Source organism: Hippopotamus amphibius, chromosome 3 (assembly GCF_030028045.1).
Source record: "Hippopotamus amphibius kiboko isolate mHipAmp2 chromosome 3, mHipAmp2.hap2, whole genome shotgun sequence".
Taxonomy (NCBI): Eukaryota; Metazoa; Chordata; class Mammalia; order Artiodactyla; family Hippopotamidae; genus Hippopotamus; species Hippopotamus amphibius.
The window spans coordinates 168,144,787-168,379,470 of NC_080188.1; the positions used below are offsets into that span (position 1 = coordinate 168,144,787).

The 234,684-nt window shown below is 43.0% G+C and overlaps 4 protein-coding genes and 1 pseudogene across 6 annotated transcripts; 2 read left to right on the plus strand and 3 right to left on the minus strand.

The window, feature by feature from the left end:
• The first annotated feature begins 37,650 nt into the window (after positions 1 to 37,650).
• On the plus strand, positions 37,651 to 43,630 carry RGS16 (regulator of G protein signaling 16). Its single transcript, XM_057727788.1, has 5 exons — positions 37,651 to 37,787; positions 38,679 to 38,789; positions 39,556 to 39,620; positions 39,914 to 40,080; positions 41,766 to 43,630. Exons 1-5 carry the CDS (start codon positions 37,744 to 37,746, stop codon positions 41,985 to 41,987), a joined length of 609 nt encoding a protein of 202 aa, XP_057583771.1. The 5' UTR covers positions 37,651 to 37,743; the 3' UTR covers positions 41,988 to 43,630.
• Positions 43,631 to 57,373: 13,743 nt separating this feature from the next.
• Positions 57,374 to 59,302, minus strand: LOC130848841 (heterogeneous nuclear ribonucleoprotein A1-like; annotated as a pseudogene).
• A 362-nt stretch (positions 59,303 to 59,664) lies between these two features.
• On the plus strand, positions 59,665 to 80,124 carry RNASEL (ribonuclease L). 3 transcript variants are annotated; one of them, XM_057728851.1, is made up of 9 exons: positions 59,672 to 59,755; positions 60,140 to 60,261; positions 61,654 to 63,314; positions 67,173 to 67,258; positions 68,492 to 68,697; positions 69,516 to 69,648; positions 73,709 to 73,839; positions 74,493 to 74,555; positions 78,704 to 80,124. In XM_057728851.1, the coding sequence occupies exons 3-9, from the start codon at positions 61,841 to 61,843 to the stop codon at positions 78,750 to 78,752; spliced, it is 2,142 nt and encodes a 713-aa protein (XP_057584834.1). In that variant the 5' UTR covers positions 59,672 to 59,755; positions 60,140 to 60,261; positions 61,654 to 61,840; the 3' UTR covers positions 78,753 to 80,124. The 3 variants fall into 3 exon arrangements, with proteins under 3 accessions (XP_057584833.1, XP_057584834.1, XP_057584831.1); XM_057728848.1 differs by lacking the exon at positions 78,704 to 80,124 and having other exon boundaries at positions 74,493 to 77,152; XM_057728850.1 differs by lacking the exons at positions 60,140 to 60,261; positions 78,704 to 80,124 and having other exon boundaries at positions 59,665 to 59,755; positions 74,493 to 77,152.
• Positions 80,125 to 99,992: 19,868 nt separating this feature from the next.
• On the minus strand, positions 99,993 to 181,104 carry RGSL1 (regulator of G protein signaling like 1). Its single transcript, XM_057728625.1, has 21 exons — positions 181,092 to 181,104; positions 177,944 to 178,026; positions 174,291 to 174,365; positions 172,876 to 173,005; positions 169,734 to 169,895; positions 167,697 to 168,664; positions 158,334 to 158,396; positions 157,665 to 157,887; positions 154,707 to 154,814; positions 137,895 to 138,000; positions 127,128 to 127,321; positions 117,977 to 118,094; positions 117,443 to 117,557; positions 115,118 to 115,247; positions 110,045 to 110,216; positions 106,780 to 106,918; positions 106,414 to 106,538; positions 103,888 to 103,997; positions 102,044 to 102,136; positions 100,926 to 100,992; positions 99,993 to 100,029 (listed from the first exon to the last, which is right to left on the minus strand). Exons 1-21 carry the CDS (start codon positions 181,102 to 181,104, stop codon positions 99,993 to 99,995), a joined length of 3,231 nt encoding a protein of 1,076 aa, XP_057584608.1.
• A 10,324-nt stretch (positions 181,105 to 191,428) lies between these two features.
• LOC130848071 (transmembrane epididymal protein 1-like) lies at positions 191,429 to 192,202 on the minus strand. Its single transcript, XM_057725948.1, has one exon. It carries the CDS (start codon positions 192,200 to 192,202, stop codon positions 191,429 to 191,431), a length of 774 nt encoding a protein of 257 aa, XP_057581931.1.
• Positions 192,203 to 234,684: the final 42,482 nt, after the last annotated feature.

The following is a 234,684-nucleotide window of genomic DNA, read 5'->3' on the forward strand; positions in this document are numbered from 1 at the left end:
GGCAAGTCACGCAGTGGGCCGGGCGGAGCTGTGACTTTTAGGACCGCTCTCCATCCCTGAGTGGCCTTTCGGCCCCACATGAGTATTAACCTGTTTGGGGGCTGGTGTGAGATTTCCTGTTGCCCTCGGCAAACCAAATAGAACACGATCAGTGACAACCCTTCTGAGCACTGAGCACCTCTGGGGTGAGGACGGATCCCTGAGCAGCGTTTATTGTGAAACTTGAGGATGTGCAGGTGTCACCCGGAGAGCCTGTTGCAAGTGCTAATTCCCAGCCTCCACACCCAGAGATGCTGATCTAATAGATCTGGGGTGGGACCCAGAAATCGGAATTTTTAATAAGCTCCCAGGTGTGTCGTAGCCTGTGGACCATACTTTGAAAAAAGATGGTCTAAGACCGTGGTCTAAGAGGCTCGCGTCGTTGGCTGTTCAGTAGAGTCACCTGGGGAGTTTCCACAACCCAAATGTCCGGAGCAGCTTGGGGCTGGAACTCAAGGCAGCCATGGTTTCTACGCTTCCACAGGTGGATCCAATGTGCAGATGAGGTTGGGAAGCTGGGCACGAGGAGGAACACAGCTGAGGGTGAGACACAGCTGTGTGGGCCGAGGGGGCTGGCGCACACCCAGACACAAACAAGCACAATAACCAGGAACCTGCCAGCCCCGACGCTGACTCTAAGGGTGGCTGCCTCTGTGCCCTCTCGGACTTGCTCCTTTGAGATAAAAATGTTTCTGCCCCGGCTGCAGGCATCGTCCGGCAGTGAGTGTGCCAACAGTGAGGGCTGAAGGGGTCCTTGGGGTTTTCTGTGCCTCCCGGGTCTTGTTCACAGGGCTTCCTCCAGTCTCACCTCCCGGGCTGCTTCCCTGTTTGTTTGTTTCCATGCGCTGTTGTACTTGGTCATTTTCGTGTTAGGGTGTACTCAAGGCCACGTGACATGGTAGCTGGACTCAGGTAGTGGGTGAAGAGTGTGTGGTAGCACAACAACTTCAAATTTCTCAGTGAGGGGCGTTTTACCCTCAGAATAGCAATCTCTTGGAGGCTTTCTTTTTCAAGGCCACCGCGGGGTTTTTGGTTGCTGCTCTAAGCCCTCATCATTCCCTTTGGTCTCAGGCCGGATGGGCAGCTAGAAGGTTCCTAGTGGATTTAACTCTCTGGTGCTCTCCCCAGAACTGCTGCTCTGCATTAACCAAAGCTGTGAAACGGCTCTCTGCCCAGGCTGCAGGCCCCACCTCTGGGTGCAGGCCCTGGGCGCCTGTCCTTGGCAGGGCCGGGTGTCCGGGTGCTCCAGGCCCTGGACTGTGAGGGAAAGGTATGAACTCACTGTGCTGAGAGCTGGGGGAGGCTGGGGATGGGAAGACCGAAGAGGAAGGAGCAGGGGGGAAAGACAAGCAGCTCGTGTGGCATCTGCTTCTCCATAAACCAGAAGGGAGAGGTGATGAGTGGTGAGTTCAGAGACAGAATGGTCTCCTATCAACAAGAGCATCCACAACTCTCCTGACCCTGTCTGTGTCCACTTCCAAGCAAGGCAGAGGAATTATGATTTTCTTTCCGAGGCTGTCCTGCAATCTGCCAAGTGTCAGCCCTCTTCAAATCCGCATCCTTTGTTTTAGAAGCAGAAGAGGTGGCAAAGTCACCCCTGGCATGGGGAGCTTGTGCCACTTGGCATGAGATTGTGAAGGGAAAAGCCAAGTGCAGAGATGTCTTCCTGTCCCTGTGACCTCTCGGGATTCGCAACATGCTGTGGACCAAGATAAGAGACGGCAGGATGGGGCCCCTGGCCTTCCCAGGTGTGGGGTCCGGGTCCTCTCAGTACACCGTTCCCTTGTTGATTCCTCTTCCCTTCTGCCCCTCTGCTCCCTTCCCTCTGCCAGGTTCGGAAAAGGTGGCTGGGCTGGCGTGCCCTCCAGGCATGGCAGCACTAGCGAGTCACGCGGCGTGCACAGATCTGTAGCCTCTCCTCTGCCCTATAAACCGCTTGGCTGATGGAGTCCTCGTTGAATTGTTTCATTACCGTGCAAAGTGGAATAATGTCATTCACCTCTACTATAAACAAGGCTGTGAGAACATAATAAACAGACCCTGAACATGCTGCCCTTCGCTCTCTGCCCACATTTCTGGCCGGCTGACTCTTTATGAGGAAACACTTCTCATAACACATGGCCACCCCAGGAGGGGGCACGCAGGCTTGCCCTGGCAGAGGCTGGCACGGGGCTGGCTGTTAGGAAGAGCAGTGGTGTGGGTGGACGTGGGATGGGGAGGACTCGGGGTGAGTGTGGGGGTGGAGAGTGACTCTGGGTTGTGAGAGCGGCTTTGAAACTGCAAAGGGCTACAAAAACACGAGGCCGTATTTTTATTAGTGCCACCTACTGCTTGAACATGCAGGGAGAGAAAAGGCTGAGGGATGGTTTACATATTTGTTCAGCTGGAGCAATCTGAAAACGGAGTGGGTTGATCTTGCTTATGCCTGTACCTCACTCTGTACAATTGCTGTGCCCCTGAAAGGCCTGCATGAGTCATGGAATCTTCCAGAGTCTCTGGTGATGGGTCCCATGGAGGGGAATGCAGGAGACTGAGCTGGAGAACCTGCTCACAAAAGCTCATTTTTCAGGCGTGGTGATGAGACAGAGATATACAAAATATTAATCATCCAACATAATCAAAATGCACCAGAGAAGATTTGTCTTTAAAGGAAAGCTGATGTTTCTTCAAAGGTGAATGCTTTGGGTTAAATGAAGAAATCTTTTGCCATGCAAATGATCTCCCTCAATCCCAGTTTTGTGGATTGGCCAGTGCGAGCAGGCAGCCTGGCTGCTGCAGACAGGAGGCCCACCTCTGGGGGCGGGATGGGATTGGCTCCGCTCTTACCAGCTTCTCTCTTCTACTCCTTCCTACCCCAATTGCCACCTGGGCTTTCTGACTCCACCCCCAGGCCTGAGAAGAGCAGGGTAGGAGGCGAGGTGAAGGAGAAGAGGGCTCATTCCTTGGGCACGTGCCTCCTGGGATAGGCCTCTGGCTCGCTGAACCTGGGAGGACTCCGGTGGGTCGTTCCTGGGCTCGTGGGAGACCCTGTCTCTGGGGATTCCTTCCTCCCTCCAGCTCTCCCAACCAGGATAAAGGCCTTCCTCATCTGGCAGGTGGCTTGCTCTTTCCTGGGAGGTGCCCCAGCGACTCTCTGCTGCAGTCTGTTTGTCCCTCCAGGAGGCCCTCTTGGACAGCTCCTTGGATGACCCCATGACAGCCTCTTTCTCCCAGAGACCCGTGACTGGCCCATTGGAAGCCTTGGGCCTCATTTGGCCCTAGAATTACAAGGCAGCAGCTGCTGTGCCTTTGCCCTGCAGCCAGAGCCTCCAGCCAGCCCACTGCTCCCGTTTTCAGTTTTCCAGGCTGGAGTCAGGTCCCCAAGCATCAGGAGGCACACCTGCTCTCCCTGGGGGCCAGGTGAGAGGCAGGCATTCAGCCCCACAGTACACGGATAGCTCTCTCCAAAATACTTCATGAATCCTCTCTAGCCCTGACCCGTTTCCCTTGGAGACAGGCTTTGAGTGCCCATCACTGGTTTTCCACTCCCTCCCTGCAGTGTTTGCTTGGTCTGGAACCCTTCAGATCTCTGCCCTGTTTCCTAGGCCTTGACGGATGCCTCTTACACATGGAAAACAACGCTATGCGGGCATCTCATTAACACACAGTAAGTGTGGAAAAAAATTTAAAAAGTCCCTTCTGGTCCTATTGTCTACATTAACAAAGTGAGAGCCACGGCCAGAGGGAGACAAGCAGAGGTCATTGAGATACTGCCTTCCCCTGGATACACTTCTTGGTTGGGGTCTGTCCTGGTCCCCTGGCCAGGAGCTGTGGACAAAGGCCTCCTGAAGGCAGGAAGGAAAGTGTGGGGATCCACGATTGGGGTACCGCCTCCCCGTCGATGCCTCACTCTGCAGCATAGAAGGGTGGGGAGTCTGGGCCCCCCACCCTGTGGTACAGAGGCTCACGCCCAGCCGGGGAAACAGAGTCACAAGCCTGGAAGAACTGTCTTTGATCGGGGTTTCACCACACACTGTTCCTCATATTCGGGGCTCTGATGCAGATTCTGAGTTTGAATTCCAGCTTTAACTCTTATAAGCTGTATGATCCTAGGACAGTTATTTCTCTGTGCCTCAGTTTCCTCATCTGCAAAACTAAAATAACAGAGCCAACCGCTTGGGGCTACTGTGAACATTACGAAAGTTAACAGAAGAGCGTTAAGTGTACTTCCCAGCACCTAGTCGGCACACAGTGCGTGCTAACTGGCATCTTCTCTCACACTGGGATCACCAGGGCTCGAGCCAGCAGCCCCTTCTTGATTGAAAAAGGAAACCACTCCAAGCAAATGATATTACAGGTGCAATGTCTCTTCCTTCCCTGCTAAACCATAAACTCCCTGAGGACAGAGACTATGTCTGCCTTGTTGCCTGCTCTAGTTCCTAAATATTTATTGAAAGAATATTGTATCTACAAGTGTTTTTTGAGCACCTCTTATTAGTCAGGCACTGGGATTGTTTGGAGGTGGGGGGCAAGAAATCCACAGCCTGGGCCCTCAAAGAGCTTATTTAACTCTTATAGGAACTTGACCCTTCTCAAGGCCTCGGAGATAGATCTCAGATACCAAAGGACTCAACAAATAGTGGTAAAGGGAGTACATGGCTGCATAGTCACAGTGGCAATACTAGAAAATACCTAGGAGCCCAGAACTTTGCAGAGCAATTTAGATGCATCATCTAGTCGAATCCCCACAGCAGTTCCGCGAGGTAGTGTGTTGGTTTGCTAGGGCCGCCGTAACAAAATACCACAGGCTGTGTGGTTCATAACAACAGAGGTGTATTTCTCATTATTCTGGAGGCTGAAAGTCCAAGATCAAGGTGTAGTCAGGGTTAATGTCTTCCAAGGCTTCTTTCTTTGGCTTATAGGTGGCGCCTTTACATTGTGCCTTCGTGTGGTATTTCCTCTATTCCTATACCCTTGGTGTCCCTCCTTCTTGTTATAAGGGCACCAGTCAGATTGGATTAAGGCCACCCTAACAGCTTCATTTTAATTTAATCACTCCTCTGTCTATCTCAAAATACAGCCACATTCTGAGGTACTAGGGGGGGTAGGGCTTCAAAATATGAATATTTGGGGTGTGGGTATAATTCAACCCATAACAGGTAGATATTGTTATCTGTTATTATCCCATTTACAGATGAGGAAACAGAGAGCTTAAGTAACACACCCAAGGTCACACAACCTGCAGATGGCAAAATGGGGATTTAGAACCCTGTAAATCCAGGACCTCCCTGGTGGTCCAGTGGTAAAGAATCTGCCTTTCAATGCAGGAGACTCAGGTTCAATTCCTGGCCAGGGAACTAAGATTCCCACATGCCTCAGGGCAACTAAGCCCGCATGCCACAACTACTGAGCCTGCATGCCTCGACTAGAGAGCCCACGCACTCTGGAACCTGCGCTCCACGACTAGAGAGAGAAAACCTACACGCCACAGTTAGAGAGAAGCCTGAACGCTGCAGTGAAGAGCCCGGGCACTGCAATTAAGACACGAAGCAGCCAAAAAAACCAAAAAACAAAACCCCACAAAAAACCCCGTAAATCCAGAACCAGTGCTCTTAACCCCGGCTATGCCAGTGGATCAGAAGAGAGTGTGGGGCTGGGGGGTAGGGGCTGGGGGGTGGGGTGGGATTGAGGAGGTACAGGGGAGGGGAGGGTGGGCTGGAGCTAAACGCTCAGGAGACGGAAGGATGCACATGTACACCAATGCAGGCGAGGTGGGGTGAGACTAGGGGTAGAAATCCGGACTCCTGGAGAAGCTGGAGGCCTGGTGGAAAATGATGGTGGCTGAAAGACATACTGCAAAGCCTGATGGAAATTGGATTAGCCAATTATCTGCCTGAGCTGTTCCCTGGCCGTGCGTTCAGGCGCAGTTATGCGGGTTTGTTTGTTTTGTTGCTGCCCTGCCCTTTGTACTCTCTTTCCATTAGTACAAGTCCACTGCTGTCTCACAGCACCGCTCAGCCATCACCCCAGAGCCCACCACTCTTCCGGGGGAGGCTGAGTCACGGCCCCGCCCATAACCTGCGGACACGCTTTGGCTCCATCCCCTGCATCTGCCTAGAGGTGAGCGTATCCTGATGGTGCAGGCACCAGGCATGCCCTTCCCAAGGAAGGAGAAATAGCCCCATCTTCTCGGGCATTGACACTAAACTTGCAGGCACCAAAAGGGACAGAAGGCTCTTCCCCCAGCCACAGGGTAGGAGAAAATAAGGGACTTGGATGTGTTGGTCTGAGACTGAATTCTGACTCTGTCTCTTACTCTGTGTGTGACTCTGGGGAACCTAGCCTCTCCTCGCCTCTGTCTTCTTATCAGCAAAAGGGAGATAATAATACCTACATTTCCAGGCAGGGTGACTGTGAGGAGTAGAGGTGCAAAGCACCTAAGGCAGGAGCTGGAACAGGTAGGGACTCAAAAAATGGCTTCTATAAGTGTTAAAGATCTAGGCCCGAGGTTGCAGACATCCTGGCGTGAGGTCTCCAAACTTTTCTGGGGATCAGAACCTGTCCTGGAGCTGCTGGCAGTGGAAAGTCTATTGGGTTGAATGTAAGTTATACTTGCAGGAAAACAGGACCTCTGTCAGCTAGAAACAAAACAAGGTGCCTCTCGTTCAGGAGGGTGTTCTGGCCTGGCCAAGGTATTAGGACCACTCCACAGGTGCCCTGCGAGCTCAGTGTAAAATAGGCATCACTCTCTTGTCACACAGGCTTTTCAAAGGGCACTCAAGAGGCAGCAAACTAACTGGACTGTGAATTGGCAGAATTAAAGAGAATCCCTGTGTCTTTCAAAACCAATTTAACTGATCAGGCACCTCCAATTCACCCCTTTCTAATATATCCCGGGACCAGAATTATACTTCCGACTTGTAGCCTTTGCAGAAACACAGGAAACATTAACTAATGTAGATATTCTCATTCAAGGTGCGGAGTCTGTAAGTGGCTCTGGAGTAGGTTAAAATGGAACCTGCCTCGACTACAGAATAGCCGTGTGGAGGTTTGCTGGGTTACTAAGGGAAATCATTTCAATCATGTGTTTTAAAAATGAAATCATCAGATTTTCCCGTAAGTGCTTTATCAATTCAGTTGTATCCAATAGCAAGGATGATGTAAATCTACAAGTCCGCGGGGCCTAGATTGGCAGCAACTCCTAGGAAATGGCAAGGAAGGGGTGAGAAGCTGGGAAGGGGGCTTCTAGGACCTAAGGCATCACAATCACATTCAAATCACAGATACCCTGGGACAGTATGGGGAGAATTGGAGTTGACTCCTGGGGAGATGAATAGGGGGCAATTACCCTTAAGTAATATCAGCCCTCACTAGGCCTAGCCTGAGTGAAGGCTGAACCTCAGCCAGAGGGCAAACAGCTTTCCCTTCCTGACTTGGGCGTGGCAGTTGCTAAGATACAGGGACTTTGCAAGAGAAGAGGGAGCTAGCCGTTGTGGGCAGCCAGGGGAGTCGTGAGACCCTTGGCCCTTTCACTGGCAAACGGCCCGTGGCAGGCAGCTCTGCAGAGGACTTGTCCCTGCCAGGAGGAGACATTCCCACGCGGAGGGGCAGCATCTGGGCCCACTCCGCAGCCACAGAGACAGCCTTGCTCTGGTGAGGGAGCAGCTGTCAGCCACCTGCTCGCCAGCCTGGGTTAAGTCCTCTTTTGAGCTGGAGCGAAGGAGGTGGGCTCCTAGAATAAAGGGTGCGTTCAGCGCTGCCTGCCCGGGCCATTAGCTTCGGGAGGTGAGCCATGAGCGGGGTGCAGTGGCCCAGACGCTTGTCACGTGCCCTCATGGCCCCACCTAAGGTCCCACGCAAGGACCCCCTCTGCATGCTGGCAGCTGTCCCATCTGCCAGCCTTTTTGTCTCAGTAGCACCTGCCCCTGCTCCTACATCCCTGTCCCAGAGGAGGTGTCTGTCCCAGAGCCAGACAGGCTGGCAGCTGGCCAGGCAGAGAGCTTCAGGGACGTCAGCCCTTCCACTAGAACACGTGCAGGCCCCAGAGCAGAGCCAACCAACCACGTTCAGTGACTGCGCTTAAGTATGAAGAGGTTGGTGGGGGTAGAGGAGCAGGGACATACTCTCTAGAGCTGTAGAAGGAAATGCCACGTGTACACATTTACCACCAATCAAGGAAGAGAGGAACCAAACAGACCAGAGGTGAGGAAGCAACACATTCTGTAATCTTTGAGTTGTAGCAGAGAACTAGTTGTAGGAACCGCTGCTCTTCACGAAGCACTTACTATGTGCCTTACAGACACGGTTTAATCCTCCTGGCAGCCCTAGCAAGCAGGCATGGTCCTCCTGTTTTATAGAGAGGGACGTGATGCTCTGAAGGGCTGGCAGGACAGGACTGCACACTCTGGTCCCATGCTCTCAGCCTCGGCTTTTCACCACCTCCTGTGTCTGTGCTCTGCCTTCCAAAAGACAAAACCTCTCTAGACACCTCTCCTGGGAGAGAGCTAAGCCATTTATTTGCCTTTTCATCTGTTGTTCTTTTTCTCTCTTTTTATCCAGAATACAAGCTTTCCAAGGGCAAGCGCCAAATCTGATGCTTCTCAGCAGGCAGCTCCTGCTGCCTAGGGCACTTGGGTGACACGCGTTGACCACCCGAATGCTCTGTGATGTTCCAAGGTCACACAGGCTGTCCTTCCCGCGTGAGATGATATCCCTGACCGTCTATCCGAAGGACTTCAGTATGAGATAGTTTTCCCAGGTGGGATCCACACTCTTTCCCCTAATGGCCTTCAGCAAATTCCTTTAGAGGGAGAAGGTCCGAGTGAGGACAGGTCTGTGGTCTTGGGAAAGAATGAGGCCTCCGTCCAGAAGAACAGGATCTGTGCCTGGGGGCCCTCTGAGGAGGGGTTTTATGGGCCCTGCCATTACTTCTTAAACACACACAGATCTGTGACTCCTGTAAGCTTGGGGCCCGTGAACCGCTGGCCGGCCCGGGGCATATTTGCCTGGTAATTCTAATTTTTATTTGAATGCCCATCTGCCCCATTGCTGACATCACAGCGCAGCTGCAGGTCTTGTTTTCCCTTCCTGCTGCCTGGACCTGTGGTGTGGCCTTGCTCTGGGGATGATTAAGTGGCTCTGTGGGTGGCCTCACTCTGCAGTGTGTGAGCATGGGGTGGGGGTGGGGGCAGGCAGGCCAGAAGGGGTGGGGAGGGACGCCTCAGAGCAAGAAGGACGGGGGAGGCTCTGGCGGTGCACCGTGGGGGGAGGTGGGGCTGGGCAGGGGCAGAGTCGGGGAGCCTCTCAGCCACTGGGAGCCGGGGGTTGCCCTGCAAACAGGCCGCTTTGAACGCCCAGCCCAGAAAGGTCTGTAACAAAGGCATCAGCCCTGGGGATAAAGGGCCTAGTGACCCTTCGTCCAGAACCAGAGCTATGGTTTCCCAAGTCAAGCACAAACCAGGGCCCCGAGGACAGGTATATAAAGTGCTGAGCACATTCAGTGAATAGAAGTTCTCATCTCAAGATATAATTGTGAAATGTGAAGTTTCCTCATTTCTCTGAACACTCCTCATTACCCCTTTTCCCAACTTTTCCCTCACCTTCTGCTCTTCATAGCAGTCCTGGATTCAAATTCCGGGTCTGGTTATTTACTAGTTGTGTGATCTTGAATAGTTTCCTTAACCTCGCTAAGCCTCAGTTCTCTTATCTGTATAATGAGCCCAGCATTTCCACCTCTAGGCATGTAAACCTCAGAGACAGTCTTATCCAAGGACACCAGTAGGCATGCCCAAGAGTGTTCTTAGCAGTGCTGTTTGCAATAGTCAAAGTCTGGACATCACACTCCAGGCCTTAGAAAGAAGAATGAATAAGTTGCAGCTTGTTCACAGAGTAGAATACCATCCATCTAGCTGTGAAAATGAATGGGCGGCAGTGATGCTACAGTAACCATGCGGGTGAATCTTAGCAAAACAACATTGAACTAAAAAAGCAAGTCCTTTTATTAAAATTTAAATATAACCAAAATAAACAATGTATTCTGACATGTCCATGTGTATGCAATAAAACTAAAAGCAAGCAAGGGAATGATAGGAGCAGGGGTTGACTTAGGTAAGGGGAGGTCGGGGAGGACAGGGAAGGAGCATATGAGTAGATGTACTTTAGCATCAGTGCCTTAATTCTCAGGTTGGATGCGGGCTCAAGGGTGTTCATCATATCACTAAAGTAAGTGATTGAAAAAATTAGAAAATAAATAAGTAGGGCACAAGCATGGATCAATAAGGATAGTGTGAAATGAATCCAAAAATGGTAAAGATTAATTCAATTTTGCACACTGAAGTCCATTAAAAAATAGGATTGCAGGATTCCACTAAATGAGATAATATCATAACAACCGACTAATGCACTATCTGGCATCCAGTAGGTATTCAAGAAATTAAATTAATCCCTCTATTCTCCCAGACACCCAGGGATCTTATCTTGCTCTCCATAAATAAGGATTCTCAGGGTTTTGATCACTTAGGGCTGAATCCTAAATCACTCACTAATTTTCTTCTACTTCCTTCCTCCCTCCCCCTACTCTCCTCTTCCCCCACCAGAGCAAATAAAGCGTATTTATCCTATGTCACAGAGTTACAGGGCTAGTATGTAAGAGAAGGCTTTGAGACAGTTAAGTGCCCCCAGTAAATTATCGCTTTCCTATGTGCCTTGCATTCTGTCAGTGGATGAAAACAAGACACAACTCCTGAATTGGGCAGCTTCTGTAAGTGAAATGGACCCGTGGCCATGCAGTTGATGTTTGGGGAGGAAAGAAACTGATGTGATCTCTAATATTCTAGGAGCATGCTGGAGGAGGTAGCTGGCATTGCCCCTGGAATGACATCTGTGATTGAATGGAAAGAACCTTGGACTTGAACTTGGAGCTATAAAACCTAGGTTAGAATCCTGACCTTCCCACTCATTGGCTGTAGGTAGACGAGTTACTCCGCATCACTGAGCCCTGCTTCCCTTATCTGTACAGTGCAAGTTGAATGGAAATTAAATCCACGCACACAGAAGCAATACAGTGTGTGCTTGACACATAGCAGACATTTAAAAACTACTTGCTGAATCTAAATCCTATATCCTCTCCAGAGCCTGAGTTTCCTGCTGAGGCACTGGGACACTCACTTCAACTACAGTGAAATGGCTTAATCCAGGTTTGACAAGAAAGCATCATTTTGAGATTCAATGCTGAGGAATTGGTGGGATAGATGGGTGACATTTGTTATGGAGTTGGAAGCGGTTCCTTGATTCCCTTCCTTACTTCCTGAGCCCCATCCATTGGTGCAGGATGCCTGGGAAAAATAACAAATCATACGTACTGGTGGCTCTTTTCTCGATTTTTGTGTCAGATGGAGCCGAGGGAAGGAGACAACCAGAGCAGTCCTGGGAGGGAAAATAAGTTGCTGAATATCAATTCTGGAGAGCCCTAATGGAGGGGGAAGTTGGGAGGAAGGTTTAAGGGTACCAGTAATTGACATCCTGTAGGCCTTTTAAAAATCGTTGGGCTTAGCCTGAGAAAGCTACCTCCTTTTTCCTCAAAAAAAATGACTTGGCCCAGCTCAGCCCATGATTAGTTCTAGGTCTGTGAAACAGACCGGTAGCCTGAGGTGAACTCTGAAACTTACTTTCAAAACAGAGATATAGTGAATACCCATTATGTGCTAACACCTTGCAAAGCTTTATATGTACTGCAAAAAAAATCTTTACGGTATCTAACCAATATGTCTCTAAATCTTCATTTTCTAGACTTGGGATGGTTTCTTAGATTAAATGGGGTTACCCAGAGATAAATAGTGAAAATGTGGGGGCAGAAACCAGGCGTCAGGGCGGAGGTGGCTTCCATAGACAGGAAGTGAGGGCATCCTGTATATTAGGTCACACCTGCCTGTCTACCTCAGAGGCGGGGGTGGTGTCTGCCCATTCTGACCAGAGCAGAGTTGTGAGACTTGGGAGGGAGGCCCTGGGGGCCCTTAGCTTCCCAGCTGGAATTATCTCCTGGAAATACTGACCTTTCCACACAGCCCATCCTGCCACACAAGGTGTAGAAAGGAGATGACTAATGTTGGCCTGTCATCCCAGCAGAATCTGCATTTAACTGGGATAAAAGACTTAGCCCAAAGGGATAGAGCTTGGTGAGATTCTGAGCATCAGTAGGAATTTGAGGGGAGGGAAGGTTTTAAAAGGATCCCTTGGGTACCCTTCTCTTCACTCCAAAGGGCCGAATTTTGTCCTATTTGGAAATGTGGCCAGTGTCCTCACTCCTCCCAGCCTCCCATAGACTTGGAACTCTAGGGTACTGCTCGTCTTTGTGAGTAGGGACAGGTCTTTTTACATTTAGGAACATTATGGAGGGAGATAAGGTATATGAAAGTGTTTTATAAATAGTAGAAGGTTACATAAGTACAAGGTGATGCTTTTCTTACTGCTTCCTATGCAACCTGCTGCAGGCAGAGTCCTCTGATCTCACTCCCACTGGGAGGCTTTCTCCCTTCCTAGGAGCCTGGTCCAGATTTGAAGCCCAGGAATACATCTTATGTAATATTTGGCTAAAGTGATAGAGCCCCTCTTCCCAGTTCAAATTTGGTTAGATTTATATTAAACTTTTTTTTTGTAGAAATACTTTTTTTAAGGACTTTTATTGAGATATAATTGACATACAATAAACTGCATATATTTAATGTGTACAATTTGATATTTTTTTCTTATTAGTAATGTATATATGGCAATCCCAATCTCCCAATTCACCACCCTCCCACCCCCTGCTTTCCCCCTTAGTGTCCATATGTTCGTCCTCTACATCTGTGTCTCTATTTCTGCCTTGCAAACCGGTTTATCTGTACCATTTTTCTAGATTCTGCATTAAACTTTTTAATGAAGTGTTTACAACGTGCCGAGGCACTGTGCATAGCTGAAAACATAAAGAATAATATATACATGATTCCTGTATTCAAGGAACTTAGAGTTCAGGACTGGCTAAAAAATGCAGGGGGGTGGTGGTGTTGTTAAATGAAATTTTAGTTAAAAACCTCAATACATAAAATGAAGAGGGGCTGGCTGCTTTGATTGAGGTGGAAATGGAGGAAGGAAGGGGTGAAAGAGGTAGAAGGTCAGAGGTCATGTTGGCCAGACCGCACCATGTCCCCTTGAGGCCCTTCTAGGGTTTTTCAGAGGCCAGTTCAAAAGGCAATAATTTCCATAAGGCTTCTGGAAGAAAACAGAACACTTTCATGGCTTGGAGATAGGCAAAGATTTCTCAGGACCCCCAGAAGCCCTAGGCATAAACAGAAAAAAAGTGATAAATTAGACTATATCAAAATTTAAAACTTCTACTCTTACTATGGCAATTGCTCAAATAAATAGGGAAACCAGAGTGGGAGACCATATTTGCAATACTTGCATCTGACAGCAAATGGGTATCCAGAAAATGTGAAGTGCTCCCATAACTCGATAAAAAACAAACAAAACACAATGTAAAAAATTGGCCGAAAGACTTACACAGACACTTCACAAATGAATGTACATTAATGGCCGATAAACCAAATCAAAAAACTAAATGCCATCAGTCATTTGGGGTGTGTAGATCAGTAGCTTCCTTTTAAATAGCGGTGCCACCATTGGAAATGGCTTTGGGTGTGTCCTTAAAAGTTCCATGGATTCCCAAGTGCTTTTTCTTCTTTTAGTTATAAAACTTTTTTTCATATCCCTTCTCTGCCTCTAAATTATTTTTATCCACAGCACTAAAGCCATGAAGCTACAGCTAGATGATCCGTATATGTCACTGATTTTGTAATCCTTCATTAATGGCCTCTGAGGCCTCTTTTCTAAGTTCGAAAATGACATACTAATATTTGTGTTTGCCAGAGAGCAATCTTCCAATGGGCTGTGGTTACCATCCTCCGCAGTTACCTATAAACATGCAAACCCACGTTACTACTAGTATAACACCATAGTGGTTTTCTCTTGTCCATAAACAGCTGCACTTGTGAAGTACATGGGACAACCAGAAAGAGTGCTAAGAGACTCCTGTTCAGAGCTCGAAGAGGCTCTTCCAGGGACTAGGGAACACTTGGAAAAAATATGCCAAAACCCACAGTGATGTTCCACTACACTCCCACCAGCTATGTAAAATGAAAACCCTGTTCACACAAGGGTTGGCAAAGGTGTGGAACAACTGGAATTCTTTTTTATATATATATATAAATTTATTTATTTATTTACTTATTTATTTTTGGCTGCGTCGGTCTTCGTTGCTGCACACGGGCTATCTCTAGTTGCAGTGAGTGGGGGCTACTCTTTGTTGCAGTGCACAGGCTCCTCATCGCAGTGGCTTCTCTTGTTGCAGAGCATGTTGCAGAGCATGGGCTCTAGGCACTTGGGCTTCAGTAGTTGCAACACGTGGGCTCAATAGCTGTGGCTCGCGGGCTCTAGAGCGCAATCTCAGTAGTTGGGGTGCATGGGCTAAGTTGCTCCATGGCATGTGGGATCTTCCTGGAGCAGGGATCGAACCTGTGTCCCCTGTATTGGCAGGCAGATTCTTAACCGCTGCGCCACCTAGGAAGTCCTGGGATTTTTATATAGTGCTGGTGTGAATGCAAAATGGTACAAAGCGCTTCAGAAAGCAGTTTGACAGTTTCTTTTAAAACTAACATATATATGTGTTTTATATATATATAACTTATATGTAACTTACAACTTTCTTATAAAGCTAACCCTATGGCTCAGCTACTCCACTCATGGAATTTTCATACCTGAAAACATATGTGCACAAAAAGACATGCACACAAATGTTCAGCAGAGCTGTATTCACAATAGGCAAAAACTCGAAACAACCCAAAAAAGCAGGATAGTGCAGGATAAACAGATCATTGTGTTATCATACATGGAAAATACTACTTAGCGGTTAAAAGGAATGCACTATTGATACATGTAACAACATGGATGAATCTCAAAAACTTACTGAGCTAAAGAAGGCAGACACACTATACTACATCCTGTGTGATTCCACTTATGTGAGATTGTACAACAGGCAAACTAATCTATGGTTTAAAAAAAATAAAAAAAAATAAGAGCCTGAATGGGGATGGTTGGAGTGGGATGGTAGCAGGAAACTGGGAAGAGCCACGAGGGAACTATCAGGGTGATGGGAATGTTCTAGATCTCAGTAGTGATGTGGGTAACATGGGTGAGTGCATTTGTCAATAAATACTCCCTGAACTAAAACAGTTAAGATCTGTGTATTTTGCTGTATGTAAATTATATCTCAATAAAAATGTGAGGCAAAGAAGTCACTGGTTTCCGATTTCAATAAGGCAGAGCAGAGACCTTTCGGTACCCCTCCTCTCTCAAACACAACTCACAACTAGGAGAACAGCAAATAGCAAAATAAACTGTAGCTCAATGAAACTAGGTGACATCTGTGACCCACAATAATACCCGGAGACAGAGAGCAGAGGGCGGAATGACAAGTGACTTACTGGGGAGGATAGAAGCCAGATCTGAGCCCTGAGGGGTAGGGGTGAAGAGCGGGGTGTTGGTTGATTGACAAGGGGCAAGTTCAATTGCCTGCAGAATTCCAGAAAGCCGCTGGTGCTAGAGGAATCAGCAGGGGGGCGGGGGATGGGGATGCTGGAGCACAAGGACTGTTTGAGAGCCTGGTGAGATGTGTTTGCTACATGCTCCCCAATACTTCCCTAGGACAGCATCATTATAACCCACAAACTCCTCCTTCTACTCTTCTGCAATCCTGAACCCTTCTCAAGGCTTAGGGTCTGGGAAATCCAAAGCTGGGAGGACCTGCAGTCTGCTTCTGTTTTCTTGGTCTTTACAGCACTCCTCTGGCAAAAGAAGGTACAAAGTAGGTTATTTGCTTGAAGAGAAGAAGTGAAAGAGGAAATTTTAGGTAGAGGAAGAATACCCCAGATTAATATTGCCAAATATCCTTTAGCTACTTACACGTGCTCATGCACTCTCTGTTTTCTAGTATTACACCTTACGTTGTATTTCCTCTATAAATGAATCTGTGAGGTAGTAGACACTATTATCCTCCATCTAACTGATAAGGGAAACTGAGGCACAGAAGGGTTACATGACCTGCCCAAGGTCACATGACATGTTACTGACTACTCAGAACAAGGGCCCTGGTCCCTTGGCTCCAAGATGAGTATTTTCCCACTATTCAGTGATAACTGTGTACTGCTCTTCAAAAGTATGGGCAGACAGGCAAAAGAAGAGAATATACTCCGATTCCCTTTATATACAATTCTGGAAAATGTAAACTAATCCATAGAGACAGAGAGCAGATTGGTGGTTGCCTGGGGGTGAGAGGGCAGAGCAAAGTGAGTAGCAGATGTTACAAAGAGACAGAGAGACTTTGGGGGGTACTGGATGTGCTCACTGTTTGACTGTGATGATTACACTGTGTTTACAAATGTCAAAACATCAGACTTCACACTTTAAATATATACGCTTTATTGTGTGTTGATTACTTCTTAATAAAGCTGTTTACAAAAATAATGGGTAGAAATGAATCAGTTGCTGGGAGGCTCTAAAATTATCATTTCCACTTTTTAAACCTCTATAGAACATCCACAAATAGGCTAGACATAGGGAATAATATACACCCTGCCTTCGTGGGGATAATGTTTGAAGAGCATTCCAAAAGAGGAGTCAATTTACTGAGTATCTGTTATGAACTGCGTGTTCAAGTCTCCCCCAAATTCATATGTTGAAGCTCTAACCCTCAACAGGATGGGAGGTGATTAGGTAAAGATGAGGTCGTGAGGGTGGAGTCCCCACAATGGGATTAGTTACCTTACGAGAAGGGAAAGAGACATGAGATGGCTCACTCTCTGGGCCATGTGGGGACACAGTGAGAAGGCGGCTGTACACTGGGTCTGCCAGTGCCTTGAACTTGGACTACCCGAGTCTGTTGTTTAAACCACCTAGTCTATGATATCTTTGTTATAGCAGCCCAAACTAAGACAGTATCTAACATATTATCTTTTAAAATTTTCACTAAACCCTGTGTGATGGCTACCAGCATCCTATCCATCTTACTGGTAAGAAATTCTCAACACAGCAACAGTTGGGGTTTGGGGGAGCCAATAACTAACACCCCCTTTTCCCACTCACTTCCTGAATTCTGAACCCTTTGTCTGAATCAGGAGTGAGACACACAATGACAAAAACATCAACTTCATTACTGATAAAAGCTGGTTTGGAAGGCTCACTGAGAAGTGCTGCTAAATGGTTCTACTAATAGACCCTTCTGACCTGACCTGAACTCTCAAATTTCAGGCTTTCCCTCAGGCCCCAATAAACTTAGCAAAGAGTAGGGATTTCAGGGTTCCTGGGGACAGGCCACTTCAGAAGCTGCTGTTTCCATGGGTAGGACTGAGTCAAGTTGGGGAGAGAGTTCACAAGCATAACTCTGAGGGTGTCCCTTCACTTGAAATCACAAGGAATCAGAAATAAGTATTCCCCCAACAGTCAGCATTTACTACATTGGTGGGCTTCTTTCTAAGAGTTGTGTGTAAAAATCATTTCTGTGCACTGAGTCCTATGTGAAATGAACTAAGGGACATTTGATTTAAAGAAACCCAGGGGTAAACTTTTCATTAATGGGATAACTTTCTATATTCTTTCATTCCTTTAAATACTTTCTGTGCATCTACTCTCTAGGCCTTTAAGCCCATGACTAGGCAGGCTAGGATAAATGTCATGGTCCCTGTTTTCAGGGAGCTCAAAGATTGACCCGCCACTACTAAGTTATAGATCCTGCCTCAACTTTCCTTTTCAGTATGTCTTCCATTAATCAATTTTGTGCCTCCTGTTAAAAACAAATAAGATTAGGGACTTCCCTGGTGGTGCAGTGGTTACGAATCCACCTGCCAATGCAGGGGACACGGGTTCGATCCCTGGTCCCAGAAGATCCCACATGCCATGGAGCAACTAAGCCCATGCACCACAACTACTGAGCCTGTGTTCTAGAGCCCACAAACCACTACTACTGAGCCCACGTGCCACAACTATTAAAGCCTACGTGCCTAGAGCCCGTGCTCTGCAACAAGAGAAGCCACTGCACTGAGAAGCCCACGCACCACAACAAAGAGTAGCCCCAAGTGCTGCAACTAGAGAAAGACCAGCGGGCAGCAATGAAGACCCAATGCAGCCATATAAATATTAAAAAACAAAAACAAAAACAAATAGGATTACTACTTGGGGCTCCTATAGATGCACCACACGCCCTTCCCCATCCCTTGCCTTTACTTATGCTATTCCTTTTGCCTGGAATCCAATTCAATTAAGCATAGAATTTTGAGCATCTGCCATGTTAACACTGTGGGAGCTGGAGCTACAAAGGGGAGCACTCTCTGGCCACTGGCTATTGTAAAGCTTGGCCTTTAAATGCCTAAATCCTATCCACCCTTTAAGGTTCACTTCCTCCATGAAGCCTTCCCAGGTTTCCCAAGCAGCCATGCTCTCTGATCTTTGCCTCTTCGGAGTATTTGAATTGTAGCTTTGAATGGTGCGTCTAACCTGCTGGTTGGTGAACCTTCAGCCACACCTACCTAGGGGAACACAACTAAAATACCACACTATTCCATGACTCATCTCCATAGCAGAGTCCCCGAAAAGCTGGTCTTCCATTCTCTTGTCCCCAAACTTTGCTGCCTAGCATACAAGGGGCGGGGAAGGGCATAGTCAATGATGGCAAAGGCTACTGCTGATTGGCCTGCCCCTGCATCTCGCATGGCCCACCTTTGCTTTGTGGCTACTGCCCCGCCTTCTTTACCTGGCTGTTGCCACGGCGATCAGGTCTCTCTGCCTTCCCCTCACATCCTTCCACTGAAACCTCTGCCCTTCAGCTTGAATGAACCCAGCCACAGATGCCCTTGCCTTCCCCCAGAGCCCAGGACCTCAGCCTTTTCCGTCCAGCCTCTCATCCCATCCCACGGTCCAAGTCCTTCCCAGGAAGCAGAGCTGCTATGTCCTGGGCCCAGAGCCAATTACATCTCAGTGCAACCCTAGGGACTCCTTTGGGTTTTTCCAGGTTTAAACTTATCCAGTGTCTCACCAGGTCAGGGAATATGATCAAATCTTCCTTTTTTTTTTTTTCCCAGCTGCCTATACAGGAGCAAGGAGCAGGGGAGGCCCCCCTGTATTACAAAAGAAATTTTAGGTGGCAACATAAATTCAACTCAAACCAGCATAAATGAAAGGGGGACTTGGCCAGAGTATGGGGCGTCCCATGGGATCTAGGCAGGGATGCAGTCCAGCTGGCATCATAGAGTGAGCAGAGCTGTAAGGAACCTGGAAGCCCAGTCTCTCCTCCCCTCTGTTTCTCTCTGTGCAACTGTCGCATACTTTTCTCTTCTTGCAGACTGTTTTCCTCTGTTTCCCAATTCACACGGTAAAAAAAAAAAAAAAAAAAGGCTGGTAGCTCCCATGTTTACATATCAGTCTTATCACAAAGACACCGAGAGACCATTCTGTCTCTCAGTCTCAGGTCAAACATCTCCCAGACTGACCGGCCCAACTTGATTTAGATATGCTTCCTTGGGTCAAGGAGGCAAGGTTGCTTTATCAGAACACAGCAGCTTCTGCTGGGAGTGTGTGGAGGCAGGAGGGGAAGGGGAAATTCCTAGAGAAAGGGGTACTGGAACCACAATCCAAAAGGTGTCCCCCAGACCCTCCATGGGAGGTTGACAAGTTCTCCGTCTAGGAAACTTGTTCCTCCCAATTCTGCATCCAACCACCTGGACCCTGGTGCTGGTAATATGCTTATTTATGGGTGCATCTCCTGCCCACTCTCTACCCCTTCCTTAAGCTCCTGGAGGGCAGGGGCAGGCTTAGAGTTCTTTGTCAACCCCTTTCCCACGGCTCAGCCAGTGCCTGCACTTGGCAGACGTGCCCAGTGGTCACTGAGAGAATGTGATACTTACACGTACCCAGAATTGTTCTGAGCCCTTTACACATAACTCACTTAATCCTTGAAATAACCCTACCAGGTAGCAACATTTGAGGAGACCAAGGGGGTAAGTTGCACGTCCAAAATGACATAGTTAATCGGTGGCTGAGCCAGGATTCAAACTCAGAGTGATGCTCAGGTTTGGGGACCTAACTGGCAGATCCTAGCAACCTCTCCACGAGTGTTTGGTGAGTTTCCGCCTTGCTCCTCAGATTTTTCAAGTGAGCCACATCTGTATACACACACTGGCAGCAGTGACCCTGAATAAGGGGGGGTGGGGGGAGTAGAAGTCAGGAGTTTCTCGGCCCTCCCTTTTTAGGTAGAATTGGCTACTCTCTTTTATGCCCACGCCGTACCTCTACACAGGTAGCGCCTGTAACTCTTTCCTGTATTGATCTGTTTATGTATCTGTTTCACATATGTGACCAGTGGGGCCCATTTTTAATAGTCCTTTAATATACTTTTATTTTAAATAAAAATATTGCTGGGAAATGAGTTGTAAGTTATAGATGTAGAAAAAACACAATAGGGAATTCCCTGGTGGTCCAGCGGTTAGGACTCTGTGCTCTCACTGTCGAAGACCTGGGTTCAATCCCTGATCAGGAAACTAGGATCCCACAAGCTGTGCAATGTGGCCAGAAACAAACAAACAAGCAAACAAACAAACAATCATTATTTAAAAAAAAAGAAAGAAACAATAAAAACTGTCTTATTCCCCTCCCCTCTGTCCCAGCTCCCTTTCCACAGAGAAAACCACTCGTCAGTGCAATGTTATTTATCTGGTGATTTTCCCTCTGTTCTAACCCACGCCACTCACTCTTGATTTATCAATTTTGGACGTTAGTTCTAGACGTCTCATGATGGCAATGAGTATTCTAAACTCGGGTACCTTCCCCTCTTCTCTTCTGCGAGGCCTCCCGGATTTCTGGTTAACACTGCTTTTGTCATCATGATGGTATAAACATTGTTTACTGTTAAGCCAATTAGTACATTTTAATTACACATCCATTATTGCACAATTTTTTCCCCTGGGATTAATAATTGCCTCTAATTTTCATCTGTTTAGTGTTCTGTCAACACCTGGTTATATCTTCCCACATGCTTCCACAGCTGTAAAATACTGCCCAGTGACACCTCCACATTGCCGAGCTTGTCAGATAATCCCCACACCTCACTCCACCACCCCAGACATCTCTCCTGGAGTCCTCTGACCTCCTTATTAGAGATCGGTTGCTGTCCCAGTCTGCTGTTCAGATGTTACAGCCCTTTCCTTTGATGACTTCCTGACAAGTCCTTTCACCTCTCTCTTGTCTCCTAATTCCTGTCTCTCACCCCATCCTCTTTCTCATTCCTACTTTTTTGTTTTTATTTCAACGGGACACGCGTTCCAGTAGTAGCTTTCTAAGAAACGGTGCATGGGAGATAATTTTTTTGGAAACTTTTTTGACTAAAAATATCTCTGCTTACCTTTGATTTGAGCAGTATAGAATTCCAGGTTGAAAACAGTTTTCACTTAGACCTGTGGAGGCACTGCCCTTGTCTTCTGTTTTCAGTGCTGCTGTTGAGAAGACAGACTGTGATTCCCGTGTATCGTTGGGGGTCTGTTCCTCACGCTCCCTCACCCTGGTTTCTCAACTTACAGGATCTGTGTTGCTTGTTTCAGGGTTCTGAATTGACAATGATGTGGGGCTTGATGTGGGGCTTTTTCCATTCATGTGAGCACTTGGTCAACCCTGTCAATTTGGAGAAGATTCAGGCTTCACTCTGGGGATGGTTTGCTTACATTATTTCTTTGATACTTTCTTCCTTGTTGTTTCTGTTTTTTTTCTGGCCCTCCAATTAATTAGAAATGAGACTTCTTGCCTTTATCCTCTAACGGTTTTATTTATGTATTTTTTTGGATTGTCCTTTTCTGTATCTTTTTTTGCTACTTTCTGGGAGATTTCCTCAACATTGTCTTTGGACACTTCTGTTGGTTGTTTTTTGTTTGTTTTGCTATCGTAGTTTTAACTGTCAAGAGCTTGTACTTTTTCCTCTGATTAGTCCTTAAAAAGCAGAATTCTGTTCTTATTTCATGATGCAGTGCTTTCTCCTACTTCTCTGAGGATGTAAATGATGGGTTTTGTTTTGTTTTGTTTTGTTTTGTTTGCTCTTTCTTTCATTCCCTACATTGCTTCTCTTTCTCCCAGATTCCATTCTGTTTTCGTATCTTTCTTTTGTGTTTGAGACTTTGTTCTAAGGTCCGGTGATCCTTGGTTGTTCCCTCACACTTAAGAGCAAAGCACTAAGATTGTGACTAAAAGCTCTGTGTGCATGAGTGGGGCTTTTTCTGTGGGAAACCCCAAATGTCAGCATCTGTAAGTCTCTTCTCTGGAGGGATCTGACCTCTCCACTGGAAAGAGATTCCCTTGGGGCTGGGCCGGGGAGGAATAAACAGCTGCTGGGTCATCAAAGCAGAGGAGGCCAGGGACCTGTTCTCCAGGAGTGTCCCCTGGGAGGCAGCAAGACCCTGAGGGTCCTGGCTGGGAGGGCAAGGGGTCCATAGATAGTACTTCCAAGGGTTGCTGTTCAGCAAGAGAAGTTACGAAGCAGCAACTGCTGCTGGACCTGACTGTGGATGGGGATTGTGGCTGTCTGAGCAACAACCTGAGTGCACAGAGGACCAAGGAGCAAAGAGGGTCACTCAACTCCCGGTACCTGATGCCTCTGTATTGTATAAAGCTTCATTACCCTGGTACTCTTTCATAGAGATTTACCTCAGGCAGGTTTGAATTCTTGTTTTGTTTTTGCCTCTCTAGCAGTCTACAGAATGGGTGCTCAAAATGAGAAATTAGGTTAATCGCAGGAAATAAAGAAAATAGTAAAAAAAAAAAAAAAAAGAAGAAAATAGCAGTTTGAGGACTGGGATTCACAGCTTGTGTGCATACATTTGCAGATAAATCAATGCCAAGTGTACCACAAAACGATGACATAAAATAAATTCCTAGACTCCAAATGCAGGAGTTCTGGATAGGCTTCTGTTGGCTCCCCGGCATCCCTCAGCCTCTACATTGTAAGTCTCACCTGAATCCATCATCAGAGGAGCCTAAGGAATGATTCTACCCTGTACCATCCCACTCATATATCACCAGGGGATCACCAGCCCTCCAACGGAAAACTCAGATCAGCGCAGCTGAAGCTACGGACATATTTGGAGAGAATTTCAGTCCTTTTAGCTTAGGAATCACACGCGTGTGCACATGTACGCATGCATGCACATACGACTCGGTTCCTAACTCGAGTGATCAGGGGAGAGATGAGAGAACCATTGGGCTCATTTTCAGCCTGATTCCTGCCCAGAGCTCTCCAGGCAGAGCCCAGTGCCTCTGGAGATGTAACCACAGTCCCAGACAGGTGTCAGGGGCAGCTGGGGACCAGCCCAACTGCTTAGAGTCTGATAGTTCCTGAAAGGCAGGGTGGAGAAGGGAGACGGTGGCAGGGCATGGAGGCACACAGGAGGGCAGTGATGGGGACTGGACTCCCTCCTGAGCCCTGGTCAGAAGCAACCCTCCCTCCTTCCCCTCCCCCATCTCCCTGAGAGCCCCAGTGCTGAGGCAACGTGTCACCATATTTTCAGTAATTCTGCTAAGTTGTGTCTCGGGGAAGTGAAAGACAAATCTCCAGAGGTTTGCGTGTTTGATTCACACCTAACACGGCAGCTGTCTGCTGCCAGGGGAAATACTGCTGTGCAGATTTCCAGCAGTGCCTGAGACTGAGTTTTCAACTTTATAGCCATTTTGCCTGTCTTGTTGTTGGGCCTTGGGGAAGAGTGTCATTGATGCAATGCCAATTCTCCTTGTGAGGGATGACTCAGGTGCCAGCACCTTGGGAAAATAGAAACCTGACCCAGGGGAAAGCACTTAGCAGTAACCTCTTCATCATACCCATAGGTGAGATGCTGCTCTCTTAATAGATGCAAGCAGTTGCATTCTAATAATATTTTGTGCTCATCTCAAAGGGCCTTAAACAGAGAGCTTCATTAAAATCTCATGAGAGCCTCACAAAATATATAAAAGACTCCATGCTCTGTATTTCAAAGAGAGAAACTGAGTCCTGAATGGCCAGCTGGGTGGCCCATAAGTAAACAGTAACAAAAGGGGCCAGAAATTCATTTCACTTTCATCGCCTCTCTTTTTCTCTCTCCATTCTCTTTGACCAAATCACCCATTTTAGAACTACTGATTTAGTACTAGACCTCTAAGTATATACACGCCACCTGATGAATAAAAACCAAGAAGAAAAATCCAGTTCACAATACGAATGTCCTCAGGGATGATCTTACTCATCAAAAAGCATTCTTTTTCCACTTTATAAGATGATTTCCCTTGGAAGTCCATTAATGGTGAGCTTCCCTGGTACATTAAATATTGGTCTATAGATCTTTGCTTGCCAAGAAAAGTGTGATGTCAGGGGACAATGAAACCTTAAGCTGAAATACTCAGTTGTCAGTGTACGCTGAAAAGCGGTTGGAAATTAACAATAATTTCTGAAATGGTGTAAGCCAATGAGTATATAGAATCAAGTCACAAAAATGTAACTCACATGCAGATTTTGGGGCCATACGTGTTTTATGAAAGTAAGCCCTGCCCGTAGCAGTGTAAACCCAAAGGTATAGAGAAGCTTTACGGATGCCTGGTGGGCTAAGGCTCAGTGGGGTGGAGAGGTCTGCCTTGACAAAGAAGAAACCAGAGATCACTGTTAAATGGCCTCACAGAGTTAGGCTACCTGGGAGGCTGGGACAGCTGCAGTCCTGGGGTATCAAGAAGGGATATAGGTGATTAGCAGGTAAAGCGCTGGAGAGCCTCTGGTCCTAAATCCAGATGGAGTTTACTGTCCCCTCCCCCCATGGATCACAGCTGAGATTTGGCAGCATGGATTTCTTCTGTGCCAAAAATTTGCCTGAATTTCAATCCCCTTGGGAGACAGTATGTGCTCCTGAGAGCATAACAGATCTCTGCTCAAATTTGGGCTCAGCCATGTCCTGGACAAGATTCCTAATCTCTCTAAGCCTTAGGTTCTGCATCCAAAAATGGAGAGAGTAAGTAGCTACCTTACAAAGAGGTAGTAAGCCTGAGAGATGATGTCTGTAAAGGATTTGCATATAAAAGGCCCTCCAAATTAGTAGCTATTATTTTTATTGGAAGAGAGGCTGAAATCTCCTCAAGGAGAAAGAGAAGGGCTGCCATCAGCCAAAATGGGTTTGGAGGGGGACAGACTTCAATAAAGAGTGGATGGATAGTCAGCCCTAAGCTCAAGTCTGCATACTCAGCAGCAACTGGACCGGTGCCAGAAGCTTCCCGTATCTGCCTAGCACAGCTTGGAACTTTGCATGAGAAGCAGCAGGGTGCCAATTAGGTACCCTCATCTGGGACTCTGAGTCAGGAGCTGGTGATGCAAAGAAACGGGGTGGTGGAGACTCCACTTTGAGGTTAGTGGTGGCTGCGGCAACCGGTTTCCAGGGGCAGCAGAGCCAGCAGGGGCGTCTGGGGAGTTCCTGCTCCTGTGGAGCAGGTCGAGATGCCTAGCCTTCAGCCCTGGCACCTGATGGGTCCTCCTCAGGGTGGTTTTGTGGAGGGATTTTTGACCGCCGATCTTCCCTTTGTTTTTGTCTGTGTTCTGAGACTTCTGAAAATTCTGTAGGCTACCCCAAACTACTTTCAATCGTTTTACTCTCTAAGTCAGAGACAGTCCATGTTCGTCCTTAGCAACAGAAACTTGACCAGGACATCTTTCCAACCACCTTACTCAAAGCAGTTCCCCCTTTGCTCTCTATTTCCTTTATTGCATTCATCACTGCTCGCCAGTATTTGACCAACATGATGCTCGTTCATTATTGCTCTTTCCCCTCCGGATGTAAGCTGCCTGAGGGCTTCATCTGCCGTCCCCTGGGGCCCATCCACGGCTGGGCTCCTGGAAGCTGCTTGGCATGACGTCCCGGTTATGCCCACAGACGCCAGGGCCAGCCTGCCTGGGTTTGAACCATGGCACTGCCACTGTGAGATTTCAGACCTCCATGTGTCTTGGCTTCCCTAAGAGTAAAGCAGGGATAATAACAGTTCCTGGGTACAGTTGTTGTGAGGATCAAATGAAGACACATATGAGAAGAGTGCCTGGCACTCAGGGTTCGTGGATGAACTTAGGAGAAATCCAAATAAGGACAGGGCTGCTTTTCAGGATTTGGTGATCTTTGTTCCATCACTTTAACCTTCACTCTCAGGGGAAGACACCTTTCCCAAGGTGAGGCTGAAAGTTTACCAGATTGAGATTTGGGGTCTGCTGGGTCACAGAACCGAGGACTCAGTTTTCAATGTGCTCTCCTCTTTTGAGCATATCATGCAGCCCCTGTTTGGTCACATAAGCATCGCAAACCTGGGTGCTCAGAGCCTGGGAAGCCAGGCTTCTCTAAACCACTGAGTCATGGACCCCCATCTCCTTCCTCAGAGGCCTCTCACTGACTTTCCACAGCCCGCTGGGGCCCGTGGGGTGGCCACTGCTTCCAGGAAGAGCGGCTCCTTTCGGGATCCCCAGGCCTTGGATGATAGAGGAGTATCGGGGCAGAGCACTCCACCCGGAAGGGACGGGGCAGGGCAGCCAACTGAAACAGCGCATTCCCGGGTGGCTGCTTTTCCCTAAAACCAGTGTGTTACTTTTTTTTTTTTCCAGTGTGTGACTTTTTCCGTGGTCTCGGCTCTTCCGGCACAGAGGGCTGGATGCCACGTGAGCACCTCTTGGTGTCTGCTACCGAAGCGCACGGATGGTTCAACCGAGCCTGGGGCTGTGAGCCCAGACGTTTGCTGTTCTATTTTAAGATTCCTAGTTCTGTCTGTTTCCCAGAAGTTGTCAGTCGGTCAGAGGAAAGGGAAAGCGGGGGTGGGAGAAAATGAGGCCCAAGCCACAGGGGCTCATTCCTTCCAGCTGGGTGGAAATTCCCATCCTTCCACGAAGCGAAGCACTCCCCTGCCCCCCCGCCCCAAACAGAGTGACTCAGACTTCTTCACTTGTCCTGGTCATGACAAAAAAGGCTTGCTCATTTTAATGACAGAAATGAGGAGAGTACCGCATTATTTGTGTAAACCTTAGACTTCTCAGAGCACAGTCACACACTTTTCCCCTATTTGTTGGGTGAGACAGACTGTAACTCCCTGTTTGCAAGTGAGAAAACAGAGGCACAGAGAGGTTGGTAATTGCCAGGGTCACACAGCTGGTTAGTTACAGAACCTGTCACAGATCTCCTGAGTGTTAAGCTAAGTTCTGCCATTCAGTAACCAGCCATTTATTACCTTTCCCCGTACCACGAGGCTTCCTGTGCTGGCCAGCATCCTTGTGATGGAGAAGGAAGCCCGGGGGCTGGTCTCTGGTAATCCCCCGGACTTCCTGTTCCTATGGCTTATTGGTTCTTAACCTCAGCCTCACAGGAGAGGACATTTATGCAAATGAACAGCTATTGAGTGCCTACCGTGTGCAGCTACTGTGCTTTTGCAGGTTCACAATATGTGGAAGAGAAAGTTGCTAAATGCAAAGTCACAATAAAATGTAGTCAAGTGCTGTGCTGTTGGCAAACACAGAATGTTATGGGAACACAATGAAAGAGGTAATTAGCTTTGTTGGGGGAGACTTCCCTGGCAGTCCAGTGGTTAGGACTCAGTGCTTTCATTGCCAAGGGCCTGGGTTCAACCCCTGTTTGGGGAACGAAGATCCCATAAGCCACACAGCTAATACACAAACGAACAAAAACCACTTTGTTGGGGGCAATGAGGAAAAATCACAGATGAGATGATTTTTCCCCCAACTTCAAAAAATTTTTTATTGACGTATACTTGACTTACAATGTTGTGCTAGTTTCAGGTGTACAGCAAAGGGATTCAGTTATATATTCTCTATGTGTGTATATATATGTACACATAAAGAATATATACCCATTCTTTTTCAGGTGTTTTTCCATGATAGGTTATTACAAGATACTGACGATAGTTTTCTCTGCTATACAGTAGGCCCTTGTCCCCCAACTTTTTAATTGTGAAAATTTTCAAGCCTATAGAAAAGCAGAAAGATGATGATAACCGCCACCCAGGTTCAACCATGGCTAGCATTTGCCGTAGTATCTTTCTCTCTCGATCTATAGACAGGTGGATACAGACACAGAGATATATATACATGTATGTAGGTATACAGCTGAGTCATCTCGACGTCAGTGAGCGTGTCATGACACTCACTCCCAAACATCTCAGCATGCTTCTTTGAAGAATGAGGACATTGGGAGAGGTGAATTTTGAGTTGGGTCTCGTCAGATGAATAGGAGGCTATCCGACAAAAGCGGAAGGTCATTCCGGGTAACCGCAGGGACAATGCACGTGAAAGCAAATGGGCGAACAGCACGGAGCATCTGGGGGAAAGGTCATGGAGTGTGACCAGAGCTGAAGGGGTTGGGGAGCAAGTAGAAGAGGAGGCCGGAGCAACTGACTGGAACCAGACTGTGAAGGAATGGGAACGTCCTCCTCGGACAGAGGGCAGCGTGCGGATCAGATGAGATGAGAGCAACCCTAACGGTGGAGCGCAGAGAACACGCGCTTCAGGGCGCGATTGTCATCAGGATTGCTGTCACGATTGCTGCAGCCCCAGGGGTTGGGGAAGCCTGGGGCTTTGGATCCAGCAGTTTCTCCCGCGGCCCACACGGGAGCAGGACAGCCAGATGGATGGTGGAGAGGGAGCGGCTCGCCGGGGCTCAGTCACACAGCTCGGCGCGTGCGTCCTTGCTCAGATGTGGGGGGCCCATTAGGCAGAGCTCATTTCTTTCTCTGCCAAACAGTACGCAGCCCCCCTCTGCGCGCTTCCCTCCGTCCCCCTGGGCCTGTTTCTAGGACATCTGCTATGTCGGGGGCTGATGGCCGGGGAGCTTGTGAAAGGGCCACCTGTCCCCATGGCTCCCCCTGCCCCCCTCCCTCCCGCCCCACCTCTGCTGGCTCCAGCCTCCAGCGGCTCACGCCGTCGGCCACGTTCCTCCCTCCGCGCGGGGGCTGCAGGCACAGTGTAAGAGACACGTTTCCTGCCGACTTGTTACGGTGCTCACAGCTAGGCTTGAAGCTTTGTCAAGCCTCACGCGTCCCTACAAGATTGCTTTTCCTCTGTGCCCCGGCATCAGCCCTCCCCTCCCACCCCCGCTCTCCCTATTGAAATGGTGGTTTGTGGACAGTGACTCAAAGGAGGGCAGGTCCCTAACGTCCAGGAGATGGCAAACCCCTCCTGGAGCTCCTACCTGACATCTCTGCACGTGTGTGAGACGTTCACATGCCCGGGCTTGCTGTGTGAGCAGTCCCCGTGTATCATGTGTGGCCTCTGGAAGCACCTAGACATCCCTAACTAGGACAGCGTGGAGAAATGGCCTGGAGCAGCAGCCAGGGCCCAGAGGGAGTGCTGCTCAGAGGCGAGAGGACGGGACGCCCAGCAGCCCTGCATTTGGACCTGCTGGACAGAACTGGGTTCCAGTCCCGGCACCTCTTATTACGGGCTGTGTCACAGCGGGTGCACTACTTTCCCATGCTGTCGGGTTCCCCATCTGGAAGGCACTGAGCTCAGTGTTGGGCCGTGGAGGGCCCTGCAAATGGCATGTCCCTTCCTCCAAGATGAGGTCTAGGGCAGGGCCAGGTGTTGGCCGGCTGCAAGCAGCGGAAATCTGTTATTACTACCAAACACAGCACCTCCCTAGCCCCTGCCTCTCTGGAATACCTAGGAGAGGGGGAAAGGAGGTGAGGTGGGCCAGGGGCTCTCCTTACTGAAGACATTCAGAGAGATGGGACGAGGTGACAGATCCGTGTGTGTTTGGTGCCCTGTTTCCAGCTCGAGCTGGGCCCTGGAACCCCTGATGTGTGTCAGACTTTCCCTGACCTCATGCCAGTTTGCCTGCACGGGGGGGACTCCACAAGCCCAGTGGGGGCCACGTTCGGGAGGTGCATAACGATACATTTTGTTGGGTAAGCCAGCCTGCCTGTGACCCATTTCCAGAAAGTCATCTGTTGAAGTTCAGCCAAGAATGTCTGCGATCCCAAGGAGCCGGGGAGTCTGGGTTGACCATGACTGTCCAGAGACATCCACCGTGTCCAGTGGGACCCATCCGTTCCTTCCTCATCCAGCACTTCATGACCAGCTATATTATGCCGGACACTGCGCTAGGCTCAAATTCCAGATTCCAGGCCACCTCCGGGCCATTTCAGCCCTTCCCAGGTGAGCACCCACATCTCAAAGGCAGCTTTCCAGCCCAGGAGAGCACACGACGTGTCTCTAGAACCAGGGATGGAATGGTGTGCTGAGCTTTCCTAAGAAATGAGGGTAGGTGGGCTGAGACCTAAACAGCTACTTACAGAGATTTCCATCTGTGAGGGTCTTTCAGTCCCCCGTCCCTACACACACACACACACACACACACACACACATGGTTTGAGAGTAAAACGATGTTTCAGTTAGGCTGTTTGCAGAGTCTCCCCAGCACTGGTGGCTGCCCTGCCCAGGGAATATGACAGAGGGAGCGAGTGAGTCAGAACCGCGCTCTCCTCCCTGTTGCGGGGCAGGGGGGCGCATCTGTTAGATCCAGCGCCGTGCTTGTTTCCTGCCTGGAATGAGGCCCAAACGGCGGGCAGTACCTGTCTCACGTCCCAGGTGTGGAATCCAAAAGTCTACACTCCTCAGTCCAGGAAAGAATGGGAAATTAGAAATCTAAACTTCACCTTTTAGTCATTTGCAAATCCCAGGCCCCATGTTTTCCACCCCCTCTAATCTTTCATTCTAAGTGGCTTCTCAGGGCCTTGGAAAATTATTAAATAAGAACAATCCAGATTCTGATAAACTTTGTTTCTAAGACTCAGTGAGTAGACGTGAGATGCTCTCAGAAAAATGGCATTCCTGACAAAAGTGAAAAAGGGATGGGGAGGGAGGGTGAGAAAGAGGAAGACAGAAGCCCAGGGTGCTTAGGTAACCCTGCTGTTTTGGAATTGGCAGTATTAGGGTGAGGTGGGGCTCCTCTATTGCCATTGAGTTCACTGACACTTTAAGGAACGAATCAATACGCAAGCATGTGCAGGGGAAAGCTGAGGCAGCATGGGTACCACGGGGAGGGGCCCAGGACAGCACGTGGCAGGGGGACCCCAGGCACTGGGAGAATTCAGGATTCTGAGGCAGGCGGACAGTCTGGCTGGGGTGTGGGGTAAAGCAGACCATCACAGCCAGGCAGACCAGCCCGCCTGCGGGCAGCAGACCACAAAACACCAAGCACAGGGCCTGTGAAGGGCCACAGCCAGCATGTGACAACCAAGACAGAATGAACCCCAGAGGCTCCATCAGCAGGAGGATGAAGAGGGACAAAGGTCTCCAGAGCCCCACACATCCCAAAGGCTTTGGGGACTGGAGGTCTACCTCCCTTGAAGGCTGCCCCTGGGTTCTTTCCAAGGTGGGAAACAGGGTCCTCTATGAGCAAAGAGGGCTGGGGAGGCACAGCTGGGAAGGGAGGTGGGGCAAAGCAGCTGAATCGAGTTTTCCTGACAAGATAATAAAAGCCCACATGTTAACCGAGGGACTTTAGCAGCGAAAGGGGCTCCTGGCAGCCACATGTGAGAATTGCATACACAAGAGACAGAAGAAGCAGACAAGTCAGAGCCAGTGGTGACACACAGCTGAGGGCAAAGACAGAAAGTGGGAAATGTGAACAGCCGGAGAGGGATGGAGTGAGCAAGGAAGAGGCGCCGGTGGGGATACAGGAAAGAAAACTACAGAAGACAGAGGATGAGGTGTGATGTCCTTCCCAAGCTTATGCTTCGTTCTTCTCATGGTGAGCAAACTCTGAGCTCTAGAAAAGACCACACAGCAAGCTGGCATGCTGTATGTTAGGAACACAGGCTCTGGATTTGGACTGAGATCAAAACCCAGCTTGAGCAGTCACTAGCTGTGTGATTGCAAGCAAGTTACTTAACCAATCTCTGCCAGAGTTTACTCAAATGTAAAACGTGGACAAGACAGTACCCGCCTTATGGGGTAATTGTGAGAACTGAAAGATAATTCCGGGGAAAGGAAGCATACAGATTCTTGCATTGGGTTAGTGTTCAATAAACGTCAGCTATTATGATTCCTGTTGAAGCAGAAGCCAGCCAGCCAGCCAACATTTATAGAATACACACCAAACTAGGCATGGTGCTAGGGGCTGAGGATAAAAAGAGGACCAAGGCAATGGTCTCTGCCCTCCAGGAGCACACAGAGCAAATGGATTGGGAATCAATTCTGAGTTCAGGGCAACACAGGGAGGAACAAGTTCCAGGGACGAGAGAGCACGTGAGCCAGGCCTCAAAAATAAGTAGGAAAGCAAACTCAAGAGTCAACACGAGGGACTTCCCTGGTGGCACAGTGGTTAAGAATCCTCCTGGCAAGGCAGGGGACATGGGTTTGAGCCCTGGTCTGGGAAGATCCCACATGCCACGGAGCAACTAAGCCCTCGAGCCACAAGTAATGAGCCTGTGTGCCGCAACTACTGAAGCCCGTGTGCCTAGAGCCCACGCTCCGCAACAAGAGAAGCCACTGCAATGAGAAGCCTGCACACTGCAGCGAAGAGTAGCCCCTGCTCTCCATAACTACAGAAAGCTCTCATGCAACAATGAAGACCCAACACAGCCAATAAATAAAAATAAATAAATTTATTTAAAAAAAAGTCAACATGAGTCCTATGGTTCTAGGACTCACACTAGTGGTTGCCTCTGAAGGAGGGTGGGGTGGGCGGTTGGCTGGAAGGAGCATGAGGGTTTCTAGGATGATGGAAGTACTCTGTAGCCTGACTGGCTCTTGGGTAAAGTGCCACCCAGCAATCTGGCATGATACAGCCATGGTTACATGGATGTTAACATTTGTCAAAACTCATTCAAGCTGTACACTTAAGATCTGTGCATTTATTATATGCAAACTATATATCAATATATATAAATTAGTTTATTGAAAATATCTTTTAAAATGGGTAGAACTGGAATTGGAGGGTCTTTCAGGCCTAGAGAGCCTCACGCTCAGGGCTTGGAGGTGCAGCAGCATGGCGCCTGCGGTAACCTGCAGCTGCTGAGGTTGGCTGGGTGTTGGGGTGTGAGGTGAAGGATGTGAGATCAGGTGGTTAGAGCCGTATGTGCCATGTAGAGGAGACTAGACCTGATCCTACTAACCACGGGTACCACTGGAGAGTTTCAGCCTCCGCCCAGTGGATGAGACTGCCCTCCTTCAAGGCTAGGGGTCCATTGGCCCAGCTGGGTAGAGAGAAGCAGGCCTCCCATCCCCTCAAAACTCTGCTCAGAGGGAAGGAAGGGGAGAAGAGGAAAAATCAGAGATGAATAGTACAGCCATCAAAGTGAGCTGCACCCAGTGCCCTAAATGATAATTAGGGGAAAACAGTTGTTTCTTGCACCCAGGCTGAACTCTGTCAACTTCCCCTGCCCAGGTAGGGAGGGTACCCACTGTTCTCGTCATGACCCAGCAGGGAACTGGCCCCCAGAGACGATTTCACATCTGCTGGAGGTGATCTCTTCCTTCTCATGCAGCCACCTTGTATATGTGCTGCCCTTGCTGTTTTTGTGCTTCTAAACCTAAAAGTGGCATCCAAGTGTGCACGCCACCAGCCCAAGCGCCTCTGCCTGTATGGAAGGAATTTCTAAATCTTTGTGCACCTTTGCTGTACCCCAAAACGACCACAGACTTTTCCTAGCTGTTTGTCCCACTTGAAGCACGCTTCCTCCTGCATGCCCTGCATGTTCTAACCTTCCTCCATGGTGCTTAAATCCCTCTTGCTCCTTTTTTTTCCTTTTTTTAAACACTGCCAGCCCTCTCTGATCTCTCCCTTTCCTGGACACTAGTTACAACACCAGGCAATAATTTCCTATCACCTCTCCCTCTCCCCTCTGGTAGTTCTGTTTCCTCAGCTAGGAGGAAATATAAGGTCATCACCGTCAGGGATATAAGGTCATTAAAAGCTGTTGTTTCCCCCATCAACTTAGGAACATAGTAAATTCTTTTTTTGTTTTTCTGGGAGCATCGTGTGGCATTTGGGATCTTAGTTCCCTGACCAGGGATCAAACCTGTGCCCCCTCCTGTGGAAGTGCGGAGTTCTAACTACTGGACAGCCAGGGAATTCCCTGGGAACACAGTAAATTCTTAATAAACATTTATTAGTAGATTGATGACTGATTTTGGAAGGTCCAGACCACTGTGGGTATCGTCTGCACCAAAGTTGACAAAGTGCTTTCATTTCCTCTGTTTTCAGCAGACAAAGGTCCTGTCTAGACCTCAGCCCCCATGCAAAGAGTGGTGCTGGGTAGGTCAGAGGGGCTGAAGGAGATGGAAGGCAATGTGGCTCGGTTGTTGTGGGATGTTGAAGCCTGACCCCAGATGACCCAGGCTGCAGAGCTGTGTCCCCATACTCTCCATTAAAGAGAGCACAGCTGCGCTGGGACCACTGGGCAAAAATGAGGTCAGGTTCTATCAAAGCCAGTGCGATTCACAGGCAAGCTCAACTTGCTGGACTGACAGCAACTGTTGAGTCATTACTGAAATTGCAGACATGAACCGACCTACCTGCTGGGAAGAGAATTTGGGATAAACCGTGAACTTCAAAAAGTTTCTGCCTGGAAACTGAAAAGGTAACCATGGCAACTGGGAGGCAGGTTGAACTCAGAGAGGGCTCTTCATCTTGAGCCGGGAGCTTTGTGCTCTCGGATTTGCCCATCTGCGCACCGTGCATCAATCCCTTTGTCTCTTTTGCTTTCTTTGTCAAATGAAAAAGTACTAGCTCAGGAATCTGGAGGTTGGGCCCAGGGTTCAGCTGTTTTCAGCTCCAGTGCACTTAACTAAGTGCCTTCAGCACTGCTGTTTTGTAGTCTGCAGAATGGAAATTTAAAAGCTCCTCTGGTCTATTCACAGGGATGCAGAAAAGGCAGGAAGGTTTGAGGAGGTTTTCTACCTAATCACTATTATTGTTGTCATGTGGCCACATCCAGGCTGATTCCAATGTGGTACTACTGAGGGTAAGACTGGGGGTTCAATCCATCCATAAACTCACTTTTATCGCTTGGGGAAAAGCTGTCCCAGACACCACCCATGTCCCCATTCGACAGCTGCGTAATAGAAGCGTGCCCTGGGGCAGGAGCAGCACCAGGTGAAAACAAAACCCTCATCCCAGCTGACAAATCTTCCGGCAGAACAGCCTGCTGATGGAGCCGGGTGGGCTGCGTCATCGTGTGGACCGAGGACTGTGCTGAGAAGCAAACATTCAAAAAGGCATCCTTCCATTGCGCCCCCCGCCCCCCGCCAACCCTTGTTCCTCGCCCTGCCCCACACCCATCCAGCCCTGGACCTCTGAGAAAAGCAGAACAAGAGCTAAGGTGGGTGCGATGAGGGGCAGGTGGGCTGTGGTGTCTGAGATGGAGCCAGCCGTGCGTGAGCTGCTGCCTCGCCTGTCCCTGTGCTCCGCTAGGCCACCCAGGAACCACCTGGGAGGCTGGGGGGGGGGTTCAGCTCTGGCTTCAGCGGGCATCAGGTTTTGAGTAACTGGCTCATCTTCTGCAGGCCCTGGCTTAGCAAGGGAATCTGCTCTCACAAAAGACCCCCCCCCCACCCCACATTGTTCTCATTTGGGCCTCTTTTGCTCCAGCAATACCTCAAAGACTGTCTCACAGGCCTTCCTCCCCTCTTCCTCTCTGTGGTTTTCCCCTTTCCTTCCCTGACCAGCTTTTCTGGGCCTTCTCACTGGGCTCTGTCAGGTGGGACCCCTTCTCTGTTTGTTTCCTCTCTTTTCTGACCCTTTACTTCCAGGCTTCGCGGAGGAATAGCTGTTAAATGCCCCTTGTGAAATAAACACCTAAATTCCAAGTCACAAAAAACTTGCTACTTTTCCTTATCGTCCAGCAACCCCAGTATTCCTACTAAGTAAACCTGAGTGCGAAGATGACTGAGTGCTAACTACGAGCTGAGCACGGTCCCCAGTACCTTCCAGGTGTAGTTGTCGGTGCTGTGGTGCATCTCCCAGAGTTCCGTTTGGGACCAGGCCTTCATCCCCCAAGGTGCTGGCTGCTGCAGGTTCACAGCAGTCTCTCTCTGGGAGTTGCCTTGACAAGAGGGAATTGCCCCGTTTAAAATTAGGCTGTTCAATAATCGTAGATGTGGGATACAAAGGCCCGCCCCCTTGTTTCCCTGCGGGACTGCTGAGAAGGGTCATTCCACTCCAGAGCATCCTCTGGGACCAGCTTTGGAATTTCCTCCCTCTGCCCAACCCTGCTTCCCTCACACCCTCTTAGTTCCCAGAACTCTCCCCAGCAAGTCTCTGCCTCAGAGGAACTGGAGTTTCCTGTTTCCTGGGGAATTCAAACTAAGAATTAAATTTATTTAGTCCTCACAACAACTTTATGACATAAGTGCATCATGTTTTCATCTCAGAGACAAGGAAACGGAGGCATGGAGAGGTTGAGAAGCTCACCTAAGTTCTCGCAACCTTAAACGGTGGAGCCCAGATTTAGAACTGAGAAATTTAGATCGCACACTCTTAACCTCACGTGCAGCTTCTTAACAGCAGTGCCAAAGGGAAGTGAGAGGCAATGGGGAGGCTGTGATGCCTTCATAGGAAAGTGAGGAGAGAGGCAGGGCATTTATTACCTTTATCTCAGAGATGAGGATGCTGAACTAGGTAGCAACTGCTTAAAGGCAGGATCATTCGCTAGCTACGGAGGTGTTGGGATTCTAATCTGGGGAGGAGCAGTGGAAAAAAGCATGGTAAATTCATATTTGAGTTCTGGCAAAACACTAACTGTGTGACTTTGAGCAAATTACTTAACCCGAGTCTTAGTAAAAAGTACACAGTAGATGCTTAATAAAGCCAGTGCCCACCCCTCCACCCCCCACTTTGCGATTTTTAACTTTGATCTCGGGCAAGTATCTTTACCGTTCTGACTCAGTTTCTTCATCTATAAAATGGAGCTGATGATGACAAAGGGCTTACTTAGCTGACCCCTGGCCATCTGTTTAGGAGCACAGTAAATGGAAGTTATCAGTGTAACCATGACGCCGTCTTGCCTAGCTTGCGCCCTGTGCTCCAGTCCTTCAGGACTGAACAGGCTCAAGCTCAGGCTGTGCTCAACACCGTGTGTACCTCCCCGACCCCCCCCTCCAACCCCCCCCCCCCCCCGCCCCGCCAATCCTCCTGGCACTGCTGAGTTGGTTTCCTGCTTTTACTAGCAGCCGACGGCTTTTTGTTTTGTTTTTTTTTCCTACTAAACTGGGTGTGCGCCTCTCATCTCCATGTGACTTCTCAGCCGCTTCTCCCTCCCCATGCCGGTGTCCGCCCGGAGGAGGGGGCAGCCCCGTGAGCGCCCCCGCGGTGTGAAGGTTGCACACGGGTAAGGGCGCATCCTGGGCCGGCGCCCCGCCCCGTCGAGCTCCAGGCCCCTCCTCCGCATTCGCCCGCGCTCAGCACCTCTTTCTGATTGGGCGGCGGCCCGCAGCCCGGCTCCGCCCCTCCAAGGGAATAAAAGCCGCTGGCTCCCAGCAAGCAGATGAGTAAACCCAATCCGCGCAGACGGGTGCTGGCTGCCGCTGTTCTGCCTCCTCGCGCTCTGCTGTGCCCGCTGAAGCCAGCCACCATCCTCCCCACGACGTGCTGCCCTGCACCCGCAGCCATGTGCCGGACCCTGGCCGCCTTCCCCACCACCTGCCTGGAGAGGTAAGAGCAGCTTGTCCAGCTACCTGGAGGAAGAAGCCCCATCAACGTTAGGGAGTGGAGCGGCAGGCTTGCAGACTTGGGTGGGCTGGAGAATGGGACGCAAGTGACTTGAGAGGCAGAGGTCAACTTGGTTCCACGTCCTGAGATGCCTCCCTTAGCATCTTAGAGGAGGGGTGACAAGAATGGAAAAGGCAAAGCAAAGGGAAGCAGAGGGACCACTGCTGAGTGCCATTTCCCATCCTCTGACAAGTGGCGGTTCTACTCAGGGGACCTGCTGAAGACCCAGCTGTAGGAAGACCATGGTGGCATCACCAGGCAGAACTGAGTCTTCCCTGGTTTCTTAAGCACTTCGTTTCCATTCTAAGTCATAGATCTAGGGGCATGACCTCCTCTGTCCCTGGAAAGGCAGGGAAGTATTTTTCAGGCCCCCCAGTGAGGGATGTACCCACTTTCCAGGGAGCTACTCACCCACTCCAGTCCTTGCTGGAGCCGGGAAGGAAAAAGTAAAGATGAAGGCAGAAATCAGCGTCCACACAGCTCCAGAAATATATGTGACAAGCCTAGCGAGTGCTGAGCTGCCTTCTGCTAATCAGCAGGCACCAAGATAGATCAGTGTGACTTAAGTGGGAAAAAGCCCATGTGTGCTGTACTGTAGACCCAGAAAGTGTAAGATCTACCGAGGCACAGCTCAAATACTGCTTTCATTGTTTCTGGGTTCATGATACTGATGGGAGAGGCAACATTTAGGCCCTGGGATGGCCTACAGGTTCCCAGGAATGCCCAGGCTGGAATTTGGGTGGCGCTAGCCTGAGTTCTTCTGGGACCTCATAAATCTCTCTGCCCTGGCTGAGCGAATGGAGAATCCTCACAAGCTCATGCTTTGTCTTCCAGAGCCAAAGAGTTCAAGACGCGGCTGGGGATCTTTCTTCACAAGTCAGAGCTGGGCTCCGAGACCGGGAGTGTTGGCAAGTCCGAGTGGGGCAGTAAACACAGCAAAGAAGGGTAAGTCCTGCTGACCAGCCTAAGGCCCCTAGAGGGAGGGAGCCAGATTTAGGAACGGAGTCCTGAGAAGAGAAACACCAGGAGAAATTAGGACGGGCCAGGGTGGACCTTGGTGACCTCTTCCAAGAGATTGTAATGGAGCTGCTTGCTGGTCTGCCACGGCTTCCTTGCTCATGGGTGAATGGGTGGGTGGCTCCAGGCTTCTAAGTCCGCCAACAAGCGAGGGTACCCAGGGCCGGAATGTCTAGTTACCAGACTCTCCCACCTGGAGATGTCGTTGTACATGCAACCAGGGCAAGGGCAGGGTCCAAGGCCACTGGAGGGTTTTAAATCAGTGACTCTACTTCCACTGGCAGGCACTTTACCTGGAAGAACTGAGCCAGGTGCTCCATTAGGCTCTGGGGTTATGGGTAGACATAATTTCTATTTATAAGACCCTTATTTCGTAGAGAAAGTATACAAAACAAGCTCTGAGAGTCAGGGGAATAGAGAGAATTTTGGACAGCAAAGACACAGTCTTAAATTTTACTGAGGGCCAAAAGGTCCCTGCTCTGGTTTCTGGTTACTGAATTGTCCTCTAGAAAACACAACTATTTCCCTGAACCCCAATCAAGAGTTTGAGGAGCCAGCTCCAATAATTATACAATTATACAGTTGTGGGAATTATACAACTTCCATCAGAGTTCTGGCTAGGATTTGTGCTGTGCATTATTTTTTTGATTTTTTTTTTTAAATTAAAATCTTGCTTTTTTTCCCCCTTTTTTAGCAGAAACTTCTCAGAAGACGTGCTGGGGTGGAGAGAGTCATTTGACTTGCTGCTGAGCAGTAAAAGTGAGTGGGACCCTGTTGTGTCTGTCTGTGGATAGCACGTGCGTACTCATGTGCCGCGGAGCCAGCCTGAGGTTGCTGAAAGCGTGGGCAAAATAATAGTAGTAGTAATAATAATAAAGATCCCCTAGTGTGCCAGCCTCTGTTCAGAATACAAAGGCAGGTCCTTGTCTGAGAAAATTACATCCTAAAAATAGAGCCATTAACTACAATTGCTTGCTGTCTTTTCTTCTTCTACTCCCGGCTGGCTGTCCCCGCTGTCTGACCTGTCTCTTCCTCTCTCTCTGCAACCCCAGATGGAGTGGCTGCCTTCCACGCCTTCCTGAAGACAGAGTTCAGCGAGGAGAACCTGGAGTTCTGGCTGGCCTGTGAGGAGTTCAAGAAGCTCCGGTCAGCTACCAAGCTGGCCTCCCGGGCTCATAGGATCTTTGAGGAATTCATCCGCAGTGAAGCCCCCAAAGAGGTCAGAGTTGTGATGTATTCCAGGGATCCTGTAGACCCTGCCTGCTCCTTCCCCACTGAGAATCAGAGGTGGCTGGGGGGCCAGCAAGGAAAGGGCTGAGTTTAGAAATGGAGTGGCCTCATTTGGCACAGGAGGCTGGAGACTGAAAAAGCCAGGCTCCGGGCTGCTCCTGGTTGCTGTTACCTTCATACTCACCAGTGGGACTGCAGGGGTTGGCAGGGGGTTTTTGGCTCCTGTCCACATGCATTTTTGTAAACTGAGCTCTTTTTTAGAGCTCAAGACAATTACATAGCTGGGGAGACAGGCCATCATAGGACAACCTGGCTCTGTCCCCTGGTTGACCTGCCTCAGGTCTGTGGTGGGTGAGCCTTTCAACCTTCTCCCAGGCCTCCACTGTGTTTGATTGGGGAATATGGCGCCCCCTTGTGGAGAGAGAGTAGTAATGCCTTGCTTTTGTATCTTTGTATAGTATTATATTGTCTGAGCACTTTTATTTATTTCATATAGATTTGTTGAGCATCAATTACATGCAAGGCACTATTGTAGTCATTGAAGATATGGCAGTGAACAAAAAGTCTCTACCCCAGTGGGAGAAGGTGGCAATAACCAATTAAATAAATATTGCCAGGGAACGATCTGTGCTCTGATTAAAAACAAAGCAGGATATGGGAGGGAATACCGGAGCACGGGGTGGGAGGATGTGAGGTCTTTCCGATCTATAAAGGGAAGTGAGGGGTGGGCTGTCCAATATGGTGACATGTGAACAGAGACATGAAAAGGAGGAAAGAACATTCTAACACAGGAAACAGAAAGTGCAAAGACAAGACAGTGCCTGTTGTGATCACAAGGCAGCAAATGGGCTCATGTGCAGTGGGGAGTGAAGGGGAGCGAGTGAGAGATGACGTCACACAGGTGGCTGGTGGTCAGGTGCCGGCCCAGGTAGCCATTTGGGCTCAGTGCACACTTTGACTTTTCCTCTGAGTGACGGGAAACAACAGAGCAGCTAGCAAACTGACTTGGGTTGTAAAAGGCTCACTCTGCAGCTGGGTGGAGAATAGACCCCCGGGGTTCAATGGGAGAAGAGAAAGACCAGTTAGCAGGCGCTGGCACTAGTCTAGAGGAGAGGTGATGGGGACTTGAACCCGGGTTGTTATAGTGGACCGGGTGGAAGGAGGTTGGATGTGTACCCATTCTCAACATATCCTGGGTCATTCTGAGACACTGGAGGACAGATACGGGATCAGAGGTGGGGACAGGCCCGGAGCTGAAAAGCCTGTTGATGCAGATTTATTTACGAGGATGTTTATTGCATTGTTGTTCATAATAGTAAAAAATTGGAAACAACCTAAAAGTTCAAAAATAGGAAACTGGTTAAATAAACTATGGCATATTCAGCCACACGTAGAATAGCATACATCCACCAAAAATCATGTTATAGAACCATATTTTATTATATGAAAAATTAGTCGAGGTATGCTAAGGCTATTAAATGTGTATGGATAATGGGGGGAAAAAAAAGAAAAGCCCATTGGCGGTCAACTCAGGAGACCTCCGGTTCCTGGCTGGGAATCCAGTGCTCCTCCCACCGCCCCACCTGCCAGTCCTCTGGCGCCTGCTGACCCCCTCGCCCTGCCACCCCCTGCCCTGACGCCCCCTCACCCGTGCCCTTGCCCTCCTTCCCACAGGTGAACATAGACCACGAGACCAGGGAGCTGACCAGGACGAACCTGCGGGCTGCCACGCCCTCGTGCTTCGACGTGGCCCAGGGGAAGACGCGCACCCTGATGGAGAAGGACTCGTACCCGCGCTTCCTGAAGTCCCCCGCTTACCGGGACCTGGCTGCCCAAGCCTCGGCCGCCTCCGCCTCCCAGTCCAGCAGCAGCCCGGCTGAGCCCTCGTGCACCTGAGCCTCAGGGCCGGGAGGGAGCCAGCTGGGCAGAGAGATTGAGTCACCCATCCCCGAGGCGCCGCCCCGCTGTGGGAGGCAGATTCTGCAACGCAAGAGAGGACAGCGAAGGAAAAAGCCCACCCGGTGACACCCTCTCCTCCAGATACTGTGGGGCTGAATACCATGCATGAGAGGGTCCCCCCACTTCTAGGACCCGTGGACAAGGGCTGGAGATGAGGCTCGCGTGGGGCTGTTGGGGAAAGGGATGGGGGTGCAGGAGTCAGCATGTCTCTGGCCGTTCTCAGCGGGCGAGAGATATTCTAGGGTGCTTTGGGAAACTTGTGGATAAAAGGAAGCTTGCAAATGAGTGAGGAACAGACAAGCAGGTTAGCTGTTCCACCTGTCGAATGGTTGACACATCCTGTTTTCCTGGTTCCCAGGCTGTCCTGGGCACGGAGGGCGCCGTGGACCTGGAGCCTTCCCTTCCCGTCCTGCTCACCTGCCCCTGGGCTGCCCGGGGCTTCCCTCGCTTGCACTTCTCACCACTCCTGTGTCCAGCCTGGCGGTCTGGTCAAGGCCAGAAAACCAAAGGAATGCTTGCCCCAGATGAGATTCTTACCTCAAATACTGGCCTGGGAGCCCCTTTCCGAATCAGTAGAGAGCCCTGAAAAGAGGCCATCGTGCTCATGTGAAATGAACCTTGGTGCTCTTGGTGGCCTCTTGCAGGTGCCCCTGACCCCGTGTGTGCAGCAGGGGCCACCTGTGAGCAGGGCCCACTGAGGCCCTCTTGCTGGGATATGCCCTCTCTTAGCTCCGTGCTGCCCTTGAACTTGGGGCCCATCGGGAAAAGGCGTGGGGCCTCTTGGTGAGCGGCTCGTCCAGCTCTTATGCCGGGCAGGGTGGAACGAGGCGGAAGAGGATCCCGAGAAATCTCTTGGCCGTTCCAGAAAGTCCTGTTTAAATCAAGCTAATATTTTATTTTTGTGGGTACTAGAACAGGGAAAAAGAGCTTCCCCAGGATGGAAGGGGAGCCTTGTGTTTCTTTCCTGTGGATGTGAGGTGCTCTCACTGGGGTGTTGGGAGAAATGAGCTCAGTGAGCTTGGACAGGCCTTAGAAGCTGAGAGTGAAGCTGGGGGGAGAGGCTGCTGGGAAGAGCAGGACCGGGGGAAATCAGAACCTGCTTGTCATCTCAGGGCATCACCGAACACACACTCCATGGTGGGACTTCTGCCCGGGCCCAGGCTGGGGAGGTGAATTAACCAGGCAACCCCCTTTTGCCCCTAGGAAAATCCACGCTGTTCTCTCTGCACTAGGAGCTTCTCCAGGAGAAAATTATTTAAATCTAACATATTGTTGGTTTTGTGACAATGGTCTCGGCACATGATTTTTATTGCTGTTGTCATGTTGTTGCTATTGTTATTTATTGCCACTTGAGTTTGCCTCCACTGGAGAATCTCGACAGGAGCTGGTGGCCTGACTGTCTCCCTCTCCACTGGACTCTACCTCTTGGACGTGCTGGGAACCTCTTAGCACCTGTCAGGAACTCCTCACTGTTTAAATATTTATTTATTGTTGACAACTGGAGCTGGTTTCCTAGATGTGAACGATGTACTCAATCCCCATTTTCCTGTTTCAGCGTGTTATTTTATTGTGAATTAAAATAAAACCCAAATATGAGATCCAGTCTCCAAGGGCTGTGTGGTCAAGGGAAGAGGGAAAGGGAAGTGCTTGGGTGGGGGGGTGGGGTGGTGTCTTGTGGAAGAGCTGGCCCCTGGAGATGCCACAGGATATGTGGGGGAGCTTTCGAATTACAGACAGAGGCACAACTCAAAGGGCCAAGTTTGCCTGGTGACTGGTTCTAACGGTGGCCACCAGGATGGATAGCTTCCTTTAGCTGGTGACAGCCCAACTTGTGTCAAGCCGTTGTGTCATGTTGATGTGACCTGGCTCCACTGTCATTTCAGAGTCCGTCTCCTGTTCACCAGAGCCAGCACGAGCCATTCCCAGTTCTCCTTGGTGCAGTACAAGGGGCAGATCCCCCCGGCCACACGCTATCAGTTGGGGGGCGGGGCGATTTCTGTGCCATTTTCACCTTTGCCCATTTCCAATTTGCATTAATATGATGTCATATAAATTCAAGGAATTAGTACTCCTTATAATTTCGTAGATGTCTCTGAGATGAGCTTCTGGAAGCCACTTGATACATGGGACTGCTCCATTCCTGGGGCGGAGGGAATGAGAGGTTTGCACTGGGCTGGAAAGGACCTGCGGGGTAGGCTTACAAGGATCCAGTCTGCTCTCCCTCTGCCGATCACCTACTTCTTCTCCCTAAATTCTTCTCCATGTTGAATTATCTGTTTATATACAGATCTGGACATTATATTGACTTTTATTTTTCCACGACTGTTAGTCTGAGTAAAGGGACCAGACTTCAGGTGCATGGCGTACAAAACCCCATGGAATCACATTCTAAGCCCAGATCTAAGGGGTGATTCTGTGTGTGATGTCAGGAGGGATTCTGAGGTTCAGGACCTGGGAAGAAAGATGGGAACAAACACCGCGGCAGGCCCCGGTCTCGTTTAGTCCTTACGATAGCTCTGTGAGGTAGGTATGATAATCCTACGATACACATGAGGAAACTGAAGCTCCCAGCGGTGGGGTGAGGGGGAACGTACCAGGGCCGCTGGCTTGAGAGAGTGCCAGAGACGAGATCTGAATCCAGTTACAGCGTGGCAGGGTGGGGTGGGAGGGGCCAATCTGCAAGGGATGGTCTAGGGATACGATGGATGAAGGAAGAAGAATGATGGTACTTAGAGAGGCAGGGAGGGAGGAACCTGGTGTTCCTTTCATTACTTTCCTTCCATCTTTTGGCCTTTTTTACATGCATTTATTGCATCTAATGCATCCTATGTGCCTGGCAGAAAACCAAACATAGTAGCCGGACCATCAACTGCACGTAGCCTCATTTAATGGTGCGTGGGGATTCTGGATAAGCTTATACAAGGGCACAAATGTGTATTTTCTGAAGCAGTATGAATGCCAGTAGGAAAAGGTGGGTGTCATCGGCGAGCGATGGAGAAAGGTACGGGGGTGATGGACCCCCAGCGGCTGGGGTCGGTGCCTGCAGGCTCCTCAGTCCAGCAAGACCACCCTCAAGGCTTGTTCCCCTCCCCTAGGCCTTCCTCTCACGTACAGGGTGGTCTTGGAGCCCGTGGTGTGGCCTGAAGGTGGTCTCCAGTATCTTTAAACTCACCGGCTCTGGTCCTCCACCCAGAGCACTCAGGCTTTGGTTTAGCAGGCAAAGCGCTTCCTGAGTGGGCTGCTTATATCTCTCCCGTCTCTGCTCCCTCACCTGCCCCTTGAAAGCAAATCTTTCATGCTTCCGGTTCCCAGAGTCACCCTACTGTTCAAGCCTCCTTGCTTTTGCCTCCTGGACCAGCTCCCTGCTGTTCCCCTACTATCATCTCTGCTACCCACGACCTCCGTCATTAGCCTGGGGAGGCATCTTTCAAAGGGCGGCTCAAGGGTCCTTCTGGGGCACCTTCCCTGAGCCTTTGGGTCCGATCACAGAAGCCTGTGCTTCACGTGCCCCCGCGGCTGCTCACCCTCATCAGAGCACTTACATCCCTCCTTTCTGCCTCCCTTTACCAGACGGCAGACCCCTGGGGTTTAGGAATGTCCCCTTCTCCAATTTTCTACACCCAGGGCCTAGCATATACATGTTTAGCACATGGCTCTTACAATAATGATTAATTTTAAATCCGGCAGGAGAAACGTTCAGATTACCATTCCCAACTTCCTCTCAGACTCCTCTCCCTGGACGTCCCACAGGCTCACCGTATGGAGCGCATTTAAAGCCAAGGTCATCAGCGTCCCCCTCAGATATCCACTGCCTTCTGTTCCCCTAACCCTGATACGCAGAGATGCTGCTTCTCCTCCAGGCTCACCAAGATTCCCGGAGGAAGCTTTCATCGTCTTCAATCTAGATTGTAAAAATGGCTTCCCACCTGGCCCCCCTCCCCAGTCCTCTCCCCCCTCCAGCTCATTTTCCACGCTGTTCCAGTCTTATCCGTAAAGCAGAGATCTGAGCCCGCCGTGGCTGCTTTCAAACCCTTCAGTGGCTCCCCTTTGACTACAAAAGTCCAGCTCTTACGATAACGTAGGAGGTTCACTCTGATAACGTGCGAGGTTCACTCTGATCCGACCCAAGTCCCTCTCCTGACTTTGGTCCTGCCCAGATGGCCCTTACATGCTATTCTCTCTGCTTGGAAAGCCCTCTTCCTTTTTTCCCTTTTTCTTTTTTCTTAAATTAGGGGTTGGGGGCTGAGGAAGAGGATGCCCTCCTCAAAAGGCCTCCTGAAAATCTAGTAAAAATAACACCGCCTCAAGTGAAGCCTTCCCAGACGTCCACTGCCCGGAAGTCATCTCTGCTCACTTCCATGATTCTAGGACAACCTGTCCTTACCTTGACTGCCTCATGTATGACATGGCACTGTCACTGCTTCACAGCTCTTTTTCTTTTACTGAACGACTCTCTTCAAGATCAAGAGCCATATTATTTGATAAGATGGGACAGAACAGACCACGACAGAGCGACACACAGCCCAGCTTGTGGTGTTGCAATGTTGGGATTGGGTCCTGCTCATTCGCTGTATGACCTTGGGAAGTTATTAAGCCTGTCCAAGGCTTAGTTCCCTCACCTGTAAATGAGCACAGTAAGATTGCATCCCTCATAGGGAATATGGAATGAAATAAAAGTATCATGTTAGTATCCCATGAATATTAGCTATTATTATTATCTGACTCCAGGTACTCAGCACAGTACCTTGTACACAGTCAATAACTATTTACTGACTTTTTGAAAAGAATGGAAGAGTCATGATTCAAAGCCAGGATTCCAAGTCTACTTTTCCAAGGATAGTACAGCTGTTTCCATACTGTATTTCATCTGATATGAAGAGCATTCCAGAATTCCAGATGAGGAAATCAAGGATTGAGCCATTATTCCAGACAGCACTCACTCAAACCCAGGCTAGCTGATGCTATTTCCAAATCAGTGCTGTTGCTTCCTTGTGACCCTGGCCCATCCCGCACTCTCTGCTGCCTCCCTGTGGCTATGTCAGGTCAGGCTACACAAACTTCCTGGGCATTGCCTAATTTTGCTCTTAAGTTTGGCTCCTTCCTTTGGAATTATATCCAAGAGATATAACTTTCAGTTTCATTTATTAATACAGTTTAATAAAGATGTGAAATTTTAATAGGACTGAAAATTATTGGCATAATTGCTAAGATAGCCCAGTAGGTACAGGGGTTAAAATATGATTTCTTTAGCCAACAGGACTGAAATTAACTTCAAAAATTGAAGTTCTTGGCGTGGATGTGGAGAAAAGGGAATCCTTGTGCACAGTTGATGGGATTGCAAATTGGTGCAGCCAAGATGGAAAACAGTATGGAGCTTCCTCAAAAAATTAAAAATAGAACTGCCATATGATCCAGCAATTTTACTTCTTTTCTCTTCAGTGTAGCCATCTGAGATGTAGAATATTAACTAAACCTACTGTGATAACCGTTTCACAGTATATGTGAATCAAGCCAGCATGCTGTATAACTTAAACTTCTAGAGTGATGTATGTCAATTACTTCTCAATAAAACTAGAGAGAATTCCCTAGTGATCCAGTGGTTAGGACTCCACACTTGCACTGCGTGGGGCCTGGGTTTGATTCCTGGTAGGGGAACTAAGATCCTGCAAGCCGCGTGGCATGGCCAAAAAAATAAAAAATAAAATAAAATAAAATAAAATAAAATAAGATAAAACTAAGAAAAAATTTTAATTTAAGTTCTTAGGTAACAAGAAAAATGTGTTCAAGGTATATTAAGTGCTGATCACAAGGTAATTCACTATTACTGCATCTTTTAAATTGGCCCAGCTATTCAAATTACTTTATGAGGAGAAGAAAGATTTACAATTTAAATAATTGAGGAATGAGCCTAAGGGTGAGGGATGTAATGTAGTTAGGTGCTAGATATGGAGTTCGAGTCTTCATTGCTTGGAAAATCTATCTCTTGACTCATAAGCCCCATTCTGGTATTTTCTTTTTTTTCTTTTTTTTTATTGGAATATAATTGTTTTACACTCTTGTATCAGTTTTTGAGGTACACCAAGGTCAATCATCTGTATTTATACACATATCCCCGTATTCCCTCCCTCCCTCGACTCCCCCCCACCCTCCTTGTCCCAGTCCTCTAAGGCATCATCCATCATCGAGTTGAACTCCCTCTGTTATACAGCAACTTCCCACTGGCTATCTATTTTACAGTTGGTAGTATATATACGTCTATGCTACTCTCTCGCTTCGTCTCAACTTCCCCTTCACCCCCCGCCCCCCCAAACCTCGAGTTCTCCAGTCCCTTCTCTGCATCTGTGTCCTTATTCTTGTCTTGTCACTGAGTTCATCAGTACCATTTTTAGATTCCGTATATATGAGTTAGCATACAATATTTTTCTTTCTCTTTCTGACTTACTTCACTCTGTATGACAGACTCTAGGTCTATCCACCTCATTACATATAGCTCCATCTCATCCCTTTTTATAGCTGAGTAATATTCCATTGTATGTATATGCCATATCTTCTGTATCCATTCATTTGTTGATGGGCATTTAGGTTGCTTCCATGTCCTGGCTATTGTAAATAGTGCTGCAATAAATATTATGGTACATGTTTCTTTTGGGATTATAGTTTTCTCTGGGTATATGCCCAGTAGGGGGATTACTGGATCATATGGTAGTTCTATTTGTAGTTTTTTAAGGAACCTCCAAACTGTTTTCCATAGTGGCTGTATCAACTTACATTCCCACCAAGAGTGCAGGAGAGTTCCCTCTTCTCCATACCCTCTCCAACATTTGCTGTTCCTAGATTTTGTGATGATGGCCATTCTGATTGGTGTGAGGTGATACCTCATTGTGGCTTTGACTTGCATTTCTCTGATAATTAGTGATGTTGAACATCTTTTCATATGTTTGTTGGCCATCTGTATGTCTTCTTTGGAGAAATGTCTATTTAGGTCTTCTGCCCATTTGTGGATTGGGTTATTTGCTTTTTTGGTATTAAGCTGCATGAGTTACTTGTATATTTTGGAGGTCAATCCTTTGTCCATTGTTTCATTGGCAACTATTTTTCCCCATTCTGAGGGCTGCCTTATTGTCTTGTTTATGGTACTTTCACTGTGCAAAAGCTTTTAAGTTTCATGAGGTCCCATTTGTTTATTCTTGATTTTATTTCCCTGATTCTAGGAGGTGGGTCAAAAAGGATCTTGCTTTGATGGATGTCATAGAGTGTTCTGCCTATGTTTTCCTCTAGGACTTTTATAGTGTCTGGCCTTACATGTAGGTCTTTAATCCATTTGGAGTTTATTTTTGTGTATGGTGTTAGGAAGTGTTCTAATTTCATTCTTTTACATGTAGCTGTCCAATTTTCCCAGCACCTCTTATTGAAGAGGCTGTCTTTTTTCCATTGTATATTCTTGCCTCCTTTGTCAAAGATAAGGTGCCCATATGTGTTTGGGCTTACCTCTGAGTTCTCTATTCTATTCCATTGATCTTCCTTTCTATTTTTGTGCCAGTACCATGCTGTCTTGATCACTGTGGCCTTGTAGTATAGTTTGAAGTCAGGAAGCCTGATTCCACCAACTCCATTTTTCCTTCTCAAGATGGCTTTGGCTATTCGGGGTCTTTTGCGTTTCCATACAAATCGTAAGATTTCTTGCTCTAGTTCTGTGAAAAATGCCATTGGTAATTTGATCGGGATTGCATTGAATCTGTAAATTGCTTTGGGTAGTACAGTCATTTTCATTATGTTGATTCTTCCAGTCCAGGAACATGGTCTGTCCCTCCATCTGTTTGTATCATCTTTGATTTCTTTCATCAATGTCTTAAAGTTTTCTGCATACAGATCTTTTGCCTCCTTAGGCAGGTTTATTCCTAGGTATTTGATTCTTTTGGTTGCAATGGTGAATGGGAGAGTTTCCTTAATTTCTCTTTCTGCTCTTCCGTTGTTAGTGTATAGGAATGCAAGAGATTTCTGTGCATTAATTTTGTATCCTGTTACTTTACTAAATTCATTGATTAGTGCTAGCAGTTTTCTGGTAGAGTCTTTAGGGTTTTCTATGTATAATATCATGTCATCTGCAAAGAGTGACAATTTTACTTCTTCTTTTCCAATTTGGATTCCTTTTATTTCTTTTTCTTCTCTGATTGCTGTGGCTAAAACTTCCAAAACTGTGTTGAATAATAATGGTGAGAGTGGACACCCTTGTCTTGCTCCTGTTCTAGGAGGGAATTCTTTCAGTTTTTCCCCATTTAGAAAGATGTTGGCTTTTGGTTTCTCATATATGGCTTTTATTATGTTGATGTAATTTCCTTCTTTGTGCATTTTCTGGAGAGCTTTTATCATAAATGGATGTTGAATTTTGTCAAAAGCTTTTTCTGCATCTATTGAGATGATCATATGGTTTTTATCCTTCAATTTGTTGATATGATATATCACATTGATTGATTTGCGTATATTGAAGAATCCTTGCATCCCAGGGATAAACCCCACTTGATCATGGTGTATGATTTTTTTTAATGTGCTGTTGGATTCTGTTAGCTAGTATTTTGTTGAGGATTTTTGCATCTATATTCATCAGTGATATTGGTCTATAATTTTCTTTTTTGTGTGACATCTTTGCCTGGTTTTGGTATCTGGGTGATGGAGGCCTCGTAGAATGAGTTTGGGAGTCTTCCTCCTTCTGCTATATTTTGGAAGAGTTTGAGAAGGACGGGTGTTAGCTCTTCGCTAAATGTTTAATAGAATTCGCCTGTGAATCCATCTGGCCCTGGGCTTTTGTTTCTTGGGAGATTTTTAATCACTGCCTCAATTTCCGTACTTGTGATTGATCTGTTCATAGTTTCTATTTCTCCCTGGTTCAGTCTTGGAAGATTGTACTTTTCTAAGAATGTATCCATTTCTTCCAGGTTATCCAATTTATTGGCATATAGTTGCTTGTAGTAGTCTCTCATGATGTTTTGTATTTCTGAGGTGTCCGTTGTTACTTCTCCTTTTTCATTTCTAATTCTGTTGATTTACATCTTCTCCCTTTTTTTCTTGATGAGTCTGGCTAATGGTTTATCAATTTTGTTAATCTTCTCCAAGAACCAGCTTTTAGTTTTATTAATTTTTGCTATTGCTTTCTTCCTTTCTTTTTCATTTATTTCTGATCTGATCTTTATGATTTCTTTCCTTCTGCTCACTTTGGGGTTTCTTTGTTCTTTGTCTAATTGTTTTAGGTGTAAGGTTAGGTTGTTTATTTGATACTTTTCTTGTTTCTTAAGGTAGGACTGTATTGCTATCAACTTCCCTCTTAGAACTTCTTTTGCTGCATCCCATAGGTTTTGGGTTGTTGTGTTTTCATTGTCATTTGTTTCTAGATATCTTTTGATTTCCTCTTTGATTTCTGTAGTGATTCCTTGGTTGTTTAATAGTGAATTGTTTAGCCTCCATGTGTTTGTATTTTTTGCAGTTTTTTTCCTGTAATTGATTTCTAGTCTCATGGCATTGTGGTCTGAGAAGATGCTTGATATGATTTCAATTTTCTTGAATTTACCAAGGTTTGATTTGTGACCCAAGATGTGATCTATCCTGGAAAATGTTCCATGTGCACTTGAGAAGAAAGTGTAGTCTGTCATTTTTGGATGGAATGTACTATAAATATCAATTAAGTCGAGATGGTCTAATGTGTCATTTAAAGCTTGTGTGTCTTTATTTTCTGTTTGGATGATCTGTCCATTGATGTAAGTGGGGTGTTCAAGTCTCCCATATTATTGTGTTACTGTCGATGTCCCCTTTTATAGCTGTTAGCATTTGCCTTATGTATTGAGGTGCTCTTATGTTGGGGGCATAGATGTTTACCATTGTGATATGTTCTTCTTGGATGGATCCCTTCATCATTATGTAGTGTCCTTCCTGTTTCTTGTAATAGTCTTTACTTTAAAGTCTAATTTGTCTGATATGAGTATTGCCACTTCAGCTTTCTTTTGACTTCCATTTGCATGGCATATCTTTTTCCATCCCTTTACTTTCAGTCTATATGTATCCCTTGGTCTGAAGTGGGTTTCTTGTAGGCAGCATATAGAAGGGTCTTGTTTTTGGATCCATTCAGCCAGTCTGTGTCTTGTGGTTGGAGCATTTAATCCATTTACCTTTAAGGTGATTATTGACATGTGTGTTTCTATTACCATTTTCTGAATTGTTTTGGGTTTGTATTTGTAGGTGTTTTCCTTTTCTTGTGTTTCCTACTTAGAGAAGTTCCTTTAGCACTTGTTGTAAGGCTGGTTTGGTGGTGCCGAATTCTCTTAACTTTTGCTTGTCTGGAAAGCTTTTGATTTCTCCATTGAATCTGAATGAGATTCTTGCTGGGTAGAGTACTCTTGGCTGTAGGTTTTTCTCTTTCAGGACTTTCAGTATATCCTGCCATTCCCTTCTGGCCTGCAGAGTTTCTATAGAAAGATCAGCTGTTATCCTTATGGGTTTTCCCTTATATGTTATTTGTTGCTTTTCTCTTGCTGCTTTTAATATTTTTTCTTTGTATTTAATTGTCATTAGTTTGATTAATATGTGCCTTGGTGTATTTCTCCTTGGGTTTATTCTGTATGGGACTCTCTGCACTTCTTGGACTTGGTTAATTATTTCCTTTCCCATGTTGGGAAAGTTTTACACTATAACCTCTTCAAATATTTTCTCCGACCCTTTCTTTTTTTCTTCTTCTTCTGGGATGCCTATGATTCGAATGTTGGTATGCTTAATGTTGTCACTGAGGTCTCTGAGACTGTCTTCTATTCTTTTTATTCTTTTTTCTTTTTCCTGCTCTGTGGCAGTTATTTCCCCCATTCTATCTTCCAACTCACTTATTCATTCTTCTGCCTCAGTTATTCTGTTTATACCATCTAGAGTATTTTTAATTTCAGTTATTTTGTTATCCATTGCTGTTTGTTTGTTCTTTAGTTTTCGTGAGTTCTTATGAACTGTTTCCTGTACTTTCTGTATTTTATTATCAAGATTTTGTATCATTTTTACTATCATTACTCTGAATTCTTTTTCAGGTATTTTTCCTATTTCCTCTTCATTTATTTGGTCTTGTGGGTTTTTTTCCTGCTCCTTTGCCTGCATGATGTTTCTTTGTTTCCTCATGGTAGTCCAAACTTCTGGTGTTGCTTGTCCCAGTGATAGAGGGGTTTATAGGAGACTGTCCAAGCCCCAGACTAATAGCCGAGTGTTGGTTCAAATAAATACTAAGTCTAGGAAACACATACATGTATGACACACAGTTACTGAATCCAATAGGACATTAGGCACTAGAAAGAGCTGACAGAAGAACCCCAGTATGCTATCAGATATTCAAAGAGAAACCCAACAGAAATTGAAAACCAAAATAGAACAAAACAGAAACAAAAGCAAAAACAAACAAACAAATAACACCTTACACATACAAACACAAATCCAGGGAGATATTGAAAGCTAGGATCAAATATAAAAAAAAGCTAGAGTATCATCAGACAGAATGGAGATTCTCAGAATAAAATTAGACAATTGTACTAAGAACTAAGATAGAGACAAAAACCTAATATTAAATACCTAGGTGGAGTGTCATCTGAAGAATAGAGCAAGGAGTCTGAGCAGATTGACAGTGTTGCTTATAAGTATGTTAAGATAAACTAAACTAAAAATGGATGGAAGAGAGGGCAACAGAAGAGCATAGTGTGGCTGGAAATATGCAAATAAAAAGAAAGGAATAGAAATGTATAAAACATAGAGATGAAAAGAAGGTAGGAGAAATATATAGTCCGTACTACAAAAAACTTAGCTAGAAATAGAAGTATATAAAAAGGCTAAAAATGAAAATAGAATAAAAAATAGATTAAAAATATGTTATAAAACTTGTAGATCCCTTAGAACTAAGATCGTAATTAATAAAGAAAAAAAAAAAACTAGAACTGATCCCAGAATGGACCAGTTGAGCGCTTCCTTTACTGTTCGTCTGTAAGCATTGGTGTGTGGGGAGGGAGAGGGTACAATAGTGGCTCCTTTCCCTGGGAGTGAGTGAGCAGTGGCACACTGTCGTTTCAGTAGGGCTTGGAGGTGCCTGTTGCAGAGGGACGCTGGTGGCTCAGGTATAAACAGAATGTCTCAGAGTTGGGCCTCTCTCTGGGTTTTTTTGTTCTCAGCAGCCTCCCTGCTGCTGGTTCTCCATGCCTGTTCTCGGCTGCCGGCCAGGGCTTTAAGCTAGCCCCGCCTGAGGGCCTGAGGGTCCTTGTTATTCCTGAGTGCCTTAGGTGGCCCACAGGGGTCCCTCCCCTGCCCGTGGCAGGGGCCTAAAGAGAGAGAGGCTATGCCCATGGCTCCTCCCCCTCTCCCGTGAGCCAGCAGCATCCAGCTGCCAGCATGGCCAGGCAGCTCTCAGGGGCAGGCACTCCTCGCTGCAGACCTCCTCCCTCCTGTCCTCTCAGCCCATCTCTTTACTGGCAACAATTTTTCTCACCCTGAACCAGCTCTCCGGTTCCCACGCTCCCGCTCCCGGACCCTCTGTTCAGCTGTGAATCGACGTCTCGGTCCGGGAACACTGAGCTGTGGTGTGGACCCTCGTATGTTTCTCACTCCCTCCTGTCTGCCGCAGCTCCGCCGCTTCACCCTCTTTGAGCTGTCGTAGATGCCTCCCTATCAGTTATGTCGGGATGCCTGTGGTCCTTTCTGGTGTCTGAGGTCATCTGCTGGTGTTCAGTTGGTTCTCTGTGGGAATTATTGTGTCTTTTGGTGCATTCCCAATGTATCTGTGGAGAGGGATGCATTCCACTTCCCTCTACTTCGCCGCCATCTTTTCTCCCCATTCTGGTATTTTCAACCCTCCTTATTCTACTTATTATTCTCTGTAGGATTTTCCCCATAAAGCATACTATATATAATTTGCTTATTTTGTTCATTGTCTGGCTTCTGCAACAAGAATGAGGGCAGGCATCTTTCTTTGTGTTGTTCAATGATGTAGCCCAAATCTCTAGAACAAGGGAAGTTCCTTGATCACTTTGTGCCTCAGTTTCCTCATTTGGACCTCATGGGGCCCAAAATAGTGCCTATCTCATAAAGATTAGATTACATGACTTTATATATATGGCTCAGAACAGTTCCTAGAGCATACTAAAGAGCAACATAAATGCCTGCTACCACCATCATCATCACCATCACTCTTCTTCTTCTTCTTCTCCTTTTTCTCCTTTCAGGTAGCAAAAACAGCATGTGCGGAGACATGGAGGTGGGAAGCAGTGTGATGTGTTGGGAAACTGGATGGTAGTAGCGATGGTGCCCATGAGGAATCGGGATTGTCAGGGACCATATCATGACCTGAAATCATGTTACATATTGCATTTCTCAATTATTTATTTTGTTAAGGTTTATTTTATTATTTATTTATTTATATACATATTTTATTTTTGGCTGCACTGGGTCTTCATTGCTCCTCGTGGGCTTTCTCTAGTTATGGCAAGTGGGGGCTACTCTTTGTTGCAGTGTGCAGGCTCCTCATTGCAGTGACTTCTCTTGTTGCAGAGCACAGACTCCAGGCATATGGGCGTCAGTAGTTGTGGCACGTGGGCTCAGTACCTGTGGCTCGAGGGCTATAGAGCACAGGCTCAGTAGTTGTGGTGCACGGGCTTTGTTGCTCCGAGCCATGTGGCATCTTCTCAGCCCAGGGATCGAACCTGTGTCCCTGAATTGGCAGGCAGATTCTTAACCACTGCACTACCAGGGAAGCCCTCAATCATCTATGATCTATTTCTTTTTTTTTTCAAGAGATTATTAAATCATTTATTGATTACACATGATAATGGATGATACAGAAGCTTCATTCCCATCTGTACCTTTATCTGGTACCATAATTCAATTTAGATATATTGCATAGGCTGTGCCAACAATCATATTAATAACCAAAAGAACTCCATGACTTTGCTTGGGTGACCCTTTTAAAGGTGAACTCTAGCAGAGAAAAGGGAACTCTCCTGCACTGTTGGTGGGAATGTAAGTTGGTACAGCCACTATGGAAAACAGTTTGGAGGTTCCTTAAAAAACTACAAATAGAACTACCATATGATCCAGTAATCCCCCTACTGGGTATATACCCAGAGAAAACCATAATCCAAAAAAACATGTACTGTAATGTTTTCTGCAGCACTATTTACAATAGCCAGGACATGGAAGCAACATAAATGCCCATCAGCAGATGAATGGATAAAGAAATGTGGCATATATATACAATGGAATATTACTCAGCCATAAAAAGGAATGAAATGGAGCTATATGTAATGAGGTGGATAGACCTAGAGTCTGTCATACAGAGTGAAGTAAGCCAGAAAGAGAAAAACAAATATTGTATGCTAACTCATATATATGGAATCTAAAAAAAAAAAATGGTACTGATGAACCCAGTGACAAGACAAGAATAAGGAGGCAGATGCAGAGAATGGACAGGAGGACATGGGGTTGGGGGGTGGGGGGCGAAGGGGAAGCTGGGACGAAGTGAGAGAGTAGCATAGACACATATACACTACCAACTGTAAAATAGATAGCTAGTGGGAAGTTGCTGTATAACAATGGGAGATCAACTCGATGATGGGTGACGCCTTGGAAGGCTGGGACGGGGAGGGTGGGGGGGCTTTGTGGGATGGGGGGGATATGGGGATATGTGTATAAATACAGCTGATTCACTTTGGTGTACCTCATAAACTGGTACAAGAGTGTAAAGCAATTATATTCCAATAAAGAGCTTAAAAAGAAAAAATAAAGGTGAACTCCAGGTCACAACACAGTAACTATCAGTTCAACTACACCATGGTTTCTGAAGACAATAGCTTCTCCACAAAAGCAGGTTGTAAATAAATTTCAAATGGAACCTGGCATCACCCTAAAGAAATTCTAACTTCACCCTGTTGGGGTAATTTACCAAAATGGCTTCAGAGTAGACTAACTTTACACAGCACATTTAAAAAAAGACACATTTATTCAGCGTCGTGATCAGACTATCACATTTAGCAATCAACAGCATGGGTGCAAAAAAAAAAATCTACATTAAAACCCTTTGTTGGAATGCTTTACACTTTCCACAGGACTAAAATAACCTGTTATACAATTAGTCACAAATACAGTCCTCGAGTGTTTTTTGCCCATACACATGAGTACTGCCTAAAACACGTCTTCTTTGTAGCAGCTAGGCCCTGCCCTGCCACCACTCTGCTTGGCTGAGTTCACAAATCTGTTATAACCTGTAGCTTCGCTGTCACTTCTCTGGCTCTCCTCTCCTGCTAAGCTTTGTTTCCTGGCAGTAATTAAAACCTTCTGCTACTGCCATAGCTACTGCTGCTGCTGGAACCACCACAGCCACCTTGGTTTCGTGGTTTGGCAAAGTATTGGCCTCCACTGCCACAGGGGCCAGAACTTCTGCCTCCTTTCATGGGTCCAAAATTTGAAGATTGTTGTAATTTCCAAAATCACTGTAGCTTTCACCACCTCCAAAATTGCTTGCATCATTACCAAATCCATATAGCCAACCCCACGGCCACCATAGCCACCACCACCGCGGCTGCCACCAAAGCCACCTCGACCACTGATGTTCCCTCCATGACTGAAGTTGTCATTCCCACCAAAACTACCTCCACGACCACCACCAAAGTTCCAGAACCACTTCGACCTCTTTGACTGGACGAAGCACTAGTCAGCTCTTGCTTACATGGGGCTTTCCTTCCTTCACAGTTGTGGCCAGTCACACTGTGGTGTTTCTGAATGACAGGCTTGTCTACGGAGCCCTGGTCATCAAAGGTTACGAAAGCAAAGCCTCTCTTTTTGCCACTGCCTCAATCAGTCATGATTTCAATCACTTCAATTTTCCCACGCTATTCAAAATAATCTCTTAGGTGGTGTTCTTCTGTGTCTTCTTTAATGCCACCAACAAAAATCTCTTTCACGGTTAAGTGGACACCAGGTCTTTGAGAATTGTCTCTTGAGACGGCCCTCGTGGGTTCCACGACTCTTCCACCACCTTGTGTGGCCTTGCATTCACGGCCGCATCCGCCTCCTCCACAGTGGCATAGGTGACAAACCCGAAGCCTCTGGAGCACTTGGCATTTGCATCCCTCATTAGCACATGGTCTGTGAGTGTTCCCCACTGCTCAGAATGGCTCTTCAGACTCTCATCAGTTGTTTCAAAGCTCAAACCTCCGATGGAGAGCTTCCGCCGCTCTTCAGGCTCTTTGGGAGACTGACTTAGACATGACGGCAGTGGAGTGGGGAGACGGCATCCACAGGCAGCAAGGAGTAACCTAACGAACGTATCTCTATGATCTATTTCTGCCTACTAAGATGCAAGCTCCAGCAAGACCCCCCATGAGGTATCTGTGTGACAAATCACTGTATCCAAGCATTTAGAATAGTCACTGGCAACAACGTCAGTGCTCAATAAATATTAATTGAGTGAATGATGGGTTAAGGATTTTGAACTTTGTCCTGAACACTATGGTGAGTCAGTGAATCGGATGATACTAGATTAGAGGCTGGGAAGCAAGTTATCAGTTTCTTCCAATAAGTGATGGTAAGGGGTGAGGTTAGCCATCACCTTGCAGATGAAAGTAGGAGACTTGCTATTAGGATGAGAATGGGGAGTGGCATTCAGGAGCTGGTGCCATTCATGGAGAAAAAGGAAAGGAGCAGATATAGGGAGAGATGAGGGTCTCTGTTGTAGATTTGTGGGTCTGAAGTTCAGCAGAGAGGCTGGGGCTAGAGACAGAGGCTTGGGAGTCACTGGGATGTAAGGGGCAAAGGAGGTCCAGAGTCTGGACGGTATGATGCTGGTGACCATCATGTGACCACGTTTTGCTGGCTGTTCATGACCCTCTAGCAAATTTATCTCTCTAGCAAGACTGGATATTCTTTGAGGACAGGAATACTTCCCACTGTAGCCTTCGGTATACAGCATGCATCTCAGTGCTAGGAAAATGGTCAAGAAGGGAACGTCTAGAGCCTAAGGGAATCTTAAAAATCATATCACATGACAGAACGAGGCCCAGCATCTTTCAACCACCTGCCTGAGGTCACTCAGCAAAATGGCCACAGCTCTGGCTTCAGGACCAGGCCTCAAGACTGCCAGCCTGCTGCCCTTTCCAGGAGGCCACACTGCCTCAGGGTGGTGAGTGGAGGGCGCCCAGGTGAGCGAGGGAGCTTGGGCTTTGGGCTCACCTGGCTTCCCAGAGCCTCAGCTTCATCATCAGCAGGATTGTTAGGGTTGACTGGGCCCGTGTCTCTCGTGAAGCAGTGAACGTAGTGCCGTGTGCACCCAGTTGGTGCTCGATAAATGTTTATTTACCATTCATTTCCCTTAAGAAGATAGGGGATTGGGGACAACGTGGTCAGGAAGGAGCTGGATGCTGAAACCTGAAAGGCTGCAGGCTGAGCGGCGGGGTCTTGGACATCAAACCAGCGCTCAGCAACCAGTTCAGAGACGCTGCTCTCCTCTACAGGGTTTAAAGGAAACTGCTAGCTCAGGCTACCTCTGCCGAGTGTGGGTGTGGTCAGTGTCCCCTCCTTCCTCCTGTCACTCTCCTCTCCAGGCTCCGCCCCGCTGGCTCGGAGACGCCCTGTCCCCAGCAGGAACTGTGTCGGTATTTGACGTTAGGTGCTGCCAGAGGAATAACTGAGGAGGGGGCATCTGCGTTAAGGTAAGATGGGCGGAAGGAGGAGAGCTGGGAAAGCCTGAAAGGTTGTTTTCTTTGAAGGATTTGGGGACTGGAGGCGACCGTGGTTGTGGAACGGGGGGAGAGGAGGGAGCACGCAGGGCCAGCTGGCCGGCCCCAGCGCTCCCTTTGGGACTGAGCCCGCCTGAGATTCCCAGGGTTCTGTCACAATCCACACGTTATTTATTCAAGCCATCTGGCTGTATTGGGCACCTCTGATCACGTGGAGAAAATGAAACTGAAAGCAAGACTCTTCCTTCGCAGTGCTTTTGCCGGGTGGTGGTTATTTTCTGCTCTATTTTCTGCTCGTGGTTTCTTTTATTCTTATTATTCTCACTATCGTTATTTTTATTTGCATTTCCTCAAAAGGAGTCCAAGATGTGGTATCCTTAAGTGATTGTATTGCAGTGAAGTTAGCAGTTGGAGGAGGGCTGGAATAAACAAAGGAGCAGAGAAGGAAAAAAAGCTCGAAGAAACCTTGAGTCCTCCAGGTACCTTTGAGCTTCTCGCTTTCCCTGCTCCTTTCTTTATTCCAGCCCTCCTCACACCCACTGTCACCGGAACTGTTTACACAAACATTTGGTCCAAAAATTTCACTACCAGGTGGCTGTGCTTCCGCTGCACATTTGATTAGACCACTGAGGTGGGGACATTGAGCCTGTCGGAAGGGTGACATTGCAGAAAAATGGTTGTTTTGTGAACGGCAGACGCAGTTATCTAAATATTCAGGTAACAGTTTGCTGCTGTCTGCTGTTTGAATTGGATCTAAATCGCTCAGATCTGATGGACGCAGTTGGATTAAATTGACACCCCAGGCTCCCTGTTTGTGTAATATGTATATGCACATGGGTGGGGAGACTGGGATTTGTTAAATTTTGTTTTCATGAAGGGACATACTTCACTGTACCATTTATTGAAGGCCCAGTATTTCCCCCCCTCCCTACTTCACTTTATATGGGATACTGTATTTATTGTCGCCCTCACTTGAGGGAACAGAAAATTGAGACAATAATCTAAGGTTACACAGTTAGGAAGTCAGAGGCTAGAGTTACACAACCAGGGGCTCAAGCTTAGATCTTGCGGAACTGGGAGTCCGAGTTCTTTCCTGTGCGCTACACTACTTTGAACACGAGTGCACATGCGCAAAGAGCCAGGAACATACTGAGCGTGCTCAACCAGAAACGCAAATTGACGAAAAACACGCATTTTCTTATTAAATGAGGGTTCTGGTTTTTTAGAGGCCATCTATTTCTAGTAAGGGTATGTTTACATGGCATCGGAAAAAATGTATTAATGTAGGTTGAGAATCGTCAAGACAATCATAGCCTTTGGCTCGTCATGGAGTTCTTTGAAATCTATCATGAGAAATCTATTAAAAGATATACCATAAGAAAACAAGCTCAAATAAGCTAAGTTTGCTCCAACATCATTTAGAATTGTGAAAAAAGATTCTAATTTTGAAACTCTGGTTTAAAAGTAATTTTAAAAATCTGCTCCATAGTAGGGAACTGAAAAATCTTTCTGATGGCATATTGCACAGCCATTAAAATGTTTTAAAACACTTTGTAATAACATAGGACATTATTTATAGTAAGGCTTTAAAGGAAAGGAAGCAGGATGCAAAATTACCTACAGAGCAATGAGCCCAACTATTTTTTAAAGAATCTGTAGAACTGTACTAAAATATTAACAATGCCTGTTTCTGGGCAGTGGGAGGATAGAGTAATAATTTTCTTGTTTACAACTTATATATATTTATAATATTCTATAATAAAAAGTTCTATAATAGATGTATTTTGAAAAAGTTGCTAGTAAAATTAATTTCTCGAATTCAAATGTTTTCTCACTATTATAAAATTGTAAAGTTCCTCTCTCATCTCCAGGTGGAAAGTCAGAGGACTCCAAGATATTGTCCTTCTTCATACTGGAGGTCTGTAGCCAGATAATTCTGATTTACCCTGACAGGAGTTTCTAAGAATTTCATGTCTCTTTGATCAAATCTGAAAGAGATAAATTTTTCATTTTCTCAAAGAAAAGGCAAAAAAGTTGTAGCCAGTGGTATTTACCATCATGGAGACCAAGAGCCATAACAATCTTCAGGAAAGACCCACACCCTCTAGTAATGGGAGGGCTTCTGTGGAAGACAATGATCTGATAAAAGCTGTTAAAGATGAAGACATTGAGCGGGTCAAGCAATTGCTAAAAGAAGGGGCTGATGTCAATTTCCAGGAAGAGGAATGGGGCTGGTCACCTTTGCATAATGCAGCAGAAAGTGGCAACGGGGACATTGTGGATCTTCTGCTTAATCATGGTGCTAAGCCTTGCCTGCGGAAGAAGAATGGGGCCACTCCCTTCATAGTTGCTGGGATTGCTGAAAATGTGATGCCGCTCAAACTTTTACTTCCTAAAGTAGCAGATGTCAATGAGTGCGATGTTAATGGCTTCACAGCTTTCATGGAAGCCGCTGTGTATGGTAGAGTCGAATCCTTAAGGTTCCTGTATGAGAATGGAGCAAACGTGAATTTGCACCGAAAGGCAAAGCAGGATCAAGAGAGGATTAGGAAAGGAGGGGCCACTGCTCTCATGGATGCTGCTGAAAAAGGGCATGTAGAAGTCGTGGAGATCCTCCTTCACAAGATGCAGGCAGATGTCAACGCCAGAGACAATATGGGCAGAAATGCTTTGATCTATGCTCTTCTGAACTCCGATATTGAGAAGGTGAAGGCCGTTACTCGCCTTCTGCTGGGCTGTAACGCTGATGTCAATGTGAGGGGGGAAGGAAAGAAGACACCCCTGATCCTGGCAGTGGAAAAGAAGAACCTGGATTTGGTGCAGATGCTTCTGGAACAAAAACATATAGAGATTAATGACACAGACAGTGAGGGCAGAACAGCATTGTGGTCCGCCGTGGAACTCAACCTGAAGGAGATCGCCCAGTTGCTGTGCCACAGAGGAGCCAGCACAGATTGTGGGGATCTTGTTGCAATAGCGACGCGCAATTATAACCCTGACCTTGCAAAGTTTCTTCGCCAGCATGGAGCTGTAGAAGCTTTTCGCCCTCCCGCTGAAGACTGGAAGCCTCAGAGCTCACGCTGGGGGGAGGCCCTGAAACATCTCCACAGGATATACCGCCCTATGATCGGCAAACTCAAGATCTTTATTGATGAAGAGTATAAAGTTGCTGACACTTCTGAAGGGGGCGTCTACCTGGGCTTCTATGACGACCAAGAGGTAGCTGTGAAGCGATTCCGTGAAGGCAGCCCGCGTGGACAAAAGGAAGTCTCCTGTTTGCAGAGCAACCGAGCCAACAGTAACGTGGTGACATTCTATGGCAGTGAGAGTGAAAGGGGCTGTCTGTATGTGTGCCTCGCCCTGTGTGAACACACGCTGGAGAAGTACTTGGACGACCACAGAGGAGAGGCTGTGCAAGACAGGGAAGATGAGTTTGCCCGAAACATCCTCTCATCTCTATTCAAGGCTGTTGAGGAACTCCACCTGTCTGGATACACTCACCAGGATCTGCAGCCACAAAACATCTTAATAGGTGAGTCCCCAGTCTTCTCTTAGAAACGTAGCGTCTTTATTTGTGAGAGGAAAGGATTCTTGTGGCAGAATAGGAAAGACCTAGAGGCAGTGTGGATTGTTCAGGTTGAGGATTAATGTAACAAATCCGTAGTTACAGTTCAGTCTCTCCTGCTACCAGGTATGACCCGTATTCCACATGGAGGTCGAGGATGCCAATGGAATACCAGGCTAACCTTATATTGCCCTTGGCAAATACAAATATGAAGGTAGGTCTTGGATGGAGCCAGCTCCAGAAGTTTGACTTCTCAGAGTAGTCTGCAAGTCAGGGAATCTAGAAAGTGTTCCTTCAGACAAGGTGGCAGTAACAGTGAAACTTAATGGCAAAACCGAGGTCAAAACTGGGATCCAGGATGAGATGTGACACAGTGAAACCGACTGCAAGCAGCCGAACAAGTCATTGTCCACCACTGCAAGCCAAAACTATAAACTAAAGCAACATCAAGGAAACAAGCAGAGCTGAGTGTAAAGTCCCAGGGGGGCAAGGTGGTACCGTAGAAAGAGCCTTGGCTTCAGCCATGTTTAGGGAGCCTTGCAGCCTAGTCCCACGGCTTTGTAATTTGTAACCTCAAGCAAGTCGCTTAATTCTGTGAGCATTGGTTTCCTCACTTGAGACTGATAATACGTCCTCCATAAGGCTGTTATGAGGTCTAGGTGCAGTGTGTCAAAGGGACCAGTCACCTGTACATGGTAGGTGCCCAACAAAAGCCAGGTACTTGTCTAGAGGGCTAAGCAGAAGCAGATACCTAACCTACAGATATGCACTGAAATTTAAACTTGGTGTAAGGGACTGGGGCAAAAAGAAGGTGCGGGTATTGAGAGGCAGAGAACAGTGCTTCATGTCCTGGAAGACAGAACTAGGTGTACGTAAGGTCTGCCTTTAGTTTGAGGACAGGTGCTTGTGGTACTCCTTCCTGGTTTTAAGCAACTTTGCTGGGAAGACTGACAAGGGCCAGAAAGAGGTGCAGCTCTGCCCCGTGAGGAAGAGTCTTCAAGGTTCAGCCAGGGGTGAGGACCTTCCCAATCCTACCTGCCGATCTTCATGCAAAAGGGTCACACATCATGTTCTGAAGAAAAATAATGTGTGACTACCGATTCTTTGAAATTCCTAGCACCACTCCTACCATTCTTAAGCTTGAACAGTAAAGAATTGATTATATTTCTGCCTCGAGGTGGCAAACCTAGCACACACTGCAGACTCTTCTCTGTATTAAATCCCTCAAATGATGGGAAAAGGTTTTTAAATGAATTCATAACTGAGATCAACATTAAAAAAAGGAATTCTTAGAAGACAAAACCCTTGAAGAATCATGGAGAGGCTAAATATAGATAGGATGGGATTGAAGAACAACACAGGAGCCCAGGACAAATGTAGGAAGCCACAGAGAAACATTACTTATGAAAGTGGGAACAGCGCAGAAAAGTGCTACTCAGAAGGATTGGAAGCCAGAACAGGAAGAGAGCAAGGACCAGCTAGCAGGCAGATTGCTGCATCAGTAGAAACTAGGAAGATCAAATCTTGTGCTACCCCTTTTCCCCAGGGACCAAGCACCTACGACAGGCCTTTCTTCTGCAGACAGGGGACTGCTTGAGACACTGGGTCGTTGGTGATCTCAAGAGAAACAAAGAGCAGTTAAACACACAAGATTTCTGCCAAAGCAACTACTAAGCGGCATGTCCTGCTTGCCCCAGAGCTCCACTGAATAGAATACAAGCAGAAGCTTTGACAGCTGTCTCCATCCCTCCCCTGTGTTGGGTGGCACTAACAGAAGCAATGCATGCTTTGCTGGGCACCTGAAACTATCACAGCATCGTTAAGTGGCTATACTCCAATATAAAATAAAAAGTTAAAAAAAAACCCAAACCAGAAACAACTCACAGGACGTCAGGGAGTCTCAACTGCAAAGTAAGGCTTACAGTCAAAAATCACTTGTGTGTATAAAAACAGATGATTGAACTTGGTGTACCCCCCAAAAAATAATAAAGAAAAAAAAATCACTTAAGATATTTAAGAGGTGCTGATACCATGAAAGAGAAGCATAAAACAGAAGAATGTACACCCAAAGAAACATAGCTAACCAAGTGTGTGTTTCCCATGGCTATTGAAAGAAATTGTCACAAACTTGGTGGCTTAAGACAATAGGAACTTATCCTCCCACAGTTCTGGAGGCCAGAAGCATGAAACCAGTTCCACCGGCACCAAATCAGGTGTCAGCAGGACCACATTCCCTCTCAGTGCTGTACTACAGAAACTGGGTGTAAGCATGAAACATTTTTATAGCACTTTAACAATGTCTGTTGAAAATCAAAATAAAGATTTGGGCCCTGTAAAAAAACAAAAATCAAGCGTTAGAAGAGATGTGAAGTGTTCCATTAGGCACTTTCAAATTTCAGTAGCAGAAAACTCAACTCAAATTGGCTTCAATAAGCGAAGGGAATTTCTCACTTCAAGTAATTGAAAAGGGTCTGTGGTTTATGACTGCGCCCATGCGCCCCTTCAGTCTCATTGCAGGCCACTGTCTGACTCTGTCCCTCCTCCCCAGGTGGGCACTTGGGCCTTCCTTATGTCAGAGTGGAATTCTACACGAGTTCCTATCTGGAATTCTCTCTTCCCTCTCCTCCCCATTCCACTCATCTATCCAAATTCTACTGATCTTTTCTGTCTAGGTGTCTCTTCCTTTTTTTTTTTTGGGGGGGGGGTCGCATGTGGGATCTTAGTTCCCCAACCAGGGATCAAATCCATGCCCCCTTCATGGAAGCATGGAGTCCTAACCACTGGACAGCCAGGGACTTCTCTAGGCATCTCTTCCATAAGGAAAACTTCTCCCCTCCACCACCCCCAAACAGCCACTTAGCTCTTCTCATGTTACATTTTCAGGGCATCCTCCACTTTTGGCTAGCATCTTCAAAATTGCAATTAATTTAATGTTTATCCATGTAATTATTCCTTTAGTATCAGTCTCTTTGCTCAGAGACTCTAAACTCTGTAGGGCCAGGACTGTGTTCTCCTTCTTCACCATCATTTTTTCCCCTCACTAGATGCTTGTTGAATGATTTGATGGGTTCATTTTTTGTTAGACTCTGGGTTTCCACACAACATTGACGTCTAAGTTCATAATGAAAGGGGTTTGAGAAGCACACAGTTGTACTGGCTGTCATCCTACCTGGGTAACCCAGCCTTCCTTCTCAGACTTTTTTAAGCCACCTCTTCAAGGACAAATGACTGACTCACTCACCTTTCATTTTGTCCCCAACCTCTCTCATCCGTGCATCCCTCTTTCTGAGGACTCAGTGGCTTCCTTTAAGGGAGGAAAATTCTGAAGGGGGCAAGGAAGCAGTGACTCATTGCAAGCACATGGTTGATTCATGATAACAGATTACAGCGTCTTAGTGGGCAGTAGCTTGTGGGCTCCATTTGGTGGAATGCTATGCTTCAGGTGGTCTTGCAGTTGGACCCCTGTTGTTTAGTTGTTCTTTAGCTATAGGATGTAAACTTAACTCTTGCCAGCACCTTCTTTACAAATCTGTGCTCTTTGATCCCAGGAATTGCATGAGTGGGGAGCTGGTTATACTTATCCTCATGGTTCCCCACCCCCTTACAAATAAAATGTAAGTCCTGCTCTTGACAGATACTTAATAGATCAAATGACACAGTGCACATGACAGTGTTTTGAGAAGTAAACAGCAAGGCAGATAGGAGCTTATCATTGTCTTCCTCAGTGATGATGGATTGATTGTACATTGTGTTACAGATTTATTTAAATTAATTACAACATGGAGAATGAGGATTTTCAATGCATCTCTACAAACTATCCCTTAGATTCCAAGAATGGTGCTTGCCTGGCAGATTTTGATAAAAGCATCAAGTGGACTGGAGATCCACAGACAATCGAAAGAGATCTAAAGGTAACTTCTACAAACCATTTACTTTTTCAGCTTTCTGCTTCCTTATTCATTCATTACCTTATTCCTGTGGCCAATTAGAGGACCTTCCTATTTTAACTAGGAAGGAAAGAAGTTTCAAGGCATTTCCCCGGTACTCATTGCCCCCACTCCCTTGTAGACAACAGCATTTCTGGGGGGTGGGGGGTGGGGGTGGGGGGTGGAGTTGGTTGTCGCTGTGGCCCCTTTCTGCATCTCTTTGGATCTCTCTCCACCCCCACAGGCTAAATAGTAAATACACTGAGCATGCCATATATCTTCCAGAATTACCTCCAGGAGATTTCTCCCGAATTTAACTCCACAATTCCCGTAGGAGGTATTTTCTGCCTAAAGACAAAGTAAATGAGATTTCTTTTCCCACTCTATTCAAATGCCTGTGCTAAACTCCTTGGAGGGCCAAATACTAAGGCCCTCTGAAGCACGTGGGAGGGATGGGATTGATCCCCAGCTCAAAAGAGACTAAACTTGGCCCCAAAGGTTAAGATCCTGAAATAACTGTTTCTCCAGAGAGTAGACAGAGCAGAGACTTAGCCTCTGCAGACCACAGCTCCGGGATAGATTCTGACCTTGTCAGGGCAGTCCTCTCCTAGAGTTCTCCAGGGTGCTGAACTTGCAACCCAATAGGCAAGAGCTCCATCCTGCCTGGCCTTTCTGGTTCAGTGGCTGCAGATTTTAGCTCCTTCCCTGACTGATGTCTTTCCCAGAGCAGACGTTCCTGTGCTGGCCTCCTTCCCGGTCTTTCCTCCTTGCTGGGTCCTGACTGCTGGGGCCTTCACTGTGTTCTGCTGGGCCTGGTCTGGCTCCTTTATCTGCTGCCTGCCGTTTGCCCGACCCAAAGCCCTGGTTCCCAGCCAGACTCTGAGCGCCTCACTCTTGTTTAAAACCTTCTTCCTTTTCTCTGTTTATCTAAATTCCACCCATACTTTCGGGTCTAGCTCAAATTCCTCTTCCTCTAAGCAGTCTGCCCTGACAACTCTGCCTGGGATTATCTTTTTCTCCTCATAAACCTAAACCTAACCTATACTACTTTGGAGAGTTCTCTAAGCACAAGCCCATGCCTCCTCTCCCTGACCAGCCTGTGGATTCCTCGAGATGCTGCCCGTTTTCCATTTGCTCACAGTCTGTACCACACCCTCCAAAGTTCCCCAAATAGGTAATTCATAAGCACTTTTGGGTTGATTTATGGCTTTTGTGCAGGCCCTGGGACTGCTGGTCCTATATGTGGTAAATAAGGGAGAGACTTCTTTTGAGATGCTGAAGGATCTAAGTACTGAAAAGTTGATTCAGCGTTCTCCAGATAAGGAAACTCAGGACCTCATTCATCACCTGTTCTTCCCTGGGAACAATGTGAAGGACCATCTACATGGCCTGCTGGGTCATCCCTTCTTTTGGAGTTGGGAGAGGTAAGGAAAACTGAGTGTTTATTACAGTGCATATTACACTGTCTCCAGGATGGAGACAGTAAGTGTATTAGTCAGGGCTCTGTATGTGTACAAAATAAGGAAATGCCTCATGCAATATTAAGGCTAAATTCTGTCTGCCATCTTCAAGCTGGTGACCCAGGAAACCCAATGGTGTAATTTAGTCTGAATCCAAAGGCCTGGGAACCAGGGGAGCTGAAAATGTAGATTCCAGTAAGGATCTGAAGGCCTGAGAACTAGGAGAGCCGAGGGCAAGCAAAGAGCCATGTCCCAGCTGAGGTAATTGGGCAGAGCAGGGTGAATTTCCCCTTTCGTTCTCTTCAGGCCCTCCACAGATTGGATGATGCCCACTCACATTGGGGAGGGCTGTCTGCTTTACTGAGTCCACTGGTTCAAAGGCTAATCTCCTCTAGAGACATTCTCACAGACGTACCCAGAATAATATTTAATCTGGGCCCTGCGTGGTGAGTGAAATTAACACATAAAATTAACCATCATGGTGAGGTGGGCAGGAGTCAGACTGGGAATCAGCAGACCCAGGCTTTTCTCTCAGCTTGGCATTTCCTGGCTGGGTGTCATTGGAATAGTGACTGAACTTCTCTGTTTCTGGTTTTCTCCATTGAGGAATAGGAGAAGGGTGAGGAGAGAGACAGAGACAGAGACACAGAGAGAGATCTCCCATTATGCAGATTTTAGAGAGATGCTTTTACTACTTCTATCAAAAGGCAAAATCTAGTAGTTTTCTCTTTCTGGAAAGAGAGGGAAGGATGGAATGACCCTGATAATTCTGTCATTCTCAGCCGCTATAGGACCCTCAGGGATGTGGGAAATGAATCTGACATCAAAACGCGAAATACTAATGGCAAGATCCTCCAGCTTCTTCTACCTGGACCATCTGAAGCTTCCACAAGTTTTGCCCAGTGGACAACTAAGGTATGAACAACTCCTATGGTCTGGGAGTTATTCCAAGAATAAGAATCTATGTCATGGATTATGTTGGTTTTCCCAACTTTTTTTATACCAAGGGGTGAGAGAGGGTATTTTCCTTTTCCTCCTCCCATCCCAGGCCCCCTCTGCCCTTTTGGGTCTCTGCTCTAGGCCAGGCCCTCCTGAGAGACTCATCCAGGCTCCTCTTTAGGATGACTTTGTCACAGCCCAAGAGCCTTTTCCTTTTCCTTGACTCTTTCTCTCAAGCCTTGTTTTCTGAGTGAGGTCTGACTAATAATTCTATTTCCATTGTGACAAGAGCAGCTAATTAAATAGAGCTTAGCCCGAAGGAGGGCATTTCCATCAGGGAGACTGGCTGCCTCTACTGCCAGGGAACAGCCCAGCACTGAGCATCTATACACACACTTACTTTCACACGAGAAAACAGAAAACAAACAAACAAACAAAAAAAGATGATCTCTCAAATTCCTCCTTTTCCGGAGAAGGTCCACTCAATATAGTGGAACATAAAAATTAATCACCATTTCAGTTTAGTCAGTGCTATTGGAACTTTCATTATTATCAGCAAGCAGACATCTATCAAGTACCAGTATGTGTTAAGCCCATGCAAGGTCAGGAATATACAAAACAGTACAGCATCCATGTGGGGCCGACGGACCCACAGAAACGATGGCTGCGGGATACATGCTGGGTACTCCAGAGACATGTGCAAAGCATTATGGGAAAATCCATAACTCTCAAGTCTTTGAGTGAGACAAATAGCTTCCGTATCTTAGGATTGATGTAGGACTCTGCTTCTCCCATACCTCTTAGTTTCTGGATCTCATTTTGCTTTCCTTCCCTTGCTTGCCTCTAGACCACATATCACACATAATTGCTGGCTTAACATCTGTCTTTCCTGCTACCCAGTAAGTTGCACGAGGGCAGAGACCATCTGTTGTCTTGTCTGTTATTGCATTCTTGGCATGGAATAAGTATGCCATGACTCTTTGTTAAATGAATGTCTACAAAAGTTCAGCTAAAAGTTAAACTTGTGGAAACAAAGACATTTGAAACCAGAGCAGACGACAGTAATAGCTAATGATTACATAGCACTAACTATGAGGGTGAGTCAAAAATTATCCGCACTCTGGCTGTAGAATTTATTTTAATTAACTTTTAAAAAAGACAAATACATTGTTTTCTGACATAATCTGTTTGCTTTTCGATACCCTTTGTTCATCTGTCAATAAGCTTTTGTATTCCCTCATTAAAAAAGGTTTTAGGCTGTGCTGTGAGCCACAAATGCACTGTTGTCTTCACTTCTTCATCAGAAGTGAATCTTCGTCCTTGTAGGCTGCTTTCAGGGGACCAAACAGGTGAAATTCCAATGGAGCAAGAGCAGGACTATAGGGAGGATGCTTTAATGCCTCAGAACGAAGTTTTTGCAGAGTGTCAGCAGTGTGGGCAGAAGTGTGCGGACGTGCACACCCTCAGACCACAAAAAATGCATCACTGCACGCTGCTCTTCTTTTGTGCAAATCACAAGTGGGGCATCCATTTTTGCTCGCACTGCAGTTACAAATGAACTGCTATAACACTTTCACACCTGCACCGCAGTGACTGGGGAGACAGTAGCCTTGAACGGAAAACACTGATAAGACAGTGAGGCCAACAGAAGTTTTAATATAACCGGAGTGCGGATAATTTTTGCCTTACTCTTGTATATGACAGCTGTAGTTCTCAGGACTCTCCATGGGTAACCACAGTTAATCTTTACAACAGCCTCTGAGGCAATTAGCTCCATCTTGCAGGTGGGCAAACTGAGGCACAGACAAGTAATTTGTTTCAAAGGCACAGAATCAGTAAAAGGTGCAGCAGGATTTGAAGCTGGGCAGTCTGGCTTAAAGGCCATGCACTAACCTATTGCTGATACAGACTGTCATTTTCTTTTCCTTTTCAATGTCTGAGACAAAGAAATAGTACTGCAGGCAACAGAAAGGAGCAATCCAACCTCAAGACTGAAGTGCTAATAAAAGTGGTTGCAAAATTAGAAATAAGAGAAGTGCAGAGCTCAAAGCACAGAAGAAGCAGGTGATGAAAGCTATTGTTTCCCTTCTTTTTTCACTCTCCACTCAGTGTTAAATAGAGCATTATTTTCAGACCACATAGGAAAGTTGTTCTCTTGAAGGTTAATTATCTGGTCTTTACTTTCTGTTGGAAAGCAGAAGCAAGATTTGAGAAAATGCAATGGTGTTGAATAAATTGTTAATCAAAGCCTAAATGTCCAGAGGCATGAGAAGGAAGGATAGAACTGAAATGAAGAGGAAAGTACAAATAAAGTGCTAAATATCCCTAGAGAGGTGAAGGTTATGGAGGTGATGGGACATTGTCAGTTATCAGATATGATGACACAAGGCAGGTTCTAAGGTGCAAAAATGTAATTTTAAAAAGTGATTCCAGCGAACAAGATACAACAGTGAGGAACCTGGGAGACAAGGGGGTTGGAGAAAATGGAGCTGAACCCAAAGATGCAAGACTCTGTCATCCAGAGAAAGGAGTCTCAGTTTTATTTATATAGTGAAAAATAATAGTAGAAATACTTTTTTATCCTCAACTAATTTATGTAAGATTTTATTCTAATTGCACTTCAAATGACAAAAAGGATACCCAATCTACTGTAATAGAAGGTACAGAATTGAAAAGCGAATAGAAAAATAGAGATACAGAAAAGAAGATAATACAGATGAGACCAAATATTTAATGTGCCAATTCCCCTAGAGAAACATTTAAAACGGGTTAAAAATAAAAATATAAAAAAGTATTTAATCAACAAGGTCCTACTGTATAGCATAGGGAGCTGTATTCAAACCCTATAATAAATCATAATGGAAAAGCGTATGAAAAAGAATATGTATATATATGTATAACTGAATCACTTTGCTGTACCAGAAATTACAACATTGTAAATCAACTATACTTCAATAAAACAATGGGAAATTAAAAAAAAAAAGGCCATGCACTAAAGCTGCTCACTGCACAATGTTATGATGCTGTCAAGTGCCACCACCTCATTTAATTGCCAACGAAATTGAGGCTCAGAGGTGGAACCCCAAATACCCAGGACTGGAAAGCCAGAGGTTGGCAGAGCTGGGAAGAGAATTCTGTTCTTTTGTCTCCCAGTTTGTTGGTTCTTTCCTTTAAACTTCATTGATTTACATTGAATTTTGATTGACTTCGTCTTATCTTTTCATTTTCATTTTACGCTTTGTTTTCCTGTTGATTTTAGTGACTTGCCATTTTCCTGGGCATGCAATCAATTTTGCCGTGTGGACCCCCACCTTCTTCACATGGCATATGTGCTCAGCATTTCTCACATGTGCTCCACACATAGTACCCCCAGGCAGGCTTCTAGTCACCAGTTACTCTTCCTAAGAGACCCTCTGGCTTCATGGTTGTTGCATCTTATTCTCTTACTCCAAACTCTTTCTAAATATCAGAGCCATCTACAAGAGTGTGAGCAAAAGCAAAAAGGCATTATTAATATGAGAGCAGCTGCCCTGGAACACCTAGGGACAAGGAGAAACGTGTAACCTTTGGAAACATAATTACAAAATAAAACAAAGAACAGCCCCACTCACTGTGGCAATGGCTGAAAGGCCTAATTTCATTCTTGACAAGGAGAAGGAGATGTAATCAAGTATGAATTTGGAAGGGTGGCCACAAGGATAGCAATACAGTATAGTGTAATGAGCAAATTTCCGTGTATAGTAGCCAACGATTTCCTAAACCATGTTTTAATGTAGTTAATTTCTAGGAAAACAATTCTCTTGGAAAATAGATACATGAATTTAAAGTTATTTATAATTCCACATCCAAACACAACTACAGTTAGCACTGTGCTGTACAGTGCTTACTTCCATTCTTTTCTTTGTATTAATTTGCTGTATTATTGGTGGTAATTTTGGCATATATTCAAATTTGTATTCTGCCTTTTTGTATTAACATTCTATCAGGATTTATTTTGTGTTTCTACCACGTTTTTGTGTAATTTTTTTTTTTTTAGATTGACAAATTTGTGATGAAAAAAATGAATGAGTTTTATAAAAGGGGCAATGTCTATCAGGACACTGTGGGTGACCTGCTGAAGTTCATCCGGAATTTGGGAGAACACATTAATGAAAAAAAGAATAAAGAGTAAGTCATGTATGAGAAGTCATGTATGAGATGAGGATAATTTAAAAATTCCAGTTTAAATTTATATCTGCTACTTGATGGAAAGAAGAAAATTTATTTCCACGAAAGGAAAGTCATTCCTCCCTTTTGTTTGGGAAAGGGCCATCACAAGGGTCTCACAGTCAACAATGGATATGCCCATCAGGTTCTCGTCTTCCTTTTCAGTTTTTGCTGAGCCCCCTTGAACAGAAGGCTAGCGACTCTTGTGTGAAGAAACACAGGGTACTGCATGGCTGGTAAAGCAAATGTAGCATTATAAGAGTAGCCCCATATTAATCCAATTAGCTTTTGTTACCAAAAATCCTAGCTGCAGACTCACAAAAAACGCAGTTTTCAGGGCTCTTTTGGATTTCAGCATTGTAGATAAGGGATTGTGGAATTGTATTATGTCCATTTTATGGATAATAAAACTGAAGTTCATAAAACTTAAGTTGCCAAGTTTACTCCATTAGTTGAAGAGTTGGGAGATGAATCTTGCTCTGTCAGATTCCAAAGTCCTTACTTATTCTGCTATAGAAACCAGGGGAGCAAAAAAGATCTCCAGGGCCATATGCTGTAAATGGGGGACGCAGAGTTTGGAGCAAGCATATGAAAATATTTCTGTTTCATTTCAGGATGAAGTCAAAAATTGGAGAACCTTCCCAGTATTTTCAAGAGAAATTTCCTGATCTGGTCATGTATGTCTATATGAAACTACAGAACACAGAATACAAAAAGCATTTTCCAAAAACTCACAATCTAAACAAGCCTAGGTGTGATGGAGGTGGTGGTGGTGAGCAGGCTGGCCAGCCCTAGTGCCTTTTGAATTCAGGGAAGTACTTTTTTGCTGTGAAATCCTGGGTGAGTCACAATTCTCTGGGCCTCTTGACTTCTTAATTTCTTTTGGCCATGCCACGTGGCATTCGGAATCTTAGTTCCCTCACCAGGGACTGAACCTGTGCCCCCTGCAGTGGAGGTGCAGAGTCCTAACCACTGGACCGCCAGGGAATTCCCTGGGCCTCTTGACTAACGTGGTTGCTTGTGAGTGATGAATTGGATAGCTGATGTGTCTGTTCCTGGTGCAGTGCTCAGCATTCTCCATGTTTACAACCAAAAAAACATGCTCAAACTGCTCTAGTCCTTTTTGTGGGTAAAGCTTAGTGGCAGGAGCTGGGAGGGCATCCTACTGAGATTCCTCTTGTTGGCTGCACCAAAGGAGTGAGTTCCTAGACCTCTAATGCTTTATGTTTTACATCAATTATCTCATGTAATTCTCCCAACAACCTTGCAAGGTATGATTAATATCCCCATTTAGGAACTGAAGAGCCTGAGAGACTCAGGGGATTTGAACTATTTGCCCCAGGTTATACAACTTACACAGAGCACAGTATAAATGGATGTGGTATTATTGTTGCCTCTCATTCAGTCACCTTAGAACTTAATTACTAGCTCAGAGCTCTTCTGCATGAGACCCAAAAGGAATAGGTCAAATGGGCTCTGGGTGGCTCATTCATTCATTCATTCCATTCACTCATTCATTCAATATTTGTTGAGTGCTAACTAGTATGAGTCTAAGCACCAATGGTATGAAATGCATTCCTTCTAGAATCATCTGTGCTGGTTTTCTATGACCTTCAGGCAGTATTTCTCAACTGAAGGCAACCTTGCCCTTCAGGGGCCATTCGGCAGTTAAAGTGACTGTCAAAGCTAAAGGTACTGGCATCTAGTAGACAGAGGTCAGGGATGCTGCTGCACATTCTATGATATGCACAGGATAGCACCCCCAAAACACAGAATTGTCCAACCAAACAGAATTATCAGTGGCATTGAGGCTGAGAAACTCTGCCTTAAGGGGCTGTGACACCTTTGAACTGGCTGGGAGCCCAGGACTGTGGCTTGTGTGGCCCACCTCAGAGGAGTGACTCGAGTTTGACGTCTTGCTTTTGGATCTATAGTGAGACAGTTCCAGTGTCACCTCGTCAGGAAGTCCTCTGAATGCGCTCACTTTCCACACCCAGGTCTGAGTGTCCTCTCCAGCTCCCTAGCACCCGTAGCCACGTCAGAGCATGTTTCTCTTGACCCAGAGCCTGACTCTTACCCTCTGGAATCTAAGCTCCGTAGGGCCAATGATAGACGTACTTTTTGATGTATATCGTTAACAGCCTAGCAAAATGTCTGCCACATGGTACTGATCAATAAATATTCATTGAAAAATAAATGATCCATCTTCATACATAAGTAATAATGCTAGGTTACATTTTCATGGTGTTTTATAGTTTATAAATTACACCTGCGTAGTCTATCTCTTAGTTTTCACAATAATCCTGTAAAATGAGTGCTGTGATCCTCATTTTGCAGATGAGGAAGCTAAGGTTAGAGACATGTTGATTTACTCTAATGCATAGGGCGTGTCACTGTCTTAATTTGAAAAGATTTTCTGTCATGAAGTCTGATGTTCTTTCCATTTATGCTCACTGTGGTGGTGGAGATGAAGCTTTGTAATGAGAGGAGCTGGGAAAAAAAACAGTGTCTTAGGTTCTTTCTGAAAAGGAGGTGGTCTCGACTTCCCTGGCGGTCCAGTGGTTAAGACTCCAAACTTCCAATGCAGGGGGTGTGGGTTCGATCCCTGGTCAGGAAAGTAAGATCCCACGTGCTGCGCAACCAAAATATTAAAAATAAATAAATAAATAAATAAACAAATAAATAAAGGACTTCCCTCGTGGCACAGTGGTTAAGAATCTGCCTGCCAATGCAGGGGACACGGGTTTGATCCCTGGGCCAGGAAGATCCCACGTGCTGTCGAGCAACTAAGCCCGTGAGCCACAACTATTGAGCCCACATGTCGCAACTACTGAAGCCCTCATGCCTAGAGCCCGTACTCCGCAGCAAGAGAAGCCACTACAATGAGGAGCCTGTGCACCACAGTTAAGAGTAGGCCCCACTCGCTGCAACTAGAGAAAGCCTGTGTGCAGCAACAAAGACTCAATGCAGCCAATAAATAAATAAATAAATTTATTAAAAAAAAAAAGAAAAAAAGACTTGGTGCTCCCAATGCAGGGGGCACAGGTTTGATCCCTGGTTGGTGAACTAAGATCCCACATGCCACAGCACATGGCCAAAAATAAATAAATAAATAAAATAATGAAATGAGTGTCACTGAATGAAATTAATGAGTGCTGGAAGGAACAAACTTAAGAATTTACTTTAAGGTTTTAGGAGCAGCAAGGTTGCTTTAAGTTTTAAAAGTAAGATTTGTTTTTCTGATTTGTAGTGAGTACCTGTATATGACAATCAAATGCACATTTGTAAAGCATATTCAATAAAACTTTGAATTATCTGAATGTCTGATTTTCTCTGAGTGACATTTCCACTTTATATAGCAGTGATATCTATAATAGAAAATGCTCAATGATTAATTCCTGGGTAAGTTTTAAGAAAGGCATCCTGCTCTTTAATAATGGGAAAAGGAGCCTAATTTCAGCCCTCCATTAATTCGGGTGCATTCTGGGTGTCCTTGTAGAAAAGGAAGGATCTGACCATTGTACTCTCTGCTATAATCTTCTAAGGGTTTCTGTGGACATGCTGCAAATATTTTTCATTCAGTTGCCATTATCACAAACATTTAATTGATCTTGTAGTTCATTTTAGGTATTGTGTTAGGCAGGGTGATTCTGTGCATGGGCTTGTCAAACAGAGGTGTCAGTTACACAGACACAGGGGAGCTTGCCTGCCTAGAATGCACTGAACAAGCAACATAGGAGAGAAAATTATGATAAGAATAATAGTTACCATCTCTTGAGCACCTACTGCTTTCCAGAGCCTGATGCTTTTATATATGACATCCTGTAACACACATGACCATGCCATAAGATGCAATTATTCCCATTGTACAGAAGAGGCAACTAACACTCAGAAAGGATTGCTAAGTTGCCCAAGTTCATATGGGTAGTAAGTGGAAGAGCCAGGGTGCAAACCCATGTCTGCAAGTCCATAGGGTGTGGTTTTTCTGGAGAGCCAAAGATGGGGAGCTCAGGTAGGCCAGATGGTCGTTGTGAGAATGGGTAGCGAGGCTTTCATCCGTTCCTTCCATTAAAGCCTAGGAGGTCAAGGTTACCCATGGTCTTTACAGCAACCAAATCCAATGGTCCTTCTCTGTCTTCAACAACCTCACCCCACAGTTGATTCAGCTCTTTTGCTCTTGCACCTGTCTTCTCTAGCACCCTCAGCACCACACTCACTTGCTTTTCCTCCCCACTGGTTGCTCCTCCACAGTGTCCTTTGCCAGCTCCTTCTCTGCTCAACTGCTAAACACTGAGTGCCACCAAATTAATCCTCAAGCAATTCACTTTTCCCGTTCTCCATAGAAGATCTTTTCAAGTGCCATGACTAGTATCATCATAAATAGGCAGATGATATCCATGTTCTGAAATGTATCTGCCTAATTGCTTAAAAATGATCAGTTTTGTTTACTTCTTTTTTCCCCCATGCCCCCTACATCCACTCTATTAACAAGTCCAGCTGTTTCTCTCACTAAATTCAATCCTAAATCTGTTCACAATTCTTTGTATCTGCTGCTCTCAAACCACCATCATTTCTCATTTGGACTGAAGCATAAGCCTTGTAATTGACTACTGTGCTATCATCCTCGTGCCCCAACAATCTTTTCTCCACAAAGTGATCCTCAAAAAATATAGATCATGGTGGGTCATTTCCCTGATTAAAATCCTTCAGTGACTTTCCATGGCAGTTAGGATAAAACTCAACTCTTCCCACAACATACAGGGCCTCACGTGAGCTGGTGGTGTCTATACTGCTGTGCTCATTGCTTCGTTCTCCTACCTTGCAGGCTCAGCTCTTCCCACACTGGCCTTATCTCTGTTCCTCAAGAATGCTGAGACCAAGTCGAGGTCAAGATGGCAGAATAGGAGGACTTGGAGTTCACTTCTCCCCACAAGTACATCAAGAATACATCTACAAGTGGAACAATTCACACAGAGCCCCTGATGAACAGTAGCAGAGGACCTTGGACAGCTAAAAGGACAAGAAAATAACTGCACATAACTGAGTAGGACAAAGGAGAGAAAAGGAAGAAAAAGAAAAGAGGAAACAGGGTAGGACCCGCATCCCTGGGGGATAGCTGAAGGAGAAGAGAGGTTACTGCATCTGGGAGGCCTCCTCACCAGCAGTGAGATATGCTGAAATAGAGGGAGGGCTTCCGGGGCTATCAGAAGACAATGCAGTGGCCGGTCTGTGGCAGGCAGGACAGAGTGAGACTTGCATGGATGGTCTGTGCCCCAGCCCTGTGCGCCCCAGCCTGAGATGGGTGTCCGCCAATGTTGGCGGGGGCTGGGTGCTGAAGCATGGGATCAGGAGAGCAGAGCTGGGGAGAGGACTGCTGTTGGCTGCTCAGAGATGGCCTGAAAGGTTGGGAGTGAGGAGCTCTGCAGCCGGGAATGCTATTGAAGGAAGCCTGGACTGCCTTGGAAGTGAGGCACCATTGTTCAATGGCGAGCAAGGGGTGGGGCCGCCATTGCAGGCCTCTCTCCCCACTCACCAGCCCCTGCCTCTGGGGGCATTCCCAACAGAGCAAGTGAGTGTGCCCCAGTCTATCACAGCTTCCTGCTGGCACCTGCTGCCATGGGCACTGGAGGCAGATCCCATGGGAGCAAGTGCGCAGGGCCCAGTTGTAACTATCTTATCCCCCTCCTGCCTGAGCAAGCATGTGCACTCCAGTTGGTCACCACCTTTGGCCCTCCCACCTAAGTGAGCAAGGGTATCCAGTCAGTCACTGCCTTCACCTCCTCTCTCCTGGGTGGGGAGCAGATGCCTGAGGGTTGCCCACATGCAGAGGTGGGGCTGAAACCAAAGCTGAGCCCCTGGGGCTGTGTGACTAAGGAAGAGGAGCTGAAATCTCTCTGTGAAGCTGCACAACTCCCGCCATCAGTATGCTATATCCAGTGCCTGTGGAATGAGTGCTCCCACAACTGAGACTGTTCACCTTCAGCAGCTGTGGAATTTAGGAGCACATACATGCGGGAGTTGGGCAAGGTCAGAGTCTGAGCTGCCCTCACAGGGCCCACAGAAAATCCAGAGACCAACCTAGAGGTCTTGGAGGGCTTTCTGGGGAGATGGGGGCTGGCTGTGGCTCATTGTGGGGGCAAGGACACTGATAGTGGAGCCCCCAGGGAATTTTTTTGTTTTGTTTTGTTTTGTTTTGATGTTGTTGTTTCAATTTTTTAATTAACTATATATGCACCCAACATATGTGCACCTCACAATATAAGGCAAACATTAACAGCCATAAAAGGGGAAATTGACAGTAACACAATCATAGTGGGGGAGTTTAACACCCCACTTACACCAATGGATAGGTCATCCAGACAGTAAGGAAACACAAGCCTTAAATGACACATTAGATCAGATAGACTTAATTGATATTTATAGGACATTCCATCTGAAAGCAGCAGAATATACTTTCTTCTCATGTGTAAATGGAATGTTCTCCAAGATAGATTACATCTTGGTCACAAATCAAGCCTTGGAAAATTTAATAAAATTGCAATCATATCAAGCATCTTTTCTGACCACAACACTATGAGACTAGAAATCAATAACAGGAAAAAAAACTGTAAAAAACAAACACGTGAAGGCTAAACAGTGCACTGTTAAATAACAAAGAGATCACTGAAGAAATCAAAGAGGAAATCAACAAATACCTAGAGACAGATGACAATGAAAACATGACAATCCAAAACCTATGGGACATGGCAAAAGCAGTTCTAGGAAGAAAGTTTAGAGCAATATAATCTTACCTCAAGAAACAAGAAAATCTCAAATAAACAACCTATCCTTACAATTAAAGCAACTAGAGAAGGAAGAACAAACAAAACCCAAAGTTAGTAGAATGAAAGAAATCATAAAGATCAGAGCAGAAATTAATGAAACAGAGATGAAGAAAACAGCAAAGATCAATGCAACTAAAAGCTGGTTCTTTGAGAAGATAAACAAAATTGATAAACCTTTAGCCACACTCATCAAGGAAAAAAGGGAGAGGATTCAAATCAATAAAATTAGAAATGAAAAAGGAGTTACAATGGACACCATAGAAACACAAAAGATCATAAGAGATTACTAGAAGTAACTATATAACAATAAAATGGACAACCTGGAAGATATAGACAAATTCTTAGAAAGATACAACCTTCCAAGACTGAGTCAGGAAGAAATGGAAAATATGAACAGACCATTCACAGTATTGAAATTGAAACTGTGATTAAAAATCTTCCAACAGGGACTTCCTTGGTGGTACAGTGGTTAAGAGTCCACCTGCCAATGCAGGAGACCCAGGTTTGAGCCCTGGTGCAGGAAGATCCCACATGCTGCAGAGCAACTAAGCCCATGCATTACAACTACAGAGCCTGCACTCTAGAGCCTGTGAGCCACAACTACTGAGCCTGTGTGCCACAACTACTGAAGCCCACGCACCTAGAGCCCATGCTCCACAACAAGAGAAGCCACTGCAATGAGAAGCCCATGCACTGCAATGAATAGTAGCCCCCACTTGCAACAACTAGAGAAATCCTGTGTGCAGCAATGAAGACCCAACACAGCCAATTAAAAAAACAAATCTTCCAACAAACAAAAGTACAGGACCAGATGACTTCACAGGCAAATTCTCTCTCAAACATTTAGAGTTAACACCTACCCTTCTGAAACTCTCCCAAAAAATTGCAGAGGAGAGAACACTCCCAAGCTCATTTTACAAGGCCACCATCACCCTGATACCAAAACCAGAGAAAGATATCACACACACACACACAAATTACAGGCCAGTATCACTTTGAACATAGATGCAAAAATCCTCAACAAAATACTAGCAAACAGAATCCAACAACACATTAAAAAGATCATACAACCTGATCAAGTGAGCTTCATCCCAGGATGAAAGGATTCTTCAATATAGGCAAATCAATCAATGTGATACACCCCATTAACAAATTGATGAATAAAAACCATAAGATCATCTCAATAGATGCAGAAAAAGCTTTTGACAAAGTTCAACACCCATTTATGATTAAAAAATAAGTTCCAGAAAGTGGGCTTAGAGGCAACCTACTTCAACATAATAAAGACCATATACAACAATCCTACAGCTAACATCATACTCAATGGTGGAAAGCTGAAAGCATTTTCTCTAAGATCAGGAACAAGACAAGAATGTCTACCCTCACCACTATTATTCAACATAGTATTGGAAGTCCTAGCCATGGCGATCAGAGAAGAAAAGAAATAAAAGGAATACAAATTGGAAAAAGAAGTAAAACTGTCACTGTTTGCAGTTGAAATGATACCATACATAGAAAATCTTAAAGATGCTACCAGAAAGCTACTAGAGCTCATCAATGAACTTGGTAAAGTTGCAGGATACAAAATTCATACACAGAAATCTCTTGCATTCCTATATGCTAACAACAAAAGATCAGAAAGAGAGATTAAGGAAACAATCCTATTTACCATTACTTCAAAAAGAATGAAATACCTAGGAATAAACCTACCTATAGAGGCCAAAGGCCTGTACTCAGAAAATTATAGGATACTGATAAAAGAAATCAAAGACAACACAAACATATGAAGAGACATATCATGTTCTTAGATTGTAAGAATCAATATTGTGAAAATGACTATACTACCCAAAGTAATCTACAGATTCAATGTAATCCCTCTCAAATTACCAATGGCATTTTTTACAGAATTAGAAATTCTTTTTTATAATTTATATGGAAACACAAAAGACCCCAGATAGCCAAAGCAATCTTGAGAAAGAAAAATGGGAGCTGGAGGAATGAGGCTCCCTGTCCTCAGCCTATGCTGCAAAGCTACAGTCATCAAAATGGTATGGTATTGGCACAAAAACAGAAATATAGCTCAATGGAACAGGATAGAAAGTCCAGAGATAAACCCATGCACTTCTGGTCACCTAAACTATGACAAAGAAGGCAAGAATATACAATGGATAAAAGACAGTCTCTTTAATAAATGGAACTTGGAAAACTGGACAGCTACATGTAAAACAATGAAATTGGAACACATCTTAACACCATACACAAAAATAAACTCTAAATGGATTAAAGCCCTAAATGTAAGGCCTGATACTATGAAAATTCTAGAGAAATACACAGGGAGAACACTCTCTGGCATAAATCTCATCAAGATCTTTTTCAGTCCACCTCCTAGAGTAATGAAAATAAAAACAAAAATAAACAAATGGGACCTAATTAAATTTAAGATCTTTTGCATAGCAAAGGAAACCATAAACAGAATGAAAAGAAAACCCTCAGAATGGGAAAATAAATATTTGCCAATGAAGCAACTGACAAGGGATTAATCTCAAAAATATAAAAATAGTTCATGCAACTCAATATCAAAAAAACAAACAACCCATTCAAAAAATGGGTGGAAGATCTAAATAGACATTTCTCCAAAGGAGATATATAGATGGCTAAAAAGCACACGAGGGACTTCCTAGGTGGCACAGTGGTTAATAGTCTGCCTGACAATGCAGTGGACACAGATTTGATCCCTGCTTCAGGAAGATCCCACATGCCACAGAGCAACAAAGCCTGCAAGCCACAACTATTGAGCCTGCACTCTAGAGCCCATGAGTCACAACTATTGAGCCTGTGTGCCACAACTATGGAAGCCTGTGCGCTTAGAGCTCATGCTCTGCAACAAGAGAAGCCACTGCAATGAGAAGCCCACACACCACAGTGAAGAGCAGCCCCAGCTCACTGCAACTAGAGAAAGCCCGTGTGCAGCAACAAAGACCCAAAGCAGCCAAAAACAAATAATTAATTTTTTTAAAAAGCACATGAAAAGATGATCAACATCACTAATTATTAGAGAAATACGAATCAAGACTACAATGAGGTATCACTTCACACCAGTCAGAATGTCCATCATCAAAAAATCTACAAAGAATAAATGCTGGAGAGGGTGTGGAGAAAAGGGAACCCTCCTACATTGTTGGTGGGAATGCAAATTGATGCAGTCTCTGTGGAGAACAGTATGGAGGTTCCTTAAAAAACTGAAAATAGAGCTACTATATGACCCAGCAATCCTATTCCTGGGCATATATCCAGAGATGACCATAGTTCAAAAGGATACATGCACTCCAATGTTCATTGCAGTACTATTCACAATAGCCAGGGCATGGAAGCAACCCAAATGTGCATCAACTGAGAAATGGATAAGGAAGATGTGGTATGTATACATAATGGAATATTATTCAGCCATAAAAAAGAACAAAATAATGCCATTTGCAGCAACATGGATGGACCCAGAGATTCTCATTCTGACTGAAGTAAGTCAGACAAAGACAAATATCATATTACGTCACTTATATGTGGAATCTAAAAAAAAAGGCTCTAGATCAACTTATCTACAAAACCATTTACAGATGTAGAAAATAAATTTATGGTTACCTGGGGGTAAGGAGTTGGGGAGGGATAAATTGGTAGATTTGGATTGACACGTATGCACTACTATATATAAAATAGGTAACTAATAAGGACCTACTGTATAGCACAGGGAACTCTACTCAACACTCTGTAATGGCCTATATGGGAAAGAACCTAAAAAAAAAAGAATGGGTATATGTACTTGTATAATAGATTCACTTTGCTGCACACCTGAAAGTAACACAACATTGTAAATCAATTATACCCCAATAGAATTTTTAAAAATAAATAAGTAAAATGAAGCTCAATACAGGATGTGAAAGATAGTATTCTGTTTTGTATTTACTTTAAAATAATATTTTTAAGTTGAGGAAGGTATATGACTTGAGACTGACAATTTGCTTATAATTTTATTATTCTCTCAATTGTTTTATGTTGGAAAATAAAGAGATTTAAATTAAAAAAAAAAACGATGAGACCATTGCATCCTAGAGGCCATGGCTCTTGTGCTCCCCTCTGCCTGGAGAGTTTCATTCTGCCCGTCTTTGCCTGGTAGTTCCTTTTCATTATCTAGGCCTCAGCTACAACGTCCATACTTTGATGGGCCTTTTTTATCTAAAGTTGTTCACAACTGTCATTATTTTTGATGACACCATAACGTTATCTGAACATTATCTGAAATTAACAATTTTTTCATACTAAAAAAAAACAACTTTTTTTCTCATGACGATGAGAACATAAGCTCCATGATAGCAGTGATGCTGCCTGTCTTATTCACCATTATGTTCCATCTGTGACACCTAGCACAGTGCCTGGAACAAAGCAAATTTCAATACATTTTTATTGAATGGAGAAGTAAATGCTTCTATGAGTATAATATCTCACTGAGTTATAGTTATCTCATTATAAGCCTTTCTTTAAAATATAAGCATCTAGAAGGCCAAGATTTTTTTCTTGTTCTTTGTGCTTGGCACTGAATAGGTGGCTTGATAAAATCCGTTGTGTTTGGTTGATCCTCCCGCCCCTAGTGGGCTCTGTCATATGAATATGGGTCTCAATGAATGCAGAGGCTCTAAGGCCCTCATAAAATACAATTGAAAGGTGTGACTGCAGGTGTCATGGCGAGGAGGTAGGGAATGACATTAGGATGCTTTCTGGTATCTTTCAAATTATTTCAAGGCATCTGTCCATAAAAGAAGCAGCTCTTAGGTCTCTAACTTCGCCTGGCCTGTGGAACATCAAAGGAGTAACATAGGCTTGTGGACTCTCTGTGGTTTCTCCAACCAGCCCAGCTTCCTCTGAAGTTTCCGTTTCCAGATGAAACTTTCTTTGGCATCAGCTTACACACACTTAAGGCAACAGTCATGTGCTGTATTCAGTATGTGTGGTGTTTACACCTATTTCCCCAGAGCCCAGTACAGTGCCTGGAATGTTATAGGTGCATAGGAGATGCCTCTTAAATTCACTAGAATTGATTTTTGGAGGGTTCCTGCTGCAGCTTGGGAGAGAGGTAAGTCTTGGAGCTGACTCCAAGGGCAGCTGCTTCCGATTCCCCACTTGACTCCAATTTAGGGCAGTGTGGTTTCAAGATGCTTTGGGTAAAGTGCATCAGAACCTCCCACCAGAGGAGGCCTTGGGAAATCCAACTTTCCCTTTTCCTTTCTGCGGGGTTCTCAGGATTGCCAACACACTCAGCACAGTGCCAGGCATATAGTAGGCACTAAATATCAGTTGCTGCTATTGTTAATCACCTAGCTCATGACAGGCTTGCAGCAAACGTTTTATCCTCATTCTCTCTTCTCCTATTACAGGAAACAGAAATATCAAGGGAAAAAAACAGTGGAGTCATGCTTTAATTGCTTTATTGTCTGTTTGCTTAGCTTAAGGACAAGAGAGGCTAACAAGAAATGGAGAGAAGTGGGTGGAAAAACAGGGGGATTGGATTTTCTGAGGCTTTAGAGAAACATTAACAGAATTAGATGTTAATAATACTTATTTTTATAGTTTTTAAAGATTAGTACATTTCCATCACTATCTTTATCCCTAATAGAAGCCTATGGAAATTTAACACAAGAATCCCGAAATGGTTTCGTGTCTCCAGAAAGGATGTACCCCAGCAGTGAGAATTATCAGCCCAGAGATTTTCATTCTTTCTTTCGTTCCTGAAAATTCTCTCCTCTCCTGGAGTATAAGGTATGATTTTGTTCTTGTGATTTTGTAAAATTGAGATAATCAGGTAGAATTTTACTTAGCAGCTCTTTTAATAAAGACCAAATGAAAGTGACTTAAGCAAGATAGGTTTGTATTTCTTTCATGGTAAAGCCTCAGTAGCCAGCAGCCCAGGTAGTAGGCAGTTTTGCCCCATGAGTCATGGAGAGAACAGTGCTTTGATACCTTCAGTGACTAAAGCACTGGAAATACTACAGTGAACAAACCAGACCAACATCTCTATCTTCATGGGGAATTAGAGAGGTGGAAGATGGAATTAAGTATTAATAAAGATGCAGCACACTAAAAGATGATAATAACCAGGGATAAAAGTAAGGTAGGGTAAGGGGTTGGAAGTTAGGGAGGATAAGTGAAATTCAGATAGGGTGACCAGAGGAAAAGCCCTTTGTGCTCACTCTCATTATCTACCTCTCTCCTTCAGCAATAAAGTGTATATGGCACCTGTAAGTAGTTCTTTTTTTTTCTCATATAGATTTTTTGTTGGAGTATAATTGCTTTACAATGTTGTGCTAGTTTCTTCCATACAGTGAAGTGAATCAGCTATATGTATACATATATCCCCTCCCTCTTGGACCTCCCCTGCCCCATCCCACCCATCTAGGGCATCACAGAGCACTGAGCTGAGCTCCCTGTGCTATACAGCAGGTTCCCACTATTTTATGCATGGTAATAAAATATTTACTACCTAATCTCCCAATTCATCCCACCCTCCCCTTCCGCCACTGTGTCTACATGTCTGTTCTCTACTTCTGCCTTTCTATTTCTGCCTTGCAAATAGGATCATCTGTACCATTTTTTTAGATTCCACATATATGCATTAATATACGATACTTGTTTTTCTCTTTCTGACTTACTTCACTCATGACAGACTCTGGTCCATCCACATCTCTACAAATGACCCAATTTCATTTCTTTTTATGGCTGAGTATTATTCCACTATATATATTTACCACATCTTCTTTATCCATTCATCTATGGACATTTAGGTTATTTCCATGCCCTGGCTATTGTAAACAGTGCTGCAATGAACATTGGGGTACATGTGTCTTTTTGAATTATGGTTTTCTCAGGGTATATGCCCAGGAGTGGGATTGCTGGGTATATGGTAGTTCTATTTTCAGTTTTGAACCTTCATACTGTTCTCCACAATGGCTGTATCAGTTTACACTCCCACCAACAGTGCAGGACCATTCCCTTTTCTCCACACTCTTTCTAGCATTTATTGTTTGTATATTTTTTGATGATGGCCATTCTGACTGGTGTGAGATGATACCTCATTGTAGTTTTGATTTGCATTTCTCTAATAATTAGTGATGTTGAGCATCTTTTCATGTGCCTCTTGGCCATCTGTATGTCTTCTTTGGTGAAATGTCTATTTAGGTCTTCTGCCCATTTTTTGATTAGGTTGTTTTTTTTTTTAATATTGAGCTGCGTAAGTTGTTTGTATATTTTGGAGACTAATCCTTTGTCCATTGCTTCGTTTGCAAAATTTTCTCCCATTCTGTGGGTTGTCTTTTCACCTTATTTATGGTTCCCATTGCTGTGTAAAAGTTTTTAAGTTTAATTAGGCCCCATTTGCTTATTTTTGTTTTTATTTTCATTAGTCTAGGAGGTGGGTCATAAAAGATCTTGCTGCGATTTACGTCAAAGTGTGTTCTTCCTATGTTTTCCTCTACGAATTTTATAGTGTCCGGTCTTATATTTAGGTCTTTAATCCATTTTGAGTTTATTTTTGTGTATGGTGTTAGGAGTGTTCTAATTTCATTCTCTTACATGTAGCTGTCCAGTTTTCCAATCACCATTTATTGAAGAGTCTTGTCTCCATTGTATATTCTTGCCTTCTTTGTCATAGATTAGGTGACCATAGGTGTGTGGGTTTATCTCTGGGCTTTCTATCCTGTACCATTGACTATATTTCTGTTTTTGTGTCAGTACCATACTGTCTTGATTAAGGTAGCTTTGTTGAAGTTGGGGAACCTGATTCCTCCAACTCCATTTTTCTTTCTCAAGATTGCTTTGTCTATTCAGGGTCTTTTATGTTTCCTTACAAATTGTATATTTTTTTGTTCTAATTCTGTGAAAAATGACATTGGTAATTTGATAGGGATTGCACTGAACCTGTAGATTGCTTTGGGTAGTATAGTCATTTTCACAATATTGATTCTTCCAGTCCAAGCACATAGCATATTTCTCCATCTGTTTATGTCATCTTTGATTTCTTTCATCAGCATTTTATAGTTTTCCAAGTACAGGTCTCTTGCCTCCTTATGTAGGTTTTTTCCTAAGTATTTTATTCTTTTTGTTGCCATGGTAAATGGGATTGTTTCCTTAATCTCTTTCTGATCTTTTGTTGTTAGTGTATAGGAATGCAAGAGATTTATGTGCATTAATTTTGTATCCTGCAACCTTACCAAATTCATTGATTAGTTCTAGTAGTTTTCTGGTGGCATCTTTAGGATCTTCTATGTATAGTATCATGTCATCTGCAAACAGTAACAGTTTTACTTCTTTTCCATTTTGTATTCCTTTTATTTCCTTTTCTTCTCTGATTGCCATGGCTAGGACTTTCAATACTAAGTTGAATAATAGTGGTGAGAGTGGATGTCCTTGTCTTGTTCCTGAGCTTAGAGGAAATGTTTTCAGTTTTTCACCATTGAGAATGATGTTTGCTGTGGGTTTGTCATATATGGCCTTTATTATGTTGGGATAGGTTCCCTCCAAGCCCACTTTCTGAAGAGTTTTTTTTATCATCATAAATGGGTGTTGGATTTTGTCAAAAGCTTTTTATGAATCTATTGAGATTATCATATGATTTTTATTCTTTAATTTGTTAATATGGTGTATCACACTTGTTGATTTGCATATATTGAGGAATCCTTGCATCCCTAGGATAAATCCCACTTAATCATGGTGTATGATCTTTTTTATATGTTGTTGGATTCTGTTTGCTAGTATTTTGTTGAGGATTTTTGCATCTATGTTCATCAGTAATATTGGTCTGTAATTTTCTTTTTTTGTGATATCTTTGTCTGGTTTTGATATCAGGGTGATGGTGGCCTCATAGAACGAGTTTGGGAGTGTTCCTCCATCTGCAATTTTTTGGAAGAGTTTGAGAAGGATAGGTGTTAACTCTTCTCTAAATGTTTGATAGAATTTGCCTGTGAAGCCACCTGGTCCTGGACTTTTGTTTGCTGGAAGAGTTTTAATTACAGTTTCAATTTCATTACTTGTGATTGGTCTCTTTATATTTTCTATACTGCTTCAGTCTTGGAAAGTTGTACCTTTCCAAGAATTTGTCCATTTCTTCCATGTTGTCCACTTTATTGGCATACAGTTGTTTATAGTATTCTCTTATAATCCTGTGTATTTCTGTGATGTCTGTTGTAATTTCTCCTTTTTCATTTCTAATTTGTTGATTTGAGTCCTCTCCTTTTTTTTCTTGGTGAGTCTGGATAAAGGTTTATCAATTTTGTTTATCTTCTCAAAGAACCAAATTTTAGTTTTATCTTTGCTATTGTTTTCTTCGTTTCTATTTCATTTATTTCTGCTTTGATCTTTGTGATTTCTTTCCTTCTACTAACTTTGTGGTTTCTTTATTCTTCTTTTTCTAGTTGCTTTGGGTATAAGTTTAGATGGTTTATTTGAGATTTTTCTTGTTTCTTGAGGTGAATTTGAATTGCTATAATTTTCCTCTTAGAACTGCTTTTGCTGCATCCCATAGGCTTTGGATCATCTTGTTTATGCTGTCATTTGTTTCTAGGTAACTTTTAAATTTCTTCTTTGATTTCTGCAGTGATCTCTTGGTTATTTAGCAGTGCACTGTTTAGCCTCCATGTGTTTGTGTTTTTTACAGATTTTTTTCCAATAATTGATTTCTAATATCATATTGTTGTGGTTAGAAAAGATGCTTGATATGATTTCAACTTTCTTAAATTTCTCAAGGTTTGATTTGTGACCTAAGATGTGATCTATCCGTGTGCACTTGAGAAGAAAGTGTATTCTGCTGCTTTCAAGTGGAATGTCCGATAAATATCAATTAAGTCTATCTGGTCTATTGTGTCATTTAAAGCTTGTGTTTCCTTATTTATTTTCTGTTTGGATGATCTCTCTGTTGGTGTAAGTGGGGAGTTAAATTTCCCCACTATTATTGTGTTACTGTCAATTTCCCCTTTTTTGGCTGTTAGCATTTGCCTTATATATTGAGGTGCACCTATGTTGGGTGCATATATATTTACAACTGTTATGTCTTCTTCTTGGATTGATTCCTTGATCATTATGTAGTGTTCTCCCTTATCTGTTACATCGGTCTTTATTTTAAAGTCTATTTTGTCTGATACAAGTATTGCTACTCTAGCTTTCTTTTGATTTCCATTTGCATGGAATATCTTTTTCCATTCCCTCACTTTAAGTCTGTATGTGTCCCTAGGTTTGAAGTGGGTCTCTTATAGACAGCATATATTTTTGTATGCATTTAGCCAGTCTTTGTCTTTTGGTTGGAGCATTTAATCCATTTACATTGAAGGTGATTATTGATATGTTCCTATTACCATTTTCTTAATTGATTTGGGTTTGTTTTTGTGGGTTTTTTCCTTCTTTTGTGTTTCCCACCTAGAAAATTTCCTTAAGCAATTGTTGTAAGGCTGGCTTGGTGGTGCTGAATTCTCTTAGCTTTTTCTTGTCTGTAAAGCTTTTGATTTCTCAAAAGCTTTAAAAAAATCAAATCTGAATGAGATCCTTGCTGGGTAAAGTAATCTTGGTTGTAGGTTTTTCCCTTTCATCACTTTAAGTATATCCTATTACTTCCTTCTGGCCTGCAGATTTTCTGCTGAAAAATCAGCTGATAACCTTATGGGGATTCCTCTGTATGTTATTTGTTGCTTTCCCCTTGCTGCTTTTAATATTTTTCTTTGAATTTCATTTTTGTTAGTTTGATTAATATGTTTCTTGGTGTGTTTCTCCTAAAGTTTATCCTGTATGTGACTCTGCACATCCTGGATTTGGGTGGCCATTTACTTTCCCTTGGTAGGGAAGTTTTTGACTATAATATCCTCAAATATTTTCTCAGACCCTTTCTCTTTCTTTTCTTCTTCTGGGACCCCTATAATTTGAAAGTTAGTGCATTTAATGTTGTCTCAAAGGTCTCTGAGGCTGTCCTCAATTCTTTTCATTCTTTTTTTTTTTTATTGCACTCCTTGGCAGTTATTTCCACCATTCTATCTTCTAGCTCACTTGTTTGCTCTTCTGCCTCAGTTATTCTACTATTGATTCCTTCTAGTGTATTTTTAAATTCAGGTATTGTGTTGTTCATCACTTTGTTTGTTCTTTAGTTCTTCAAGATCTTTGTTAAACATTTCTTGTATTTTGTAAATCTGTGCCTCCATTCTATCTCCGAGATTTTGGATCATCTTTACTATCATTACTCTGAATTCTTTTTCAGGTAGGTTGCCTATCTCCTCTTCATTTATTTGGTCTTTTAGGTTTTTACATTGCTTCCTCGTCTGTAACATATTTTTTTATGGTCTCATATATTTTGATGAGTGGGGCTGTATTCCTGTCTTACTGGTTGTTTGGCCTGAGGCATCCAACGCCAGAATTTGCAGGCAGTTTGGTAGAGCTGGGTCTTGGTGTCAAGATGTGGACCTCCAGGAGACTCACTCTGATTAATATTCCCTGGGGTCTGAGGTTCTCTGTTAGTCCAGTGGTTTGGACTTGGTGCTGCCACTACAGGAGCTCAGGCCCGACCCCTGGTCTGGGTAACAAGATTCTGCAAAGCACACAGGGTGGCAAAAGAAAAAAAAAAGGAGCAGTACAATAACAAAGTATAAACAATAAGTAAAATTAGAAAAATAAAAAATACATTAGGATAAATAAAAATATATGTGAAACAACTATAACAAGGTAAAACAGAACCACAACAGAAAAAAGGAAAAAAGAAGGTGGTGGGGGCGAGCAACAAGCCAAAGGGAGCAGAACAATAACAAAGCATAAAGAATAAAATTAGAAAAATTAAAAAATTATTAGAAAAAATAAAAATATAAATGAATCAGCAGCAACAAGGTAAAACAGAACCATAATCTGAAGAAAAAAAAAAAAAGGCCAAAAAAGGTCTTGGCTGTGGGGGGTGGAGTTAAGGTGGGGGGTGGAACTTAGATAACAGTGGGGGGGGAGGGGTGTTTAGTGTGGGGGCAGAGCCTAGGTGGGGGTGACACAAGTGTGGGTGGGGCCTAGGCTTAAGACCTGCGCAGCATGGAAAAGCAGCATGGCCTGAGGGGGCCCTCAGGAATGCAGAGTCAGGAGGTGGAGGTAGGGACCCAGGTTGGGGTGCATGGGTGGGGTTTTGGCTCAGTGTGGCTAGAGGGAGCCTCCGAGGGCAGAAGATTAGGCCCCAGGCCTCAAGAGGCTCCCTGGGGTGCAAGTGGGCAGGGGAAATGGTGGCCACACTCCCTTCTGTTCCTCTGCTCTCCTGAGGGTCTCCCCTGTCCCTGCTGATGCCCTAACGGTATGTGGGCCCCACCAGGTGTGGGAACCCCTTCCCTTCCCTAGCTACCCCTCAGTGGTGCTGGTCCCATCTATCTGGCCTTTACTTTTCCCCTCCTCCCCCACTCCCTCAGGACCCACATGGCTGGAGGGGACCTCAGCGAGCAGAGGATCAGGCCTGGGATCTCAGTAGGCTCCCTGGGGCTCAAGTGGGCAGGGGAAACTCTGGACACATTCCCTTTTGATCTGCCCTCCCAACCGTCCTCCCCTTCCCCCTCCAGTGGCGGGAACCCTTCCTGTCCCCCAGTTGCCCCTCAGCAGTGCTGGTCCATCCTGCCTCCACTTCTCCTCCCCTCTCACTCCCCTCCACATCCTACCTGGTCACTTGGGGGTTCCTCCTGTCCCCTTAGTTGTCTGTGGTCCCCCACCAGTGCCTGGTAGGAGTCCTAGTTATGTGGAGATGTGAACTTTACATCCTCCTAGTCTGCCATCTTGACTCCACCCTTATCAGTAGTTCTTGAAACTGCCTGTATGTTAGAATCACTTCAGCCTCATCCTAAACCAATAAGTTAGAACCTTGGTGGGCCCAGGCTTAAGCTTTAAAAAAAAAAATCTCTCGGAGGGACTTCCTTGGTGGTCCAGTAGTTAAGAATCTGCCTTCCAATGCAGGGGATGTGGGTTCAATCCCTGGTTGGGGAACTAAGATCCCACATGCCATTGGGCAACTAAGCCTGCGTGCTCTAGAGCCTGCACAGCACAACTAGAGAGCCCATGTGCTGCAACTACTGAGACTGCACACTCTGGAGCCCATGTGCCAAAACTAGAGAGCCCCTGCACTGCAACTACTGATCCTGTGTGCTCTAGAGCCTACACACCACAACAAGAAGCTTGCATGCCTTAACGAAAGATCCCACAGTTGGCAGCTAAGACCCAACACAGCCAAATAAATAAATAAATATTGAAAAAAAATCTGGAAACTTCAGGCTTCTGATCGAACACATAAGAAGCTTAGAAGTCATCACTGTGTCCTAACAATAAGTAAAAAGCTGAACTGAAAAATCAACACTTCTTCCTAGGTGTGTCAGAAATGAAGTCACGGGACAAACTATTACTCCCCAAACTAGAGAAACAGAGAGGTAAATACAGAGAATCACAATTTTTGGAACAGAAACCTACCTCAGTGAGAACCAGTAACAGGGTAGGAAAACCTGAACTGTAACTAACAAATTTCTGGAGATGCAGTGTAGACAAGTCTGAGAGAGAAAAACTTGAGGGAGACTCAGCTGTTAAAAGGGGTGGTGATGGCTCACATTTTTGTGAGTTTTACCTCCAGGAGCTTTACCAGTTTTTCACAGTAAAGATTAGAGAAAAATTTCTTTGGACTTCCAGCAGAGGGATGGGGAAAGTAACCATTTTGAAATACACCAGAGCATTCTGAAAAAGAAACTATTTTAACAGACTTAACACACTAGGGTTTTATCAGCATCTAACCAATGTGGGGGAAGGGAAATAACCAACTTCAGCCTCCCTTGCTTTCCATGTGGGGGAAGGGAAAATACCCAATTGTGGTCCCCTCTAGCCTTCCATGTGGAAGAAGGCAAATACCCAACTCCAGTCCCCTCTGGTCATCATGTACCACCTAAAGGGGCGAAGAAAAGGAAAACCTAAGAAACACTGGTGAAGCTGACAGCTCAGCAGCACAGGCTTACTAAAAACTTAGGACTCAATCATAAGACTATAGGATACTCACCCCTCCTTTTGCACCTCACCACTACATTACAAAAGACCTATTTACCACATTCCTTTTACTGAGTTCATCATGTCTAGCTTTAAACAAAAAATTACCTGGCATACTAAAAAGCAACAAACACAATTTGAAGAGATAGAGCAAGCATCACAACCAGACCCAGATATGGCAGGGATGTTGGAATCATCAGACCATAACTCTAAAACCACTATGATTAATATGCTGAGGGCTCTAATGGAAAAAGAAGTCAACATTCAAGACCAAATGGGTAATGTAAGCAGAGAGATGGAAATTCTAAGAAAGGATCAAAAAGAAATGGAAGAGATAAAACCAACTAACAAATGAAAAATGCCTTTGATGAGCTTATTAGTAGACTGGACATGGCTGAGGAAAGAATCTCTGAGCTTAAGGAGTCATCAATAGAAACTTCCAAAACTGAAAGGTAAAGAGAAAAAGACTGGAAAAAAAGGAACAGAATATCCAAGAATTGTGGGACAATACAAAAGACATAACACACAAGTAATGGGAAAACCAGAAAGATATGAAAGGAACAAAATAAACATTTGAAGAAATAATGTCTGAGAATTTCCCCAAGTTAATGCTAGACACCAAACCACAGATCCAGGAAACTTAGAGAACCTCAAGAAGAATATCTACCAAAAGACTACATTTAGGCATATCATATTCAAAGTATATAATATCAAAGAAAAAATCTTGAAAGAATCCAGAGGAATAAAACACCTTACCCATAAAGGGGCAAAAATAAGATTTATATCTGACTTCTCCTTAGAAATCATGCAAGCAAGAAGCTAGAAGAGACCTGACCTCTCTACACGTCCATTCGTTCACCTGTGAAATAAGTTTTACAATTCTTATCCCAGCTGTCACATAGTAAGCGCTCAATAAAGGGTCACAGATATTTTGAAGTATCGGCTAGGGGCCCAGGGAGTGCATGTAGAGGGCACAGGAGGAAATCTTTTTACCTCCTATTCATAGTAACTATATAACACAGAAATCCTTCAAATGACTACATATATATTAGGAATTAAATGGACCTGTGGATTCCTGGCCACTCAGCCCCCACAGGTCATGTATCTTATTGGAGGAAGTGCATTCAGAATTTTCTCAGGATTTAGCTGTTCAACTATACCACTCCTGGTCAATCACTTTCTTCATGTTCCAAGAAGTTAGGGGACAAGGTGGAAAGAGGGGCAACAACAAATGTCCCCCCCCCCAACTCTGTTGCTGGCCCCATGGTGTGCACTTGGCCTGCAGGACTTTGGCTTAGTTTCCAGACAACCCTGTGAGGTAGATATTATCACCTCCATTTCACACACCAGGGTGTCGGGACTCAGTGAGGTTAAGTAAATTTGCCGATGATCACAAAGTTACTAAGGAGTGCAGGGGGATTTAAAACCCGCCTGCATCAGAGGAAAACTGGAGCTCTGGAGGAAGGGCAGCAGGGCCTCCTGGCCTGGAGTCTGTCAGGGGAGGGCCCATGTGCCAGAGCATCTGGAAGACACTGGCCAGCCCCTGGTCTTGATCCAGAATGGGGAGTAGTATTTCCACTAACCTCTTGAATTGGAAGTGACCTTAGGAGCCCTCTGGGGAGCAACAGACTGCTTCCCTGTGCCCTTTAATGAGAGTGTGGGAGGCCCACGATTGTGAACATGCACGTCTTTTATTCTGGCTAATGACATGCAGTGCTGGTTGAGGTGCTGGGGTGAGGACTTGCCCCCTGAGGTGCTGCACACAAGAGCCGCCTCTCTTCTGCAGTGACACCTGGATCATTTGGAGGCACTCAAAAGAGGGACACGCTCCCATAGAAAGACGTGCAATTTATATCACTCCCAGGCACACAGAACGGAAAAGCTTCCTGAAGGTGTAAGGCAGATCTCTCTCATGCTCTCTCACTCTTTTCCTCTGTCTTTCTGTTACCCTTTAGTCTGGATAGGTTATGTGAGCTTCCTTGAAAAACAGAAAGTTCTGAGAGCATCAAGCGTTATTGGTATACAAAAATGTTTCATAAGGAAAATTTGATATTTCTTCTTTCTTGTGCTGGTCACAGTTGTACTGATTACTGATTTGATTTTCTGTTCAACAGCACCATCTACTCTAATGGACTATGAGGCTGGTGTAATTGGCTGTAAGGTCAGGGAAGCCATGAACTGCATATTCTGTTTTCTCCACTCATTCCCAGCACCTGGCACAGTTTGTTTACTCAAGCATTCAATGTGTATTTATGGGGCAACTATTATGTGCACTACGGTACTAGGTGTTGGAGGTATGAAGAACAATAGGACATGGTCTCTGCCCTATAAAAGTATATAGTCTAGGAGGTGAGGCACATACACAAATAGGTATCTCTGAAAAGGGGGAAAAACATGTTGCAGACACAGAAGGGTGAGAGGAGAGAGGAGATAACTAGAGGGCATCACCACTGTGATGTCTCTTACCACCCAGTGGAGAAGAAAGCGAGGGGCATCTTAGATAATTGTGTTGCTGGAGGATGGAGTCCACAATGGGGAGAGGCAAGAGATGAATGTGGAAACCTAGCCTGTGGTCGAGTTGTCAATGGTCTTGTGTCTGCCACTAAGGAGAGGAGGCTTTTTCAATCAGGCAAAGAAAGGCCGACAGCCAGCAAGGAAACAGGACCTCAGCCTCCAACTGCAGGGACTGGATTCTCCCAACAACCTGAAGAAGCAAGGAAATGGATCTACCCCTAGAGCTGCCAGAAAGGAATGCAGTCCTGCACACCTTGACATTAGGCTGGTGAGTCCCAAGTCAGACTTCTGACCTACAGAACTGTAAGATAGTGATTTTATGTTGTTTTAAAGCATCTAAATTTCTGGTCATTCATTATGGTAGCAACAGAAAATGAATACAAGGGACTAGAGTAGACCAGCTTCCTGACCTGGTTCTTCTTCCTCAGCCTTTTCCTTAGAGGTCTGTGGCCCCTGTGGGTCTATTGTCAGGACGTCTCTTCCTCCATTCTGTGTAAGATGACACAGGACCCAAACATAATTTCACAGGGAAAGAAATAGCTTAAAGCAAAGACTGCGACTTGGGCTGTGGACCAAGCTCACCCACAGCCAAGTTTTGTTTGACCTGCATGTGTTAGAAAATTCTAAGCGTCTTGTTCTTTGTTCTTTTTCCTTTTTCTTCTTTCCCTTTTTTTCTCCCTCCCCTCTCCCTACATCCTTCTCTTCCTCCTTCCTTTTCTTTCTTTCATTTTTTTTCTCCAAGCACTGCGTTGGCCAGCTACAGCTGATTGTCTCTGTCCCTTCTGAGCTGTGTTCTCCAGCTCGTCACAGTCTCTACTGCCCCCTGTTATCTCTCAGGGGTTACTTCATTTGCTTACATTACTTGCTTGCATCCTATAGGTGACTGACTTTGGGATGCTCACCAAATTCTGGTGTTAGAACATGCTAGATCTGGAACCTCTGAAGTGAGAGCATAAGAAACCGTGGGAAGCAATCAGCAAGACTCAATAAAAGAGCAGAATATTTTTCTACACAGAGTGGTCCTCATAAGTGTCATGAGGCCTTTAAAATAACATGCTTGTGTGTGCTTGCATATCTGTGCATGGATACCCCCATGGCCTAGTGCACAGAGAGAGAGAATTAAGAAACAGGCAAAGATCACAGTTTCGAATGAGTCCCCTAAACAATCTTTCTTTTCCTTCAGTGGGACCCACCTATTGCCAGTCTGTAGGTGCAGCCTTTCCTGAGTCCACTGCGAGGGCAGGGAGGCAGTGACCCTGACTCAATATTTTACTAGATCCTCATCCGTCACCAGAGGCCTGACATCCTCTCCAGTTCCATATTCCAACTCTTGTTCCTTTTTGACCAACCTCATTCCTGGCATCTCAGTTCCAGTAAAAGAGCTCTTCTCCATTCTTTTTCTGGCACCTTGCCTTAGTCTCTTGCCTGAATCTTAGGAACTGCATTTCTGTCTCATGCTTTCCACTGCTTCTGTTACTTGAAGTCCTTTTCAGGGCCAATGGCCCTGTTAGAGGAGGAAGTCTTACTCCCTTCCTCTGGGCCCCCCTTATGCTGAATGCTTGCTTTGCGGGACCTTGTCCCAGGGCCCGAGAGGCTCTGCATCCCTTGCCTATATCCAGACCTCCCCTAGTCACATCTGCCTACAGTCTTCCTGGACCTGTCACAGTCACAGCCCCATCCAGATGATTCCATGGTCCCGGGTGTTTGTGAGCAGTGTCCTGACATCTCGACATTTACCATCCTGAGAAAAGTCTGGGAAATAAAGGACATCAGCATAGCAGAAAACTTTGTCTGGAAATTGGAAAGTATTTTCCAATAAGCTTTCTAGTCTTTCCTTGTCCTGCAAACCATGGAATCAATGAGCCATGGAAGGCTTGTTTAAGATATTCTGACTGTCATTTTACTCCCGATTTTCTTCAAAGGACAGAAAATGGGCCCAGTCACTCTAAAATGATGACAATAATTTGGCTTTCAGGTCAAACATTTTCCCCCAGTCTCTTTATCTCTTAATTGGCAAATGGACAGAATTCCAGGGAAGAACTATTCCTTTTGCGTGAAAAGTTGTGTAGATGGTGACCACGCAATGAGAACTGGCCAAAGAATCAGAAGTGGTGTGTTCTAGTCCAGACTCTGCCATTTACTACCTAGTGATTTTGGGAAAGTCATCCTACCTTCTCTGTGTGTCAGTTCTTCACCTGTTTAAAAATAAATGATTTCAGACATGGTTACTTACAGGGCTGTGAGGATTTGCAGAGACAATGGGTGTGAGTCCTTGTCTGAATGGGGGGATCTTAGCAATGAAAGATCCCATCTGGTAAAAACAGTACCTTGCTTCCTAGAGTGTTTAATGCCATCTACATACAGGTCTCCTGGGATTCTTCAACAACCTTGAGTCAGCGATTTGCTCAAGGTCATGCAGCTGCAGAGTGAGACTAGAAACCAGGTGTCCTGACCCCAAGGGCAGGTGTTCTGTTACACACCTGCTGTGGAAATACCATCTCTGACAGGACCTCCAGGACTGGGGGGGCAGAGGTGCTTCTGTTCGTGCCCTCTGCCCACACCTTAGCCACCGCAGTGCGGTCCTGTCGTGTCCGGGCTGCCACTGCATTGACCTTCCCAGGGCAGATGGCGTCAGGGCACTTCATTTCTGACCAGAAAAGCTTCTGTCCGTGGGAGGAGGCTTCCGAGAGATGATGTGCCTCAGCTGAGGGTCTGACTTGATTACTTCTCCTCCTTTTTGGTGCTGGGTAATTTTGGTCTGAAGGAAGAGAGAAGAGTGGCCAGTTACCACAATGGCATTGAGGTAACTGGCATTGTACTCTTTGCTGGTTGGTTGCTGTCATTTCCTTTAAGTATGGCGATGGCCAAAACCAAAACCCTTTGCCTTCAGGACAGGGCCTCTGCCTCATTCTTATTCTCATCTTCCTCCTCAAGAACATGTAACTCTAAAGCAATGTATTGCCCTTCTGTGCAAAGAGCTCCCAAGTTGCTTGTCTTCCAGGCACCAGCACTGGCAAAAGATACCTGGGCAGCTCCAAGCTCCTGCTGGACTTGCAGCAGGCCTGAGAAGGTAGGATGGCTGAGGAGAAACCAGGAAGCTGTCTATAACCTTGACCTTCAGGCATCTTTTTGGCACCGTTTCCATGACCCGCCGTGGATTCTCCTACAGCCCTAACTTACCAGCAGTCCCACTCTGATGCTTGCACAGAAGTGAATTAGGCTAACTCAGATTCTGGCAGTCTTAAATCCTTTCCATCCTTATTGCCAATATCCTGCCAAGCAGAAGAATAGCTCTTCTTTCCCATGTTATATATCTTACCCTGAAGGACTGGAGTATTAGGGAAGCTAGCAATAAAAGATCATCCAGGACACTTCCCCCAACAATAACATTCTACTGGGAGGTGGGACAGGGGCTCCGATTTCTTAAAAGTGCTTGTCTTGATGGAAGTGGACAACAACCCACAGAGAAACCCTTCCCTCGCTACCCTGACGGTAAGCCTCTTGAGAAAGAGCAAGCTCAGCTTCCTGGTTCTGTATGCCAAGGGGTGTCAGGATGTGGAGCTAGGTCTCCGGGAAGTTTCTCCCCCATGTCCCGGCGTACACTTGGACAAAGCAATTCTGGATTGAAGAAGAGGACTTCCGGCCCATGCCTACCCTGGGGCAGGATACAGCTGCATGGCGGAGAGTGCATGTCTTGACTGGATGAGGATGCTAGATGAAGCTAAAGACAAATACAGAGAAAAAAAATGCATCAGCACTCATGGCACCGGCACTCCCTGGAGGGTCATTCCAGGACAGCTTCCAGGGAATGCCCACAGGGAAGGAGTTGGGAGAGGGAGGAGGAAGCCGTGATGCTCCAGGGACATTCAGGAGGCCTGGTTTACATGCTGCAGTATTGTTTTTGTCCTAGGAGACATTTCATCTGGATGCATAGGTCATGATACCGACCTCACAGATCAAAGGAAGTAAAATAAGGAGATTAATCTGCCAGAGGAACACTAGAATCACAAGACTTCAGGGCTGTTTGGATCTTATAGATCACGGGCAATGTTCTACAGTGGCCTCCCCCACTAAGCAACGAGGGGACATACACAAATGAGCAGGTGAGGCATGCTGGCATCTCATGCCTTTGAGAAACAGAGAAGCAGTATCCCTCAACCTGGAAAGAGATGCTGACAATTGTTGGGAGAGACCATGCAGAAACAGAGGCAGGTTTCGTGCTTGGGAGTGGAATTGACTCCTCGAGGCTGAAGATGGGGAAGAAAAAGGATATGACAATGGCCCCAACATGGGGAAGCTCGGGCCAGAGCATTTATTACAGGGATAAGAAGATCAGTAGCAGGAGCCTCTGGGAAGTAGGAAGTGTGGGATGGAAGTCCTGTTCCAGAGAGCAGGTGCTCTCAGTGGGATGAAAACATAACCGTCAGGATGTTATATTGTCTCTTAATAAAGATCACACAGCACGCCTGGAAATGGGCTGAGGAGCCAGGAGAGATATAGAGAAGCTTAAGACACTCCCCCTCAAGGGGCTATTTCCACAGCCACAATCAGGAAGATAAGATTATTCAAATGAGAGCTGTGCACAGAGCCCTGGAAGGACAGTCAGGAGACCCAGTTCTCACCCCATCTCTTGTGAGTGGCAGAGGCACTTCACATTTTGGGGGTCTTGGTCTCCTCATGGCCAGGAAGGAGACTGGCCGAGCTGGCTCTCCAGTCACCCTCTAATTGAGTAGTGGACTTTTGATATCAGTGGGTTTCCAACTCCAACTCACAGTTTTGGACTGGACTTCCTGCTGCATCCCGCGGTTGAGGCCGCAACCACTCAACACCTCTGAGCAAGGTGAATCTTAAGACGGCGTGGTCTCCTGGGGAAGGAAGAAGGGGGTGTGTTAAAAACCGTTACGGTGACACCCAGCAAAATAAATCTTTGTGAGTAAGCAAGAAAGCCCCTGTTGAACATTCTTTGGATTACAGGATGTTAGTGATAGAACATTATCTAAACCCAAAACTCTGTATCTGAGATCAGGGGTGTGAGGCTGAGAGAGGGGAAGCAAGAAGGTCAAGGTCCCTCAGTCCCACACCACGACTCTCCAGGCCGAGAACCCAAGTAGCCTGACCCCTTAGCTCAGGGCACCCTGCTGCCCTCTTCCAACTTCAGACACCAGAAAAGATTTGCGGGTTTGCTTCCCTGGAGCTCAGCAGTAGGAAATGTGCCAAAGGCTGGAAGCTCTGGGGCGACCACTAAGGGACATTTTCTGGCTCCTCGAAGTGAGCATCATTTTCTTGCCCTGCCTGCCTGCCTCCCTCTCCTTTTCCTCTTACTACTCCCCTCCTCCCCTACCCCCACCAGCATCCTAAATAAGCCCTTGCACCTATAGGGACATTCTGCCCCAGAAACTAAATAGATTGCTGATTTCCGTCTGCTGATGTGACATTTCACAAGGCTGAGACAAGGGTAATGAGTAATGTTTGTTGACCTTTGGGGTGGCTGCAGCCGGAAAGGTAGGTGATTTGTTTCAAACTAAGGTGAGGACCCTCTCAGAGGGGCAGGACACTGTACAGCTGGCCAGCCTTGCTTCCCCTACCATTCGGGCCAGCCAGAGATGGACTGATGTCTCAAGGGCCCTCATTTGCACTCCAAGAAGAGAATGGGGTGCTTGTTTGTGAGGGCTGGGGTGGGGGCAGGGGTGAGTATCTGGGTAAATGGACATGAGAATGGGGCAGGTTTGAGCTGAAACAACAGAACACTCAGCTCCATCAACTCCATCACGGGACAGTTACTTGCTGCTTTTAAGATTCTTGTCCTTTCTCCATAGTTTGTTCCAGTGCTGGTACTGTGCCCAGATTCACAGACCTGTTACCTTTGGTTCCCTGAAATTTCCACTGCAGAGACATCCAGCCTTGCCCTTGTCAGGTACATCCCTGTGCACCCTCCTCCTCCCTCTCTTTAAAATTCCCATTTTTTTGCTCAAGAACTGATCTCAGTGAAGGTATCAGGAAAGGGGCTGAGTTTAACTGCTCTGTGTTAAGAAAACATATATATGTATATATTTATTTATAAATCTATCAGTAATACAATATATTAATAATAAATGTATAAACCTCTCATAGTCACACTACCCAGAGATAATTCTATTAATACTTTTTCTTTCTCATGTTTCATAACCATTACATACACACTTAAAGATGTACATATATTTACTTCACTAAAATCATACTCCACATCCACTTTTTAATTTTCTCACTCAACACTGTAAAATAGATGCTTTTCAAATGGTGGGGTTGAATGGAGACAGCTGGAGCAGAAGGCTTCATCAACAGCAGTAAAGAAGCTCGCCGCTTCATTTACCCACCACGGAGTCTGTGACCCGCATGTCCACAGGCACCCTGGGAGGACTGTCGGGGAGCAGTGCAGGGGTGGGGTACTCTTTTGCTAGCGCTGATAGCCACAGGTAACATATGCGTTAATGCTTCTCTGGGGGCCAAGTTAATGAGATGGCCACCCCTCCAGCAAACACCCTCTGTGAAGTCTTACAGCTGGTCCTTCCCGGCCTCGCTCTCCCTTTGTGAGTCTCCTCTGCTACAGAATGGGGCTGTGGGTCACGGTGGAGCTTACCTCCACTCCAAGGAGGGTACTTGTACACAGGTTTAGGAGAAACTATTTTGTCCTTGAACTTCTTCCCCCTGTACTGGAAGTAAGAGCGGATTGCCTTCCAGGAACAAAACCTGTGAGAAAAATGGCTTCTGGTCACAGGGAGAAAACCACCAGCTGAAAGGACTGGACCACTGAGCTCAGGGGAATGCGGTTGGGACCAGTCTTCACAGAGAAGGGATTGTCCAACAGAGAGGAGTAGAGCCCTTGGCCTCAGAGTGCAGCCTTCAGAGACCCTTCATCTGAGGCCTCCTCTTTGTCCAGGCCTGGCTCCAGTGAGGCCCTGGTCTGGGCGGTACTTTGGGACTGACTTCTGGAACCATCAGTGAATGGGGTCTGTAAAGAATGTGTAGGGCTCAGGCCTGGGCAGGGCTAACTGCTGGGGTGCTTGCTTCAGCTCTGGACCTGGAGATGAGATCACTATCTAACTCCACCTGGGGCAGCCAGTGTCTGACTGGCCTCCTCTAGGGACCTGATCCTTGGTTTCCTTCCTGTCCCTTAATTAAGGGCTGTGATTCCCTCACCTCATTCCCAACAGCCCTCTCCCTGGAGCAGACCCGGTTCCTCATGTAGACTCACTGCAACCTGGGAACTCTCACTCCCTAGAAGCCCTGTAACACTCCCCACCACTTCCTCCCTGGCCTCTAATCCTTTGCTGTCCCTTAGCCTCTCTTTGGATGTGACCTCCTGGAGGTCGGTCTTGGCTAAGACTGGATTTATTTTCTATCCTGCTTTGGCTCTGGTGTCTTGAACTCTGCCCTCCCTCCTCCTCCCTGAGGGATACTCTATTCATTCACAGTTGGTTTCTCGCATTCCACTTACTGAACTGGGTCTCCCTCTCATCATGAACTACCCAACATGCCACAAATGCATTATTTAGGGTGCTTAAGAGACCAAGAGACCTCGTTTCTAATCCTGGTTTTACCACTTACCAGGGGATCCTAGGCAAGTTCCTTAATCACTCTGAACCTCAATTTCCTCATCTATAAAATAGGGATAATAATACTTTGCCCCACCCACCTCACAGTGTTGTTGAGAGGTTCCTCTGAGATAATATGCATGGACACAGTTTGCACAATATGAAACTTTTTATAAGTATATAGGAAAGGAAGTAAAGAGCCAGCTACATGAGGATTAGGGATGCAAAGCCTGCCTGAGCACCTCTGTACATCCTCAATAGGTCTGGGGAGAGCTGAGCACTGACTCCAACCAGGAGCAGCATGTATTTCTCAGGGGCTCCTGAACCTCCAGAAAGTTTCAGGGTGAGTTTCCATTGAGTTCTGGTTTGGAAAACTAGAATCAAGTCTAGAATTGAATGCTAGATAACAATTGATGTTCAAAAGGCTAAACTGGGGACTTCCCTGGCGGTCCACTGGTTAAGACTCCATGCTTCCACTGCAGGGGGCACAGGTTAGATCCCCGGTTGGGGAACTAAGATCCTGCATGCTGCATGGCATGGCCACAAAAATAAATAAACAAAATGAAACAAAAGGCTAAGCTGATTATCTTGATCTTAGATTTTTGTATTTTTAAAAATCTTACAGTAAATAATTTATTATCTTAGAGATTTTAAAGTAAAGGTTGATGATGGGTAAGCTAACTTTACACTTCTATTTTAATAAAGCAGCATTTTTTTTTTTTATAGGAGAGGGGTACCTCTAAGAGGCAGAATCTTGTAATAATCTAAATGTCTCAATTAGCCTGGTCTGGGAACATTTCAGCCAGCTGTCCTCTGTTCACCATCACCCAGGGCACTGCCAGGTACTACGTGGATGGCATGAGCTGGAGCGGACCACAGGAGTCAATAACCGGCTGGGAGGACCTGGACTAGTCTCTCAGCCCAAACCTTAGCAGGCAAGTTCAGAACCAGTGGGCCTCACATTGCATCTGCTGTGCAGACATTTTGTTTGTTTTATGTTTGTGTTTTGGTCTTTTCACCATGTTTTCATTTTGAGTTAATTGCCACATTTGCCACTTTCATCTTGGGAGATATGGCATGCAAATATGACTACCTATCTCCTTTTGAAAATGGAAATATCTAGGAACTGTGCCCCTAGTGATAATTATGGGATTTGAGCCTAACAGAGCAAAGGTTTTCTGGTTACTGCCTCCATGAGGATCCTTAAGCACAAGCACAATTGTGTTAGTCTTGACGGAATTTCTCCCAAGTAGCTGTTGTCCATCCTCATCCTTAGGTGAGGAACCTACACCTAAGAAAATCTAACACCTATTCCAAGCAAGCCCAGGGGAGAGGTGGGAGCTGGGAGCCAGGCATCCTGATCCCCAGTCTTACATGGCCTTCCACCCTCTGATTCAGTGTTCAGTGTGAGAATGTGAGGGACAGAGTGGATGAGCAGGATAAGAATACACTATCTGAGTTCCCTTGAAACTGGAAACAGAAACAGAGGGCTAGGGGAAGACAGAAAAGTCTCTAGAAAGTCAAATGTGTTTTCCTGACCTCATGGTCCTCAGGTAAAAGGAGATAGTTACCTTTTCCAGAAGTACATAATGACGGGGAAGATAGCCATGGTAGCCCCATGGAAGATGCTCCGATCTAGGTGGCCCTCTGTAATGGCAGCAAGGATGGCATCCTTCTGGGACTCAGAGATGTTCACCTACCACAGAGTTGGAGCCTGTCACTGGCAGAAGCTCCAGGGAAGGCAGAAAACCTCTTTTGGACCCCAGGACTTTCAAGACCACTGCCTCCCCAGAAGGCAGAAGTTTTTCATGGGGCTGATAGGTAAAGGACATCTGGTTGATCCAGACTTAGGAGGTGCCTTACAATGAGCTTTCAGGGTTCTCGTGGTGGAAATGCTTCTTGGCAAAAGGCCAGAGAGGAGTGGGAGTCCCCCTTACCCTCAGCCTTGGAGGGACCTCTGAATGCAGGTAGAGCTTTAGGATGATGTTAATTTTGGACTTCATTAGGAGCACGTCATTCTCGCTGTATGCCCGGTTGACTTGTAGCACATGAGCTGAACTCACCAAAGCATTAAATCTAAAAAGAGGTAGTAAGAGGAAATCAGCAAGGAAAAAATGAAAGACTAAATAGGGTGGCTGGGACTTCACTGGTGGCACAGTGATTAAGAATCCACCTGCCAGTGCAGGGACACAGGTTCGATCCTTGGTCCAGGAAGACCCCACATGCCGTGGAGCAACTAAGCCCACGAGCCACCACTGAGCATGCACACCACAACTACTGAGCCCGTGTGCTGCAACTACTGAAGCCCGTGTGCCTAGTGCTGGTGCTCTGCAACAAGAAGAACCATCACACTTAGAAACCCGAGCATCACAAGGAAGAGTAGCCCCTGCTCACCACAGCTAGAGAAAGCCCTCGCACAGCAATGAAGACCCAACACAGCCCATATAAACTAAAAAATATTAATAATAAAACAAATAAATAAATAGGATGGTTGGCCCAGACCTATCTCTGGCCTAAAAACAAAAGAGCCAGTCCTGGGCCAGGTTGTGACCTCATTCATTCAATCATAATTCATCTATCAGCAAATACTAATTGAGCACCTACCACATGTCAGATGATAAGCTAAGTGCTTCTTCAAGTGTATTTCTTCACTATAAAGTCCCTTATTTATCACATCCTACCGTCTTTACCCATCCTGGCCCCTTCATCAGTTTTGCCTCTGACTATTTCAAGAGCTAAGGGCTATCTTACTTTTTCTTTCCCCTTCTGTGCTGACTGACCCTCTCACAATTACCACCACTCTGAAGCAACATATTCCTTTTCTTAATTTTTTTTTATTGTAGTAAAATATGCATAAAATAAAATTTACCAGTTTAATCATTTTTAAGTGTAGCAGTCAGTGGCATTAAGTACATCCACAGCAACTGTGCAGTCATCACCACCATCCATCTCCGGAAATTTTTCATCTTCCCAAACTGAAACTCCATACCCACTGAACACTAACTCCCATTCCTCCCTTCCCCCAGCCCCTGGCAACCACCATTCTACTTTCTGTCTCCTAGCTACATATTCTTTTACTAACCAAAACATCTGTCAGTTATACCTTATTTTAAGTACACAGCATACTTCTCTCAGGCCATTTTAAATCTTAACCATTTAAAATCATCCTAAGAGTAGAGTACCAAGTGTTTCCCATTATAAGCCTGTTTTGCATGTCCATTCATATATTTCATCAGCAGACATTTATTAAGGTTTTACTCTGTGCATGTGGAGTTCCAGGAGCAGGGATTCAGCAGAGAACACAGTAAACAAAGTCCTGCTTTCCAAGAGCTCATAATCAATGAGAGGAAGACAACATATAAGTAAACAGATGAATAGTTCAATACACAGCGGAGTGCTATGAAGACAACAAAACGGCTTGAGTGATTGGGAAGAGGTTGGGCACTGAGACTCGAACAATGAGAAAGAAAAAGACAGTCATCTGAAAACCTGAGGGCAGGGGCTTCTTCCCACAGAGAGGGCAGCAAGTGCAAAGGCTCTGAGGCGGGCACCAGCTCAGGGGCACGAGTGGGACAGAGCGGAGCTTGGGGCGAGTGGCGAGTAGCACGAGGTAGCTCTGAGATGCAGGCAGGCCCTGCTCATGTAGAGGCCTTTAGGCAATGAAAGGAGGTTTGGACTTTATCCCAGCAGTAATGGGAAGCTGCTGGCACACTTTAAGCAGGAAAGTGATGTGATGTGGTTTACACTGAGAAATGGCTGCGGGCTGCTGTGCAGAGAATAGTTTGTAGAGGGCAAATGAGAAAGCGGAGATTATAGTGATGGGAGCTGGAGGAGCGGCAGAAAGGGCTGTTCACTCTGGTATTTTTTTCTGCTCCTCACTTACCTCCCCCTTGCACACTTAAAAAAAAACATCTCACTAACCCCTGCTCATCCTTCAAAGTTCAGCATAGGTGACCTGTCTCCCAAGAAACCATTCCTAAGCACTCAGTTGTCTAAATGTACTTCCTGGGCTTGACCTGACAGCTACCATCCTACTTCCTAACTTTCATCTGTGTGTTTTGTCTGCCATCACCATTAGTCTATGGGATCTTGGAGAATAGAGAACATGTCTTAGCTGGTTTTTTAATATTTGCAATGTTAAATGCAGTGCCTAAGAAATAATAAATAATCAATAAACATTTGTGGAATTGAGCTAAATCCTTCCTTGGGGTACCGTGCAAGATCTTTTCACCAAACACCCACAACTGGTATGCAGGGTTACCAGGTGCCCTGCACCCCTGAAGAACACACTGCCTGATACCGATGACATGCCCACCATATACACTGGTGGTACCTTTTCACAAACTCTCTCCCTTTTCTGTAACTAACTGAGGCAAATGTTTACTGAGAGTTATTCATATCTCTTCCCAAATATTTTTGCCTGTTGTTACTTTAATTTGTAATTTATGAAAATCGACAAACTATGAACATGAAAAGAAAAGGAATTTGTTGTTTCTGTGAAAACAAACTTGAATGCTTTGGGATGTTCTAATAAAGGCAAGTTGCTTTTTAAAAAATGGCTATTAAGTTAGATAGGTGGGGCAAGGCAATTTAAAACATTGAAAAAACAAGTATAAAAATCCAGAAGGATTAAATTGCTTTGCAGGAACTATAGTTTCTCCCTCCACCATAAGGAGAGAAAAAAGTAGAAATAGTAGATAGCATTTTAGGTATGGTTTACACAAGAAAAATATATGGACCTCCAATTACTAGAATGGTGTTGGCCTTACTTCAAGTTTGACAGGTGTGTGAATGCACATTAATATGTTTTAACTTAAAAATATCTGTTTAATGTCATGCATACACACACACACACAATTTTTATTATTATAATTCCTTGCTTTAACTAAAGAACTATTGGCCCAATGGTGCGACATAACAGGACTTCTATCACATTAATAAATAATAGGAAAAAATGGCTCCATTTCCTGGGTATAAGCAAGTGCATTTCAATATTGGGAACTGCAGAATACTGAGGAGCCTTAGGATCCAAAGGAAAACATGGTGGACATGGATATAGGGACAGCATCCAGTGAGATTTTCGGATGCAGACTCCTGCCTGGCAGAGCTGAAATCCCTGTGTCACTTCCAGGCCACTCCAGTTTTTGCTGGGAGGAACTGAGTATGGAAAGCCATGAGGGGAAGGAGAGAGAGGAAACTTACTTTTCCATTTCAGAAAAGAAATACAAATCATTGATGGCAAAGTTGACAGTAATGATCCTGTGGCCGAATATCCGGCGCTTCACAAGGATTGCTTCTCCGTTCTCCTGGTCCGTGCTCCGGGTGCTGGTATTTATGACTGGGCGTCCTGATACGTTTGGCGATGCGGAGAAATCTGAGCGAGAAAGAGAACGGAACGGACATCTAGTCTGATCAAGTCACACTTAAGCCTGAAGCCTTCCACTGGGGCATTACCAAAATGAAAAAAGGAAACTGTGGACCCACCTTTGGGCTTTTTGAAATAGTGATTTCCTACCACTGGGCTCAACCTTTTACTGAGATTTGAAAGGCTGTTAAAAAGCGTTCTGCTCAGGTTAGCATGACAACGTTTGTACGGGGCGGGGGCAGGGAGGGAGGTGCGGGGAATCAATTGAGTGCTGAAAGGTGTTTTCCTGGTGCTTGACTAATAGAAGTATAATCAACATAGCGGTTAGGTTAATCCCTAACATTTCTGCAGAAACAGCATATGGGACTTTCAAAAATGGAGTGTGTGGGGGACTTCCCTGGTGGTGCGATGGTTAAGAATCTGCCTGTTTCTGCATCTTTATTCTTGCCCTGTCACTGGGTTCATCAGTACCATTTTTTAAGATCCCATATATATGAGTTAGCATATGGTATTTGTTTTTCTCCTTCTGGCTTACTTTGCTCTGTATGACAGACTCTAGGTCCAGATGTAAAGAACGGACTTGAGGACACAGGGTGGGCGGCGAAGGGGAAGCTGGGACAAAGTGAGAGAGTAGCATTGACGTATATACACTACCAAATGTAAAATAGATGGATAGTGGGAAGCTGCTGCATAACACAGGGAGATCAACTCAATAACTGGTGATGACTTAGAGGGGTGGGATAGGGAGGGTGGGAAGGAGTCTCGGGAGAGAGGGGATATGGGGATATATGTATAAATACAGCTGATTCACTTTGTTGTACAGCAGAAACTGGCACAACAGTGTAAAGCAATTACATTCCAATAAAGAGCTTAAAAATTAAATTAAAAAAAAAAAAAGAATCCGCCTGCCAATGCAGGGAACACAGGTTCGATCATTGGTCCGGGAAGATCCCACAAGCCGCGGAGCAACTAAACCTGTGCTCTAGAGCCTGCAAGCCACAACTACTGAGCCAGAGTGCCACATCTACTGAAGCCCACGTGCCCTAGAACCTGTGCTCCACAAGAAAAGCCACTGCAATAAGAAGCCTGTGCACTGCAATAAAGAGTAGCCCCTGCTCACTGCAACTAAAGAAAGCTGGCGTGCAGCAATAAAGACCTGAGGCAGCCAATAAAAATAAATAAATAAATAAATAAAATTCATTAAAAAAATGGGGTGTGTGTTTCTAATAATGCTTATTCAAGGTTTATCAGGGAAGTAATTTAGAAGTAATCTGGGCAAACAGCACACAATTAATGCTAAAACAAAGAGTAAAGAAGTTTATTAAAGAAACTGAGTCGTAAAGAGACAGAAATGAGTAAAGAAAAGCATAGAAGCTTCTAGAAGGTTTGGACCGTGTCTCAGAAAAATAAGACACTTATTTTTTAGAAATTTTCTTGACTAAGATATATCCAAAGAAACCCATTCATAGGGATACAGGGTTGAGAATAGTTTGGGGCAGGATCTGACAAGTAGGCCTTGGTTAATTGCCTGGTTTAGGAAAATGGTCTAATTCAGCTCCAGAATGGAATAATTGGCATGAGCGTGGTGCTCCCTATGGTGTAAGCAGGATTCCTTTCAGTGCACTATTACGTATAGGATGGGAGGGTAACTACAACATTCAACAAGTACCTACCACCTCTCATATCTTACTGTTCTAGGTCCTAGGGTTACAGTACTGAATGACATAAGGTCCCTCTCTACTACTTTACATTCTATATTTATCTCTTAGACTTGAGTTTGAAGGGAAAAAAGTAGGAACGGTGGAAGTTGATATGATGGTCAGGTATTTTGGGAAAAGAGGGTGCTAAATCCAACCCCCCAAAACCCAGAAGCAGTGGTATACTTGTAAACTGGCTCTGATAGGAAAGGGAAAACCCACTTTGGATTATTTGCTAATTTCTGTAGTAAATACTCCCACTATGGTTGATTTCAAGCTATCAGTGGTTTATCAACTGGCTCAAAAAATTTCTGTATATTTAACAATTGGCTCTCAATTGGGCTAAGTTGGTCAGGTTGCTTTTCCTCTTTAAGCAAGGCCCAGCTATACACTGGCTACAAGAAAAGCACATTATTTAAAAAAAAATTTTTTTTGGCCATGCTGTGTGGCACGTAGGATCTTAGTTCCCTGACCAGGGATTGAACCCGTGCCCCCTGCACTGGAAGCATGGACCACCACGGAAGTGCCAAGAAAAGCACTTTATTTTTTTAAAAATTTTTTAAAGATTTGTTTTTAATGTGGACCACTTTTAAAGTCTTTATTGAATTCATTACAACATTGCTTCTGTTTTATGTTTTGGCCCTTTGCCTATGAGGCATGTGGGATACTAGTTTCCCGACCAGGGGTTGAACCTGCACCCCCTGCATTGGAAGGCAAAGTCTCAACCACTGGAATGCCAGGGAAGTCCCGAAAAACACTTTAAATGTGAGGCATAAATAGGTTAATAAGTAAGGGAATGAAAAAATGTATTTATATTAACACTAACAAAAAGAGAGCTGGAGTGGCTGTTTCAACATCAAAGTACATTTCAGATAAAAGAATACTCCCCAAGGATAAAGAAGGTTCTTTCATAATGATAAATAGGTCAATTAATTGAAGGACATGACAATTCTGGAAAAGGCTAAATTATAGGAATAAAAAGAAGACCACTGGTCAAGTAGATCTCCCATTGAGCTGCAGTAGTACCTCTGTTGTTGGCTCTCATGCAATGCTGGGGATGTGGGAAGTCAAAGGAGGGTAAAATTAGACTTCCCACCATTCTGGGGCATAAAGGTCTGAGCTGATTTTATTTAAAAGAAGAAACAAAAGGGCTATTCTTAAATCCTAAATGTTTGGTTGTGAAGCAATTCATAAAACTTATATAGGACTTCCTAGGTGGCGCAGTGGTTAAGAATCCGCCTGCCAATGCAGGGGACACGGGTTCAAGCCCTGCTCCAGGAAGATCCCACATGCCGCGGAGCAACTAAACCCATGTGCCGCAACTACTGAAGCCCACGCAACTAGAGCCTGTGCTCCACAATGAGAAGCCACCGCAATGAGGAGCCTGGGCACCACAATGAAGAGTAGCTTCTGCTCACCACAACTAGAGAAAACCTGTGTGCAGCAATGAAGACCCAACATAGCCAATAAAAAATAAGTAAATAAATAAATTTATAAAAAAAAAACTTATATGCAAAAATTTTTTGCTTGTTAAAGTGAGAGTTGGACAACTCAAAAGTCATCAAGGGAGATGAGATTTGTCACTATCAACCCCTCCAGGCTTATCTCAGGCACTTTCCCCATCTTATTAACCTCTAGTTCACTGGCCTGATTGCAGTTCCTAAACTGCACCATCCTCGTTCTTATTTTAGGATTCTATACAGACCCAGAAGTTTCTCCCCTCCTATTTTGCCTACCTAACTTGCTCATTCCTGAAAACTCAACTTTATGTCATCTTCTGGAAGAAGTCTTCCCTTACCCTCTTCCTTGACTAATTAGGGTCTCGCTGAAGTTATCACTGGGATCATTCATCACAATTCTATAAAAATAGCAAGAATACTCACTACTCGCTAACCCTTTTATAGCACTTATTATTGTCAAGAATAGTTCTAAAATGCTTTACATGTATTAACACACTTAATTCTCATAACAACCCTATTGGGATGGGCACAATTATTATTTCCATTCTACAGATGAGGCACAAAGTCACTTATGCAGGATCCTCCAGTTGGAAAGCAGCAGATTCCAATCCAGGCAATCTGGATCCAATATCTGTGACTGTAATTTTCTGTCTTGCCCTCAAAAATGTAGGTGCCATGAGGGCAGACGATATGCTGCATATTCATTACTGTATCTCCAGCACCTGGCAAAGTGCCTGCCACACAGTGGATTCTCAAAAAGTGCGTTGAATGAACAAATGCATGAATGAATGAAGTAGTTGAACAAATCTATACTATGGACAAACAACATAAGGAAGTAGTTTTGTAAAATGTGAGATCTCAAAGTGCTTGAGACTGGTCATTACCTACCTATTCTGGCTCCTTGAAGAGAATGCACTGGGTTCACATCCTTTCTAGGTGGGACTGGGCTTGGCTTTGTACCCAGTACCTGGAGTTCGTGCTAGACCCCAGGCTAACACAAGCATTGAAACCAAACAGAACCCTGTGGGGCCTTCTCAGGGACAGACAAACCCCCTCCACCCCATGTTCCCTGACTCTTGTTTGTAGAAAAGCTTTAGCCTCCTAAGCCTTCCCTGTGTTCCAAAGAACAAATTTAATCAGGGAAGTAAGAAAATGCAGAAACAAAGGAAAAGAGTCAAGCAAGACAAAATAATAGTAGTTTATCCATAAAATAAAGTCAAGGACCTTTAATTCTTCTTCAAGGGCTATAGATAACATTCTGAGCCATAGTCTTGAATCATTTTATAGATGCTAAAACCCCCACCAGGTGAAAGAAGTTAACTGCATGCTGACCACCAGCACATAGACCCCAGACCAGATAGAACCAGAAGGTTGATGATGCTGACTCCCAGTTACCTCACCACCAACCAATCAGAAGAATGTCCACAAGCTGATCAGGTACCCTGTGACCCTCTCCCTCACTTTGCCTTCAAAAATCCTTCCCTAAAAGCCAACAGGAGTTCAGGACTTTTGAACATGAGCTGCCCACTCTCCTTGCTTGGCTCTATGTTGGATGTCTCACAGTAAAGGCTGTACTTTCCTTCACCACAACCCAGTGTCAGTAGACTGGCTGTACTGCAGGTAGGTGAGCAGACCCAGGTTTGGTTCCATAACAGAATGACACAAAGCAGTAAGCTCTGCAACTTCTTACCTGGGTTAACCCTTGTAGCTAAAATATCAACAGGGAAGGGGAGTAAACAAAAAAGTAACTTACTTTCCTTGTTATTGTGTATTTCCAGGTGAAGATAGTCTTCAAATTCCCGGTGCTTATGAGGATTAGACATAAATCTGTGGTACTTACAAAAGCTCTTGATAAAGCTGATCATCTTCAGCCAGCCTCTCTTCTGGGAAAAGAGAAAGGAGTATGACATATTCATTAGCATAGGCTGCTGTTCACTGAGAGTCTACTATGTGCCAGAAACTTGACATTGATTACATTTAATCCTCACAACATCTCCTTTGGAAAGAATAAGTTTTAGCTCCAATTTAAAGGTGAGGAAACTCAGGTCAAAGAACTTGTATAACCTTCCCCAGAAGAAGGGGCTGGTAAGTGGAAGGTTCTGGCTTCACCCAGGTATGGCTGGGGCTGTTGAGAATCCTCTTTCTAGGACAGCCTTTCTACAGTGAAGATTTGAGAGGCCATGATTGGCAGAGGGAGTGTGAGAGCTGAAAACAGAAAGAAACAGAGGACAGAGATAAGGATGACTCACAGGAAAGGAAAAATGACTCAGGCAGATTTTGAAATGTTGAAGAAATAAGGAAATGAGTAAACCATTTCTAAGCATTATAGAAGAAAAATATAATTACATGCATACACTCATACACCCCTCATACTCACACAGGAATACACAAAAATGCATGTTATGTTTCTTCATCTGTATCTTAATAGATACACAGTGACCGTTCTCCAGTTTATTTACCCCTTGATAAACTTAGAGCCAGAAAGAATCTTGTTGACCAACAAGTTCAATTGTCTCATTCTATAGAGAGGGAACCTCATTGTAAGCATGGCTTTAGAGAGCCAGTGGTAAAGCACAAAAGCCACTTAATTTAGCATCAGAAGCTTTGAATCTGGAGCCTAGCATCACCTTAATTGGGCAATTTGGGTCAATTTCCTTAATCTATGTCTCAATGTCTCCATGTGTAAGATAGAAACAATAGCTTTCAGGGTTGTGGTGAAGGTTAGTGATAGTAGGTGTCAATCAGTATGGCACAAAGCAGGCACTAAGTACATGCTGAATCCTTTTTATACTTTCTTAACTAAGAGCAACTGGAAGACCTGAAGTTAAAGGAAAGCATCCAGAGGCTGAGTGCAGTATTCTTTTTACTCTCCCACATGATCGTTCATGGTACCCTGACATAGGGTTGATTCACAGATAGAGGAAATAAAAAGGAGAAAGGAGGGAGCAGCACATTTTCATATCTAGGGTATTGCATCAGTGGGCATAGGCATTATTTTTTCACTATTCTAATATAATTGTTTTTATTTCACCTAGTGTGTATATACTTTTATATAGCTGTGATTATAATACAAATACAATTTGGGGATCTGCCGGGTTTAAACAAATTTTTTCTCACATCTGTTTTTTAATTGAATGAAAGATTCTTTAAACTCTATAGTGTTTTTACAATTTTCAAAAGTTTCACACATATGACTTCATATAATTCCATAATAACCCTCCCCCTGCCCACAGTGCCCCTCCCCGCTTCCCTCTCCTCACTGGTAACCATTAGTTTGTTCTCTATATCTGTGAGTGCCATAGGCATTATTTTCATAGATACTTTAGCATGATCTTTAGAGTCAAACAGAGCTGGGCTCAAATCTTTCCGATGACCAATTCTACAACACATTGAGCAAGTGATTATTTAAGAGGAGCATATATTTTTTTTTCTCAAACCATATGAAGAGACTTTCCCGAATAACATTCCTGTCTCCCTTTTTTTCCTTTTTCTCTCCTCCCATGGGAGAAAGAATGAGTTAGATAACTGATGAGTCTGGAAAAAGGAAATGGGCATGCTTTGCTCTTTAGCCTTTTGCATCCTCTCTGGGAGCTGCTTGTCTGTAGACACCTGTGTTCAGGCCTGCCCTCTGTCATACAGTAAGTGGCTCACCCAGGTAAGTAGAGGCCTGACTGTTCCTCTATGCCAGTGACTGGACATATAAGTAAGGGTGCAGAGAGGATTATCAAGTCCACTTGGCTTCACAGCCAATCTATGTCCTCCAAACTAGCTTTCAGCAATTAAAAAACAAAAACAAAAACCTGACATTTTGATCTCCGTGTGACCAGCCCCTGTACCTATCACTCAGTTAGTTCTAATCACTGACAGTGAAGACAGGGATTTCCTTATATTCCCACTACAACAATTTCTCTGAGCCTCAGGGTCCTCCTTTGTAAATGGGGGTTTGAAAACCTATCCCAAAGAGTAGTTGTTTTGGTGAATAAATAAGCTAAGAGTGAAACTTTTTCATGTGGTCGACAATGCCTAGGCAGTGGTTGCCTTGCCCCAGTGTCTTGTCTTCACCATCTTTCTCACTGACCTGGGATTCCTGCAGGTAAGTTGCTGTCTTTGAGGGCTTCCTGGGGGAAGCTAGTGGCATTTCAGTTTCCTTGTCTGGAGGATGAAGTGGAAACAGATCTTGGTAATCTTTAAACCTGCCAGTAAGAGACAAAGAATATCAAAGAAGGCAAAAACCTGCCACATAAAAGGTAACAGCCCAGGCAAACCTATTGCAGCTTTTGGAGGAAGGGGCATTTGGGGAATGATGAGATACTCAGAAATACTCTTCTTACCATTCCAATCCTTTGCTCATGCCAGCCTGTCCTTCCTGATCAATACTTAGTGTTCCTTACTCAGGCAGGTGAGCAGAAATGTGTGTGCGTGTGTGCATGTGTGTGTGTGCGTGTGTGTGTGTGTGTGTACAGGTAGGTAAGAGGGTTCAGGATAAGTTTGGCTTTTCTTTTGCAGGGAGGCTCTGGCAATGAACCATGAGAGTGGATTACGAGACCAACGTGGCTTTAAGAAGCCAATGAGCAGCTCCAGAGACTCACTGTCTTCACCTAGCAACACTCACCACTTTTCTTCCAGAGATTTCATGACATAGCCCTGGAGCATTAACAGTGTCGCTGTGCTGACATGATGCATGTGAGACACTTCTTTGATAAGAGGGGCATCACACTGCAGCATTTCTTCTAAAAAATGTAAGAGAGAGAAGAAAAGCCATCATTTTCTTGTGTACCATTTCTGAGGTAGCTGGTTTGTTTGTTTGTTTTTCATCTTAGAGCCTTATGGTTCCTTATTCTCAATCTGGCTAGACTCAGCTCTCCACAATTTGTTTGAAAATCTGAAAAGCACATTTGCTACGTTATGTGTAAGTGTAGTTGTAGAGCAAATACTGTCTTGGTTTAGTTCCATTCAAATTTCAAAGATAAGTGCTTAAGGGGAAAGCAGTGTTTAAAGGACTCCATTTCTGCAGCTAGTTTGACGTTTTTAGTTTAGGAAGATAGCAGAAGAATAAAGGATTAAAGATAAATGGCTGAGGCAGATGGGAAATCCAAGATTACCAACAAGCACTCTAAGGGCAATACGATTCTTCAGGTATTCAAAAACGACTGCATTCATTAATAAGACTTAAAAACTGAGGAGAAAAGATGGCGGCGAAGTAGAGAGACGTGGAGTGCATCCCTCTCCACAGATGCATTGGGAATGCACGGAAGGACGCAGTAATTCCCACAGAGAACCAGCTGAACACCAGCAGACGGCCTCGGACACCGGAGAGGGCTGCGGGGAGCCCGACATAGCCGGTAGGGAGGCATCTACGAGGGCTCAAAGAGGGTGAAGCAGTGGAGCTGTGGCAGACCGGAGGGAATGAGAAACATACGGAGGGTCCGCAGCGCAGCTCAGCGTTCCCGGACCCAGACATCCATCTGCGGCTGAGAGGAGGGTCCAGGAGCGGGAGCGTGGGAACCGGAGAGCTGGTTCAGGGTGAGAAACATTGTTGCCGGTAGGGTGACGGACCGAGAGGACAGGAGGGAGGAGGTCCGCGGAGAGGTGTGCCCGTTCCTGAGAGCTGCCCGGCCATGATGGCGGCTGGAGGCTGCAGGCTCACGGGCGGGGGGAGGAGCCGAGCGAGTAGCCTCTCCCTCTCTTTCGGCGCCTCTGCAACTGGCAGTGGAGAGACGCCCTGCGGGCCACCTAAGGCGCTCAGGGATAACAAGCACCCTCAGGCACTCGGGTGGGGCTAGATTAAAACCTCTTGCAACGCCAGCAGCAGGGAGGCTGCCGAGAGAGGAAAAAAAAAAAAAACAGCATCAAAAAGAAAAAAACCCCGAGAGAGGCCCAACTCTAAGACTTTCTGTGTACGCCTGAGCCACCAGCGCCCTCTGCAACAGGCACCTCCAAGCCTGACTGAAACAACAGTGCGCCACTGCTCACTCACTCCCAGGAGAAGGAGCCACTATTGTACCCTCTCCCTCTCCACACACCGATGCTTACAGACGAACAATAAAGGAACCTCTGCTGGTCACAGAATAACGCAAAAAAAAACCCAAGGCAAGGAGAAGGACACTTACAGCTGAGATGCTAAGGAAACAGAAATAGTAGTATCAATACCTATTGAACTGGTCCATTCTGGGATCAGTTCTGGATTTTTTTTTTTTTCTTTCTCTCTCTCTCTTTTTTTTTTTTTTTTTTTTGATTTATTAAATACAATCTTAGCCCTAAGGAATCTACAAGTTTTATAACATAATTTTTTTAATGATATTTTTTATTCTTTTTTTTTTTTTTGCCTTTTTATATACTTCTATACCTAGCTAAGTTTTTGGTAGTACAGACAAAATATCTCTCATACTTTCCTTTCATCCCTATCTTTTATACATTTCTATTCCTTTCTTTTTATTTGCATATTTCCAACCACATTACGCTCTTCTGTTCCCCTTTCTTCCAGCCTTTTTAAGTTTATTTTATCTTAACATACTTATAAGCAACACTATCGGTCTGCTCAGACTCCTTGCTCTATTCTCCAGATGACGCACTGCCTTGGTATTTAATATTAGGCTTTTGTCTTTATCTTAGTTCTTCGTACAGTTGTCTAATTACATTCTGAGAATCTCCATTCTCTCTGGTGGTACTCCAGCTCTTTTCTATATTTGATCCTAGCTTACAAAATCTCCCTGGATTGATGTTTGTGTGTGTAGGGTGTTATTTGTTGTTTGTTTGCTTTTGCTTTTGTCTCTGATTTGTTCTGTTTCAGTTGTCAATTTCTGCTGGGTTTCTCTTTGAATATCTGATAGCACACTAGGGTTCTGTCAGGTCTTTCTAGAGCCTTATGTCCTAATGGATTCAGTAATTGTGTGTCTTATACATGTATGTGTTTCCTAGACTTAATATTCATTTAATCCAATACTTGGACATTAGTCTGAGGCTTGGACAGTCTTCTATAAACACCTCTATCGCCAGGACAAGCAACCCCAAAAGTTTGGACAACCATGAGGAAACAAAGAAACACCATGCAGGCAAAGGAGCAGGAAAAAAGCCCACAAGACCAAATAAATGAAGAGGAAATAGGAAAAATGCCTGAAAAAGAATTTAGAGTAATGATAGTAAAAATGATACAAAATCTCGATAACAAAATAAAGTACAAGAAACAGTTCATAAGAACTCAGAAAAACAAACAGCAATGGATAACAAAATAACTGAAATTAAAAATACTCTAGATGCTATAACCAGCGGAATGACTGAGGCAGAAGAACGAATAAGTGAGTTGGAAGATAGAATGGGGGAAATAACTGCCACAGAGCAGGAAAAAGAAAAAAGAATAAAAAGATTAGAAGGCAGCCTCAGAGACCTCAGTGATAACCTTAAACGTACCAACATTCGAATTATAGGCATCCCAGAAGAAGAAGAAAACAAGAAAGGGTCTGAGAAAATATTTGAAGAGGTTATACTGGAAAACTTCCCCAACATGGGAAAGGAAATAATTAACCAAGTCCAAGAAGCACAGAGAGTCCCATACAGAATAAACCCAAGGAGAAATACACCAAGACACATATTAATCAAACTAATGACAATTAAACACAAAGAAAAAATATTAAAAGCAGCAAGAGAAAAGCAACAAACAACATATAAGGGAAAACCCATAAGGATAACAGCTGACCTTTCTATAGAAACTCTGCAGGCCAGAAGGGAATGGCAGGATATACTGAAAGTCCTGAAAGAGAGAAACCTACAGCCAAGAATACTCTACCCAGCAAGAATCTCATTCAGATTTGAGGGAGAAATCAAAAGCTTTCCAGACAAGCAAAAGTTAAGAGAATTCAGCACCACCAAACCAGCCTTACAACAAGTGCTAAAGGAACTTCTCTAAGTAGGAAACACAAGAAAAGGAAAACACCTACAAATACAAACCCAAAACAATTCAGAAAATGGTCATTGGAATACACATGTCAATAATCACTTTCAATGTAAATGGATTAAATGCTCCAACCACAAGACACAGACTGGCTGAATGGATACAAAAACAAGAGCCTTCTATATGCTGCCTACAAGAAACCCACTTCAGACGAAGGGATACATATAGACTGAAAGTCAAGGGATGGAAAAAGATATGCCATGCAAATGGAAGTCAAAAGAAAGCTGGAGTAGCAATACCCATCTCAGACAAATTAGACTTGAAAGTAAAGACTATTAAAAGAGACAAGGAAGGACACTACATAATGATGAAGGGATCCATCCAAGAAGAACATATCACAATGGTAAATATCTATGCCCCCAATATAGGAGCACCTCAATACATAAGGCAAATGCTAACAGCTATAAAAGGGGACATCGACAGTAACACAATAATATGGGAGACTTGAACACCCCACTTACATCAATGGACAGATCATCCAAACAGAAAATAAATAAAGACACACAAGCTTTAAATGACACATTAGACCATCTCGACTTCATTGATATTTATAGGACATTCCATCCAAAAATGACAGACTACATTTTCTTCTCAAGTGCACACGGAACATTTTCCAGGATAGATCACATCTTGGGTCACAAATCAAACCTCAGCAAATTCAAGAAAATTGAAATCGTATCAAGCATCTTCTCAGACCACAACGCCATGAGACTAGATATCAATTACAGGAAAAAACTGCGAAAAATAGAAACACATGGAGGCTAAACAATTCACTCTTAAACAACCAAGGAATCACTACAGAAATCAAAGAGGAAATCAAAAAATATCTAGAAACAAATGACAACGAAAACACAACAACCCAAAACCTATGGGATGCAGCAAAAGAAGTTCTAAGAGGGAAGTTTATAGCAATACAGTCCTACCTTAAGAAACAAGAAAATGATCGAATAAACAACCTAACCTTACACCTAAAACAACTAGAGAAAGAAGAACAAAGAAACCCCAAAGGGAACAGAAGGAAAGAAATCATAAAGATCAGAGCAGAAATAAATGAAAAAGAAAGGAAAGAAACCATAAGAAAAATAAATAAAACTAAAAGCTGGTTCTTTGAGAAGATTAACAAAATTGATAAACCATTAGCCAGACTCATCAAGAAAAAAAGGGAGAAGATGTAAATCAACAGAATTAGAAATGAAAAAGGAGAAGTAACAACGGACACCTCAGAAATACAAAACATCATGAGAGACTACTACAAGCAACTATATGCCAATAAATTGGATAACCTGGAAGAAATGGACACATTCTTAGAAAAATACAATCTTCCAAGACTGAACCAGGAAGAAATAGAAACCATGAACAGATCAATCACAAGTACGGAAATTGAGACTGTGATTAAAAATCTCCCAACACACAAAAGCCCAGGACCAGATGGGTTCACGGGTGAATTCTATCAAACATTTCGAGAAGAGTTAACACCTATCCTTCTCAAACTCTTCCAAAATATTGCAGAAGGCGGAGCACTCCCAAACTCATTCTACGAGGCTACCATCACCCTGATACCAAAACCAGGCAAAGATGTCACAAAAAAAGAAAACTACAGACCAATATCACTGATGAATATAGATGCAAAAATCCTCAACAAAATACTAGCTAACAGAATCCAACAGCACATTAAAAAAATCATACACCATGATCAAGTGGGGTTTATCCCTGGGATGCAAGGATTCTTCAATATATGCATTTCAATCAATGTGATACATCATATCAACAAATTGAAGGATAAAAACCATATGATCATTTCAATAGATGCAGAAAAAGCTTTTGACAAAGTTCAACATCCATTTATGATAAAAGCTCTCCAGAAAATGGGCATAGAAGGAAATTACCTCAACATAATAAAAGCCATATATGAAAAACCAAAAGCCAACATCGTTCTCAATGGGGAAAAACTGGAAGAATTCCCTCTAAGAACAGGAACAAGACAAGGGTGTCCACTCTCACCACTGTTATTCAACATAGTTTTGGAAGTTTCAGCCACAGCCATCAGAGAAGAAAAAGAAATAAAAGGAATCCAAATTGGAAAAGAAGTAAAATTGTCACTCTTTGCAGATGACATGATATTATATATAGAAAACCCTAACGACTCTACCAGAAAACTGCTAGCACTAATTGATGAGTTTAGTAAAGTAGCAGGATACAAAATTAATGCACAGAAATCTCTTGCATTCCTATACACTAACAACAGAAGAGCAGAAAGAGAAATTAAGGAAACTCTCCCATTCACCATTGCAACAAAAAGAATAAAATACCTAGGAATAAACCTGCCTAAGGAGGCAAAAGATCTGTATGCAGAAAACTTTAAGACATTGATGAAAGAAATCAAAGATGACACAAACAGATGGAGGGACATACAATGTTCCTGGATTGGAAGAATCAACATCGTGAAAATGTCTGTACTACCCAAAGCAATTTACAGATTCAATGCAATCCCGATCAAATTACCAATGGCATTTTTCACAGAACTAGAGCAAGAAATCTTACGATTTGTATGGAAACGCAAAAGACCCCGAATAGCCAAAGCCATATTGAGAAGGAAAAATGGAGTTGGTGGAATCAGGCTTCCTGACTTCAAACTATACTACAAGGCCATAGTGATCAAGACAATATGGTACTGGCACAAAAACAGAAAGGACGATCAATGGAATAGAATAGAGAACTCAGAAGTAAGCCCAAACACATATGGGCACCTTATCTTTGACAAAGGAGGCACGAGTATACGATGGAAAAAAGACAGCCTCTTCAAGAAGTGGTGCTGGGAAAATTGGACAGCAACATGTAAAAGAATGAAATTAGAACACTTCCTAACACCATACACAAAAATAAACTCCAAATGGATTAAAGACCTACATGTAAGGCCAGGCACTATGAAACTCTTAGAGGAAAACATAGGCAGAACACTCTATGACATACATCAAAGCAACATCCTTTTTGACCCACCTCCTAGAATCATGGAAATAAAATCAAGAATAAACAAATGGGACCTCATGAAACTTAAAAGCTTTTGCACAGCAAAAGAAACCATAAACAAGACTAAAAGGCAACCCTCAGAATGGGAGAAAATAACTGCCTATGAAACAACGGACAAAGGATTAACCTCCAAAATATACAAGCAGCTCATGAAGCTTAATACCAAAAAAGCAAATAACCCAATCCACAAATGGGCAGAAGACCTAAATAGACATTTCTCCAAAGAAGACATACAGATGGCCAACAAACACATGAAAAGATGCTCAACATCACTCATCATCAGAGAAATGCAAGTCAAAGCCACAATGAGGTATCACCTCACACCAATCAGAATGGCCATCATCACAAAGTCTGGAAACCACAAATGTTGGAGAGGGTGTGGAGAAAAGGGAACTCTCCTGCACTGTTGGTGGGACTGTAAGTTGGTACAGCCACTATGGAAAACAATTTGGAGGTTCCTTAAAAAGCTACAAATAGAACTACCATATGATCCAGTCATCCCACTCCTGGGCATATACCCAAAGAAAAACATAATCCCAAAAGAAACTTGTACCATAATGTTTATTGCAGCACTATTTACAATAGCCAGGACATGGAAGCAACCGAAATGCCTATCAACAAATGAATGGATACAGAAGATGTGGCATATATATACAATGGAATATTACTCAGCTATAAAAAGGGATGAGATGGAGCTATATGTAATGAGGTGGATAGAACTACACTCTGTCATACAGAGTGAAGTAAGTCAGAAAGAGAAGGACAAATATTGTATGCTAACTCATATACGGAATCTAAAAATGGTACTGATGAACTCAGTGACAAGAATAAGGATGCAGATACAGAGAATGGACTGGAGAACTCGAGGTATGGGAGGGGGTGGGGGGTGAAGGGGAAACTGAGACGAAGCGAGAGAGTAGCACAGACATATATATACTACCAACTGTAAAATAGATAGTGGGAAGTTGTTGTATAACAAAGGGAGTCCAACTCAAGGATGGAAGATGCCTTAGAGGACTGGGGCGGGGAGGGTGGGGGGGACTCGAGGCGGGGGAGTCAAGGAAGGGAGGGAATACGGGGATATGTGTATAAAAACAGTTGATTGAACCTGGTGTACCCCCAAAAAAATAAAATAAAATAATAAAAAAAAAAAACAGATGATTGAACCTAGTGTACCCCCAAAAAATAAAAAAAATAAAAAAATAAGACTTAAAAACTGATCAAGGACAGGATCTGCATACTCTTCTTTCTCTTCTAGCTTATTCAAAATGATGCACAGAACTTGATATCCTGAGACTCAACAAATAAATATTACTTACAAATAAAGGCTTATCAATTTTACCTCTTTTTCTACTTTCATAAAATTTATAACCTTATCTTGGTTTACCACAAGCAAAACACACACAAACACACACACAACCTATCTGTTCATCTGTGTCAAAATAGGAGGCTTTATCTTCATTGCTTTGCTGTAAGATTTGTTTACCTCCAGGCTGGGAGCATGCTCACCCCCTTTTTTTTTCCCTCTAGAATTACAGGCCAGTACTTAACTTGCGACTCCTGCTTCTAGAGAAAATGAATATACGTGGGTCAGATTTACCCTCCTGCCTTAGGGAAGAAAATAAGACAAAACTTATGAAACAAAGATTTTCAGGGAAACAGTTCTCCTTTTTGGTACCTTTCATCACTCTTTACAACCCGTGGCTGGTGGACGCTCCAGCTTTGCACGCTGCCTACTCTTGCTTTTGTATTTAACTCTAGTCTACCTGATTTGAGGAAACAGATGACTTGAGTTTGAATTCAAGTTCCACCAAATGGACAAGTTAGTTAACTTCTCTGTGTTTTACCTTCCTCATTAGTAAAATGGAGTTATTTATCCTGACCTTTTAAGGACTAAATAAAATCTTATTTTCAGGGTTGAATAAAGTTAAATGAGAGGATATATTTCACATATAAGTGCAGTTGTCTTGCATTTGGCTTCTTTTACTAGTGGTATTGTATTTTGGATTTATTATTGCACTATTATTTTAGTTTCTCTACAACAATTTTCTTATTATAAAAAACTAAATACTAACACATGTTGGGAATTTAAATAAAACTCCTGCTTCAGGATTATTAGCACATTCTGATTTTAACCAACCATCCATTCTGTCTTTTCAACGTTACTCGGAATGGTTACATATAATAGAACAACATTGCATACAGGTTTTTTTGGCCTGTGCTTCTTTCTTTCAGTTCTCCGTTTTCTTTTCCTTAAGAAAAAGAATAACTTTGATTTTTTTTCTTTTTTGAAATACTGCATGTTATCACTTATATGTGGAATCTAAAAAATAAAATGAATGAATATAACACAACATAAATAGTGTCAGAGATATAGAGAACAAACTAGTGGTTACCAGTGGGGAGAGGAAAGGGGGTGGGGCAAGATAGGAGTAGAGGATGAAGAGACATGAACTATGTATAAAATAAGATACAAGGATATATTGCATGGCACAAGGGAATATAGCCAATATCTTATAATAAGTTTAAATGGAGTATAATCTATAAAAATACAGAATTACTATGTTCTACATCTGAAACTAATATAATGGGAATCAACTATACTTCAGTTTTAAAAAATGGATTTATTATTCTCTGCTTTCATGGTCTCTCTTGGTCTTTGTCTCAATACTGCCCCATGTGGCCGCTGCTCTGTTCTGCTCTCTCAGGGAGAGAGGCTCTTTCCCAAACTCTTCTCCAAAAACTGTAAAGGGTGAAGGAAACATTATCTGGAGAGGAGAATGCATACCAGGAGAGTTTTTGCCATGGAAGAAAGTATTGATTATGTTTTCAAAGAGAGACTTGTAAATCATTTCATTTGTCTCAACACTGATCTTCTGTATGGCTACCAGGAATTGCAACGGGATTTCGGCGTTCCGTTCTCTGAGGAACTCCCTGAAGAACTCCAAGTGGTGGGTATTTAAGAGGACCTCTGTCAAGTTTCTGGAAAACAAGAAAGCATCATTGGTGGAGAGAAAGGGATGGTGACTCGAGATTCTGCTCCAATTAGGGAATGGGGAAGGGCATCTCCTAGGCTGTGAGGCCTTTAACCACAATTGAAGAGCAGGGTGAATGAACTGGTTACCCTGCTTATTTCTTTGGAGACTAACTTTTTTTTTTTTTTTTTTTTTCTGGTGTTCTTAATTCTTCACTACTTTTTTTTTTTTTTTTTTTTTATTTTATTTTATTTTTTTGGGGGGTACACCAGGTTCAATCAACTGTTTTTATACACATATCCCCATATTCCCTCCCTTCCTTGATGCCCCCCCCTCGATTCCCCCCCACCCTCCCTGCCCCAATCCTCTAAGGCATCTTCCATCCTCGAGTTGGACTCCCTTTGTTATACAACAACTTCCCACTGACTATTTTACAGTTGGTAGTATATATATGTCTGTACTACTCTCCCGCTTCTTCTCAGTTTCCCCTTCACCCCCCGCCCCCTCCCATACCTCGAGTTCTCCAGTCCATTCCCTGTATCTTCTTCCCTGTTCTTGTCACTGAGTTCATCAGTGCCATTTTTAGATTCCGTATATGTGAGTTAGCATACAATATTTGTCTTTCTCTTTCTGACTTACTTCACTCTGTATGACAGATTGTAGTTCTATCCACCTCATGACATATAGCTCCATCTCATCCCTTTTTATAGCTGAGTAATATTCCATTGTATATATATGCCACATCTTCTGTATCCATTCATTTGTTGATGGGCATTTAGGTTGCTTCCATGTCCTGGCTATTGTAAAGAGTGCTGCAATAAACATTATGGTACAAGTTTCTTTTGGGATTATGGTTTTCTTTGGGTATATGCCCAGGAGTGGGATGACTGGATCATATGGTAGTTCTATTTGTAGTTTTTTAAGGAACCTCCAAATTGTTTTCCATAGTGGCTGTACCAACTTACAGTCCCACCAACAGTGCAGGAGAGTTCCCTTTTCTCCACACCCTCTCCAACATTTGTGGTTTCCAGACTTTGTGATGATGGCCATTCTGATTGGTGTGAGGTGATACCTCATTGTGGCTTTGACTTGCATTTCTCTGATGATGAGTGATGTTGAGCATCTTTTCATGTGTGTGTTGGCCATCTGTATGTCTTCTTTGGAGAAATGTCTATTTAGGTCTTCTGCCCATTTGTGGATTGGGTTATTTGCTTTTTTGGTATGAAGCTTCATGAGCTGCTTGTATATTTTGGAGGTTAATCCTTTGTCCGTTGTTTCATAGGCAATTATTTTTTCCCATTCTGAGGGTTGCCTTTTAGTCTTGTTTATGGTTTCTTTTGCTGTGCAAAAGCTTTTAAGTTTCATGAGGTCCCATTTGTTTATTCTTGATTTTATTTCCATGATTCTAGGAGGTGGGTCAAAAAGGATGTTGCTTTGATGTTGGAGACTAACTTTTATGTACCCATCCTAAGCTTGGTCTAATCATCTGACAAACCCAATAGAAGAAGAGAAAGGGGTATTTTAAAGGGGACAAATTTTTTTCCAAGAAAAACTTCTTTTTACATTATGGATTCATTGGCAGTCATTTCAGTGAGGCAGAGCACGAGGGATCAGCAGTGGTTGATCAATATTTCTAAATGTCCATTGCTGATTTCTTCTTTCACTGTTCCTTACGTAAGGTGCCCCTATTGTTTCAACTCAGTCCTCTTTACTTTTGCCTTATGATTTTTTTCTGTTGAGTAAATCTCTGCATCCTCTGTGGTTTCAGTTTTCATTGATATGAGGAAGTGGTTTCAATTTTCATTGACATGGTGAAACTGTATCTAGTTTCTGTGGGCTCCACTTCAAAATTTCAGCTGCCCATTGAAGCTTATCTTTATGTCATTGTCGTTGTTTAAACCTCTCTATACAAATCCACAAGTTGTCCAGCTTGTTCTTCCTCCATTACACACCTATCTTGTTAAGAATGATGTTAGCTATAGGTTTTTTATAGATGCCCTATTTAAGGATGAAATGATTCCCTTCTAACTTTATTGAGAATTTTTATCATAAATGGGTGCTGGATTTTGTAAAATGCTTTTAATGAATTAATTGAGATAATCATGTGACGTTTTCCCCTTAATTTTATTAACATGGCACATTGTATTAATTTATTTTCGGTTATTAAATCAACCTTGCATTCCTGGAATAAATCCCACTTGGTCATGCTATTTAATCCTTTTTATATGTGGTTGAATTTGGTTTGCTAATATTTTGTTGAGGATTTTTATATGTAAATTTGAGAGATACTGGTCTGTAGTTTTCTTATGATAACTTTGTTTGGCTTTGGAATCAGGATTATGCTTGCTGGCCTCATAAAACAAGTTAGCAAGTGTTCCCTTTTCCTCCATTTCCTCAAAGAGTTCATAGACTATTGGTATTATTTACCCTTTAAACATTTCATTGTTTTCTCCAGTGAAGCCATCTGTGTCTAGATTTTTATCTATGAGATTTAAAATTATGAATTCAGTTTCTTCTCTTGTTATAGAGAGTTACATTTGCTACTTCTTGAGTCAATTTTGGAAATTTGGATATTTCTAGAAATTTCTCTATTTCATCTAATTGTCTAATTTACTCCTTGTATTTTCTTATAAACATGTTAATTTCTGTAGGGTCAGTTGTCCACTCTTTTGATCCAGATTTTGGAGATCTGTGTCATCTCACTTCCCCCCTTTTTCAGTACAGCTAATGGTTTATCAATTTTGTTGATCTTTACAAAAAATCTACTTGTCCCTGGGTTTTCTCTATTTTTTTCTCTTTATTTTATTGATTTCCACTCTAATATTTATTACTTCCTTCCTTCTACTTCTCTTTAGTTTAAATATATCATCCCACCATCTTTAGTCTCCATTGTTTCTTCTTTTTTTATTGAAGTATAGTTAGTTTACAATATTATATTAGTTTCAGGTGTACAATATAGTGATTCAATATTTTTATACATTATACTTTAAAGTTATCATAAAATAATGGCTATACTTCTCTGTGATGTACAATATATCCTTGTTGCTTATTTATTTTATACATAGTAGTTTGTATCTCTTAATCCCCTACCCCTATCGTGTTCCTTCCCCCTTCCCTCTCCCTTCTGATAATCACTAATTTGTTCTCTATATCTGTGAGTCATTTTCTGTTTTCTTATATTAATTCATTTGCTTTATTTAAAAAAATATTTATTTATTTATTTATTGGCTGCATTGGGTCTTTGTTGCTGCACTCAGGCTTTCTCTAGTTGTAGAGAGCAGGGGCTATTCTTTGTTGCAGTGAGTGGGCTTCTAATTATGGTGGCTGCTCTTGTTGCAGAGCATGGGTTCTAGGAGTGAGGGCTTCAGTAGTTGTGGCACGTGTGCTCAGTGGTTGTAGCTCATGGGCTTAGTTGCTCTGTGGCATGTGGGATCTTCTCAGACCAGGGATCGAACCTGTGTGCCCTGTACTGGCAGGCAAATTCTTAACCACTCTGCCACCAGGGAAGTCCCCATTTGCTTTATTTTTTAGATTCTACATGTAAGTGAGAACGTAGAGTATTTGTCTTTCTCTGTCTGATTTATTTCACTAAGCATAATACCCTCTAGGTACATCACATTGTTGCAAATGGCAGAATTTCATTCTTTTTTAAGTCTGAGTAACATCCTATTGCATATGTATTTGCCACAATTTCTTTATCCATTCATGTGTTGATGGACACTTAAAAATGCTTGATGTAATTTCTAGCCTCTTAAATTTGTTGAGACTTCTTTTGTGGCCTAGCATGTGATCTATCCTGGAGAACATTTCAGGTGCACTTGAAAAGAATGTGTATTCTGTTGTTTGTGGATGGAAAGTCCTGTTGATACCTATGGTCTAATGTGTCATTTAAGACCACTATTTCCTTATTGATTTTCTGTCAGATGATCTATCCATTGATGTAAGTGGGGTGTTAAAGTTCCCTATTATTATTGTATTGTTGTCAATTTTTCCCTTTATGTCTGTTAATATTTGCTTTATATATTTAGCTATTCCTATTAAGTGCATCTATGTTAAAGAGTGTTATATCCTTTTCTTGTATTCATTCCTTTGCCATTATATAATGTCCTTCTTTGTCTTTTGGTATAGACTTTGTTTTAAATTCTATTTTGTCTGATGTGCATATTTCCATCTCTCCTTGTTGTTTCCATTTGCATGAAATATTTTTTTCCATTCTCTCACTTTTAGTCTGTGTGTGTCTTTAGGTCTGAAATGAGTCTCTTGTAAGCGGCATTTAAACAGGTCTTTTTTTAAATCCAATCAGCCACCCGATGTCTTTTGATTGAAGCATTTAGTCCATTGACATTTAAAGTGATTATTGATAGGTATATACTTATTGCCATTTTGTTACTTATTTTCTGGTTGTTTTTGTAGCTCTTCTCTGTTCTTTCCTTCTTTTAGTTTCTTCTCTTGTGGTTTGATATTTCTCTTTAGTGGTATACTTGTGTTCCTCTCTCTCTAGTTTTTGTGTATTTATTGTAGGTTTTTGATTTGTTGTTACCATGGCGTTCATATATGTTTCCCCAGAACTATTTCTGCTTTTAGACAGATAGTCCTTTAAAGTTAAACACATTCTAAAAGATCTACATTTTTTACTCCCACATTTTGTATTTTTGATGTCCTCGTTTACATCTTTATGTTTGTTCTTTTACTGATTATTGTAGTTATAGTTGATTTTATATTTTTTGTCTCAATCTTCTTACTATCTTATTTAAGTGGTAGATCATCAGCCTTTACTATGTATCTGCCTTCACTAAAAGGATTTTTCCTTTTCTCTAGATACTTCTTGTTATAGCCTTTTCTTTTCCACTTAGAGAAGACCCTTTATTTTTTTTTTTAGGGTAGGTTTAGTATATATGAACTCTTTTAGATTTTAGTATTAATGAACTCTTTTAGTTTTGTCTGAAAAGTTCTTTTTCTCTCCTTCAATTCTAAATGTTAATCTTGCTGGTAGAGTACCTTAAGTTGCAGGTTTTTTCCTTCCAGAACTTTGAATATATCATGCTACTCCTTCTGGCCTGCAAACTTTCTGCCGAAAAATCAGCTGATAGCCTTAGCAAGGTTCCCTTGTATATGACTCTTTGTTTTTCCCTTGCTGCCTTTAGAATTCTCTTTAACGTTTTCCATTTTAATTTTAATTTGTCTTGGTATGGGTCTGTTTGGGTTCATCTTATTTGAGACCCTCTGTGCTTCCTGTACCTGAATATTTGTTTCCTTCCTCAGGTTTGGGAAGTTTCCAGCCATAGTTTCAACAAATACATTTTTGACCCCCTTCTCTCTCTCCTCCTTCTGTGACCCCTATAATGCAAATGTTGGTATACCTGATTGTGTCTCAGAGTTCCCTTAAACTGTTTTCATTTTTTAAAAATTTATTTCCCTTTTTGCTCTTCTGACTGGGTGATTTCTGTTATTCTGTCTTCCAGATCACTTATGAGTTCTTCTGTACCACCTAGTTTGCTGTTCATTCCTTATAATGTGTTTATTTCAGTTATTGTATTCTTCAGTTCTGACTAGTTCTTCATATTTTCTAATTCCTTGTTAAAATGATCACTGCATTCATCTATTCTTTTCCCTAATTCAGTTAGCATTCTTATTACTAATGCTTTGAACTCTATCTGGTAAATTTTTTCTGTTTGATTAGTTGTTTTTTCAGGGATTTTTCTTGCTCTTTCGATTGAAGCAAATGCCTCTGTCTTCTCATTTTGCTTAGCCTTCTCTCTCTCTCTCCAAAATTAGGTGAAACAGTTACCTATTACAGTCTTAAGGGCTGTCCTTATTTGGTCCCTAGACTGTCTGCATGTTCCCAGTGGCTTTGGTGGGAGCATTGGATCTGATGTGAACACAAATCACATCTTTCTTCAGGGTGTGCTGGTCGCTATCACCTTGGTAGGAGGTGGGGCTAGAGACAGAAGGGCAAGGTCCAGAGCCTGGTGTGAGCCAGGGTTGCTATTATGTTCAATGGCCACCACCACCCTATCAGGAGTGGGAGTGAGTACCATGTTGCTGAAACAGAAGTCCTGAGGGTCAGGTCTGAGTTGGGTCCACTCCCTTTAAGTGTGTGTTGTCCTTACTCCCATCACTGGTAGCTTTACCTTAGAGTGAATCATGCTGGAGAAAGAGGGGTTGGTGTAGGCACTTGGGTGGGCTGTGGCAATCTGGCTTCAGTCAGAAACCTGGACATCTTCTGATGTACTGCCTGTGGAAGCACCAGTAATGGTTGCCTCAGTCCTGCCCAGACATTTCTCTGAGTCTGAGCTGCTTTTTTGTCAAATAGCCAAATTCTCTCCTCAGTCATGGCAGCCCTTGCCCCAGTGTGGAATTGTGTTTTGAAGTAAGTGAGACCAATGCAGTCACTCAGCTCAGGCTGGGGTGTGTGCCCAGACAGTTGTGGGAAATCAGCCAGCAACATGTAGTTTCAATTCACCTCCTCTGACCTCTTTTGGGAGTAAGCAACCATGTGCATGCTCCTCACCAGCAGAGTCTAGGCTTCCCACAACTGTCCTGTTAGTTTCATTGGCCCTCCAACCAGCCAAGGGGACATGTCTTCCCAGTGTCAGACCCCACAGCTGGGATACCCAATATGGAGCTTGAACCACTCATTCTCCAAGGAGAATTTCCACCTGTGTAACCCCTTCCTCTTCTGAGTCTCCTTCCAGGGCACAGGTTCTGATATGATTGCTTCTCTTTCCTTTCTACTCAATTCCACGTGGATCTTTCTTACAGCTTTAGGTGTACAGGGGTCTTTCTGCCAGTGTCCAGTTAGTTTTCAGTGAGGATTGTTCCAAATGTAGGTGTATTTTTGATGTGTTCATGGAGGAGAGTGAGTTTTGCACCCTTACTCCGCCATTTTGATCTCTCTCCTACTCTCCATTATTTCTGATGTTAATTCACTTTTAATCTGGTTGTAGTTCCCTTGCATGATACCATTTTTTATCTTGCAGCTTTTCAGATTTTCTGTTTATCTTTCAACAGTTTGACTATGATGTGTCTAGGTGTTGACAGATCTCTTTGAATTTATCCTACTTGGAGTTCATTAAGCTTGTATGTCTTGATTAAGGGTTTTATTCAAATTTGGGAAATATTTGACCATTAGATACTTGAAATTGTTTTCTGCCTTTTTAATCTCTCTTTCCTCTCCTCCTGGGGCTCCCATTATTTGTATGTTGGTGTGCTTGATGGTGTCTCTCAAGTTTCTGAGGTTCTGTTTATGCTTATGTTTCTTTATTATTTTTTTCATCACAATGGATAATGTCTGTTGACCTATTTTCAAGCTCACTGATTCTTCCGCCAACTCAAATCTGCTGTTGATTCTTTCTAGTGATTTTTTTGTTCATTTCAATTATTGTAGTTTTTAACTGCAGATATTTATTTCGTTCTATTTTATAATTTCTATCTTACTGATATTTTCTATTTGATTAATCATTGTCATTATATTTTACTTTAGTTCTTTAAACATGGTTTCTTTTAGTTCACTGAACATATTGCTTGAAAGTCTTTGTTAGTCTAACATCTGAATCACCTCAGAGACAGTTGCTATTGACTGCTTTTTTCCCTCTGGGTATGACCCATACACTCTTATGGATTTTTATTTTTTCGAGGGATGGGTTATGTCTCATAATTTTTTAAAACTAAAATTTTTTGAGTTTACAGAGTTCTGAAATTTTTTGATAGGTTTGTTCAGTTTTATTGATTTTCTGGGGAGACAATTTGTGAAGTTCTTACACCACCTTTCCAGAAGTTTGGTTCTTCCTTGTGTTTTTAAAATCTGTAACTTCCTTTCCATTTCTATTGCCACTGTTTACTTCGGCCTTTAGTATTACTTGTCCAAACAACAGCAACAAACTTCTAAATATTCTGCCTTTAATCTCTGAGTCTTTGACTCTTTATACTATCATTGCTATTTCTGCCAGAGTAATATTTTTAAAATACACATAATAAGTATCTTGCTACCCCATATCCAACAAATCCCAGTGAATCCTTATTGCCATTTAATCAATACCAATTTTTTAATAATTCACTCAAGACCTTCTTTCAGTTATTTAGTCTCAATCTAGCTTTCTAATCTTATGTTTTATGTCCCTTCACCCCATGCATTCTGTGCTTTAATACCACCGGTATTTTCAAGTCTTTGAATACTGTTTTCATATTTGTGGGTTTATATCTTTGTGTGATTTCTTCAGCTTAGAAAATACCCACAAAATACTCCCACTTCTTTGTAACTGAATTTTTTAAAGCTCTTTATTGGAATATAATTGCTTTACACTCTTGTACCAGCTTATGGGGTACACCAAAGTGAATCAGCTATATTTATACACATATCCCCATATCCCCTCCCTCCCGTGACTCCCCCCCACCCTCCCCGTCCTGGCCCTCCAAGGCATCACCCATCATCGAGTTGATCTCCCTTTGTTATACAGCAACTTCCCACTGGCTATCTATTTTACAGCTGGTAGTTATATATATGTCTATGCTACTCTCTCACTTCGTCCCAGCTTCCCCTTTGCCCCCTGCCCCCCCAACCCCGTGTCCTCCAATCCATTCTCTGCATCTGCATCCTTATTCTTGTCCTGTCACTGGGTTCATCAGTACCATTTTTTTGTAACTGAATTTTTACAGGCAGTCCAGGGCCCCTTTTGATAACCTTTTTCCTAATCCTCACTTAAAGTTTCCTTCTCCTTCCACTATGCTCTCATAGTAATTTTCCAATATTTTTCCATAACATTTTAACATTAGTATTGTATTTTACTTAGTTATGTATTAGATTAAGGACAAGGACTATGGCTTAGTTTTTGCATCATTAGTACCTATAGAGTGTCTGGGACATAGTATATGATCAGAAACTGTATATTATATTAAATGAGGGCTAGGGACAAGGAATAAGAGAGTTGCAACTGTGGTATCCCTGAGCCAATCTGTTGTGGTCTTAAGTGAAGGCATGAAATTGGACTATATGACCTTGTATATTCTCTCTAGAATGTAATGATCTTGTGTTTATATGATTTAGAAGAACTTCTGTGATACTCATGCTCAACTAAATCAGAAAATAGGTATTTCTGTAGACATAGTGGGGAGTGGTGAATAATGAAAATTGGAACAGCAAAAGGAATAAATGATCAAATGTCAGGGAATCACTTCAGTTCCTTAAAGTGATAAATGACTGCACTTCAGGGAATAATTTTAGTTCCTTGAAGAGGAGGAAGCTCCATCTAGAGTTTTAAAAGAGACAGGGGACTTATACCCCTCAATGAATGTTATCAGTAACTGAACACAAACTTCTGGGAGCTTTCTCTATGCAAAATATTCTGCCAGTGACATTGACTACCAAATTGGTATATGCTGATATATCTCTATCATGTATAAGAGGACTTTAATATAGCCACTGTCATTAAAAGATAATACTGAATTAAAAAATAAGTGGCTGAATGAATGGCATGGATTATAAGAAAATTATAGTCAAGTTGAGAAGGTGGAAAACAGACCTAAAAAATAAACAGCAGTAAAAAGTAGTGCATGGTAAGTTCTTGGTACTGTATTTTAGTGGTTTAGTATTTCAGAGGAGGTGGAAGTCATAGCAGACGTACAATTGGAGAGTTTTTTTTTTAATTTTTTTTTAGTTTTTTAACTTAGCTTTTTATAAAATTAATTAATTAATTAATTTTGGCTGCATTGGGTCTTCATTGCTGTGCATGGGCTTTCTCTAGTTGCAGCAGGCAGGGGCTACTCTTTGTTGTGGTGCTCGAGCTTTTCATTGCAGTAGCTTCTCTTGCTGCAAAGCATGGGCTTTAGGTGTGAGGGCTTCAGTAGCTGTAGTATGTGAGCTCAGTGGTTGTGGCTCATGGGCTCTATAGCACAGCCTCAGTAGTTGTGGTGCATGGGCTTAGTTTCTCTGCAGCATGTGGGATCTTCCCAGCCCAGGGATTGAACCCATGTCCCCTGCATTGGCACATGGATTCTTAACCACTGCACCACCAAGGAAGTCTACAACTGGGGGAAATTTTTATGTAGAGATGGAACTTGTGTAAGGTAAGTGGAAAGGTGAGTGGGCACTCCTGAAAGAAGGAGCCACAGAGTCTTTGTCTAGCACTGGGAACTTGTCAGTGGCTGACTCTAAGATTGATTATAAGGCGGAGAGACAAGAAGTAAGGAGCCAGTTAGGAGACTACTACAGCAGTATGCAACCTAGAAAAACACAAATTGGCAAGGACATAAGTACAAAGATGTTTCCTGGGATAATATTCATAGCAATGAAATACTAAAGATAATATAAATGTCCATTAAAAATATATAGTTAAATAAACAATGTAACATCATACTATGGAAGAAGGTAGACCTAGTCATACTGACATGAAGGCATAGCTATGACAGTTTGTTAAATTTTAAAAAGTTAAAAAAATTAAAAAATAAAAAGTTATTGTATAATATATATTGCCAATTTTAGAAAATAAATAATGATTTAAAATACAAAGTGTGCCTGTGCATGCATGTATGATTAAAGAGAGCTTGTGCCTGGACATGTTGTGTGGCCAGATCCTATGTCTTACCTGGGTCGTATCGAAGGCTTCCTTATGTTAGTCCTTTTAAAGAATGACATTCTCCTACGTGAGGGTGAAATCATCCTTGGTTGTCTGACAATTTCGACTGTAAAATCTAAAAAAAATTACAAAATTGGCGAACATCATGTTATAAAGAACATTGCAGATAATAAGAAGGAACAAAGTAGTGAGGACATTATCATACATTGAGTGCACGCAGAAAAACCACAGGCCCCATAACTGCTGCCATCTCCAGAAATTAAAAATAGAACTAACACATGATCCAGCAATTCCACTCTAAATATTGACCCAAAGAAAATGAAATCTTAACTCCAAAATATATTTGCACTCCCGTGTTCATTGTAGCATTAATTACAATAGTCAAGATATGGAAACAACCAAAGTGTTCACTGATGGATAAAGAAGATGTGATATATATATATATATATATGTACAATGGAATGTTACTCAGCCATAAAGGAGAATGAAATAATTCCATTTGCAGCAACATGGATGTACCTTAATACTTATTAAGTGAAGTCAGACCAAGAAAGACAAATATCATATGCTATCACTTATATGTAGAATTAAAAAAAATAATACAAATGAACTTATCTACAAAACAGAAATAGACCCACAGATATAGAAAACAAACTTACAGTTACCAAAATAGCAGAGGAGGGGGAAGGAGATAAATTAGGAGTTCGGGCTTAACATATACACACTACTATATGTAAAATGGATAAACAACAAGGACCTACTGTATAGCACAAGGAACTATATTCAATATCTTATAATAACCTATAATGGAAAAGAATCTGAGATTATATATATATATATATATATATATTTATACATACAACTGAATCACTTTGCTGCATATCTGAAACTAGCACAACATTGTAAATTAACTATACCTCAATTAAAAATGGTTAAAAAAAGATGTGGCATATATACATATATAAATATACATATGAAGTAAGTCAGACAGAGAAAGACAAATACTGTATGATATCTCTTATGTGTGGAATCTCATAAAAAAACAAAACAAAACAAAACAAAACCACCCAAAACAAAAGCCAAGCTCATAAATACAGAAAACTGATTGGTGGCTGGAAGAGATGAGGCGGGAGCGGGGGAGGTGGGAGAAATGGGTGAACTGGTTGGGTTTTTTTTTTATTTTTGGTAGTTTTTTAAATTTAAGTAAATTTAATGGGAAAAAAAGAAGACATCATTGAGAGACAGAATATGACTTTTTAACACATGCGCCTGATTGGTGACTCATACAGAATATATAAAGAACTCATACAAGTCAATAAGAAAAAAAGACAGAAAACCAAACAGAAAAATGGGCAAGAGGGACTTACCTGGTGGTCCAGTGGGTAAGACTCTGCATTCCCAAAGCAGGGGGCCTGGATTAGAGCCCTTGTCAGGTAACTAGATCCCACATGTATGCTGCAACTAAGAAGTTCACATCCCGCAACAAAGAAGCCCCCATGCCACAACTAAATAGATCCCGCATGCCACAACTAAAGATCCCACATGCTGCAACAAAGATCCCGTGTGCTGCAACTAAGACCTGGCATTTTCCATTATGGAAAAATCTGAATGAATTTTTTGACCAACCTAATATATCAAAACAATTAATGAGACATCACTACACACCATAAGAATAGCTACAAATAAAAACCTGGCACATCAAATATTGGTGGGGTTGTGGAACTGCAAGTCTCATATCTTACTGATGGGAGCGTACATTTGTACAAACACTGCAAAAGAATTAAGAATTGTTTACCAAAGTTGAATACATGCATATCCTGTGACTACATGATTAAATTTATATAAATTTGAAAAACTTATGTACATTTAAAAAACAGATAAAATTAAATTACCATTACCTTTGAGAAGAGGAAAGGATTAAAAATTGAGAGGTAACATAAAGGCAACCTTCGTTCACAAGGCAGTTGATGGTCAAACATAGCCTTCCTTTTTCTGCTCCTCACAATGATTAGTAATTATTAGAAAAAGGCAAATAGGGGTTAAGAATAGAGAAAGGTGGGGAGGGTGGGGGGGGACTCGAGGGGGGGGAGTCAAGGAAGGGAGGGAATACAGGGATATGTGTATAAAAACAGTTGATTGAACTTGGTGTACCCCCAAAAAATAATAAATAAATAAATAAAATTAAAAAAAAAAAAGAATAGAGAAAGGAACAGAGGCTGGATGATTTGAGACAAAATCATTTTAACACCATATTGAGAAAAATAAAAAATCATGAGGCCTTAGCTCTTCATTTCCTTCTGTCAAGGAGAAGGGAGCTGAGATACTGGGGTGGAAGGTGCTAATTAAATCAGGTCAGCAGGTTGTGCTAAGAGAATATTAAGCTGTGCACAGAACTAAAATTATATAAACTATGTACACAAGAGTGGAGCCTGGAGAAATACACTCAGTGTAGACATAGAAGTTTCCCTTGTGACTAAACTGAGTTAACCATGCTAATAAATATACTCCAAATTTCTTCTGGGTCAAGAATACTGTAGTAGATGCTGTCATGTGCAGCTCAGATCCCTCCCCCTCCCCCCACCTGAGTTGAAGCACCCGTTGGCTGTGAATTTTGCCAGCTGGTGGTGCACAATTGAGGCTCTCTCAGAACTGCCCTCAGCTGAAAGGGAAACTGCTTCACTCGGGGAAATGCCTCTTCCACAGGAAGCAGTGGAACTTAGCCAACATAAGCTTGGCATACACTAGGAGAAGACGTATGAGACTGATGCTGAGGGTGCTGGATTAAAGGGGATAAAATATAAAGTTGGTTAAGGGAGAGTTGATCAATATGGGCACATTCTCCCAGGAAACAGAGTTTAAGAGCCTGGCAAGGATCCTGGGAGCTAGTGCAATGTTGCTAGGCTAGTTCTTAGAAGTTTGGGAAAAACAATGGCCCACACTAGTGGACACTCCAGTGGCCAAACAAATGGTTCAGGAAGACATCAAAAGGCTCATAGAACTGAGCATGCTACAGAGGATAAATCACATAAGTTCCCCAAATCTAGCAGCCAACAACATTCCACAGAGATCCCAGAGAGCAATTCTTTTACTAAAGAAAAGAAAAAAGTGAGATGCTGGTGAGAGCACACTAGCATCACTAAGAAGCTTAATGATGACTTTCTGTGATGAAAAAAAAATAGCCATTTGAGTTGCTGCCTTGGCATTTTGCAATATGACAATGTTGCCCACACCTAGAGTCTGGACATTTAAATAAGGACCCGAGCTTATGTTTCCTACCCCAAGTCCCTCCCTTGCTTTTCCTGGGGCACCTTTTTTTTTTTTTTTTTTTTTTTTTTGCATTTCCAATTGTATGATGATTTATTGCTTCTTTCGGAGCATAAAATTGTCTTATATGCCATTCTCTTTTTTTTTTTTTTTGCATTTTATTTTTTATTTTTTATTTTTTTTTATTTATTTATTTTTTTATTTTATTTTTTTGGGGGTACACCAGGTTCAATCAACTGTTTTTATACACATATCCCCGTATTCCCTCCCTTCCTTGACGCCCCCCCCTTGAGTCCCCCCCACCCTCCCTGTCCCAGTCCTCTAAGGCATCTTCCATCCTCGAGTTGGACTCCCTTTGTTATACAACAACTTCCCACTGACTATTTTACAGTTGGTAGTATATATATGTCTGTGCTACTCTCTCGCTTCTTCTCAGTTTCCCCTTCAACCCCCGCCCCCTCCCATACCTCGAGTTCTCCAGTCCATTCTCTGTATCTGCTTCCTTGTTCTTGTCACTGAGTTCATCAGTACCATTTTTAGATTCCGTATATGTGAGTTAGCATACAATATTTGTCCTTCTCTTTCTGACTTACTTCACTATGTATGACAGATTGTAGTTCTATCCACCTCATTACATATAGCTCCATCTCATCCCTTTTTATAGCTGAGTAATATTCCATTGTATATATATGCCACATCTTCTGTATCCATTCATTTGTTGATGGGCATTTAGGTTGCTTCCATGTCCTGGCTATTGTAAAGAGTGCTGCAATAAACATGATGGTACAAGTTTCTTTTGGGATTATGGTTTTCTTTGGGTATATGCCCAGGAGTGGGATGACTGGATCATATGGTAGTTCTATTTGTAGTTTTTTAAGGAACCTCCAAATTGTTTTCCATAGTGGCTGTACCAACTTACAGTCCCACCAACAGTGCAGGAGAGTTCCCTTTTCTCCACACCCTCTCCAACATTTGTTGTTTCCAGACTTTGTGATGATGGCCATTCTGATTGGTGTGAGGTGATACCTCATTGTGGCTTTGACTTGCATTTCTCTGATAATTAGTGATGTTGAGCATCTTTTCATGTGTTTGTTGGCCATCTGTATGTCTTCTTTGGAGAAATGTCTATTTAGGTCTTCTGCCCATTTGTGGATTGGGTTATTTGCTTTTTTGGTATTAAGCTTTATGAGCTGCTTGTATATTTTGGAGGTTAATCCTTTGTCCGTTGTTTCATAGGCAATTATTTTTTCCCATTCTGAGGGTTGCCTTTTAGTCTTGTTTATGGTTTCTTTTGCTGTGCAAAAGCTTTTAAGTTTCATGAGGTCCCATTTGTTTATTCTTGATTTTATTTCCATGATTCTAGGAGGTGGGTCAAAAAGGATGTTGCTTTGATGTATGTCAAAGAGTGTTCTGCCTATGTTTTCCTCTAGGAGTTTTATAGTGTCTGGCCTTACATGTAGGTCTTTAATCCATTTGGAGTTGATTTTTGTGTATGGTGTTAGGAAGTGTTCTAATTTCATTCTTTTACATGTTGCTGTCCAATTTTCCCAGCACCACTTATTGAAGAGGCTGTCTTTTTTCCATTGTATATTCGTGCCTCCTTTGTCAAAGATAAGGTGCCCATATGTGTTTGGGCTTACTTCTGAGTTCTCTATTCTATTCCATTGATCTTCCTTTCTATTTTTGTGCCAGTACCATACTGTCTTGATCACTATGGTGGGGCACCTTTTTAAATGACCACTTGGAGCTGAGCCCATGAAAAATTAGTGACTGCTGCTCCAAACTCCTTACCCTGCTCACTCTCTCTCCCTGCCTGATCACATGTGACCCAGGACAGGACTGCCCTTCCCCTGGCTCACTGTGCCCCCATTCGGGGACTTGTAAGAAATAAACCTGTAAGTAGTAAAATATACTTCCTTTGTGTGAGTATATTGAATCTGCATCTTCAATCAAAACATGAGTGTACTGAACCTACATCTTCAGTCGAAACAGCTCTGGGGTTTTCACTTCCCCAAAGTGTGAGATTGGGTGTCTAGGGAGCTGCCTGCCAACCCCATGTGCGTGGCTTGTGCCTTCTCATTCAACAGGTCATATCCTTAACACACTATCTCTGGGTTTTCCAACACAATTGGTGATGAGGATGGGACGGTGTGCACAGTTTGTACTCTCATAGCATGGCTTTTAGCTGCAACTGGCTCTCAGTTTCTGGGAGGGAACCACTGCTTGCTGGCGATCTGTGGTGATGCTTTGTGCTGCTGAGTGTGCTGCTGCTGGGTGTCACTGGGGATCCCCACCCTAAATTGTTGTTGCTGTGAAAGATCAGATTCCCCATTAGACTGGGTGTGGGGTCTGGAAGTTATTGGCTATATTATATGTGAAAGTCCTGGCACTGAGGCAAGTTGAGCTAACTGGGATGATGGGTCTCTGCCTCTTATCCCCAGGCAGGGACCAGGGTGTGGGCTACCAGGTTCTGGGAGGCAAGGAGCATTTCCCTAGATTAGCAATGGAAGGGGAGACTGGCTGCTGGACCCCTACTACATCAGTAGTTAGGACTGGGGTCTTGAGCTTGGAGAGCCTGCTCTAACCCATGACAGAGGAAACCCTACCAGGGACATCATGGCACCCCAGGTGGGCAAACACTGGTGAAGCAAGCACTTCCTATGTTGCTGCATTCCTTGCTGCTGTCCCAAATCATCCCCTGGCCCCGAGGGATATCAGGAATCCCACCCCTGGTGTGGGGCAGCAAAATAGATTCTGACTAAACGGGGGACACCTGAGCATATGGTACCAGTGCCTTGCAAGTTCCCAGAAGAGGTCAAAAACTACTAGATGATTGTAAGACCCCTGCTCAAATGGCTTCGGCCCTACTGATTGAGGTGTTATATCAACATGCCTAATCACTGGTGCTTGGTGCTTGGTGCTTGGGGGCTTTCCCAATACATCAGCTAACATTGTACTGGTGGAGGTGAATCTCAATCCCTTGGAGGTTGATTGAGACACCCGAGTAGGGGAGGTGGCAGCATAGAAGTTGGGGAAGAGGCAATCTCTTCCTCAGGTGTTCCCCATCACTATCCATTGTACCAAAATGTCCAACAACAACCAATGTGAAGGAGAAACAGACATCTAACTACAGCATAATGGAAATGCAAAATTCCCTGTACTGAGTCTAAAGATTGAAAATACTTTTAATTTCAATGTTAATTCTTTGCACATGGCATTTATATCTTATTATAAAATGTGTTTATTATCATATGCAAGTGGCTTAAATATTGAGCCATTCAAAACAAAAAAAAAAATTCTTCCAATTTTAGCATTTGAGAAAAATGCATTTCTGGAGGGAATGATTTTTACAATAAATATGGTTACTTTTGATTTTTGTAGTAAACCAGGCCTATAGTAGCCAGTCCTGCTCCATGGAAGAATGCCATCATCCCTCAGAAGACCACATCCCTGGCAGTGGAACCCAGAATCCTATACCGTGACTTCCTGCCCTAAGGTCCTGGTGGTTCCTGTAGTTTGTCCCTTCTCCAGAGGACAATTGTCCATATATTTTATCCATTGGGACACACACATTTTTTCCCCCAAATCTTTATTGGAGTATAAATGCTTTACACTGTTGTGCCAGTTTCCACTGTACAACAAAGTGAATCAGCTGTATTTATACATATATCCGCATATCCCCTCCCTCTTGAGCCTCCCTCCCAAACTCTCTATCCCACCCCTCTAGGTCATCACCAAGCATCGAGTTGATCTCCCTGTATTATGCAGCAGCTTCCCACTAGCCATCTATTTTACATTTGATAGTGTATATATGTCAATGCTACTCTCTCACTTCATCCCAGCTTCCCCTCCACCTCCCCTCCCCATCCTCAAGTCCATTCTCTACATCTGCATTTTTATTCTTGCCTAGGCACCGGGTTCATCAGTACCATTTTTTTTAGATTCCATATATATGCATTAGCATTCGGTATTTGTTTTTCTCGTTCTGACTTACTTCACTCTGTATGACAAACCCTAGGTCCATCCACCTCACTACAAATAACTGTATTTCATTCCTTTTTATGGCTGAGTAATATTCCATTGTATATATGTGCCACATCTTCTTTATCCATTCAACTATTGATGGGCATTTAGGTTGCTTCCATGTCCTGGCTATTGTAAATAGTGCTGCAATGAATATTGTGGTACATGTTTCTTTTTGAATTATGATTTTCTCAGGGTACATGCCCAGTAATGAGATTGCTAGGTCATATTTTTAGTTTTTTAAGGAATCTCCAAACTGTTTTCCTTAGTGGCTGTACCAACTTACAGTCCCACCAACAGTGCAGGAGAGTTCCCTTTTCTCTGCACCCTCTCCAGCATTTATGGTTTCTAGATTTTTTGATGACAGCCATTCTGATCAGTGTGAAGGGATACCTCATTGTGGCTTTGATTTACATTTCTCTAATGATTAGTGATGTTGAGCATTTTTTCATGTGTTTGTTGGTCGTCTGCATGTCTTCTTTGGAGAAATGTCTATTTTGGTCTTCCACCCATTTTTGGACTGGATTATTTGCTTTTTTGTATTAAACTGCATGAGATGAGCTGCTTGTGTATTTTGGAGATTAATCCTTTGTCTGTTGCTTCATTGGCAAATATTTTCTTCCATTCTGAGAGTTGTCTTCTTGTTTATGGTTTCTTTTGCTGTGCAAAAGCGTTTAAGTTTCATTAGGTCCCATTTGTTTATTCTTGATTTTATTTCCATGATTCTAGGAGGTGGATCAAAAAGGATCTTGCTTTGATGTATGTCATAGAGTGTTCTGCCTATGTTTTCCTCTAAGAGTTTCATAGTGTCTGGCCTTACATTTAGGTCTTTAATCCATTTGGAGTTTATTTTTGTGTATGGTGTTAGGAAGTGTTCTAATTTCATTCTTTTACATGTAGCTGTCCAATTTTCCCAGCACCACTTACTGAAGAGGCTGTCTTTTTTCCATTGTATATTCTTGCCTCCTTTGTCAAAGATAAGGTGCCCATATGTGCATAGATTTATCTCTGGGCTCTCTATTTGTTCCACTGATCTATATTTCTGTTTTTGTGCCAGTATAAAGGATGGGACATTCTGTTTGCAGTTAAACATCAATTGCTTACAATTCAGCCTCACACAACATGTCTTAGGCCCCTTCATTTAGGCCATTGTCATTTCAGTGACAACGCACACCACAATTGTCCATCATTCTTAGACCCATTTATGCAGTCACATGCAAATCCACATTTTATTGGAGACAAGCTTAACAACAAGCTTTATAGGTGGCACAAAGGTCAGTTCATCAAGCCTGATTCCTCTGGCTCCTCCTTTTGGGTTGAGGCACTGGCCACCATTGGCTATGCATCCCGGAGCCTGTGGACTAAACATTGCTCCTCCTGATTGCCTAAGGGCTCTGGACCAGATGGCTGTTCTCCACAGCCACCCCTTACACCTCTTAGAGCATCAGATTCTGGCTTATGTCAGAACATAAGCAGGTTGAGGATGTCCATGTTAAAAGGTCACTACCTGGTATGAGATGGCAGAGTCCAAGCAAAATGAGAAAAAAGTCTATACAGGGAATGGCTGCAGCCTAAGTGCAAAGCCAGTGCCTGAAAAGGGTCAGGAAGACATTCCCATGGAAAGATGGCCAGGTGTAGGGAGTCAGAGCCCCAGTGGCATGAGGAGGGTGGTCACATGTAGCAGCATCTTAGCACAGGTTATCAGAGAGAGCAGAGTGAGAAAAGTTTCCCCATAAAGGAGCATCCTGGAAGTGGTATAGAAATTAAAGCAAGGTGAGGAGGATTCCCATGCATGGAGGTGGCCTGGTGTAAGGTGTTGGAGTCCAAGAAAGAGAAAGAGAGCACTGGTGAGGGAAATGGGGTGACAGTGGAGACAGGAGATTACTTTCATAGAGAGGGTTAATCAAATAAGTAAATAAATATAGGACAATGGAAGTCAGGTTTCTCATTGTCAGAGAAAAGAGGTAAAAATATGGAAAAGGAGAAAACTAGAATGAGCCCAATGGCGTTGGATTGAATTGAAGATACTGGTGTGATCTCATGGTTTTATATACACATATGTATTATATATCTGTGTGTATCTGTGTGTAACATGCACACTATATATACAGACACATGCCCACATACATGTATGTTCTCTACCTCTGTCCACTGAGAAGACCTGATTGCAATGACACCCCAATAGCAATGAGTTAACTTAATTCCTGGGTCTTGACCTCCAAATACCAATCTCTAAAAAAAGGAACCAGTGATTTGGAGAAATTACTGATTTTAGGACTAGATGAAGGAGAGTACATCTCATACAAGAAAGCAAGAACATGCTCAAGAGACATGTCAAAATGAGACAGAAGCTAGCTTTGAAGGGACTGCCAGTGACAAAATTGGGGACAATTTGAGCATCAAAATAAATAATTATAGTAATGGATTAAACCCATTGAATAAAATCAGTAAACACTAAGCCCATACAAATATCTATGTATCTGTCTATGAAGGTGAATCAAAAATTACCTGCACTCTGGCTGTAGAACTTATTTTAATTAATTTTTAGAAGAGACAAATACATCATGTTTCGATATAATCTTCTTGCTTTTCAATACACTTTGTCCATCTGTCAACAAGCTTTCATGTTCCCTCATTAAAAAATGTTTTAGGCTGAGCTGAGAGCCACGAATGCACTGCTGCCTTCACTTCTTCATCAGAAGTGAATCTTCATCCTCATGGGGCTGCTTTCAGGGGACCAGATAGGTGAAAGTCCAAAGGAACAAGAGCAGGACTATAGGGAGGATGCTTTAACACCTCAAAATGAAGTTTTCGCATAGGGTCAACAGTGTGGGCAGAAGTATGCAGACGCGCATTGTTATGCAAGATCACAACGCCCTTGGATAGCAGTCCTCTGAATTTAATTAGGCTTTAGCTCTTCAATAAGAATCTCTATCCATTCATACACACTTCTTCGAGACAAAACACTTTCTCTATACTATGCACAAAGTTTTCGAAAAATCATGGCACCAGATATACCCTCAGACCACAAGAAACGAATCACTGCACTCTGCTCTTCTTTCATGCAGATCACAAGTGGGGCATCCATTTTTACTCACACTGCAGTTACAAATGAACTGATTTAACACGTTCACACATGCACAGCAGTGATTGGGGAGACAGTAACCTTGAACAGGAAGCACTGATAAGACAATGTGGGCAATAGAAGTTTTAATATAACTGGAGTGTGGATAATTTTTGGCTCACCCTTGTATCTATCTATCTATTGAATAAATTGAAAGTGTGATGAAAAATGAGATATTTACATAGTTCCAAAGTAACCCCCCCCCACAATATTTGTTCATTACAACAGGGAAAAGATTAAATTCACAGTGGACAGTCTTGGGAGGCACCACATTAACTAACTGATCAAAGAAAACATCACCAGTAATGAAAAAAAAAGCAAAATTATGCACCAGCTGCTACATCGAAGAGGACTGCATGAAATTTCTGAATAACCGAATGCATACCCCAAGTTTAATTATGAGGAAACATCAGATAAACACAAACTAAGGGACATCTATAAAAGTAAGCTTGCAATCTTCAAAAGTGTCAAAGATATGAAAGTTAAAGAAAATCTGAGGAACTCTTCATATTAAAGGGTACTAAAGAGACATTTGGTGAAACTTGAATACAGCCTGAAAATTAAATGGTAGTAATGTATCAGAGTTAATTTCCTGATTCTTTTGAACCAGAGGCATAGGCTCTGAGACTGAGAACTAAGAATATAGAATGTTTGCCTTCCCTCCACACCTCACCATCACAATACTAAAGGTCTATTTACAGCAGTTCCTTTTATCTAATATATCATGTCTGGCTATCAAGAAAAAAATTACAATGTATACCAAACGAAAAAAAACCTCCACAATTTGAAGATAAGAGCAAGTAGCAGAACCAGATATGGCAGGGATTTTGGAATTAAAAGACCAAAAATTTAAAGCAACCATAACAAATATGCTGAGAGCTATAATAAATAAAGTAGAGAGCATGCAAGAACAGATGAGCAACATAAGCAGAGAGGTGGAAATCCTAAGAAAGAACCAAAAAGAAATATTAGAGATAAAAAACTCTAACAGAAATTACGGATGCCCTTGATGGGCTCATTAGCAGACAGAACACAGCTGAGCAAAGGATCTCTGAGCTTGAGGATATCGCAATAGAAAACTCCAAAACTGAAAGACAAAGAACACAAAGACTGAAACAAACAAACAAAACAAACAAACAAACAAAAAAACAGAACAAAATATCCAAGGACCCAAGGACTATGGAACAAATACACAAAAGGTATAACATGTGTTTAATGGGAGTACAAGAAGGAGAAGAGAGAAAGAAACAGAAGAAATACTTGAAACAATAATAACTGAGAATCCCTCCTGCCAAATTAATGTCAGACACCAACTCACAGATCCAGGAAGCTCAGAGAACACCAAGAAGACTAAAGACCAAAAAACTACACCTAGGCATATCATTTTCAAACTACAGAAAGTCAAATACTGTAAAGCAATTATACTCCAATAAAGATTTAAAAAAAATCCTGAAAGAAGCCAGAGGGAAAAAACATCCTACTTATAGAGAATAAACATGAGAATTACATCTGACTTCTCCTTAGAAACCATGCAAACAAGAAAGTGGAGCAACATATCTAAAGTGCTGAGGAAATAAAAGACCCACCAACCTAGAATTCTGTATTCTGTAAAATTATCCTTCAAAAGTAAAGAGAAATAAAGACCTTCTCAGATGAACAAAAAAATAAGGAAATTTGTTGCCAGTATATCAGCCTTGCAAAAAATGTTGAAAGAAATGCATTAGAAAGAAGAAAATAATATAGACCAGAAATTCAGATCACATAAAGAAAGGGAGAGTATCAAATAAAGGAATAATGCAGATAAAAACTTTTTTCTTTTCCTTAATAAACCTAATAGATAACAGTTTGTTCAAAACAATAATAGCAAAAATGTATTCAATTATATATACGCCTAGGTATGCCAAATATATACGAATGACAAGAATGATATGAGGGATTGAAAGAAGAAATTAGATTGTTTTGTTATTATAAAGTACTCACACTACCTGTGAGTGGTATAGTGTTATTTAAAAGTGGACTTATGGACTTTCTTGGTAGTGCAGTGGTGAAGAATCTGCCCGCTAATGCAGGGGACATGGGTTCGATCCCTGATGCAGGAAGATCCCACATACCGCAGAGCAACTAAGCCTGTGTGCCACAATTACTGAGCGGGCACTCTAGAACCCATGCACCACAACTACTGAGCCCACGCATTGCAACTACTGAAACCCACGTACCTAGAGCCCGTGCTCTGCAACAAGAGAAGCCACAGCAATGAGAAGCTTGCGCACCTCAACGAAGAGTAGCCCTTGCTCACTGCAACTAGAGAAAGCCCACGTGCAGCAACGAAGACTCAATGCAGCCAATAAATAAATTAAAAAAAAAACTTTGTTTCTAAAAAAATTAAAAAATAAAAGTGGACTTAAATTGATTGTAAATGTATATTGCAAACTCTAGGGCAACCACTAAAAAAAGGTATAACCAATATGCCAAGAAAGGAGAGAAAGTGGAATAATATAAAATGCTTAATTAAAATCACAAAAGGCAGAAAAAGAGTAAAAGACAAAAATAAAAACAAAGAACAAGGGCAAGAAATAGAAAATGGTAGCAAATATTGTAGATATTAAACAAACTATATCAATAATCACTTTGAATGTCAATGGTCTAAATGCATCAAGTAAAAAACAGAAATTGTCAGGGTGGGTCAAAAAACAACATTTTACTATATATGAGGATGAGTCAAAAATTATCTGCACTCTGGCTGTGTGGCCAACAGAAGTTTTAATATAATCGGAGTGCAGATAATTTTTGACTCACCCTCATATTAGCTACAAGATACTGACTTTACTCATATAGATTATAAGTAAATGGATAGAGAAAAATATACCATGCTAATACTAATCAAAAGAAAGCAAAAATATTAATTTTATAGAGAACAACCTTCAGAGAAAGGAATTCTTTCAGGGGTAAAAAAAGAGCGTTACATAATGATAAAAGGGTCAATTCTCTAAAAAGAGATAACAATTTTTAACATATATGTGCCTAACGGAGTGTCATACTATGTGAACAAAACAAGAGTTCTAGGAGTGATAGAACTCCAAGGAGAAATATGTAAATCCACTTTCATAGCTGGAGACTTCAAAACCCCTCTATCACAAATGGACAGATCCAACAGGCAAAATATCAATAAGGACCTAGTTGAATTCAACAACACCATCAATCAACTAGATCAATCAACTACACAGCTACAAACTACTTTATCAAACAGGAGCAGAATACACATTTTGCTCAAGGTCACATGAAACATTCACCAACACAGACCACATTCTGGGCCATAAACATACCTTAAAATATTTAAGGTATGTTTAGAAATTATACATTATACATCTGCTGTCAGACCACAATGCAATTAAACTAGAAATCAATAACAGAAAGATAGTTGGAAAATCTCAAAACACATGGAGATTAAAAAACATACTTCTAATAACACATGGGTCAAACTAAATAAAAATAAAAACACAACTTATCAAAATTTGGGAGATGCAGTAAAAGCAGTGCTTAGAGGGACATTTATAGCATTGAATGCATGTATTAGAATAGAAGAAAGATGATCTAAATCAATCATCTAAGTTTCCCCCTTAGGAAACTCAAAAAAGAGGAGCAAACAAAATCCAAAGTAAGCAGAAGAAAAGAAATAATAGAACTTAGAGCAGAAATCAATAACACTGTAAGCAGGAAATCAATAGAGAAAATTGATAAAACCAAAACCTGGTTCTTTGAAAATATCAATAATATCAATAAGTCTCTAGCTAGACTAACTAAAAAAAAAAAGAGGACAGAGATTACTAATACCAGAAATGAAAGCATGATACTATGATACCAGATACCATGGATATTAAAAGGGTAATAAAAGAACACCAAGAACAACTCTATGTCACAAATTTGATAACACAAATGAAATGGACCAATTCCTTGAAAGACACAATTTGCAAAATTCATACAAGAAGAAATAGATGATATGAATACATAAATATTTGAAGGATGGAGATCTTTGTATTGTATCCTAAAGCCCATCAATAAATAACCACTATGAAAGAGGCACTAAACAGCCAAGAAGACAGCGTGATTTAGCCAGTTGTCATAATCCACCCTACTACTGGCACAATGAGCTCATGAACAGACTAGGTAGGTGACAGGAATGGAGGCTATATGTGGACCCAGTAGCATGGGCCCCATACTCACCAAGGTTGAGTTAGCTACTAGTGCTGCCAAACGTTCAACGTGGCAGCAACAGAGACAAATGCTGAACTCATATTTCAACATCCCTCACAGAAAACCAACTACCCACTTGGTGGCAAGTTCATGACATTGGACATCTTTACTCTGAAAGGGAAAGCTCTTCATCTGGACTGGAACTGATGCATATTCCTAACTGCAAGGCTTCAGTCAGCATTGATATTTGGGGGCTTACAAGTGTTTGATCCCCTGAATAGGATCCCACATAACATTGCCTCTGATCAAGGGATATACTTACAGTAAAGGGGGTTGGCAATGGGCATATGGTGATGGGATCCACTAGTTCTGTCACCTATGAGAGCTGCTGGCCTGGTAGATTAACAGAGCTATTTTTTGAAGGTCTAGATGTGAAACCAGCTTGGAGATGATATCTTGGGAAAATGAGACATTATACTCCAGGATAAATGGTAGACCATTATATGGTGCTGTGGCCCCAATAAGTTGAATAGTGAGTATGAGAATCAAGGGATGAAAGCAGAAGATACCCACTTACCATCAGTATCTGTGACTTACTTAGGGAAATTTTTTATCTGTACAACCTTAGGTTCCGTGGGTCTAGACCAGCACTGTCCAATAGAAATATAATGTGAACCACATATATAATTTAAAAATTTCTAGTAGTCAAGTTTAAAAAGCTAAAAGGAAAAGAGTGAAACTAATTTTAGTAATAGATTTTATTTAACCTATTGGTACCAGCTACACATCAAGAGCTCAATGGCCACATGGAACTAGTGGATCCTATATTAGACAGTACCAGCCTAGAGGTCCTGGTTCCCAGAGTGCGAATGTTTCTACTAGGGATACAGTAGGAGCTCAGTCACTTCAAGTTCCTTATGCCAAGAGGCTAGCAGGCAAGCAAAGGAGTCACTGCACTGGCGGGGCAATTGACTATAATCATCAGGGTGAACTGTTCCGTAGGAGGGGCAGCGGAGAATTCACTTGGCACTCTTGGCAGTCCCTTGCCCAGTTTTGATGACAGATAAACAAGTGGGCAGCCACAGCCTGAGAAGTCATGATAACCAGGGGCTCATGTCCCTCAGGGAAGAAAGTCTAGGTTATCGTGTCAAGTAAGCCCCCCAAGACCAGCAGAGCCACTAGCTGAGCATGAAAGGAATCTCTCATGGGTAGCAAACAGGGGAGAAGAGGAGTATTTGTTGTGACCTCCATACAAGCTACAGTAGTGTGTGTCAGCCTTGCTTGTATAAGTTCCCTAGGTAAAGAAACCAACCAGATTCCTGGAAGAACTGCTCCAAGGTGTGTAAAATTTCCTTACAAAGCCAGTAGACTGTATTGAGTGTTGTGGTACATGGCTTAGCTCCTTTCTTTAGGAGCAAAGCACTCATTCCTCCAGCTGCCTGGAGTTGCTGGCTGCTGACATTCACAACTGAGGTCCCCTCTGGAAGTGGCCTTGGCCAAAGGGCACTGCCCAACCCAACGTTATGTCCTCCCAAAGGCAGCCACATCCCATATGAGTTAATAAGGAGGTACAAAAGTTTCTTGCTTCAATGAGGGACAACTTTGAAGGACCATCCTAGCTATAGAGCTTCCTATAGGATCTGCTGATGTTTATCATAACTACCTCACCGTTCAGCATCTACCTCTGCCCAATTCTGTTTTCCTCGTTCCCTTATGGGTGTTATTCCTAAGAACACACCCCAACAAACCTCCCTCCACAAATCTCTGACTCCGGGAATCTTGGCAGAAGAAAAAAATTGCATTATTTAAAACCCCAGAGTGGGGACTTTCCTAGTGATACAGTGGTTAAGACTCCATGCTCCCAATGCAGGGGGCCTGGGTTCGATCCCTTGTCCAGGAACTAGATCCCACATGTGGCAATGAAGATTCTGCCTGCCACATCTAAAAGACCCAGCGCAGCCAAATAAATAAATATTAAAAAAAAAAAAACCACACAGAGTGATAACTAGGTAAGAAGGCAGGAATTAACAATTTCATCATCATCCTCATTCATTTATAACTGCATCTGATTGTCATGATGCCCTTCTTTGGCTTTATAGGAGAAAATAAAGCCACGGTCATTCTCTGCTTACCATCCTTCTTTTGGCTTATGCCTCTTGAGTTTGGAGATTTTCTCTTACCTGGTTGTCTCAAATCTATGCTTGAGTTTAAACACTTACCTATTTGAGGTGCTTTTTCACAATATATTTTGTAGTCATCACTGATCTTCTCTACAGCCACCTTTGGATACTTATAGCAGAGTTCCTCAAAGGACATTTTCTTTATGTCTATCAAGTAGGGAAAGACAGGAATGGAGTCTAGTTGCCCACTCCAGTTTCAAAGATTCATGTACTTTTTTTTTTGAAGGTATTGCCTTTAAAATGTTATTTAAGTAGGACAACAGTGTTTTAATGGACTGTTTACACAGGGAATACAAGTTTCCAGGCCAAATTAGGAGCAAGAAAATACAGCCTCCCTTGTCCTCCAGAATGGGGATTTCTGTGCATCTTGGGGATACCTGACCCATGGAGATTTTCTGCCTAAGTATACTAGGGTAACTGATATGACTTTGAAAGAGACACTAAATGTTAACACATATACAAGAAGTAATTCATCCAAATGAATACTGACCCCTTCAAACCCCATGTGTTATAGGGAGGAGCTGCAAATGCATTTCAAACATTCTGTTATTACTCCAAAGAGTTTGATGCACTTAGGGACAGTAAATATCCCTAAGGCAAATAACATGCTAGGACTTTTTCTCTTTCTTGGCTCTGTCTTTGGGAATTACTTTCAGAATTGACAATTCATAAATCTGAATATCATAAATAGTGGTAAATCATTGTCCTTTGAGAGTGAATTATTTTTTTCTAGACATGCATGCATGCATACATCATTTCTAGGCATGCACGGTGCATCTAGACATGCATGCATCCTTTCTAGGCATGCATGTTACATCTAGACATGCATGCATCCTTTCTAGGCATGCATGGTGCATTGAGAGGGAGTGCCTTTTTTGTATCCAGAATGAGATGGGAGAGTAAGGCTGAGGCAGTAAGAGAAGTTTTAATGAAGTATTGGGCAATGGCAGGATAGCAGCACCTTGCCTACCAAGGTCAAAACACTCATTTGTGTTGTGAGTTCTGGGGTTTAGAGTAAGTCTAATCACACACAGTTCCCCTGGAACTCTCCAGGGCAGTCCAGCACTTTTTGAGGTTATACTGGTAGAGTCTAGAAGGAATATGGGGTGTGGCCCTGTGAGTGTCATTTGTCCCTATGTCAGCATTGTCACTGCCATCTTTACCATCTCTCACCCCGGGGGAATCTGTAGACTTAAGAGCAGTGGATTATTGCTGCCATGAATCCAGGTTTCTAGTCCTGCATCAATCCCTCCCTTGTTGAGTAACCTTGGGCAAGTCTTCTTACCTCTCTGGGACTCAGTTTCTCCACACGAAAGATGAGTGTATTCTAGCTCTGATGCTCAGTCACTTTATGGCATAGTCTGAGTGGGGGCATCAGCTACCTGGACTCAGGGCTCTGGCTTGGACAAATGCACAGGAGGCCCTTTATGGGGTCAGATTTGCATTTCAAAAAAGCAGTGGTGGAGGTTGTGCTGGGAGGAGAGAGGGGGCATCTCCATGGAGGTGATTCCCACTCTTCCTGACCACCCCTGGCATTCCATGGCCACCAAGGGAATACCCCCTGCCCGGTATGTGTGTGGTCAAGTTTACCAGCCATCCTTTCTTTCATTTTTCTCTTGATTCCTGGGAGAAGATTGGGAATGTTTGGGATTTAGAGAGAAAGTGAAATCCTGAGGTGAAACAGAAGACCTGTTCATGCTAGATTTAAATAACTCGTGCCCAAGCGCACTCCGAGGGCCAAGCACCCAAAGCATCTTGTTTTGTATACAGAGTGCACATCAGAGTTTTAAGAGAGTTGAGGGTTACATTGTTTAGTGTAATCTAACAAGTACTACTTATTGAGGACCTGCTTACCATGCAAATGCATCACCTCCAGTCCTTTCAACAGTGCCATCATCCCCATTCTGCAGATGAGGAAATGAGGTTCAGGGAGAGGAAGTGACTTGCCAAGTAAGCTCACAGAGCAAGGCAGTGGTGGAAATGAATTTTCAAAGCTTTGGCTGACTAATATGTACCCATATTTTTCAAAGTGTAGGTCATGACTTAATAGCAGGTCAAAAAATAGAGTCATCACCAGCTTTTACAAAATGAAATAAAATAGAGAGTATGAGAGTATATCATCTTAGGTAAAAAGGGCAGGTATTGCTTTGTGAAAAAAATTTTATATATAAAGAAATATATAAACATATTCACAGGTATATGTCCCCTGGATCATGAAGTTAAATATATTTATTGTGCATTGAAGTTTGAGAAATACTGAAGTACTCTGACTGTCTCAGCATTGACAATTAAAGCAGTTTGTTCAATTTGAACAATAATGGCTACTCTTACTATTGCCAAATGTGGTGCTAAAGCTTTCACGATCTTGGATCATCTTCACAAGCCTGTTTTTCCCACCTTACTGATGAGAGAACTGGGGCTTAAAGAGAGGTTAGATACATTGCTCAGGTTCACAGAGTCACTAGAGAGCTAGGATATAACTCAGATCTCTGGGACAGCAGACCTTGTGCTCCTAACCATTTCCTTCCACTGCCTTGGAGGCTGATGTGTTATGTTGGGGGAGGAAGGTGGCTGTTAAAAATATACTCACAGAAATGCTTTGGATCTGATTCTAGGGAGGTGTGCTGAGGTGGAACATGCTTTTCAGAGGCACGAAATGAAGTAGTCAGTGTAACTGTGGTGATGCTTGGTGGGCAGGAGTCTGGCCAAACTTGAGAGCTCTGGCTCTCTTCAGAGCCAGTGGGGGCCTCTGCAGGCCGTCAGTCTTGGATCCAGATCCTGGCTCTGCCACTTACTGTGTGACCTTCGGTGTGTAACTTACCCTCTCTGTGCCTCGGTTACTCTGTACTTACCTCATACATTATTTTGAAGATCAAATGAGGTCATCTTTGCATTACACAGTGCTGACACATAGTAAATAGTCACTAAATGTTAAATACTAATATTTTGCAGTTGCCTACATGTAAGGATAAAGAAAATTATGGTGACTGACATTACCTGCCAGAAACACTGGAGACTTCCTTTCTACCCCGAGAGACCCGCCTTGCTTCAGGTCCTCAGTAGCTATCTTTTGCCACTGCATAGATTCCATTTCTTCCATGTTAGCCAAACCCTGGCTTAACTCCAGAGACTCCTCAAATCTCTTATAAAGAAGAATGGTCTCTTCTTTACTTATAGATTCTCTTTTATGCCACTTGCTGCTGATGAGCTTGCTCTGAGTCTAAGAGAAGGGGATGGGGGGGGGAGATAGCATTTGCTATAGAATCTAGAGCAGAAGGAAGATTTTTAAATCCCACTCCTTCTGTGCCTCCCTGTAACATGGACTCTGCTGACTATTTTCAATTTAAGAACTATTACACGTTTATACACACACACACACACACACACACACACACACACACACACCCATCCCTCTTCAAATCAAACTCATTTTCTATAAGGGAGAAATTCTATAAGAATGTGACTTCTTCAAAGTCAGCTTATGCCCTTGAATCCTTGTCCTTGAGAGGTTTATCTTTAGAACATCAGGGAGCACATCAACCCCCAGTTGTCACTAGGAAAAATCAAAATTTCATTTACTTTAACAAATAACACTTCTAAAAGAGCAGTTACTCCCTTTTCTTCCCTCAACCCCATGATTCCTCCCCAACTCAAAGTCCCTCCTACTGTAAAAATGAGAAACCAGTAGTCCTCTTCATCCAGGAATTCAGCATACCAGGGGCTAAGCATCTGAAATCCAAACACAACATAAGTGTAATGAGGAGATGCTTTCTGTATCTCTCCTGCTAGTATTCATGTGGGAGAAGAGTAGGCTGCAGATTCCTGATTCTCTAATTTGGAGATATAATGGAACAGGAAACATTAGACCAACCAGGAGGTATTCTTTTGCCTCTCTGAATATGACAGCTCCCACCGCAGCCTCTCTCTGAATCTCAGATAATAGTAACCGATATTTACTTAAGAAGAGATATAGCAAATCATTTACTGAAGGGCAGTCATTTGACATCTACATACTTCTTTGTTCCTTTGCAAAGTACTATCTCATTTGATTCCTAAAATAGTCCTGGAAACCAAGCAACTCCTTTTGGTATGTCTACTCTTAGTACACTTGAAGACCTTACCCACTTGAATATTTCATTAGGTTAAAACAAACAAACAAGTAACAATCAAAACTCCCCTACAAGCCAGTGCTTAGCTAGGTTTATTTATCTGTATTCACTTTCATTCATTTATTTATTTGACACATATTTTCGGAGTGTCTCCTATGTGTCAGGCTCTGTGCACATGACTGGAAATATACAGATCAATATGGTACAAGCCTGGTTCTTGACAAACTTACCTTCTAGCATGATGAACAGCAGTATGGCTTATGCTATGATAGAGGTGAAAACAAAGTTTTTTGGGAGCAAAGAGGAGGAAACAAAATCTATATTTTGAGTTCAGGAAATCCAGGAAAAATTCATAAAGGCAAGAGATTTAAACCAGAATTTATGTCTTGCAGGATAAGTAGGAGCTCACCATACAGACATGGAATAAAGTGCATTCCAGGCAGTGGGAAGAACTTAAGCAAAGACACAGAGATGTGAAAGAACATGTATGAGAATGATAAGTATTCCAGCATGGCTGAACTGTAGTATTCCTGCAAAGAGCTCAGGCATGGGGCAGTGGCAAGGGATGAGGCAGGGAAGGTTTGTTGGGACTATACATAAGGAACTTGAATGCTTTGGTAGGTAGCCTGGACATTATTTTGCAGGTAATAAGTTGCCAATAATAATTTTGAAGGAACGTAAGTTTGTCTCCACAAATTGCTCAAGTTGTGCTGCCAAAAGGTGAGTTTAAGAGTATGAATTTTAATAACTTTATCATATCAGATTTCCTAGGCTCCTGGGGGAAACAAAGTGAAGTATATTCCTGAAAGAATTCAACTTAGTGATTGAATAATAGCAATATATAATGTAATGTAGTGTTATTGACTAATGAATAAGCTCTAAATATATATATATATTAAATAGGAAGAGTAAACGTGTGAAATGAGCATTTTATTAATGTTTATTCCAATTTCAAAGATTTCTGAATGGTGATGTCAGCATCATGGCATCATGAGATGCTCCCATTGTCTCTCTCCTTCAATTTACAACCAATAAAACATCCATAATTCAACAAATGTTCTTCCGCCCAACACACCAGGATGCCAAAAAGTTCCACACATCTGTACATCTAAAGATGGGTGGACTGGCAGAGGCACCCACAACCCCAACTCCTACTCCTATTTCCTCCCCTCCATCCAGCAGCTAAGCCCATGATTCAGATGTTCCCAGACACAGTGGAGGTGCCCACCATCCCAGTGCCCCAGGCAGTGATGCCAACGACAGCAATGGTGCCAGCAGCAGTGAGGCACGAGAAACCCCAGAAGCACAAGCAGTGACCATGAGGACACCAGCGACAACTCTAGCAGAGGTGGTGGAGGATGGAAAGTGCCAATTCCCAAATACAGACAGAGGCAGGTCAGGTATGAGAAACCAAAAACGTGCTATAGCACCACCTACTAAAAAACAAAAGAAAATCCTCTAATTACTAGCTTTCTGAATTGTTAGAATCAAGTCTAAAGAAGAAAGATGTTTGCTACTTCAATGCACTGGCAGAAGAACAACTTATCAAGCACCACGAAAAACACAGTAACATGGTATCACAAAAAGAAAATGACAATTCTCCAGGAACCAAACTTGAAGTCATGAAATATTACAATCTAACTGATAAAGAATTCAAAATAGCTGCCATGAAGAAACTCAATGAACTGCAAGAAAATTCAGCAAAGCACTTCAATGAGTTCAGGAACAAAACTAATGAACAGAAGGAATACTTTACCAAAGAGATTGAAACTCTAAAGAACCAAACAAAAATTCTATACCTGAAGAACTCAATAAATAAGATGAAGAATGCATTAGAAAGCACCAGAAATAGAGCAGATCATATGGAAGAGAGAATTAGCAAGCTCAAAAACAGAAATCTAGAAATGATACAGGGAAAAAGCGTAGAGAGAACAAAGACCAAAAAAAAAAAAAAAAAAAGTAGAAGAAGAAGAAGAAAAAATTCCACAAGAATTATCTGACTTCACTAGGAAGGGCAACATAAACATAATGGGTATCCCAGAAGGAGAAAAGAGGGAGAAGGGAGCAGAGAGTTTATTTAAATAAGTAATACAAACCTGGGGAAAGAACTGGATACACAAGTCCATGAAGTTAAGAGAACACCTGATTACCCCAACACAAAAAGAAGACTGTCTCTGAGACACATTATATTAAAACTGTCAAAATTCAATGACAAAGAATTTTAAAAGCAGCCAGGAGAAAAGAGGATGGTAACCTACAGAGGAACTCCCATTAGGGAACCAGCAGATTTCTCAGCAGAAACTCTACAGGCCAGGAGAGAGTGGAATGACATACTCAAAATACTGATAGATTTAAAACTGCCAACCAAAAATACTCTATCCAGCAGTTATCCTTCAGATATGAAGGAAAAATAAGGGATTTCACAGACAAACAAAAGCTGAGTTCATCACTACAAGAAACATTGAAAGGAGTTCTTCTACCTGAAATGAGAAGGTAAAAGTACAAAAAACTTTGAGTAAGGTGATCAATAGAATCAGAAAATTGCAATTCTATATCAGAATATGTTGTTAAGCACTTAATTATAACATAAAAGGAAAAAATCAGTAAAAATAATTATAACTACTTCAATTTGGTAATAAATTCAACATAAAAAGGGATCATTTGAGACAACAAAAACATAAAAAGGGAAGAGGAAAAGAACAGAACCCTTATAGGCAAGTAAACATAGGATGCTATCAGCTGAAAAAGGACTACATCATCTATGAGATGTTTTATATAAACTTCATGGTAACCACAAAACATAAGTCTAGAGCAGAGACATGAAACAAAAAATAGAGAGAGAAAAAAAACTGAGAAAAACATCACAGAAAACCACCAAACTAAAAATACAGACAGAAACACACGAGAAAAGAAACCATCGATACACAGAGCAACAAGAAGAAAAAAACATAAAAGGTAGGACTAAGTCTTCATTTATCAATAATCGCCCTAAAGGTAAATGGATTGAATTCACTAATCAATAGACCCAGAGTGGCTGAACAGATTAAAAAACAAGACCCAACTATTTACTGCTTCCAGAAGACTCATCTCAGCTCTAAACACAAACACAGGCACAAAGTGAAGGGATGGAAGAAAATACTCCAAGCAAATGGCAGTCAAAAGAAAGTAGGTGTAATTATATTCACATCAGACAAAATAGAATTCAAGCCAGAAGGGGTAACAGAGATAAAAATGGACATTGTATAATGATAAAAGGGACAATTCATCAAAGACATAACAATGATTATATATGCACCTAACATAGGAGCACTAAAATATATAAAGTGATCAGTAATAGACCCATAGGGAGAAATTGACAGCAACACAATAATAGTAGGGGACTTTAATACCCCACTAACATCAGTAGATAGATCACCCAGACAGAAAGTCAACTAGGAAACAGTGGCCTTAAATGAAACATTGAACCAGGTGGATTTGATAGATTTGTACAGAATATTCCATTCAAATGAGCTGATAGACCATATGTTGAAACACAAAACAAGTCTCCATAAATTTAAGAAGATTGAAATCATATCAAGCATTTTTTCCAACACAATAGTATAAAACTAGAAATCAACTACAAGAAGAAAGCTGGAAAAATCACAAATGTGTGGAGACTAAATAACATGCTACTGAAGGACTATTGAGTCAATGAAGAAATCAAAGGAGAAATTTAAAAAATACCTGAAGGGATTCCCTGGTAGCACAATGGTTAAGAATCTGCCTGCCAATGCAGGGGACACGGATTTGATCCCTGGTCTGGGAAGATCCCACATGCCGCAGAGCAACTAAGCCCATGCACCACAACCACTGAGCCTGCGCTCTAGAGCCCGTGCTCTGCAACAAGACAAGCCACGGCAATGAGAAGCCCGTGCACTGCAATAAAGAATAGCCTCTGCTCTCTGCAACTACAGAAAGCCCATGCAGCAATGAAGACCCAATGCAGCCAATAAATAAAAATAAATAAATATATTCATTAAAAACAAGTACCTGAAAACAGTGAAAATGAAAATATGACATACCAAAATCTATAGCATGCAGCAACAGTGGTATTAAGAGGGAAGTTTATAGCAATATAAGCCTAACTCAAGAAACAAGAAAAATCTCAAATAAGCAATCTAATTTTATACATAAACTAGAAAAAGAAGAACAAGCAGAACCCAAAGTCAGTAGAAGGAAGGAAATAAAAGATTTATGATTCTATCTAATAACTAATGAATAAATGATCAAAATGATTTCTTAAGAAACAATACTTAATAGAGCATTTTCCATTAGAAGAAATAATCAGACATGAAGCAAAATGATAGGAATAAATAATAAATGACAATGTCTAAAAACCCCATGACTGCTTTTTAAAATTTGACCTACTATTTTTATTTTTTATTTTTCTATAATTATTTTCTGTTAGGATGTATAAGAGTTTCCTTCAGAACTGAGTTTGTCCATCACTTGGTAAACCTTCTTGGCCCCTCCTCAGAGCAGTGTGTAAAGAGATAGTAAATATTTTAGTCTGTGTAGGCCACAGACCAAAAGGTCTCTGTTGCAACAACTCAACTGTATAGTTGTAGCGCATGACAAAACATAAACAAACGAGCATAGCTGTGTTGCAATAAAACTTTACTTATGGACACTGAAATTTGAATTTCATATAATACCCATGTGGCATGATGTATTCTTTTTTTGATATTTTTTTCCTACCATTTAAAAAATGTAAAACACTCTTAGCTCGCTGGCTATGCAAATATAAGAGGTAAGCTGGATTTGGCTCCCAGAAGGAAGTTTGCTTGCTCTGCAGTAGACTGAGGGAATCTGGACGCTGGCTCCACACTTGTCAGGAAACAGCAGGGAGACCTTAGACCTTGCTCTTCATGTGTACAATGAGAGGGGAGGCTGAGAGAACCTCCAGGGCTTTGTCTTATTCTAAGGTTCTATGGATCTGACTAAGGGTCGTAAGAGGATGAATGTTTGTGTACCTACTGCTTGCCAGACACCATACACACAGCATCTTTCTTTGAAGGAGCCATTATGATCCCATTGTACTGATGACAAGACAAAGATCAAAAGGGACTGGAAGCCTTCTACCTAAGATCAAACTATTTGAAAGTGGAGAAGCTGGAATTCCAATTCACTGCTCTCTGCTCTCCTCACTAAAACTCAATGTCCTTTGTATCTTTAATCTTACTTTCTATCTCTTTTTTAAAATTTTTTAAAAATTTATTTATTTATTTATTTTATTTATTTATTTATTTTTATTGGCTGCATTGGGTCTTTGCTGCTGTGCGCAGGCTTTCTGTAGTTGGAGAGAGCTGTTGTAGTGCGTGAGCTTCTTATCGTGGTGGCTTCTCTTATTTCGGAGTGCGGGCTCTAGGCACGCAGGCTTCAGTAGCTGTGGTGCGTGGGCTCAGTAGTTGTGGTTTTCGGGCTCTAGAGCACAGGCTCAGTAATTGTGGTGCTCGGGCTTAGTTGCTCCACGGCATGTGGGATCTTCCCAGAGCAGGGATTTAACCCGTGTCCCCTGCATTGGCAGGTGGATTCTTAACCACTGTGCCACCAGGGAAGCCCTTACTTTCTCCCTTTAAAAAAGAAATTTTTCTATTGTTGTGAAATATATATAGCATGAATTTGCCAATTTAACCATTTTAAGTGTACAATTCAGTGGCATTAATTACATGCATCATTATGCAACAACCATCACCACTGTCTATTTCCAAAACCTTCTGTCACCCCAAATGGGAATTCTGTACTAACTAAGAAACAACTCCCCATTTTCCTTCCTCCCAGTCCCTGGTAACTATGAATCTGTTTTCCATTAGATTTTATTTAACTAAGGAAATTTTAGTTTAATTTCTTGTCATCCTACTTGGTCTCCTGCCAGTGTCTATGAAATTCCGTACCCCTGACATCTTCAGCACCGGCTGTCAATCTTTCCCTCCGGTTAGAACCAAGAGCAGACTTTAAGGCTCGTGCTCTGTCTTCCAGGTTCACACCATTTTCTCTCTACTTATTTAGCTTTCACAGTGTATTATCCTCAACATATCTATAAACCCATTGAATTCAAAAACATAATAACAAAAAAGATTTTGTCCCAATTCTCATTTTACATTTGGGGACAGAGACCTAGGGAAACTAAAGAATTTAGACTTCGAGTTTGTTCAAGACCACCTAGCCAAATGGTGACCAAGCCAGGACTTAAAACCTTTTCCTTTTGTTGCACATGGACTCTGTTTCCACATCGGTGAATCAGAAGTCAGGATATAGACATATTAGCTGGCATGCTATCAGCATTCAACAGAAGCTGATTGGATAATTGGAGGATGGTTGAACAGATGGATGAAAATAAGAGTTCTCTCAGAGACAGATGTCTCAAAGGATGGTTGTGGGCAAAGCCCAAAGAAGGGTCATCTCCAACTGGGATGGACTGATTCAGCAAATGTCTGTTGAGCATGACTGTCTATGAGCCCTATTGAGAACTGAATGCTACACTGCCAGTAGTTTTCTAGATGCTGGGGAGATAGTAGTGACAAAACAGATGAAAACCTCTGCTCTCATAAGGAGAAGGAAAATAAGCAAAATAAGTTAAATATATATATGTATATATACATATATATATAACATACACATAACATATATACATATTATGTATTTATTTGAAATATAATACAAGTATATGTGTATATAATAGATGTACATTGTATATGAAAATGCATACATGTGCATTGTAAGGATTATACGTGTATTATACACACATATACACAAAGTGTATGTATGTATGTACGGAAGGATAGATGCATGGATCCAGATCGTAAGTGCTAAGAAGTAAGTAATATGGGGATAGGGTTTAAGTTTTATATAAAGTGGGCAGGGAAGGCCTCACTGAGATGACTTGAGTAAAGAATCAAGGGAGTGGGGGACTCAGCCCTGCAGGTGTCTGCACGTGACACACAGCAGGAGCAGCACAGCCGAGCTGGGGGTGTGTCTGGCTTGGCCAAAGTGATGAGCATGGGGGCAGAGGAAGATGAAGTTAGAAAGGAGAGGCAGAGGACACACAGTGTAGGCCTTGTTGATTTTAGCAAGGACTTTGGCTTTTATTGGAGACAGACATCTGTTTTCAAGGTCCTCACTGATTTTCTTTTACTTACTTTCAGCTAAATTACACAGTTCATATTTTGGCAGAATCACTGTGGCCAGTGTGGGAATGAACCTGCTGAGGGCCAAAAGCAGACCCAGAGGCATCAGCTAGGAGGCCACTGTAGTGATCCAGACGAGTTTGGATGGGGCTTGGATGGGACTGGTTTTAACAGGTGAGGGGAGGAATACCAGATTCTGGATATATTTTATTTTATTTTTAAAATTTTTTCCAGGATATATTTTAAAGGTTAAACAAATTGGATTCACCAATAGACTAGACATAAGTGTGAGACAAAGAGGTGAGTCATAGATGATATCAAGACTTTTAATCTTAGAAACTGTGATAGCCCAGCATTATCTATAATACTAGTACCTTCAATATCTTTGCTGGAAACCAAAGGCCGAGGGAGGGAGCTTTGCTCTGTGGATTTGCTGATCCAGGAATCACTGCCTATCTAAGCCTTTAGCCCCAAATGTCTCTACAAAGGGTGGGGAGGGAAGGGAGGAGGGTTCTGGAGCTTTTACTACTTTTGAACTGTGCAAACAGATTTGGCTGTAGACCCACTGCACGGATCCTACACTGCCCAGATGTGCAACCCTGGATAATCAAGGTACATTGGAAATTGTGCTGGACTTAGAGCCAAGAACTCCTGGGTTCTAACCCTGGTTCCTCCACTAGCCAACTGCGTGCCTTTAGGCTAATCCGCATACCCTAAGTCTCATTTTCCTCCACTGTACAATAGTGACAATAATATTACCCTGTCTGCTGTTCGGAGGTGCTAAGAAGCCTAAAGAAGGTGATGAGTTTGCCTATAAGGTAAATGCATTATAATGCAATAAATAGTTTGTTGCTCATATCCACTTCCCCTCCAGATCCACTCTCTACCCTTCTTCACCCTGCTTGTGCCTGGGGAAATTAACCTGGCGCCCTTGACCTCTCATGGGATATATCCAGACCTGGCAGGAAATGGGAAAACCAGGAGGAGAATGAGCTTGGAGTAACTATTGCCCCGATCCCTCCAGATCATGGTGGACTGGCTACATCCCTCTACTGACAGTCACAGCTCCTGCCAAGTGCTCTGCTCCACACAGCTCTTTATCTCCTGGTTCTGGTCACTGCTCCCTCTCTTCATCTCTTCAGGCCTAAGTGATGAAGGTGACCCACACTTACTGACCCTGGGGTATTGCACAGGGTATCCTCTGTGGCTTCCCTATCCTCCTTTGTAACTAAGTTCCTTTTTATTGAGCTCTCATCTGTTACCCAATTTTGCTCCACCATTTGTTTTCTGCCAATATTTTGACATTACAGTCATCAAGCTATTACTTCCTGTGAGTCTCCTGGTTAGTCTCATGCTTTTATCTAATGTTTTGGGATAAGAATAAATCCTCCCACTTGGCCATTTCCTTGAGGGCTAGTCTAGGAAAGGGAGACCCTGTATTTCAATACATGACGTTTAGAACAGAGTTCTTAAAAATTCCCTCAATAGAAGTGTCTGAGGTTCAGTTCTGGGAGACTCCATATGAGCGGGAATTGAAGACCACTCCTCCACCTCCATCCTACTTTGGAGTTTTGGCTGCTTCTTGGGAATTTATATAACTTGCTCCTAAGAGATCAACCAACTCTTCAATATGTGAAGGGTTGTGTGGGTAGTTATATCATTAAGTTAGCCAGTATAGATGACCAGATAGGGTTTTGGGTCAGTCTTGACCTAATCTTCCAGATATCAACCCATTTCTGTGAGACATGGCCTACCTTGCAGATCTCCTTCTGGGCTCTGGGAATCCAGGGGTTCACATCTCCAGATGGCAGCAGCTCCTTCAGGCCTTCGATGGTTTGGGATTTTAGTGGCAGGTGTAGACCCATCTGCTCATTCAGGTAGAGCTCACAGATCCGGTTGCCCAGCACGTGCCGAAAGATGGCTTTCCCAGTCTTCCTGTTAATCATCAGGACACTGAGGAAATGGTGCAGGTCCTGCCAGAGGTCCAGGAGTTGGATCTCCACTTTCAAATTTTGCTTCTTTAGATGGTCCCGGAAGGGACTCCCTGCACAGGCATCGGCACGCAAGGCCCAGTGGGTGTACCCCAAGGAGAGGTTTTGCTTCATGGCCTTCTTGATTGTCATGTGGGGGGAGTAGTTGATGATGGGGGTGACAGTCCTCAGGTGGGTAGAGAATGTTGTCTCTAAGAGGCCCTCCATGTGGAGGTGGCTCTTGGCTTTCTTCTTCACATTGGACTTCCTGGCACAGAGAATATCCTTCTCCAGGGAACCGATGATTCTCTCCTTTGAAGAGGCCTCTTTCAGGGAAGGCTTTTGTATAACCACCTTGTCCTGAGGACACAGCTCCTGGGGGAGCAAATTGTTGGTATCTGGATTGGAATCCATTTCCAGAGACCAAGAGCCACGGTCTAGCGACTGCCATATCTTCCTCTTGGCCTTCCTGCTCGAGTACCGCTTCTGGGGGTGGTGGCCCTTCCTGACGCTCATGTTCAGAGGGAGCCCTCCTTCGTGGCTATAGCAGATACTGCACAGGCGGGTCTCATATTCTTGCATCAGAGCCTGGCACGACTCCTCCTTGGCCATGGCCATCTTGGCATGGGTGTAGAAGTTGGGGAGCCAATAGCTCTGGAGTTTGAACAGAGCCACTCTTTGCATGTGGCTCAGGATCTCCCTCCTGGTGGTTGACTGGTTGGGATGCCAGATGGAAAGATTCAGGAGGGCCTCTGGAAAGAGAGATAAAGGATGAAAATGATGTGGGATGGTAAGGTTTTTGAATTTTTCCAAATGTTTTTGTGTGTAGCATTTCATTCATTCCTCACGCCATCCTGGGGTGCAGGCAGGTCAGATGTACACAGTGAACCTGTGTTTAGGGTTTGTTCAGCACACAGTGACCCCTTACTCTGATTACCTTCCTTCTTCCCCAGAGAAATAGCCATTTAATGGGATTCCTCAAGTTATTTCTTAGACTACTGAAAGCTATTGTAAAGAAAAGCAAGCGGTACAAGAAAATATGTTGAAGAACAAGAAACATGTACCTCTGAATGGGATTTCTCAAAATTAGACCTGACTGAAGGAAAGAGTTTGGACTGAATAATTTGAAAAAGTCCTGACGAGCCCTGATTTTAATGTCATCAATTCTCAATTATCTATATGAATAAAGAACAGTGTGACTAAGCCCAAACAGTGAATCTTCTGGAACATATTTGTATTTGGGTTAGGAATGCTTTCTCACTTAATAAATAAATATATTTGAATGATCTGTTGTTCTAGAGAAGGGGTTGGCAAACTTTTTTCTGTAAAGAGCCAGATAGTAAATATTTGGGGCTTCGTGAGCCACATATAGTCTCTGTTGCACAGTCTTCTTCTTTAAGCCTTTAAAAATATAAAAACACTCTTAGCTCATAGGCCACATGTACTGCATTTGGCCTGTGGACTGTAGTTTGCTCTAGAGAATCCCAGCTGAAAAATAAAACAAAACAAAATAACAACACAAAACAAGCCATGCAGGCTTAGAAGGTGCAGGAGCTGTTTAATTACACTGTCCCAATTCCCCTTTAATCTTGCCAGCCAGCCTTCACTGACAAGTACCATCTCAGGAAGAGGCACATACCAGCTTAAGGACAACTGGTCCTCCTCAATCCTTCCCTGTTAAAGGCTGGGTTTCCCACTGGTATCCCTGATGGAGAGGGTAGCAGTCTGCAAGGCAAGAGACTGAGGACTGTCAGACACTGGGTCGATTTTTTCCTTATGTCTCCCAGGGATTTCACTTCAGATGTGCTTTATAATTCTTACTGATGTTCATGTTGCAGAGAGTCACCACCCTTGAGCTTTCCTGCAGATGGGTGGCCTTCAGCACGAAGAGGAGGGATAGGTAGTAGTCTCTCACTTCCAGGTCCATCTCATCTATGCTCAGGATCTTCTCAACAAGAATCCAGAAATCCACCAGCTCCTCACCTACGGATCAGACAGGATAGGATAGGCACCGAGCTGTACCCCAATCCTGCCCCTCAGTGGTTGCATCTGAATGTAGCAGCTGATACCCTCCCAATCCCGCTCACCAGCTTGCTCTATTGCCTCCAACATAACCTTCAGCCACTCCTTTGGCTTAAGGCATTATCTCCAGAAATGTTCCAATGTGGAAGCCAATGGGAGGCACGGAGAAAAGGGACTTAATGGATAGGAATCTTTCATGATTCTTTTTTTTTGATTGTTAGAAAAACTGTCAGTTTAGGGAAAACTGCAAGACTCTGAGAATAAATCATTAGACATTTAAGTTTTGTCCAAAAAAATAAAGATCAGGGGTAAAAGAACATGTCCTAGATCACAGACCCAGAACAGCCTGCAGAAGGACACTGGAGCCAAAAGGTACCAAAGACTACATTCCCTGATTCACAACTTTGCCAGGGCTGAAGTCTGAGTGACAAACTGTAAGACAGTCTATCTAGTTCTTCCCTACCTGATTCCTAGAGATGCAGAATTTCACCTTTAAACTAGGACTTGTTCCTGCATGAAATTTGATGATACTGAACTGGAATGTTAGCTAGTGCTCACTGGCAGTCTCCTAGACTCATCAACTACTGGACCCAATAGAACAGAAAGCAGGACATCCCAACACTTTTGCTACAGGGATTTATTTATATACTTGTTCCCTGTCTGTCTCCCCACTGTCAGAGCAGCTTTGGAAAGCAGGGTTATGGCTCTTGTTTACCTTTGTATCCCCACCTGCAAGCACTGTGGCTGCCATACAGTGGTGTTCAATAAACATTGCTCAATCAATGAATGAACGAAAGAAAGGGACTCTGACTGCTTTTGCGCTAACCTACACGGTGGACCCCAGTTTTCAAAGACTTTTACCCAAACTTCATTATAATACATTTTTATATTCACCACAGACATGCAGAACTGTTAGTAGTGCTCCAGGGTATCCTGGGAGCTGTTAAGAACTTGCAAAGGGGGACTTCCCTGGTGGCACAGTGGTTAAGAATCTGCCTGCCAATGCAGGGGGACATGGATTCCATCCCTGCTCCAGGAAGATCCCACATGCCGCAGAGCAGCTAAGCCCGTGCACCAAAACTATTGAGCCTATGAGCCACAACTATTGAGCCCATGTTCCACAACTACTGAAGCCCATACGCCTAGAGCCCATGCTCCGCAACAGGAGAACCCACAGCAATGAGGAGCCCGCGCACCACAACAAAGAGTAGCCCCCACTCACGGCAACTAGACAAAGCCTGTGTGCAGTAATGAAGACCCAACACAGCCAATAAATAAATAAATAAATAAATTTATTAAAAAAAAAAAAAACTTGCAAAGGCCCCAGGAACAACCCCAAGAACCCACCTGCACTGCCCTTGAGGTAGGTACAGAAGCGCCACATCCCTCTGACCCCGCCAATGCATTTCTGAAGTAGCCACTGGTCTGCCTTTTTCCATCTCATCATCTTGGCTGCCAGGAAAAGTCCATGGTAAGAGATTGAGAATGAGCTCTTGCCCCAGACCCTCTCTCACCCTGGCACACGGCCAGACCTCCATTCGCTCAGCGTGAGTGAGGACAAATGGTGGCCGGTAAGATGAGTTGGGCCCTGAATGTGGTACTTTTGAAGCTAGGCCCCAGACCCCCTAGTGACACACATCAAGTGACATGGGAGGGACCTATGAGAATGGCTACAAGGCACAGATCAAAATCACCCTCCAACCAAGGCTGCTGGCCTTCTATGATCTCCACCTGGCAGTGATGTTCCCAGTACAGATCGACACATTAAAGGAGGGAGGTGAGTGTGATGGGCGACTTGTGAAAGTGTTTTACTCAGGGGGAATCTCCCAAATCTTAACATTCCCTGGTTTCCTTTTTCTTTTGGCTAGTTGAGCTGAGAGTCAAGGTATCAAACTGACCTTATATGGAAATCTTATTCATTCATTCTTTCAACAAATATTTATTATATGCCTACTAAGTGCCGAGTACTATTTTAGGTGTTTGGGATACATCTGCAAACAGAACAAAAATCCCTGCCCTCAAGGAGCTTATATTCTAGCAAAGGAGACAGACAATAAACAATAAGCATAATAAATACATTTTCTAGTAAGGTTGAAGGTTATAAGCACTACAGGAAAAAAGTGAAAAAGGAAAGGAGGATGTAGGGAGGGCTAGGGCAGGGGTTGAATGAGTGGGTACTGGGCCTTTGGGTAGCCTTCACTGAGGAGGCGAGAACTGCACAGAAAGCTGAGGTGATGGCCAATGTGAAAATACGAGGGGCAGCATTCCAGGCAGGGCATTCCAGTTCAAAGCCTTGAAACAGGAACGTGTCCAGCATGTTTGAGGAACTGCAGGGAGGCCAATGTGGCTGGAATGGAGTGAGCAAGCGAGAAGTGGAGGAGATGAGGTCAGAAAGGCAATGGAGCCAGGTCTCTAGGACCTGGAAAGGCATTTTAGGGGTGCTGGATTTCACACTGAGACAGGAGCCATTGGTGTTGGTGGCGGGAAGGACCAGGGAGTAGAGGAATGACGTCATCTAAAGGAAGTTTTAAAAGGCTCACCCTGGCTGCTGGGAGCAGAGAACAAAAGCAGCAGTGAGGAGACTGATTCAGAGATAATTTCAATAGCCAGGTGAGAAATGATGGCGGCTTAGCCCAGGTGCTAGCAATGAAGGCGGTATGCTATCTTTGAACATATTGTAGGCAATTTGGCCGTCACTAACTCTCTCATTTCTAGATGCAGTGAGACAAACAGCCCAGCCCATCTGACACCTGCTTTTTCCTCTTGGTACCAATTTCTCAGCCTAAGATTTCACCTATTGCCACAACACAGGCTGAGCCACCTGCACATCTAAGGCTACAAAGGCGGCCCGTATTTGTACCTGACTTTAGGACTGACAGACACAGGATGGTTTGCAACCCGGCTCCCCATGTTTTCTCCCCACACACACCCACATGCTTACCTCCTTCTGGGGACTTAAGGAAACTGATGAACTCCTGACAGAGAATGTAATGGAAACACAAGTTGGTTTTACAGAAGAAAGGTAGCCGGTATTTTTCCAACCAGGTCAATAATCCTTTATACTTTGCAATCTAGAGTCCAAACAAAATAGGAACAGAAAAGAGAAATGGAACTGAAGTGCTAAGAAATGCAGCTTAGCAAAGGGCAATAAACAAGCTCACACTTGTAGTATCTGGCCCAGAGGAGAGGTGTGTTGATTAAAAATAGTGTCTAAGGGAAGTGGAGACTGGGGTTGAGGCTCTCAAAGGAGTGAATGGATTGGTAGGAAAGGAAAGGCTTGTTTTCTCATCCAAAAAATTCTTATTCCTGGGTGAGGTTGTTTAAGAAAAGATCTAAGTAAAAAAAAAAAAAAAATCTAAGTTTTGCTTGATAGAAGAGAAGCAGAAGAGATTTTGATCTGTAGTGTCATGTCATAACTTTATTCAACTTGCTTCTTTGTAAGCACACAATTTCTCACAAGCTCCCAGCCCATATCAACTGCACAGCACGTACAAAAACACACAAAGACTCATGCATGACATAATTTAGAATATGAGATGGATCCCAGAAGGATCTAACTACCAGAGAAAGGAGAAGAAAATAAAATTTTAAGTTTTGGGGTTCCCTAAGGAAAGCAAATACAAGAATCAGGGTGGAGTGTCTTTCTCAGCTCTCCAGACCCCAGAGGAAAATAAAACCTTGCTGTGAGCATGGCTTAGAGTGATCTTTCTGATCCCACATGTCACAGGTAGGGCATGGGGAAGCCATTGATGAGTCCAAGGCCTACAGAGTGGAAAAGGAGAACAGGAAGGAGGGAAAAGGAGAAAGACAGTGGACAAGGACAAGGAAAAAAACATATAAAGAGAAAAAAAGGCTGGGAGAAAGATATGCCTCACGGTCAAGTTGTCATTAGGAACTGTCGAGTATCATCTTGACTTGAGCTACACCTTACAGCGCAGATAATTGCTATGTGGCCCATGGGCTGCACTTCCTACCCCACACCCATGGCAGGCATTGCCAATCAATTCCCAGATTCTTTCTGGCTTAGGTGGGCCTCAGAGTCCTTCTCAACACAGTGCTCTAAGCATCTACTACCCAACCATCACAGTGGACATGAGAGGTGAATCCCTTTTGCTAACCATGGACTAAAATATAGAGGAAAGGACTCACCAGCAATTGCCTGCCCAAGTGGTAAAAATGCACAAAAGCAGAAATGTCTATCTGGCTTGATGCTGTTTGTCCTACTCACCTGCCTTATAGTTTCTTCCATAGGCACCCTCGGGAGCTCCTGTCCCTCTCCGTCTCCCAATCCACACTTCAAATTCAGCTGCCTCTTCCCCCATCCCGAAGCGTCCACCATTCAAGAATCGTACTCACCAAGTCATGGGGTATTTCTGGCCACAAGCTCCACTGTGAATTTTCAACAGTGTAAAATGGTGTCTGACCAAAGACCTGCAAAAGAAAACTAAGAAACAGTCAAAGGGGTCTAGAGCTTCTCTTCATGAAAATGTCACGGTCCATCTGCAGCCACAGAGGAAGAGAGGTTCCATTGCTTTCCTATTTTAAGGGACATTAATTCTTAAATTTATTCCACTGAATCAACTTGCTTTGCACAAAACAACCAAGAAAGATTAAATTGCAAGATTCATTTATCTTTTGGCTCCATCCTGCCCCGACCTGGGAGTTATCTTGCTGGTGTGCAAAGGCCAAGCTCATGACATTAAAAGGTATTTACTTTGTGTATTGCATTATTCATTTCTCCAGGACTTAGAAAGTTAGAGCAAAGGCTTAAAACCTTTTCATAAAGAGAAATACCTTCGGATTTGCCTAAATTCTTGAACTGGAAAAAGTAGAGGACTGAAGATGTGAGAATTAAAGGTACAAATTACTTAGGAGGGGCATTAAGAGTGTCCAAACTTGATAGAAAATTCTAGGCTACTGTCCTCTTTTGTCATGGGGAAGGGTCTGTGACCTAGGCAGCTTTGAGACTTATGTGAAAGGGTTTCTATGTTTACAGGTAGCTATGCTTAGCAGTCTCGCCATAGGCATCAAAATGTCTCAAAGTGCCCCCAAAGTATTTGTGATAAACTAGAGGGGCTAAAGTCCCAGCTCCTGGCTGAACTCTCGGCACATCATGTCAGTCTGACCATCTTCCCGAGACTGGTAGCCCCAAATTTTGTCAGTCTGCAGCCCCCTCCTTCTGTTCCCTTTGCTCTTGGCTGTATCGATGGAAGGTGATGGTGTGGCCTGCATTTCACAAATGTCGGTCTATGAAGGAGACTCAGTCCTTAGTGACCCCTCCCTGCTCTGCACTCCATGTTGGACCCAACACGGCCCTGCCTGGCATGTGAAGTTACTTTTTTGGGGTGTGTGGTGGGACTCTGAAATCATGAGATTGTGTGGGAGTAGTGCGTGGAAGCAGTTTCACCACGTGACATTTGTGCCGTAGAGGGCACGAGGTTGATATGGAAAACACACTGGGCCTAGAGCCATAGGACCTGGTCAGCTCCAGGACGGCCCCAGATTTCGCCAAGTGATCTTAGGCAAGTCATTTAACTTCTGAGACCCATCATAAGAAGGGAGTGATGTTGACCTTACAGGGTGATTACGGAAATTAAACAGTAGAAATTTATAATTGACAGCAGCATTCAACATGAAATACCACTGTCTTCCTAAATAGACCACAGCTACTTAAAGGGCCAGGATTTTCTCAGGATTCTACTTCCACATCCTATTCACCATTTCTATAACGTTATTGTGGGCTGTATAATTAAGTTAACAAGCTGATTAGCTAAAATGCCTTAAGGTTACTTCTGAAACCTCTCATTAAGACAGTGGCAGATGCTACAGCCTGAGTGAGGATCACCCCAAACAACTGCTCTTAGAGGCCTTTCCCTCCTTTCCTTTCTCACGATGTTGCTGCCACCAACATCCACCCAGGCACCCAAGCCTGCAACCTTGATTCCTCTCTTCTTGTTACCATCTCGGTCTGATATTCAAAGTGACAAAGTCCTGCATTTTGCTTTGTAAAAAATCTCTCCCATTTGTCCATCCCCTTCATCATTTTGCCCTTAGATGCTCATCACCTCTCACCTAGACTATTGAAACAATCTCCTGACTAGTTTCCAACTTCCTCCACAGTGGTCCCCTGACAGCCCAACCCATGGCCAGACATCTGCAGAAATAATTTCCCTAAGTGAAAGTCTCACGTCATTCCTTTACTTAAATCCCTCGATGGCTTTCTATTGCTCTCCGAATGATGTCCAAACTCCTAAGCTTGGCCTACGTGCTCTCGGAGGCCTGGCTGTGCAGCCTCATCTCTTGCTGTGTCTGCCTCTCACAGCTCTTTCTTCAGCCTTACTGAGTTCCTTAGAGTTGCCCCCAGGGAGCCATAGCATTGTCTTCCACGGTGCCTTTACTTACTCTGTTTTGTCTCTAAGGCCTCTGCTTCTCTCTCTCTTTTTATTAAAGTTTATTTATTTATTTTTATTCGTGGCTGTGTCGGGTCTTAGTTGTGGCACAGGGGATCTGTGTTGTGGCATGCGGGATCTTTGCTGTGGCGCACGGGCTTCTCTCTAGTTGTGGCATGCAGGTTTCTTCTCTTCTCTAGTTGTGAAGCATGGGCTCCAGGGCACATGGGCTCTGCAGTTGCAGCACGCAGGCTCTCTAGTTGAGGCTCAGTAGTTGTGGTGCACAGGCTTAGTTGCCCCGCGGCATGTGGGATCTTAGTTCCCCGACCAGGGATTGAACCTGCGTCCCCTGCACTGCAGGACAGATTCTTTACCACTGGACCACCAGGGAAGTCCCAGGCCTCTGCTTCTCTTGATACTCAACCCCACAGTCTTTTCCTCTTGCTTCTTTATCCACCCGTCCCTCCACATCTTTGTCCCCTGCCAATTGTCAAATATCTAGTCTTTTTTCAAGATGTGGTTTGTGTCACCTCTTCACTGACACCTTTCTGACTCTCCCAGGTAGGAGTGGCCTCTTCCTCCAGTGTACCCTACTACCTCCTAGAGACTTCAATCATGTCACCCACGACCCTTTAAGCACTCACCTTAAATATTGGTCTCTCACATTAGATTGGGAATTCCTTGAAGACACAGATGGTATCATTAATATCTGTGTCCCCATGACTAAGCCCAGTGGCTGGCACAAAGTGACCACCCAACAGGTGTTTGTGGAATAATAGTGTTTTTCCTAGTTGTGTGAAATTTCACCTTTTAACAGGTAGCATTCCATGGAAAAAGGTGCCCTGAGATGAGCAACTATTTATAAGGCACCAGCATTCAGATGTAACCAAATATTTAAAACAAAAAAGAAGCAGGATTAGTGTAGGTTTGAGTTTAAGAATACTTTGCTGTTTGAGGTTTGTTTTAATTGCATAAGTGAGAAGACATATAGATTTGGTTCCAGTTAATAACTCAGCAACTGCTATGTGCCAAACACCTGGTAAGGGGAGTAGAGCAGAATGAATAATCCACGGTCCTTGTCCTGGAGGAATTCACAATTACACAATCCAGTGGGGGCGACGCACACATATAACACAAGAGAGTTGCAAAGTGCCAAGGGGCACAAAGACAGGCAGTAATAAGTTCCAATTGGGAGGACCTAAGAACTCCTTAAGCAGAGCAGGATTTAAGTAGAGACCTGAAAAATGGTTAAGAGTTTGGTGAGTGAAACTATGGAAACCAAGAACACAGCCAAGGAGAGGCGTGGAGGTGGGAGAATGCCAGGTGTACTCTACGAGGGTAGAGCTGCCATCACTGGAGCACTGGGTACCAGCAAAGGGTGTGATGAGAGGTAACTGTGGACAGGCAAAGGTAATCAAGGAGGCTGGGGGTTCATTATATCAATAGTGGGAACACCTGGAGATTTTAGAAGATTTTCTGCCTCATATTTACTTGCTCAAATTGAAATAGTTTTGATTTGGTAAGAAGTTTATTAAAAAAAAAAAAAAAGGTACTCAGCTCAGTAAGATTCACTGTTCAGCTGCTGATGAAACATTTGGAATTAAGTCTGAGAATGCTTACCGGGAGAGAAAGAAACGTGTTGAAAAAGTCAGCAAAGATTTCATCCTCCAGCAGAATTATAAGATTTGTAGAACCAATTATCTCTATATGGGGAGAAAAAAAAAAAGAACTCTCATAAGCAGGATTGCATTTAGGATGGGAAAATGAAGCAACTGAATGGATCCTTTCACAAATCTCAGCATGATGATGGCCTTTAGGGTCATCTAACTCAATTCCTCCCCCTCTCCAGGACCCTCCTCTGCAACATCACTCTGCTTAAACACTCCCAGCTGTGGGGAGCTCACCACCTCATGGGGCTGCCCATCCCATTCATGAAGAGATAAAATAGTTTTGTAAGATCTTTCCTACTGTGAATGGCCTTCCTTCGTCTTCTTTCCATTTGTTGACATTCTGCCCTCGGAAGCTTGACAGAAGTCATCTAAGTCCTCTGGTAATGGACAAAGCCCCCGTTTTTATAAACATATTACAACCTTCTGCTTACCTCCACCCCCGCTGGCTAGTCACTAAGCCCTTCTTCAATAATTTCTCACGTGGCCTCCTTTCCATCTGGTTCCCCTCTCATTGGCTGGAGGGGCACCAGCAACTCAAGAATTCCACATCCTTCCCAGGAAAAAGCCTAAGACAACGATTGCCCGTGTTCTATATTACATTAGCGTGGCCAGAAACAGGGTTAGCTTTTCTCACATTATAATATTAACTTCACCATCTTTAATTTATGCAGTCACTTTTCAGAAACCAAGTCAAATTTTAACTTGTAGGTTTGGGCCCAACCTTAAAGCCCTAAAAGAGCTTTTCTGAATGTATTGATAATGCAACACATTTATTATTTTCCTCAAGCTTGATAATTGTGCTGCCCAAGTTACTCCAAGGAAATAAGTGTTGACTGTCTCAAAGCCAAGCATAGAGACCACAGGTGGACTAGATGGTCTCTCTAAATTTACTCTAACTCACTGTCTATGCTTTTCAGGGTACAAGTCAGCTAGTGAATAGTAAGTTAACTGTGCTATCAATGGTTCAGCAGTTTTCCATCATACCTAAAGTTTATAATGAAGGACTTATGAAATGAGAAACCTAAATATTATACACTAGTCCTCTCTCTCAGTCTAGCTAAATGTCTGGTGAGCAGAATAAGTGCCACTCCACTAGAGTGAAGTTGCAATAACGTAAGAAAACTAAACAATCCCCTTCATTACTTTTCCCTTTGTGGTTATTGTCTTCTTGTAATAGAAATAGAAACCCAGACAATCAAACACTATTGCAATAGAACTGATGCCAGTTCTTGTCCTCTGCTCCATAGTTTTTTTTTGTTTGTTCTTTTTTTGCTATCTAGTGTTGTACATTTTTAAGTGTGTTTTTTTCTGTCTCCCTCCTCAGCCTTCTGGTCATCTTTTTATGAGAATTCCCTGATTGATTTAATCTATTCCACATGCATAATTTCAAAATCTATGTTCTCAGTCCAGACTTCTTTCTCTGGCTCTAGTTTTAAACATCCAACGAGCTATGGGACATCTCTATGTGGACACCCATCAAGCACTTTCATCCCAATGTTTTCAAAGCTGATCTGATAATTTTCCTCCCCAACCTGCTCCTTTTCCTGTATTCCCAGTCTCAGTTACTGGAACCACCATCCAATTGTGTAAATCAGAAACCTGAAAATCATCTTTGATTCCTCTTGTTCTCTGTATCTCTCTTTCTCTCTCTCAATATTCCCATATGCAGTGTAGGGGCATGTGGTTTCTTCTTTTACGTACCAATGAAACCTATTCTCACATCTCCATCCATAAAGTCACTCTCTTATTTCAGGTCCCTATGATCTCTTATCTAGACTATTGCATCAGTTTCTTCAAATGTTCTCCCTATTTCTAGTCACTGCCACCATATTGTTGTTAAAACCCTTCAGGGACTCTTCAATGTCCTACAAGGTAAAGACTAAATTCCTTAGTACAGTATCTGAGGCTTCACCCAGTCTGGCTTTTGGGTTCCTTCCCAGCCTCACCTGCTACCGCTCCATACCACGCTGCCTCCTGTTGACCAGCCAAGACATTGCTCTTTCCTGCACATGCCATGCACTCTCACATCCAGCTCTGTATCTTTGTTCCCACATTCCCATCCCCTGAAATGTCCTCTCAACCCCAGTCTTCTTTGCAAATTATTAGTTATCTACCAAGAACTTGTTTACATATAATCTCTCTGGTGAACCAAGAATGGCAGAATCTACCACAATATGAAATTGATCACTACTCCCCCCCACCACCTCACATGGTCATGTACAACTTCCAGCATGACAATTAACAAGTCACTGTCTTCACTCACTGATGTGTCTGTCTTCCTCACCAGACTGGGCTCTGTGAGAGGACAGACTTTTGTCTTTTCATCTTTTTTCCTCTAGACGCTAAGAGTGTTTGCACAGTGTCTAAGTTTGGTAAATGGTGAATGAATCATTCTTTCAAGAGAAGATCTTCAGTCTTTCGGACTTTTGTTCATTTGTTTGTTATTCATAAAGCCTGACATGGATTTGTTGAGTAAGATTACTGAGATGATCTGAGTGCAGGAAAGTGAGGTTTGAAAGAAATCTCTCAATCGATTGTTTTTCCATAGCCGTACACACTGTTGGTGACAAGGGGCTTGGCTGTGACCACGCTTGGCATTAACCATACAGTCTTCATGGGGTATAGGAATAAGGCTTTCCATATTCTCCCCTTCCCCATCCTATTTCCTCATTCCTGTTTTTCCATTCTCACCTGCTCTGCCTTCAAGCTTAATCTGAGAAGGCTTTCAACATTCATTCCACACAATAGTGATACTGATTTGGTAACAAAGAAATTGTTGCACAACCCCAAACCTCGTGCTAGCCTTCCCCCTGGAAGAGGTATGACACGCAATGGCCCAATATGCATTTTAATTCTTCCCTCTTGGCTATCCCTCCTAGTTGCCTTACTTGTCTTATGAATGGAACCGTATCTGATCCTCAAAGATCCGGTGGCATATGATGGGCAAAGGGGAGGAGAGAAGAAAAACAACAGGCGTGAATAACCCAAAATCTACATGTGGTGTCCCTGAATGACTCATGCCTGTTAACTGCGAAGGTGAGTGGTTTGCCTTATTTGGGGGGCTCAGAGCGGCAGAGACACCCCTCTGAGAGACTCACCCGCATTGCTCATGTTGCCTTGCTGTTCCTGCCACTGTGATTGATTAGGAGCAGAACCGGCTGCCAGTCAACAGAACCCTGCCCCTTATGAATGTACAATGACACCTCCCCCTAGGGGTTCCAGATTCTATGCCTCTGGTAGAGACCTCAATCTGAAGATAAGTCTTTATGTTACCTGATCTCCTGGATTCCCTTAACCATAGAGACTCTTCTCATACTTAGGGCTTCAGTCCATACTATTTGGTGTGCATTGACCATTTCTATATTATTGCTGTCTAATTGTAGACCCTGAGTTTAAGTTCTGTCTCTTTAACTTGATTTTATGCTTCGAGGGAGTAGGAATCTGTTCATTTATTTCTGATATGTCTTTTGGGTCTAATATCCTTCTAGAAATTTAACAGGTACTCGGTGAATGTTTAGTGACTTGACGTGTCTCTCAGGTAAGCTGGAGAATTCAACCTAATATCTGTGCTGTTTTCTACCCCCTTCTCTTCCTTCCCAGATAGCTTCCTCTGGTTGGTTGTGAGTTACTATGCATTGGCTTTGAAAAAAGATTGAATAAACATTAGCTGAATGTCTTCCCTGAGGAAGGATTAGACTAGGTGTTTATACTTGATTCTCATTCAGTTCTCAGCCATGCAAAATAGGGATTATCATCACCTTCATTTCAATGAAAGATTTTAAGTGCAACACTGACATTGGACTCTGCCTATTTGATTCAAGAGTCCATGTTATTTCCAATGTGCCAGTAAATCAAACCACCTTTCACATGAAAAACGTATTTTAATGGGCTTAGAAATAACTCTCTTGGACTTTCTCACAATGATGTATTTTTCTGTATAATTTCTCCCACCACTTCTTGTGTGTATCCTTATATGTTTAATTAGACTTTCTTTCCCACAGATGTTAGAAAGGAAGACATAAATAATATCTATATGGAAAAGAGTTACTTAGAAAAAGGTATCCCACATATCTAAGAATTTAAACATAAGACTGAAACAAAGCCATTTAATATTTTCATCAAATCACAGCATACAAAAGAACTGGAGATTTTTGTAACCAATTTTGACCAAAGATGTTCTAATCCTAATCAATCCCTCATTCACCTAGACCAATCACTCCAGAAAAACAGAGGTAAGCAAAAGGCAATGTGGGAAAGAAGTTATAATTCTTTCATTTTAATCTTTCTCAGGAGGGTACAATGTTTTTCAGTTGTAAACTGGGCCAGGCCTACTTCTGAGATCATGAGTAGCTCAAAGGAAAGAGCAGAAAACTTTTATCCACATAGAAAGAGTCTTAGAAATGAAGAACAATAGTAAATGACGAGAAAGGAGACGGAAGACACTTCTAGCATATTCCCAACTTACCAAGGTCGAAAACATTTGCTGCAAGTTGGAAATTTGGAACTCAGCCTGAGTTTACTCACAGAGAACAACTTGTTGAAGCACAAGTGTTCAGCATATTTTAATGTGGAAATTAACTTTTGTTACTCATTTTTTATTGCCTTCAAATGGGTTTGAAGACTAAGTTCTTGTTCACTTGAAGGAGAGGCAAATCATTTTTGGTAGTCCTGGCTCTGGGTCTGATTCACCACATTTAGATCCCGCCTCGCACTGTCCTAGGATACCTGTAAATTAGCCCAGAGAGGACTCTGATCCCTGAGTGAATCAGAAGAAAGTGCATTTATTAGGGTTTTGTGTACTTTTGTTTTGGTCACTGGCCATCCTTCCCACTTGGGATGAAAAATTGGTTAGTCTTGGAAGGGACCAGACAGTCCTTCTCCTGTCCTGGCAGCAAGGACATGGACACCTGTCCTAGACTTAGCAATCAGATCCTCCATTTAGAACTTTTCATCTTCAAGGGGTGACTCAAAAGCTCAGGGGCAATGAGAGATTATGCATGGTGGTGCCTATGACAGCAAATGCTCATTGGTGATGGTGCCAGCAGTAGTGGCACAGCGGAGACGGCCACAAAGGCTGAAAGAAGGTGCTGTAGTTGAAAAGTAGCTTTGATTTCAGTGGGAGGTGGTGCTAACCACCAAAGACAAAAGTATATGTGGATATCATAATAGCAGCTATGGCATGTGGAAATCAGAATGATCCAATCCACAGGTTCTTTGTGGTGGCTATTGATCATAGGGTCCCTTGGAAAAAATGTGTGGCAGCTCACTAAGATTCTGCTTGAAAACATAAGCTCCATGGTGGAAGGAATTTTTTACTGTTTTATTTAATGATGGATCCCAAACATCCAGAGCAGTTTCTGTCACATGGAAGTGCTCAATAAATATTTTGAGGGCATGAATTAATGTGAATGTGAACCAAAAATGAGCTATCATGTAGAATTCCAGGCCCCTCATGCAATTTTCAGTCCTGAGTCAGACCTAGAAGGTCTTAAAGAAAGCATTTTGCCCTTTAGGAAGAAACTTGCAGTGTTTTTACAAGCATTCACTGTGAGTCTCTTCCTAACTTTTGCCAAAGAGATTTGCTGCCATTCCCAGGGTAAGTGCACACTGGAGTAAAGGAGATGCCCAGAGTTTTGGGAAATCATTGCACACTGGATCTGATCCAACACACAACTGGTAAGTGTTAGAGCTGAGATGTAAACTTAGGTATAATTTTTAAAAAACAATATATTTTATATTTGCCTGATAATAATAACCATCTGGGGCACTTACAAAAGGTGCAAAACTCTTGAGCCTCACCCAGGCTCTTCTAAATTAGAGTTGTCAGAGCAGGGACCTGGTAATGTACGTGTTTAATAAGCACCCCAGGTGACTCATCATCGCACTAGTTGGGGAGACATCTGGTACCCTTTCAATTTGGGAACTAGAAGGTCTTGAAAGGGTCTGGGATCTAACCATCATGTAATTCAAGCCTCTAGCCAGCGTTGTTGGCTTTCAGTCCTTGCCATTTTTGGGGTGACAACACGCCATTTGGTTGCTAATAGCTCCAGTAGTGAGCCTCTTTGAGCTGCAGGGAAGACAATGGGGCAGTGATTAGGAGTAGAGGGTGGCTTCACTCAGCTTCACTGAAGACAAGTCTAAAAGCATAGTGTCTTAAGCAATGTGGGTACATATCAGTGCTGTATAGGCCACTCTTCTACAAAGTGAACTAAAAGAATTTCTTTTGCCCAGGTTATAATAGCTCTTTTCCAAAGGAAGTGATAATCTAAGGAATAAAATGTGATTATTAAACTATCCAGAGCTTCACCCTGAATTCCCTTAAGATGTGTGCATGTGTGTATTACACTGATTAATGAATGAGGTAATTGACGATTGAAAAAACATGGTAGGCTACAGACATCTTGGAACACATAAAACATTGACACACGATATACTTTTAAAAATGTGTGCTATTTTGGAAGTTTTAGCGACAGCAATCAGAGAAGAAAAAGAAATAAAAGGAATCCAAATTGGAAAAGAAGTAAAATTGTCACTCTTTGCAGATGACATGATATTATATATAGAAAACCCTAAAGACTCTACCAGAAAACTGCTAGCACTAATTGATGGGTTTAGTAAAGTAGCAGGATACAAAATTAATGCACAGAAATCTCTTGCGTTCCTATACACTAACAACGGAAGAGCAGAAAGAGAAATTAAGGAAACTCTCCCATTCACCATTGCAACAAAAAGAATAAAATACCTAGGAATAAACCTGCCTAAGGAGGCAAAAGATCTGTATGCAGAAAACTTTAAGACATTGATGAAAGAAATCAAAGACGACACAAACAGATGGAGGGACATACAATGTTCTTGGATTGGAAGAATCAACATCGTGAAAATGTCTGTACTACCCAAAGCAATTTACAGATTCAGTGCAATCCCGATCAAATTACCAGTGGCATTTTTCACAGAACTAGAGCAAGAAATCTTACGATTTGTATGGAAATGCAAAAGACCCTGAATAGCCAAAGCCATCTTGAGAAGGAAAAATGGAGTTGGTGGAATCAGGCTTCCTGACTTCAAACTATACTACAAGGCCACAGTGATCAAGACAGTATGGTACTGGCACAAAAATAGAAAGGACGATCAATGGAATAGAATAGAGAACTCACAAGTAAGCCCAAACACATATGGGCACCTTATCTTTGACAAAGGAGGCATGAGTATACAATGGAAAAGAGACAGCCTCTTCAATAAGTGGTGCTGGGAAAATTGGACAGTAACATGTAAAAGAATGAAATTAGAACACTTCCTAACACCATACACAAAAATAAACTCCAAATGGATTAAAGACCTACATGTAAGGCCAGACACTATAAAACTCCTAGAGGAAAACATAGGCAGAACACTCTATGACATACATCAAAGCAACATCCTTTTTGACCCACCTCCTAGAATCAGGGAAATAAAATCAAGAATAAACGAATGGGACCTCATGAAACTTAAAAGCTTTTGCACAGCAAAAGAAACCATAAACAAGACTAAAAGGCAACCCTCAGAATGGGAAAAAATAACTGCCTATGAAACAACGGACAAAGGATTAACCTCCAAAATATACAAGCAGCTCATGAAGCTTAATACCAAAAAAGCAAATAACCCAATCCACAAATGGGCAGAAGACCTAAATAGACATTTCTCCAAAGAAGACATACAGATGGCCAACAAACACATGAAAAGATGCTCAACATCACTCATCATCAGAGAAATGCAAGTCAAAGCCACAATGAGGTATCACCTCACACCAATCAGAATGGCCATCGTCACAAAGTCTGGAAACCACAAATGTTGGAGAGGGTGTGGAGAAAAGGGAACTCTCCTGCACTGTTGGTGGGAATGTAAGTTGGTACAGCCACTATGGAAAACAATTTGGAGGTTCCTTAAAAAACTACAAATAGAACTACCATATGATCCAGTAATCCCACTCCTGGGCATATATCCAAAGAAAACCATAATCCCAAAAGAAACTTGTACCATAATGTTTATTGCAGCACTATTTACAATAGCCAGGACATGGTAGCAACCTAAATGCCCATCAACAAATGAATGGATACAGAAGATGTGGCATATATATACAATGGAATATTACTCAGCTATAAAAAGGGATGAGATGGAGCTATATGTAATGAGGTGGATAGAACTACAATCTGTCATACATAGTGAAGTAAGTCAGAAAGAGAAGGACAAATATTGTATGCTAACTCATATACGGAATCTAAAAATGGTACTGATGAACTCAGTGACAAGAATAAGGATGCAGATACAGAGAATGGACTGGAGAACTCGAGGTATGGGAGGGGGCGGGGGGTGAAGGGGAAACTGAGAAGAAGCAAGAGAGTAGCACAGACATATATATACTACCAACTGTAAAATAGTCAGTGGGAAGTTGTTGTATAACAAAGGGAGTCCAACTCGAGGATGGAAGATGCCTTAGAGGACTGGGGCAGGGAGGGTGGCAGGGACTCGAAGGGGGGGAGTCAAGGAAGGGAGGGAATACGGGGATATGTGTATAAAAACAGATGATTGAACCTGATGTACCCCCCCCCAAAAAAAAAAAAAGTGTGCTATTTTTTTTTCTTTTTTATTTTTTTTGGGGTACACCAGTTTCAATCATCTGTTTTTATACACATATCCCCATATTCCCTCCCTTCCTTGACTCCCCCCAAATTGTGCTATTTTATGTATGTTGTTTTTTATTTTTATTTTTGTATTTTTGTTTTTATTTAAATATTTAAATTCTATTTTGCATTTATTATAAAATCTGACATTAAATTTACAAGAGACTTTCTAAGTTCTTAGGAGGATTTTCTTTGTTAGGTTTGTAAATCTGCCTTGTTAGGTATTTCAAGTATCTTTTTAAATCATATTTTCAACTCATAGTATGAAATGTCAAAGGAATTTTAGTTAACAAAAATATGGAAGTGGTATCTGTTTAGGAAAATATGATTTAGCAAATGTATGATTTTATTGAAAAAGGAAGGATAAGTTAAAGCAATTTAAAATAAAATTACATTTATAAGTAATTCTATATGCCAAGTTTAAAAGCTTAATAATTAGTTTATTAAATATGTACCATAGTATATTGAATATTGATTATAACACAAGCGACTGCAAGCATTTGCTGTTGTTGTTAGTACCATGCTCAATTGTAAGAGCCCATTAATAATCTTCTGCCTTTAACTTGAAAGGCAAATTATCAAGCTTTCCACAAAACAATTTGTGTGGCTCTTCCTTAGCCACCCTTCTGAAGGGGCAGGAACTCAATAGTTTTCTCTGGTACCAATATGCCATGAGATCCCATTGCTCGAAATGCACTGCCGGGCTTATGAGCACAGGAACGTATGACCTCAGAGTGCCTGCCCTGAACACCTCAAACAAACTTCTGCTTACCCCTCAAAACCCAGATCAGAATCAAACTGACAGGGACTTCCCTAGTGGTGCAGTGGTTAAGAATCTGCCTGTTAATGCAGGGGACACGGGTTCAAGCCCTGGTCCGGGAAGATCCCACATGCGCAGAGCAGCTAAGTCTGTGCACCACAACTATTGAGCCTGCACTCTAGAGCCCATGAGCCACAACCACTGAGCCCTCATGCCACAACTACTGAAGCCCACGCGCCTAGAGCCCGTGCTCTGCAACAAGAGAAGCCAACACACTGAGAAGCCCGGGCACCTCAACAAAGAGTAACCCCCACTGGCTGCAACTAGAGAAAGCCTGTGCACAGCAACAAAGACCCAACGCAGCCAATAAAAATAAATAAATTTATTTAAAAAAAAAGAATTAAACTGACATTTCATCCATGTTACACCTGTACTAGATGCTTTATTTACTCGCTCAGCAACTATTTTTTTTAATTTATTTATTTATTATTTTTTTGGGGGTACACCAAGTTCAATCATCTGTTTTTATACACATATCCCTGTATTCCTTCCCTCCCTCGACTCCCCACCACCCTCCCTTGAGTTCCCCCCACCCTCCCCATCCCAGTCCTCTAAGGCATCTTCCATCCTCGAGTTGGACTCCCTTTGTTATACAACTTCCCACTGGCTATCTATTTTACAGTTGGTAGTATATATATGTCTGTGCTACTCTCTCGTTTCGTCTCAGCTTCCCCTTCACCCCCCACCCCCCCAAACCTCGAGTTCTCCAGTCCATTCTCTGCATCCGCGTCCTTGTTCTTGTCACTGAATTCATCAGTACCATTTTTAGATTCCGTATATGTGAGTTAGCAGACAGTATTTGTCTTTCTCTTTCTGACTTACTTCACTCTGTATGACAGACTCTAGGTCTGTCCACCTCATTACATATAGCTCCATCTCATTCACTCAGCAACTATTTACTGTATGCCTATTATGTCAAGAGCTAAGTGAGAATTTTGATAATTTTTATAGAGTTGCTAAAAAATAGCCATTTTAGCTCAAGTGTTTTGACACTGTTGTGTTTTTGAGGCACACACACATATATATCTATATATTTATGCATATACAGCTATCTGCATCTATATATTTATTCATAGATATCTATATATCCATGTATCTTTGGATATAGGTCTATACATGTATACCCTCTATCAGTTGAATTCTATGCTTATTCATGTCCATACATCTAACAGGAAACAAACAGACCTTCATTATGCTTACTAGATGTTTGCAAAACATTCGTTTATGCATTTTTCTAGCTTCCTCTTCATCCTTCCCTCATTTCTTTTAAAATTGATACTTCAGCACAAATGCAGAGCAAGTACCCCTTTCCCAGATCATGGAAAGATGGTGCCCCCTGGTGGATGGTGGTAAAGATTACACCTTTCTCTCCAAAATTCTATTTGGGTTTTTTATTTGTTTTTTCCCAGATTTATCTTTGGTTGATTTTACATTCCAATGTGATTAGGGTTACCGTCAGAGTGCTCATACCTACTGTGATATGAGGAATGCAGAAAGTTCCTTATCACCCAAACAGCAGGCCTCAGTAATAATCCTTTGTGGCTTTGAAAGCCCCTGCTAATATTTATTATTTTACCTCAAAGATACATGTTGTGAGACATAATAATATTTGCAGGCATTCATTTACTACAAGAGACGAGCTCATCAGTATCTGACCTCAAAAACATTCAGAAGCGAGATATCCGTCAAAAAGTGGTTTTGGTATCTCTTCAATTTTTACCTTTGTAGAGAGAAAATACCTTAAAATATTAATATTTGGTCTTCTCTTTTCTGCCCTTGTATATAACTTTTCTTCTAATTAGTGAAAGACATTGCCTCAAGATGAGGCCATATTGTAATACCAAGAAAAAAAAAGTCAATTTTTAGGTTAAAAAAATCCAAGATTTGCTTTTAATATGAAAAAAAGGAGGCCTGAGTGAAGTAGAAAACAGAGTTTTTCCAAATCATTAGGAAAGAGTGTAGAGGAAAAACAGACTCCCTACCACCTCAACCTCAAGGTACTAGAGGAGTTTGAAGTAGACCACAGGAAGGAGAAGCTTCAGGGCTGGGCAAGATCTCAAAGATACCCAAGGTTGTGGGTAAGAAACAAAGAGATGGGACCCAGAGGTGACAACCAGGAACAGGGCAGAACCTCCAGGGAAAAGCACAGAGCTCCACGGTCACCAGGAGCAAGGAGAAGCACAGAAGCTGGACTAATGCCTGGGGAACATTTTATTTCCACTCCGGGAACCACGGCTCACCTCCTGTGGAGAGCATCATTACCTGATCATTCCGTTGGTCAAGCTGTAAGCCTACCGTGGAGAGCTCCATTGTTCACGCACTGGGTGTCCAGCCCCCATCCTGAGACATTGCTGAGCCCCCTGTAAATAACACTGGAAAGTGCCTCCCTCCTTTGCAATACTCAGAATGTTCACAAGCCCCCAAAACCAGAGGCTAGAGGCTCTTAACAGCCAGACAACAATTTATCCCTGTTACACCTTAACTTTGGAACAAGAAAGTTAACAACGAAGGATAGGGCCAGAACCAAAGGAAAAGTGTTACATCTTGTTTTCCTAGGAACTAGAAACAAGGGGAAAATTAGAAGGATAATAACTCTCTAGAATCCTTGTCCCAGCCTTACTCCATCCTAAGTATAAATATGTTAGCCGTGACCATGAGTAGGGAAGCTTAGATTTTCCATATCCTGGGGACAGCAGGGAAAAAAGCAGAACAGGTGGCATAAAGACACTCTTCTGCAAGTCCCCAGTAATTTAACCCTACCCCCGCAGAATTCCATCCCCCTTGACACACAGCTATAGCATTATGTGACACGGCTAAACATCTAGCTACCTTAAGCCAGTTTGTTAAGACTTTTGAGTTTTAGGTTATCACCTATATGCCTACCTCACAGAATAGTTGTGAGGATTAAAAAGAAAAAATATGCAGAATAAACAAGCCATTGGGTTTTATTTTATACGCGAACCAGAAAGGAGTGGGTCCAGGTGAGTCTTACGCAGAAATTGGCTGAGGTGTGTACAGAGCAGTGGATTGATGTACCCAGGTAAAAGAATCTGACAGACGCTACACTTAGCGAGACAGGGGTGGAGAAATTCTGGAAGCAGATGAACCCTTTTGAGCCCTCACTATGTGCAGGTTGCTGCTCTGTTCTACTGGACCCTGCAGAGGAAATTGCCTTTAAGGATTGTGATGATGGTATCACAATAGATTTATGCCCAAACTCATCAAAATGTATACATTATGTCCAATTTTTTGTGTATTAAGTACATCTCGATGAAGCTAAAAAAAAAAAGTATCTGACTTTCTGTTTGATAAAGCATAAAGCAATCGAAAGGAGCCTCGATAACAGTTCCAGGAGCTCTAGATGCTCAAAAGAACAGTCCAGGTTTAGCATGAGTATTGAAGCAATCCAGAAAGAGGAAGGATGAGGAGGTGGTTATTATGAAGGGTAAATTATTATGCTGCACTAAAGACTGTAAATCATTATAGTTACTAAATGTCAGTGACGAGTGGTAGGTATTCTATGTGGTGGGTGAGGGATATTTACAAAAACCCAAAGACAGGATATAATACATTTCTTTTCACATTCTACTAGGTTGCGAGGGGGTGGTGAGGACTGCAGAGAGGAGAAGGGCAAGCAGATCGCCTTGGCTGGAGCTGAGGCGACTTGAGGGGAGGTTGGGGAAATACTTGGGGAGTTGAAAGTGAAGGTCACAGTAACATGCCTCCTGGGTTTCATTTGTCTTTTCGCTGCTCACTGCTTAGCAAACAAGACGGAGAGAAGCCAAAAGAGGAGACAGTCTTATGCCCGTCTCAGCGGAGTGAGCTGCCTCGGGTGGCACCTCTGAAGGAAAGACACCTGGTCTTCCTCTCTGACAGCTCCTCTTCCCACAGCCTCTCCTCCAGGCATTCCAGAATGTGCAGGTGACAGGAACCATTCCAGGCTCACCTGATTCCGGCATCAACAAATGTAACGATACCACCAAAAGGAGAAGGCATAGATCCAGATCATCAAGATGGCAAGGGAAGCCACGTGCCAGCAGAAGAAGGTGGTGAGAAACAGAATATTGTTTTTGTCATCATCCATCCACTTATGGCCAGAGATGGGTCTGTACAGCGTAAAGCCTATCTGGATCAGCCAAGAGCCTGTAACCATATATAAAAAGGCCTTCATCACCCAGAGCTTCCGCGTGTTGGGAGCCCACAGCTCTGCGATCACCACCAGCAGCAGCAAGAACAAGGCCTGGATGAGCAGGACGTGACACTGTAGCTCCACTCCTTCCGAGTCCTGCAAGTGAGATATCATCAGGGGCAGAATCAGAAACATGCCCAGGGCTTGGGCGCCTTGCTCCAGGGCAGGAGACCTCTGGGGCAGCAGGTTCTGGCTTACCACGTCCACGCACCCGCTCAGGAAGAAGGTCGTGTAGAGAGTGAGGTGCTGCCACTGTTTGTGATACAGAAAGTTTCTCTGGTGGTAGATCTTGCTGATCAGTACAAACTGCCCTTGAATGTTATGCAGTTCTTGGGCCACTAAAATGAAGGTGCTCAATATCTTCACCAGCCCCACACAGTGTATTTGCCGCAGCCTCGCCCATCTTCCTTTGCTCCAGGGACGGTGTGGCGGATACTGGACAGGGCAGTTGCATATCAAGGCCCTGGAGACAAGTCGTGCATGATAAAGTCCATAGAAGAAGAGAGACAGTCCCGGGTACAGGTGACCCTCAAAGCCTCCCATGAAACTGAAGGTAGATCTGACCGCAGGCAGAGGCAAGAGGCTTAGGAGTGGCCACGTCAGGCTCTAGAGTGTGGAGGAGGCTTCTTGAAGTCTACTTATCTTCTCTATTCAGTTCATTGCATCCACATACAGACGGGAAATGGTTTTGGAGAAAACCCAGACTTATGGTGGGGTGGGTGTCATAGTTTCCGCTGTGGTCTTCTGCTCTGGTTCATTGATAGCTAACCAACCATTGCCAGATGAAGAAATAAGCAGACTCTCCAGCACAATGCTTGAGCATCTGCCCTCCTCAGAGACTACGCTATAGGCACTCCATTGCCTCTCCTCCCCCTTGTCCTTGATGTCATTTCTACCTTCCTTACTTTCCTCCAAAATTCACAGAACATAAGGAAGTACTCAGAGAAAGCAGGGAGAACACAGAATATACGGTAAATCCCTTAAGATTCCTCACATATAACCTCATACAAATACTAGGTACAAATGTGCTCTTCTGTGTATAAATAGTCTTAAGAGCCACAGGTAAACATACACAGCCCAATTACTCTGATGTCATTTGAGAATGGTCAGAAAAATGTTCACTCCTGACAATCTCTTCCGTTCATCCCCAGATAGAACTGAAATGCCACCATTTGAGCTACCTTCCTTTGGGTTTCAGTGTTTTTCCAAGTTACACAGGCAAATAGGTTCCACTCAGAGGTAATGATTTGAAATCTCTTGGGGTAGTATCTTGCAATAAGCGCTTAAGTAAATATTCCCAGGTAATTTTCTTATGCACACTAACTTTTGAGAATCACTGAGTAAAATGTACTGGTACTGTAAAAGGTACTGGTAACAAAGAAGATCCTATTAAGCTAGTAATCATCATGTGAATTAACAATCAAATATTTTCTCTCATGAAAAAAGCATTTATTTACAGTGTAATGGTCATGTTACACTTCATGACAGTCAACCAAGTACAAGGAATGTCTCAAATTAATTGTTTTATATTGATCCTACAAATTTCCATATTAGTTTGTCTTTTGTTGCTACTGTGAGTGGATCTTCCATTTTATTTTATTATTTTTACTGATATAGGAAACTATAATTTTATATTGATCATCTTAATGCATTTATATACTGTTCCTACTAATTTTCAAATGATTTTATGTAATCATAGTATCTGAAAATAATGAAAAGAATTATGTCCTTTTAGATATATTTTTGTCTTTTCTAATTGCCTTTTCTAATTGAATTATCATGGTAGAAATATATTGTTGTTTTGATTATGAAACCTTCCCTCGGAAATTCCCTGGTGGTCCAGTGGTTAGTACTGTGCACGTTCACTGCCGAGGGTGTGGGTTCAATCCCTGATTGGGGAACTAAGATCCCATAAGCCACACATATTGTGCAGCATAGCGAAAAAGGAAAAAGACAGCTTCCCTCTTCTGGGAAGTATCCCCTCAAACCATCTGGGTTAAGTGAGAGCTGTCGTCTTCTAATCAATTCTGCTTTCCTAGTCACAGATCAGCCAAGGGATGGGCACCTGACCCAGCTAAGCCAATCTAAGCCTTTCACCAGATTTTTTTTTTAGCCAGAGAGAACAGCTCTCAGCTCTTCTGTTCACTGTAGAACTAAGTAGTGCATTAGGGTTATATTTCCTTCTCCATGCCTCCATATTGTATTGGTTATTTGTCATTGTGTAACTAATTAACATAAACTTAATGGCTTAAAACAACATACTTTTATTCTTAGTTTCTGTGGGTCAGGATGCAGGCACAGCTTTGCTGGGTCCTCTGCTCAGAGTCTCACAAAGTACAGTCAAGGTGTCAGCCAGGCTGTGTTTCATTCAGCAGCTCAGGGTTCTCTTAGAAGCTGACATGGTTATGGCAGAATTTGGTTCCTTGTGGTTGTAAGACTGAGGTCCCCATTTCCTTGCTAGCTATCATTTTACACCTAACAGACTGACAAAAATTAGCCTGACAATAGTCTGACAATGTGAAAGAAAAAGAATAATTAATACATTATGAGGGGGAATGTAAGTTAATACAAACACTTTGGAAAAGAATTTGGCATTATATGACTCTGTATAGTAAAGTTGAAGATATACATCCTTACTTGTATATACTGTACAACAACTCTCAGGAATGTCCACAATAGCACTGTTTACAATTGACAGAGAGAAAGAGAAATAATCAAACTGTCCTTCACTATTCAATAGCATAGATAAATTTATCAAATAGTCATAAAATAAAATACCATAGGGGAGTGAAAATGAAAATTACAGCCACATTCAACAACAACATTGTGACAGCTTTATGTGTCAACTTGACTGGGCATAGGGTGCTCAGATTAAACATTGTTTCTGGATGTGTTTGTGAGATTAGTGTTTGAATTGGTGGATTTAGTAAAGTAGATGGCCCGCCACAATGTAGGTGGACCTCATTTAATCTGTTGAGGGCCTGAATAGAACAAAAGACAAAGGAGGGAGGAATTTTCCTCTTTTTCTTCTTGCCTGTCTACTGAGCTGGGACTTGGGTCTTCTCCTGCTCTTGCACTGGGATTTAGATCAATGGCTCCTGTGGTTCTCAGGACTTTAGACTCAGATTGGAATTATACCACCAGTTTTCCTGGGTCTCCAGCTTGGATGTACGTATCTCCTATTGGCTCTGTTTCTCTGGAGAATGCTAATGCAAACATGGAACCTCAAAAATATAATTTTGGATATAAAAAGAATGTCACAAAATAATACATACTGGATGATTGTGTGTGTGTGTGTGTGTAAAGTTTAAAAACATTCAAAACTAAAACAATGTGAACACATATGTGGAACTATAAACAAAATTTGAGAAAAACTGTTACCTTTGAGAGGGAAAAGATAGAATAGAGAGGGAGGGATACACAAGACATTAAAATAATGACAATGTTTTTTCTGTTCTTACAGTTAGTAATGAGCACAGAAGTGTTGTATCACAATATTTATGTGCATTCTATCAATGTCGTTTTGTATCTACTCAATATTAATTTTTTAAAGAAATAATAAGACTAAGTAGAAGTGTTGTGTGGGTGAGTGAGACTTGATCCCAGCAAGTCTACTTTAGGGTGAGAAGGTGGGAAGACAGCTGTTTGCAAAGGGGCTCTCCCAAAGGCCACAATGAGTTTTTCTCTAGGACATCAACACTTCTATGCGTCATTCTACAATACAACTGATTTTTTTCACTCAGTCATGTATCATGATGGAGACAGAACCATTTTGCCATATAGAGTTGCTGCTCACTCCTTTCAATGTCATATTCTTTATCCAGTTCCTTATGGATGGAAATGTTGGTCTATCTGATTTTTTAAAACAAATAATGTTGAGAAAATATTCTTCTTTAGGGTAGATAACCATAAATGACATTTCTGAGTCATAGACTTGTATTCCCTTTTTCAGTTTTAATAGATGGTGATAAATGTTCCTTCAAAGTGGTGGTACCAATTTTCACTCAACCCCACAGCCAATTAATTAACAAGTTCTCTAGACTCTCCCTCCTAAATAACTTTTCTGGTCAGTTCCTTCCACTCCATCCTCACCCACTGCGCCTGTTCAGGCATCACCAACCCTGCATTGTTGCAATATCTCTTAACCAGGTTCCAATCCTCATCAATTCCTATCCACATTGCAACCACAGTGAGCTTTGGGAATAAAGATCTAATCATGCCACTGGCTAATTTAAATTCTCTAGTGGCATCCCATTGACTTGTGGATAAAATCCATATCCTTAGAATGAGTTTCAAGGCATCTCATGTTTTGCTCTGGCCTCATTTTGAGTCCCTTCCCATGTGTACCACTCTCTCCAGGCATATCAGAAGCTTCCAGCTCGGTCTGAAATAGTCTTCCTTTTACACATTTTTTCTCTATCTGAGAAACTCTGCCTTTTTCTTCAAGGCGTAGCTCAAGCACTACCTCCTCTCAGCTAGGAAGGATATCTCTCCTTGCAACTTCTAGCCATCTCTGTAGTTACACTCATCACCATGTCTCACCACTCTTTATCTACTGGGAAGTCGTTGAAGTAGGAAACCATGTCCTGTCTTGACTCTTTAGAATCTAGCCTCATGCCTGGAGGTGCTTAATGGATGTTTGATGGCTGAATGAATACATGAACACACAAACATGTGGTCTCTACCATAAAATGCTTATAATCTAGTTATAAAGATAGAACAGATACATACAAATGATGCAAGGTCACTAATGCTAAGAGGGAAACACCAAATGAGTGGAACAAATGACCAGAGCTATGCAATTAGAAGCAAGAGTTCACCCCAGCTGTAGAAGTCAGGGCAAATGGGATCATTCCCAATGAACAGCTGGAGAGACTAATGTATGTGAGTTCAAATTTTATCTTGACTCCTGTGTGCTTAATTAAACACAGAAGAGGCTGAATGAAAGGGTATGGATGATTTGGCATAATTATAACTTCCCAGATAAACAGACCCCCTTTTGCATAAACAGTGTTTCTCAACCCTTCTCATTTTTGTCTTCCTTAAGGAAGCTTTTCAACATATGTTCCCTTAACACGTCCACCCCTCCCCCATCATGAGAATTTAATACCTAGACATGCTGTCTACCTGTTTTAGGTCCCATGGCCCTTTGGAAAGCCACAAATCATTGTAATATCTAAAATCACAAATTTTTACTTCCTTGGGGGTCATACTGCCTCCTTTGAGAGCACATGGTGTAAATCAAAGGCAGAGTGTGATCCCAGCAAAGAGTCTGGTGATGTGGCACAGAGCTCATCTTCAAAAACATTGGTCTTCAAAAAATGTTTGCCTTCAAAAAATGTCTTTCAGCAATAGGCAATGTGGGTTCCTTAGTGAGGGGTAGACTAGATGGTCTCAAAGATGCTTCCAAATTCTACATATGGAGTTGCCAGAACCCAGAGGTCTGAGGGGGAATGTCCTGGTATTTAATTAGAAAACTAATTTAATTAGGAACTAATTAAAGTAATTAGGAAACTCATGTTCTATTAGAGGGACTTGAATGAAAATTGATTTCCTCTTACTCTTCTCCAGTCAATAACAGAGGTGAAAACTGTAGGAGAGAGGGAAGCATTATCTAAAAGGATGAAAGGGATAAGCATATCTCTGGTTTGGGGATGTGTAGCCAAATATAGATGAAAGGCAAGTCAGGAGACTCAGCCTGCCCACATGTGGTGGAAGCAAGGAGCTCCCGTCTGTTAAGCCAGACATACCACCGATGGGGCATCCACCTAGGATGGGGAAGGAACAGCTGCCAAACTCACTAACTGATGTTCTGTGACCTACAAGCAAAGTCTCCACCTGAGGCAACACTCCTGGTACTATAATGGACACTGGGCCACTCACTGACTTACCCTCACAGACAGGGTCTGATGGACACAGTTCTCAACAGTAAATATGCATCTTGCTACACATCAGAATCATCTCAGGAGAGCTTTTTAAAAATACAGAGTACTAAGTTAGGTATGACCCTACTAAATAAAGTCTCTGAGTTGGGGCCTAGGAATCTGCATTTTGAGTCGTAACTCCCTCTCCCACCACTGGTGATCCCAGTGCAAGGCTACCTTTCACCTGATGCTTGGAAACCATTGCACTAGATTAGAAAACACCACCCTGGTCATCAGGTCACAGCTGGAAGCTATCATCCTGCCCTCACTGACCCACAAACTCACACAGGAGTGCGCGGCAACGTCTTTATAAAAGCAGAACCCAAAAGTATTTACCAAGAGAGGGTGCTATGCAGGAGGAAAGGGAGGGGAGGGGAGGGAGGTGGCTAAGTGGGAGGTGGATAGGGCAGGGAGAAGGAAGGGACGGTGGAGGAGAGAAAGAGAGATGGAGAAGGCTGAAAGAGAACGCAGAAAACTCCACAGAAAGATGACAAAGAGGGTGAAGGCAGCTCAGACCCTGGAAGGGAGAGGTGAGGAAAGGGGGAAGCAAGGGAGCCAGAAGGCTGTGCTTTCTCTCTCAAGGTGGGAGACAAGTAAAAATGTCTCCTGGGCCTCCTTGTCCAGGCCCAGGAGACACTACCAGCTGGTGATGAAGAAAATGTGTTTGAGACCTAGTTTGGCCAATTGCTAGGCGGATGTTTTAAGACAAGCTATTTATCTTCCCTAAGACTTGTCCTCCTTCTGAAAAAAGAATGGATATATGTATATGTATAACTGAATCACTTAGCTGTACACCTGAACCTAAAACAACATTGTAAATCAACTATACTCCAATATAAAACAAAAATTAAACTTAAAAAAATAAAATTGAATTTAAAAAAAAAAAAAAAAAGACTTGTCCTCCTCATGGGTAAATGTGGAATTGCAACTGTGAGGATTCCATGAAGTAGTGCATTTTAAAGCAGGTTATCACTATAAAATACTGTAAGTTGTTAATCTTAGGGCTGGATGAGACCATCGGGTCTATTTCCTCCAAATCCCTTTTTTCACAGAGGAAGAAACTGAAGCCCAGAGAGAAGTGACCCACAGGATGTCATATGGTGAGCGGCGAGTTAGTAACAAAGTATATGCTGAGATACTCAGTCACCAGCTGTCACGAGGAAGTACAAGAGAACCCCTGCCCAGCATCAGGCAAAAGGGAAGGTAGGCGGGCGAAGGCAGTGAGCCCTCTTTCCCCAGTCGGCCCACCTGGCTGCCGCTCCCGAGGCCACAGGAGAGCCCAGCGCTCTTGTCGGCCCATGAGCTGGATCGTGGCCTGTCCCATCCACCCAACCCCTCAGCAGTCTTGTGAAGAGCCCAAATGAGGCATCCCCAGAATTGGGGGAATGGGCAGAACTGTCCCTGCAGAAGTATCCTACCCTAAGAGATACCGGGCACCACACACATATCCACCATTAAAATTCTCACTTGAATGCATCCTCAAGACTGCAATGCAGCTAGGAAAAGCTATAATAAAATCAGTTGTTTTGAGGCTGGACCTCCTGTTAGAAGGATGTGTTGGCTGAAAGGGAAGTGGTTGATCAATATGGAATCTAGAAACACAGATACTTAGAAGCAGGAATGTGTCTGTCTTCATCCAGTGCTAACCAAGGAGAAAGACTGTATTGGGAAGGAAATAAGTATTACAGAAATGAAATCTGTTTGGAGAAGGGACAACTTGTCAAGCGTTTCCTTTACCTGCTTTATTTTCCCCACGAGTACATTCAGTTATCTATGTTCTGAATCAATGTTCTGAGCTAAGCTGTCCCTTGCTACTTTGATCCCAGGTCGGGGGCAGAGCGTGGATAGGTGGTGGGCAGCAGGACGTGTCTCATAGCAGGCACAAGTAATTCAGTCACTGGAAAGACATATCTTTTAATGTTAATGAATACATTGGCCTTCTGGTTTAGAAGCGTCAATCAGTCCTTCAGAACCTGAACAGGCTGATAAAAGTGAGTTTCTGATCTGTAAAGGTCTTGGTCTTCTCAGCATTTATCCTGCCTTCCTGTGAGCCCCAAACCCTGTCCCACCCTACTTTCCGTCCTCTCAGCCACAGCAATACTCTAATGCTGCCCACATCACATACTTACATTTAAGGGAAACACCCCAGAAACACCAGTGCCTTAACCCATTTTATTTCAGTTCAACAAATGTGTGTTAGCTTGCCATAATCAGCCAGACACTGTACTAAAAGCTGCTATTACAGAGGTGAATAAGACATGGCACCTGCCTTCAAGGAACTCAGAGTTTCCTTGCCACTCCAAGTGTGGTCCACAGGCCACCAGTGTCAGCATCACCGCGGAGCTTGTTAGAAATGTAGACTTGCAAGCCCCATGCCAGACCGACTGATTCTGAATCTGTATTTCACTAAGATCTCCAGGTAATGTGTAAGCATATAAATTTTGAGAAGTGCTGATCTAGTAGAAAAGATCCAGCTAAAGCCATCTTGACTTAAACTTTATGATGATGAAATAAACCAAGTATGGTGGGAACATGGAGAAGAGTGTGGCTAATTCTGAGGGAGGAGTAGCCATTTGCACTGACATTGAACTGGCCAACAACGTGGGGCTGGGGAGCAACTGGGAATGGGTAGGAGCACTGATTTGTGGGAAAGGGCAGGAATAAAGCTCTGGATATGCAGGGTGTGTGCGGTGGGGTGGGGGTGAGGGTGAGAGTAGGCCACACGCAGAGCCAGATTGGGACAGACTGGAACAAAGGTCTTTCAAGAGCTCCTAAACCTCGCCCAGGGATGAACGGTGCCGCCCAGCCTATAGGTGCTCTGTTCTTTGCACTGCCCTTGTTACCAGCCCTCCATGCTAAGATCTGACCAGTGTGTGAACAGGGAGAGGCCTCTTCCCAACTCTTGGCCCTCAATGACCCCTTGGGGATGAGGGGCTGATGTTTGCAGACAGCAAAAGATGCCGAGTCTCAGATCTCATGCCAGGCCACCTGGTCACTGGCAACAACTCTGCAGAATGACCTTGGTAGGAAGTGGATGCACAGATTCCAACAGATTCCCACGGATTCCTAGAAGCCCAAACAGCCTCTGGGGAGAGGGCTTCCCCCTTATTCAGCTTGTAAGAGAAGCTGACTCTAGAGAAAGTTGAGAAAGTAATGACATATAATGGAAGGGGACTGCGGCAGAGTGTGGAGGCTGGGTTCCAGTCCCGACCTGGCCACTAGCTGTGTGACCATAAGGAAGTCTCTGGGCCTCAGCCGTAAAATGAACAAGATGGACTAGGTGATTCCCAGGTCCCTTCCAGTCCTGAGAGTCTGTGATTCTGGAACCTTCCAGTTTTAGAAAGGTCTGCCATATTCCCCTTTTCCAAACTACTTAGATTCTTTTGGAATTTACTGCCCAGTGGTAAAATAAAACATCCTGGGGACAGGATCTCCACCCAGCTAACAAGGGCATCTGGATCATACTGTCCATCAGGTTTACACTTAGAGGACTAGATAGATAGATAGATAGATAGATAGATAGATAGATAGATAGATAACAGATAGATTAATTATGAAACAGACACTAAACATCTACTATGCATTGTGTTTGGCAACTGACTTGAGCACCAAAAATGCAGAATCTTTGATTCTGGCCAAAATGTTGTCACATGTATTTGGAGAAATATGACACGCGTTAGTAAAGGAGAAAGCAGTGTATAATTCCATAGCAAAGTGTTCTGATAATTGTTAACATTCCACTCAAATCTATAAGGTAATACGTCACTTAATATGTTTTTGCCTGTAAATAAGAGAAAACCCTGATGCTGCTGGCTTAAGCGTTGAGAAATTTATTTTCTCACTTAATAAGAACTCCAGAGACAGTGTAGCTCCAGAGCTGGTTAATACGGTGCCTGCATGAAATCATCAAGGCTCCGGTTTACTTCCAGTTTTACTCTCTGCCATTCTCATTGGCCATGTCCTCAGGTTAGCAACCATCATAGTTTCAAGATGCTGCCACACTTACAGATACCATATGGTCATGGAATGTCCAGAGGCAGAAAAGACAGCTCTATCATATATACAATATATTCCTTTATGATGGGGGAGGACCTTACCAGAAGAACTAGAGCAGGCTTCCCCTCACATCTATCTCCCTGCCTGGGTTTGGATTTCATGTCCACCCCTAAACCCACCACCAGCAGGGAATCACCCCTGGGCTCAACCTGCTCTACTCTTGCTTTACTCCTTGCCTGTGGCTGGCGCCCAGGCCCACCTCCCTCTGAGAGGAAGGAGGGAAGCTAGTGAAAAAGAAAGGGTGGGGGGCGGGGGGGTGTGTTCTACAGGAAGGAAGAAGAGGCAAGTGGTTGTTAAGACAAAAAAAAAAAATCCCATTTTGCAGTTTAAGAAGTGGAAGTTTCAAGAATTAAGTAACCTGTTCAAGGTCATACAACTTGTAAGCAGCGGAGTTGGGATTCAAAACAAAGCCCATACCCTGACACATTCCAAATCAGGTCAAAATCACCTGCCCCCTGCAGCCTCCCCCGCATTCCTGACCTCAGCCTCCAGGCAGTTACTCACTCTGGGGTCAGAGGCTTCTTGCCCCATCAAGGCTGCAATACACAGATGTTATTTGCTCTCTCAGCCTCCTCCAGGGCAGAGACTCACCCATCTTTTAATTTCTTTTCTTCCGCCCTTCCCCATGCTTAGTTGCTTTTAAAATAAACCTCCACTGGGGACTTCCCTGGCGGTCCAGCAGTTGGAACTCCGCGTGCTTCCACTGCAGGGGGCTCGTGTTCAATCTCTGGTCCGGGGGAACTGAGATCTCACAGGCCACGCAGCGGGGTTCCCCCCAAAAAGTAAAATAAACCTCCATCTACTCTCTTCATGAGACTGAATTTTCTTCCTCAGTGTAAAACATATCTCTGTTCTTTTGCCTCTTCTTCAGCCTTGCCACGGCCCAGAACTTAGTCCTAACACAGGAAATATTTAAAATAAGTAAAGGCCCAGACTTTGGACCTTGACGAGCCAAAGTTTCAATTCTGGCTCTGCCACTCACTAGGCATGTGACTTCAGGCTAATGACTGAACCTCTCTAAGCCTCTGTCTCCTTACCCATAAAATGAAGATATTTACCACACAAGGTAATAGTAAGAACTGAATGAGATAGAGTTTAGCATAGCCCTCAATAAATGGGAGTTATTGTTCTTAATTAGTATAATAAAAATGGAAACTCATCACAGTTTGTGGCGCTTCCTCTACATTATCTGGTCTAACCCTCATAACAGCCATGTTGGGCGGGGATGCTCCTTCCCTGTGATGTTGAGGAGACTGTGTCTGAGAGAGGTTAAGAGCCTTGTCTCTTTCAGATTCTTCTATTACAGGACTTCCTTGATGGTGTAGCGGTTAAGAATCTGCCTGCCAATGCAGGGGACACGGGTTCGATCCCTGGGCCGAGAAGATACCACATGCCGTGGAGCAACAAAGCCCCTGTGCCACAACTACTGATCCTATGCTCTAGAGCCTGTGAGCCACAACTACTGAAGCCTACGTGCCTAGAGCCCGTGCTCTGCAACAAGAGAAGCCACCGCAATGAGAAGCCCGAGCATCACAAGGAAGAACAGCCCCCACTAGCCGCAACCAGAGGAAGCCTGCACGCAGCAACAAATACCCAATGCAGCCAAAAATAAATTAATTAATTAAAAAAAAAGATCCTTCTATTACATTCTGTGGTACATTCTTGGGGTGCTACTGCCCCCACTATGTGTGTCAGCTCACCCTCCTTGTTGTAGATTATCTGCTATGGGTTGGACTTGCAAATAGGAGTACTGTAGATGTAATTGTATGAGTTAACATGAGGTCATACTAAAGTAGGGTGCGCCCCTAATCCAATGTGACTGGTGTCCTTATAAAAAGAGGAAATTTGGACACAGATACACACACAGGGAGAACACCATGTGAAATGAAGGCAGAGATTGGGGTGATGTTTCTACAAAGCGAGGAACACCAAAGGTTGTCAGTAAACCACAAGAAGCCTCAGAAGGAACCAACCCTGCTGACACCCTTATGCAGAAATCTGTGTTTCAGTTCCTCCAGTGTCTGAGCCTACGTCCATACTGTTGGCATGAAGACCCCAGCTGGTAGAGCTTCTATCTGGGTCCAGCACCCCTACCCATCCCAGGATCAACTCATTAGCCTGGCATCTAGCTCTGTGTTATAGTTTCTATTTTATCACCTGGGGATTTGGGGTTTCTTCATTAGAGCTTGAATAAAAATTAATAATCTTGGGGTTTCCCTGGTAGCACAGTGGTTAAGAATCTACCTGCCAATGCAGGGGACATGGGTTCAATTCCTGCTCTGGGAAGATGCCACATGCCGTGGAGCAACTAAGCCCATGCACCACAACCACTGAGCCCATGTGCCACAACCACTGAAGCCCATGCACCTAGAGCCTGTGCTCTGCAACAAAGAAGTCACCACAATGAGAAGCTCACGCACCACAATGAAGAGCTGCCCCAGCTTGCTGCAACTAGAGAAAGCCCGCATGCAGCAACAGACTCAACACAGGCAATAAATAAAAATAAATTTAAAAAATTAATAGTCTTGTTCTGCTACTTCTTATTTACTTTATCCAGCATATCTTTTCCTATGGAGGTGGGATAGGGAGATTAAATCAGTCTGCTATGTTGCCAAAAAATGGAAGTCCTTGGAGTAGCTATTAAAGAGAAGGTCATTTTCTAATTCATTTATGCAAATGAATTACTTTTTAGTGACGATAAAATCTGTTTATTTGCCATCAAATTGTCCAGGAAACTGGAATTAATTAGGGTGTTTATTTTCAGTTTTTAAAATAATTTTAGACATGAATATTGCTAAAATACATTGAAACATCTCTATTACCTTTAATGAGGTATAGTGAATAGAGTTTAATTATTTATTTTTTATGGCTCAGTTAGTTATCTTGGTGTGTCATCTTATAGGCAGGAACACCGTGAAGTAAGGGCTGAGATACGGTGGGGGGGTGAGGGGGTGCTGTGATTATCTCCACTTAACCCCAAACTGTTAAAATCATTTGTTTTGCTTTGCTTGTCAGAGTTTTTCCTCTTAGGCTACAAGCTAGTTCTTATCTGTTGTCAATATGTCAATTTTCTCTTCAATTAATATGCTGTTTCTAATCTATGACCTAATAAATCAATCAGGAAGATACACTTATTAACATTGCACAAAAGAAGAGCAGATTGGAGTTGAGTGAGATTTCTGGATGCCTCCCTGTGTGACTGTTGCTGCTTGAACTTTAGAACGTTGAGGCTAGCTAAAGTGTTTAAGGGTGCTCTTTTCTCTTGGACCTTCTCTATATTCTGGATACTGGTTTCCAGTATTTATAATTTGGAGGTTTCCTATTTATAATCTAAAAGTGAGTAAAGTGTAACTATGGATATAATTCTCAGAGATTCCACTCTAACACCTAACTCCATGCATAAAAGTGTGGATTTCAGCACTGTTTCACTTTTCCTTCCTGCGTGCCCTCCCGCTTCCAGCTAATATTGCTCTGTCCCCTTCTCTCTAAGCACTCATGCTGGCAGCAGAGTGTCATGTGATAAAATTGGCTTCTGAAGTTGAATCACCCAGTCGAATTCCCACATTTTCTTATGACATAAACTTGGAAAGTCATATAGCTGCTCTGAACTTCAATCACCTAATTAAAAAGAGTGATAATTCTTCTTAGTTGTTAAAACTGAAAGTGGTAATGCTTGTGAAAGAATTTTCTAAAAATATTGTCATTAACCAGTGTAACCGTCTCACATATCCTTGCTGCTAACAATTATTGAGAATTATTCTGTGACAAACACTCTTAGGCTTTATAGTTTTTTCTCATTTAATCTTCACCGAAAATCCTAATTTATGCTAACAATAATGCTAATTTTATCCTCATTTTGAGAAAGGGGAAACTGACGCTTAGAAAGGCTAAGTAATTAACCCAAGTTCCTGCAGGTAATAAGTGTTAGAGTCAGGGTTTAAGCTCAGGCAGGAGGATCCCAGACCCCAGCTCTGAGTCTCCAGACAAGGGCAGAATTCAGATATTTTGGCTGGTGGGGATCAGGGAAAGAGGAGGGGCGAATTAGGGGAGCAGATTAGCAAAGGCCCCTCAGAACCACACCCCCATGTGTGACTGTCTCTCCCTTGTTCTCTATTCAGGCCCAAGGCAGCCCTGGCCCCGCATTCCCACGGCCAGCTTTCAGAGTCCCACTTCAAGAATAATTCAAACTCCCTTCCAGGTAGAGAGGTCGGACCCACCTCCCTCACAGGCCATGCTGAATTTCTATGAATCCTTGTATGTAGCTCGCACTGCAACTTTTTCATGGTGAAGTGGGGCAAGCAAGGCCCTGACACCCATGGAAGCACATCTGGTGTCTCCATCATCCCAGCCAGTAGTTGATGACCTAATGGAAAGCTGTAGTTCTACAGAGTTCTATACAGCTCCAAGCTGCTGATAGAGCCCACATTTTACAAACACTTTCTCTGCCTGTTCTTTCCCTCTAGCTATGCACCTGCCTAATCTCTCTGTGTGAAAAGCCCCAGGATCAAAAAGGATATTGAGTCATTACTTAATAATCTAACAATCTGAAGAATTCAGCAATGACAGCAATCTCCTGTGAGAGCTTTCCTTATAACTTGGACCATGTGAACAAAACAGGATTACCAAAGAGGGGACTACAATCTGGGGCTAAGTGGGGTTTAACCAGGTGGAGCTGTCACATTCTGGCTGAAAAGTACTGCTGCTGCTCTCCCATGGTTCTCCATTTACTCCATCACTTATTGACTCCTCAGGACCGGAGGACATTTAAACATAAACTAATGGCATAAACCTTCTTATGCAACACACTCTGTGGATAGAAGATCCTTGCAATAAACATCATCCCTATTTGAAAGATAAAGTAATCAAGGTTCAGGGACTTGTCAAAGGTCACATAGGAGATGAAAGATTGGGATTCAAACCTGGTTCAGTTGGGACCAAAGCCTGTTGCTTGCCCCTGGGCCACACTACCTCTTGGATTGACCCTCACCATTCATTCCCTGGGTAACTGGACTGTGCCAACCACCTGGTCAGAATCTCAATACCACACATGACAAGATGAATAAGCCTACCTCTAAAATACCCAGCTGCGTCACGGTTTCCCCGCCCTGATTCATGGAAATGAAAAGGTATTGTTAAGGCATATAGGCCCCTGCCTAAGAAACAAGAGCCTGCTGCTAACAGCCAGCTGAGAGCAGTGCCTGGCTTTCTGCAGAAACAGGCCGTTTTAAAGCCAGCTTCAAATGCACTCATTCAGGAGGACCCCTTCTCCCCACCCCTCCTTAAATCCCTAGTGAGTTTCTATTTCCCATTAATCTTTATCCCCAGAATTGTATTCCCAGGATGGCCCTAAGTCAGGGAGGAAACCAAAGGTTGGATTAGCATAAAAATATGTGCTTTTCATTAGACCCACGGCAGCATGAGTTGTAACCTACCCAACTTCAACCCTTAAAATAGAAGCATAGCACACAGTCTGAGAAATATTATACAATTAATGCTATATTCCCACTACGTCCCTGACTGCTCAAGATCTCTGGCTCCCTACTGGTTCATCAGACCCAAAATAAATGCCACATAGTCAGGCATTCAAGGTCTTCTGTCTGCTGTCTCCAGGTCTCTCTAGTCAAGCCTGGCTGTTCCCCCCAAATCTCCCTGGCTTGGCAGGCAGCTCCCGCTCCTCACCCAGCTCCTCCCCATCTTGGTGCCTTGGCCTAGTCCTGAAACACACTTTCACCTCCAACCTCCCCCTCTAACTCCATCATTTCTTCAAAGACTCACAAGACTCCAAGAAGCCCTTCCTGACCAGCCCCTATGTCTACATTTCTTTTCATTAGCCCTTGTTCAGTAGACCTCCCATGGGTCATCAAGCCCTTCTTTAGCCAATATGTTTTGAGCCCTTTCTGTGTGCTGGGAACTGGGATAAGTGCTTTACATATCATCCTCTTGCTCTGCTCCTCTTTACAGGAAACCTCCTCAAAGAAGTTGTTTATACTCGTGTCTCAATTCCTGTCCTCTCATGCTCTTTTGAACCAACTTCAAACAGACTCCTGCCCCCACCTCTCCACTGAAATTGTTCTTTTCAAGGTCACTAATGATTTCCACGCTGCTAAATCCAATGGTCACTTTCCAATGCTCTTCCTCATGAACCTTTCAACAGGATTTGATACAAGCATCCGACTCTAACATATCCTCTTATTATGAGTAAGTTTTATTTAAGAGAAGTTAGATAATATTCCCAAAAAATCATGTTTATCCCTATTTGACCTTATGAAATAAAGGCTGTATGTATAGATAGATAGATAGATAGATAGATAGATAGATAGATAGATTGATATAGAGACAGACAGACACACACACACACACACCTACAATTACTATAATTGTTTCAGCTGCGATTGTAATCTGATATAAGGGTGGCTACTCAAATAATGGATCAAATAATGGATCTTGCTGCTAGCGATCCATTTTTATCCCCAAATGGTAACTTTTGATAGAATTCTGAGCAAAGCAAAGTACAACTTTCCTTTGATTTAAATGATTAAATATTAAGTGTATACTGCTGTACTAAAAAGAATATTTTGTAAGGTGGAAATTGGGTCCAGGCTCAAATAATTCAAATAATTCTACATTTTCACGTCAGTGAATTCCTGACCAGACATTAACAGCTGTGTGGGTCCTGAGGTCGTTCTCTTTGTGTGACACTTGTCCCACACATTGCAGGACATCCAATAGCCCTGGCTCCTGCCTGTGAAATGCCAATAGCACTCCCAGTCATTGTAAAAACCAAACGTGCCCCTTAAGATTTCCACAGTGCTCCTTCGGGGGTGACACCATGCGGGAAGACAATTCTCCGTGGTCTCCTGCATTTCTGGATGGCTCATGAGCAGAGATGCTAACTGGCCTTTCAAAGATGTTTGTATAGCAAAGAGCTCTGGAACATACACATAGTGTCCATCTCAGAGCAAAGGAGAGGCATGCTTATTTCATGTTACAAAAGCTTCAGGCTTCCTCAGCCTGGGGTTCCTTTCCTGTCGTGCAACCCACTGTGCGTGTGCAGGCACCTCTGGCCCTCTCTACATTGTCTTAGGTAACTGAGACTCCATGGAACAGGACAGGGAAAGGTGTGTACTCTGGCTACTGCTATTGCTGAGAGTAATAAGGTCTTTTGTCTGTGACCCCAGGAACTCATGTCTTTTGCCAGCATCCATGAAGTTGTGATAAGCTGACCTTAAGTAGGATAAAACTCAGATCTTTCACAGTTCCTGACAATCACTCCACTGAAAATCGGTAGACCTAGACACTAACTCCCAAATCTATATTCTAGACCTGACCTCTCCCTGAACTCCAGACACTTATAACTGCTTCCATCAATATGTGAACATCTAACAGCCATCTCAAACTTAAAGTGCCCCCAAATAAACTCTTTACCTTTTCCCCAAATCCTTTTCTTCCTGAAGCCTTTGTCATCTCAATAGAATGCAAATTCATCTTTCCAGCTCCTCAGGTTAAAAATCTTAGTGTGGGATTTTTTGGGATGCTTTTCTTTCCCTTACGCCACACATCTAATCAATCTCCTAATCCTCTTGACAAAACCTTCAAAAATCATACAAACTCTGACCACTTCTTGCCATCTTCACCTCTCTCATCCTGGTCCCCACCACCATCGACTCCCATCTGGATAACAGCCATCATCGTAACGGCCCCCTCCCCAGACAGTGCATGACTCACTAACTCATGTCACTTCTTTCAGGGCTCTGCTCAAATGTCACCAGTATCACACAGGTCTTCACTGATGACTCTACTTAAAATAGCAACCCCTCACAGCCCTGGTAAATCCTGCTCCCTTTCTCTGCTTTATTTTTCTCTCTAGAATTTACCAGCATCTAATATATACATACATTCCTTGCTTATCTTTTATTATCTATCTCCTCCCATTCAAATGTAATTATTTGTTGAATAAATGAATCAATTAATCTTCACAACACACCCCTATAATCCCAAAAGTAAAATTTGAAATAGTTGCTAGAATTGAACTGCTCATAACATGTGGGGGAGGGAGAGGATTAAATGCCATGAAACAATTAACTAATGAAACCCAAAACCTGGGTCAGATCCTAGTTATACTGCTGGCTAGCCCTGTACTACTGGGTAAGATAATAACATTGACCTATGGTTACTTCACTTGTTAAACAAGTACATTCCCTGCCTATCCCATGGGCTGTGGTGACTGTCGAATTTAGTAAGATATCCCCCAAAGATCTGCAAACTGTAAAGGATTGTGAGGATTTGTTTTAAGTTTTTTATCTTTAAAACGTACCACATTTTTCATTCCCATTGTCACAGTTACAGCCTATATGATCTTGATCTCCAAGCATTCCTGTGCTTTCTGGTATGCCTGTCTTGTCTCAAGCAGTTCTGTCTGTATTAAACACCTTTGCCCCACCCATGCCATTTGCCGTGGCCCAGTAAAGGCTCCAGGTCCTAAGATGGAATTTCTTTCCCATTTCCCTGTATTACACTGGAATGGTACTGTCAGGCTTTTCAGGGTGTGCCTGTTACTAAAGGTGTTACTGTTCCTTAGCAGCTCTTCGGGTGCAGGTATTGGGCCTACTCACCTTTGTGACTCCCACGACTCCTAACGCAGTGTGGTTATAGCACAGCCTCTAGTTGGCTGAATGAGCTCCACATGTCTGCGTGCAAGCTGGAAGCAATTTATGCTTTCTCACTGACATTCTCTGCAAAGAAACCCACTTTCTAACCTCTTGTCAACCTCAGCTTCTTACATGGGCTGGGTGATGGGCAAGAGCCAGCAGCGTGACTCCAAGCCTTCCCTTTAAAATCTTGCATAGAGGTTCAGCACCTCCCTTTGGAATGATAACGAGATTTCTCATCAACAGTTGTATTACTAGCCCTTGACGCCTCTGCTGAAACTTAGAGAAAAAAAGAGTGAGTTACAGCTAGGATCTTATTTCAAGGATTTGTTGAGTTGAAGAATACGAAAAATGGAAAACGACAAGATATAGCTCCAAATAAGGTCTATTACTCTTGAGACAAGTCCAGAAGACCAACTCTGCTAGGAACAGAGCAGCTGATGAATTCTTAAGCACCTTTCTGGAAATGTCTTCAACCCGAAGACTGGGAATGCAGTGAAGGAAATGCCTTTGAAAGAAGAGCTAAAAAAAAGAGAGAGAGAGAAAGAAGAGCTCTTTGGTGATGTAGATGTGACAAGAAACTTGGAAAAGATGCTCATGCCATCCTGCAGTCTGTAACAAGATGGGCACAGATCTATCCTGGACAGGAGGGACTTTGATGATAGGCGGGAACTACCTGCTGGGGACTGCCTGTGACAATCCTAAACCTCCGTATTTAGACATCAGTATTGACCTGCAGATCCCCCCTTTTTTGCCCCCAGACTCCATATCCCAGTAGAAATTCCTGGGAATCTACTTCTCACCAGCTTAGGGGCTGGAATGAAGGGGACAAACAGAAATAGGCATGAGGGACACTAACTACCACTATTCAAGCACCTACAGTGATCTACACACTTGCCTATTATAAGTCATTTAATAGTTACAATTTTTCCGAGGAGCATACAGACCTAGGCCCATGGGGAACTGAGGCTCAAATTGCTTAAGAGATTTACCTATGAAAACACAGCTAGAAGAAATAAGGAAAGTACAACTTACTATTCCCAAAACCTTCCCTGGACTGCCCCGCCGGGGCTCATCCTGTGTGCTCCATCTGAAAGACCACTGCTCATCTCTACTGGTCTAGATCCCACTGCTCTTAAAAGGGCACTTCCCATCTAACTACCTGCGTACAGCAGTCTTGGTTCCCTCCAAGACATCTCTTTTCCGACATGTCACAGTTCCGCACCGCCACCCCCGTCCCCAATGTGGCCATTTGTGTATGTACATCTTATCTCCTCTACTAGAACAAAAAATCCTTGCAGGCCATGAGTGTCTTATTCACCTTGGTATTACCCAAAGCATATAATTAAAGCATTAGAGCAAGTTTCTTGCTCATAGTAGGTATTCAACACATATCTGTTGAATGAGGAACACAGAGGCATTGCAAAAAGTAAAATCTCAGGTATTCTGGTACCAGAGCCCCTTGTTTTCAGCCCGAATGAACAAGATCTGAGGGTTTGCTGTCATCAAAAGCAAACGCTGGCCCAATTCCAGAGGGCATCTACCCCTTCCTGGCTTCTGCTTCAAAGTTTCCCCTAAGTCCCAGTCGCAACCCTCTTGATCTTTTCCTGTTTGCTCATTAAAGTTAATTTGGGACATGAAAAGACCCAGGACTGAATATTTCAGGTCTTCTTAATACAGCAACTGCAGACAAAACACACAAAGAGGGCAGAGTTTATCACATACGAGGCCAGTGCACGTAGCACCTGTTTAAACCCTGGACCTTCTGTTCACAGATATACATCTTCAGTCAGCTTTGGGATGCTACGAATATCAGGAGAAGTAGACTATGTCTCTTCATAGAGATGTCATGAGTCTTCAAGAAGTGCCACAGCTCTCCTTCTGGGAGGGACTAAGAAAATGCCAATTTGTATGAAAATAGTCTTGCTTTGAGTCTTGGATGTGGATGAAGATCATAGTTAAGAGTATCAGTTATTGGACTTCCCTGGTGGCACAGTGGTTAAGAATACACCTGCCAACGCAGGGGGTACAGGTTCAAGCTCTGGTCTGGGAAGATCCCACATGCCGTGGAGCAACTAAGCCCATGTGCCACAACTACTGAGCCTGTGCTCTAGAGCCCGTGAGCCACAACTACTGAAGCCCGAGTGCCACAACTACTGAAGCCCATGCACCTAGAGCCCGTGCTCCTCAACAAGAGAAGCCACCGCAATGAGAAGCCCAAGCATCGCAACAAAGAGTAGCCCCCGCTCGCTGAAAACAGAGAAAGCCCATGCGCAGCAGCAGAGACCCAACCGCAGCCAATAAATAAATAAATAAATTTATATTAAAAAAAAGAATATCAGTTATCATTTTTTGAGTTCTTACTATGTGCCAGGGATTACCTCACAGTAATCCTCTGAGTGATACAATAATTGACCTTTTATTTCTTATGAGGAAAACATGCCCTAGAGAAGTTAAGTTACTAGACTGAGATCTTATAACTACTGGATGACAGAGAAGGTGACAAAGCTGAGATTCCAACCATGGCAGAGTAGGCCCAGGGTCTGGACTACTAACCATCTTATCCTATTGTTTCTTAGAATGTCTCAAAATGTTTCCTTAGCAGGCAGAAAAGATACTAACCAATAACTGCTGCCTTAGATGCTGCTGCTCTGAATGAAGTACCAGTGGGGTAAGGCCTTGGTTTTTATTACATTTCATATATAAAAATTCGTTTACTTGAAGAATGAAGGAATAGAGGTTGTCACATAAACAACTGGTGCCATGAGAACCCAAGGACAGCTTTACCTATGTGACAAGCCTGTATGACACGTCAAGTTTATAAAGCTGGAGCTAGAGAGGTGAGCAAAGTTGGAGAACACAGAAGCACAGTAAAATGGTGCCAATATCAAGTTCCCATAACCTTCGATTCTAAACAGACATATCTTTGTTTTGGTGGAAATTTTAATTCTAGTAAGGGTAAGTTAATCAGTCTATGGAAATATTTTTAAAGAAGGAACTGGGATCAGGACAAAAAACAAACAAACAAACAAAAACACTACACAAAAAAAAACCAATGCAAGCATAAAATAAAATTCTAAAAATAAGTCCAAATATATCAATGATCACAATAAATGTAACAGATTTTCAGAACGGATTAAAATACAAAGTCAAGCTATATGCTGATTACAAGACATATGCTTAAACAACTGGGCATAGAAAGGTTGAGAACATAGGCATTAAAGTAGACTAGGAAAATAATAAAAGAAAATAAATGTTATAATCCTAACATCAGACAAAAGAAGACTAAAGATGAGAATCACTAACAATTAAAAGGGACAAATATATTTTCTTCTTTGTATTACATTCAACTCACCAAGAAGATATAACAATTACCAATTTTAATGCATTAACATTGTGGCATCTATATGCATAAAATAAAAAACTGATAGAAATAAAAAGAGAAATGAACAAATCTGGAGTCATCGTCAAAGAACATAACAAGCCCATCTCAGAAATCATCATACGTATCATATAAAAATTAACGGGAATATAGAATATTTGAATACTTTCCATGGAACGTTTATGAAGAAAAACAGCATATTTTTAAGAAGCAGAAATAACATCAACATAAAAAGGATAACAAAGAAAAAATATACAATTTCTTTGCAAATATAAAATATGTTCTTTAGATAACTTTTGGGTTAAAGAAAAAATAAAATAAGAATTAAAATATAAATGGAAAAATTATTCAGAAATGAATGACAATGAAAGCACTCCATGTATCAAAATCCATGGGACACAGCCAGAGTGGACTCATATAAAAAAGGAAGTCTCCTTGCCATTTCCTTGGCCTTCAGTTTCTTTACACTAGAGCTACACCATCTGATACAATGGCCACTCTCCACATATGGCTAGTTAAATTTAAATTCATTACAATTGAAAATTCAATTCCCTGGCGTTCCAGTGGTTAGGATTCTGTGCTTTCACTGCTGGGGGCATGGGTTCGATCCCTGGTCAGGGAACTAAGATCCCACAGGCCATATGTTGTGGCCAAGAAAAAAATTTCAGTTCCCTACTTGCACTGGCCATATTTCAAGTCCTCAATGGCCACAAGTGGCTAGAAGTTACCATACTGGACAGCACAGATTATAGAAAATTCCCATCTTTGCTTCTCTAGAGTTTTTCAGGGAAGTTCCAATATGTCAGCTTCACTGACTGTAGGCCACCAATTGAGCCCAGATTTCAATTGGCCAACCTAGCCAACTATTTATACCATTCCCAGATGCTCAAGCCGTGTATTAAACCTAGAATCTCAGGAAATGAAACTCATATCGATAAATGTGTCTCAATCAACTCTTTAATTTCCCTTTACATAGTCAAACACTCTTAGAACTCATTCACATCCAAGCTCCCCACACTCTTACCAGTTCTGACTGGTGAGCTCTTGTAGTCCTTTTGGTGTATTGATTTCCTCTCTCACCTCAGACCAGGTCTTGTACATCCTTGTCTGGGCTGTACTGGGATCTACTTCTGTCATGGACATGGAGGTAATAAGAGTGGTGGGAGTAGGTCCTACAAAGACTGGCATCCCCTGGTGATGGAATGCTCCTAGGTGAAGTCATTGAAAGGTATTTATGCAGAGGAAAACTTTGTCTCTCAGGTGGGAAGAGGGGTTTCCTCCATCAGAAAGAGAGGTCCTGTGGAATTGGGGAGTTCAAATTTCTCAGCCTCACCTGTTTCCCCATCCCAAATCTTGGGTCCCATTCTTTCTCTTACAGATGGCCTCATCTTAGCATTAGAGACTAGTAGGGCAGGTATTTAATTGGCTCTGTCACTCTATAACCCATCCAATACAGCACTGGGTTCTTAGCCATACTGGCCTTTCAATGATAAGAAATGAAGAATTCCTATAATGTAGGTATAAAGGCTTTTGAAAGAATTTGACACTAAAACCTCCCCTGAGTTTCTGGCAGTTTTCTAAGATGTATCCAGGGATTCTAACTAACCTTGAACCTTCCCCAGGAATACCTCCTGTCATTGGACTATTCTAATCTGCACTTAGCATGTCATTCTCTAATTCTAATTCTCTAAGTAACGTATAATTTGTGTATTTCCTGTGTGTGTCTGAGTCTACTACACCTTTAACTATATCATAAGCTTTGTGAGGACAAGATTATCTCACAACATTTAGAAAATTCATATTTACTAAATTCCTGAAGGCATTCTGGCATTTCATGCCACACAAATGGCAGTGGCTGTGCCTGGGGCCCCTCGAGAATGTGGGGTAGTGGGTGGGGAAGACAGGTCTGAGGGAAGTCTTGCCATGGAGCGGTCAGGCCGTGAGGGACCTCCAGGGACTCCTGTGGTCAAGCTGAGTTTTCCTCATGAAATTCTTTCCAGGTACTCAGGGTCCACAGACGCTGGAGCTGTCTGCCAGCTCTGCTAATCATTCATCACCTTTGGCTTCCTTCTTGGCTACTCGTGGGCACTGTCTGGTTTGGGATGGGCGATTCCTATCTTCAAAGTCTTGGTCAGGATGTTCATGTTTTAATGAACAACATGCAGCTTTGATGCCTGGCCAAGGTGGGGGCCTGAGCCACCCAGATGGAACCTTTAGTGGGGCTCCTTGTCCTCATACGTGCCACTTTCAACCTCACATTGCTGTTGGGTCAGTGCTGCTGTTCTCTCTCCTCCTCTGGCCACTGGCAACCAGATGCCAAAAATGGCCAAGAACTGGAGATAAATGTGATGTTGAAGAGGTGAGTGGTGTCTGCTTGTCCCTCAGTGTCCACTGTGTCCCTTAGACCTACAGCTCTGAGGTGTTGCAGGTATCATTACAAGCAACCTAATATAGTTTTTCTGACACCTGCAGTCCAATACAGGTAGAACTGGACTACTCAGAAATGTGCACTTTGATGATGGTAACTACTTAGTGGAGCAATGGCCTTTGATGCACAGAGGGTCACTTCTGCTCAGAGTAGCTCGACAACTCCCCAGAGCAAAGGCAAGAACCAGAGAGGGTACCAAAGATTTCTCCTCCCTGGTTCACTCATCACAGTGTCATGTACATGGCTTCCCTTTATACCTCCTCTCCCTAAGCATTCAGCTTTTTGAAGTTCTCTGGGTGTTTTGATCACTAGTTAAAAAGGAAAAATTGTGGGGTTACAAAATCACTCCTTTCTAGGCAACAACCCCATGTTTCCCTCTCTCTTTCTCTCTCCCTCTTCTTCTCCCTTCCCTCCCCCTGCCCTCCACCCCTGTCCTTAGACAACACAGATGACAAAGCTCTTTCCTTTTTCTAATAGAGAAACCAAAGCTCTGCTATTTAGGGGGAAATTGGGACCGGATTCCTAGTCTGCTTATTTCTAGTCATTTTTTTTTTCCATTTTACCACTCTGATCCTAAAGCTAGGTTTCTACACCAAAATATTAACAGTGGTTATCATCAGGTTTGGGATTGCAGGTGCTTATTTTTCTCTCATTTTTTGTTTATGGATTTTTCCAGACTTTTCTGTAAAGGTGAAATATTAGTTTTACATTAGCTCAGATGAACTAGCTGCTCTAACAAACAATGTGAAAAATTTCCAATTCTTAATCAAAAAAAGTTTATTTCTTGACCACATGTAGTCTAAAATGAACGTTCCTGAACAACGTACAGGCCTCCTAAAGGAGTAATCCAGAAAACCCATTCTTTTCATCTTGTGGCTCCTCCATCCTCAACAACATATGACTTTAAGTAAACTGTGATATTCTGTATAAACTCAGAGGAAAGGAAATAGCATGGGAGAGTATGTGAGAAAGGATTTTATGGATGTGACTGAAAAGTAATGTATGTCACTTCCATTCACACTCCACTGGCTAGAACCCAGTTGCAAGGATGCATCTACCTGCAAGGCAGGTGGAAAATGTAGTTTATCAGCATACAAAGGAAAAAGAAATGAATATGGTGAATTGCTGGCCAATCTATGCCACACTTTCACAAAAAAAAAGAAAAGAAAGTTGAGGTTAAAATGGAATAAAAGGGCTTCCTAGGTGGCGCAGTGGATAAGAATCCGCCTGCCAATGCAGGAGACATGGGTTTGATTCCCGCTCCAGGAAGATCCCACATGCCGCAGAGCAACTAAGCCCATGCACCACAACTATTTAGCCTGCGCTTTAGAGTCCATGAGCCACAACTATTGAGCCCATGTGCCGCAACTACTGAAGCCCACGCACCTAGAGCCCATGCTCCGCAACAAGAGAAGCCACGGCCATGAGGAGCCTGTGCACCACAACAAAGAGTAGCCCCCACTCACCGCAACTAAAGAAAGCCTGCGCACAGCAAAAAACACCCAACACAGCCAATAAAATAAATTTTTAAAAAAATGGAATAAGTAAGGTAAGCCCTTCCATAAAGCAATCTTAAGCTCTCTCTCGCATAGCATTTTCACACTCAAATCCCTACTCTCCCACAGTCAAGAAATGACCTTCATCCTCAAGGGCATGGACAGATTGGACTTTCTGAGGGCTGAGACTGAGGGCTCGCAGGCAGTGCTGTGACCTGGGTGTAAACTCTCCGCCTCTCCACTAGGGGCACTGTCAGCATATGAGTGCTGCCTCTCTGTCCCACAGCATTACTTATATGATAGGGACAGATGATTATGCAGAAGACAGCAAAGTCAGCATCATTCACATTGAATGATGGACTTCCTCTCCTCTTAGCACACCTATCTCTCCCAGAGAAACTCCTGTCCCATGTGCCTCTTACAATAAACCCAGAACCATTGGTGTGTCCAGGGCATGCCTCACATTCCACACACCTTGTTCTTTACCATCCCATTTACATGAAGACTCTTGCCTTGAATACAGTCCTGCAAATGCAGCTGAATGTCACCTGGTGCTTAGAACTCATCCTACCTATGTATGTATTAGACAGACAGCAGATGATAATAGAGAATAAAATTGATGTGCTAATTCATATTAAATCTAAGTAGTTCACTGAATCTACTTGTCTCAACATATTTGCATTTTAATAAGAAATGACACCCTGGGACTTCCCTGGTAGTCCAGTGGGTATGACTCCGAGCTCCCAATGCAGGGGGGCCTGGGTTTGATCCCTGGTTAAGGAACTAGATCCTATATGCATGCTGCAACTAAAAGTCTGCATGCCGCAACTAAGAAGCCAACATTGGCACAATGAAGATCCCACATGCCACAATGAAGATCCCGCATGCCGCAACTAAGAACCAGCATAGCCGAAAGGAAGGAAGGAAGGAAGGAAGGAAGGAAGGAAGGAAGGAAGGAAGGAAGAAAGAGAGGACACCCTAATATCCCAAAATTGATCTCAAAAGGTGGTTTTTCAGATTTATCTACTGTCCAGTGGAGAGAGATTTGAGGGCAGATGAGGGGCTTTCTTGGTGATTCCCCAAATCTTTTACAGAAAACCAAAGAGGCTGGATAGGTGCTCAGTATGTATAACGTGAGCACACTCCCAAATGTTTCTAAGGTTTTATGTTTTCAATATATGACCAAACATATGAGTAAGGGATCGTAAGCGATGTGCAAATGTTTGTGAGTAACCCAGGCCTTTTCTGGATAATCTCTGAGTTCATGCACAGACATTCTCTCCATTGCTCCTCTAAGCACCAGACAGGAGCAGAAGGAAGCAAGCCATAGGAGAGAGAGACAGGTGTAATCAGAAACATCTCAAAGGCCTAAACACACCTCATGAGAGCACACATTCTCACAGGTGCACACTGGGAAATATTTATCTTCCTTCTTTGGCAGAACTCAGCTCATTCCCAGTGTACTAAAATGGAATGGAACAACGAGAACCAGCTCACCAAAAATGTAGGCTCCCTTCCAGAACTTTCCATTCTGTCTGGGAGCAGTCAGCAGAGGGAGAAGATAAAAACAGGTAAAAGTTAGTTCTGTATATATAGCCCAAAACTTGAGGAGCCCTCAGTGGAGACAAGGGTAGAGATGTGCTGAGTTTTGCTCTTCTCTCCTTCATTAGACAGATACACTCTGCTTTGTCCTGTTTCTCATATTGTTTCTGGTGGGGAGGTCTTGCCTCACCAACTAAACAGCAGGCTTCTTAAGAGCAGAGATTTTGCCATATGCTAGCTACCTAATTTGCCCTGCAAGTTCCAGAAAAATATAATGTTGTCCTATGCATAGCTGATGTTTAATGAAGTCTCATTTGCTTCCAAAGCCTCCCTTTGCTGTCTCTCCTCAGTGTCATGTCTGATTGCCCTGTGAACTCTCAGGGAGGCATCAACCATAAATTAACATGGTGTGATGTAATAGAGGCTTCTGAAACAGAAACATGCAGCGTGAGAACTAAATATGTGTTAAGTAACACATGACACCATAAAACTCCTAGAAGAGAGAGAGCATAGGCAAAAGATTCTCTGTCAATAAATCGTACCAATGTTTTCTTAGGTCAGTCTCCTAAGGCAATAGGAATAAAAACAAAAATAAACAAATGGGACCTAATCAAACTTACAAGCTTTTGTACAGCAGAGGAAACCATAAAAAAAAAAAGAAGAAAGAAGACAACCTACAAAATGGGAGAAAATATTTACAAATGATGTGACAGACAAAGGCTTAATCTCCAAAATGTACAAAAAGTTCATACAACTCAACAACAAAAAGCAAACAACCCAATCGAAAAATGGGCAGAAGACCTTAATAGACGTTTCTCCAAAGAAGACATACAGGGACTTCCCTGGTGGCGCAGTGGTTAAGAATCTACCTGCCAATACAGGGGACACAGGTGTGATCCATGGTCTGAAAGATCCCACATGCTGTGGAGCAACAAAGCCCATGTGCCACAATTACTGAGGCTGCGCTCTAGAGCCTGTGAGCCACAACTACTGAAGCCTGCATGCTCCAGGGCCTGTGTGCCACAACTATAGAGGCTCCGTGCTGCAACTACTGAAGCCTGTGTGCCTAGAGTTGTGCTCTTCAACAAGAGAAGCCACCGCAGTGAGAAGCTCATGCACCACAATGAAGAGTAGCCCCTGCTTGCCGCAACTAGAGAAAGCCCGCACACATCAACGAAGACCCAACGCAGCCAAAAATAAATACTAAAAGAAAAGAAGACATACAGATGGCCAGTAGGCACATAAAAAGGTGCTCAACATCACTAATTATTACAGAAATGCAAATCAAAATTACAATGAGATATCACCTCACACCAGTCACAATGACCATCATTAAAAAGTCGACAAATAACAAGTGCTGGAGAGGGTGTGGAGAAAAGGGAACCCTCCTACACTGTTGGTGGGAATGTAAGTTGGTGCAGCCACTATGGGAAACAGTGTGGAGTTTCTTCAGAAAACTAAAAATAGAATTACCATATGATCCAGCAATCCCACTCCTAGACATATACTCTGTCAAAACTATAATTCAAAAAGATACATGCACCCCTATGTTCATAGCAGCATTATTCACAATAGCTAAAACATGGAAACAACCTAAATGTCCATCAACAGATGAATGGATAAAGAAGATGTGGTACATATATACAATGGAATACTACTCAGTCATAAAAAAGAGCAAAATAATGCCATTTGCAGCAACATGGATGTAACTAGAGATCCTCATACTAAGGGAAGTAAGTCAGAAAGAGAAAGACAAATACCACTTGAAATCACTTATATGTGGAATCTAAAATATGGCACAAATGAATCTTATCTAAAAAACAGAAACAGACTCATTGACATAGAGAACAGACTTGTGGTTGCCAAGGGGGAGGGAGTGGGGAGGGAAGGACAGGGAGTTTTGGGTTAGCAGATGTAAACTACTGTATATAGGATGAATAAACAAGGTCCTACTGTATAGCACACAGAACTATACTAAATATCCTGTGATAAATCATAATGGAAAAGAATATTAAAAAAAAAAGAATGTCTACATGTGTATAACTGAGTCACTGCTGTACAACAGGGATTAGCACAGCATTGTAAATCAACTACATTTCAATTAAAAGTTAAATTAAAAAAATTTTAAAAAAACATGTTAAGAATGGGCTCCTCAATTAATGTGAGGAACAACTGGCTCTCTATTTAGGAAAAAAAAAAAACACCCTATTTTCTACCTAATACAACACACACAAAGAAGAATGATAGATGGATTGAAAAGTTTAAAATGAGCAATAAAAACATTTTGAAGGAAATAAAAGAAGATATTTTATAATAAAAGACATGAAAAAAATTTTTGAGCAAGGAAAAGAACTCTGAAAAGATTATCCATTTTATTTAGATTTCCTACAACTAAAAGACACAAGAAAAAGAGACAAAAGAAAAGGGACACTGTGAAGAATATTTTCAGCATATGTAACATACACTCAAAATCAATGCCCAGAATATATAGACATGTTCAAGCATTAATAGACAAAGAAACAAAAAGACAACCTAATACGAAAAAAATAGATAAAAGTAACTAGAAGTATAAGTTGAAGATATAAGTAACTATGACTCAAAAGAAGAACAAATGGTTAATAAACACACAAAAAAGTTAACCTAAACAACTTTGAGAAAAACAGATATAAATAAAGTAGGATCTTTTTTTCACCATCAGATTGTCAAAAATTGTCACAGGACTTCCCTGGTGGTGCAGTGGTTAAGAATCTGCCTGCCAATGCAGGGGACACGGGTTTGATCCCTGGTCCAGGAAGATCCCACATGCTACAAAGCAAGTAAGCCTATGCACCACAACCACTGAGCCTGCACTCTGTGGCCCGTGAGCCACAACTACTGAGCCCATGTGCCACAATTACTGAAGCCTACGCGCCTAGAGCCTGTGCTCTGCAACAAGAGAAGCCACCACAATAAGAAGCCTGTGCATTGCAACGAAGAGTAGCCCCTGCTCACCACAACTAGAGAAAGCCCGTGGGCAGCAATGAAGACCCAACATAGCAAATAATAAATAAAACAAATAAATAAATTTATTAAAAAATTGTCATGACTATTGAAGAAATGATATTATCCACTGCTAGAGAAGATTAGGGAAAAAGGAATTATCATACACTGTAGATGGAAATATGAATTGATGTACATTTTCTTGAAATTAGCTTGGCAGAATTTTGGTGTGCATACATCCTTGGCCAGCTTGGCCAGAATTTAAAGTATATATATCCTTCAAGCAAACAATTCCACTTCCTGCTACCTGCAGTGGACATTTGTCATATGAGCTTAACAACATCTTTGAAATAGCCTCCCAACATTTTTTTCATCTTTATTGGAATATAATTGTTTTACAATATTGTGTTAGTTTCTGCCGTACAACAAAGTGAATCAGCTATATGTATACATATATCTCCATAGCCCCTCCCTCCTGAGCCTCCCTCCTACCCTCTCTATCCCACCCCTTTAGGTCTTCACAAAGCATCAAGCTGATCTCACTGTGCTCTGCAGCAGATTCTTGCTAGCTATCTATTTTACATTTGGTACTGTATTTACGTCAATGCTACTCTCTCACTTCGTCCCAGCTTCCCCTTCCCGCTCTGTGTCCTCAAGTCCATTGTCTACATCTGCGTCTCTATTCCTGCCCTGCCACTAGGTTCATCAGTACCATTTTTCTAGATTCCATATACATGCGTTAGCATATGGTATTTGTTATTCTCTTTCTGATTTACTTCACTCTGTGTTACAGACTCTAGGTCCATCCACCTCACTACAAATAATTTAATTTCATTTCTTTTTATGGCTGAGTAATATCCCATTGTATATACGTGCCACATCTCCAGTTTCCACATTGTCAGGCCTGCCTTCCTGGTAGATTTGTTTTTAACCCCTGGCCTCTCTTGTAGCATGTACAGGCAGCTACAAGCCTGTAACTAATTAGACACACCCACTTAAGACTTCAGCTCAGAATTGAGCAATGTAAGGAAACTGAATCTGCATAGGGTCTCTATTCTGTAACAAGAGAAGTGGCAAAGATTCTTTGCCACCTCTGTTCATCACCAAGCTGGTTTGCCCTGTAGTTCCGAGGTCAGTGCCATAAGCAAAAACCTAAGCCCATTTGACAGTGAAGTTCTGGGCATCAGTCCTTCAAACTTAACCTGGGGGCTTTCTCCAGCCCTCCTAATGATTCTGTGAACTAATATCTATTTTAATAAATTCCTTTCCTTTAAAATAGCCAGAATGGATTCTTGTAGTCTATAGCTAAGAACTCTTACACAGTGTCTATTCTAGAAATACTCACATATCTACACAAAAAGCATGTACAAGAATAGTCACTGAAGCACTGTGTCCCTAGGTAACTTTAAATAATAAATGTTTACCAATAGGGGAATGGGTAAATAAATTATGGGATACTATGCAGAAGTTAAAGGGATAGGGGAGATCTGTGTCCTGACATGAAAAGATGTCCAAAATGAAGTGAAAAAAGTTAAATGCAGAAAACATGGGGCATATGATCCAGATTTTTTACACATGTATGTTCTTGCTAACTTCAGAAACTCTTAAGTTTTCTCCTTACACCTAGGACTACAGGGTAATCAAGAGAGAGGACATCTTGATGGATGTGACTTGCTTCACTTAACATACCCTACAGCAGATTTTATCTCCATTTGAATAATGATCCAATTGGATTTTAACATATAGTTACTGTGACTATACAATTAATTTATTATTCAGACTTGGACATTTGAGAGAGAAAAGATGCAAAATTAATTCTTACACTGAAACAGCAGGTAAACACCAAACTTCTCCAGACAAATCGGGATCTATGGTTACCCTACAATAACTTAAAAAGAGCTGTGCCATCTATTTTCAATTTGCCCCTCCAAATCCATCTTTCACCTCCACCCTGCTCCCTCTCCCAGGAGACAGACCTGGTCTGTAACACATCACTGAGTTCCCTTATCCTCTGGCTTTGAGCAGCATTCGGCCAATGACTAGACCCAGCAGGAGGATGGAAGGAATAGTGAGATTAGGGTATTATTCTCTTAGCTTCTATTTCTGGGGTTACCTCAGGCTGGGCATACCCCACCACCACAACACCATCAGTATTAGTTTCCCGGCTGCCATAAAAAATGACCACAAACTTGGTGGCTTAAAATAACAGGAATTTATGCTCTCAGAGTTATGGAAGCCAGAAGGCCAACATCAAGGTGTAGGCAGTGTTGGTTCCTTCTGGAGGCGCTCAGGGAGACTCTGTGCCATGCTTCTGATGGCTGCTAGAAATCCTTGTTCTTCTTTGGCTTGCAGATGCATCACTCACCTTCCCATTGCTCCTCCGTGTGCCTCTGTGTCTCAAACCTCCCTCTGCCTTTCTCTTATAAGCTCATCTGTCATTGGTTTAGAGCCCACCCTAAATACAGGATGATCTCACCTCAGGATCCTTAATTATATCTGCAAAGACCCCTTTGCCAAATAAGATCACCTTCACAGGTTCTGGGGTTAGGAACTGGAAATATCTTCTTAGGGACCATCATTCAACCCATGACACTGTCCTTGCACATACCCAGGAACTTCTCTCATCCCATGTCCCTTGGGCCTAGAGGTGGTAATAGCTTGAACTCAGCTATTTCTTGTGGTGTCCTTATACCCTGCCCAAATCTGTGTAAGTAGTACTTTTATTAAACCTTAAACTATCCCAGCTTGGGGTGCCATTTATTTCCTGTTGGGATCCTATCTGAAACCCCAGTCGAGTACTTGCACAGGAGCCCAGAAGCCTTAAACAGAATTTACTCCCAGATATTTGGAACAATGACAGGAGAAAAATTTTTACAACTGGAATTTCACAAAGGTGAACATAAAACAAAGGAGGTTAATTTGTAAACTTGTGGGTCTTCCAAATTCAATCAAGATGACCAAAGGATTAATTAATTCTTTAAAAAATCCTAAAACAGCCACTATTTTCCAAGTACTATGAAGGTATTAGCAATATAATAATGAGAAAGATACAAAGAAAGATGTGCACAATTATTTTGCAACTTATAGTAATGAACAAAAAGGAGGCTTGGATGGTTTGGTAACCAGAATTCTAGATGGCCCCCAAGAATCCTTCCCCTGGTATACCTGCTCTGTATAACCCATGCTCCTGAGTGGGACAAGGAAATACAATGGAATACCACTCCCATGATTAGTTCCTAATCAGTTGAGTTATGAATTAGTGAAAAGTAAGAGTGTCCCAAATGGGTCTGACCTAGTCAGGTGAGGTCTTTACAAGGTGAATCATCAAGGAGATACACTCCTGTTGGTCTGGAAAAAAGCAAACAGCCATGCTGTGAACTTCCAATGAGGGCCACATGGCAAGGAACTGCGGGCAACCTCTAGTTGCTAACAGCCAGCCAGAAATGGGAGCTTCAGTCCTAAAACTGCAAGGAGCTGAATTTCGCCAACAGCCAGTGTACTTGCAAGAGGAACCCGAGCCAGTCAACATCTTGATTTCAGCTTGGTGAGATTTTCAGCAGAGGACTCACCTAACCCATATTGGATTCCAGACCCATGGAAACCATGAGATAATAAATTCATGTTGTTTGAGCTCCTAATTTTAGGTTAATTTGTGGCACAGCAATAGAAAACTAATTACAGGTGGTATTAGTTTCTGGTGAAGGTTTATTCAGCACTGGTCATTGATGAGAAACACTGTACCTCATTAAGATGTGTGGCCCAGTTATTGGAAGGCTGTATCTAAAATGAAGCAGAGGTCCTAATAAGAAACTTCAGGACCATCAAGATCTTGTGCTCTGTGTCTATAATCATAAGGTACCTTTGTGAATTCACTTTCCTGGGCCCCAGAAACAGTAGTTTGGACAGGGTACATGAGAATTCTAGACTTTGGGATACCAAAGGCAGAGGAGAGAGTTGGGTGGGAGTAATCAACTTAACCCTTCAGGTAGTTTGCACATCAAAGTTGATGGCTAAGAGCTGCATTTACATGAGCTCCCAGTGGGCCTATTAGAGGCTTGGTAGACAATGCAGATTAACTGATTTAAAACAGATAAACCCTTAAATCATATTGGCTTAACACAAAAGAAAGTTATTTCTTCCACATTCATAAAACTAAATGCCAGCATTTCTAGTTAGCAGGCAGGCTTTCACCTGGTCTTTCAGAAGCCAGACTCTTTCCATCTTGTGACCCTGTCCTTCTCTAGTGCCTCACAGTCTTCTGTATTCAGCCAGCAGATGTGGAAAAAGAAAGGGTGAAGAATAGGAGAGGAGGGCTTCCTAGGTGGCGCAGTGGTTAAGAATCTGCCTGCCAATGCAGAGGTCACGGGTTCGATCTCAGCCCCAGGAAGATCCCACATGCCGCGGAGCAACTAAGCCCGTGTGCCAAAAAAAAAAAAAAAAAGGAGAGGAGAGGTTTCTATGGGCCACGTCTTGAAGTGGTGTACATCCCTTCCACACACATTCGACTGGTCCAGACTCAGTAACTGAACAGCCAGGTAACATGGTTCCTGGCTAGGTGGCAATTTCCCAGCAACATCTTATGTGGGAAGGGAGCAAAAATAGTCAGTGGTGAGATAGATGTATCTCCCACAGGGAATTTTGAAATTTTCAGTAGGGTTCCCAAACTGCAGAATTAAGAATCCCACACAAGAGGGCACCAAGGTTAACTTCTGATTTGGGGATGCATATTCTGGTTTGGAATAGGATTGATCTATGGAGAAACAGACTCAGGGTCCTTGAATTCTGTCCTCAGCCACAAGTGTGAGTTAATACCATAGTCATAAGGGAAGAAATAGGTATAACAGAAGTAAGGTGAGTATGTGCTTCCACCTTGCCAAAAGTTTTCAGAAGGAAAAGAAATCTGCCGCTATTGAAATGTGATCATCAAAAGTACCTGAAATCTATTTACACAAACTGTGAAACCTAAGTCATGGTTATGCAATGAGGTATAAAGCTCCCATTATAGGAAATTTCAAAGAGGAAAATTGAGTTGGTGCGACAGGAGAAAGAAAGCAAATATGTCCTTTCAAACTAAGAAATGAGAATGTTGTTTCCCATCTCCTGTGAGCTTTGTTTTGGTAAGTTAGTGACAAACCCCAAGGCTTAGTAACCCTTACTTGAAATAAGATGAAAGTTTGGCACATAAACAGATGGGCTCTGACATCATTCTGATTTCCATGGACCCACTCCCTGTGTGGTTCTGCTCAAGCCCCCATCCTTGGTTTTCCCTCTTCCTGTGGTGCATTTCTGCCCAGCAACAATGTGAGTTGTAATCATTTTTTGATGATGATGATGATGTCCGTGCCCCTCCCAAACAGAAAGGAAGTAAATTTTTGTTGTTGTTTTTGGTTTTTTGGTTGCTTTGGGTCTTCATTGCTGCGAGAGGGCTTTCTCTAATTGCAGCAAGCAGGGGCTACTCTTCATTTTGATGTGTGGGCTTCTCATTGCAGTGGCTTCTGTTGTTGGGGAGCATGGGATCTAGGCATGCTGGTTTCAGTAGTTGCAGTACATGGGCCAGTAGTTGTGCTGCATGGGCTTAGTTGCTCCACGGCATGTGGGATCTTCCCGGACCAGGGATCAAACCTGTGTCCCCTGCATTGGCAGGCAGATTCTTAACCACTGCGCCATCAGGAAAGTCCCAGAGTAAATTAAAAGATGCTTTTGGAAACCACCATACTAAAATCCTACAACCATTAAGTTTATAGTGTAGCTGTCTCGATGCCATTTCTGAACAAACTTCTACCTCCACCATGAACTGTTCCTTTCACTAAAACTTTAAAATTCACTCAACATGTCATTCTATACTGTCTAAATCTGTGTAATCCAATATGGCAGCCACTAACCACATGTAGCTATTGGGCACGTAATATGGCTTCTCTGAAATGAGATGCACTGGACTTGTTAAACATAACGCTGGAGTTTGTAGACTTAGTATGAAATATGGAACCTAAAACACGTCATTTATTAAAAAATACTTCATTTTTAACTTTCATATTAATTACATGCTGAAATGATATTTTGGACATACTGAGTTAAATATCTTATTAAAATTAATTTCATCTTTTTATGTTTTTAATGTTGCTGTTAGAATTTCTTTTACTTTATTTTACTTTATTTTTTTCAACTTTGTGGGGGTCTTTATAGTTTATTTATTTATTTATTTTTATTTTTGGCTGTGTTGGATTTTCGTTGTGGTGTATGGGCTTTCTCTAGTTGCGCAAGCGGGGACTACACTTCGTTGCGGTGCCCGGGCTTCTCATTGCAGTGGCTTCTCTGGTTGCAGAGCACACGCTATAGGTGAGTGGGCTTCAGTAGTTGCGGCTCATGGGCTCAGTAGTTGTGGCTCTCAGGCTCTAGAGTGCAGGCTCAGTAGTTGTGCATAGGCATAGGTGCTCCGAGGCATGTGAAATCTTCCTGGACCAGGGATCGAACCTCTGTCCCCTTCATTGGCAGACGGATTCTTAAGCGCTGTGCCACCAGGGAAGTCCCCTCCCCTTTTTTTATACTTCTTTATTGAAGTATAGTTGATTTACAATGTTGTGTTAGTTTCTGGTGTACAGCAAAGTAATTCAGTTATACATAAACATTATATGTATATGTTCTTTTTCATATTCTTTTCCATTATTATTTATTACAGGATGTTGAATATAGTTCCCTGTGCTGTACAGTAAGACCTTGTTGTTTATCTGTTTTATATATAGTATTGAATAGTTTGTATCTGCTAAACCCAAACTCCTAATTTATCCCTGCTCCACCTCCTTTCGCCTTTGGTAAGCATAACTTTGTTTTCCATGTCTCTGAGTCTGTTTCTGCTTTGTAAATAAGTTCATTTTTATCATATTTTAAATTCCACACATAAGTGATATCATATGGTATTTTTCTTTCTCTTTCTGACTTCATTTAACATGATAATCTCTAGGTTTGTCCATGTTGCTGCAAATGGCATTATTTCATTCTTTTTTGTGGCTGAGTAATATTCCGTTGTATATATACACACATGCAGGTGAGTCAAAAATTATCCACACTCTGGTTATATTAAAACTTCTGTTGGCCACACTGTCTTATCAGCACTTTCCATTCGAGGCTACTGTCTCCCCAGTCACTGCTGCGCAGGTGTGAATGTGTTACATCAGTTCGTTTGTAACTGTGGTGGGAGCAAAAATGGATGCCCCACTTGTGATTTGCACGAAAGAGGAGCAGCATGCAGTGATTCATTTTTTGTGGTCTGAGGGTGTACCCGGTGCCATTATTTATTGAAGACTTTGTGCGCAGTATGGAGAAAGTGTTTTGTCGTGAAGAAGTGTGTATGAATGGATAAAGAAGTTCAAGGAAGGTTGCACAAGTGTTAGCCATCAGGAAGGAGCCGGATTCATTTCTGATGAAGAAGTGAAGACAGCAGTCCATTCGTGGCTCACAGCTCAGCCTAAAACATTTTTAATGAGGGAACACGAAAGCTCATTGACAGATGGACAAAGTGTACTGAAAAGCAAGGAGATTATGTTGAAAAATGATGTATTTATCTTTTCTAAAAGTTAATTAAATTCTACAGCCTGAGTGTGGGTAATTTTTGACTCACCCTCGTATATACCTCATCTTCTTTATCCATTCATCTGTCATTGGACATTTAAGTTGCTTCAATGTCTTGGCTATTATAGTGCTGCTATGAATGTTGGGGTACATGTATCTTTTTTCAAATTATAGTATTCTCCAGATACATGCCCAGGAGTGGGATTGCTGGATCATATGGCAACTCTATTTTTAGCTTTTTAGGGAAACTCCATACTGTTTTCCATAGTGGCTGCACCAATCTACATTCCCATCAACAGTGTAGGAGGGTTCCCTTTTCTCCACACCCTCTCCGGCATTTGTTATTTGTAGACTTTTTAATGATGGTCATTCTGACTGGTGTGAGATATCTCACTATAGTTTTGATTTGTGTTTCTCTAATAATTAGCAATGCTGAGCATCTTTTCATATGCCTATTGGCCATCTGTATGTCTCCTTTTGGAGAAATACCCATTTTTTGATTAGATTGTTCTTTTGTTATTGAATTGTATGAGCTGTTTGTATATTTTGGAAATTAAATCCCTGTTGGTCGCATTATTTGCAAATATTTTCTCCCAGTCCATAGGTTGTCTTTTTGTTTTGTTTGCTGTGCAAAAGCTTATAAATTTGATTAGGTCCCATTTATTTATTTTTCCTTTTATTTCTATTGCAATAGGAGACTGACCTAAGAAAACATAACTACGATTTATGTCAGAGAATGTGTTCCCTATGTTTTCTTCTAGGAGTTTTATGATGTCATGTCTTATATTTAAGTCTTTAAGCCATTTGGACTTCATTTTTGTGTATGGTATGAGGGAGTGTTCTAACTTCATTGATTTAAATGCGGCTGTCCAGCTTTTCCCAACTTTCTAAAGACACTGTCTTTTCTCCATTGTATATTCTTGCCTCCTCTGTCCAAGATCAATTGGTCATAGGTGTGTTGGGCTCTCTAACTGGTCCATTAATCCATATGTCTTTTTTGTGTGTGCCAATACCAGTGTTTTGATTGCTGTAGCTTTGCAGTATTGTCTGATGTCTAGGGGGGTTATACCTCCAGCTTTGTTCTTTTTCCTCAGGATTTCTTTGGCAATCCTGGGTCTTTTATGGTTCCATATAAATTTTAGGATTACTTGTACTAATTCTGTGAAACATGTCATGGGTAATTTGATAGGGATCGCATTAAATCTGTAGATTGCTTTGGGTACTGTGGCCATTTTAACAATATGAATTCTCCCAGTCCAAAAGCATGGGATATCTTTCCATTTCTTTGTGTCATCTCCAGATTCCTTTATCAATGTTCTATAGTTCTCAGCACATAGGTCTTTCACTTCCTTAGGTTTATTCCTAAGTATTTTTTTTTGATGCAATTTTAAAAGGGATTTTTTTTCCACTTTCCCTTCCTGATATTTCATTTTTACCGTAAAGAAATGCAACACATTTCTGCATGTTAATCTTGTATCCTGTTATCCTGTTGAAATCATTTACCAGATCTAGTATTTTTGCGTGTGGAGTCTTTAGGATTTTCTATATACAGTATCATGTCATCTGCATATAGTGACAATTTTACCTTTTCTCTTCCAATTTGAACAACTTTTCTTTTTCTTGTCTGATTACTGTGACTAGGACTTCCAATACTGTGTTGAATAGAAGTGGTAAGAGTGGGCATCTTTATCTCGTTCCAGATTTTAGTGGCAAGGCTTTCAGCTTTTCACTATTGGGTATTATGTTGGCTGTGGTTTGTCATAAATAGCTTTTATTATACTGAGATATGTTCCCTCTATAGCTACTTTGGTAAGAGTTTTTTATCATGAACGGATGCTGAATTTTATCAAATGCTTTAGAAAATTTAAAATTACATATGTGACATTTGATTTCTATGGAACCAAGATAGTCTATAAATAGTTGTCTAATCTTGTGTGTTTGTGTGTGTACAGAGCTGTATGCCTTCAATTTGTAAGCCCTCTGAGGATAAGAACTACATCATATACTTTTTTATATGCCTGCTGTACTCAGCAGAATCCACAGCAGTTAGTAACTTCATATTTACTAAATTCCTGAAGGCATTCTGGCTCATTCTGGCATTTCATGCCAGACAAGTGGCAGTGGCTGTGCTTAGGGCCCCTTGAGAATGTGGGGTAGTGGGTGGGAGAGGCAGGTCTGAGGGGAGCCTTGCCATGGAGTGGCCAGGCCATGAAGGACCTCCGTGGACTCCTGTGGTCAAGCTGAGTTTTCCTCATGAAACTCTTTCCAGCTACTCAGGGTCCACAGACGCTGGAGCTGTCTGCCAGCTCTGCTAATCATTCACCACCTTTGGCTTCCTTCTTGGCCACTTGTGCTCAGTGTCTGGTTTGGGATGGGTGATTCCTATCTTCAAAGTCTTGGTCAGGGTGCTCATATTTTAATGAACAACAGGCAGCCTTGATGCCTGGCCAAGGTCGGGGACTGAGCAACACAGATGGCACCTTAAGTGGGGCTCCTTTTCCTCATATGTGCCACTTTCAACCTCACATTGTTGTTGGGTCAGTGCTCCTCTTCTCTCTCCTCCTTTGACCACTGACTCACAGCTGCCAGGAACAACTGGGGAGAGGAGGGTGGGAGCTGGGGGAAGCTCTGCTGCCCCCACCTCACTTGGACCACAGCCTCAAAGTACTAGAAGGAACATTAAGAGCAACCAAATGTGGTTCCTCTTGAGGCCTGCAGACCACATGCTTCCTGTCCCAGCCCTGCTGATATGTAGTGGAATGATGGACCCTGTGCTTCTCCAGAAGCAAATCCAAGAACCCAAGAGAATCCCTGGGGTTCTCCCCTCCTGACTTACTTCAGAAGTGTCACTGGGATTTTCCCTTTGAATTGCCTCCCTCTGAGCACTGAGCCGTACAGTGCTCTCCCAGTGCTCTGATAATTCACCGAAAGGGAGAAGGAGACAGAAGATAAATATGTTCACTTCTGTGCAACCATATTCATGCCCTTTTATTTTCACTCTAATAGAAAGTTAAGTTCAACACTCAGTTTCTTCCAGATGAGGGGTATGACATGCAGCAAACCAAGGGAGAACTGGAATAAGAACCCAGATTTCCGACTTCCGGTCAACGCATTTTCCATTTCTTCATGCTGCCTTCTTAGAACTGTGTTTCTACACCTCAGTGGCAACACTGGTCACCTCCAGATTATGGAATTACAGATGATTTGTAATGTTCTTTTTGCTAATGTATTTTATCTGATTTTTCTACAATGACTATACATTAATTGAATAAAAAATACCTAACATTAAAATTTAAAATTAGAAAATTCCCTCAGAAAGCTGAATTAAGCTTTGTTTTTTCTAAATAACCTTCACACTCAAATCCCTAGCCCTACCAAATCTCTCAATGGCAAGAAGAAATCTGAATTACTGTCATCCTCAAGGGCAGAAAGAGATTTAATTTTTTCTGGCATTAAGAGGACTTGAGAAAGTGCAGGTAGTTCTGTGGGAGTGAGGTCTCAGAGGCAGTGCTGTGATCTGTGTGTGAATTCTCCTCCTCTTCACTAGGGACGCTGCCAGCATACAGGTGCTGCCTCTCTGCCCCACAGCACTACTCGTACGGCAAGGACAGACGATTGTGCAGAAGACTGAGATGTTGGTACGTTCGTGCTGAGCAGTGAACTTCTTCTCCCCTCAGCATAATTATCACCCCCAGAGAAATTCCTATTCCATGTACCTCCTACAACAAACCCAGAACCATTGTGGGCTTCACATTCTCTGTACTTTGGTCTTCATCGTCCTGTCTGCCTTATACTCAGCTGGCTGTTACCCAATACCTAGGACTCTGTCTTCTGAGATACGTTAGACACTAGTGGAGTCATAGATAAATGAAGCTGATGGGCTAATTCACACTAAAATCCAAATGGCCAACACTAGCTCACTGGAGTCTCTCCTCTTGACAGTATCTGCATTTTAGGGATTCCACCTTAATCCCTTGTATCATGGGATAGATCATGGGAATATGGATTTCTCAAGGATATTAGATCTTACACATCTGTAGTGAAGAAGTCTATGGAGGGCTCTTGCCTCTCTGCTGTGTGATGTCCCTAAGATCAGTATGAAAAAGTAACTTTTCAGATCCATCTGCTGGCCAGTAGAAATGCTGAAGTGGGGAGACAAAGGTGTGGATGTGAAGAGAGAAGAGGAGGAGAGGAAGGGAGCTTTCTTGGTGTGATGGGCTGGAGGTCATTTCAGCTCAATGTGGCAGCAGTCAGGAAGAAGTACATTACACAAAGTTGGGGAAGAGCAAAGACAAACTGGAGCTTATGGAGACAGACTGGAGCCTGTGTCTTTCTCTCACCACCTCATACTTCAGTGGCAGATGGCCTGCAGAAGCAGCTTGTGCCCTTCGCACAAAGAGAAGCCACGGGAGCTGTCGGCCTGGCTGCCCATGCCAAGGTGGTGAGCCAGCAGATCAGTAACTGAATGCGCGAGCTGCAGTGGTTCCTGGTACCCTACGTTTTCAGAGCGTCTTAGGCTGCTGCTTCACTTCTATCTTCAGATTCTCATGTAAACTTCTCTCGCAGCTAACTCAATCCGGAACCACATAGGGAAGGAAACACTCTAGGAAACATGGCTCAAGCTTAGTTGACACAGTATAAAACACCCACTGTCCCTAAAATCAGTATCAAAGAGTAGCTTTTCAGACCCATTTACTGACCAGTAGAAATGCTGACGTGTGGAGACAGAGGTGGGGATGTGAAGAGACAGGGTGAGGAGAGGAGGGGAGCTTTCTGGGTGATCCTCAGAACGTGTCTACAAAAGAAGAGTAGAAAAGCCACATAGACGCAAAACGTGCTCAAATGTTTACATATATATATATGTGTTCAGAAAGAAAACCTCGCAACTGGGCCAAAGTTATGTCTGAGAGACACCAAAGAACGCCCGAGGGTTTGTGAGTGCCCAGGCTTCCTCTGGAGACCATGGCGACCCCTCACCCCACCCTATGCCTCTCTCTCCTTCTC

Bases quoted from the DNA above. Each gene is read 5' to 3' on its own strand.
- RNASEL (XM_057728850.1), top strand. From the start codon at position 61,841: ATGGAGACCAAGAGCCATAACAATCTTCAGGAAAGACCCACACCCTCT. The intron at 67,259-68,491 runs GTAACTTCTACA...GCTTTTGTGCAG, and splicing joins CAATCGAAAGAGATCTAAAG to GCCCTGGGACTGCTGGTCCT. The intron at 73,840-74,492 runs GTAAGTCATGTA...GTTTCATTTCAG, and splicing joins AATGAAAAAAAGAATAAAGA to GATGAAGTCAAAAATTGGAG.
- RGS16 (XM_057727788.1), top strand. From the start codon at position 37,744: ATGTGCCGGACCCTGGCCGCCTTCCCCACCACCTGCCTGGAGAG. The intron at 39,621-39,913 runs GTGAGTGGGACC...CTGCAACCCCAG, and splicing joins CTTGCTGCTGAGCAGTAAAA to ATGGAGTGGCTGCCTTCCAC. The intron at 40,081-41,765 runs GTCAGAGTTGTG...TCCTTCCCACAG, and splicing joins GCAGTGAAGCCCCCAAAGAG to GTGAACATAGACCACGAGAC.
- RGSL1 (XM_057728625.1), bottom strand. The intron at 169,896-172,875 runs GTAAGCATGTGG...TCTGATCCGTAG, and splicing joins CCTTAAGTCCCCAGAAGGAG to GTGAGGAGCTGGTGGATTTC. The intron at 168,665-169,733 runs GTAAGAATTATA...CTCTCTTTCCAG, and splicing joins TCTCTGCAACATGAACATCA to AGGCCCTCCTGAATCTTTCC.
- LOC130848071 (XM_057725948.1), bottom strand. From the start codon at position 192,202: ATGGGAGGCTTTGAGGGTCACCTGTACCCGGGACTGTCTCTCTTCTTC.